Here is a 288,358-nt window from a genome sequence, read left to right as displayed (position 1 = left end):
CCAACCATCTCCTACATGTGGGTTCTCTGTCCTCACAGAGGTTGGCTGGGCTTCCCCAGAGAGCATGGATCATACTTAATTCTGGGGTGAAAGGCACAAAAGACATATCCTTTGTTAGCACCATGAGCCATGTACCATGCTAAACACTTCATGTATACTGCTTCATTTGATCCTCACAAATCCCTACAAAGTAACGGATCTTACCCCCATTTTAAAGATGAGAAAACTGAGGCTCAGAGAACATACTCTTTCTCCTCCCCCACACTGCCTTCCAGTGTGAGACAAGAGCTACGGAGATTATTAAAGATAATAAAAATTAGGATCCATATGTCAGAGCTGAAATAAATAACCTTTCCCAATCTCCTTACCACACAGTTCATGAACCTGAGGTCAAAGGGGGAAAACTGACTTACCCAAGGTTGCACAAGGCTTGGAAGAGAATGCTGTGTGTGCACTCCAGCCCCGAGCCCCATCACAATTTGGAGACATTGTAAACAAAGGCAGGATTAAGGATAAAAGAAGGGGCTGTTCATTATCAGGGGTCTGTGCATGACTGTCTGGGGAAAATGGTCCAGCTCGCTAATCCTGCATGCCCCAAACCCCTGGGCACAGGAATTTCCATGAACATCATAAAGCTGTTGCTACTTGCGGGAGATGAGTAAACATCCTCATATGGTGTCCACCCATCTGTCACATTCAGACCCTGGTTTCATCAGCATCCTGGCAACTGAAGGCCTGACCTTTGCTCTCCTCACTCTACAATCCAATGCCAAGCACGCAGAGAGAACACACTGGCCACAGTCAAGAAATGGAAGGACCTTGCGAAAGTTGGAATGTAAATTATAAATTAAAAACAGAGTGTCAACTTGGATAAACTCTTTTAACTTACCAGTGGACCTTGTCCACGATGTTATTTAGGAGGAAAATAAAAGATGGCCAGAAGAAACAGTGAGAAAAAAGGAACAGAGAAGCAGAGGGAGGAAAGATAGCATCTAAAAGACTTCAGAAACTGTCACGCAGTGATAACCTGGGTGCCTGAAGTTCAGCCAGTGGCTCTTTCCAGTGAAATCCCAAACCCACCCCAACCCAGTTGGACCAGTAAACCTGGAGGGAGGGCCTTGGTGAGAAGCGGGCCCAGCAACAATGTTTCAAGGCCAGCAACACCAGACCCACCAACCCCCATCTCCCCCACTTAGATCCTATAAGTCCACTGGCACCTGTCCTAAGATTCAGCCACTTCAGGTTGACCATGCCCAGGCCCTGAACTGATGAGAAACAGACTGGGCATGTATGAGGTCCCCCTACCCCACAGAAGGTGAGGCCATTCTGTCCTATGCCCAGTATCCAGTTGGTCGGGTCAAATATGCACCAGGATACAAATAAAGTATGTACGGGGCTAGCATAGTGCCTGGCACACAGTGGGGCTCACGGTGTGATAGTTATGCCTGTTTGTAGTCTATGCCAGGCACGGCAGAGATTGACATACTCAAACCTGTTCCTTTTCCCCTGGGCACACAGACTCTTCTCCCCAGCCTCCTCTGCAGTTAGGCGTGGCCACGTTTGAGTTCTGGCCTGTGGAACGTGGGCAGGCAGAAGTGCTCTGCTCCACTTCTAGGCCTGGCGCATTAAAACCTTCCATGTGTAATCCTCCCTCTTTCCCCCATCTGTCCACCAGATACGCAAAACCCAGCAGAGCCATCCACAGTCCTCGGGGAAGACAAAACCACAGGACAGGGGAAGTAATGTCTCTAAATGAACATATCTGATGCCACTTTGGAGAGATCCCAGGAACATCCTGTTGGACTTTTGTGTGATGAGAAATAAGCCTTCTACTATAGTAAGCCACTGAGATTTGGGGATGTGTTTGTTAACAAGCATTAATATTACATATGTTAACTAACATGCCTAGACCTTACTCCTGGTTTCCTGAGAAGACTTCACAAGGACTGGAGTCCTGTTCTGTCTGACTCCCAGTTTTGATGGAGCTTTGACTTTCTGTCTAGCGCCTGGAAACGTCTCTGTGAGGTCTGCAGAGACCACTGCCAGCAGTCCTTTGGCCATTGGGACAGACCCTCCTGACGTGACATCTTATCTCCTGCTAACCCAAGAGCCATCTGCCCAAGGACAAGCTGCTGTATCGCCACCCCACCCAGCTCCACACATGGCGGGCTTAGCTGACTCCTGGGTTACAGTGATGATCTGTGCCTTTGCTCATAAGAGGCAGCAGGAAGTAATGAAAAGAATGCTAGATCCCAGATCAGTCAAAAGCAAAAGGAAAAATGCCAAGGCCACATGTTATAATGTTAGATCGTGGAAGCACAGGTTGTGATCCTGAAGCAGAGCCGCGGACACGTTCATCACACACACAGGAATGCATCGACACCATGGAGTAAGTACACATCGCCAGGGGGTGTGGTTAATTGAGTCCCAGGTGTGTTTCACTGTAAGTTTATACACTTCCTTCCTTCCCTTCTCTCTCCAGCACAAGTGTTTTTAAAGCTCTTTTTTATTACTTCTAATTCGCCTTAGTTGTTCATATATGGTTAGTCTGAGGACCAGCATGAATTGGAGAATGCAGCAACTGGGAAACCTTAGGACACGTGAATTCTTCTTTAAAATCCTCGTCCGCTCTTGTACCTCACACTTTATACGTACCCAATGACTGGATCTCCTACTCCTGTGACTTTTCCCTGCCCCATGGATGCTGGCGGGTGTTTGAATGGCTACTGTGTATCCCACTGTGCAAAGGATATCTCAGCTGGAGTTTGTGTCCCTCTAAAGGACTCTGTTGATTCACCACACATCAAACTAGCATGGTCCTCAGCCCCTCCTGGGGCTTCGCTAACAGCATCCTGAGTCAACGTGGAACAAGCAGCTGCAGGCATAACACTCGCATTCGAAAATCAGTCTTAACTCAGTACAGCCACCGGCAATCCCTGTATGGTGGCAGGAAGTCTCGGTTCTGGTTCAAGTAGCGGCTCTGTCACTTACTAGCTGGGGATCATGGCCAATCAGCTAACCTATCTGAGCTTTCATTTTGTGATGTGTTGCATTATGCTTTCATTTATAAAATGGGGACACGAGTGTATCCCTTGTATGCTTAGTGGTGTTGTTTGGCGATCAGAGTAGATGAAGAGGACGTTCTCCGAAAACTCTGAAGCAGACGTGCTGGGACAGTGTAGGGGTCTCATTAGGCTGCTCCCAGTCTCGGTGTGCCCCCATCCACATCCTCACAGCTACTTCTGTCTCCCGTCTCTTCTTCAAGGCCCAGCACAGACTAATTTCTCCCTCTTCTGTGTAACTGTTGCCCTAATGGTCCATTTCTAGCTTATTGGCATTGCACAGCTGTATCTCTCAAACCCTGCTGGCTAACTGAGGTGTGCGTGTGTGTGTGTGTGTGTGTGTGTGGCTTGCCTTCCACACTAGCCGGCAAGAACTATGTTATACTCATCTTAGTGATTTCCCCTAGAAACTAGCATGTACAGCCTGTAACAGGGGTTCACAGAGAAAGGGCATCTACATACACCTTTGGAGTGGGGGAAACTAGGAGACTTCAGGAAGGATGTGTTGCTTGACTTGAGTCTCAAAAGATGTAGAGACATTAACCAAACAAGTGAGCAGCATGTGCAAAGGCCCGGAAGCTCGGAACACCTCGGAGGATGACACTTGGCGAGGGTGGGCAGGGCCAGGGTAGGCTGAGAGTAGGGAAGGGTGGATCCCGCAGGTGGACAGGTGCAGGGGGGCAAGGGCTCATAATGGAGAAACTCATAATGGAGAAAAGAGCCTGGAGACAAGATCCTCGGCATGGGCTGTGGCTTTTTCGCCACCTCTAAATCCTGAGATTCTGTGTCATTTTGTCCCCAAGACAGTGACTCAGAAAGCCCTTAAAAACCACCCTAAGTTTTTCACATCCTGGCTCAGACACAGAAGTGAGACGAGCATGGGCCCTGGCAGAGGTAGGCTGCCCAGGCCGTCCAGTGTGTGCTGTCTCCCTGCCAGCCAGGGGACGGCCCACATCATTTCAGCCCTGCCTCCTTTGTGTTCCATATTCATATTTTCTTGACACAAACCATACAAAGTTTCAACACTTGGAGACTGCAAAGTAAACCATTTGTACATACCAGGTCTGGTAACACTTTAAATAATAGGCCAGTTAGTTAATGCTGCACTACAATAAAAATTCCCCTCCAAGTACACATTACGTCCTCATTAATGCCAAGTGAGTTCAGCATGATTAATGTTATGACAATAAATAACTGGGAGATCGTGATGACCTCCAGGCTGCTGCACCACGGCGAGGCCTCGGGCGGCCTAGGCTCCTGCCATCCTCTGAGTACACTGGGCGCTGCCTGCCCCTCCATCGCACGCACCCCAGCCTGTCCAAAGCACAGCTCCCGTGGGGACGGGCCGTGCAAGGTAGCTCCAGCCCCACACGCAGGGCCAGCCTGGTGACAGCTGGGAAGGGGGGCAAGGAGTTCATCAGAACATGGCCTTTCCTCCCAAGCAAAGATTACCTTTTGTTAGCTGGAAACCAGGCCCTCACGTCCACGGGCAGAAAGAGGCCCTCCTTACACTCCTGGAAGAGATCCGGGCCAGAAGAGCTGGGCAGCTCTAATTGTTTCAAGCACCACCATGAGGGGCTCAGGGAAATGAGTGTCTCTCTCATGGGGACAGTGAAGGCTGTGCTTAGGGAAGGGGGACTTGGTCATCACCACTCAGTGCCTGAGAGGCACAGGAGAAAATGTGGGTCCCCCACCCTCAGGACGCCTCCATCAGAGCTGAAGAGGGAAAGCCACACCGAGGTTGATGAAAGAAAGGGGATGCTGTGCCCTTTCTCGGCAATTCTATGCCATGTGGGGCCTGGCCATGGGATGGGAGACCAGGGGAGGAGGGACCGTTTTGAAGGTGGAGATGCTAGGTTAGCAAATGAGATGTTGACAACAGGGGAATGAGAGCCACGTTAGCAGGCAAGAGACCTTGAAGCTGCCCTCTCAGCCCTTGGAGAATGGAGAAGACTTGGTAACCCAGAGGGCGACCCAAAGCTCCTCCCCTAGTGCTCTGGAGTTGAAGTGGCTCACCCCACAAGGCCCACCTCGCAGCCATTGCCCAAATGGTTGTGGATTCTGCTGTGGCCTGTGGAAGGCCCTAGGCTGCTGGCCCACACCAGACCTTACTCACCTGCTAGCTTCTGGCTTGCATCCTCCTTGGCTTTGCTGGGGTGGGTCTGGCCTGGCTTGCGATGAACTCCCCTAGGCTTTAGAGCCTCTGTGCTCAACAAAGTACTCGGCATATAATAGGTGCTCAGGACATGGTGGAACTGACGCTGCATGGGTGGCCAGAACTCCCCATCCTTTCTTCCACGGCAGCACCTACCACCTCCAACATCACTGGCCCTACAGTCACATCTACCCAGGGTTTTCTCAAAGCACAGGCCCTCAGGGGTGGGCATCCAGGCTGAGACTGGAGGCCCAGGTAGACATGGAGGTGAGGAAGGGTGAGCTGCCATTCCAAGTTAGGAACGACCAGCTCAGACTTTCCACTTAGGCATTAAAAGCCAGTGCCATTGATTAATGGGGATGCTGGATTGACCAAGAAGTAAGGACAGGAGTGGCTAGAAGTGGGTGTTGACTTTTCAAACAATCATAAATTCCATGAGGGTGACAAAAGGGCCTGTTCTGTAATTATGTTCATTATTTACACTAAAACCTAATTAAAGTCATTATGCTTTTTGTGCATTGAACAAATGACTGGCGTAGACACCAAGCCAACATAAGTGCTGCTGGAATCACTGTGGAAGTGGAGGGCTTCAGGTCCAGCCAGAGCCCAGCACCCAACCATTCGGAGTCACATTTCTCTGGAAAGGAAGTCTCTGGCAGGAGAAACAGAACAGGGCAGGGAAAGGGGACAAGGAGACCATTACAAAGCTCTCCTGCAGCCTCTGTCCTGCTTCCTCTTACGATGCAAGACCAAGATTCCTTCCTAGAGCTCCATGGCCCTGCAAGGAAACTGTGTCCAGGCCAATATGGGGGCAAAGCCAGGCACTGCCAGGTATACAGGGAAGACCAAGCCCCAAGGATAAGGATGAGTCCATTTAACTGGTCAACATTTCCAGATGTCTCCCAGAAACAGGGCTCGGTGGGAGGCTCTGGAAAAAAAAATGAGATCTATCTATAAAGTCACTGACATTCTACTGGAGATCATGAGAATGTCATCTATCTATAATGCAAACTGAAAATCCTTAGAAAAATACAAGGAGATATCACTAGAGGACCAGAGGAAGGCTGAAAGTTTCTCTGGTTGGGTTCAGAACAGCTTCATAAAGAAAGTGGTTAGTGACATAAGCAAAATGGCAGAGTAGCAGGCTCCCAACACCTGTCCCTTCACAGAAACATTGAAAAGTCAGCCAGAACCTGTTAGGACCAACTTTATCAGAACTCTGAGAAATAGTCAAAGCCTTATGACAATCAAGCAAACACTGAATCAAGAAAAAGGCAACTTGAAAATGGTAAGAAAAACCCTACCTTACTCCATACCAAAAACTCAACTCAAAATGGATTAAAGGCTTAAACTTAAGACTTGAAACTCTAAAGCTCCTAGAAGAAAACATAGGGGAAAATCTCCTTGACATTGGTCTCGGGAATGATTCTTTGGCTCTGACACCAAAAGCACAGGAAACAAAAGTGGGACTACATCAAACTAAAAAATTTTTGCAGAGCAAATAAAACAATCCAATATTTTCCAATGAAAGAAAATATTTGCAGACCATTTGTCAGGTAAGAGAATATTATCCAAAATATATAAGGAACTCTTACAACTAAATAGTAATAATAATAATAATCGCCCAATTGTTAAATGGGTAAAGGACCTGAATAGATATTTTTCCAAAGGAGACGTACATATGGCTAACAGGTATGTGAAAAAAAATGTTGACTAGCAAGGGTGAAAGTGGGTATCCTTCTCTTGCTGATCAAAGGCGGAAGCTTTCAGTCTTTTGCCACTGAGTAGGATGTTAGCAGTGGATTTTTCACAAATGCCCTTTATCATGTTGAGGAAGTTCCCTTCTAGTTTTAGTTCTCTGAGTGTTTTTCATCATCAAAGGGTGTTAGATTTTATCAAATGCTTTTTCTTCATCAATTGAGATGACTCTGTGTTTTTTTTTTTTTTCCTTTGTTCTGTTAATGTGGTGTATCACATTGATTTTCTTATGTTGAACCACTTTTGCTTTCCTGGGATAAATCCCACTTGGTCATGGTGTATAATCCTTTTAATATGCTGTTGCGTTCAGTTCACTAGCATTTTGTTGAGGTTTTTGCATCTATATTCATAAGGGATATTGGCCCGTAATTTTCTTTTCTTGTGATGTCTTTTTCTGGCATTGGTATCAGAGTAATGCTGGCCTCATAGAATGAGTTAGGAAGTATTCCGTCCTCTTCTATTTTTGGAAAAGTCTGAGAAGGATTGATGTTAATTTCACTTTAAATGTTTGGTAGAATTCACCGGTGAATCCATCTGGTCCTAGAATTTTCTTTGTTGGATGATATTTAATTACTGATTAAATCTCCCCTTGTTATAGGTCTGTTCAGATTTTCCATTTTTTCTTAAGTCTATTTCTGTAATTTGTGTGTTTCTAGAGACTTGTCCATTTCATCTAGGTTATCTAACTTGTCGACATGCAATGGTTCATTGTATTCTCTTATAAATCCTTTTCATTTTGTTAAGGTCGGTAGTAATGTCCTCACATCCATTTCTGACTTTATTTATTTGCATCTTCTCTCTTTTTTTTAATCAGTCTGTCAATTTGTTGGTATTTTCAAAGAAACAAATTTTGCTTTAATTGATTCTATTGTTTCTCTGTTTTATGTTTCACTTATATCTGCTCTAATCTTTGTTGTTTCTTTCCTTCCAATAGCTTTGCTTTTAGTTTGCTCTTCTTTTTCTATTTCCTTGAGGTTAGATTATTCATCCAGGACCTTTTTTCTTTTTTAATGTAGGTATCTGCTGCTATGAATTCCCTTCTAAGCAGTGCCTTCATAGTATCCCATAAGGCTTGTTATATTATGGTTTTGTACTTACTGGAAGTTCTATCTAGAGGAATTAGGCATGAAAAAGAAAGAAAAGGCATCCATACTGGGAAGAAGTAAAACTATCTTTAATCACGAATTGCAAGATCTTATATATAGAAAGTCCCAAAGATTTCACCAAAAAAGCTATTAGGGCTAATAAATAAATTCAGCAAAGTTGCAGAAAACAAGATCAGCATGCAAAAAAACAGTTGCATTCCAATACACCAGCAATGAACAATAAAAAAGAAAATTAAGAAAACAATTCCATGTACAATATCATCCAAAAGAATAAAATACCTAGGAATAAATTTAACAAAGGAAGTGAAAGACTTGAACACAGGAAGCTATAAAACATTGCTGAAGGAAACTAAAGGAGGCAAATAAATGTTAAGACATCTGCGTTCATGAATTGGAAAACTTAATATTGTTTCGATGTCAATGTTACCCAGTGCAATCTACCATCACATTCCTACAGGTAACTGGAATTTGTATAGTGAGCATCTGCTTTTCTAAATGGTTCCTGACATTCTGTCACTATAGGAAGCTTCTAACAAGAACCTTGATGTGTATCAATAGATTTGTTTGTTGTGGTGAAGTCTGAGGGCAACAGTGAAGTTGCACCTTAAGATTAATTTCTAAAGTCAGTGTGTACCATAAATGCATACAAAATGAGAGTTCTCTACATACAATTGGAGACCAAGTGAATTTGTTCCTATCTCATGTCTGTACATATCATACACAGTAGGACTTTGTAAATAAATTACAATACGTTCCCAGAGACCTTCAGCAACCCACAGAGACATGAACGCAGACATGTTTGAACAGGCTCCTGGCTCTCTCCTGTATTACATTTCTGAGAAGAGCTCATATTCTTGATGCCCTCTCTTCAAATCCTGGTGAACAGCCTTTTCGACTTTCACTGGAGTTTTAATGTCTCACTTGATGAGAGACAGATTTGCACACTAGTCGGAGAACTATTTGCAAGAGCCTCCCAAATTCCTTTTCCATTGGCCCAGATCAAGTGTGTGATGGACTCTTCCACATCACAGAGCTGAGCCAGTGCTAAGCTCAATAGTCTACTCTTCAAATTTTTTCAAAATTCCATTTTTTGGCTAAGTCAGAGCTGATATGCTCAGCTGGGCAGGTTTTGCGCTGCACAATTCTAGGGGGGCCATTCAGTTAGAATGCAACATGAGTGATCTTTGTCTCTTTGTCACTATCTCTGTCTGTCTGTCTCTCTCTCATACACACACACACACACACACACACACACACACACACACATTTTATACTCTTCCTCCAGAGTCACAGTGTTGTGACAGCAGAGTGCACACTGCATGGAGATGTGGATGTGAGCAGCCAGCTCAACTCTGTGTCCGACTGTATGCTTCCAATGGCTCATGGTCCGCTCCAGCCTTGCAGTGAGTCCCATTCAAACTCTTGTCTCCAAAAGATTATAAATGACCACATGCCTTGGACCTCTAGTCAACACTGTAACTGTTAAATCTACAAGAGCATGCTGTAATCCCAGCTGGTTCTGGCATCAATCACCCACTCCCCCTCCTTAGGGCACAAGTAAAAGCCAAGGCCAGTGAGGATGGAGGTGCCCCCCCTGTGTCTCCCCAGCCTGGTCCTTGGCTTTCATTCTGCTGCTCCTCCACCATCTTTGGCCTCCCCTATCCCCTCTGCTGCCACGCAGGCCCTGGTGCCTCTCTGCTCTGTCTCATGCTGGTCCGCATGTCTGGCTGCATTAACCCAGTCTGGTCCCTTCGCTGTATCACGACTGATATAATTATTGGACTGAATCCTCAGCCCATCTGTCATTGAACTGAGTTCGGTTTTGAAAGCGCAGAACCTTTTAGCCCCACCTACCCCGCCTGCTGTACTGCGCCTCGATGGGTCCAGGAGTCTGCAGCCAGGTACTGACCACTGCTGACCCAGTCCGCACCAAGCAAGGAATTCTGCAGGCGTGGCTCTCCTCCAGCGCAAACTCGCTCTACTCGTGCCCCTGCAAGAAAAGCTTCTGGGGATCCCATGGCCTAAAACACCCTCTCGCACGATCCAGAATCCCATTTCTCCAGGATTGTTTTCCTCCTCCCTCACCGAGACATCCCTTCTCCTATTAAGAGATGCCTCATCAGGGTTTTTCTATATAATCATGCCATTTACACAATTATACAATTCTCCCTTCCCTTATAGGGGAGGAAAGCTGAAAAAGAGGCAAACGCCATCTGTAAATGTCACAGAGCAACCCTCCCACTTTAGAAGCCTGATAACACGGTGTGCACTGCAGGCTGCCCTTGAGGGCCAGGTGGGTGGCCCCAGGCATATGCACTGGGTCAGCTCAGAAAACCCCCTTGAGAGTATCCACCAGAGCATGAGGCGGCGCTCACAGGCCCTCTGAGTGTCACCTGTACCAAACAGCCTCACCTGAAGGCCAACACTCCTGTCCCCAGCAGCCCTCACCTCCTAGCCCCAGAGGAGCCTACCTGGGCATTGGCAGCCCTGGTTTTGTGGCCAAGCTAAGCCGTGAGCAGGAAAGAAAGGGTCCTTCTGGAGATTGGTCCCTCTGGCAACCCTGGCTGCCTCGGTCCAAAGCAGAACGGACTGGCTCTGATGATGTCTTCAGTGAAGAATCTGAGGGCCCTGAGCATACCAAGAGCCATGATGGGGCCCAAGTGTCCTCTGCAGCCATGAAAAGAGCCAACTCAGTCCCTACTTCCTGGTATGGCCTCCAGGAAAACTTCTATGTACTGTTTTCCCATCACAGCCACCTGAGACGGAAGACATGCATCCCCTAAGCCCTCCAGAGAAGAACTGAAAGCAGATTGGAAGACTTCACCTGCAAAAATACCTGTTGTTTCAGCCTAGTTGGTGGAGCCTCAGACCATGGCCTGACCCCTGGGAAGAGCATTTGGGGGGTGAGGACAGTTTTAGCTCAGGATTTTGGATTGCTGGACCCAGCCCTGCCGTCTGCTAAGGATCTAGGCCAAGTCCCTGCCCTTCCAAGACCCCGTTTCTTCAGTTCTAAAAGGAGAGGATGGTCTAAATTGGTGGTTCTGAAACAGAGCAAGCACCAGAATCAACTCGGGAAATTTTTATATATATGTACACGCCTGACCCCCACCCCCCCAGACAATATCAATCATCAGATCTCAGGTGGCCTAGGCATGGTGAGCAAGAAAAGTTCTCCAGCTGATTCTGATGTACTCCAACAACCTAGAGTTCTATGAACAGAACCTAACACTCTATCCCAGGTGAAAACAAGGCCACAGCATGATGTTCTAGACAAGTCTGTTTCCTGACACCAGCCTGGTTGAGGTGCTTGGCTATGGCCAAGGCCAGCCTGCACATCAGAGGTAAAACCATTCCCCCAAGGCCAAGCATCATGATCACTGGCCGTCCAGCTGGGCCACGGCCACCTCTGCCCAGGCCACCTCTGCCCAGGCCAGCACAACTCGGCTAAAGACAAAGGTGTCTTTCACCTGTCCCCTTCCAGGGCTCCCAAGGTCCCCTGTTCTATCCCTGCCCCATCCCACTGGACCGTGTATTACTATGGCCCTTCTCCTGGTCACTCAGTGATGAAGGGGAATCCATTTGTCTTCCATTTTGATGGCACCGAGTTCCATCCCATCATCCAGATGGGAAAGCTCAGAGTCTTCTTTTTTCCTCTCCTCTTTGCCGTCTGAATCCTCAGGTCGCGTGATTTCTACTTCAGTCTCTTCTATCCCAACAACACTATCTTCCTGGCCCAGCTTCTCCCTTGCCTGGAATAAGACAAAAGCCCATAGGCAGGTATGTCTCCAGCCATCCCCTGAATCTATCCTCTTGGATAAACTTTTCAAACTGAAGTTCTGACTTAAGAGATCCCTGGACTAGCACATAAGACATGGTGGGGAGGAGGGTATTTGTACATTTGTACAAGTGGATCCACTACTTCCATCGGAATCTCAGACCATTTATGGTTCAACGAAAGTGGATAGACGCTGTCTACCATGCCGCCAGAATGATTTTTCTGCACCACCACTCTGCGCTCTGACCAAGACAACCCTGTGGGCAGGAACCGTGTCTGAACCACCTCTGTTTCTCCATCATTTTCTTTGGAGTCTGGCACAGAGGAGGAAGTTCCATGCATATTGAATTGAATTACTAGCTACAGCCCAGTATGATTTCAACAGCATGGGAGCGACGCTTTGAAGAACTCCCCCTCATGAGCTAGAAACCCAGAGAAAACTCTTGGCTCTCTCCTAGCAAGATAACAGCCTTTAACTCTGAAAGAAACATTCCACGTGCATCAGCTTTGCCATTGACAGTGAGCCAAGCAAAGGTGCCTCCAGCCTATGGAAGGGACTTGGGGACACAGTGCCAACTGCAGCAGGTGATTCATCCTCAGGCATGACCACACACCTAGTCACGGCCAAGCCACTGCCTAGTGAACCAACTACAGAAACGAGGGCTCCCCATTTGACTCAAGCAGCCAGATCCCCAAATTTCCACCAACCCCAAAGCTTTCTGCCAATCATGACTCCAGTCTTGGGCTCCCCTACAGATGTCGAGCTGCATGCGTCTTGTTCAGAGATGTTTATAACTCAAGTTCCAGAGACAACTTGGAGGGCTCTCAGGCTGTAATCTACTTAAGATGAAAATCCATGACATCTTCTTGGAATCCTGCCGCTTCCAGGGGGCATTGCCACCTGAACTTTGGATATTTGAATTTCCTGCATGTTGTGTGTCCAGGTGAGAAATCCCTGAGGTAAACCACAAGGCGACCGGACCTGCAAAAACGCAAAACATCTATTTGCAAAGGGAAGAAAGAAGGATTGTGGAATCCCACTCCTCAGATGGGTTCCAGCAGCACAAGCCAAGTGCAGAGAGATTTACAGAGGAACCAGCGTTTGCCTCATCCACCTGGAGTCTTTTCCCCAGACGGCAGGCAAGCAGGACCAGTTTCTTGGCCTATAGCATGGATATTGCTTTCAGTGCCACGGGATCCCTGAGTTCAGCTCCTCCCAGACCACAGTGGTAAATAGCAGGGGTCCCAGCTCAAGCCTACTGGGGATCCAGACACGCTTGGGGCAAACTTCCCAGAAATCTAAGATCATAAGAGACTGAACTGCTTTAAGGTAGAGAGTTTGTCCTAAAGCAAAACTCAACAATGTAGACCTGGATGTAAGGACTCCACACTTTAGCAAAGGAGGGGTCTGAATGGTTGTGTCCCTCCCCTGTCTAGTCCTATGGATTCACGTCTATAGTCTTTAAATTCTTTAGGACAAGCTGCTAGCCATAAAGGGCACAGACCAGGGCTCAGCTTCCACACCGTGAGGACCCTGCCCGCCAATGCCCTGCGTGGCTGGTGGGACCCCAGTTCCTGATGGTAGAGGCCGGGGCAGCAGGGGGGACCAGCAGGAGGCTGTGGTGACCCACAGATGACAGTGGCCAGAAGCCACACTCAGGCAGCATGCCAGGGCCCTGTGGTGAGAGGGACACACAGGGAGAGGGGCCTCAGTTCCTAGAAGAAGTAGCGGCACAAAGTAGCAGCCGGACAAGCTCATGAGCACGCACCGGACGTGCCGGAGGACCCAGAAATATGTGGTGGGAACTTTGCGAGGGAGTTGCGACCCTATAAACTGACGCGGCAAAGGAGTAACACCTTCAGATTATTGCTCTTAATGTGACTTTGTTGGTGTGCACGGGTTGCGAAGCTGACAGAATCTCAAGTTATAAGAGAAAGAAAAAGCCTAGGTGATGGGCGGCTCCTTTTGAAGTCCCAGATCAGCCTCCTGTGACCTCATTTTCCTGACCCAAAGACGGGAATTGCTGTTTGAAAACCCGTGAGCCCTGGTGGAGCCACTTCTCCTTAAGACACTAGGAGTGAACCTCTGAGTCACTCAGCGGATTTGGTGGATGAGGGTTTGGGGTGAAAGTCCCTGGCTACCGGCTCCATCCCAGGTCACCAGCGGGGTCTCCAGGGGCCTGTGTGGGTCAGAGCCCCAGCCCTACCTGCAGAGCAGGGGTCAGGCACTTGTGAGCACTGTTCCCGGAGCCCTCATCCTCATCCCTTGGTTCCTCCTTGCCCTGCCCACAAAATCCTGGGAGATGAGGGAAGGAGAGCGTGATCACAGACCAAGAGCAAAGCAGGGATCCTTTATTTTGTTCTTCTATCCCGCGCGGCATGTGGGATCTTAGTTCCCGACCAGGGATCGAACCCGTGCAGTGGAAGCGTGGAGTCTTAACCACTGGACCACCAGGGAAGCCCCAGGGATCCTTTATTCAGTCCTTCAACAGTCATCAAACACCTCCACATGTCAGGTACTTTGTCAGGCACTGAGCACAGGCAGCTGAGCAAGCCAGATGCAGCCCCTGCCCTCAGGGAGCTTACACGCTAGTGGGGCCGACAGGCATCAAACAAGGAAACCGTAGAAATTACAAGGCGCGATAAGGACTTCCAAGGGAAAGAGAGGCCTCTGTGGGAGAGGGCAGGGGCGGGGGCAGGGGGAGGCTGCCCTGCACTGGAGGGTCGTGGGTGCACCAGGCGGAAACGTACCTGACCTGACGTGGAAGGTAAGCAGGGCTGGTGTAGGAGAAAGGGTGGTCGGGCAAAGGCCTTGGGCAAGGCGGCGGGGCGCCAAGCCCCAGCAGGACGCGCGGTGAGCAGAGGCAGAGCAGCAGGGGTGAGAGGTCGAGGAGGACGCAGGCGGGACTGCACGAGGCCTTGGAGGCCCCCAAAGGACTGCACATCCCGTCCCAGTGCAAAGGGAAGCCAACGAGGGGCCGTGCACGGCGAGGCGCCATGCTCTGATTAATTTTGAGGAAGAGCAGTCTGGCTGCCTGGGGACAGCGGACTGGACGAGGCTCTGGCAACAAGGGGATCCGCGAGCTGCACAGAAGTTCAGGGGAGAGATGATGGCAGCTAGGCTAGGACAGAGGCCACAGTGAAGAAATGGGTACGTTTGAAAAAGATCTGAAGATAGAACCTACGGAACTGGTGATGAGTGAGGGGATGAGCAAGGGGGCGGGGAAGGAGGACGCCTTGTTTTCCAACTGGAGGAACTGGGGAGTCGGAGGGGCCATTTATTGAGGCCAGGTACTGAGGTGGAGCAGGCGTGAGAGAGAATATTCGAGTTCTCTGCTTGGCATGTGCTTTAAGTCGGAGTCTATGGGACTTCCAAGTGGAGATACTAAGGAGGCAATTGTGTGTGAGGCTCGAGTTCAGAAAACTGATAAGATTTTGCGAGTTGCCGGCACATGGTTGGACTGGGGCGGGGGGCAGGGGTCAAACTTTCCCGGCCCCTGCCCAGCTCACAGCACCTGTGCCTCACAGCGACCCCTGGAGGTAAGAAGGCACAGTGCCCTTGCTTTCAGCCGACATTCTTTTCTTTCCTCACATTATTCCTCTGCTTAAAGGCCTCCATGGGCTAAAATGGGGAGCCCAGGGCCTGGCAGCAGCAGCTCACCTTTCTGACTCGGTCTCCTGTCATGCCCCCTTAGTGCCAACCACGGCAGCCCTGTCCCCTGCCTTCTCTGCCCACCCACCACCTGCCTCTCTCCCTGCCCACAACCCTCCTGGAAATGCTCCCCCCACCTTCAGCTGAGACACAGCTCCGGCCACTGGCCTCCCCAGGAAGCCTTCCCTGACCACTGCCCTCCGAGCACACACAAGCACACATACACACGCTAGAGATGAACACCCCACACGCACTATACACACAACACACATACCACATGTATGCACACAACACACCATACATTATACATACCATACATAATACACACACACACACACACACACACACACACACTCACTTCCCGCCATCCAGGCACCACCGATTTCCCCTTTCCCTGAAATCGCTCGGCACTGACTCTGCTGCCATCTAAATAAAATGATACGTGCAAAACACCTGGGCGGGAACCTGGCACACAGGGTCCTTCCTTCTCCCCACCAAGGCCCTGAACACACCTGATCTGGAACCAGGATCGGCCAGAGGAACAACAAGTGCCTGCAGGGCTTTGGGCAGAGAATGAATAAACGACCACATTCCGGGGAGCTGAGAAAACTCCCAGGAACAAGCTGCCTGAACTTGGGGGTGCACCCGCCCCTGCATCCATGCTTCCCACACCAGAGCCAGCACGGCCCCAACTGCTCAACAGTATTTTATGGAAGCAACCGAGAGGCAGATTCCCTAACAGAACACACAACGAAGCAAGCTCCGGGACCGGGAGTACGAGACTGGCTCTAACCTGGCTCTGCCATTAACTCCCTGAATGACCCTGGACAGATCACTTGAGTGCTCCAGCCCTCAGCTGCCCCATCTGTAAAATGTGGATCATCTTTCCCCAGAGCCCCTCACAGGACGGGTGTGAATCAACAGCTAAGGGCTTGCAAATGAAAGTGCCAGACAAATAGCAGTCTAGGAGAGACGTTGCCCTTTCCTCAGCCCCTGAGAGTTGACATTGTGGATGCCACCAACTGGACCTACTTCCCCATCTAATTCCAGGGATATGGTTCCCCCAGTGCCGCAAAGAGAGGGAAGGAAAGGAAATGACTTTCCCCCTCAGGACTCTGAGCTAGGCATGCAGCCAAATATTTTTATGTAATGTCAGAGGAAAAAATTCAAAGACCTCCACACTCCTCACAACAGCGTCAAAACTAGAACAATCTTGGCACACAAATCACTTTTACTTCCACCGTCCCTGGACATAGCCCTGCATGGGGCATGAGGCACGTGCACGCCCAGGAACCAGAATCACAGAGCTCCTGCTTTGCCGGGGCCCTCGCAGAGATCCGGGGCCCCTAAGAGTCCTAAACACCGTCCCAGCTCCCAGAGGCCCAGCAGGGACTGACCACAGCCTCTGTACTCGGGGGCTGCATTGAGTGACATCTACGTCAGAGTGTCTGAGACCACAACGGCCCCTGGACGTGGGGCTGATTAAGGAGGGTTACATGAATTGCCGAATTAAGTCGTCCAAAATTGGATAAAGCGATTGTGAAATCTGTTTTGAGTCAACCTATACATGTCTCATTGCAGGAAAATGTCTCAGTAAGAGTTCATGGAGGGGAAAAAAAAAAAAACCTAGCAACTCATTGTTGGCTGACCTTCCTGGGCTCCTAATATTCAGTTCCCCAAAAGGCATCTTAGCCATGTAATTTCCAATATGGGAACAATTTGAGTTGCAATTAGGCAAATCTCAGAAGGTTCTGCCACTGATTTGTTCGTTCTCTCAATATTATTCTACAGGACACACTAAAATACTGTGCCAGGTTCACACAGAGGGCAGCTGGGAACAGCACATGTGGGTTACGGAGGCTGGGTAAACACATCCCTGCTCAGTAATGGTACCGCCAGGCCTCTGGAGCTGGGGTCCTGGCCCTCCACCCACAAGGGCATCTACTAATGGCCCTGCTGGGGGCAGGGCTATTAGCAACTCAGAGCTTTGCGCTGGGGTGATAGTCTGTCCAGGCTCTAGGCAGTGAGTGGGGAAGTGGTCAGGGTAGCTACCAGCTGCAGTGCAGCCCTGGGGCTGCAGGTGAAGGAAGAGCTAACAGACTCCAGCAGTAACAGGAGATTTTGCTACAGGCCACATCTTTCACTGAGCGCCTCTGCTGTGCCAGGCCCGAGCTAGGCCCTAGGGACACTGAGATGAGAAAGACACAGCCAGCCTTGACCTCAAGGAGACTGGTGGGAAGACATACCAGCAAGCAAACCCAATTGTTTTATAAGACAAAGAGTTACAGTGAAGGTATTATTTTCAGAAGTGCTGTGAAAGCACAGAAATGGAAGAGATTCAGTCTACCTGTGGTGTGAAAATAAGCTTCATAGAGAAGGGCATATTCGAGTGGGCCAAGACGCATGGGTAAGAGTTTGGCAGAGAGGGAAGAGGCAATTCCTCACTTGGTCGGGATGAGTTGGCACTTCCTGAGCTCTGAGTGCCTCCCATGGGCTGAGTCATGATTATCTTTCTCACCAAGCAAAATAAGCTGGTCTTCAGTGTTAAACTGATGTCTTCTTCCCTTGTCCCTGGTCTCCAAGGACAAGGAAAGGTCATTCCAGCCCTCTGGGGCACATCTGGCCTGCCCAGGATTCCTATTATGACCTGTCCTTTATCCTGAGTGGCTGGTTTGCTCCCAGTGATGAGGAATGCCTTGATCTTCCTTGAAGTTCTGCAGCGGCTGTCTCGCCCCCTTCCTGACCAGACCAGAGCTCACGCCTGAGACCAGATCCTGGGGGAACTCACGCTTAGGTGCAGGCAAAATCAGCCTTGACTGGGAGGCCCTGGAGGGCAAGGACTGTGTCAGCTTGATCCTTGATTCCCCTCTTTCCCCAAACCTTCTCAGGGTCCAGCTCTCAAGAATGGATGAATGAGTGTGTGTGTGTGTGTGTCCGTGCACGCACGTGTGTGTCCGTGTCTGTGTGAACGTGCACAGGCGTGTGTGTGTGTCTGTGTGCAGAAGTGAGTGAGTGAGAAAACACAACCGATAGGCAGGGCAGTGCTTGCATATCTGAGGTAGAGCTTAAGTCTGACCCTTGGAGCCAGATTAAGGGGCGGTTCTGTTAGCAGGACAGGTGGGGAAGGTAGGACAAGAGTCACAGAGCAGGAGGTGAGAGGTGAGTTATGACAGGGCCACGTGCAGAGTGAGATTTGGGGTCAACATGGGATCCGGAAGTCAGGAAGGGGAGTGGGTTACAACCGGGCTAACTCAGCTTCCCAGAGTGAGAAAACCCTTGTGAGCATCCGGGGAGACCGAGGGGCCAGAATTTGGCCTCCCACAGTCCTCTGTGTTAGTGCTGGCCCGCCCATTGGTGATGTCAGAGCCCAGGAAAGCAGGCCACACGGTCCCCAGGACTTGGCGGGTAGAGTGCCCCTTGCTCCAAACACAAAGGCAGATTTAGGCAAACCCAAGCAGAGCTCCCAGAAACTGGAGTTTCCCACCCTGAGCTTGAGTAAAAGGGCCTCAGGGAATCTGGGCTCCCTGTCTGGAGAGAGGCCACCCGGCAACTCACTGTGCTGAGTAAGGCCCCTCCCCCAGGCCTCAATTTCCTATTCTCTAAAATGGGAATAATATCCCAGCCTACCTGCCTCACAGATCTGAGGGAAAAAGCAGATGAGATGAAATATGAAAGTATGTGGGAATATTAAAATATGGAACAAACAAAGGAGATGATGATAACGATGAAGTTGATTGAGAGTAGGCTATGACCCACCCCAAAACTATTTACACAGCTCATGGGTGGATCCTCCGCTGAAGACCCCCCTTGTCTGTTCCAAACCTCTGAGGCATCTTTCCAGCTCCTGAAGGAGAAAGTCACCCACCAGTGGAGCCCCTCTTTCTCCCTGTGCCACCACCTGAGCCACTGCTCCATCTCCAGCAAAGAGCAGGCCGGGTTGCCCGTGCCTCAAAGAGTCCAGGCCTGGCCATGCAGTTTAAACGATCATTATTCAGCTTTGTGGGTAGTTGTTTTGTCTCTGCAATCAAATGTGAGCTCTGAGAAGGCAAGAGGTGTACATATACACACGCGCACACACACACGCACACACACACACACACACACACAATGCCAGAATCAAGGCCCCTGAAACTCAGCCTCTGTGACCATTTAATTTCTCCCCCCTCACACCTGCAACCCTAGCCTAGCCTAGCCAGGCCTGGAGTGGCAGACCCCGCTCATTGCCGACCCAATATCCACCCTCCCCTCTTCCTTACCTAAGAAACTCAGTGGTGCTCAGCGTAGGGAGCCTGCCTTCCTAGCCTCCCCTACCGCTCAGGGGCCATGGGACGTAGTTCCGGCCAGGAGATCTTAGTGGAGGCCATTTACCATCTGTGTACAAAGTTTCCTTTCCTGACACACGAGCTGCCTGCTTCTCCACAAGCTTCCTTAGGCATCTTCCTGCCTGTGATATGGATGGGAGGCCAGGCTGCAGCTGCCACTTTCTGACCGTGAAAGAACCCTGAGGATGGAAGTCACGCTCTATGAACGCGGGGCAGGTGTCTGGAACACGGGTGGTATCAACACCCCTGCAGCGGCCCTGGACTCTACCTCTGGGCTTCTTGTTTAACTGAGAAGAATAAGGCCCGTTTCCTTAAATCAATCGTCCCCTTCCTGTTACACCTGGCACACCGCGGATACTCAGTAAACGCTCCTTGATTCTCCCGAGGAATGAATGACGCCCACGTGGTGCCATTCAATCCTCAAAACGTCCCAGAGGGACCCCTTCTCCTCTCCCTCCTCTTCCTTCACACACTCATGTCTCCTCTGAGAGCAGAGGGGCTACAATGCCTGCTACAGAATCCACCCTCTAATCCCAAGGATACTTGTCAGGGTACCACTTAGGCCAGGATTACTTCTCCATGATGTCCTGGGAAGGACAGATCCAGGGTCTCTCAGTCACCTGTGATTCCCTGGGCAAGACCTTGTACACCTCCCAGCCTCAGTCTCCTCATCTGGTAAATGGGCTGAAACTGCTCTATCTGCCATAGATGGGAAAGAACACTCTGATGAGAAGCAAGGGTTTATCTCTGCTGTGGTTAGTGTTGTTTGTTTCTGGCTGAATGAAGGCCTGCTGCTTCTTAAGGATACTCCCAGCTTATGAAATCATTCTGCCAAGATAGTCATGGCTCTGTTTGGGGGCACAGCTCCCCTGAGGCAGACAGTCTGTTGTCTGCTGTCTCCTGAGCCATAGCCCAACCCCATCCAGTCGATGACTGGACCCGCCCCTTCTTAACCTGAGTGCGGACTCTCAGGGTTGGCTGAGGTCAGGACAGGAGCCTGGACCTTCTTACAGGTCTCACTGGCCAGTGCATGAGCTCTCCGGGGCCTCCATAGGACAGGCCTGATAAGGGAAACACATAACCCTGGACAGAGCACAAAACTCATCTTAAGCCACCCAGATGGTGTTGGCCATTTTCAAAGGCCCACATTTGACAAGGCTGTACCCCCAGAAAGCCTAAGGATTCCAAGAAGTACCATTACAGGATTGATAAGATCTGATTCCCTCATGGAACCACTGCCCCTGAGCTGAGTGTCCAGCCTGTGTCGATGCCTGGATTTGGGCTCAGTCCTGCCTGCAAGGAGTCCTGTGCAGAGGGGAAGCTAGTACATAAAGAACTGGGTGCAAGGAAGAGCCTGGAAATTAGGACCAACCGTGCAGGGGAGGGGCCTAGAGCAGGGAGGCAGCACTTCTTGCAGGGAAGCAAGGAGGGCAGCCTGAATATTTCTCCAGCAAAGGTGATTCTGCAAGAGGCACCAGCATGAGCAAGAGTAGGAGATCAGGAAGGCAAGCAAGGCAGGGTGAGCCTGGCTTGTGAGAGGAGGTGGGGAAAGGGGGCTGGAAGCCAAGGGGTCCAGAAGTTGGCTTTCATCTGGAGGATGCCAACAAAGAGTTATTGATCAAAATCAAAGCCAAAGATGGTCCTTGAGAAGACCAAGAGGATGGGTAGAAGGGAGGAAGCCAGAGGCAGGGAGAGCTTTGGGGTGGTCCTGGTGGGATCTGAGCTAGGATGGCAGCAGCAGAAACAGGTAGAAGAGAGAACTTGTGGTGGTAGAATTGATCAGCTAGAACTGCATTCTAGAAAAGGGGAGCAATGGAGAGAAGGCAGTCAAAGCCAATGCCCAGGATTTAGCTTGGCTGCCTAGGGGCATAGCGGTTCGGTGAACGAAAATCAAGAAGAGAAAATCTCAAATGGGGAGAAGATGGTGAGAGGAGCCACAGGAAGCAGCCCCCTCCCCTGCCTCCTGCAGCCCCGTGCTCTCCCTGACTGTGTAGAGCACCTCCTAAATGTAGGAGCTATCTGAACCCAGTCTCCTCCAGCTCTTACTCAGGGCAGCACCCCAGTTCTGGCCCAATCCTGGCACATCCTTTGACAGGCAGTCAACTCAGGGATGCTTGCTCCTTAATGGTTTGAGGTCCATGGAGTCACTGTACTTGACAGCAGCACAGATATTTGTCCCCCTCTGGCAACCAGAGCCCAACCCCCTCTCCAGATGGGATAATGAAACACTTCTCAATGGCAGGGGGCCACTGAGCTCCACGCAATCAACCATGCTTCAAGGTCACTACCAGCTGGAGCAGGAAACTATCTGAGAGTCTGTTTACTTACAGGCATTTGCCACAGGGATTGCTTTTGGGTCAAGAACCCAGAAACCCACGCCAGTATGATTTCCAGCTTCTTTCCCACTGACGAACAAGCCCCAGGGGAGGTCATGGATGAAGTGAATGCTACCGCAGGCCCGTTAATCACAGCTCCCCCTAAGCCAATTCAGTGGCAGGTAGGGTGACCAACCATCCCGGTTTGCCCGGGACTCTCTGGTTTTAATACTGAAAGTCTCATGTCCCAGGAAAACACTTATTCCCAAGCAAACAGGGATGGTTGGTCACCCTGGCCGCAGAAGGGTCCTCTGACATTCAGACACGGAGCAACCCTCACAGCTGCCGTGGAAACACATGCCAGAGCCAGCAGAGGCACCGCTCTCTGGGCCGCCCAGTCTCCCAACACACACCCAGGCCACCTCAGCCTCGTCATTGGTCACCACGACTTGTCCCCAGTCCATGAGGTCTGGCCCGGCTTCGGCTGCCTGCCAGGGGGCTGGGCACGCAGCATTTCTCCCTAAAGAAATGCCGATTGTCCTAGAAAGTCTCTCCCTCAGCTTCTGTGATCTTTGCTCTTCTCCTCTTCAGGCCAGGCCGAAGGGACTCAGGTGGGCATTTGATCCCGACAACCAAGAATTCCCAGGACAAATTCAGGTTTCTGTTTCTGATTCACTGACCCTCAGCCCACCCAAAACCAGTTTGGTCAAACATTTAATTATGAGGTTTGTGTAGGAGAGTTTTCTAAAAGAGACATTTTACATAGTTTTCCAAGATGTCCTCCTGCCGTTTCCGAGTTTATCTAAGAAAATTCTGTGTTGTCACACTCCAAGTCCCAAAGGTGGAGGGGACCTCAAAGCTCATCTAATCCAACTACCTCATTATACAAATGTGAAAACGGAAACCCGTTGAGACGGGACGCATCCAAGGTCACAGAGCGAGTGAGTGACAGTGGGACAGGAACCCAGGAGTTTGGACCTCTGCTCTAGTAATCTCTCCACTACGTCATGGTTGATTGTATCATGGAGAGAAGTGAGTGCTACCGCAGGCCCGTTAATCACAGCTCCCTCTAAGCCAAATCAGTGGCAGGTAGGGTGACCAACCATCCCGGTTTGCCCGGGACTCTCTGGTTTTATCATGGAGAGAACACCTATCTTTCTGTTACAAGTAGGTTAGAACATAAAGTTCCCACACAGGCACTTCTCCCATACAAATAGTACCATGAACTGTTTCTGATTTAGTCACCATGCATCTCAGAATTTAACCAAGCTAAACAAAACCCAGGTTGGAATAAGCACCACTTTGAACATCATACCCAGACCATCCATGGCTCCCCCTTCTCTGTGCACAGCCCAAGGCCAGACGTGGGCCTGGAATCCATAAGATAAAGCTTACACGTTGGGATTATGGCTCAGTGATATAACTGCTATTGATGTGGGAATGCAAATGACGTGTCTGCAGAGTTCTTATGGCCTGGAGTGAAGGGGTTGCAGCCCACTGACTTAGCCTCACAACAAGCAGCCCCCGAGGTGTTGGGACCAGGAGCAGGGTCAGCAGGGTCACTGGCAGAGAAGGTGGCATCCCTCCGGGGACATCGCATGGGCCCCAGGGGTCCTTCAGGCAGCTGAAGCCGAGAGGCTCTCCTGTGAGTCTCCAGATGGCCAGCACATCTGTCTGTCCGTCCTACAAGCCTTTCTGCTACTTCCTGCATTCACCCAACTATGACGGAAGAGCAAGACTGGAGAAGATGCAGAGAAAAGTAGATGAGGTCAGTGAACGACTCCAGCCAGTGGTGTGGCAGACTTACACTCCAAGGTGCGGCGAGTCTGGAAGGGAGCACGCAAGCAAAGGCAGGGGCTCAGCATCCAGACCCCCTAGGCTGGGAGGGTTTGTAACCACCTCTGTGGTACACACGGTACCTGCACAGCGTGGGAAACTACAAAGATGTTAATGTCATCGCTGAATGACTCTGAATGCGTTCCACCCACGGGACGGGCTTGGTTTGGCTAGCTCATCCTCTGGGGAGCTTGCCCGAAGTCACACATTGAAGAATGCCATTCAGATGTCATCATGGTAGGAGCTCCTCAATGCAGGAGAACTCAGCAGACCATGTGGGCCCAACCTCGGTCCCAGCAGGGACCCTTAATGCTGAGTCTGGCAGGACTGATGTGCACTCTGTCCTCCACATCCTGACAGAGAGCTAAGTCGCACGGCAACAGCTTCTAGAAATAGCCAACAAATTTTCCTTTCAAAGCATAGACTCCTACAAGATTCTAAAGGCTCTCCATTACCGTTACAGATATCACATACGTTCATTTGTAAATCTTTCTACAATCTCAGCTCAACTGACTTTTTCAGCCTATGTCCTGCCTGTTCCCCATCATTTACTCTGTGCTACAGTCACACCAGGCTTTCCTTCCTTGCTCTTCTGCCAGGAGTTTTCTTCCTCCGTCACAAGCATCTCCCTTAGCTGATGGCTGAGCTCTCACTCGTCCTCCAGACTCATCAGAAGCTTCCTCTAGGAAGTCTTCTGCATCTCCTGATGAGTGATTATTATCTTCTCAAAACCCCCAAAGAATGTCTTCTGAATCTATCTTATGGCTCTGGTGCTCAATAAACATCAAATTGTATTAACATCAGCAATTTCCCTAGTTAGGATCTAAGCTCCAGCTTCCAGCCACATAGACAGCAAAACAGAAAGATCTGAGTCCTTAAGACCATAAGGATAAAAGACTCTCACACTCTTTTATTCACACTGTTATAATTCAGCTCCATTTTTAGTCTTAATAAAAAGCATTTGCAATGTTGCTAATGTTCCTCTGGGCCTGTAAACATTTTTACTCCAAACACATCAGCTGCAAAATACTGGAGCCCCACTCGACGAAAGAGCAAGAAGGCCACATACGCTTTAAGCCAACAGCCAGGAGGTGGGAGCGGAGACCCCACTCTGAGCAAGCTAGCTACCCAGCTCCTGGGTGGGCATGTGAAATTCACAGGCAAAATCAAACTAGTAAAATGAGGGGGGAGGAGGGGATTGTTTTATTCTTTTAAGAAAAGTATCCCCTATGTTAAATATAAAGCCTCATGAAATATTTCACTGCTCAAATCAAGAAGTGGAAAGCATTGAGATGTTTGGACACTTCACGGCTACCACAGCCCAAAGCAGGTCACACCTCCAGCACGCAAAGCCGAAAGTGAAACTTGGATGCCTTTCCCCATCTTAGCTGCCTGGCGCGGGAACAACTAAATTAAAAATATAATGACTTTACATCGGGAGGATGTTTACCCATGCCACACATGAAAAGCAGAATCCTGATTTCACAGTCACACCTCTGGACTCCGTGGGGAAGGACCAAACACTAGCAGTTGTGAAAAGTACGGAAGAGCAACAAGCAGATTCATGAACTGGGGTTTCTGTGTCCCAGCAGTCTTTTCCCCATTTTAAGAATGCCTACCTTTTCTGAAGACATTAGTATGTAAGACTCATGAGGATTTGTGTGGATTTCAGACATACTTTACAGCAGGAACCCTCAACTACATAGGTCTCGCAAAAGTGAAAAATCATTCGCTTTGACAATAGACCTATAAACAGAAGACAGGGGAGTCGTGACTATGCTAATGGCTTTTCCCTGCTATGGCCTTGCAGTATTGAGGTTTCAGGCCCAACTTGTACTTCAGTTGGTGCCAAATCTAACCCGCTTGCAATCTTCAGCAGGAATCCCTGCTTTACATGAAATAAGCAGTATGAATCACAGATGTTATGGGAGGATTTCTGAATAAGAAAAGTGTCCCTGCAGAGTTTTGCTGATTTTGTAGTTGGGGAAATGTTTTCCCTAAAAACGGAGCAGTAACCTGATAGCTGAAAGATTATGAGTACAATAGAGCTTTAAATATTTTCTAAATTAACACGTTACATAAGGATAAATCAGCCAGCAGATATTTATGGACCCTAGGAGCTTCTCAACAGGTCCTAACTTTACTGGAATGTAAGCTCCAAGAGGGCAGGGATGTGGTTTTGTCCACTGCTCTATCTGCTATACCTAAAAAAAGGGATGGGCATGTGGTACATGTCAATAAATATCTATTGGATGATTCATTAATTAAACTTCATGATTGAAAAAGAGTATTACCTTAGGGGGACCCCAGCTGTTCTAGGAAATCTGAGCCCAACCAAATACTTAGAACTTGCTGTGCAGAAAGCCAGCAGAAATAAAACTTGTCTATCTGGTGCAGAAAACATCTACCATTGTACATATCTTATGTATTTCCAGTACAATAACTCTGCTGAAAGCAGCAATTGTGGAAGTCAAGGTACCCCATCATTCATTCACCCACTTATCAACTGAGCACATACTGTGTTCCCGGCCTTGGGTCAGGATGGGAACCATAGAAATGACCAGAACGCCACTGAGAGAAGTGGCGTCTTGAACCCATCCACATACAATGATCTATAGAGCGCTGAGTAGATTTCCAACCTGGCTGAAGGCTAGGGAGCTGGCAAAGAAGCACAGAGCCCAGCCGTCCTGCAGGAGCTGAACATCCAGCCAAAACACAATGCAGGGACATGTGTCCCTTTGATGCCTGTTCTTTCTCACGTCCATGTGTTTTGCCCCAGGGGTGTGCAGAAACCTGAAGAGAGGGTCACAATGCAGTCCAAGAACAGAGTGTGTATGTAGCAAAGCAAAGGAAGGTGTCTTAGAAAGCTGGCAAGGAACAGGTTTCAAAGGTCTTTGGACATAGGAAGAAAAAAAGAAGGAAGCATTTTAAAACTACAAAGGACTTTAAGCAGAGTGGTTAAGAAGATAGACTTGAATCAAATCAACCTGGGTAAGAATCCAAGTTTTGCCAATTAGCAGTCATGGGATGTTGAGCAAGTTAAGCTAGTTGAACCTCAGTTTCCTTGTCTGCAAAACAGAGGTAATGCTATGAATACCTCATAAGGTGGTCCTGAGCACCCACGGAGGTCCACACTCCTCAGTCCCAGGAAGCTCGAAATAAACTGCAGCTATTTTATAAATGGTAGCTTGAGATCAGGGAGCTGAAATTGCATCCATACCCTGTCTCACCCCACACACACATGATCCAATCCTACTTATGTTCATGCAGGACACTCTGCCTAAATCACAGGCCCTCGAGTGTCTACCGGAATCAAGCCGTCTTCTGATGCCTTCTGCCGTGCGAAGGCTTCCTTGGTTAGCAGGACAAGGTATGGTCGCCTCCCCTCTCTGAGAATCCATAATGCCACCTTCCTACCCCTAAAGCAATTCTGCCTCATGCCACAGAAATCAGTGTCCTCTTTAAATCTGCCCCATCAGACCAAAAACTCTTTGAGGGCAGAGACAGCCCTTTTTACCATCATGGCCCCGTCCAGGGGCCAGCCTGGATGCGTGCCCCGTAACTGAATCCAGATCAACATGAGTTTTATAGGTAAGGAAACTGGACTCAAGGTCTTTCGGTCCATTGGGGTAAAAGTGGATCTGGGATCTGTCACTGGCCACTTGCTGCCTACGCTGAAACTCTGTTCCCGGGACACCGCTGTCCTCTCTGGGGACCAGAGTGGCGCTCCACGCCGATCTCTTGGTGGACTGGAGCAGTCACTGCAGACCACGCTCTGTCCAGGCAGGAAAGGAGGCTGTGGGAAAGGCCGACAGCCCCGCTGAGGTCCGAGGACAACAATGCCAAGATCCCAGCTGGTAACAGCATGTTGGCCTTGGCTGTGCCTTGCCTTTGGAAATCAGGCCAAGGAAGTCTCTCCCTGATGGCCAGCACAGGCCGGTCTGGCTGAGCCTCTCACCAGCCGGTGAGCCGGCCAGCAGCCCCCAGATAGTGCTTGAGCAAGCAACCCAGCTGTATTCTCCTCACCGTGTTCCCACAAGAGCCCCTCCCTCCGCACTGCTCCAACCACCGGCTCCGTGTGGGTGATGCTTCTCAGACACAAGTCCAGCCACTTGTCTTTACTTCCCTGGCTCCATGCCCCTGCCCTGCCCCCCTGCATCGTTCCTGGAACTAAACTAAAACAGTGTGAGGATAGAAAACGGGGGTCCCCATCCGTGGCCCATGGGATGGCTCTGTCTCTCCACACCTGGGCCTGCTTGACCCCCAGCCTGTGTCACCTGGAAACCCCTCATGCATCTGTCCACCTGGACATCGATCCACCCAACCCAGACTCACTAGGAAGGGAACCTCAAGGGTGAAAGGGTGGGAGAAATGAAAAGGTGATAGACAGTATTTGAGCTGGGCAACAGGAACCTGGAGTCGAGCCCTGGCTCTGTGCTAATTTTCCATGAATTTTCTTATACTGGTTCCATCTCTTTCTGACTTGTGGTTTCAGGGATCTCTGCCTTCAAACAGTCACCTGGAGCCTCAACTCCCAGTACAAACCAGAGGTGTCCTCTTTGAAACAGGGGTTGGGGGCGGGCTGGTGACCACACCGCACAGCCCCCTCTCTTCCTCTGAAGGTTCTAAGGACAAGGACCAGCCAGCTTCTGCTCTGCCCGTGACAGCTGTGATCATACATGACCCAGGGGCTGGTCATCAGCCCAGCTCCAAGCAGGAGGTATTTTCACAGCGGAGCAGGGACTGTCGACTGGGCCTCTCTGACCCACCCAGCTAACCCCAACTGGCACGAATGAAGTCACTCCCACACCTACACCCTCCCAGAAAATGCATAACGTATGCACAATGACAGATGTTTTCTGCACCAAACAAGGTTGCCACCTGCACCCAGCCCGGGACATCTACCCGGAAAGCAGCCCTTCTCACCTGGGCGAACCCTCTACACGGCTCAGCCAGCTGTTTCAGCACGTCCTGCAGGCCGGGCCCGAGGTCAGGCGTTTCCCCACAGCGGGGGGAGGACAAGACGGGGAAGACCTGGCCCGGCCCCCTTGGAGCTCGCAGGCTGAGGAGGGGAGCAGACAAGAACCAAGGAGCCCAGCAGAGCGTGGCACATGCCGTGACGGAAGGGAACAGCGGTGCTAGGGACAAGGGAGCGGATAGGCAAACTGCCACAGAGGAACCAGGGCAGGAGCTACAAGGAGGAAGCGGAGCCCACAGCTGAAATCCACCCCTGGGGCCACGGCTCCCCCGAGAACCACAGCGCCCTCTGCCTGTGATGGGCTGCACAGGGGACATGCCTGCCAGAGAGGCCAAGGGCCCAGCTAACCCGCAAAGGACCCGCACCCTGAGCTTAAAATGATCAACTAATTAAAACACAATGGAAAGAGGAGACTGGTGTTTGGGTCCTGGTTATACTAGCTGTGTGACCTCAGGCAAGACATTTGACGTCTCTGATCCTTCCTTTCTATGTCTAATAATAAGAAGTAACATCCTCTATTTTTTACATGTGTAGATCACAATATACCTTTACATCAACTATCTTGATTTAATTCTCACAAATCCCTGTGAGACAGGAACCGTCTCTTCATTTCGCAGATGAGGAGAAATAGGATCAGAGGTAAATCTTTCTTCAAGTAAGGGCTGGAGTCTGGTCTGGAACCAGATCTCCTAAATGGGCCTTGCCGTCCTGGCTCCATCCACCTCCCTGGGACAAGCTTCCAGTCAAGGCTGCCCAAACCTCTTGCCACCCATGGAGGCTTTCTGCCTCTCGTGACTTAAATGTCTGGTTTCCTGCGTCCTGATTTGCTGCAGCCTGGATCCCTCTGGGGCAGCTGGAGGGGACAGTCCTCTAGCTCCAGAGAAACTCACTGTTCAAAGCCCCCCACATAGAACATTCTCTTCTACCTCAGCCAGACCAAGCACTCCATCAGCAGATTCCCCGGAGATTAACAGTGGGAGCAGGACAAGGAGGTTGAAGGGTTCATCTAGAAGCAGATAAACTTTATAGAAAAAAAGGGGACAGGGGCGCGACCACACCAGCAAATTCCCAAGTGGGCCGTAGCTGACAACACCAGCAGCAGAAGGCATTCTGCGAGGCACAGGGGCGGCTCCCAGGAGGACGAGGCCACACCTGGCTCTGCGGCCTGCTGGGCCCACTGCCCGCCTGGCCCCGCGGGCAGCACTGACTCATGGGGGGGCCTGAGGGGCCAGCCTGGCCCAGCTCTCAGCACATCTGACTCACCGTCTCCTGCCTGAGCCACTGTATGACATTCCTTCTCCCAGAAACAACATCCATCTTTTTTTTTTTTTAAACTGGCAAAGGAGCTTTTTCATGTTCTTGGGACTGTAAACTGAGCATCGAATTTTCCTCAACTTTTCCTAGGAAGTATGCCTTGTGGGAAAGTGAAAAACAAGTCCATCTTAGGGCCTGAACATTTTCATAACTTTTGAGCTGCCTTTGTTTCTTCCAACGTCGTTCATCCGGGGGACGTGCAAGGTGAAAATGTTTCCAAGGGGCCACGGACCAAAGTAAGCACAAGGTCAGGTGGCCAGATGCACTCTAATGAGTACTTAATATACAGTAAGCTCAAAAATTCAGAATTATTATTTTTTTTTTAAACTTTGGGTTTATTTATTTATTTATTTATTTTTAGCTGTGTTGGGTCTCCGTTTCTGTGCGAGGGCTTTCTCCAGTTGTGGCAAGCGGGGCCCACTCTTCATCGCGGTGCGCGGGCCTCTCACTGTCGCGGCCTCTCTTGTTGCGGAGCACAGGCTCCAGACGCGCAGGCTCAGTAGTTGTGGCTCACGGGCCTAGTTGCTCCGCGGCATGTGGGATCCTCCCAGACCAGGGCTCAAACCCGTGTCCCCTGCATTGGCAGGCAGACTCTCAACCACTGCGTCACCAGGGAAGCCCAAAAAGTCAGAATTATTACCCACATTTTACAGTCATGGAAACTGAGGCTCAGAGAGGTTAAGCAACTACCCTAAAGTTACGTGTTAGAGCCAGAATTCAGGCTCAGTTCCCAAAGCTTCCACGCCTTGACTACACCACACGACTTCTCTATATCCAGGTAGAGAGCAGCCCATTCTCCTGCAGTTCACACACCCCTATAGGTGTGCCAAGGTGTTCCATTAGGCAGAATCCCTGGTCTCCTCCATCTCTGTGGCCAGGCTGTCTGCTCCCACCACTCCTGCCCCTCCCAACTCCTGAGGTCAAAGCCCGCAGCGGCACCTACTGGGGAAAGGCAGAAGATGAAAGAGGCACTGCCATCTGGTCAGGTGTCACGTCCTCCTGGGAAATTACTGACCTCTACTGAACTGTACAAGACTCCACTCCTCAGATCCCTCCATGAACCCACCTGGGCACAAAGCAAAGCCTTCTGCATAAAGGCGCCTGCAGGGACACAGCTGGTCCTTGGGAGTATACCTGCGCATTGGCAGACAGGCATACCAACGTGCAGGTGGTCAGGTGGGTGCTGCCCAGGTGCAGCAAGCCCGTGCTGGGTATTAGGTTTGCCCCTCCAGACCCACCCTACACCCTGCTCTGTGCCCTGGAGGCTGGCCCGAGTCTGCAAAAATGGGCTCCCTTGCCCTCTGGCTTCCAGCTGGGTTTGGCCCGTGGAAGGTGCTAGCATCAGAGCAGAGGGCAGGTCTATACCTTCAGCTGCTCCCCCCCTCCCCCTCCTTGCTCCCCACTGTCGCTTGCCCAGGGCAGTTTGTCACCCCTTTCGTGGACCTTGTCCTTCTCACACTTTTTCAGTAGTCCCTTCATTAAACTCTCCCCTGTTACCTCCGTCTGTTTCCTGCCAGGACCCCAACTCATGCAAAGCCATGTAGGGCAGAGGCGCTGACCTGAGTAGAAGGAAGTGCGGGGAAAGCGAGGGCTACTTCTGTGGTTTTTCTTTGGCTTTTCTCACCATCAGAGCCTGGACATTTTACATGTTGCTCTTAGTGCATTTGCTGTTCATTTAAATAATTGGATACAATCTAGAAGTACCCACGTTCCTGCGAGCCACAGCCTCAATCCCCTGGCAGCAAATTCCTTGAGGACTAAAGAGAGAGAGACCTTGGCCTTGGAGGCTTCCCAAGAGCCACAGGTGAGCACCCTCGCACTCACACACATGCCAGGTAACATCATGACCCAGGGTGACATACTGCACACGGCATGGCTTTGGACTTAAATGTAACATTTTTACTGAAATCTGTTATCTTCTCTGTCTCCAATAGGATTGACTTGCTTTTAGTCGGTACAGGGTGATTCTTGGTGGGAGAGATAAAGATGCCCAAGTCCCACTTCCTACCCTCGAGGAGCTCGCAGATAAGAGAATATAACGTGTTAGGAGCTATAAGCACACAAAGGTGACCCTAACGCTGTCTGGAGGTAGCAGGGAAAGAGGCACATTGGAGGTGGGACCCAGATGATTTTTGAAAGGTGGTAAAGGAACTCCCCAGGTGAATCAGATGAATGAGGGCCCTCCAGGCAGCAGGAACAGCATGTGTAAAGGTATGGAAGCAAGGAAGAGGAGGTCGGGTTCTGTGTGCCGTAACCAGGGCATAATGACCAACACTTGGCATGCGTGTAGGGAACTGATAGTCATCAAACTGGAGAGTGAGGCCAAGGCCTTGCAATCACACTCATAATTCAGAAGGAAGTAAAAAAAAGCACCAGTAAACCAAACAAGAAATGACTGTGTCAGCAAAAACCCATGTGTGAGGCACTGCTAGAAGACAAAATGGCCTTCTTAAATACAAAGCACTCCATGGTCAACTCATTTCTGGGTTCAGATGTATGTTCCAGAAAAATGAGCCCTGAAAAGTAGGAAAATGCAGGTCACATTTTGGAAGCTGTTTAAATACTAGCCATTGTTGAGCACATGCAGTCCATGAACTAGAGTGTATCTGTACCAGCTGGTCTTAAAGATGGAGATGTGGACGGATGGATGGATGGATGGATGGATAGATGGATGGAAGGAAGGAAGGAAGGAAGGGGGGAGGAAGGGAGGAAGGGAGAGAGGAAGGGGGAAACATGGATGAGACAGAATTAAATCATACATAAATGATATAAATACATAAATGACAAAGAGACAGGTTAAAAATAAATAGATGTTCCCAAAGCATTCATCAGCTCTCCCTCCCCCACCATCAAGCCTCATCCTAACTCAGTGAATGAGCTCTGCCTGCTGCCACAAAAACAAAAATAATTTGGGAATGATGGGCTGAATTGGAAGCCAAGTTCAAAACTCCCAGAGCCTTGAGAACACACAGTGCTGACCCCTACACGATCCCACAGGAAACTGGGGAGAGGATCAGAGTGCCCAGCTTTGCCTCTTGTTGGCCCTGCTCCCCTGGACTATGTGGGGATCACATGTGGGGATCCTGCGAGAGAACAGTGCTCTGGGGAACATCCCAGACTGTAAATTCCAAGGAACATTTCAACCAATTGAAGGAAACTCTTGCAATTTTGTGAGCCACAAATGGCTCCAAGGAAAGTCTGGTTCAACTTTCAGATCTGGCAATACCTTCCTTCATGGCAGAAGGACAGTGGCCATGAAAAGACCAGTTTTTCCTTCCCCATTTTCCCAAAGGAAAGGGCCCTGAGCTGGGAAGGTTGTATTTTCCCCACCTGCGGTTTTATGTTCAAGCCAAGTCAATAAACTGAAATATAGCTTGGGTTCAGATGATTCTCAAAGAGGAAAACAGCAATTTTGCCTTCAAAGGGACAGAGCTTGGAGCCAGGAAATAAGAGTTATGTTTCCGGCTGAGCTAGGGGAAATCTGGGCTGCAGGCTTTGAGAGGCCAAGCTCCCCCCAAGTCCAGGGGTGGCTGGGGATGACCCAGGCTCTGGTGATGGTGGGCATCTGTCACATAAGGAAGACAAGAGTTCATTCGTGGGCAGAGCAGACACTGAGAAGAGAGCGGTTCCTGCTGGGAAAGTCAGCTGAACCAGGACACAGCTGTCCGCTGGTGCCTCTAAAAGAGCAGAGAAAACGGGGCAAAGCACCGAGGAAGGAATGGTCAGTCATACAGATAAGTGGTAGTGGAATGAAAGGGTGGCCATGTGAGAAGCATGGAAGGCTGCCCTCGAAATCATGAAGCCCCAATTCAAGTCTCTGCTTGACCGCTACGTTCCTATGTGGCTTTAAGCAAGTCATTCTCCATTTTCTCATCCATAAAATGGACATAAGCATATCTGCCCTGCTTATCTCAGCAGCTCCCATAAAAGAAAGAATGTGAGACAGCCTCAAGGTTTCAGCAAAAACCACTTGATAGCATGTCCCAGAACAGGAGAACTACCCGCAAGGGATCTTGTTATCATTGACATTCCTGAGTCTTCTTTGGCACATAGCAAGCCAGACCCCTGTCTTCCTGCTCCAATAAATGCAGCTGCACTCCTGGCCTTGCCTGATTCCCCCTTAACCAGCTCCGAATGTGGGCCTTCAGCTGTCCTGGCGTCCAACCCCGGAGGACTGTATACAGTGTCAACACACCCCAACACCCAGCCACAACTGAAACATGACAACGTGTAACATGGACCCTGTCCAATTCATCACGCCTGTATCTTCCTAGGCACAATGCTACATAGAGAGACATTTAACAGCTTTCAATACACATGGGAACCCACATTGCTCTCCACCCGGGAAAAATCTGCAAGATGCCAAGAGGTTTATTTTTCTAGGATTAACACAATGACAGGGAATCAGCCATATATATTGTTGAATATGACGAGCCAAATATTTTTCTGTAATTTCTACAATAATATGAGGAAAGCTGAAAAAGAAAAAAAAAAGCAGTCGCCGGTGTTAGGCTGGTCTTTGCAGGCGCCAGCCTCCAAAAATAACAGCCATTCCTACGAATTACCAACAAGGCTGTTTGTGACACTGTTGCTTGATACAAGAAATGGAACGTATTAATAGGAGCTTCCCGAGAAGAAGGGGCTTAGGGAGGACAGACTGACCCAAGACAGAGGACTCTGGGGAGGGCGGGAGCTCCCAGCCGCCAGTCCCTGGGATGTGCCTTCCCCCGGGGCTCGTGCACCGCCGGCAAGGTCACAGAAGATGCCGCCCTACCTGCACACTGATTTAAGTACAGGCCGGGAGGAGGGCCTGGGGCTGCAGCCACACGCGTCCTACAGCACTTTCAAACAACCTAGTAACTGAGTTTCACTCTGCAACTTTGAAACCTGATGGAGTGATGCTGGAGGGGCAAACAGGAAACCAAAATTAAAAGAGAGACGAGGATCAGAAAGGAAGCTCAGTGAGAAGAGAAGCCGAGGGTGAAAGCAGACGCGTCTGCCTTGTTCACGTAGACATGTGGTCGGGGAAGCGCCCTCACCCCAGGCTGGCAGCAAGGGGTTCTAGGGCCTCCAGAGGTGAGAAACCGGGGCAATGGAGTAAGTGAGGTCATCGTGGGAAGGGAAAGAAAGCTCCTCAGGCTGGGAATCCAGGGAGCAGAGGTCCAATCTCTCTTCCCCACTCTCTGCCTCTGTGGTCTTAGACCGGCCGTCCCTGCCCCGGGCCGAGGTGTCCTCAGTTCATAAGGCTGTCATACAAATGAGGTGGGAGGGAGAGAATAACGAACAGCAGTGGAAGGCTGGACGCCGGTGTCTGGGGCTAGGCCCCTGCGTCTTCAAACCCTACTCTCCGGAAGATCACCTGGGCAGCAAGAAGAGAGCCCTGCCTGGACCCAGTCAGGGGGGGCTCCCGCTCTGCAGACCGCTTCCAATCGCACTCAGAGGGATTATCTGCCACTGGCCCAGGAAGACAGTTCCAGAGCTTATATCAGAGGGATTATCTGCCACTGGCCCAGGAAGACAGTTCCAGAGCTTATATCAGAGGGATTATCTGCCATTGGCCCAGGAAGACAGTTCCAGAGCTTATACGTTCCCAGCTTATAAAACAAACAGATCCCAAGCTGATAAGAAGCCAAGAAGTGGAGGCTGTGTCAGCCCCAGACCCCCAAGAACAAAGTGATCATCCTGGCCGCCCCCTGTCCCCGGGAACTGGAGCCCCGGCTAAAGGTTGCTTGGGTAAACTGATGGATGGTACTTGTTCAGAGCCTCACAGGACAGAGGCAGAGTGACATGTGGGTGTTTCCTGCAGTCAGACATCTGCGAAGTAAAAGGAAGTAAAAGGCAGAACTTTCTACCTGTCAGAGTCACCAACATAGCAGGTGGCTGCCTTCCCCACCCCCTCACTGGTTCACCCAACTTTGTCCTCACCTCATAACCTCCTTTCTCCCTAGGGCCTTATTTAGCAAAAAGGGATCTGAAATAAAGGGAAAATCTTACAGAGGGAGCGGTTGGGGAGGGAGGAGTTGATGGCCGTGCGCTGGAGGAGCGCTCGGACTAGTGGGGGAGTTGAGGCAGATGCCCAAGACGGGCTCAGATTCTGAGAGCAGCACAGACCCGATATCCAGAGGACCTTGTGGCTGCTGTGGTTAAACCAGTGAGAGAAAAGAAAGGGCCAGCCACGCAGGCTCCCAGCAGGAGGCCAGCAGGAAGCCCAGCGCTGGCTTCAGCTGCCCTCTCCTCCCAAGTTTTGGGAACCCAATGAGATGTCGTGCAGAGAAGATGGCAAACACTCCAGGGACGGGAGACGGGGTCCTGGTATTCCCTGGGTCCCCTGCATCCTCTGTTTTCTCCACCCCCGGGCAACCCCCTCCCCCATCCTGCTCTCCTTTGCCCCACACCTGCCTGAGAAACTTGTCTGCTTTGTCCTTCCTCCGGGGTCCAGCCAGGAGGATGGGAAGAGCCCTGGGGCTCACTCGGCCGTGCCTTGACTTTCCTCTGTTAAAGTTCCATCTGGTCACTGAGCACCTCGTGGGTGCCGCGACCCGGAGATGAGTGGGACCCTGCCAGCCCTCGGGGAACTCCTAGCCTGGGGTGGTGGGAGAGTCGGGGAAGGGAGTGCAGACTACTGTCCACCCCACAGCTGGCCAGCAGAAAGCCGTCTCCACCGGGGAGCCAGGGATTTGAGGGAACCATGAGACGAACACCAAACGCTTTACCACTGGAATAAAATTGAAAATGTCCCCGGAACCCACTTTATCCAGAATTTCCAGAGGAGTTTGGTGCAAGTGAGTCACCAAGGACACAATGGCAGGTTCCGAGTGCCAGGACAGCTGAGCTTGGTGGATATTTAAACAGAGATTGGAGAAAAGACAGTCCAAAACACTCAGGCTGTGCCTGCCCCAAAGCCAAAAGGGTTGCCTCCATCCTTTCCAACCCAGCCAGCTGTGCGCAGCTCTGCAGCTCCGTGCTTCTCTCCGAGGCTGGCTGAGGACAGGAGGAAACCCAGAAAGCAGAAAGGGCAATAAATCCCTGCCTGCCGTGACAGTGCTCTGGCTCGCCCAGCGCTCTTTCCCTCTGTGAGGGAAAAAAAGAGGCATAATGAATAACAATCCCCACCATCGATCTGAAGATTATTAGGGAAGTTTGGTGCTACTTCCCACTCTCTTTCCCACAGATGAAACGCAGGCTTTCCGACAAGGCCTCCAGCCGCTGCCTTGGGAAGCCCCCTTCTCCTTCGTGAAATGAGCATAGGACACAGGCCGGGGGGGCAGAAATCGTCCTGTTCTGTTCCTCACGTGTCCATGCCGCTGGGAAAGAAAACCCAGACCCCACGTGGGAGAAGGTGGCTTGACTTCTAAGGACAATTTCCCCTTAACAGCCCAAGAAACTGTTCCAGAAAGTGAGAATGACGATAACTGTAAGTTACCACTAAACATCACTCATGTGCCACCACTTAAGTCTGACAACAACCCCTCCAGGAAGAATTCCCATTTAACAGATGAGAACACTGAGGCTCTGAGAGACTGAGTGCCCAGTCCCAGACAGCATCTGTAGTGAGATGGTGAGTGGCAGATTCACGCATCCAAATCCACCTCTATAAAGGCCACACTCCTGTCATTTCCCTGCCCCTCATTCTTCTTGACCTCAATAAATACCTGATACCTAACAGGAGTGAGCTCCCAAAGTGCAGAGACTGTGGAAATGGCTCTAACGTTCGGGAATCACCAGCATAACATCTGTACAGCCTGGATACACCTGGAAGTGGGGCTAATTCAGGCCCAGTGGCCACTGCAAAGGTAAGAATCATGATAATATAATAATAATAATATTATACTATTGTAACTATGAAGTCGTCCTTGGTGCAGCAAAAACGCTGAGCTTTTGGATATTCCCCTGTAGAGAGAATCCAAAACCTGATACTGAGGTCCCAGCTCACACTGAGGGGAAGGCAGGTTGCTTCATTCTAGTGCGGACTTCCCCGGTGAGATGCGCTGAACAGGTAGAGAGCTCTCAGCTCCCCACAGGCCCAGGACACAGATCCACACCAGGCCTGGCCTCCTGCCCTCACCCCCTGGCCCCGGCCAGAGCCCCCCTCCTCCGGGCTCCTCCAACTGTCCCCCTGGGAGCCGAGCAACCCCCCGGAGCCAGGCCCCACATAAGCTGCAGCCTCCCTGCGCAAGGGCAGGTGCCGGGCTCAGAGGTACCCGATGCTGAGCACACCCACGGCAGGCCTCCCTCTGAGGGGCGATGCGCAGGGTGGTCACAAGCTCAGACAGAGTCACAGATGGGCGTCTGAGTCCTTGCTGTGTAACCCTGCGCCTCAGTCTCTTCTCCTGTAAGCTGGGAACAATATTAGGCACCACCACAAGAACGGTTGTGAAGGTTCAAACGTATAAATGCCTCAAAACTCTCAACGTGGGGTCGGGTCCACAGTTGGTGTTCATTAAGTTCTACCTATTCATATGAGGATGATTAAATCCAAAGATTCAATGCACTAGAAGGTCAAGGCACATCTGCCCCAGACCATACCACTTTCTGCCCTTTTGTCCCCAACTGTCCTGAAACCCCCTCCAGGCCTCAGCCTGGCCCTCAGGTCCTCAACACGTGCAGCTCCACTCAGAACGAAGTCACTCGTTCAGCCCGCCTCTGACACGGACAGGGCCTGGGGCGAGGGAACAAGTGAAAGCCTGTGGCCCACCGTCCTCCCCCATCCCGGCTCTGGCTCCTTCCTACACCAAGGGACTTCGTGAGGCCCCAGGCCCAGGGCTGCCCATACTGGGGCTTGGGAGCAGATCCCAGGGCCGTTTGGTCAGAGGTTGCAGGGTCCCTGGCATCAGTAGCTGGGGAAGGGTCCCTGGCATGAGTGGCTGGGGGGAAGGGTCCCTGGCATCAGTGGCTGGGGGGAAGGGTCCCTGGCATGAGTGGCTGGGGGGGAAGGGTCCCTGGCATCAGTGGCTGGGGGGAAGGGTCCCTGGCATGAGTGGCTGGGGGGAAGGGTCCCTGGCATCGGTGGCTGGGGGGAAGGGTCCCTGGCATGAGTGGCTGTGGGGAAGGGTCCCTGGCATCAGTGGCTGTGGGGAAGGGTCCCTGGCATGAGTGGCTGGGGGGAAGGGTCCCTGGCACCAGGCTCCTGTTGGGAGCATCGCTTTGAACCCTTGTCTTCTGGGGAAGGGCATGGCCACAGGAAGACCAAAGCAGGGACACAGGGAACGTGGCCAGGACGCTTGCACTCACTTGTTTATCCAGTACCTTCACGGGGCACCCTGTGCACCCCGGGAATAGAGAGACAAATAAGACCCAGGGCCTGCCTGCAAGGCCCTCACAGTCTAAGAAGAGACTCCTCCTCGCACCTGCAGGAAGGTGAGCCCTGGGGGAGAGGTGTCGAAGCTGGCGGTGGGGCAGCTCCGGAGAGTGGCAAACCTGGGAGCAGAGGATGAAGGGGTGTCCCGGGGACCAAGGGAGGCCAGGGCACGCCAAGAGGCGGAAGCAGGCATGAGGCTGAGAGGAGGGGAAGCACGGGCTATGGGGACTGGCACAGTCTGGGGTGCAGATGAGGAAGAGGGGGAGATGCAGCACAGAAAGCAGAAAGGGGTGATGCTGAAAGGCTCAAAGAGCACATCCAGACTCTCCCAGCACCCACCCTACTGCCACCCGCAGTGTGACCTTCGCTCACCCCCGCCCCCCGGCTCCCAGCTCCCCGGCTCCCAGCTCCCCCATCTACAAGGTGGGGGGGAGTTGAGAATTCAGGACCCTGATGCTGGCATTGGGCTGGCTGTTATATTACCCCCAGTCCCCGCTTTCAAGCCTCTAAGAGAAGCCGATTAGAGCACATTTCCAGATGGATCTCCAGCCACCCCAGATCCACAAAGGAACAAATGTGTAAAGCAGTTCCAGCTCTTTTCTTCCTCTAACAGCCATAGAAAAATCACTCCGGCCTCCCCAGACCCCACGGCCCTTTACCTGGCCAAATCCTCCACCTCCTGCTCTGGTCCCAGCTCCTCCGAGAAGCTTTCTCAGCCTGCTTCACCCACCCCTCCTGGTGCTGGACCCCACCTCTGCTCAGAGCCCAACTCAGCTCAGTCCTAGGCCATGGGGACCGTGATTGGTCTGCCCCTCCTCAGTGCACAACCTTGTCCCCACTCGGCATGGCTGGCACAGAACTGGACACACAAGGGACATGAGCAAATGAACACGTGCTAAAGAGAGGCATACAGTGCCCCAGAGAAGTGCGACGTCCATGGAGCGCCCTGCCTAGTGTCCTCAGGCCCTGAGCCTGTGGGACCACCAGCTACTAGACATGGCACTTCCAGAGGCTGGGCACAGTGGTAACAGCCAATCCTTCTAACTCTTCTAACCTCTCCGTGTCTTATCGTCGTCCCTGAATCGGCCCTGGTACCGTGTGCGGACCATCCACTTCACGGAGGCCTACAGCCAAGCAACAGCAGAGCTGGAAAGGTGCTCAGAGAGTAGCTGGTCCCACCTGTCACTTTGCAGCTAGGAGAACAGAGGCCCCGGGTGGCGAGGGCCTCACCCAGTTTACTCCAGGCGCTAACAGAAAACGTCCCCTTGTATCTTCTGCCCCCGTGGCTCTACCCTGCCTCCCTGCTCAGTGCCAACGTGGCACCAAGAACATCCGTGGCAGCTTCAGCCACTGTGCATCTGCAGCTCCGGACAGCACCCAGCCCCTGCCAGCCTGTGGCTTAGGCTTGCTGAGCCGGAAGGGGCCGGGCCCAGGGCTGATCGTTGCAGCCCGGCTGGCCCCAGGGCCCTCCAGAGCCAATGCCCATCTCCTCCGGGGGCACAGTCCCATGCTACCAAGGAATTAGCTCAATCCATTAGCACCCCCTCAGAACCATTAGCACCTACTTCCCTTAGCTCAGGGAGTAACACTGTGAAACAGCAAAAGCAATTCCTCCAAAACTTGGGGAAATATCAGAACTACAGATTCAGAAATCCCTAGAATGTGGAAGGCAGAAGACACATGACCTTTTCAGGCCTAGCTTCCTATAGCTGATGATTCCCTCAACTGGGTGAAGGGAGGTCGAGACTAGGGTATAAGGAGGTGGGTAACATACTGACCACCCTCTTCCTCGAATCTGTCAGCCCCAGTCCTGCTTCATATTTTTCCAAAACACCACCCTCTTCTCAGCGTACACCTACCCCCAAAATCTCCCAACCCTGTAGCACACGGCTCCTCAGACACACACTGTGGCACTCAGAGGGGTCTCCTCGCTACTCAGTGCCCTGCTTATACCTTCATAAATTCAACACATTCACTGAGGCCCCCGGGGAGGCAGTACCCTAGGTCTCAAAAAGAATCTGGTAAAGGAAGGCAGCCCAAGAAGACAGACCAACATGGTCACAGGTGAGGAGATGCTCAGGGAACAGCAAGACTTGGCCCAGTGCAGCAGGGTACGGGGGGGAAGCAGAAATGAAATGAAAATTGTAGTTTGAGGTCAGGTCACCAAGAGTCCCCAATACCAGCCTGAGAATCACCCACCCCAACCCTTGCAAACCATAGGTTTGGGTTAGAATTTAAGATATGCTCAGAGACGGTAGGGGTTACCCAAGGGTATCCTCTGGACTCCTCGGTCATGATAGTGGCCCAAGGACCAAGGCTGTCTAGGCCTAGATGACAAACATACCCTCAGCTGCCAGACCCCAGCTTACGGGTCACCTGCTCTCTGAAGCTTTTGCCCACTAACTAGATCCTTCCTTGACCCAGTGGACCTATGTAGAGTCTGTTATAGCACCTGTGACACTTCACTGTGCTTGATGGTTGATATGTCTATCTCCTCCCACAGTTTAAGTCTTTCAAGTGAAAAGACCATGTCTTATTTATCTCTGTATCTCTAGAGCCCAGCAAAATGACTGGCATGACATACTTGCTCAAAGGATGGATGGATGGATGGATGGATGGATGGATGGATGGGTGGATGGATGATAGAGCCTGACTTGAAGAGTCAGAATTCATGGAAAAGACCTTTATTTCCCAGCAGACATAGACTCCATGAACATATCCTAAAATTACCACTCACCAAAACTCTACAATGGATAAAAGTATTTGACCCAGTTATCTTGGTTTTCCCAGGTCCTCTTCCCTCTGTCTGTCTGTCCCATTGGTGCCCAAAACCCTTGGCAGTCTCCTCACTAGAGCTGAGCTGGGGCGTCAGGCCCAGCCTCCCAAAGACATCATGGGAGAGGAAGAGCCACGACTGGATCCTGGCACCAGAACATCCCTTTAGTAATTACATGGTTCCAGACAGACATAAATAGACAGATTAGCCTTTCTGCATTTTTCTCATAAAAATAACAACAGTTTCTAAGCACACTGGCATGAGTGTGGACATTAAGCATTGCAACCTGCTGTTCTTGGCAGTCGAGGGCTGGCCCTCCTTGCTGTTCCCCCCACAACCTCCCCCTCCTCCTTGGGGCTCTTGGAGGACTCCTCACGCCTGGCTCTGTCCACCCCTATTGCCCCAGAGCAGGTTGGCAGCCAAGCCCTGAGACTGGCTAAGGACTTTTATGAGCATCATGTCCATGGTTTGCTGTTCTCTTGGCTGCATCTTTATCTGCTTTTAGTCATTATGTAACTAGAAATCCTGTACACACGGTGAAATGATTACATGCCCCATTCTGTACTAGAGGAACTAAAGAGAATATTCGCTCTATTTCTGCCCTGACCTAGAAGAAACACAGTCTCCAAGGTGAACCCCCTTGCTTTACACACACAAACAGTTGATCTCTCCCCCTTCCCCTCCCCCTCTTCTTCCTCCTCCTCCTCCCCCTTCTTCTTCCTCTTCTCCTTCTTCTTCCTCTTCTCCTTCTTCTTCCTCTTCTCCTTCTTCTTCTTCTCCTTCTTCTTCTCCTTCCCCTTCTCCTCCTTCTTCTTCCTCTTCTCCTTCTTCTTCTTCTCCTTCTTCTTCTCCTTCCCCTTCTCCTTCTCCTCCTTCTTCTTCCTCTTCTCCTTCTTCTTCCTCTTCTCCTTCTTCTTCTTCTTCTTCTCCTTCTTCTTCTCCTTCCACTTCCACTTCCCCTTCCCCTTCCCCTTCCCCTTCCCCTTCTCCTTCTCCTTCTCCTTCTCCTTCTTCTTCTTCTTCTTCTTCTCCTCTCTCTCCCTCTCTTCTTCCCTCCCTCCCTATCTTGAGCTCACACCCCCTCATTATTTTTTACTTCCCCTCAGGTGCCCATGCTGACCTTGGATCATGACTATGACCCAGGGACCAAAGCACCTATGCCTCTGGCTTCCCTCTGTCTTCCTCTCTCTTCTACACCTGACCTTGCCTCCCTCAGGCCCAGGGTTCCAGAATCAGAGACAGGACATTGGGGCCTGAAGTATTGATTCCTGGACCCTCCTCTCTAAGGTGCATGAATTCCCCAGGTGGAAAGTAGTCCCAGCCTCATTCTCCTGGCAGATACCAATCCAGCCAGGCTTCTGGCCACAGGTCAAGCATCTGGATCTGCTATCAGATGGCCATGGCTCCTTCTGGAAGACAAAATATGACCAAGACTGCTTGCAGGCCACAGAGGACTTCATTTCCTTTTCAATGTGATGCTATGACTCCTCATGGTTTCCTCCAGAAAGATCCAGAACAAGGTATCCAAGGTTGATCAGGCTATGTTCCGCACACACCCAATCAACGATGCAAGGCATCTCTCACGAGGGCTATGCCACTAAATGAGAAGAAAGGGGGATTTGAAGTCAGAGTCCTTAGGTTCAAGCCCCAGCTCCACCACTCACCAGCCGTGAGATTTGGGTAAGTCTCAAAAACACAATTTGCAATATAAGGTTTTGATCATTGCCAAATGCTGGTGAAAAATAATATCTTAGTATGATTTGCGTTACTCTTGTTTTTAGTGGATATGAGAATCTTTTCATATTTTTGCGGCCATGTGTATTTCCTTTTCTATCTGTTTGTAATCTTTGCCCATTGTTTTATTGAGTCACTGGGTTGAGTCACAGGAGCTTTAACCTGGAACTTTGTAGGGTCCATAAACCTCCAAAAACTGAGTATAAATGTTGTATAAGTAAGTGTGCATTCATCTTTCTTGAGAATGTGCTCATTGCTTTTATCAAATGCTCAAAGGGTCTGTGAAGTTTCAAAGTTAACAACCTGTGGATGAGATTGCCACCAAGAACCTTCCAGGTGTTAACAACAATTCTCATGGATCCATAAATGCATCAAAGTTTAGGCCCCGAACATCAGTAAACACTCATCTGTAGCCAGCACTGGCTCTATGGGGTCAGAGGATACTCTAAAGGATTAGCTTTGCAAATCTAAAATGAGTTAGCTACCCATGTTCAACTGGCAGTTGAGGTGTTATATTCCTAGGTGGGAGGGTGGTGCCCAAGTTATATCATTACCATTCACTTAAAAAACTATAGTTCCCATAGGTCTGGAAATTGACTGAGAGATGATGACTTTCCACTTGTGATGCCCCAATTTGGGACTTTGTGCACTAGATCTAAAATCCCTTCCAATTACACAGATCAAGTAAAGCTCTCGTTGGCTACGCACCTATTCACCCCTAAGGAGACCCTGATCATTAGACAACAATGGGATTCTGATTACCACTCCAGTTCTGCTGTGGGCTTCATTAACCACAATTGCCTTGTTTCTAGAGGTGAAATACTGACCATTGGCATTTGCCCCTCTGGAATCCCATTATCCCAGTGAAATGAAGAAAATATTTGCAATGGCAATCTCTGCCCCCATCAACCCCTGCCTGCGGAGAATAGTCATCACCGAGCTTTTCAAGGCTCCTGATACTTCCATCGCCAAGGTATTTCTCAATGACTTTGTGAAAAGAGTGGTGTATGGGTGACCTCTCCTATAAGGGGGGGGGGGGGGTGTGTGTGTGTGTAACTAGGTTGCGTATGATAAACCCATTCCAACATTCCAGTCTCTTTAAGCCTTTGGATCTCTTTGTAGAAAGGAAGTTCTGATATTTCAGTTTCATTTAGTGCGGGCCACCACTGAGTCCAGGTTTAAGTCAAAAACAAAGCAAATTGCTGGAATCACTCCGAGCCGCTCAAGCTAACACATTAAATCAAGAATCTCTAGTTAGTACATACATCTTGATAAATCTGGCCCAATCCAACATTACATAGCCTCCTCCCTTGCCTGTCACCTTGTAATTCTTCTGGTATGTATGCTTTCTCCTCCTGGGTCATACTTCATTCTCATCCCTCTTAGGCATGCTAGGATCTGCCTTAGTCGTGGATACGGAGGCAATGAGGGGCAATGAGGGGTGGTGGAAATATGTCTTAAGGAGATTAGCACCACGTGGTCTTCAATCAAGTAGAAAGAAGCCCCCTCAGCCAGTGATGGAGAAGCCTGCGTCTAATGGCAAAGTAGACACAGAGAGCCTGGGGGAGTGGGTCGAGGTCCTCTGAGCTGAATCTGCCCAAATGTCCCCATCCCGGTTCTCAGATCTCACTCTTTTTTGAATCATGTCCTCACTTTCCCATAAGAAACCTGCTGCAGCTGTGGATTATATTGTACTATCATCTACAACCTCATGATCACTTTACGGTACATTAAGCTACAAGGCAGTTAAAAAGCAATACTTTTAGGGCATTACAGAAGCACTCTGATTCTCTGGCCATAAACTGCACTGAGAAGGTAAAACCCTGAGATTATTCGTTTCTTTCTTTCCAGTGCAATCAGAAATAGCCAACCCACCCACATCCCAGCAGCCCTCACACTCTGTGTTTCCACCATAACATTCTGTAGCAGTGGCCATTTAATCCGCCAAAGCTTTGCCCTCCATAATACTTTAATTCCAGGCAACTTCAGATGATGAATTTAAAAACCATTTGTCAACATAAGCCTTGCATTATCTGTATTCCAGTTTCTATTGACAAGAAAGTCATCACCAGCTCCAAACCTAACCTGAACAGGTAACCAACCATTCTTCGCATCTTCAAAGGTCTGTTTTCTGTAAGCTCTTGTGATGTCAGTGCTGAATCAGGCAGGAGCCAATCACGAAAACAGAAATCGCTGTAGGTATATCAAGCAGGATACAATTTCATACAAAAATGTAGATGTTTATAAAAACTGTTAGAAAGACTGAAAGGAATAAGATCAGGGAAAACCACCATCAGCTCTTAGGCATACCACTAGTTTTCAGAGAGTCTGGAAGTTGTAGGAACCACAGGAAACCACAAAAGACGATCTGGGTAGGAAAATGTCCCCAAAATCTCCCTTCTACCTAGGTTCAGTGGAGTGAAAGATGAATAAACTTTCCATTCTCTGTTATGATTTTTCAACTGAAAAGTTAAAATACAATTAGGAATCTGGGCAAAGATACTTTGTGAAGGATGGGCAGACACAGACAAATGGATGGAAAGGGAGCCCAGTCTCGGCAGATCCTGCCTCGGCCCAGCTGTTTTCACATTACATACTTAAAAGGACGATATTATATACAATACTTTAGAAAAGCAAAGACAGAAATGAATTGACATGGTTATCTCAGGCTACTTTGGGTCTCAGGACTAGGAAGGGCTCAGCTTTCTAAAATCTTAAAGTGGTGTTCTCTTGTCACCTACTTTGACTTTGGTTTTTGACTTTGGTTTTTGTTTTAATTGTTTTCACTTGGACCCTCAACTGGCTTGTCCATGGTTCTGGGATTTCCAGCAGTTTCTCGGTCTTACTTCCACCAAGGCCATCACTTTCCTAGAGAAAAGCTTTTATCTTTGACAATCACTTCCACTAATTCCTGAAAAAAAGTCTTTGATCTCTCTTCATAAACCCCAAGTTGGGTCCATACACCAGAATGTTCTATTCTCTTGTGCATACATCGCTTTGCATAACAATTCACATAAACTAGCAATGACTTCTCCCAAAGTATGCTCAAGCATTGATACCTGCAGTCAGGTTTCTCCAGAAAAGCAGAACCAACAGGATATGTGTATATGTAGAGAGAGATTTATTTTAAGGAATTGGCTCACACAATTGTGGAGGCTTGGCAAGTCTAAAATCTACAGGGTAGGCCAGCAACTGGAGACCCAGGGAACAGTTACAGTTTGTGGCCAAAGACTGTCTGCTAAAAGAATTCCTTCTTGCTTCAGGGAGGTCAATCTTTTTCTATTAAGCCCTTCAAATGACTGGATGAGGCCCACCCACATCCTGGAAAGAATCTACTTTCCTCAAAATCTTCTGATTTAAATGTTAATCTCATCCAAAACTACCTTCACAGAAACATCTAAAATAATGTTTGACCAAACATCCGAGTACCATGGTCTAGCCAAGTTCACACATAAAATTAACCATCACAACACCTCCTCCAGGAAGCCTTTCTAGGTGCTGACCCACTGAAATGCCTCAGAATGTATCCTTCCTCCCTTGCAGCATCCCCAGGCCTCCTGGGTGTTAGGGTATTTTATAAACATGTCACATCTCACCCACTTTGAGCCTCTGAGCACCTCAAAGGCAGAATCACTTCTGTTTCATCTTTGCAGCCTATTGCCCAGCCCAAAATGAGCAGAGATCACTCAGTAAGTGTTTGTGAAATGGAAGAGGGGATGATCATTGCAAAAGCTGGGAGCTCACAGCCCAGTGACTGATCCTAGCTCCTCTTTCCGCAGGGTTTTACTCTCTCAAAACATCTTTTCAACAGACATTTGAATGTACGAAGCAGAATTTCAAGGTAGACCCAGTGTGATTTCTTCGTCAGAGGTGAGACATACATGAGACCAACTGAAGATTACAGAGCACCAACCTCACTTAATATCAAGCTGGTACCACAATTGGCACCTTGAAAAAACCTCTGTGGGTCTTTCCGCTGATTGTCACTCAGTGAGTCACTAGGAAGGGACAGGTGTGCTGGCTGAAACCTTCTGTAAGTCAGAGTCTAGACGCTGTGATTGGAGTCCTCTTGCTTTTCACGCTGGTCCAGGTTCTGAGGATAGAAGCTGACTTCTTCCTGCAAAGTAAACGCATCAGGCTCCCAAACCACACCCCTGCCGTCAGAAGGGGCTCGTGCAGGGAGGCATTCGCCTCGGAGCTCCCCCGGTTCCCAGCCCTGCCAAGTCACTGACTGGCTTCCCCAGACACTGCTCATTCTGCCAGCGGGTCCCGCTGCGAGCCGAGTCTCCTCATGTCCTGATCCTCAGACAGACTCAGGGAGGGGAGCGTGAGCATGACACATGCAGCCATGTGGCCATCAGCCAGGGACATCCAGGGCCCAGCCTGCTCTTTTAGGGGGTGAAGACAGACATGGCGTTCATGGCAGGGGGATGCTGGATTTCCCCAGCCAAGTCCAGACCTCTTTGCTGGGAGCCTTGAAAGCTCCAGGCTCCAGGGTTACTTGACAGGTGTTAGGGGTAGGACCAAGGAGCCACAAAGCCAGGAAGGAGAGAAGGAAAGGGAGCTGGTGAGGGAATGGCCTGAGCGGGAAGGGACATCCCCCCCCAGATCCTGGGCTCTGACGACGGAAGGAGCAAGCATTGCCCCTCACTGGTGTGGGAGAACCAGCGCATATCTGGAGTCAGACCTGCCTCTAATCAGCTGGGAGACTCTCCGCAAGGTCTCTGGGTATCCTGGTCTGTGTCATGATGGAGAGAAGGCAGTCTGGCAATTAAATGGTGCCTGCGTCTCTACTTCCAGGATCACGGCTCTAATTCTCATCAGAGAACTGGGTGCTCCCCACCCCAACAGTGCAAACCAAGCCCAGGGCCAGGCACCCGGATCTCCCCATCAATTGCTCTCGGATGGACCAACTAAGACAAGTCTTCCAAAGGGAAAACATGGTTTTTCGCTGGCTGGTGGGTTAATAACCTGAGGAAATGCCAGGACCCTGAACCCTAAACCACATCTGAAATGGGTCAGGCGCTTTCCTCAATTGTGTTCTGCTGGTAGGTTTTCTCTGGACCAGAGAACAGGGCCTATTCCGTCCTCTGCCCCACCCTCCTAGCCAAGAACAGGACCAGACACCAGCTGGGTGCTTTGTGAAGGATGGGCAGACACAGACGAACGGATGGAAAGGGAGCCCAGTCTCTGCAGATCCTGCCTCGGCCCAGACTGGATTTTTCTTTCCCAATCTCCATTGCTGAGCTTTGTTTTTCAGGGAAATATATTGGTGAGCTCAGAGCTCATACTTCCCCGGTGAGCTGCAGCTCACTCCTTCACCATTAATCTCTAGGAGGTTGGCTCCCCATGTGGCTCCGTTTCCAGTTTTATCTAAAGTAAAAATAGACTCTCGCAAACATTCCAGCCTCTGGGTCATCAGTTCACAGGCTTCGTCCAGCCCTGGCTGGGGTTCCTCTCTCTGAGCTCACTCGGAGCACCAGGCCTGCCCGGGCACGGCCAGCTAGTTTACACTGTAGCTTGACTCCACACAGCGTGTTCTTCCTCCAGACCTTTCCAACGGTCCTTGGATACGAAGCTATTTAGAGACACTGATGCCACCCAGCCAGACACCACGGCCAAGGTGCAGGCCCCCTGGGGCCAATTATGTCCCTCTTGGGGCATGACTCAGTCATCACTTAGGAGAGATGCCACTCTTTCTGGGGGCTATCAGGGCCTGCTATTTGTGGTCCTTCTGCATTTAACTCATTCTACTCTGTGGGTGTTTGTTTATTTATATATCTTGCCCTGTGCTTGGAGTGGAAGCTTCTGGTGGGTCAGAGCCAGATCTGATTCTGCTCTAGGACCTTGCCAGAAAATATAACCAATATCCCTCCTATACAATTTTCATTCAAAGAGACCTCAAGGGACTTCCCTGGTGGTCTAGTGGTTAAGACTTCGCCTATCCAATGCCGCGGGTGTGGGTTCGATCCCTGGTTGGGGAGCTAAGATCCCACATGCCTCGCAGCCAGTAAACCAAAATGTAAACGGAAGCAATATTATAACAAATTCAATAAAGACTTTTAAAAAAATGGTCCACATCAAAAAAAAAAAAAAAAAAAACCAAAGAGACTTCAAGACAAGAGAAATATTTCTTGAAGGATTAACCAAAGAATAGGCACTTGTTCTAGAGATTCTATAAAGCTTATGCTGGATTAGACCCAGTGATCAAGAGCTATTTACCCAGGGTGCTTTGCTTAACCATCAACTCCCATTAAATTTTCCTGAATTGAACAATTGCCATTATGTCCCCTGCTTGCATTGAGAACTAAGATAAGAAAGAGACGTGTGAAGCACTCTGATTTATTTATGGACGGAAAGTTGTCTAACACTGTATGTGACAAACTGTCCCATTTTTGCGTAAGGTTTTTCCCAAGCATCTTATAGGTACAGTTATACATGTAACATCACATAATACATATAGATATACAACACTGTAAAGTTTGTTGCTATATTGTATGTGCTGTTACTGGTCAAATTTCCCTATTTACCTTGGCCGTTAAGATCACAGACTAAACGCCCACCCACCACTAGGAAATACACAGAAGTTCATTTCGAGTAACTTTATCTCTGACTTTATTTTCATACTCCTATTTTCCCTTTACTCAATCCCTATCTTTTTATTTTATCCTGCTGTTTATAAACTGCCCTAAGTTCTTTAAGGACAAATAGAGATATAAATCAATTAAGCAATAGATTAACTTATTTCATAGCTTTATCAATTAAGGTAGGTTAAGTTTTGCTACAATAATAAATAATCCCCCAGATATCAGTGACTTAATACCATAAAGATCTATGTCGTATGTATGAGTGTATTTATTTCTCACACTCCCATCATTTATTTCTCACACAGCATCACTGGGAGCTGTGCTCCAGGCCATCATTGTTCAAAGTTGCAACCTGACCCAAGTTTCTCCTTGACATATGCTTCCGTGATGACTGCAGTGGGAGAAAGAGGAGAAATTGTGTATTGGGTCTTAACAGCGGCTCACATCAATTCTGCTCACATTTCATTGGCCAAAATAAGTCACATGGTCATAACTTGTAATTTTGACTAATTACAAAAAGAGCTGGGACAGACAAAATTACCACTGGTCTAAAAGATGAAAAACCAGAATATTTGTGCTGTCCAAACTGAGATAAATTTGAGAGTGAAAGAAGGAACTAAAAATAATAAAATTTACGTAATTTGTAAAATATTTATATATTAAATAACAAATTGATTTTATCTTATTGATGGGCCATAAAGTTATTTTACTCCAAAACTAATTTCAAAAATAAAATGCTTTCCCTCCCCACACATCCATCCCCAGAAAATAAAATAAAATAAAATGCTTTCTAAAACTGTAATATATATAGCTGCATACATCAAATTTAAAAAACCTTCTTTATGTTGATAATCTGAACATTAAAAAATAATGTAAGCAAAATAATTTATTCTTGGTCTATATTCACACAGTTTCTTAGACACACCACTCTTTAATATTGTATCTCTGAATTTCTCTGAAGAATGTAATTTTTTCAATACGATCTTATCATTTTCAATTTTTCCATAAAATTGCCTGCAGTTTTCTTCAGTGTTGCATGTTATGATTAATAAATTTGAAATTATTGACTCTTTCGATTGACCCTTCTTTATAGCCACAATTTTTTAATTGAGACAGCATTCTGCCTCCTAGTGCCGAGATATCTGGTAAGTTTGGAGAAAATTTGGCTAAATGGAGGATATTGTCAATTTCAATTATTTTTCAAATGGAAAAGAGTAAATATTTCACTTTGAATAATTTCACAGATGCTTTCCTTTTGCCTCAGAGTAGTTTTCCTTGACAAAACATGTCAAATAAGTTGTCTCTATTTATGACTCTTTTGAATGGTTCACCAGTTTTAAATGCTGCAAAATTATAGGCCTGCTCAATTTCACTCCATTGCAGAGGAGAGTAGAAATTCACTTTACTACTCTCTGAGCACCATCACAAGACTATTCCGTGAACCAAGATATCCCAGACACTCTTACAAAATTTGAATATTAAATGCTGTGCCTCATTTCAGGTCTCATTATTTAATTTTTTTCAACTCCTCCTTCTCTTTCATAGAGATAAATCTCCCTCACTTTGGTAGAGATAAAGCACGCAGGTTTTGTTTTCAATCATTGCAATTCACTAAAAGATTGAAAACCTGATGTCGTGGGGTGAACCCTTCATTTAATTTTGATTAAATATTTCCAGCTGGTTTTGAACAAAATGAACCAAAACTTAGAGGGTTTGTTTACACAAAACCTCAGCAAATTTTAGGACCCTCAAGTTGGTTCACAAAGGAGTTCTTTAAAAGTTCAGATTCCCAAAATCTGATTAATGATAGGCAGCAAAAGGAGAAAGTCTATACTGCCATGCTGAAGTAGTATTTTGTACTCAAAATCAGTTTTGTCACAAAATTTTTGTAGTTCCGTTTCTCTGAGCATGTATAAAATGATTTCATTTTTTACAACTACAGCTTGTAATTCAATGGATAGAACAACACGGTTATTAATTATGTGTCCAAGAACATTCCTAGTCTATAAACGTCTTAATTTAGTAAGAATATTATTTGCTCTACAATATTGTGTTCCATCAAAATTTGTATTTTTATTATCACTGAAAAAAAGAAAAAAACCTTCAATGTTCAACTTCTTGACAAATTCAATTGTATTCATTTCAGCTATTTCATCTTTGACAGAATTAACTTCCAAAAGCTTTACTTTGATTCCACAAATTGGGTGAAAAGTTGAACCAGTGTTAAAATTAACTTGGTGGAGATTCTATTTGAAGCATCTGATGACACTGATATAATGCTGGCTTCATACAACTCTTGGAAAAGTTATGCTTCTGCTAGTATAGCCAACACGTCCACTACTATCCTTCACTTTCCATCCATGCCCAGGAAAACCTGGAGTTGAAACTGAGTAAAATTAACTTAGTAAAACAGTCATTTGGTCTAAATGAGTCATGAAATGATATATAAACACACCTTTTGTAGTTATTAATCCTAATTATCTTTGGGCACAGACTTGACTACAAACTTTTCAGAGGCATCAGTCCCTTCAACAGACTCATTTGTGTCTTCTAGTTTCCATGCGGTCAGTGGTATAACTACACCGATGGTATCAACAAACTTTTTGCAAGTTACACATTAATCATTCACTTTCCAGAAAGAATAAAAAATTGTTCTTTATTTTGTATTAAGCATGTATTTTGGGTTGTTGAACTCATTGTTACAGAGATTATGTCCCCCCCCCCCAAATTTTTAAGTACCAAACGATAGAGTAAATAGTTAATCATTGACACCAAAAATAAATGACAAAACCATTCTAGAAAGAATATCCAAATTTCTTATTCACTCTACCACAGAACTTCTCAGCCTCGATTTTCTACACATTTCACATATAGCTAACGTATAATTTTCCCCATTTTCCAGTGACCCCACTTTGTGGCCTGGCAGTCTTTGTGTACTTGCCATATCATAACTGGCTGGTATACCAGGTGAATTTCCCCCATCACCACCCAAGACCAGGATTCCAATCATGCTTAGTTGTATCAGGAAGCAAGAGTATCCTGCACGCTGCCCTTAAAAGGTAGATGTTACTTATACTCTGTCTGGAAAGGGAGCTGGATAAATAGAAGTTTGCTATAGCAAGGGACCTACCTTTTATGTGAAATCATACATTATTAACTCTACCACTAAAGCAATAAAGCTAAAAATGCAACCACTAAAATAATATTGCGAAGTATACAGCTAAAAATTCAATAGGAAATAAAAATAGAATGCTAAAATATATTCAGTTAACCCAAAAGAAGGAAAGAAAGGAAGAAAAGTGGAACTTAAAACAGATGTGACAAATACAAAACAAATGGCAAAATGATATACCTAAATCCAACTATATCAATCATTACACAGAATACCAATGTATTAAACACTACAATTAAAAGGTCGAGAGAGTGGATTTTTAAAGTAAGTCTCAATTATATGCTATCTACAGGAGACACACTTGAAACAATTTATTTGTAAATAGTTGTAATTAAAAGAAAAGAAAAGAAAAACTACGCAAACATATATTACGAGGACCTCTAAAAGAGTTGCATTTCCAAAATCACAGGGCTAAAACACAGGAGACACACTTGGTACTTGCTCCCACCATGGATGAACTAGGTCAAGGGCCAGAGTTTCCTCACACCACTCACCTCCCTCTGAACTTCACCTTCTACAGGTATACCAAAGCCAGCAACCCCTCTCTCCCTGGATCTCTGAGAACATACTTTAGAAACACTACTCTTCCTAAAAATCCCACTAACTGGCTGCTCTCCTGGACCATGGCATCCCAGGATGGTTTTGGGAGCTAATGGATGGGCCCACACTGGAGCAAGATCCACCTAGAAGAGTAGTTACATAATCGAGGTGGTTTGGTTTTGTTTTATTTTTTTCACTCAAAAATATATCATGAATATCTTTTTTTCCGATTGATTTGAAGATACTTTATCTTTTTGTAATGACTGCATCATTTTCCTTTGTAGTATGAGCTATACTTCCGTTAACTGGTCCCTTCATAATGGCTGTTAAGAGGCTTTTCCAGTTTTACATTAATCAGAAATTAATGAATATTCCAGTTCATTCTAATACAACTTTACTCACTGGAACCATCTCCTTCTTATGGTAAATTTTCCAAGCAGGGTTGCTGGGTCAAAGGATATGGGCATTTTATGTTCTGATATTTGTCACACTGCCTTATAAACAGGTTCTACTAATTTATACTCTTCTGAACTAAGTATCTCTCAAAACTTCAACTAATACTGTTACTTTTTTTCATGCAATCTGTTCACCTTCACTTATAGGCAAAACATGGTATCTCAATCATTAATTAGCTTTTTTTCATCATTATGAGGGTTGAACATCTTTTTATATGTTCTAACCACCTTATTTCTTCTTTTTGTAAATTGCCTATTCAATCTATTTGTCCATTTGTCTATGTGGGTTTTATTTTTCTTTCTCCTTTTGTTTTTTAAGGGTCTTGTAGATACTGAGCCTATTAACCCTACTGGAAATGCTGCAAATATCTTTCCCAGTTTGTCATCTGGCTTTAAATCGTAATCTGATTTTCACAGGGCAGATGCTTTTGTTAAATGTTAGATGTTAAATAAAACTTACATATTAGGAGCCTATAGGGTTTTCTGATTAAATATTTAAATTAAATCAGATCCATGTCCTCCTAAATAGCCCACAGATAACGCAACCTTCCCTCCAGGAGCAATGATCTAAGCTCTGGGGCCAGTAAGACACTGATTAGATGTCTTCTGATGACACTGTGCTTCTTGCCTCTATACTTTTCCCTTCCCAGCCTCTTCCCCTTGACTTCCAAAGCTCTCACTGAAGTGTAATGGAAGCCATCTGCATGACCATCCCCTTCCAAGGTTCCTGCTTTTTAAAGGTGATGTACCTTCAGAAGTTTAGTCTTAGCATTGGAACCTAGCCCTCTGCCTTTGTGCATTCGTTCGAATAATCCTTAGGAATCACCAAGCACTCAGCATCTGTTTGGCCTGTGTTGGACGGCAAACCCCTTGAAGTGCCTCTCTGGTCGTTAGTGGACTTGTTGGGTTCTATCCCAAAAAGGAAGAAAAGACAGGAAGATCAGCAAGGGGAAAGCCCATGGCAGGACACTGCAGCTCAAGGTCTTACCCCAGCCTCCTTGTCATGGCTGTGGTTGAAATAGAGGTTGTCATCTGTGAACAGGCCCAGCCTTTTGTCGACAAAGCCCAGTCATTGCCAAACCTCAACCGCCTCCAAGTGCACCGTGGCAAGGGTTTGCTCAAAGAGATGACTTCACCAGCCCAGGGTAGAGCCAAGAACCGAAATACTTTGCCTTCTGCTGTTTATTTTTGAATCATGATTATGTGTTCCCTCTTCTTTCAAGGACATCAAACATGTAGGAACGTTGTGCAGGGACTTCTGGGGGGCCTGGCCACTGGCAAGAGCACAGAGGAGATGTCAGGCAGGTGCAGGGAACACTGTATCCACAGAGGATGTTCAAAGGGCTGACCACACTTGGCTAGACTTGCTATTCAATAAGTGTGTCTAGTCCCAAGGCTGTGGTCATCTGGGAACAGTCACGGTGCACAGGGTTCTCCTCTAAGAATAATACTTCCTCCGCTACATCCCCCAAAGGAAGCTGCTTATCTTCAAGATCAAGAGGTGAAGCTGACACCTTCCTTGGTCTCAGGCTCTTCCAAAGCGATATTTCTTCACTCTGTGCAAATCCCAGCTCTCTGGAGGCTCATACCTTCAAGTAATCTACCCGCTACCACTCCCTATCACTGTTCATTCATCAAAGACCCCAGTGTCAGGTGAACAACTATCTTCACCAACCAAAGTCCCTAGGTGACCTCAACATCTGCACCCAGCACCTGGGCTGCTTCTTTTTTTTTTTTTTTTTAAAGTTTGTCTGTTTTATTTCCAGTCCAGTACCACACACACTCACACACGTACTGCATCCACTTGAACTTGACCTGGGCTGCTTCTAACTCTCTTGACCTTCCAATCAACAGTGGCCTTTACCTCCACCCACCTTAACCATCATTCCTTTCGTGACACCCTAGATCTTGTCTTCACATGTACTCCTTCACCTCTGAAATCTTGAATCCAGTCACCCTGGTTCCCGACCACAGGCTTGAATTCTTTCAGCTCACTCATTTTTGTGCACTATTGCTATACAAATACGTTCCTCCTACTTTGTGCATTCTTCAGCCATATAGGGACCTTCTGCCCTCATTTCTTTGGCTTTCTCCCTCTCTCCCTTCCTTCCTTCTACTCTTCACTTCCTCCCCCACCCACCTGAAATTTCATGGTTTAACATCAAAATTCCTCTTCTGCCAATACCCTCAAATCAAACCCTTGTCCTTTTGACGTTTCACCACATCCACCCAACAGAACTGCAACCCTGGGTCATTTTGACCGATTCACTCCCTGTGCCTAAATGTAGGCAGCTAAACCCTACTGATGAAATTAGTTCAACCCTAGGTTTGGAGTCATTATAAATGTCTGGCCACCAACTAACCCAACACTGCTCTCATCTTCCAGAGAACCAGAGAGCTGGTTCAGATCTTCTACACTCTCAAACCTCTGCCTCTGCCTCCACGCTCTTTCACCTCTCACTCCAGGGAGATGACTCCCTCGCCTCCTTCACAGAAGAGATAGCTGCCAGTGAGCAGGAATTTTGCCAGATACTTACCATCAAACCTACCAATTGTCCCCTCTGCCTCCTACCCTCCTCCCTCTCACTAAAATGGGAGATTTCCTTCTTTTGCTCAAATCTAAGCCTTCCACTATTCTTCCTCTGATCTGTTTCCACCTTAGAAGTCTCCTTCTATTGACTGTCCACTCCCTCTCTCATCTCCAAATCCTCTGTCTTGCTATTAATTCCTTGCCATCAATACTTAAACATGCTCAAGTCTGCCTAACGTTAAACAAAGATAAAACAACCTTCCTCAACCCCAAGTACCACCTCAACCCTTCTCAGACTCTCTTCCCCGGTCATAGTCCGACATGTTTAACCTTCTTTATTATAAAATAAGATACAGAAACACAACGTAAATGCATAATGTAACGAATTATTACAAAGTAAATACATTTGCCAAGATGTTCAAGAAATGGTATTTTTCTAGCCATCCCAGAAGCCATCCAGGTGCTCCATGTCAGTCATAATTTCCCCTTTCCCGAAACGTAATCACCATTTTGACTTTCATAGTCAAACGCACTTTATTGCATGTTTTTATAGTTGTATCACCATAGTTGTGTCCCTAGACACTGTAGTTTAGTTTTGCCCGTGGTTTCTTTGATACATCTTTTGAATATCTGTTATCTACATGTTCCTCCTTGATCCCTTTCTTTTCCTTTTCTTCACAATGTTTCAGTTAAAGAACCTTGGTCATTTGACCTGCAGAGTTTCTCCCAGTCTGGATTTTGCTGATTGTATTCTCTTGGTGAAGTTCAACATGTTCCTCTGTCCTCTGTTTTCCTGTACATTGGCCCCTGGATCTGGAGGTTTGGTCAGGCTCAATTTTGATCCATTCGACAAGAATATAGGTGGTGGTGTTTCTTTCATCAGGAAGTGTTTAAAGTCTGGTTGTCTTTCTTTTTAAATGTTAGCAATCATTGATGCACAGTGTCTAGACCCTAATTCTATCATTTCCTTTTGTAGCTGAAATTCTTCTGTAAAAGATGCATCTCCTCTTTTACAACTTGGTTACATGGTGGTATCGCTGATATGGGACAGACAGGATAAATGCTTGATTCTTTCCTTATCTTTACCTAGTTGTTAAGATAATAAATTTGTTCCATAACATCCTCTCAAGGTGACAAGTAGTTTTGGGGGGGTTTTAAGTATTATTATGAACTCATGGATTCCTCTCTTTTGCCAGTGGAAGCCTCTTCAAAATGGCTCCTTTGTCCCTTTGACACAGCTTTAGCAGTCTTTGATAGGTCCCTTGCTATCTGGTATGACAAGATGTTCCAGGCTTATCTTTTATATTTTCTATCCCAGACCCAGAATTAGCCATTTATCCAAGAAGCCTTGATTTGTTTTAATGGGAGACGATTTTTCAAGATCACAATCTTGGTGATAAGGATGCTCATGGATACTTAGGCAGATTCCTTAAGAGCATTATCTTCATTCCTCCGGCCCCGTTTACTCCTTAGCCCATCCAACTTAATTTCTGCCACCACCATTTCCTCAAAAATATTCTTACTAATTGCTAAATGAAACTGGCACTTCTGAGTCTTTATTCATAATTGACAGAATTGACCACTCCTTTCTTCTTGAAATACTCAGTGTCATTGATATCCATGACACCACCTCTTTTTCCTCCTACCTTTTCAAGTTCTTCTTCTCATTCTCCATGGTGACCCTTGCCCAGCCCTTAAATTCTGTGGTCCTGAAAGGACTGAAAACATCTTAAAACTTTTCTCTTTTCACTGGACCTCTCTCTCTGACCTATACCACCCATCCTATGGCTGAAATTAATTTACATGTTGATAATTCTCAAATCTCCTATCATGATCTCTTTCCAGAATATAAGGCTACACTAGCCAATTCTTCACTTGGGTGTCCTACCCAGATACTCATCATGTCTCCATTCCTCAACATGGTCCTGCTGTGATGATTCTCATCTCAGTGATTAGGGGCTGCACCTACCTAGTTCCCTGAATCAGAATCCGAGCATCCACTTTTGACTCATCTCTAACCCAATCAAAACCTGAAACTGACTCAGTGCATGCTCCCACCTAACTGTCCAGCATCTATACACTTCTCTCCACCAACACTACCCTTACTTCAGCTCATGCTGTCATCACCCGGCAGCATCTAAGCAAAAGCCTCCCTACCTGATCTCCTGCCTCTGGTGTGGCCCCTCCAGTGCATGTCCAATCCTTCTAAAACACAAACTGGATCACGTCATTCTACCGTTTAAATGTCTTCACATCAGTCTTGAAATAAAGTCCAAAATTTTTCTTAAGATTTTTTTTGTACAAGGCCTCTGCTCTTTTCAGAGAAGCGAGCTGATAAGTTTTCTTTCTGCTTAAGGTAGTTTGGATTGGGATTTCTGTCCCTGGTAAACCAAAGTGCCAAATGGATATAATCCTATTGTAACTCAACCCATCTCAGGTCTCTCACCAGTCCATGGCAGATGTCTGGTCACATTAACAACAGTACGATGGCTCTTAGTTTCCACCTACTGTACAGGGACTCAGCACCACCCTCCCAAGACTCCCTCAGTTATTTCATGGCGGCAGTTTCCCCAATGGGTGCCTCACATGTGTTCAGGAACAGTTCTGGTCATGTTCTATTATAACACACTCTTGTCAAATGACTGAGGCCAGAAGAGTGAGATAAATCAACTGACTCCATTATAATCATGGGCAGAGGTGGGAGGAGAGTGAGTGTGGTTGGCAGCCTACACTAAAACCACTCGATTAACATGGGGGAGAGGCCAACCCATAGAGAAAGGAGAGCTGTCATCAAAGAAAAGGGGAAGGAGAGCTGAGCAGACAAGACAATGGGGACCACCAAGGGCAAGGAGGGCCATCATCAACAACTGATGACAAAATGAAGGCCTAGGGAAGGGAAGAGATGTGCCCATGGTCATGGTCACTGGGAGAGAAAGTTGCAGAGCTCAAACTTGAGCCCCGGGATCCAGGGTGCTTCCCCTGCTCACCCACTTCCTTTACAGGAGAGCTGGACACAACTTAGGAAGAGCCAGGAATGCTCACGAATTCTCAGGCCAGTTCTTTCCAATTCACTGTCAAGTCTGAGCACATCCCTGAACAGTGGGGCAAAGGCATGATGTGTTTAACAACCCAATAGCCCCCCAACATAAGCACCAGGCTCCCAGGCTCCCCATGATGGAAACTGCCACGAAACAGAGGCCCAGACCACCGCAGCCTCCCTCAACTCAGAAAATGGCCATTTTATGGAGTTGAAACTTGGCCCTTTTGCCCCAGCCTTGATCCAAATACTTCCTGACTCACACCCACTTCAGCCAACCCTGTGACTCTAAGATCCTGAAATTCTCTCACGTCTCATTAAACAAATGAACCTGGTCGTTTAGACTTTTCTCTCTCTCCATCCTTCCAGAATTCCTTTTCCCAATTCTATAACCTAAGAGCTCTCCTTTCACTTCTTTCTCTAAGATTTTTCTTCTTTAAACCAAGCCCCAACCCAATCTCCACATCCCAGATTCCTCAATAGAAAGGAGCCTGAATTGAGAGCAGGAGCCCAGAGGGTGGAGCATACTGGGACCGCTTCCCTGGATGAGGCCAAGCCAGTTCCTCCTCCTCTTGGACTTCAGCTTGCCCTTCCCGATGCCAAGCACACACATGCCAGACTTTCCCCCATCTTCTGACCCACTATAAGCATGAAAGATACCCTCTCTTCCCCCTCCCCCAACCACAATCCTCATGATACCAAATTCTCCAGCACTCACACTGGGGCTGCATTCTGCTCCCAGACTAGACCTGAATGGTGGGAAGAGATGGTCTTGGCCCTGGAGACACAGGGGTCCAGGGCTGTTTTTGTTTTAAAAATAAACCACATGACTCTTTCAGATTTGGGGATTGAAGAGCAAAGGGAAAGGGGATATAAGAGAAGCTTCAGGGCTGATTGCCAAAAATGTTTCCCAGCCCCCAATTTCTTTAACTGGGAGAATCTCACGGGGGAGCCAGCCACATGGTCTTGATTTATTACAACTTCACTCATCAGGCTGGTAGCCTTTCAGGCGTATTGAACGGCTACAGGCAAGAGCCTTTTCAAAGCCCCTTCCCCTCCGTCCCGGGGCTGGCCAGTGGCCAGGAGAGAGGCCCTGAAGCCGGAGCCTTGTGCAGCCTCCCAGGAAGCTGCTTCTGCTGGATAACGTCCCCCCACGGAGCCAGAAGAAAGCTCTGCAGAGGATCACATGTGACAGAGATCACACAGGGACAAACGGTTCAAGAAGTCAAAGTCAGAATGGAAGCCTTGGGACTGGGCATAGGTGTGATGGACACATGTGACCATGGGTATGAATGACAACGTGGATAGTACCACACACAACCAGCCTCCCGTGGGTGTCACCCCCTCCCTCCGCACTGGTTCACACTCACATACAAGGGCCACAGTCTCTGCCTGCTGGCGAGACACACCCAGCGAGCTCTGTCCCTGCCTGTGGCTGGGACACCACTGACTCCCAAGCTCCCTGTGAACTGGTTGTTGAACCCGTGCACATGCTCTTGCTACAGACATACACACACACACACAGACTCCCAAAGAGTCCATCTTCAGGAAAAGCCATTTTAGCTATGCCAGGAGTTCACTCCCCGATCTGGGTGAAGAGTAGGAATAAGTGCATCTGCTCTCCACAACTGCCTGCAGGACACAGTCTCTTCATTGAGGCCCTGCGCTGTGATGGAGCCTTGCAGCTGGCACCTGTGCCCCAGGTGTGTGTCTGTGGCAACAAACATGTGCAAACATGTACAAGGACCAAAGCCCTCAGACACACAGAGACGAAGAGCAAGTTCCTTCTGGAGTTGGCTGTTGGAGGTTAGGGGTGATCTCTGGGAAGTCAAAGAAGGGGGCACCACACAGCTCACCTGGTGGCTTTTTCTAAGCATTATCCTAAAGCCAGCAAAGGCATAAACCCAGCCACAGTCTAGCGCCAAGACGCATTTTCCCACCAAAGGATCCTTACTAGACTGTCCTTTCCTGAGAGCCAATCAGGGGCCATGTTTCCTGACTTCTGAGCAGAGCCTGGCTGAGCATGTCTCCTTTCCCAGCCAGGGGTGCCTGTACCCCAGATGCCCAGCCTTCACACGCTTTTATTCACAGGCTGCAAATAAGCTCATCAGATCTGTCCTGGGGCCCAGCCTGGCTGGTGGAGGACTTCCGAGCTCTCTGGGGCTCAGTCTACAACCAACCAGGAGACCCACTGTGTGCGCAAAGGATGAGCCAGCCTGGGTATTCCCAAAGGACAATGTCCCCTATCCCCAGCTTAGGGAGGGAACGTGTTTTACGATTGGGAAACACACTGATGGTGACAGAGGAAAGAGTCAAACTCAGCAACTGGGTGTTCTATTCCCCAGACCAGGAAGTTCTAGAACATGATGTTGTCCAGTCAGATGGCTTTGATGCTTCCCTAAACACCTCCCAGCTACACTCAGTTTTGGGATAACTCCAGGGTTGTTGGTCTTCACAGATGATCACAGATGATGGCTCTGGAAGGGGATATAAACCAATACCTCGTTTTCCAAATGGGAAACTGAGGCCAGAGGAGAAGACAGTCCTGTCCAAAGCAGTGCAGAGCTGGGCCATGAAACCAGGCTGGTCCAGCAACTAAGAACACAGGCTTTGGAGATAGGAGGTCCTGAGTTCAACCCAAACCCCACTGTGGCCAAGGGCCAACACCAGCTTCTCCAGAACGAGCATCCTTGCTGGTGAAATAAGAACACCACTAGCCCATGGAGTTAGGTGAGCACTAAACAGGACACTAAATGGAAGAATCCAGCATGTGGTAGATGCTTCATAAATGCGGAGCTCTGCCCCTTCTGCTTCCCCATTCTTCCACCACTCTGAGCACAGCCTTGGCTGCTTCCTGACCGTTTGATCAGATGATGCTTTGGAGACCTGGCCCAAACTGAGACGGCTGCCCCAGTGGATGGGAGCACATCAGCTCAGCCCCTCCCAGGGTCAAGGCCAGCTGGAGCTCAAGATTCCAGGAAGACCCCCTCTTTCCAGTTAGAGCCCAAAGCCTGCATCACCCTTCCCCTTGTGCTCCAATCCATCACAATAGCAGTACCAAGAGGGGAGACCCCTCCTCGTTTGGTGGCCTTGGTGGCCCTCCCTGAGAAGGAGAGAATCCTGATTCCTAGCGTCGCACAGCCCCACGTGTGGCTGTGGACCTGGGCAGGGCCCTTTCCATCTGTGGATCCTGCAGGGCTTCCCTGAGCTGGAGGAGCACACAAGCTTCATGGTCCCAGAAGGCAGAGCCAGGACCCAGGGCAGCTACAGGCTGTTGGGAGGTCAGAGGAGTATCGTACCTGCCACGCCTATACCACTTTTCAATATAAAAAGCATTACAAGATGCTTCCTATCTATCTTCTCAACTCAGAGTATAATGGGCCCTCTCAAAACATGATGACTCCAAGATGAATCCTAGCAGAGGAGGACCATCCACCAAAGATCATACTAGGAATTTCTCCAGTGGGTAAGAGAGGAAGGAGGCGGCTTTGAGGTCCTCCCCAGAGAGGTCTTCCAGGCATCAGAGGATTCGAGTCTAGCTCCATCAGAGTTTCAGGACACTGATGGACAACCCCAAACATCACATAGTGAGAAGCTGGTTGCTTTTATGGGGCTCAGGCCAGGTATGTCCAACAACTTAGCTGCAACTCCCCAGCCAGGAAAGGCCAAGCTAAAACGCTGGGCCTCCCTCCCCAACCCAGAAATTGGAAACTCACTTGCCACGTGAGCCTAGCAGAGCAGGATCTACTGCATTGACCCAGTGAGAGAACTAGGCCGCCCACTGGGGGGCTCCCTGTGATTGGCACCTGCAGTGAAGCATTCCAGGCTGAGCCTCCCAAGACACACACTCTGTCTACTCAGTCTCCACGCCATTAACAAGCGGAGATTTCCCTAGGCTGGTCCTCACCAGGCTAAATGGGGAGGAGAAAGGCAGATTTCCCAGGACAAAGAAAGTCACTTTGTGCAGGAACTTGTCATAGCCAAAGTGGGCCATCTCTCCTCTCTGGATTCTAAGACCTGCCACTAAGATGTGCCAGGGGTGGTGAGAGAGAAGGGACACTGGGGTCCAGAATAGTCCAAGCCCAGGGAGTGGAGGTGGTCCACAAAGAGTGCTTCAAACCGCAGAGGAGAAAGAGGAAGCTGGCATGAAGACACAGGACCCCTCAGCTCTGCCTTAATTCTTGGGGCTTATGGGCACTCGGTAGCCATTTGGTTTTATTCTGTTTTGTCAAGGTAGGGATGGGGTAAGAATCAGAATGTCATCTATCACCATGTCCTTACAGGTGACCCACCCTGGTGGTTTTCAAACTATGCTTGAAGGAGCCCCGGGGTGCACAGGTCCTTTAAGGGGTGCTGGGGATCAGATTGAAGGGGCAAGGTAGGGCCCTGCTGCTCTCCACCCCACCTTAAAAGAGTAATTCCGAGGTTATCTATTCTATGTGTGGGGCTTTTTGTTTGAAGAAGGGCTCTCACGGATCCTTAAAAAAAAATTTTTTTTGGATACTTCTTGCTTTTTACAAGAGAAAATAAAACCAAGGCCCAAAGAGAGAATGGAATTGGCAAAGGCCACCGAATGGGATGTGATGATCTCCTGAGTGTCCAGCCAAAGTTCTTTTCATGCAATTCACCCAAACTTTAGCGCTACTTTAAGGGAAAAGGCACTACATAGGAATATTGAAAGTGAGAGGTGAGAGGCAATTACTCTCTAATTGTGGATCGTAAGAAATGCAAATGGATGGGTTTTTTCCCTGCGCAGAAACCACACACAATCCGGGCTTGGACAGAGCACCTGGGACCTGGGCAGGTCCCCGTGCTAGATTGTTCCCAGGTCAGATTGACGGTCTGCACATCATCAGGCCCAGTCTCAGGGCCATCACAAAGCCCGGTAAATGCTTCACTTTCCTGAGCCTGTCCGTGAACTTGAGCATAGAGACCATCCTAGGGGATTTACCTGGCTCAGGTATGGAATCTTTCAAAGCCCCAGACGAGAAGGCCCCAGGCAGGGCCCCAGCGGGGCTGAGTCAGTGTCAGGAGGAGACATGGTGTCAGCGTCTAGCTAATGCGCAAATAGATCATGAATAATTTGCTGGAAGCAGCTGAAGGCCATACGCATTCTACAGCCATCAAATGTAGACTGTACATTGTTTTTAAACTTATTTCATTTTCTCTTTTGCCAAAAAAGGGGGGAAAAAAAGACACAAGTTTTGGGCCATGAGATCAACCCACTTCATCTGCTCTATGTCCCTGTGTTTCTCCAGGCCTGGACTTTTATTGGTGTTTTGTCTGCAATGGGCTTTGGCCATGTAAATGCAAACAAAATGAGGTAACTCACACTTAAATCTTCTGGCTATATTGTGGCTGAAGGCTAGTGCCTCTGAGTGTCAGCAGAGATAGACAGGCAGGCAAGCACCCCAATCGAGTGGTGGCCATCAGGCCGGGAGCCAGCATGTTCCACAGATTAGGGGTTCAGACCAGTGGTCTGGGATGGGGAGACTCGGGAAGGCAGGACAGGATGAACTTAGCTACAGCCTGTGGGGTCTGCTTCACGACACCGGGCACTGAGAGTCACTACGTCCTGAGCTACAGTGGGGTCCCCATTCTGAGTGTAGCACCAGGGGAATTCACTGCCCTGAATGGACCACACAACCCCTGGTGAGGAGAAATGGCCAAAAGGAGACCACAGCCCATCCTCGTTCATCCTTGCAGAAGTGAAGGAAGAGAGAAGAGCAGGAGGGGGTCGGGCATGGGGGTGGGTGCAGCGGGACACAAATAAGGAGAGAGATTGGACGTCCAGCGGCCAGGAGGCTGGGGACTGAGCCAAATTTGATTTAGAAAAATAAATGTGACATTTCTTACACCCAGATGACATGGATCAAATTCACACTGGTTATGCTTGTTTTAAGTGTATCAAACTTAAAGTTTGCCAGCCGTCCACACCCACGGATACTAAGCACCCATTTTTCCATCAGCTCTTCTGCTGTGACTCTGCTCAGCCCCAGCAGATCCTCTGCACACCTAAGCGCACTGACACTCCAGGTCCTGCAACAGGGGACGGGCAGATTTTTTTCTGCCACAAGGGAAATTTGGGGCCTGGCTGAGGCCTTTGCATTTAGAAAGCCATTGGTAAACACCTGAAATGCTCCCAGGTGAAGAGTAAACGGAACTCTCCCGAGATGAAGAGTGGGGGGCAGTGGGTTTTTCCCTCCTTCCATGTATTCACCTATTCAACCAAAGTTTCTGGGGCCACTTCACTAGACACATCTGGTGCTCACCAGTGTCTGTTTCTTTTCTTCTTCCTGGAAGTAGAAGACCCTCTCACAGTTAGAGGGGGCCCCACAATTAATTCTAGCCAACGGGCTGTAAGCAGAGGTGATGAGTGTCACTTCCGGGCTGGAGCATTCAGAGCGGTTGGGGGACCCTCCTTCATCCCCGTCTACCACACCATCAAGAGAGACCATGCTCAGACGATCCAGATACAAGTGACGGAGCTTCCGGCAGCTTAGGACTTTGAATGGCTGCGTGGAGCAGAGTCTCTGGCCCTGATCTGTGGTGGAGAGGAAGCATGAGCGAGAAGTAAAACACTGTATGAAACCACTGAGATGTCCAGGGTCATTTGCAAGCCAACCTGACCTAGCCTGACTACTACAGTGGCCAACCCCATAAAACCTGTCCCAGAAACAGGAGTTTTGGGGGGAGGGTCAGAAATCAGCAGAATGGAGAGAGAATGGAGAACATAGGGAGAAAAGCCACAGAAAGCAGGGCCTGGGGGCTGCCAAGGGGAACTTTGCCAAGTTCATGGTCTCTGGAGGTCAATCCCAGCCAGCAACTATCTCCCACCACTTGGAAATGCCCTCTGCTCTGCCCCCTCCCCAGCCCTCCCTGGTCATCTATCAGAGCTGCGCGAAGGGTGGGAGAGACTACCTGGGCGTGGAGACGTGAGCAGCTACATAATTCAGGGGGCCCAGTGGGAACTGAAATATGAGTCCTCTTGTTCAGAAGTTAGGAAGAGTTTCAAGATGGTGATGGTGTGAGGCCCTTCTAAGCACGGACACCCACGGAGTGGGGAGGCCACAAGACAGAGGTACAGGCGGGGGTGAGAGCCTCACACGGGGTCTCCAAGCCACTGCGGCTGAGTCACAGCACCCTGTTCCTAAAACACCCCCAGGAAAAGCAGCAGCTCCTGGAGAAGCCCAATGGGACACACAGCCAGGGAATAGCACACATGCACCCCCCGAGGCCAGGCCTCCCCCTGCATCCCGTGTCAGATGGGATGCTGGGGGAGCTGAAGCCGTGAGCTCGGCCCCGTGGAGGCCCCGGAGGGGCAGGCGTGAGGTTCAGACCCGCCACCTCCCAGGGGCTGCCGCCATCAACAGAGTGAAGGAGAATGAGTCACTGTCACATGGCCAGGCCAGGAAAGAGGCCGCCAGGGCTGAGCTCTCTGGCAACCCCTGGGCAGCACTGGGCAGCCTCAGGGGAGGCACTGGGACATCTCAGCAGCAGCGCGCTCAATGCCGGGGGCGGGGGGAGGAAGTCACAGGCTGGGACGGCACCCAAGGGCTCAGGAACCTTGCCTACACAGGAGGACCACATCCCCACAAGCTCAGGGCGTGTTGCCACCCCTCGCTCCCCCTCTCTTTGGTCCAAAGCCGCAACCTGAGGTGGGGAAAGAGGTCTGGTCTCAGCCCCAATGCCGACCTACTTCATGACCCTCGGCACGGCTCCCCTCTCTCTCCCAGCTTATTTCTTCCACGGTAAAATCCAAAACTGGGTTATATGATCTCAGAGGCACTGCCGTCTCCAAAATCATGATTGTTCCTGAGAGGACTCTTCCTCGAGTGGGACAAGTCACGCTAGCCTTGGGGACTGAGTTCCAAGTCCCCCTAAGAGCAGACGGGGAGACAGGGCTGCATGACTTTACCTCCTTCCCAGCTTTTCTGGAGCCGACCTCCCTGCGGGGTCCCGGGGCCCCTCTGCTCAGCCCCAGGCCGTGTGGTGCGATTTCACACCATGGGGGCCGTCCCAGGCCGAGGCTTTGCCGTGGAATCAGCCAGAAGCTGCCGTCCAGCTGGCAATGTGTGGGATCTCGGACAAAGGCCATGTGTAAATCACCCATAAAATCTCTCTCTTGCTCCCCACCGAGCTCTAATGGACCCCACGGAATAATTTATGTAGCCCAAGTGGGGAAGACTTCATCCCTCACCCAGGGCCATAAAGCACAGCGTCTCCTGGTCCTTCCCCAACAGTTCCACGGGCCCCAGGCTGGAACAGGGGACCTCCCCTCATGCACGTGTTTCCAGTCCCAACCCAGGGGGGCTATTTCAGTCCTGTGAAGGCCCGGGTGTCGCGGCCTCAGAATAAGGACGTGGGCAGAAGCACAGGCATCCCAGGGCTATTTATCACCGTCGCTGCCCCCAGGATCTACAGCACACTCATGTGGAATTTCATAAATTTTTTCCAGATATCTATTTCATTATTAAAATCAAGGCGATGACTGTATAGAGTTAAAAAGTCAAATAGCGCAGAAATTTACACGATGAAAAGAAAAACCCCCATCTGACATTGAAAGAATCATCTCATGAGTGGAATCTAGTCCCCTCTACAGATACAGAAACTGCAGGAAGAGAGATCAAGTGGCTTGTCCAAGGTCACTCCGCTGGTCCGTAATGGAGCCCAGGCCCTCTGACCACCTGAGGTGACCGGTCCCTCGGGATGGCATTTGCTACCCATTCTGGAGCTGGGAGGTTCAAGGTGCCTCCTGTCTACTTCCTGAGCCCCACACAGACCCGGATGCACGGCCTACCCTAAAGAAAGATGGGACTGAAGCTGGTTTCTGGTCCCTCTTGTGCCCGTGTGGAGTCTGGCGTCCACCACCTCATCCACCAACGGGCCCCTCTGCTCCCGGCTCGGCAGCCCCAGCTCCTCGTGGAGCTGGCTGCATCACGTCCCCGTGCACAGCTCACACTGAGAGGGTCTGAGCTAGGGCTGGAGGGGCGTGGGGAGCAAGAAGGAGGAACTGTCCAGCCTGGCACCTGGGGGATGGGGGCCCTAACCTTCAGAGCAGACTCCAGGGGAGGGTAAAACACAGACGGATGGCTTGAATGAAGAATAAATGAATAAGTATCTCATCTGGGGACAAATACACTTGCAGTACCATTGGGCCCCGAGGTAAAAGTCCTGCAGGCCATGAGGAAGGCAGCCAGAGACCACCAGGGCCAGACCACCTGCTGGACGTGCAGTGCCCACCCCAGCTGTGGCAGGATGACAGTGTCTGGGGGCCTCACATTCTGAGCAAGAAACCTGCGTCATCTGGGCCTGGCCCAGCCAGAGCTGTGTGATCTGGGACGAGTCCCAGAATCATCTGAACCCCCAAAAGCACCCAGAAGTCTAGGGTACTGAATGTTAGGAGAGCCCAGGATAGAACGTTGTATGTCCTTAAACAGAAACGCAGAGAGGAGGAGAAAGTCATCTGTGATGGTAAACTTCTCCCCACCCCAGGACAGGGTCCTCTCAGCAGCCATCCTCACTCACCTTAAATACTTCCACCAAGGGCATTCACACCCCTAGAAGTCTGCTCATTCCTTGGTTCAAATTTGTATTTTTTGAAAGTTTTTATTTTTATTTTTTTAGACTAGAATCTGCCTTTTTGTAATTTCTGCTAACCAGCTCACGTCTAATCTCTTAGAGCAGATTTTTGCCACATATTCTTCCTCCATGACATGTAATTGCTGGCTTCCAAATGTGCCTCATGGGCATTCACGCATGCGTTCATGCAACACATTTTATTGAGCATCTACTAGGTGCCAGGCACTGGAGCAGAAGAGAGCATGAAAAAGACAAAAACTCCTGCCTCACAGACCCTATATTTATTACAGTATTGCTTATAATAATAATAAATAAAATACACAGTACGTCAAATGGAGATAAGGAGAAAAATAAATAAAGCAGGGAAGGGGGGTTAGTACTCAGGGTAAGGTTTTAGATAGAGTGGTCAAGAAGGCCACATGGAGTAAGGACCTAAAAGGGGGGAGGGAGCAAGCAAGTCATGCAGGGGGAGTGGTAGATGCAAAGGCCCTGAGGCAGCAAAGGCTGGGGCACAGATGGGCTTCAGAACAGGCACGATTCTACGGAGTCTGGGGAAAACTCCACCCTTAGCTCTCCACTCAACAAGGAAATGGGAACTCAGGGGAATGAGAAGGACGTCTCAGAGATGAACCTTGAATCTGCTCTCATTTCTTTTATAACGTACATTAGTACTTTATTATTTGCAACAGATTATGCTGGCAACACACCTCACAATGAAGACGACTCCCCAAGGCAGTGCCACACTGTGCTGAGAACGCTCTCCTAGCGACCAACACAACCAACACAGCCCTCTCCTTGGAGAAGAGAAGGGAGCTCACATCCCTCACTGTCCTGTCCCACTCCTGGACCCCCTCCAGCCTGTCTAGGTCAATCAATCAGTCTCCATCCTTCTTTAAATCACGATGTGCAGCTCACAACATGAAAGATGGAGAAAAGGCACACTGCGTATCCGTTCACACGCAACTCAGGTTGCCTTAACCCAGACGCGTGACCTCCATGTTGGGGAGTCCTCACACGGGCCCCCCCTCCCCCCGCATCCACGTCACCTCCAATACCAGAAACATGAATCACTCGGATCCTTTCCCTTTTTTTAAGATGTTCCCAGGAAAATCTGTATTTAATTTATGGGCAATTTATAATGGAAATAGACCATATAAAATGTATACAAATGTGTAGGACTGTATATAGGGCTTGGAAGGAGACAGTTGAGCTTAGCAATAATTAACGTGAAGGGTCTCTTCCCCGCTGCCAGGTAGACGTTTGGATTGCCTTTACTTTCATTAAACTTAAACCAGAAAGGGCTCGGGGGCCGAGGTCCAAACATTCCTCAACTCTACAGAGGACGTCAGGACACAGAGCCCGACGACAATACATTTCACCAGGATTGCCAAAGCCCTGTTTAAGTTTAGAAGATGCCTGTATTGCATTACTAGGACAGAGAGAGCCAGACTGTGCACCACAATCAGTTTTCCGGAGAAACAAAACCATTTCCAACCAAACCAACCCCAAACCAATGTGAGGCCGCAAGGGTTTGCAAGGCAGTCAGCAGACACACAGCACACCTGTCTTCTGTCCCCACTCTGGGCTCCTCAGCCTCCAAAGGCAAGACAGCTGCTGCTCCCAGCCTAGGGCCGTCCTGCTCAAGTCAAAGAAGAGTTACAGAGAACTTCAGAGTTGCCAAAAGTTGTTTCCAGGGGACTTTGATCAACTGATGCTGTAATCTCTGAAAGGAAACATACTTCATTTAGAAGGTATTCTTTGGTGTCATTCCCAAGGAGAAGGCATACTTGTTTTTGGAAGAACAGAGCACTTTCTCTCTCTCTCTCTCTCTCTCTTCTTCTTCTTCTTCTTCTTCTTGTTCTCTCTCTCCCTCTCCCTCTCTCTCCCAGCCATGAGCACTCTAATTATGATGGTGCACAAATAACCTTGCTGAACACAGGGAAAGATCATAGAACATGCTGTCAGCCAGAAAAGCATGTTTTCAACAATGCCCCATTAGGAGCCAAAATCCTAGATGGCGGCAACACCATAGCCTAAGGGCCAAATCCCAGGCTCCAGCCTTTCCTACCCACCCCCTTGCTGGTCTCCTGAAGTCCCCACCCCCTGAGGATTCCTCCTCTCTGACCCCATTCAGGGTGAGACCCGAGTGTAATAGAGGCAGGCCCCCCTAGAGCACATATGGGTCCCTCGAACCCTCTGGATGCCATGGTGAAGGGTGGTACATTTAAATAAGTTTTTCCTGGCATATTCTGACGTGGCTTAGATCAACTACCTCATTTTTCAACAATGAAAAGATTAAACAGTTGTTAAAAGTTATAATATGATATAATATGCTATTAAGCAGAGATGTAAACTATCAACGTTTAAGTTTCCAGAGAGAGACTTAAATATCAATTATATTCGAATCCAATTTGTATCCAGCTCCCCCCATGCCCCCATCCAGAAGCCCACGTCAGGGGCAGCTCCCTGCCGCTGCCATGGGCACACACAGCCCCTCCGAAAACAGCTTTGGAAATCCAGTTCCCGTGCGCTGCTTTCATGAGAATTTGTCGCGGCCAGGGAAACCAGGCTCAGGCTGTTCACGACACTTGTTTCCTTTAAATCGAGAACGATATCAAGTTTTGGAGACATTCTGGGGATACGTCTCCGTGCTGAATGATGGGAAAGGACCGTTAAGTACCTGATTTGAAACCAGAGTAGGACTCTAACTTCTGAACTCTCACTGGTTCGGTGCTGGCAACTTTTCAAAGTGTTTTTGTTTGTTTGTTTGTTTGTTTTTTCCAAATTACCTTGTAAGGCAAAATGCAAAAAAAAAAAAAAAAAAATTATTTTCTTCATCTGTTTCCTCTCCTTGCATTCACGTTTAAAAATATGGGTTCTTCTGTCTCACTTGACTCCCCCAAACCATTCAGCCTGAAAACCCGCAGCCCCTGCTACTGACATCTTCCCGATTCGCAGAGCCCCGTTTACATAATGCATCAACAGCCGTGTACCTGCCTCAGTTCACCTCCAGGCCGCTGGACAGGTTCCGACACCGTGGGCCTCATCAGGAGAATGACTCCGTAACCCATTTCATCAATTGCAACTGCAAGATGGAAGGGAAGGCAGACCCCACTGCGGGAGGAGTTCTGGGTCAGCTTTCACAGAACACAGATGTGCCCTCACCTCCTGACTGTCTCTCTCCCTGTTTACTCCAACTAGAGCAGATCATAGCGGAACGGCACCAGCACAGCAGGCTCTTGACACTGCCCTGTGGTCCAACCAAGCCCCCTGTCCCGGCCAGACCCGCAGGCCCCCATCTCCCTCCATCGGAGCCCAGGCAGCTTTAAAGATGATAAGGAAATCTGTGGAAGGGGAGCAGGACCATCCTTCTCTTGACAAGCGTGTGGGGGAAGCGGCTGAAAGAACATGTGAGAAAATGCTTTGCAGGGTGACTATCTCCTGACCCCAAACTACTGCTACCCAATATCCAGGAAACCAGAAAGTCCTTATTAGGGCAAGATTGTGATTGCAATTATTTAAAAATGCACATTCCATGTTTTTCAAGGGGAAGCCAGACTCCCCAGATTAACAGCAGATCAAAACGGAAAGCCATGCCCGTGCATGAGGCAAAGCACTTAGCCGCTGATGCGTCTTAGAGGAGAGACTTTCCACGGCTGCTGTGTGCGCGTTTCTGCCGTCAATGCAGCGACTCTCCCCAGTCGCCAAGTGTGAGGCCCTCGGGGCTGGTGAGACGCAGCCCGGTGACCTGGAAATTCCCCGCCTCTCTGCCTGCTTCTCTCTCCAGCCTGATGCAGAAGGAGGGACTCGGGGTCCACTTCCTTTATGACTTGTTTGGCCTTCCAACTGTGCTCCTGGACAGCTTGTGATGAGCGGGGGAGGGGGGTTCTCTGACCTTTTTCCTCATGTACCCCAGCCGGCTGCACCTGCCGGGCCTCTGGCTCCAAAGGACGGGCCTGTATCTGGGTGAGAGGGAACCTCGGTGTATCAGTCACCGCGTCCCGAGCACTGTTGCCAGAGGCCAAGATGGGTTCTGGCCTGAGTAGGTCTCCCCATTCTGTTTCTGAAGCGTTGGGTCCCCTGTGCTGGGTCTGCAGCCGAAAGAGACTCTACCAAAGGCAGGGGCACAGGGTGGGGACAGCTGCAAGCATGGACAGAAGCCATCGTCTGGGTCAGGCTCTGTCCTCCCTGAAAGGGGCCCTGACACACATCTCCACTGAGGAAGGCAGACTCGCGTTCTGTTAAGTGAGAGCGAAAACTAAGTCAAAACGATCCGAATTCTGGTCTTTAGTCCCTCAGTCAGTTTCTGCCACTTGAAAACCTTGTTTGGGGTCTGAAAAGGGGACCCCAGCAGAGGCGGATGAACTGTGGGCTCTGCACCTGGAGAGGGGCCCTGGCCAGGCGTCCCCAGCTTCACCGCCACCTGCCCAGGGCCTCGGGAAGGAAGCTGGCGGGCACCCCAGGCCGCAGGCACCCGGGCTCCCGAGAAGCAATTCTCGGAGCTGTTTCTAGAAGCGACCGCTGGCTCCCCTCCTTACAAAGGGCATCCAATAAGGCTGAGCAATGAGTTGAGCAAATGCAGATTGTTCATTTAGAGGCATCGTGTAAAAAGATGGGATAAAACTGATGTTCTGCTTAAAAACGAGGCTATAAATATCGCGCTGGAGGGTCTTTTCCCCCAAAGTCTGTGTCACGCCAGGAGCAGAGGTGATAGCAAGGCTCGCCTTCCCAGCCTGGCCGTTTGCACACAGAGCTGCTTCCCGAAAATCGAGGCGGGTAAGAAAAGAGGTGGGCAAAGGCGCCCCCAGTGCCTGAGTAACCCCAGAATCCATGGGCCTTTGGAAAGAATCAAGGACCCTGCTCGGACCTAACACGCCGCAGCTCCCAGGAAGCTTCCAGAATCCCCTGCAGATAGGGGAGCGCTTCTCCTCTGCTCTTTATACCCAGATATCACGATGCCCTCGGTGACCTTTGAGGTCGGCGTTAGTGCCCCCCCGCCCCGTTATAGGTGAGGAGACCGAGGTGAGAGGTCACACGGCAGGAAGCGGTGGAGCAGAACCAGAGCCATCCCTCCCGCCTCAGCCACGTGCTCTTCCTCACGCTGGCCACGTGTGTGTGTGCACACCACACCTCACACACGCACACAGCCACACACCTCACAACACTCACACTCACACACCCACCGGCGTGCGCGTGCAGGGCTCTCTGAGTGACAGACCCTGGCACGGCTGGCGGCAGGTCACCCGCAGCCTCGGCTTCCAGAAGAACCAGGGCTCCCTCCGTGCTTCCCGGGCCGGGCGTGTGTGTGGGAGTGTAAGGGCTGGATTTGGGATCTGGATAATATAAATAACGGACCACCACACTCAGATCGTCTTGTTTCCATGCAACCACAATCCCATGACCCTCCATTACACTCCAAGCCACTCTTGTCATATAATATATGAACTATGCATAAACATTTCTGGGTTATGATGGGTTTCCTAAAACTAAGAGAATTTCAGCCATAACACTGACATTTTGTTTCTGGAAATTAAAGCCTGGGAACAGTGGAAATAAAGTCCATCGATTTATGAATCGTGTTTCCGCACATAGCTCAGTTCCCAGCGCCTGTGGGGAAACAGAAACGCGATCTCGTTTCTGACGGCGTGGCCACTGAGGCCAGCAGGCCTGACTCTGCTCGGTTTTCCACTTCATACCAGGAAGCCGGACTCTCCAAATAAGGGCCCTGCTGAAACCCAGGTGAACTAATACTTCAGGAAAGGACAAGGACACACCCAAGTAAGAGGGGCCCGTTCATTGCTCCTGGGACCCGGGAGTCCCCTGCCGCTGCCCGGCTGTGGCACGAAGCGGACAACACTTCAGAGCTGCTGGGAGAGGAGGCTGGGGCTTCATCTGGGCCGTTCCTCAGAAACCAGGTCTGCACCCCGCTGTGAACCAGGCCTGGTGACACGGTGCAGGGACTGGTTGGTGTGTTGGCCTGTCCCCTGACTGTGACCTTCTGCAGATGGCGGACACGGACCCCCAACACCCAGCAAGCTGGAGGCCCGACCAACGTTTGCAGCATGATCACTAAGGGAGGTTTGAAAATGACTTCAGGCAGGCAAAGAGGGAGTGGTGCCTGGTGTGGAGGGAGGGCTGAGAGAAACCAGGGAAGCTTAACACACAAGGTGGGATCTGGGTCTGGGCGCGAGAGTAGGATCTCAGCGATGCCGGCGGGAGAACAGACTAGGTGGAGGGAACCCAGGGCAAAGCTAAGGGGTGGGGCCGGGGGCGCAAAAGGAAGGGCGGGAACGTCGCTTCGATGAGCGCTTTGGAGATGAGAAGGGAATCAGGGATGCAGCGGTTAGGATAAAGAGATCCCTGGTGATATCTAATAGATGTTCTTTATAAGATTAAGGAAGTTCTGTTATATTCCTTGTATGCTCAGGGATTTTTTATAATCATCATAAATGGACATTTAATTTTATCATATTTTTATTAATTTATCAACATTGTACTGAAGGTACTAGCTAATGCATTTAAGAAGAATAAATAAAATATGTAAGCATTCAAAAAAAGAGAGAGAGAGAGATCCATGGTGACGCTTCCGTGCTAGAAGGTTCTGGAACGGCCTGGAGGGGCAGCCTGCCACCCGCACGTCCCACTCCCGCTCCTTCCTGGATGCTTCTGTCTGCAGGGTTTCCTCAACCGGAATGGCCTCCCCACCCCTTCCTCTAGGATAAACCTATCCATCCCTCAAGGCCCTGCGCAAACTCCGCCTCTTCCAGGAAGCTTTCCCTGAACTCCTCAAAAGGCAATAATGCTCTTTTTCCACCCCTGTTCCTATTTCTACTGAACACAGTCTGTTCTGCCCAAGCCAGCCATCAGTTCAGAGCCGTGACAAGGCGGAGGAAGCATTTCAGGGCTCACAGTGTTGCTGCAGAGGACAGTGCTCTTCTGGAAGGAGGGCCACTTCCTACACCATCAGTTGCCCCCATGGTGTGACTTAACCCAGGCCGAGCACACAGGACTGCAGAGAGGGACCTACCGATCCTGAGGGAGACTGGCTTGGGAGGGGGTGATCCAGCCAGCCTAGATGCCCCCTCCACTTCCCCACCCTGCAGGGACTCTGCCTGCCTTCCCAGCCCTTGACCCAGGAAGCAGGACTTCAAGGCTCCTGTGGAAAGAGACTCCTGCACCCAGTTCAGGGGGCGGCCCTGCCTTCTGCGCCTCCCCCCGGAACACCCAGCCACCCGACCTCACCAGCCCTGCACAGCTAGAGACCATAGTCAGCACTCGTTAAAGCCAGGCAGTGTGGCCTGCCCAGTGCCAGCACTTTCTGGGCACCATCATGTCCAGCCAGCCCAACTCCCAGGAGGCCAACTAGGCCTGCCGGCTGGCACCATCCACCCCCAGGGGCAACCTGTCTGGTCAGAGCAGCTGAAAACTGCCCTAGCTCTGTGAGCAATCCCACTTTTACAAGCTGGGGGGGAGGGGGAGGGGAGAAGAGGCAGGAGGGCCGCAAGAGCGCTGGTCTTGGTCCTTCCCACTGAGGAGGAAGGTGGGAGACTGTCCCTTGCCTCTCCTGGCGGGGTGAGGCGTGGGCCTACAACAAGGGCCCCCACCTGCGAAGAAGCCAGAGCCCACCCCAGGCCTCTGGGACCGCAGCACAGACACAGGCCCCAGGACTCTACCCTGCTCATAAGTAAGACACAGAACATGTTTCACGGATTATTTACGGGGCAAACACTCACATGACAAAATTTTTTTAATTCATTTTTATTGGGTATGGTTGTTTTACAACGTTGTGTTAGCCTCCACTGTACAACAAAACGAATCAGCCATTGATGAGGATGATTATAATTTTTGTGACTTTCTGTTTGAATGAATAAAAAAAAAAATACTTCAATTTTCTGCCTGACAAACCTTCCCAAGTACCTAAATAATTCTAAAAAGTCTAGTAAATTAGCGAAAGTGTCCTGATGAGATTACACACACATATGTAAATATGCATGTACATAAACATATACTATATATATAAAACACATAGAAACGTGAAAAAAAAAATGAATCATCCATACACATACAGATATCCCCTCTGTTTTGGACTTCTCTCCCATTTAGGTTGCCACAGTGCACTAGGTAGAGTTCCCTGTGCTATACAGTATGTCCCCATCAGTTGTCTATTTTATACGTAGTATCAATAATGTCTATGTGTCAATCCCAGTCTCCCAATTCCTCCCACCCCACCTCTTTCCCCCTTGGTATCCATACATTTGTTCTCTATGTCACACAACAAAATTATTCTTCATTCAACAAAGGGTCCTCTTAGGGAATTAACAAATTTTTCTCCAACACCTAAGTGCCCCTGGGAGAGCTAAGTAAGGCCTTACCCCAAATTCACACCACTGAGGTGTTAGTCACTCACCCCTTAGTATGAATCTTCTGCCTCTGGTAGAATTCAACTTCCTGAAAAATGGATTCAGTGAAGGACTGATACAGGCTGGTCATTTTGGAGCAAGGGCCACAGTATGAGGCTAGGGAGAGCAGAGGAGAGAAAGGGGACTTGTTCAGCCAGAGGGTCAAATAAGGAGATAAAAGAAGAGCTGGCATCAGTCACAGGCACAGCTGGAAGAAATGAGGGTCTGAAACAGCCTCTCAGACTTGCGCACTGCATTAGTGTGCTGGGGCGGCCATGACAAAGTACCACACACTAGGGGGCTTAAACAACAAAAGTTTATCATTTGCCAGTTCTGGAGGCCAGAGTCCAAGATCAAGGTGTCTGCAGTGTTGGTTCTTTCTGGGGACTGTCAGGGAGAATCTGTTAGCCACTGGTGGTTTGCTGGGCATTTTCAGCGTCACTGGCATGTAGAAGCATCACCCTGACCTCTGCCTTCGCCTTCACATGGCCTTCTTCCTGAGTGCTTGCCTGTGTCCAAATTTCCCCCTTTTATAAAGGACACCATCGTACTGGATCATGGCCCCCTCCAGTCCAGTACGGCCTCATCTTAAGTAATGACATCTGTAACAGCGTATTTCTAAATAAGGTCGCATTCTGAAGTTTCTGGGGGTTAGGAATTCAACACGTGAATTTGGCGGCACACGATTCAACCCATAAGAGGCACCTCTACCATATGACCCAGCAATCCCACTATTGGGCATATACCCAGAGAAAACTGTACTTCAAAAAGACACATGCATTCCAATATTCATTGCTACACTATTTACAATAGCCAGGTCATGGAAGCAACCTAAATGTCCATCAACAGACAAATGGATAAAGAAGATGTGGTACATATATACAATGGAATATTACTCAGCCATAAAAAGGAACGGAATTGGGTCATTTGTAGAGACGTGGATGGACCTAAAGACTGTCATACAGAGTGAAGTAAGTCAGAAAAAGAAAAACAAATATCGTATGTTAACGCATATATGTAGAATCTAGAAAAATGGTACAGATGAACTGATTTGCAAGGCAGAAATAGAGACACAGGTGTAGAGAACAAACGCATGGACACCACAAACGTATGGACACCAAGCGGGGAAATGGAGGTGGTGGATGAATTGGGAGATTGGGATTGACATATATACACTAATATGTATAAAATAGATAACTAATGAGAACTGCTGTATAGCACAGGCAACTCCACTTCGCTGTACAGTGGAAACTAACACAACATTGTAAAACAACTATACCCCAATTTAAAAAAAAAAAAAAAAAAAGAGGCACCTTTTCGAGGATGGAGCTGTGGTAGAAGGGAACTCAGCCGCGACCAGCTGAGAGACCTTGAACAAGGCACTCCCCTGCCTGACCCTCAGTCTATGGCATGTGGATGGTGGGTCCCTCCCACCTGCCTCCCAGCATGTTGAGAGGGTCCGTGAGGACGGGCCTGTGCTCTGCAGGCACCAGGGCAGTGTCAAGGTCTCAGCAGAGCCTCGCCTGCCTAGATCTTCGAGGCCCTTCCATCCCTCAAAGAAGGTCATGGGCCTAGCTTCCAACATTCCCAAGCCCCTGGGATGAGGGAGCTGGGACATTGCAGGTGCAAAAGCACAACCTGACACCAAGTGCCCTGGAGACTTCTTAAATGGGTAAGCCTCAAGGACCACAAGGCAGAGACTTCCACAGAAAAGCGTTCTATGAACAATCCCAGTAAATTCCTGATGTTGCCTGCAAACAGCTTGTGCGACCAGGAGGGAATAGCACTATCTCTGCCCCAGGCCCACCCGCTGCCTTCAGAACAGAGCCAGATAAGGGAACACACCTCCCCAGCCCCTATCATTGGCCAGCACCTGGTAAGCCCTTAAGGAGCCTTAGACTGCAGGAGGGAAGACCCACTTGCGGAGCGAGGGCGACACCCAGTGGTCATTTAGAAAATGGCACGCTCAGGCCCAGTGGCTGGACAGGAGAGAGGGACGCCGCCCCACCATGTTTACCCAAGCGGCTCTGCCAGATTTGCGTCCCACATCCTCCGGCCTCCAAGTTGAGACGCCAAGTCCTAGGAGGGACAGCAAGGTCTCCTTCACCTTCACAGGGCCATCTGACCTCCTACACAAATATTTAAAAGAACAAAACCAGGCACGAGAGTGGGGCAGCTGAGCCCTCCTATTCAGACCACTCGTGCCAGCTGTGGACAGTCGAGCTGGCCCTATAACAGGGTTCCGTTCCCCAAGGGACACCCGCAGCAGGGCTCCCGGACACCTCCCAGCAGGCGTGGAGTAAGGGAGCAGGAGAAACTCAGCGGCGACCGAGGCTCCAGGCCTGGCTCTGCACCAGGACCCGAGAAGCCCTCACCCCCGCCGGGACTCGCACATCCCATCCCTGAAGTGTGGGCGCAATGGGGATACAGCAAAGCACCTCTGAGGGCATTTGCAGCTCATATGCCCTCTGGGTCGTTGTGAGCCACTTACTTTCAAGACCCTGAGCCTTGGCATCAGGCAGAGCTGGGTTCAAATCCTGCCTCTACCCTTAACCAGCTCTGTGGTCTTGGGCAAGTCACTTAACTCCTAAAAGCCCATTTCCTCTGATCTAAAATAGGCTTTTAAAAGAACTTACCTCACAGGGTTACCAAGAAGATTCGATGATACAGTATAGGGAAAGCACCCCACACTGTACCTTTCCCATAACAGGTGCTTTATTATTTAAAATAAGGGTTCTTTTAAAAATATATATAACATAAAAATAAAATAAGGGTTCTTCTTTTAGCCTCAGCTCTACGGCACGTGTCGAAGACAGCTCAGTATGGAATTAAGTAACGGAAGGTCAGAGAAGGCATCTACTTCCTCTGCCCTTCCACAGAGCCTCTCAGCCACAGACCCCACCCAGCCCTGATCACGCACTCCCACCCAACACGAGGCCCAAGACCACTCACTGACTGCCTCAGGTTCAAGTCCACATTGATCCCGCCCTGCATCCCATCCGGGAACCCCCTTCTGATGAGGGGTGGGAGAGGGGGTATTCCTGTTGGGCTGGGGGTTCTGCCCCTGCCCAAGTCCAGCCTCCCCGTGTGACTGGAGACCATCCCACACACACACCAAATGTCAGCATCAGCCCTCCGACCTCAGAGCTGGCCGCAGTCTGGGGTGAGCACAGAGGGTCTCTCAACTCAGCGATTTTAGATAAAGGAAAACAGCTGCCCAGAGCCAGTAAGTGGCAGAAGCAGGTGTAATTAAGTTTAAGTGTACTTAACTTGACCTAATCTATCCAAATATGTTATCTTTTTGACCCACAGTCAACATGAAATATAATTCATGACATGTTTTACATTATTTTATTGGTACTAAGTTTTCAAAATCTGGTATATATTTAAAACAGCACATTTCAATTTGGACACTAAAATTTTCATCAAAAATAGTTGATCTGTGAATCTGTTGTTCCAAACATCCTTTAAATTTTTCCAATAACTGAACTGAGTATTATAAAAATTTAAGTTAATTCAAGGAAAATTAAATAAACGGTTCCTCAGCAGCAGCAGTGACATTCAGGTGTTCAGTAGCCACACGTGCTAGTCTACCAAGTTGGACAACACAGCTCTAGATCCTTTGAGTAATTCTTTTTTTTTTTTCTTTTTTTTTTTGGCCACGCAGCTTGAGGGATCTTAGTTCCCCGACCAGAGATGGAACCTGTGCCTCCTGCAGTGGAAGCATGGAGTCCTAACCCCTGGACCGCCAGGGAATTCCCAAGTAATTCTTAAATGAATCCACACCCAGAGACACAGCCCTTCGAAATCCATGTCTTTTCTTCTTGCTCTGCCCGGGAACTCAGTGTTTTTGACCTTCATACATTATTGGGCTGGCTGTGTGTCCCAAACCCCTCCTGATGATCCATGGGTATGTGTAACAGTCAAAGCATCAAGATCAGTATCCATAGAATAGAAAGGAACATGGCGCAATTTCTGAGAAAGTAGCCAGTGCCCCCAAAGAGTCCACGCTTGTAAAGAATCAGAGGGATAAGTCCAGTCTGCACATCTCACAGACTCAAGGGACCCGAGAGGAGGTGCCATCCAGCTGCCACTCTGCTACTCAGCAATGGAGGCCCACACAGAAGAGTGAGTGGTCCAGACCACTGAGGCAGTAAGTGGCAGAGCCAGCACTGGAGCCCAGGTCCTCGAATGCTCAGTTCTGAGCTAATAGGTGAGACAACTTCACCAACTCCATTTCCTGCAACCTTAGGTTTCCCTAGGAAGGCCGAGTCCTCCACCTCGGGGGCACCTGGGGGCAAACGTCCCACATGGTCTCTAGCCTGGGAGACAAGACCCCGACCCTCAGCAAGCCCTGTCCCCACTCACACCCATCATCTGTAAAAGGAGGGGTGTGTTAGTTTCCTGGGGCTGCTGGAACAAAGGACCACATACTTGGTGGCTTAAAACAACAGAAATGTATTCAGAAGTCAGAAATCAAGGTGTCAGTAGGGACCATACTTTCTCCAATGGCTCTAGGAGAGGTTCCTCCCTTACCTCTTCCAGCTTCTGGGGGTTCCAGAAGCTCCTCAGTTTGTAGCTTCATCACCCAAATCTCAGCCTCCATCCACATGGTCTTCTCCTCGTCTCTGTCTCAAATCTCTCTCTGCTTTTCTCTTAAAAGGACACTTATCATTGGATTTAGGGTCCACTCAAATAATCCAGGATGCTCTCTTCATTTCAAGATCCTTAACTTAATCATACCTGCCACGATTCTTTTCCAAATAAGGTCATATTCACAGGTGCCGAGAGTTAGGTCTTAGGCATATTTGCAGCAGGGGGGTTCTGGACCAAATGAACTCAGGTCTCACTCAGTTCTAAAACTCTGACACAAAAATGTCAAAGGGCAACTATTTCAATATCTCTAATGCATCCAGGTAGGTTAAAAAAAATATCAACATCCCAAGAGGTAAATGGACAATTTTTACGTACAATTTGGAAGATACTCCAATTAGTAAGCAGACATACATGGATGCTCCGCCTTCCTAATGTCAGAGAGATGCAAACCAAGACGAGTCTTAGATGTGTTTATTCTAAGAAAACGCAAACCCAATGCTGGCAGGGATGTGATGAAACTGGGACTTACACATGGACCCGCCATTTCTTCCCAGGGAAAGAAAGGGAGGCTCGAATTAAACTGAATTGAATTGCAGGTGGGTATGTAAATTAGCAAAACTCCTTGGGGGAAAGAGCGTGGCAACATATTCCAAGAACCTTGAAAATAAAGATGTCCATTGGCTGAAAATTCCACAGCTGAGAATTCACCCTAAGGAAATCATCCTTGTAAACAAATGTCTGTCTCACATTATTTACAAAATCTGAATATTGCAAACAACATACACTTTCAAGAGAATGGGAAGGGTTTTGCATGGACACTCTGTAGCCACAAACGCAACTTTAAAACCAGGAAAGCAGCTACGGCTAAGTGAATAAATCCGGATCACTGAGGAGGAGGGAAGGGAGTCTTCAGAGATGCAAGCCGTGTTTAGTTGTGGGTGATCAAGAGCGTGATGTGTCTGCTTTATAATTATGTCATAAACTGCATCTGTTTTAAGCATTTTTATACTTAAATAGCATTTTAGGATGGATGGATGGATAGACAGATATATAGTTGCTTGGGGTTTTTTCATTTTGTTTTGTTTTGTTTTTCCTTTTTAAGAGGTAGATCCAAGAACCGTTAGGACACCAACTGCCCCACAAGCGGAACTCCATCTGGGACAGAGCCTTGAAGGGCTCCCAGAACTGGGAGATGAATCGTCAGCGATTTCTTTGTATTTCCATGAAGTCCACGGCTGTTGACACACACGGTCCTGAGTGAGGATGAACGGAAGGAGGTCCCTAGGTTTTAGGTCCCAAGAGGTGAAAATGTCATGACCGCGACTCCCAGGCCACGCCCTTGCCTCCTCGGACGCGCCCCCCACCCTCCCGTGGGAAGCCAGGCGCGGGGAGCGGGGGTCGCTCTGCAGCAGAGGAGCCCCTCCCGCCCCATCACACCGGGGGCGGCCGCGCGGAGCTGCAAGGCGGGTGGCACGCGACACACACCTGCCCCTCGGGGCCACCCCTCCTCTCCCTGGCGATGGCCCCGCGCAGCCCACCCGGCTCACCTCAGCTGAGCGCGCAGCCGTGCTCCCCGGGTAGGTGGCCTCAGTTCCCCTGCCCCTTGCTCCTCGCCGCCCTCCCCACCTGCCCGCTTCTCTGCCACAGGCTGTCCTTGCTGTTCCGGACCGTCTCCCCACGGCCGGGCCTGGAGGCGCCCAAACCAACCTCTCGCTGCCCCCGGGTCAGTGAAGGATCGACTGGAAGTGCTCGCGGGGAGTTCCCGTAGGGCAGCCACCGGCCCGCCTTTTCCAGCAGACCCTGCACCGGGTCTTCCCAAGCTGCTTCCCTAGAATCTTCTGGATGAGGCTGGCCCGGGCTTTCTGAAAAACAAAACCTACCGCTTAGAACTGATTGGTGGGGACTTCCCTGGGGGCTTCCCTGGTGGCGCAGTGGTTAAGAATCCACCTGCCAATGCAGGGAACACGGGTTGGAGCCCTGGTCCGGGAAGATCCCACATGCCGTGGAGCAACTAAGCCCGTATGCCACAACTACTGAGCCTGCGCTCTAGAGCCCGCGAGCCACAACTGCTGAGCCCAGTGCGCCACAACTACTGAGCCCGCACGCCTAGAGCCCGTGCTCCGCAACAAGAGAAGCCACCGCAATGAGAAGCCCGCGCACCGCAACGAAGAGTAGCCTGCGCTCACCCCAACTAGAGAAAGCCTGCGGGGAGCAACGAAGACCCAATGCAGCCAAAAATAAATAAAATTAAATAAGTTAATTTTTTTAAAAGAGCACTTATTGGTGGGAGGGGAAGGGCTCTTGCGGCTTCTTATGGCCCCATGTCCCCAGAGCAACCTCCTGTCCCCCACCCCACCACCCTGACCAACAAGGTAAGACTGGCCTGGCCGGGGGCAGGGAAGGTAGTGAATTGAGGGGCCTCCCAGCAGAGCTGCCTTCCGGCATCGCCTGTCCTTCCATCTGTGGGCCCTGCCCACACCCCCGCCATGGAGATGAGCCACCAGGGCCTGGGAAGCATGAGGAACGCCAGTCAGAATGTGTGTCTCCAGGCCTGAAACTACTTCATTCATTCCTTCGCTCTGTGAATGTGAGCCAAACTCGGTATTTACATGGAACACAGTCCCTTCGTATTTAAGCCTTATCAGCCATGAACTAGATCCTTTCCTGGAAGCAAGCTCTGATGAGATCAGTCTTGGGTCCTCCCTCCAGGAGGGCGGCCAGTGCACGCACATCCACTGCTCAGGGGCCTGGGCTTCAGAGACCGTGGGCGAGTTTCTCTTCATGGACACCTGTCAACAAGTAGGCTTCTTTATGTGGCAGGTACACACAAGGGGGAGCAAGGCTCGGAGAGGGTCCCCGGCTCTGCATCTCATGGGCCCTCCTGGCCCACAGTCATGCATCACCTACACTGCGGTCCACACACATTCCCAGGACCCAGCCCAGCCAATACCCACACCCAGTTACATCTTCCAGAGTAGGGTCTCTGCCCAGGGCCACGGGTCCGTCATAGGAATGGCCTTTCTTCTTGGGACCTAGATTCTCTGGAGGCATCCTCAGGGCTAAGGGCCTGGTTGGGGCACCGGCTTTGACCCCACCTCTGTGCCCCAGGCAACAGCGGGGCACCACCTGGCAGCAGTGACTGCATACAGCCTACCAACCTGCAGGCCTGGGTTCCTGCCATCTAACCCCTAGACCTGGACAGAAGTGGCTTCCAGATCCCAGGCCCCCAGGCTAGCAGACAACTCTATAGGTCCAGGGCCCAACATGCATGAGTTGCCAAATCTGCCTCTTCCGGTGAGGAAGCGGAACCCAGCCGTGGGGTGGGTCCCAGAATCTTTCCCTCCAGAGAATGCAAGCCCGGTTTGAGGTGGTTCTGAAGAAGGCAGGCACATTAGAGGCTCCAGAAACCTCTCCCAGAGTGTGTTCACCCCTCTTCAGGCTTCATTCGTGAGTAGCCAGGCCTCTGGGCTCTCCAATCATGGGGCCCCCTGCTCGGTGCTTCAGGAGGGCTCCTTGGCCTCCAGCAGCCTTGTGTCCTGTCTGCCCCGTGATCCCCGCCTGCCTCATTCCACCTTCCAGCCCTGTCTTAGGCCTCCTGCTGGCTCGAATCTAAAGCCACAGCATCTGCCTCCGTCCTGAGTAAAGAAGACCTTGAGTGTCTGCCTTGGTGGAATCCCTTTCCAGACTCACTGATTTCTCACTTCCTCTGTGGAAGATGACTGAGACGGTCACAGCTCAAAATCACCTCCTATCACTTCCACACCTTGGTGAAAATTATCCCATCTCTTCCTATGTGAATTCCCAGGCTTCAGAGCGCATTTCAAATGCTGCCTCTTCCACAAAGCCTTTCTGGTTCTCCCTTCCCTCTCCCCCAACCCTCCTTCCTTTAAATTCTTATGATCAGAGTCATAACTATATTCTACCTTGTATGGTCATTTGTCCCTTATTGTTTGTCCTTATTTTCCTTTCTAAATGGATTGACTTGAAGGCAAGGCCCATGATCTTTGCCTCTGGTAGCATTCAGGCTTGGCATTCAACTCCTAAAATGTATGTGAAAATGAGTAAATTCTAATATTTGTCCACTCATCCTAGGTCAATGCTATTCTGCTGCCACTTGGGTAAAGAAACACTAACCCAAGTGGGCAGGCATGGGGACAGGCCAAGGAGAAAGCTGTTCCGCCACCAGGAGATGGCTCAGTGCTGTTGCAGACCCAGATTAGAGGTCAGTGGGGGACCGAGGGAGAACTTTCCTTAAGTATTTCTACCCGGTTGCTCTAGGCTTGGCATTCTCACTCAGTAGGGCCTATGAGGGGGCAGACAGACACTGGAGATGCAGACAAGGGTGGCTAAAGGTGAGGGTATTCCGGAGTGTATTCTGGGGGAAGGAGGGCAGAGGAGAAAATTCTCCCTGAGTTCACCAAATGCTTCCCCTCCTAAGATGAATCCTTCACTGAGTTCTACGTTAGGAAAATGACCACCGTGAGTCAGACGTCAGAGTCGGTGTTCTTTGAGATGGAACTGATGAGCTTGGTGGATATCACAGCAGAATTACTCCTGGGCAAGTGCTGGGTGTCAGTGTCACCAGAATTTGACACTGGAACACAGTGAAACATCATTGTAAATGGCAAGTGCCCTCAGCTAGAAGCTAAGAGGGCAGAACCAGAGCCCCAGTCTTACCAGAGGTAACAGTCCACGATTCTGTAAGGACACCTCATGTGACAGAGCAAGACCCCTAAAGTGGGGGACCTGATCTCCCAGTGGGTCTTAGTGTCACCTGAGCCTACCTGAAAATTTTTCCAGCCCTTCTGTGCAGTTACTCAGTCAGGATCTTCCCCTGACTTCCTAGCAGTTCCCTCCAGCCCCACACAGGCTTCCTCGTGTATAACAAGGGGCCAGAATGGGCTGTAGTCAGATGGTGATGGACACAAGTTTTCTCCAGAGTGCCTCACACTTTGTCTCCAAATTCTTCCTGGAAGCTGCAGAAAAGAGAGTAACCTGTCGGAGGTAGGCTTTTACCCTGTTTCCCAGAGTGAGGGAGTCCTGTACCCCTCACTGGTCAAGAGGCTGGTGGGGAAGCATGTGGCATCTGCACCCAAAGAGGTGACCTCTTGGAGGACCAGAAAGCGCCAAACATGAATCTAGACTCCCAGTTACAGGGACAGTTTGGGGACACTGAGCAAAGTCTCTGGGAGCCCCAGGCCCCAAGTACTTTCTAGGTTTTGGGGAAGAGATCTGGCTCACACATACTGCTTGGTGACTTGGCGTCAACGTCCAGGTCAAGTCCAACAAATGGTGACTAGTAACTCAGGTTAAGCGTGGTGGGAACTGCCTGGTGTAAGTTGGACCTCTAGCTGATCCTCTGCTCAGCCAGCTGTTAGCGGGTGACCTGGACCAGTCATTTCTCCTTTTTGAACCTCCCTACCTTCTCTAGCAAAATAAAGACTTGAACCTATGAGGTCACTGAAGACTTTCAAAGTGGTGGTAAAGCATCTAATTCATAGACATCCTGTTTGTGAGTCTCCACTGTTCCCCACTTCTGTTCTCATGAGTGTCTGCACTGCCTGACCCGAGTGTGTCTACATTCCGACCCTAATAGGCATTGTCCAGGCCAGTGTCCTGGGGAGGAGAGAAGAGGAGGTGAGAGCCAACCCCTACCAAGTTGTAGAGCAAGGACACTAACAAGTTCTGCCCGTGAACAACTGCATCTTTCCCCTCCGTTGCCCAAGATGAGCCTGACCTTCGACAGCTGCCTCAAGGCCTGACCAACCCACAAACTCGCCTTTCTGTCGAGCTCTCTGAACAGCACACTGCGAATCACGGCTCCGTCTCAGCCAGGCCCGTTTTGTTCACTCAGCCCAAGGAAGAGGCTTTGCCTACAGATCTGTGTGATTTCTAAAGACTCTGGCCCAAACCACCTGGCCCTCACCCATCAAGCTTGTCTAGTGTCTGGCTATGCTCATTTTCAGGCATTTTATGAGACGTTTAACAAGTCTGGTTATCCTTCTAGAAAAAGGAAGTCCTGGAAGAAAGTCCACATGAGCCAAGAAACCTTAGTTTTCCTTGCCTCAGTGACTTCCCCTCTCTGCGTGCACCTTGAACTTGGGCCAGGAAAGTGTGCTTAACCTTATGGCCTGGGTTCTCAGTCAGGATCTTCCCCTGACTTCCTAGCAGTTCCCTCCAGCCCCATGCAGGCTTCCTCGTGTGTAACAAGGGGCCAGAATGGGCTGTAGGCAGATGTTGATGGATGCAAGTTTCTATGGGGCCAGAAAGTCAAGACCTGAGAGGGAACCTCAGAACACATGTCACCTGAGACCCTGTCTTCTTCCTCCTCAGAGGGTGGCACCCAAAGTTCCTGGCCGTGGTTCTGCCTGGCTGTCTGCTTCCTCGTCACAGAGGTGGCCACTGCGCTGGCACTATCCAGGATGACCTGTAAGTCATTCCATGAATGTCAACAGATTTCAAATTCCAAACGCCCTTAACCAAGGACGTGTCAGCCCCGCTGCCCTGACAGTGGTGTTCCAGTTCAGGGATCTTGCACCCTTCCTTAAAACAGGGAGAATTCTCAGCACGCCACGGCAGGGGCCCTCCAAACTTGTTACCTTATAATTTGTTTTATGAGATGAATGACATCAGCCCTGTTGTCTGGTTTCCTGTCGGCAAAGAAAAAACTTTGGGGACAAGGATAGTCACCACATGCAGAGTCCTTTTGTGGAGGAGAAAGCTGCTCAGTAACTAATTTCTCCACAAGCATTTTCAACAGCTCCAGTCGGTCTGTCCCCACTTTCTCACATGTCCTAACCTGTTAGGAGCAGTTGTGGTCTCCATAGCATCACATGTGAGGCCCAGCTGCCCACCTCTCCAGGTAAGAGTGTTTTCCAGTGATGACCACGTGACCGTCTTCACCCCAGGGGACCAACATTAACCCCACTGTGGGAGTTCACAGAACGCAGTCTGACTTTGGAGGTCATCTTTGGCATGGCTCTTTCTTCCTCCACGTGTGATCTAATGGCCTCAGATGTAGGCCAACAGTTGTGGAGCCCTTCCTGGCCAGTCCTGCAGCAGTCTCTGAGGAGGGCGGCAAGAATGTTTCCTCTGGGCCCAATTATGGAGCTTGTCTCCTTTCCGGAACATGCCGTAATGGACTGAGCCCTCAACTCGGCCCATTCTCCCCTTCCTGGCCCCCATAACGGTCGCAGGTGGGCAATGTTTCTCACTGTAAAAATGGGAGGTCCGTCCTGTTAACCTAGCTGAATGTTATGGGTTGGCTAGCTATAATGGCCAGGGTGGTGTGAGTGGAGTGTAGTTCTTGGCTTTGGTGACAAAGAGCCCTGGCCGCAGAGTCCCTGCTGGTGGCCGGACCCCTGCTGGGCCACAGACGCTGATTCAAGATGATGGCTTCTCCGCACTGAGGACCTCAGGCCCCCAATTCATTATGAGGATTTTAGAAACACCAAGAGCATCAAAGAAAAGAAAGAACACAGTTTAAGTGTAAGTATTGGCTCACATAAAGGAGACCCTTAAAGGGCCCCTAAGAAGACAGGATTTGCATGGTAACCACTGACTAAAACTTGAACTGCTTTAAAAAGCAAAAGCCCCTAAGTAGTGTGTCTAAACTGACGGGCGTAAGTATTCAGAGAAAGGACAACAGCTCCGAGGAGAGTGAGAAAGTCTTCAGGAAGGAAGTGGCAACCCAGAGTCTTCTTGGAAGGGGAAGGGGCTCTGAACTTGAAGAGCAGAGGGTGTAATGTGCCCGTAGGGTGGATGGTGGCCGTGAGCCAAGGCTGTTGCAGCTGGACTATTGGGAGAGAGAGGAAAGGCTTAGTCCCCCACTCCTGATGCCTCCTTCCATGTGGGAAGAGCTCTAAGAGCAGTGACACTCAACATTTCTCCACCCCCTTACCCATCCCTCCCCAACCTGGGGTAAAGTGATTCCTCTTATTAGTGGGATAAAGAACCAAGCTGCATAGCTAGGACACGACCTCCCTTCCCTTCCTTCCTCTCCTGGGAGTAGCCTGGGTTTCAGAGTCTGTGCTTCTCTGGTTTCCTCCTGGCCATAAAGTCTTCCCTGGGCGGCAGCAGCAACCCACGTCTTCCCCAACGATGTGGCAGAGCAGCAGGGGGTGAATAAATTGTCCTAATTCTAAGTCACTGGTTGGAGGATACAGCTGACACTCTCTGTAAGCCCTATATGCTGGGCTTCCCAGAGAAGCCCAGCATCCCCCCCCCTAAATGTGCCTGTCTGCACTACCAGTTGGTTCAAAGCCCAGTGCTATTTCCTTGGCCCCTCAAGACTGGGGGGAGCTGGCAAGGAGTGGCCACTCCCATCCTCCCTCCTCCCCAAGAGCGCATGTGAAGCTCATTCTTGGATCCCATGAAACTTGTATCCTTAAAAGAAAGCCCCTTTTGACGTGAGTTGAATCTGAATAAGTTTTTGATCCGTGCACCTAAATTTGCCCCAAGGTGGAAATGGCAGGGATTGGCTTCCTCGGTGGCTGAACCACTAGTCTTCCTGTTTGTCATCCTCTCAGTCTGGGCTGAAGTAGAACCAGGCGGACAGCGCCTCCTGCTGACCAGTGCTCCACAGTGAAGTGCAGCCTGACGGGGGTTGGCGGAGAAGCAGCCAGCTTGGGGCCATGGACCCTTTCCCACCTCCACCCCAAAGCAGGGATCTTCTTGCCCAGCTGATGGGCGCCTGGCAAGACAGGCCAGGCTCAGGCCCTGTGGTGCCAGGATGGCTCCTGCCAAGATGCCTGTTGCCTGGGGACAAAAAGAGGGAGAGCTAAGTTTACCCAAGACTGGAGGTGTTCCCAGGATGCTGGACTTCCCATCTCGAAACCAAGAAAGTCTTGGGCAAACCACGGCAAGTTGGTCCTGCTACAGGGAGCTTAGGTTCAAGGAAAAGAAGAACCTGGACTCTCTAGGAACTTTGACTCCAGCCTAATTTACGTCAGGACTCATCCCTTTCGGTAAAACGGATATAATGTCAATCTTGAAGGGATATAATGAAGCTTAAATGAGAATGCAGGGAAGATGGCAGGCGTTTGCCTTACTGGAAGGTTCTCTGACTAGTGCCCGACCCTACTCCCAGCAGGTTGCCTTGATTTTGTGTGAGATGACTCTTCTCCTTCCCATACTTGCAAGTCAGATCATAACAGCATTGAGGTGGGTGGAAACCCCATTGGGTCTACATGCCCTTCTCTATCCTCCCAGAGCTCTTTGTACCAATTCCTTCCCTGCAGCGCCCCCCCCCCCCAGCTAGGGCCCCACAGCTTACCTGTGCCTTGGGGCATCCTCTCTACCTCAGGGGTGTGATTTGGGCACCTTTGTACATAGTGCTTCCCTGTGTTAGTTTTCCAGGCCTTCGCACAGGGCGTCCCAGGGCCGGGCCTTCGCACAGGGCCTCCCAGGGCTGGGCCTGTGGGGCTCCCGTTCTGGGCAAAGAAGTGGATCTTGAAGCAGGTCCGGGTTTGGATTCATGAAAATAAGTATAAACTGAGGTGCATCGCCAACGGGTAGTCACTGTTATTCTTAAACTGAGGGTTCAGAAGGGCTGATCCCGTCATAGTTCTGTTGTTCACCAACTGCCTAACCTTGATGCCAGAACCTTCTCCTGTTTGTCTACAATAAATGAAGAGGCAGAGCACAGAGGAATTTTTAGGGCAGTGAAAACACTCTGTATGATATTATAATGATGGCTATATGTCACCATACATTTGCCCAAACGCATAGGACGTACACTACCAAGAGTGAACCTTAGGATAAACTATGGGCTTTGGCTGATTATGATGTCAGTGTAGGTTCATCCACAGTGAAAGATGTACCACTCTGGGGAGTGGTGCTGATAATGGGGAAGGCTGTGCATGTGTGAGGGTAGAGAGTATATAGGCAACCTCTGTAACTTCCTCTCAGTTTTGCTGTAAACCTAAAACTTCTCTAAAACAGAAAGTCTTTTAAATAAATAATAAACAAATAAAAATACAGGAGGAGATGATTTCTTCCAGCTCAAGTGTCATATGACTCTGATTAAAATGATAGGCCCATTAGGCAATTCAAAAGGAATTATGTCTAGAAATTTGAAAGCCAGCAGCCAGCCTGAGGAGGAAGAGCACTTAAGGAAACATTCTGGGACGTTCTGCCCCCACCCGGGACTGCTGGCTGTGGTGGTAACTGACGGTGATGGGACACAGCAGTGTTTTATGAGAGCCCAGGAGTAGGGAGCCCGAGGAGGCTATACATTAGTCATGTCTGAAAATCCTTCTCGCTGATACTGTGTGCCAGAAGAGCTAGCCACCGCCACTTGCCCAGACGAGGGACTTAATTGATCCAGGGAAAGGAACCTTCAGCCAGCATTGTTTTACTTGCTCAATGGCAATGACTTTTTCCAGGGAGGAAAACCCACATAACACTGTTGGAAGTAGAATTCTGGATCAAGTCAGGCCCTGATGTGTTATTAACCCATTATGCAAAATTACATGGTATTCGTTTGGTCTCCAATTTGAGAGAAGCAGCTCAATGCCCTCCACCCCCCCACAAGCTAAAATCCTAGAGAAACTCAGGAGAACAAAGGGAAATCTCCCTGCATCTTCCCTTTCACCCTCTCGCCTCCTCTCCAGTCCCCACACGCTTGAATAGAGACACTGGTCGGTTACTCTGGACATCAGTCATCCCATGCTTAGACCTGGGCTAAGTGCCAGAGAGACCTACAAACGCTGCTCCTGTCCTCAGTGTCCCCAGCTTGAGGGGAAGGACAAACACACAGGAAGGGAAAGAGCAGAATTAGATGCTGGACTGAATGATACAGACAAGCGGTTTGCAAATTCGAGTGTGCCTCAGAGCCCCCTGGAGAAGGCTGCGCCCCGCTCCCAGGGAGTCAGGTTCAGTGGGTCTGGGCTGGGCCCAAATGTTACGTTCTGACAAGGTCCTAGGTTATGCTGGCACCGCTGGTCCAGAAACCACACTCTGAGAACCAGCCAAACAGACCAGTGTTCCCTACACCTTAGTGTCCAGCCGAAGCACGTGGGGAGCTCATGAAAATGTAAATTCTGAGTCAGTAGGTCTAGCATAAGGCCTAGAATCTGCACTACTAACAAGCTCCTAGGTGATGCCAATGCTGCTGGCCTGTGGACCACGTTCAGTGGCAAAGGTGCTCTGTCTAGACCATCATGGAAAATGGGAGAACAAGGAGATGAGTTTGGGTTGATCTTGGCAGGGAAGGGTTAATGGTATTTGCTGGGACTTGAAGGAGGGGCAGGATTTAAATAAATGAGGGCAAGAGGGCATTCTGGAAGAGAATGCCAGAGTAGAAGCAGGGAGGTGGGAGTGAGAATAACCAAGGTAGAGAAGTGGCCCCTGGCCACTGTCACGTGCTGGCATCAGTGACAGATGGAGGCTTGGGGCTCCGCAAGAAGGCGCCTCGCTCCATTCACCCTCCACCCCACCCTCCGCATCCAAGAGGCTGTTCCTATTCCAATAAGTCTACCAGCAGCTGGTCTTCATAATGGAAATGATTATTGTTCTGCAGGCCCCACTGACAGCTCCCAATCCTGCCAGCTTGGCCAACTTGGATGCCTGTCACCTGGCTTGCTGTAATGGCTTGTTGTTTGGCAGCCTGAAGGAACTCCCACTTTTCTTTTCCATTCTCAAGCCAGAGGAGCCTGTGTCCTCCAAGAACTGAGTGTCTGAAAGGCACAGGGGGTGGTTAGGAACTTCTCAGCAGGCAGCCGGAGCAAACCAGCCTGTTTTTGTCGGGAGCTTACTCCTGGGTCCCTCTCCTGATTCAGTCAAGGTCATGACCAAATAAGGAAATAAGAGCCCTCTCTTTCCTCCCCTCCCTTGTTCTAACAAAATGTTCACCCTTTTCCCACAGAGCTGCATTTTGTGGGTGCAGGAACACGAAGGCATACATGTAAAAAGTTTGGAAACGGAACTAGTATTTACTGGGTACTCTTTTAATTTTCCCAGGGCTGCCAAAACCAAGTACCACAAACTGAATGGCTTATAAGAAATTTTTTCTCTTACAGTTCTGGACACTAAAAGTCTGAAATCCAGATGTCGGCAGGGCCACGCTCCTTCCAAAGCCTCCTGGGGAGGATCCTTCCTTGTCTCTTCCGGTTCTGGTAGCTCCAGGAGATCCTTGACTTGTGGCAGCATCACTCCAGTCTCTGTCTCCGTCTTCACATGGCCTTCTCCTCTGTGTCTGTCTGCATCCAAATTTCCTTCTTATAAGGACACCAGTCGTACTGGATTAAGGGCCCACCCCTCCCCAATATGACCTCATCTTAACTAATTACATTGCAAAACCCCAAATAGGGTCATAGTCTGAGGTACCAGTGCTTAAGACTTCAACATACCTTTGGGGTGGTGGGGGGGGGGACACAATTCAGCCCATAACAAGAAGCCCCTGTTATAAAGCCATATTAAAACATAAAGTCCTTGCAGAATTTGACCTTGTCTTTTAGAGAGCTTTCGCCCTCTAAATTAAACTAGAACTATGAGCTGTTTTAAATACAATGAAAACAACTACAAATCAGGCCCTTTCTCAAGAACAATGTTGAAACAAGAGGTCAAACACCTGTCCACCCCATACCTAATAGCCAGGGATGAATCTGCAAGACCTAAACAGCAAGTCAATTGGCAGATTATGATCACTAATTCATCTATCCGTTCAACATATTGGAGGCCCTTCTGTGTGCCGGGCACTGTTCTAGGTGCTGATGATACAGCAGTCAACAAAACAGACAATAACCTCTGCCCTGGTATAGCTTACTTGCCCGGGGGCGAGAAGACAAGCAGACCAAATCAATAAAAATGTGGTATGGGTTGAGAGGGAAAAATAAAGTGCGATGAGGATTGGGATTTGCATTTTAAGCGGGGTGGTCAGAGGAGGTGACAGGCAAGCAAAGGCCTGAAGGACAGGAGGCTCTGGCCTTGGGGTGAGGGGTGCAGACAGGAAACAGCAAGTACAGAGTTCCTCAACAGAAGCTTTTGTGAGAACCCTGCTTCCTACTCTGTGATGAGCCACTGCATGCTTTCAAACACTCACATGACAAGTGTTTATTTAACTGAAGAACCAGAGACCCAACAGGATGAGAGCCTTTGAGGCACTGAGTAGTTTTAGTCAATGAGGAAGGTCCCAATTTTACCTGGGAATAAAGTTACTGGGTTAAAATCAAAACTGGTTAAGGTCCTCCAGGCCATAAAAACCATAAAATTTGGGGTTATCATTTCTACCAGGCTAAAATCATTTGCATCTCCTCTGGACAAAAATCTTCAAGTTATGTGTAATCTCACAGAGTCCAGGCCCTAATCAAGAGTAAATAGGAAATAAAAGAAAGACGCAACCCTGGAGAATTTAAACAGACCGTGGGTAGGTCTGTTAGGCTGTGCTCAGTATGATACTGAAAGGCTATGCAATCCTCCTTTTGCCTTCTTCATAAATGTTGGACCCTTTTTCTTAACATAAGACACGAATTTACATATTGGCAGCTGTGGCTTTCAATTTTCCAAATGGAGTGTGCTATTAATATTAATCTGCTTTTCACCATCTTCTGTGTCTGGTTTCAGTCAGGCAGGAAAATTACCAACAAGCCATTCTAGAATTACAATAATGTTCCATTATAAAAACTAAGTATATTTTAATACTGTTTTGATACTCACCTTTATGGATACTAAAACATTTTATGAGCAATTTAAATTTTGTAACAGGACAAAAAAAAAAATCCACATATCTGCTTTGAGTTGAAGCCAGCAACAAAAAAACTAATTGACACTAACTGCGGTCTTGAATTTAATATGGATTTTGGACATAACTTTGGGCAAGTTACTGAATTTCTTAGCCTCAGTTTCCTCCTCTGAAAAATAAAACCTTTGTCACTTCACTGTTGTACATGTGATTGTGCTGACAGACACAGAGCTGGGATTATGCTGCTGTGTTCGTCTTCACTCTGTTAAATGCATATTCACAGGTCATAATTTCTGCTTTTTGGGCTTTCTTGTAGGTTTCTTCTTTTTATCATGTCTTTTGCTACATGGATGTGTCCTTTCATCTTCTTGTGATTGTAAAAAGTAAAAATCAGGTTTTTTAATCTTACCAATTGCTTTTTTTTTCCCAAGGGAAAAAAAAATTTTACTCGTATTTCTCATCCTTCTTTCCTTTTGTAAAGAACGAAATGGTGTTTTCTGAAGTACCCTTAACATTAGATATGAAATTCAACAAATCTCAATCTCTCTCTCTCAATCTCCTCTCTGTCTCTCTCTAAATGCCGTTTTTAACTGGAATCCCTTTCCCGTAATTTAGTGTCACATTTTTGAGAAATACAGAAAACAACACAACGTGCATTTATCTAGAAGCTGTTAAAATTACACACTTAGCTCATGTACCAACTGTTCTGTTAGCTGTTCGCTAGGTTCTTGGAAAGTTACACCATATGTTCGTCAATAATTAGTTTTTTAAAATAACAACCTGTTCACCCAAACACATTAAATAAATATGCCATAAGAAGTGAAAGTTCCACATCACGGCTTCAGGCAGAGATGCACCTCCCGTTTACTCCACACAAGTTTCTTGTCAGAGAACATCACATTAGCCAAATTGGAATCATGCTACTTATTTGGATGGAAGCAGAAGAGGCAGCAGTTTTTAGGACTCTTCCATCTGTGTTGTGTGTGTGTGTGTTATTAGGTGTTTTGAAACACTCTCATGTTTAGCCTTTAATTTGCCCAAAAGTGTTTTTCTGTGTTATAACTTCATTAAGTGCATTTTGCATGCCAGAAGACCATGAGACCCAAAAAGCTTGAAAAAGTTAAGAATGGTACAGAAACTCTGAATATACTTAAAAACCACTGAATTGTACACTCTGTATCTCAATAAAACTGTTTTTTTTTAATGGTTATAGAAAAAGTAATGAGTAAAGGAAGCATTCATGCCATTACAGTTTATGTAACTGTTGTAAATGTAATTATGTAATTCCAAATTATTACTTATATAAACTTGTCTTTATCAGTCAATTGATAAATATATTTTTAAATTTTTATTGGAGTATAGTTGATTTACAATGTTGTGCTAGTTTCAAGTGTACAGCAAAGTGAATCATTTATACATATACTTATATCCACTATTTTTTAGATTTCTTTCACATATAGGCCATTACAGAGTATTGAGTAGAGTTCCCTGTGCTATACAGTAGGTCCTTATTAGTTATCTATTTTATATATAGTAGTGTGTATATGTCAATCCCAGTCTCCTAATTTATCCCTCCCTCCCCTTACACCCTGGTAATCATAAGTTTGTTTTTACATCTGTAACTCTATTTCTGTTTTGTAAATAAGTTCATTTGTACCCTTTTTTTAGATTCCACATATAAGCGATTTCATATATTCATCTTTCTCTGACTTACTTCACTTAGTGTGACAATCTCTAGGTCCATCCATGTTGCTGCAAACGGCATTATTTCGTGATATAGTTTTCTATCTGCAAAAAGTATTTGGGTATCTTGGGCTAAAATGGAATTTGTAATTTTTCCAATTAAAATGAATGTAAAATGTTTTCATTTTATGGCTTTTCACTTAGCAGAAGCATTTTCAAGGACAAATTAAAGTTGTTAAGCAAGATAGGGGTTTAATTATTTGAAGCTTAGAGTTAGATGTTTAAGGGGGATTAGACTTGGCAGAGATGGAGATATTGAGATGTGTCGGTGTATGCTGAATGGATCTGTGCTAAGTGGCAGGGTTGAAATATATTCTGCCCATTGAGAAAGACGAAGACCTGCAAAACAGCGGAAGGCTAATAAGACTATGTATAGTGTTGGGGGGGGAAGGGGTAGAGAGGCCAGTGAAAGGCAGAAAAACCAGGAAAAATCTAGAAAAGGGCAAACAGATAATGACTAAAAGCTGACTTGGAAATTTCATTTGCTCATCCAGCAGCTGGGCTGTGGTTTGTTATCATAAAGGAAGTTCACATGCTTCATTCAGTTCCAGATTTCAGACAAAAAAAAAAACAACTCCATGCTTAAGAGTTAAAACTGATTTTCTAAGCTCAAAAGTAATTTATATCCATTTATTCTCTCTTACCTTACTTTGTAAAGGACAAACCTTAAAACAAACCACAATTTTCTGCCTTGTTTGTAGAGAGAAAAAAACTGGCAAACAATATAGTTTGGGCACTTTTCTAATAGAAAAGGAGCTCAACAAATACTGAAATGTGGGAAATATAAACAACAGCAAACATTAAAATAACGTCTTTTTTAAAAGGTACATAGCGGGACTTCCCTGGTGGTCCAGTGGTTAAGACTTCGCCTTCCAATGCAGGGGGTGCGGGTTTGATCCCTGGTCGGGGAGCTCAGATCCCACATGCCTCGCCGCCAAAAAACCAAAACATAAAACAGAAGCAATATTGTAACAAATTCAATAAAGACTTTAAAAATGGTCCACATCAAAAAAATCTTTAAAAAAATTTTTTAAAAAGGCACATAGCAAAGGTATTAGTCAATCAGAAATTTAGAATCTGAATGTGTAATGTCGAAAGTTTTGAAGAAATACATGAGGAAAATATATTATTCTTTAGTTATTTCCAGTAACTTGAGAAAAGTTAAGTGTCTGGGTTCCAAATCAGCAAGTGCTGATTCTGAACTTCAGTGACTTTTTTCTGATAAAGGATGAAGAAATGTTGAATAATAAAACCCTACAAACCAAATTATATTTTTAATAAGCTTTTTTTCATATTACATCTGATCCCAGTCAAGAGTAAAGAAAAGAGAATATAAGCCAAGAGAAAATAAAGTTATTGAAGCATTTTTTAAGTATTTGATTTTCTGGATAGACTGGCTTTAAACCTTCCCAAGGTCTACGGACTTTGCTTTTTATTTATTTTTTTTAATAAGTTGTAAAAGAAGTTTTTAAAATAAGTTTTCTTAAGAGGAATTTTTCTACATTTTAATGCAACTTTATAAATTCTTTTAAAGGCATTTCCAGCAAATAGAAAGATAAGTCATATTGGAAAATGTGAATCATTCCAGAAATAGAGATTTTAGTTTCCTTTCAAACTTCATTTCCTTTTAATATTCATTCACCTGCAGCCCAAATTCTTCATGTATTTTGCCAGATATTATTTATGAACTACAAACGAGGCAATTACGTCCTCTGCTTTATGAGATCACTTAAACTCAAACAAGACAAAACAAAACACCCTTTTAAGGGTGATGATGGTGATTGCATCCGAGAAGGTCACAGTAGTTACGCTGAGCCCTCCTCTGGAGACACTGGGCAAACATACTCTTTTCTCCTGATTAGGGCAATTTCCACCCCAGAACAGCTTTTTCCACAGCAATAATAAACTAGTTTGGGAAATCCCCAGATACAGGCTCTGAATCTTTGAAAGCCAAACCTCAACAATAAAAACACACACACAAAAATGTAGGTGAGACATGGTGACTCTGGCTCGTTTTCCCTTCAAATCCTTCCCAGTTCTTGAAAGCTTCATCATAGCCTAACCATGCATTGCAGCACCCAAATAAAATAGATTTTTTTAAAGCCTTCTATTTACTAAGTGCTTTTAGTCAGTTTCTCACCTCTCTAACCAACCCCATTCCATTCGCAGTTTATTACATAGAGTATGAACAGTTCTTGGCTTATAGTGAGTATTCCGTAAATGTTGATGATGGCAATTATTAGTGTCATTATCCAGAGACAAAAAACGATGCTCGATATTTAAATCTTAACTACCTTATCGATGATTACTAGAGAAAATCAAGTGTAAGTTGAATTTTTTCAAATTGCTCTCATGCAAGACATGTGTTTATTTTTAAGCTCAAATGTTATGTCTCTCTAGCCTAGCTATATAAAATAGCTTTGCTCTCAAAGTGAATGCCATGGGGAGAAAATGGGCAGGGGACTATTGCAGATTAAAAGAACACAAAGAGACTTAACAACAAAATGCAATGTAACTTGATTGACTCCAGATCCAGAAATAAAAATCTACACAAGACATTTTGGAAACAATTGGGGAATTCGAATATGGGCTGGGTATGAATGATATTATAGAATTATTAGTTTTATTAGGTATTATAATGGTATTGTGGCTATAAAGAAGGCTGTCTCTATTCTTAGAAAATGCAGCCTGAAATATTTAGGAGTAAAGTATTGTGATATCTGCGCAACTTATTTTCAAGTGGCTCAGCAAAAAGTTATATATTTAAATACAGAGAAAACGCAAATGTGACACAATGTTAACAACTGGTGAATCTCAGTGGAAAGTTTATAAGTGTTTATTGTACTATACTTCCAATTTTCTGCAGAGGTAAGATTTTTTTCATAAAAAGTTGGGAATAAAAAATAGCAAAATAAATAGTTTTACTGAAGAAAATACCACACATTTCTTTAAATATTTTACTGTAATAATATACAATTATACATTCTTTTTACTTATTTACACTTCATAAAAGCATACCTACTCAACATAGTTACTCAATCTGAAATTAACTACCTTAAGTACATCATTTAACTTTCAGTGCTGATGCATGAATCTCTTTATCTTAAATATAAATCAGAATAGCTTAACACCAGCTTTAAATTAGAGACAATGAGATGCCAGGTGGATCATGAGTTAATATTTCAATTAAGTTAAAATTTTCAATAATTTCTTCTTTGCTTTTCTTTTTTGTCTAGAACAGTCTGTTTTAAGCTCAAAATAGCATCTTGAAATCCAGGATTTAAGTCTAATACTTTCTTGAAATCTTCCAAAGCATCATCAAAGTATCCTGTACCAGAACCCAAAAAAATGGAAAAGAAAAAACACTGAGTATTTCTATATATTATTCATAGCAAAGTTTGGATGCATATACTTTTGCTTTTATATTTACAAGCTTTCAACCACTCCTACTAAAGGAATATTTTCCTCTTGATAATGATGTAGGGATGTGTGTATCACAGTAACTTTGTGTACCCTTACAGACTAATACACTTAAAATTAGTTACGGGTTTACGTACTGGGATTTAACAGGTACATAGCCTAAATCATCCCAAAATTTCAACAAAACCATGTCACCTATTTTATATAATTACAGTAAAATTAAGAAACAGGAAATTAATATTCTTTTTAACACTTGAATGAGGAACGATCCTAACAGTCCCTTTAGTCCAAGAACCTAAGACCCCTTCACTTTATATTGTCTTGTATGCCTGCAGAGATTTTAACTCAGAAAAGTTTCACAGGGTATCAGCAGCATTACCCTCATTTCGCAGCTGGGGATGCAGAGGCACAAAGTAACGGGAGCACGCTCACCCCGGCGCCCAGGTCCAATTCCCACCCCGGTGCCCCGCTGTGGTCTGTAACACCTACTGAAAGCCTAAAATAAATTCAGGTAGGCTTCCTTTGCTCCAGGCTCTAAACCTAAATTTCACATCACTTTCACACTGGATGATTACTACATTAGTTTTACAACATTTGAGAGCTCTGAATTCACAGCATACAGTCAAGGACAAAAGGGGGGAAAAAATTCTTACCCAGCCTATATAATATCAACCCTCTGTTGTAATATGGAACTTCAAAATTGGGTTGGACTTCTATGGCAGATGTGTAGTCATCCATGGCTTCATAAAAATCCACCCTGAAGTACTTGATTTGCCCCCTGTTGTTATATGCAGTAGCCAAATCCTCAGGGCTGCATTTGCTTTAAACAAAAAGTTCACATTAAAAACACAGTGTTGCCAAATTCCTCTTGCTTCCCCTTTCATTCTCTTTTGGGTGTTGTCAAACTCATAGCCTATAACATGCAGTATCTACACTGAAAAACCAAGCGGAAGAAACAAAGTGCAAGGAAATAAAGCGGTGGAGTCAATTTTTGTTTAATCCTGTTTTCTACATTTGCAAGGTTATATAGCACTACAATGTCAATCTGAAAAGCGCATTCATTTTACTGTGTGTTCAAAGCCCCTGTTCATTGTCAACTTGTTTTTTGAATATAATATGAAAATGTTTATTTTCTAAAGCACATGCCAGTGCGGCAAAGTAGACAGCTCAGAATTGAATGAAGCAAGGAGGGAAAGCCAGCCCAAAGTTCAAGTGTGCTACAGACGTGTCATAAAGTGAATCAGTTTTATCCTCAAATTTTTAAATGATCTCAAAACGTTGAGATTTTAAATCATTTTCCACCAGTAAAGAAACAGAGGTTAACTCTAAGTGAAAAATCAACATGCTGATCCCTAGAGAGTGCTCTCTGGGGACAGAATCGCCCTCCCTCCAGCCTCAGCAGGCATCCTTCCCAAGGCCAGACTGGCTTCCTGCTAGTGGGACATCACAGCTCTGGTCCACACTGGGGGTCCTGTGTGCAGAAACAGCACTGCATCTGAGGGCTCCAGAGGTGGTCCAAGGAGCTTTTTTTTTTTTTTTTTAACATCTTTATTGGAGTATAATTGCTTTACAATGGTGTGTTAGTTTCTGCTTTATCACAAAGTGAATCAGTTATAGTTAGTTTCTGCTTTATAACAAAGTGAATCAGTTATACATATACATATGTCCCCATATCTCTTACATCTCCCTCCCACCCTCCCTGTCCCACCCCTCTAGGGGGTCACAGAGCACCGAGCTGATCTCCCTGTGCTATGCGGCTGCTTCGCACCAGCTAGCTATTTTACGTTTGGTAGTGTATACACGTCCATGCCACTCTCTCAGCTTTGAGTGAGCGGACTCCTATGAGTGGTTAGACATCCAGGCAGCTCTGACAAGCCACCAGCTCAACAGGACACACACACACACACACACACACACACACACACACACACCAGCCTCTGCTGGACAAATCATCTACACAGAGAATATCAGTGGGCTCTGCTCCATGTCAGAGATGATTCTGTTTTCCTTTCTTTTTTTCAAAGAGGATTCTCAAATTTGAACCAAACAGGGAAGATGCAGGCTAAACTCAGCTGTCATTCTTTGTTATACTCCACAGTTCAAAGTCTAGTTCTCAGAAAATATTTGTGACTGCAGTCAGTGTTATTAAAAGTTACTTCTCTTAACATCTTGATCCTTGAGATCTCAGACAGGGACTGTAATTACTGCTGTCAGGAGGGGTACTCACAGCCTAGGGGTCTCCTTCAAGTTTAAGTTTCCTAACAATGGAAAGGAATCACTGCAGCTTTAGAAAATGTCTGTTTCTGTGAGCTAGGACTGAGAGAGACTAGGTACATGGACACTTCTAGATGCCACTAGCACCATCGTTAAATCCTAGTGAACAAGAAGGGACACTCCGTTTATCTCTCTCTGTTATGATATAGCTGAACTACTGCCCAGTAAAGAGTATTAAGGAAAATGCAGCCTCAGGACTCGGTAAGGCTTTAGTCGTTAAATTTCTAAGCTTCAAAACTTTGTTACAAATGTCTTATTATCAGAGGATCATCAAATGTTTGATTTAGAATTAGATCTCATTACAACAAATTCTAAAAGCCTATTCTCCATATGGAAATCATTTCATATTTTAAAGACATGGGCTAATTAAAGCTGAATTTTTTTAATATTGAGAATTTTTTAATGATAGTGTTTACTTGGATGGAATATAACCAAGTCACCTAATCCAAAAGTAGATTTTTTTTTTCTTTGCACTTGCTAACTTTAGCAAAGAAAAAAAAATATTTGGAAATTAGGTTTATGGCTAAGGCTGCACTTTTGGATATTAAAAGAAAACGTTATAAACCATTCAGAGTGGCAGGCATACAAAGACTGTGAATACTGTTTCAAAATGATTCCCTGACCCATTGTTTTAAAAATAAACGAACCCTAAAAGATGTATGTAAGGAAGAAAGTTGAAATGACAGAATTCAGTTTAACCATGAGTTTCTAGAAGGATTTCAGAACTATAAGGAAATTAGAAGGTTCTTGCAGGCATGGTGGGCAACCTTCTGCTAAACCTCCACAGATTTTCTTTCCTATGCTGGTAAGGGGCAGAAATTACATCTGCCACACAACAAATTTGTGCTCTCAGGCTGAGATGAAAAAAGGAGGAGGAGTAACAAGACTAGAGGCATCAATATGCCTGTTGCTGATGAATCCTTTTTGAAACCTACTAGATAAGTCTAAAAAATATAACAAACTAGTGAATATAACAAACAAGAAGCAGACTCACAGATATAGAGAACAAACTAGTGGTTACCAGTGGGTAAGGGGGGAGGGGCAATACAGGGGTGGGAGATTAAGAGGTACAAAATATTAGGTATAAAATAAGCTACAAGGATATATTGTACAACACGGGGTATATAACCAATATTTTATAATAGCTATAAATGGAGTATAACCTTTGAAAATTGTGAATCACTATATTGTATACCTGTAACATATAATATTATACAGCAACTATACTTCAATGAAAAATTTAAAAATAAAAAAAAATTTAACCTACTAGATAAGTCTATGCTTAGAGCTTGAAACAAGAATAGAAAACTACATTTTCTATGTTTACTAACTTTGGGGGGGGGGGGTACCATCTTATTGCTTGTCCCAAAACTTCTATTAACTATTATTCTGGTGTATTACTGACATAAGAAAGCCACTAAATGTTTCTGATTTAATTCCATGTGAGTTTAACAAACAGGAGAAGAATCATAAGCCTCATACAAATAAGACAAGCTGGCATCCTGTCAAGAAAAATCAAATCCTTGAGGGGAGAGGAGGGTGATAGTGCAGACAACTCAAAACTGTCAAAAAACCCTGCTCATTCAGCTGTCCTTTCTTTTCTCATCCTGGACCACTCAACACAATCAACAAGAACAACAAAGGCAAAACCTGGAGTACAACAAATGCTACACACTCAAGCATAAATCCAAGATGCTTTGAGAGAGTAGGTATTAGCAGGTGAAGTTGAGACAGGCTGGGACCTGGGACCCTTTGCTGCAGTGCTTGCACCTGGACAAACATCTCCTTGAGCAACAAAATACAAAGAAACTATATGGGACTAAAAAGTTGGCGCAAATTATGGACAAGATACAACAAGACCAAAAACAAAAACAAAATCAAACCCCAACTGCCATTTCTGAAGAGCCGGGAGCAAAAACAGGGTGTCGGGAGCAAAAGCAGGGTACCGCACATGCCCCGTGCACTCCACACCACCAAAGGGGTGGGCAAAACACCTAAGCCGCCCCTCCGGCCAGCCGGACCCCTGGACACACCCCCTCCCCTCACCCCATATAAGGAACCAGCTCGCCCCTCCTCCAGGAGCAAGGGAATCTGTTACTTGTGTTTACTCCCTCCTGCTGCAGCAGGGGCCCCAAGAAAGCCTTGCCTGAATTTCTTGTCTAGTCTCATCAGTTTCTATTGATTGGGGAAGGCCAAGAACCCTAGTCGGTATCAAGGTTGCTAACATGACAAAAAGAAAGACATTACATGTTCTCTGACAAAAGGACACAACACCACCTACAATAGTGTTCTCACCATAATTCTGGATCTGAATTGGATCAAACCTCAAGATTTAACTACCAACTCACAAGAAATGTAGGAGACAGAGGACCATATTAAATGACATCGGGGGATGAATTCAGCAAATCCAAAATACGGGAAACTCTCAGGACACATGACCCGGTTTCCTCACCAAATAAACTACAAAGCAAAAAAATGAAGGGGAGCCTTAAAGGCTAAAAGACTTGATGTGCATCCCGACTTTAACCAACTGCTAAAAACCAACCAAACAAGCAAACAAAACAAAACAACCTTTATTGAGCAACCAGGAAAATTCCAAAACTTGACATTAGGAATTATGTGCTAATGATATTGTGGTTACGCCTTTTTAAATCCTTAATATCTAGAAATGCACTCTGAAACATCCATGGATGAATAATATGATGCCCTGGATGAACTGATAATGCTTAAGCCCTGTGATGGTTACCTGGAGGTTCATTACACCATTTCCATATATTTACATTTCTTTTCACAAGTGAAAAACAAAACACCTGCTGAGATGTCGTGGAGCTGCGGTACTGTGTGCTAGCGTGGCCCCCACGGCACCTCGCCCTCACCAGGTCTCGCTCTAAGACTCTGGATCAGAGTAACATGGAACGGGGACACTCGAGGTGAAAGGCAGCCGGCGCCCCGGTGTCCGGACACCCTCATGGGTGTCCCAGAGGAACGCGCAGAGGACTGCGTTCTAGGATGCTCCCTCACTGCCTTTCTGGAAAGACAAACGTCTGCCCGCTGCGCGGGTGAGCTCGGGTGGCCGAGAAACCAGACTAGACGGGCCCTGCCGCCCACCTTGCAGAGGTCCCGCTGTGCCCACTTCTCGCGATACTTACCTCCCGGGCGCCTCTCCCTCGGAGGCCGCACAGGCGTACTGGCGAACGTAAGCGGAGTACAGCGCTTCGGCCTCCGCGTACTCGCCCTTCTGGAAATGAGCTTGGGCAAGCGCTAGGGTCGCGAGGTTTTCTTGCCCTTGCTGCCCTTCCATAGCGGTCGGAGGCCTAGCTTTCCGTGTAGAATTGGGGTTGATCTCTGAGCGATTAGAGGCGGCACGACAAAGGTACTTCCGCACCCCGGAATTTAACTTGACGGCAAAAACCTGGGCTCTAGCAAAGGGGGAATTTTGTGCCTTCCGAGGACCCGTCGTCTCGCGGGATTAATGACGCTGCTGGTGGACAGCGCAGGTGCTTCAGGAAAGCCTAGGCAGACAGACCGCTGTGAACTGCAGTTCTCTTGTTACTGCTGGTCTCGCCTGCCTCGTCTCCAGAAAAGCAGTAGATCGATAGTCCCAAACTGGTTTCTAAGTCCGTGGTTACATGTTGCAAGGAGTTTGCCCTTTGTTAACTGTGAATGGCGGGGGCAGGGGGGCGGTGCCGGAAGCGGAAAAGATGTAGGTTTGTTTTATGAATGGCTAAATGACCCACGGATTTATTGTAGCACTTTTCCAATTCCTGCGTCCACCTGCTAGAGATTGTTCTAAGTAGGCTGTGGTTACACTGAGACATTTTATGTCGAAATCCCATGAGATTAGTTGTCCCATGGACGTGAGTCCAGTTTCAAACACTACCATTTATTAACTCCAAGGCTCTAGACTGCAAACTTCTCAACCTTTTTGAACCTCTAGAATAGTGTAAGGGTTAGTAGAATAGTATTTTGTGTTAATAGCCTGTGGTCGAGGACGTCCGTTTACATTCCCTGGCCCTTTATGCCAAAGGGAAGCCCATGTAGTAATGTATTAAGTACAATATGTTTAATCCAAGTAAAAATTACGTAAAATGAACAGTCCTGAGAGAACAATTCCATTTAACATAGCATTAAAAAGAATAAAATACTTAGAAATTAACCAAGGAGATGAAAGACTTGGTTAGATGAAAACTACAAAACATTGATGAAAGAAATTAAAGCCATAAATAGACAAACCATGTTCATACTAAAGCAGTCTACAGATTCAATGGAATCCCTATCAAAATCCCAATGATGTTTTTACAGAAATATAAAACTCCATCCTAAAAATCATAAGAAATTTCAAGGGATTCCAAATAGCCAAAACAATCTTGAAAAAGAACAAAGTTGGAGGACTTACACATCCTGATTTCAAAACTTAGTAAAGCACAGTAATCAAAACAGTGTGGTATTGGCATAAAGACAGTCTTTTCCATAAATAGTGGTGGGAAAACTGGATATCCACATGCAAAAGAACGAAGTGGGACCTAAATACCATATTAGAAAATTCACTCAAAATGGATTAAAGACCTAAACTAGAGCTAAACTAAGAGCTAAAGATTAAAAATTCTTAGAAGAAAACATAAAGCAAAAGCTTCATGACATTGGATTTGGCAATGATTTCTTGGCTATGACACCAAAGAGACAGGCGACAAAAAAAAAAAAAAATAAACTGGACTTTATGAAAAGTAAAAACTTTTGTGCATTAAAAGACTATCAACAAAGTAAATAACCCAGAGAGTAAGAGAAAATATCTGCAAATCATGTATCTGATGAGGGTGGGAAATGCAAAGATGGAGGTTCTGTGGAGCAGGTTTGGGCTGGTGTGTCCAACTACTCGCAGAACCAAGGGATCTGACATGGCGTCTCCATCACACTTGGGAAGCTCTGGTCTACAGGACACGGAGGGCCCTGCCCCGTGACTGAGGTGCTGGGCCCAGGCTCAGTTGCTGTCCGTCTCCGACTCTCTTGCCCGTCTTCCACGCAGTCCACCTGCACTCGGTGCTTTGCCTGCAGGGTGGCATCATCAAGACTTCCCTCAGCCAGCTCAGCCAGCAATACAACTATAAGATGATCTGCTGAAAGCGTCATGCTCGCCTTTAACCCCACACCGTCATCTGCCTCAAGAAGTGTGGCCACAACAACAGCCTGTGCCCTGAGGAGAAAGTCAAATAAGACTCCTCCACGAGTTCCTCCTTCCTCTGCAGGCCAGCCCTCTGTCTGAGCCCCATGGCTAGGGGGCTTCACTAAGGTTTCCCTGTCATTGACTGGGATAGTAAAAATAAATAATAAATAAATAAATTTTAAAAATACGTGTATATACACACATACGCTATACATATATATTTCCAGAATATATAGAGAACTTCTAAAACTCAACTTTTCCAGAGTGGGTGTACTACTCTGCATTTCCCCCAGCAATGTATGAGGGTTTCAATTACTCCGTATCTTCACCAACATTTGTCAGTTTCAGTTCTAGCTATTATAGTGGGTGAGTAGAGGTTTCTCATTTTTCTCTAAATTCCTCTATGTTTTACTAACTAGAAATTTAAACTGTGCCAAGTAAGAAATGAGTAAATAAAATAGAAACTCTAATGTCTACTTTTTCTTTTAATTTTTGAGAAATCTCTTAAAAACAAAGAGCTCTTATTATGAAGAAAACTTACAGAACAGCAATTTCTTCAGTTTCACCTCTTTTTTTTTTTTTTTCCTGGCCACACAGCAGGGCTTGTGGATTTTAGTTCCCCTACCAGGGATCAAACCTGCACCCTTGGCAGTGAAAGTGTGGAGTCCTAACCACTGGACCACCAGGGAATTCCCATTTCACCTCATTTTTTTCTTCTCCTAAATTCAACTAAAATATAAATTAATGCCTTTTATTTTAAAAAAGGTTATTAAGACTATTTTTACTTTCTCATCTATTATGTACTTTTGAAATTTTCTCACATGAACATATGTTAGTTTTATACTCAAAAACCAGTAAGTGGGACTTCCCTGGTGGCACAGTGGTTAAGAATCCGCCTGCCAATGCAGGGGACACGGGTTCCAGCCCTGGTCCAGGAAGATCCCACATGCTGCGGAGCAACTAAGCCCATGCGCCACAACTACTGAGCCTGTGCTCTAGAGCCTGTGAGCCACAACTACTGAGCCCACGTACCACAACTACTGAAGCCTGCACGCCTAGAGCCCGTGCTCCACAACAAGAGAAGCCAGTGCAATGAGAAGCCCGTGCACCACAACGAAGAGCAGCCCCCGCTCGCCGCAACTAGAGAAAGCCCGCGCGCAGCAACGAAGGCCCAATGCAGCCAATAAATAAATAAATAAATTTATTTATTAAAAAAAAAAGCGTTAATTTCTTTTAAAAAATGAACTGAGAAAATGATAATAGGCAGTAGGGGGCAACATAATATTGCTATTTTCATTTTAGAAACTCCGTAGCAATATTTTGGAGCTATAACATCATCAAATTAGGTACTCTTGATTTTCCATTAAAAATCTGGGAACAATGTTTCCCCCATTTCTAAATGTGAACTCTGTATGATCTTTAAGGAGTAATTCACTGCAACCTCCAGTCATCAGACATTTGCCTAGTATCTTTAATAAGTTGTTGTTGTTTTCCTATAGGTAGCAAAAGTGATATTGTACAACTACTGTACCTCCCGTCCCTATCTCCCCTTATCCACTCTGGAGCCCAATACCCTTCGACCCAACCCCCATCAAAATATTTAAATCAAAACAAGACAAATACCATGTTAGCATGAGTTATAGATAAAGAAAACAGGATAAATACAATTTTTACCTCAACATTTATTATTTTTATGTTTTTTCACTAATGCCACATAAAACCTAAGATCTCAGCTCTTAGAATACAAAAAGATAATTTCAAAGTGTATGTTAGCAAAAACATGTATGTAATATATATATATATAATACATATATAAAATAAAATTAGCATTTGTGCATGACAGCAGGTCAACGATGCTACGCTGCTTGTTAGCACACTGCTTATTTGTATAGCTTTATCAATCAGTTCAATCATCTCAATAGTTCGGCCTACCATGCTACTTTGAAACTTAACATAATTCAGGCCAAATTTTATGATAAAGAAAAGCATTACTTAAAGGGAGTCAGCTCATGTTTATTACAAGAAGAGAACAACATTGATTATAATGTCTTCAATATACTGCCTCATTCTGTCTATCCAAATTCTCTCCAAGTATTTGTTATATATAGACAATTTTGCTTCTCACTGCCCCTTTAATCAGGGGAGAATTTGTTGGTGTTGTTATCCTGAAATTTCCTTCATGTTGAATAAAACCAATTTTCAAGCAGGACAAAGGTCTGTCCCCAAGACATCACAGCAGATCCCTAAAACATTCACAGATATAAATCCCAAATAGTCATAAGCTTTTACAGTAGTTGGAAAGATATGTCTGTGTGTGTACATATATATATATATATATATATATGTATATGCATGTGGGTATATGTATGTGTATAAGTATATATACATACATACACACATATACATATGTGATAATCTAGGTCTACAAGGTATGAGAGGTTGTTTTTAGAGATTTTGGTTTCTTGATTAAACTGAACAAGAAGTAGTGACAACAACTCGGGATCTATCTGAAATAATTAGTTGGAGGAAATATTCTAGCGCTCAGGTAGCAAGGAATTAGTGGCAAATGAGAAGGCTCCAAAAGAGAGTTCCCATAAGATATGTTAGGAAAAGTCTGAGGAGTCAACAGCTGATTTTGGAATTGAAGCAAATGGGAGTGTAATCAACAAGTAACAGTAAGGGCTAGAGAATGACAATCTAACTTTTGAGTTCTCAGCCGATTTCTGGGATGAGAAAGGGAAAGAAGAGATATTCAGGCATTAGACCATGGACCAAGAATCACAACTCTGAACGTGCAGTCCTGCAGGAATTCCTAAACCTACATCCCTGAAAACTTCTCTCTCATTGATGAAGCAGAGAATAGTTTCATTCCTGAAAAGAGAAAGTCTTGTGGGAAGATGTAATTAAGTTCAACAGGAGATATATTCCCTAGGGCTGATATCTTAGTTAGGATGTTGTTTTCTGATTTGGGGGAATACTGCATTCTGTTATAGACAAAAACAAATGAGATAGATGAAATTCACTGTCTTAAACTTAGATAAGTTAGAAACTTATGAGACATGTTAGACAAAGTAAATAGAGCATATATGTGTGACTACACCTAATATTGACAAGGCACTAAAAATACAAAAGGCAACCAAGGCACTAAATATTCACGGCACACTAGGTATGCATAAGACTTATCAAGTGCTCAATATGTGGGAGGTCTTAATTCAATTACCCACTGATGACACTTATTCTGGTCTGTCCTCTGCCCAGGAAATACAACTGAATCCACAACTGCTCAGCAGGCTCATTGGCACCTACAGCTATGACCAGGTAAAACTGCCTTTTCTATTGAGCAAATGTGCCTCACTGGCCTTGGGCACACTCCATTCGATCGGGTCCCCTGGCTCAAATCTCAGCTCTGGTCCTCTTCCTAGCCACACTATCAAGGGGAAGGTGATGAGGCAGAGTAAGAGTCAGGACATAAGAACAGTATATAACTCAGGAATCAGGAACTGTACTCTCTCTACCTGACTGGCATCCTATACTAATAGTATTAATCTATCCCATCACTTTCTCCTTGTTCTTCACTGTATATTTCAAGTTGATTCAATAAACCATGTGATTTGAGCTTGTAACCCCTTTCTGTTCCATGACCTCTGGAATGGCTTGCTTGGTAGTGTATTTGGAGGCTACCATTGTATCAAGGTAACTTCCCACAAGGCACGTGAACACAGTCAGAGACTTCGAAGATTTCTGGTCTTCTCATTTTATTTAGGCACAGGAGCTTGCTATCTATAATGAACTCATTTAAGCTCTAAACCTCTTCTCATAGCTCACTATTCTCCATCTGCATCAGGCTTAACTTGGCTCTAAAGGACCAGAAACATATCACATTGAGAGAGTTAACTAACCTAAGTATTGAAGCTGCAATAACAACCTTGCATATTTCTCTTTGTTGCCTCTGCTAAATATCAGCCAAACTTCACCAAATAATCTTGACGGAATAGTGCTTAAGTCTGGCCTGAAACCATAAAATGAGAGGAAGTAAGATCGTGAGAAATGGAGAACATTATTAGCTACATAAAACAGGTAAGAAATTACCCATTACTGATTACAATTTTTCTTTTTTAAATTAATGACAGTAAGTCAAAACAGATGCATATTGAGAATCACTCCCCACAACCCAAGAGTTGTTTAAAGAAAGGATCCAGCTTGGTGACAATGTTTCAAGTAAAACTACAGCTACAAACTAGATGTTTTTGTATAAATGTATATCATTATATAGAGCTAAGTGTTCGGCACAATAATATGAAGAGTAAAGTGCCAAATGTCATCTCTTAGATGAAACTAAAAGGGTAGATTAAAAAGGAAAAGCTATATAAAAATTAAGCTATTAGAAACAATTCAAATTGTAAAAAACAATGTCTTAAAATGCCTTCACTTCTGAAAATAAAATAGAGAAGACTTTCAATGCTTATTTAATTAAACACAGCTAGAGACAGTACTCATTTTGGTATTTCAACTGTTTAACCTCTGTCTAATACAGGTTATGTCAGTTCCCTAAATTCAACTTTGCCCCATTCCCATGTTTCCCCCATCCCTCCCTGCTAGTAACCGTGACACTGTGAGAAAAATTTTCTTATTTGGAATATTTCCATAGTATCATATAACCAACCACAAGATAGATAAATAGACAGATAGATAGATAAATAAGACAGACAGGCAGACAATATGGTCCATTGCCATACATTTATATGACAATCAGCATCATTATTTCATGGTTGTATTTTTACACAAAATTTTATATATGTATATATTATGTATTTTATATATATATAGAAAATTTTTATAAAAATACAACTGAAATAATGATGCTTATTTACATAAAGTCAACATTGTTATATAAACATTCCTATTATAGGCAGCTTGTCATTTCTTCATCCCACTGCACTATGGCATAAGGGACAGAAGTTATAGTTACTTATTTCCTGAGCCTGGACACAGTGCTTGCACACGTTGCACGTCCAGAATTGATATTCAGTGACCGGGTTTCCTGTGGCAACACATGTCGGCAGCTTCCCTTCCCCTCTGTAAAATAAGAGGGGACAATTATACTTTGAAACTCCTAATTCCTTAAAACTTCATTACACTACAAAAAGTGAAGAATGAAAAGCATTTCAAGATAAGTTTCAAATAAAAAACTTTTCTTACAATGAGAAAATCAAGTATTAATATACTTACAAGACTAAATTAAATAGGGTATTATGTTAAGGTAGATTACTTCAAAATTTAGTGCTTTAATTATTATATTACACTATTTAGATATAAAGATCCAAGCTTCTAGTAAGGTGTTATAGAATGACATCTACTAGTTACATTTAGCCTACCCTTCAAGAAGGCTGTCCAATTCAGATTTTCTGTTATCTTTTGGAGTATGTTTGGTGAAGATTTCTAGAGCAAGATCTTCATATTGCTGTTTCTGTTCTGAACTGAGGGTCTCTAAAGATTCGAGTTTAATAAAAGCTTTTGAACAAGTGCCAAAAGCCCTACTGGCACACGCACAGAGTGCTAACAGAGAGTAGATCTCAACGGCAGGGATAATGTCTTCATAGTCTCTCAGGTGAAGAGCTAGGAAACAGAAGACAATTTGGATTTTTTAAAGCAATCATGATATCTTGAACATGCATGGGAAAAAATCTATGTTAAGCTGTTTCAGTTTAACCTACATGAACTTTAGCAAACTTAAAGAAAACAATGGTAGGTGGCCAGAGAACAAGTAGGAGGAAGGAGGCTCCATGACCTCCGCATTCTGTAAGTCCAGCTAACAGCTCAGGGCCTATAAAAATAACCATCATCAAATGATGCACGTGGCTGTGCCACTTAGAAATATATACACAAACCAAAAATAATTGGTGTCAAAACACCCATCTTTTGTTGCATATAAATACGTTAGAATTTCTGTGGATTCTCAAGATATGTTTCTTTTTGTTAAAAAAGCAAAGTATGAAATCGTATGTTTTCTCTTTGTGTTTCTTTGAACAGATTATTGCTTTTGTTTGTCTTACTGAAACAATAGAACTTTGAGAAAAAAAGTGAAAATGAGACTGTAAGTTGTCAGTTCAGACAATTTATTTTGACAGCTACCATATTATTATATGGTAATATATTATATATATTATATTATTATTACCATACCAGCTACTTATTTTCAATTTTTCTATGCTGGAGATATAATCTCTTTCTTAAAAATGCACTGCACAATTAATATCAGATTGGTAACCAAATTGTATCTTTTTATTCTCTAGACCTTGCAATCTTAAAAATATCTTGTTATAGTATGATATGGGAAATTTCACAAAACAATTTAAAACAACATAATTATGCATTTTACAACTAGATTCCTATAAACTAGTGTTGGGGTCAAGTGTTTACAACAAAGTTCAGTGGAAGAAATTTACAAAAAGGAAATTCATTGAGTTACAATAAAGAATACCCTCTAATTTCACAGGTTCACAGGCAATAATTTACAGAGTATACATTGTTTCAGATCATTTTATCACCAAAGACAACAATATTAAAGCATATGGATATCTTTACCCAGTAGATAATCTCAAGTTAAAAGTCCAACTGATCTTGTAATATAGTAAGTCTAGATACTGTGCATAAATTATATAAAATACAACTATTTTAAACAGTGCATAACTTATATCACATATTAATCAGTTAAAATTCAATGAAGGTAAGTTATAAACATACAAAAATAAAAATGATTCTTATGTATAGCTGATAATCAATTAGAAAAAAAGGTACATTCCTCAGTGCTAACAATGAAAAAACAGGAATAAACTACAAAAGAAATGTACAGAGCATACAAGAAAACTACAGAACTTTAGAGAGAAACACAGATATACAAAAGGTTTTTAAAAATTGATGTTTCTGGATGAGAAAACTCAATATTATAAACATAACAATGATCCCAATATTAATACATTAAATTAATGCAATTCTAATTCAAAATCCACTAGGACTTCACTGAAACTCTTCCCACCTTCAAAAAGATTCTAAAGTTAATCTGAACGAACAAATGCAAGCGCATACCCAAAATGTTTTTCATAAAAGAAGAGGAATGAAGGATAACAGAAATTCCAGATATTAAAATATAAAAGTAAGGTAAATAAGAGAAAGTACAGACACAGAGATCCATGTCTAGAAAATAACAGCCTAGGAAGAGATTAACAAAATGTGTGAATTTAGTTTCATAAAGGTAGAACTTCAAATCTGTGAGGGATGAATAAGTTTTTAATAAATGGTTTTGGAATAACTAAGAAGTTAAAATAAAATACAATATTTAATAACCTTGAAGTGAAGGACTTTCTGAGCATGACCCCTATCAAGACTGATTGATAGGACTATGTAAAAAGCCACTGTCAATATCATCATCATGGGTACCACTTCTCGAGGGCTCACAATATCCAGGCACTATACTAAGTAAATTTTCTTTCCATAAATTTCTCACTTAATCCTCAAAACAACCCTATGAAGAAGATCCTATTATCCCCACTTTTCACAAAAAGAAACTGAAGCTTAGAGAGGTTAAGTAATTGTACCTTATAAATGCCAGGGAAAATCAACAGATATGACAGAGGGTTACTATATATAATTTCTAAAGAGCTCTTACAAAAATAATGAATAAAGAAAACGAAAAGTCATTACTACAGAATTCCAGAAACATTCAAATAAAAGAATTTCTCTAAAAGGTTTCTTTTAAAGATGATGCCATTGTACTATAGATTGATGATGTAATGGGGTGTGACGTGTTCTGGTGATGGCTATTTCACAGTGGCCCAACCAATGTGACCCAGGGTGAGCGGTGACAGTGCCGGCAGTGCTGTCATGGCCCATCTGAAAGCGTTGTAACAACTGAGTCATTCATATGCTTTGGTTTATAACATAATTCTCATAACTATGCTCTTTTGGAGTTAACCTATCTAAACTTGAAGATATTGTTAATCCAGAAATGAAGATCCTGATACTACATGTAAATAATCTTCTATAAATTATAGTACATAAATACGATGGCACATTATATAGCTATTAAAAATGACAACATAGATCTACATTTATCAACGTGGAAAGATAACTGCAATATACTGTAGAGGGTAAAAATCAAACTCCGGAGCAACATACATTGTGTGATATTATTTTAAATAAAACTGTATACAATTTTATAGACTTGGAAAAAATGTCTAAAAGGAGGTTCACCCAAATGTTAGCAATGATTATCTCTGAATTATAAGATTATTTTACTTTTTTTGTATTTTTTTCTGTTTTGGTTGAAATTGTTATGTAAGTATCATTTTTATAAAAAACACTTAACATACAGTTAAATGCTACAGAAATCTATCTACTAATATGGAAATATTTTACAACGTATCATTATGTTTTTTTAAAAGTACACAAAAGTATGGTTTGTTATACTCCCAATATTGTAAAAAAACAAATTATTTCTAAATATATATACTTATTTTTATTTAAATATATATTTTATATAATTATTATACATAATGTAATACATATTACAGATATTAAATATGTAAATTTTTATATTTTATATTTTTTATATATATATATATATATACACACACATACACACACACACACACACACACACAAAAGGATATGAACTGGGCTATTCAGTGTTTAAGTGATAGTGAATGCTATAAATGTTCTTTTTGCTTATCTCAAACTTCTGGTTTTTCTGTGAACCGTATATATTGCTCTCCATGTATTAAAAAATAAAAAGAACTTCAAAAAGGGAATGTGAAAAACAGATCATAAACAGCAAATCTCAAATATATGAAAATAAATCCACAGGAAAAAAAAGTGTTATTAAAATATAAGGGCAACTTGAAGGAGCTAGCCCTTCATTTACAATTTATGATTTTTTAGACATGTTATATACATTAGGTAATATGCCCACCTGTCTTTAATGCACTGTCAACATAGCCCTCGTAGAGCTGCCTCTGCGCCAGGATGAAGAAGTGGTAAGCCTCAGCCCCTCTCCAAGCATTATCTGTGAAACGACTAGTTGTAGACAGAACTTCTTCTTCCAGCAAACCAGCCAAAGCAGAACTGGCCTACAAGTAAAGCAGACCCACATTTTCTGTCAGCACAACCCTAACCATGGTCCTTCCAATAGAGATGATTTCTGAAACTGGTATATCAATACATTAAATAGCTCAATTAGCAGATTTTATCATTATAAAACTGTCACTACAGACTTAATGTCTCCATTATAATTCACATTTTGTTAAATTGATATGATCAAATTTTTTCTTCAGTTTTATTGAGGTATAATTGACAAATCAAATTGTAAGATATTTAAAGTCTACATCGTGGTGATTTGTATACGGGTACATTGTGAAAGGACTCTCCTCCCCATAGTAACATCAAATTTTTAAATAGAATTGATTAAACTTTAAGTTAATATAAGGCTCATTTGCACATTAAAATAATATATATATTCTAGGAAAGTTTTTAAAACTCACTGATTAGAAAGGATTTACCAAGTAAGGAATTTAAGCAAAGATTACAGATTAGCAAAAAAAAAATAATTTTCAATATTTCCAAGTTGAAATGTCTAAATGTGAGCAGTAATTCCAAATCAGTCATTCCTTTTCCTCATATCATTTAAGAAAATAAATGCAAACAAGTAAATTAAATGGCCTGTCCATAAAGAGAAGTTTGATAGTTCTTTTTTCCTTAAACACTTCAGATGACTTAATGTTACTTAATGTTCTACCTTACCTCTGAGCTCTTTCCTTTAACTTTTCCTCGTTGGGCATTTTTCATTTGTTCATGGTACTGCTCTATAAGTAAAGCTGATAGTACATAGAGCTTCTTAACACGTAAAGGTTTAGTTCTTTTCTTTGCCTCTTCATCTGCAATCTTTAAACATTTAAAGAATTGGGGGAAAATATTTCTTAATCTATACTTGTACAAATATTATCATTTCTGAAATATGATTCTCTAAAAAAAGGAGGAAGGTCAGTAGGGTGGAATATAAATACCACCCATTTTCTTTTCCATAGTACTGATAAGTACTTAGTTCTTTCCTTAGTATTTAGCCATTAGAGTTAGAACTCAAAACAATTTTAGAAAATAACAGATGCTGATAAATAATTAAAGCAAAATGAAGAAAGCTTTCATAGAATGGCTAGTATTTTATATAACAAAGAGATTTTAAAAATAATGTTCCAAGTACCCAGAGATAAGATGGCTTTAACACGGTACATCCTTCAGAAATTTACATTTTTTTAAATGATCCGGAGGGAAATTTTTCCTTTGTCGTTAAATCGAATGGGAAAAGTATAGACTAGAAAGTAAAATTTGCATCCATTAATACTGTTACTAGTCATGTTCCCTCCAAATGCATACTATGAAAAGTGTAATGTCGAGATTGGGATTGACATATATACACTAATATGTATAAAATAGATAACTAATAAGAACCTGCCGTATTAAAAAAAAAGTGATATATAATAAAATCTTTCTTAAATAAAATAAAAAGTGTAATGTCTTTAAAACTTGCACATTTAAAAGGACTTAAAGTTTTGTTATCATCAGGATTTAGATTCCCTTAAGGGAATCTAAATCCTGATGATAACAGGAATTTGTACTTTATGTTACAAATGTTAAGGGAATTTGTACTTTATGGTCCCTGAAAATTCTATAATTCTCTGTTAACTTCGGTATTGAGTAAATATAAAACTGCTTCAGCATCAATAAGGTGCTAAAAGTAATAAACAGCCTTTTTAGTAAAATGTAATAATACTAAGATAACACATAGTTATAGTAGTAATAAATGAGAGGGATTTTGCTATAACAAATATTTGTTTCCAAAAAACGGAAAATGTATCCTTGAGTTATAAGAAAACATTGGTAACTAGAACAAGCCAAACGCTCACCAAGGTTATTACATTACCTTAAACATCAGCTTAGCAGCATCATAAAAGTAACTGGCTTTCCGATAGAGTTCTATGGCATCAAGAATTTTATTCTTTTCCAATAAATGAGATGCATACCTCGCTAACAGGGAACCAATTTCCTTCATATTATGACTTTTAGCCAATTCAACAGCTTTGTTCCACTGGGGAAAATATATATATAGCATACAATTACCCAAGAATTCATAGTCAGATATGTCTTAAAATACATACAATAAAGCTTTAAGTTTATAATAATAAATAACACTATATCAAAATAAAAAACTGGTACATGTTTTTAAAAATCACTTAAAATCAGAGCAATTATAAATTTTAGGAGTCAAACGTGTCAAAATAATCAAATGATCTAAGACTGATTTGCTTAAAAAGTACATCTGAAAAAGAAAGCATCAAAGTTTATAATCACATTAATCTTATAATTCTAATTTTGCACAAACTATGAGCAAGAAAAAGATACATTTGTTTATAGTAAAAAAAAATACGCAATTTCAGTTAAGAAAATGTCCTATCAGATTTAACATTTAAAAGTTATTTTTATAAAGCAAATGGAGCTTTATAAAATACTTCAAGAAAATACTTAAAAGAATACATTGATAGTCAACAATTTCAACAATTCTGCATTTTAATTTTAGTTAAATTCCAGCTCTTAAAAATATCAAATATGTGTTTTCTATAAGGGGAAAGGAAAATAGATTTGCCAAAATAAATACTGATAAAGTAACTCAATTCCTTCCTCTTGCAATGACCATTAACTGGTCCTTGTTTGGAAACAAAACCCAACCCTAATAAAATGCAGAAAATTATGAAATTACTTCCAGACAAAAACTTGCCAGACTAAAAGCACAGGGTTTGTTCAGGTTCCCATACTGAGTTAGTTATGAGCGGGTCACCCTTAATGGTAGCATTTCAAGAGGTAAATGCAAATTCCAGCATTTTCTCAGTCCTCAACTAAGTAAGAGACTATCTGGCTCCTTTCACAAAATCCATCTCAAGCTCTCCAACCCTTACTGGCAACAGTCTTTAAAGCATCTCTATGGTGACTTTAATTTTCAGTTCCTTACTCGGTTGAGATGTACACAGGTATCCACTGCTGCCTTTGGTTGATTACATTTCAAAAACGCAGTCACTGCTTGTTCACACATTCCAGCTCTCACAAACATTTGTGCTATTTCCTGTGGACAAAATAATACTATCGGATCTCAGAGAACAAGGAAATCACTTATATTTTAACTTATAAAACTCCATAGGGACAAAAGAATATTAAATTTTCTGGTGGCTATAGTAATTTTTCTTTTAAATGGACGTAGGCGCAGGGGCTACAAACCAGAAGAGACGCTAAAACATCACCTCCTATAAAATCTGTGCTTCACTGGCTCACAGCACGGATCTGATTTTCAACCGGGTTCTGAAGATACTGCACTCTTACCTTCTCTCAGTGCAGTAGCTAGTTTACAGAAATACCGAGCTCCGAAACAAACCCCACGCTAGTAAGTAAAAAAAACCCTTTAAGGCAATTGATGTTATACTCAATGTCAATCATTAATTAGAGGCTTAAGGAAAACCTGACACTCACAGGGCTCTCAAATACCTCTATAAAGCAATGCCCCAGACAAGTTGGCCATTCATCAGTTCAGGAGGCTGGACCAAAAACAGAGGAGAACCACAACAACCACCGATCACACCCCTTGGGCTGTACTTGCCGTCTTCAGAATATCACTTTTTTTTCTTTCTTAATATCTAATTGGTCAGAGTTTTCTCTCCCCATCCCTACTCCTAAAATATTTTGGGATATATCATAAAAGTACAATTCTGTACCCAACTATCTTTTTCAAAGTAATGCTTATATTTTCCTGATTATAAAGTAATACATTCTTATGGTAAAAAAAAATTAGAAAATATGAAAAAATAAAGGTACATATAATCTTATTCCCATAAGAAACCTCTCTCTATATTCTGGTGTAATTTCCTAATATCTGTGTCCTATGAATATATATGTATATGTGAGTTTGTGAATATATTGTAATCATATTATATATAGTTTTGTATCCTGTGTTCCTCACTTAAATATTTTGTACATTTTCCCATATTATTAAAAAATCCTCCAAAACTTGATTTAAAATTTGCAGTACTACTGAAAATTTTTAATTATTTTAATTATTTAATTATTATAGCTATAATTACTTAGTACTTAATCAGTAATATTACTGTTCTGGATACCGTACAGCAACATTTTTTTCTGCGTCATCAGACACACCTAACAGATGACAGTATAATGTCAGATAAACAGTCCCTAATCCCAGGGTTGTAAGTAATTTCAGTTTTCCTACTCAAGTAAACATATAAGATTGAGAATAAGGGTGTGTAAAAATGCCATTATTACAGGGATAATTGCTCTAATTCACAATAGAGAAAAGAACTGAATTAACAGAATTCTATACTCATCTATTTAGTAACCGACAAAATTTTGTAGCAGAACCCACAACTGATATATGTCCAGACCCTGCAGTTGAGAGCTACTAGCTCTCCAGGTCTTGTACAGCTCAGTGATTTACCTTTCAGATAAAACAAATAAAATACAAGCTCACTTACATTATTCAACAATTAATTTAAAGAGCCTTAAAAAGAAAATTTAGAACAAAGTTATAGAGAACTCTGCGTTTAGCTTCTCTTTTTTTCAACATTAAATCCTTTATTGTTAATATAACCTAATAAAAGTCAAGCTATCTTGACTTTTATTGCTAATATAACCTAATAAAATTTTATTGTGAACCTAATAAAAGTTTAAGCTATCTTAAACTTTTCTTATAGCAAATTTCAAACATACATACGCACACACTACTCCCCAGACCCACCTCAAATCATTTTGAAGCGAATCTCTGACAACATGTCATTTCATCTGTAAATGTTTCATGTGTTCAGCTAATTTTTTAAAGCAAGTTTACAAAACTGACAAGCCTACACAAGCCTGTGATCATGTTAAAATAGTAGGAATATGACTGATTTCTTCCTCTCCAGTTTCAAGCATTCTGTAATACTGGTAAATTGTTTTAATAACTAAAGCATCATTCCATGCCTAAGAAACTGTAAAGTTTTAGTTAATTTTTAATTTTCTATATTGCAGAGGACATTTCCAGACTATGACATAAAAACCTTATAAAGTAACCTAACCACTCCAAAAACTGAAATTTATAATACCTACTGGAAGCAACTTGTGGTTTTCTGGAAGTGAATTGGCAAGATTCTCCAATCCCTCATAATCCTCTAACATATAATAACACTCAGCTAAGCGTTCCTGGTTTCGGCCTTGTACATAATATTGTACAGCATTCAACCTATGGAAAGAAAAAAAAACCTTTTAAAACTAATGTGAATCTCCTCATAAATAAGCACTTTTACTAAAAATGTTCTTCCGTTAGAATGCCAGCACTAGTATTACTCTAATCATCTTTAGTTACAGAATGTCTTTGAAGCATATAAATTGAAAAATAAACAAAACTAAAGACTGCATAGCATATTTTAGTTACAACATTCTTTGAATGTTCTTAAGAAATATGTTTTAATCTGATATACAGTTGTATTTCCAAACACTGACATAAATAAATAAGCATACTGATCAAAATAACTTAAGAATAAAAGTCAACGATTTCTGAAAATAATCAATAGTAACAAAAGAAAATATAAACTGTGGCCTCAAACAGTAGAAAGCTACCTGGAACTACGGTATAAGTCTTCTGGGTTTTGAAACTCCAAAGTCTTACAGCGCTTACCTGACAGCTTGAAGGATCTCTTGCTCCTCAGTGTGAATCCAGAGCTATGTGAATTTTGGGATCTGGAAGGATGGTCTTCATTTCCCTAGCATTATTTCATAGGGAAGTACTCAGGCAGTTACAATTTTAAGTGCCAAATGAATTGATGAGGGGGTCCAGATAGGTTACCTACCACTTTTGCCGATCAGCAAAGTAGTCTCCGATGGCATTGTGGGCTTGTTCAAGGAGACTGTCATCCGCATCACCAGATCCAGTTTTCAGGAGCTGGAGTACTCGAAACCAATCTCCCAACTTCAGCCGGAGGCCAATAGCCAGATCTCTACAAAAAATGACATTCATTCATTCATTCAACAAGTATCTATCAAGCGCCTACTATGTGCTAGATTCAATTCTAGGGTACTGAGAATACACAACAATGAAGAGACAGATAAGGTAACTCCAAACATTTTAGAAATTTAGCCTGACCAGGTAAGAGGCAATGGAGAGAACCTGCAAAAGGAAAAAGGAAACAATTTCCTGCCTCTTATTTTCCTAGACTTTCAATTTACTTGGCAAAATAATGATTTAAATAATAATCACTTCTTTTCATCAATTTCTTAAGACATAATCAGACTTATTTCATGTTTGGTTTTATATTTCTTTTCAGGGCTTGAGTTGTATTAGCAACCTCCTGAAAGTACAAATAATAAAAATTAGATATAATGTTCACAGCTGAAATGAAGTTCATACAGTATTTTATATAAATAAAAATGAAATATAAAGAATAAAACTCAATCCCTAAATACCTTTGATTTTTATTTCATGCTCCTTGACAACTGAAAATTAAATAATGGCCTAAACCAAAAAAGAGAACCCAAATAATGAATGGTGTAATAAATGATAAAGCTTCCAGTCTCTGCAGTCATATGAATTTTTTTTCTACCAAGTGAAAAAAGTCTCCCATGGCCAGTCATTAATATTACATAAAAACAGAGAAGAAAGCTGCCCCCAAATTACAAGGCATAAATTAATGAAGGTCATGTAGACTATCTAGGTTGTAATCCAAACTGAAATTATTTTCTGAAAGAGATGGTATGATACATTTAGTCTATTTTACAATCCTCGTTTGTGAAAACAAACAAAAAAAAAAAATCGCAAATTCTGGAAGTAGTCCGGATGCCTGCACCTTTATCACTTACCTTCTGTCCATATGGAGATACATCCTTTCAGCCTCTTCGAACCTGCCAAAGTAGGCAGCCACTTCCGCCTGCTTCATGGACTCACTCTGCAGGTTACCCAGGCGCTTCACAAACTTAATGCCTTGGTAATCTTTGCAGCGCACAAACGCTTGCTCTGCAGTGTGCAAATCCAGTTTCTGAAGACCTGCTTCAGCCAGTAGACGCCTTTATTAAAAAGAGAAACAGAAAAGCCGATGGCGAATTACGGATAAACAAGTCTTGAATCAGAATTCAATTATTACACCTATTGTTTCTAGTGAAACATGGTGGAAAGTGATTATTTTAACACATTTATACGTTTCATATAATATTATGCTTATGTTGAATACTTCCGAATCTAAAATAAATTTCTATATTTTAAAAAGAAGAATAAGAACAGAAGCCTAGGGCTTCCCTGGTGGCGCAGTGGTTGAGAATCTGCCTGCCAATGCAAGGGACACGGGTTCGAACCCTGGTCTGGGAAGATCCCACATGCCGCGGAGCAACTGGGCCCGTGAGCCACAACTACTGAGCCTGCGCGTCTGGAGCCTGTGCTCCGCAACAAGAGAGGCCGCGATAGTGAGAGGCCCGCGCACCGCGATGAAGAGTGGCCCCCGCTTGCCGCAACTAGAGAAAGCCCTCGCACAGAAACGAAGACCCAACACAGCCATAAATAAATAAATAAAAATAAATTTAAAAAAAAAAAAAACAATAGAGAGAAGAACAGAAGCCTATTCCCATCAGGAGCCTAGTATGAGAGCAGGGGACGACAGAGCTGAGACTTTACACCTGAAAATTTGAGAGGTTTTATTTATTTATTTATTTATTTATTTTTAAATACCAAAGTCGGGGGTGTGGATTATCCTCTATGAACTGAGATGCATCCTCAATTCCAACCTTCTCAATCAGTGCTCGGCTATCTCTCAGGGACCGAATCTCAAAGTTAATGATATAATCCTTGTTTGGATATTCTGGATTCTAAAAGTAAAGATGAAAAGAAAGAAATTCAAATAGTTGCCTTTAGAGTATGTATTTCTTTTTTACAGTAAAAACAGCAAACAAATAAACAACTGCATCATATTATGAGCAAAACTGGGGAAAAAAAGAAATGGCCATGTGTGGGTCTTTTGAATTATCTGGAAAACACCCACAGTCCACAAGTGAAGTCCCTCCTGAGGCAATCAGGGGAAAAGGGGACAGTCGTCAAAGGGGTCCCTCACAATTATGCAGCCTTGTTCCCCTGGGCTCAAAATGTCTTTCCCCAGGAGCTACTCTCTTCCCGTCCCAAGTGCCGCCAGCCTCCACTGGAGCAGAAAACACCATGTGCAGGACCTCTACTCCTCACTCCTTAATCTACTCTTTTTTTCTATTATTGAAAAAAAAAATTATAAACAGCAGTTGCTCTGAGGGTGGGTATGGACAGATTTACTGGGAAGAGGCATGAGGGAACTTTCTAGCATGATAGTAATGTTCTGTATCTTGACAGGGGTTTGAATTGCACAACTGTATGCATCTGTCATAACTCACTGGCTGGTACACTTAAGATCTGTGCATTTCATCGCATGCAAATTTTATTCCAAGTGAAAGAAAACTATAAGCAAATACCGAACTTGAATTAGTGAACTTTAATGATATGCATGCTAAAGTATATATGTACTAACTCTGAAATATATTAAAAAACAGGACTGATTAATGGGCAGATGGAGAGATGGACAGAAATATGACACAGCAAGTACAGTAAAATGCTAAATAGAATTTAAGTGCTGCCCACATGCTGTTGGGCAGCAGACAAATTTTTTTTTTAAAAAAAAGAAAAAGGGCTGGTTTTCATCACTACTTTCCTTTTATAATTTAGCAGCCTGACAAAGAAAAAAAAAATTTAAAGGCCAGTCTTGCAGGAAAGAACTAGCTAACAGCCAGAGAAAGAAAACAAACAGTTATAACGAACTCACCGATATTCTACATATTTCTAAGTAATGAAAAAGTGAAGCATACAAGAAAATTAGAGCCCCCATGTGTAAAAGAGTAATGGCTCCCACGGACCAGAGTTCTCTGAAAAGGTTAACTGAGCCACACACACCCCTTCCCCACCCTGCAACTGAACCCCTGTATCTAGAAACTGAAAAGTTCTTAGGGAACTACCGTACAAAGTAGGATGGAAAGAGTATGAGGTTTGGACTCAAACAGTCCTTAGCTCAAATCCTAATTCCATCCCTTGCTGGTTATGTGGCAGCTCTTTCTAGAACCTGCCCTACCCCACTCCCTACCCACCCAGGAAGCCAGGGCCATCTTCCCCAAATATAAACCTAATCATATCATTCTCCTGCCTCACTCCGCCACCGACTCCAGGATCAAGTCCAAACTCCACAGCAAGGCATATGAGGTCACTTATGACCTGGGCCCACTACCCCATTACCTCTCCCCGGCCTCATTTCTGCCAGCACTACAGTTACACACACCAGCTTTGAAGCCAGACAGCTTGGAGTCAAATCATGCTTTTGCCTACTGCTAACCGGGTATCACTGGCAAATCAGCTTATTTCTCCAAGCCTCAGATTCTTCCTCTGAAAAAATGGAATAGTAATCAAACTTACTTCCTAGCATTGGGAGGATTAAGTGAGATAACACATATCAAACACTGAGCACAATGCCTAGCCGTGTTATTCACATTATTCACAGTCTCAGAACTGACCCAATGCTCTCTTGCTTCAGACCTTTGAAGAGATACACCTACCAACTGAACCACAGCACCCCTGCCCCTCTTCCAGTTGCTGAAGTTCTTGTCTATCTCCCCAACTCCTCTACTTGAAGCCAGGAACTGTCTTACTGGCTCTCAATAAATATTTGCTGAGTCAATGAACAGATGAACTTTGGGTAAATCATTTTCAGCCACTAAGAGCCTTCCTCACCTAAAAATGAGGTCTGTGTAATATCTACCAGGTACAGCTGTAATCACAAACAAACATCTCATACAAAGGAAATTTAGTGAACGTTAATTCCCATCCTTTTCCTTCTGCATTCCTTCTTCTCTAGTCCTCCAAGAAATTTCTCATGTTATTTCTTTTTCCTATTTTATTGAAATATAATTGGCATGTAACATTGTATTAGTTTTAGGTGTACAACACTCATGTTGTTTCTTAAAACTGTATGCTTGAAGGAATCCACAGTTCAGCTAAATATTTCCTGGGTCAACAAGACCTCGGAGGGAACTAAGGTATGACAATATTCTTTTCTCTATGGCTTTGCATGTAGTAAGTCAGACAGATAACAAAATTGTCACAGAGAACCTGGGTTTCCCTCACAGGTTAACAACGCCTGCCAGTAAACCGGGCAACAGTACTGTAGTTATTCTTTATCCTAGTATTAGACATGCATATAATGTGTATCAAGAATTTTAAAGTACATCTAACCAGTTTAAATATGTGTTTTAAAAAATTCTTCATAAAAGTCAATATAATCATCAGAGCAACACATCACAGGCATTTTTAAGCATTCCAGAATTTAAGGCAATCAGCAACTATGAGTCTTTCTTGAAAAAAATTATAATGATGAAATCCAGCCAACTAAAAGGTTAATCAAAATTAAGAACTCATGTACAGAGAAAATGTAGAAAAAGACTGGTAATAGCTTTCATTTAAATATAAGACTACATATGTGGAAAATTAGGGTTACAAAACAAAATGTAAATGTTCTATATCTTGACAACATAAAAATAACAATGTAAAAAAATAAATAAATAAATAACAATGTGCCTAACGAAAAGAGGAGAGAAAGAGGGAGAAAATGTAAAAACACCATCTTTTAGAGTGGACAATCAATACTATTAAAAATTAAGATGTAGTTTAAAAGCAATAACCTCTTGGTTTTTCAGTTTTTTCCTTAACCCAGAAAAACTGTATCATTTGTGGTGAAAAAAAATTAATGTTCTACAATTCCTTCAGATTCACTGTCACATTATTGAATTGAAATTAAACACTAAGCAAGTAGATTGTACAGTGATGCCATTTTTATAAAATTACTTCTGTTTATTTATCTAATCTATCAAATCTATCTTTGCACATACTGGTTACAGCTATAGGAATAATGTTCTGATGTTTATCTAACGTTAATCATTAAGAGACCTAGATTGTAACAGAACTTTAGACCTTCCTTTTTGACTTTGACTGCTGATAGTTTTTAAGCCTCACCCTTCCCCCTTCCCCTTCTGCCTCACATCTGGACAAGCTGATAAGAAAGCATAAGTGTTCCATCCTTTGGTGACACAGGAGTTTCAAACCACACATATCTCTACCTACCCATGGGAACCCTCACCCTAGGCCCACCCTCTAACTACCAAAAAAACCCAAGCCAGTCTCCTTTCCCTGCTCTCAAACCAATTTTGGAGCAGCTTGGGAAGCCTATCCTTTCTCCCCTAAAAACTCATTAAGTTTGTAAGACCTTTTTACACCCTTTTGGTGTATCTGTGGTGTCATCACTCTTTACATGCAAACCAAATTTTGGGTGGGGGCCATTCCTGCTGCGGCAGGGTGGTCATGACACAGAAAACAACTGGTGACAGTTACAGAAAGATAGAGAAGATGAAAAGGCAGAGGGCTATGTACCAGATGAAGGAACAAGAAAAAACCCCAGAAAAACAACTAAATGAAGTGGAGATAGGCAACCTTCCAGAAAAAGAATTCAGAATAATGATAGTGAAGATGATCCAGGGCCTTGGAATAAGAATGGAGGCAAAGATTGAGAAGATGCAAGAAATGATTAACAAAGACCTAGAAGAATTAAAGAACAAACCAACAGAGATGACCAATACAATAACTGAAATGAAAACTACACTAGAAGGAATCAATAGCAGAATAACTGAGGCAGAAGAACGGATAAGTGACCTGGAAGACAGAATGATGGAATTCACTGCTGTGGAACAGACTAAAGAAAAAAGAATGAAAAGAAATGAAGACAGCCTAAGAGACCTCTGGGACAACATTAAACGCAACAACATTCGCATTATAGGGGTCCCAGAAGGAGAAGAGAGAGAGAAAGGACCAGAGAAAATATTTGAAGAGATTATAGTCGAAAACTTCCCTAACATGGGAAAGGAAATAGCCACCCAAGTCCAGGAAGCGCAGAGAGTCCCATACAGGATAAACCCAAGGAGAAACACGCCGAGACACATAGTAATCAAAGTGGCAAAAATTAAAGACAAAGAAAAATTATTGAAAGCAGCAAGGGAAAAACGACAAATAACATACAAGGGAACCCCCATAAGGTTAACAGCTGATTTCTCAGCAGAAACTCTGCAAGCCAGAAGGGAGTGGCATGATATACTTAAAGTGATGAAAGGGAAGAACCTACAACCAAGATTACTCTACCCGGCAAGGATCTCATTTAGATTTGATGGAGAAATCAAAAGCTTTACAGACAAGCAAAAGCTAAGAGAATTCAGCACCACCAAACCAGCTCTACAACAAATGCTAAAGGAACTTCTCTAAGTGGGAAACACAAGAGAAGAAAAGGACCTACAAAAACAAACCCAAAACAATTAAGAAAATGGTCATAGGAACATACATATCGATTATTACCTTAAACGTGAATGGATTAAATGCCCCAACCAAAAGACATAGACTGGCTGAATGGATACAAAAACAAGACCCATATATATGCTGTCTACAAGAGACCCACTTTAGACCTAGGGACACATACAGACTGAAAGTGAGGGGATGGAAAAAGATATTCCATGCAAATGGAAATCAAAAGAAAGCTGGAGTAGCTATACTCATATCAGATAAAATAGACTTTAAAATAAAGAATGTTACAAGAGACAAGGAAGGACACTACATAATGATCCAGGGATCAATCCAAGAAGAAGATATAACAATTATAAATATATATGCACCCAACATAGGAGCACCTCAATACATAAGGCAACTGCTAACAGCTATAAAAGAGGAAATCGACAGTAACACAATAATAGTGGGGGACTTTAACACCTCACTTACACCAATGGACAGATCATCCAAAATGAAAATAAATAAGGAAACAGAAGCTTTAAATGACACAATAGACCAGATAGATTTAATTGATATATATCGGACATTCCATCCAAAAACAGCAGATTACACGTTCTTCTCAAGTGCGCACGGAACATTCTCCAGGATAGATCACATCTTGGGTCACAAATCAAGCCTCAGTAAATTTAAGAAAATTGAAATCATATCAAGCATCTTTTCTGACCACAACGCTATGAGATTAGAAATGAATTACAGGGAAAAAAACGTAAAAAGGACAAACACATGGAGGCTAAACAATACGTTACTAAATAACCAAGAGATCACTGAAGAAATCAAAGAGGAAATCAAAAAATACCTAGAGACAAATGACAATGAAAACACGACGACCCAAAACCTATGGGATGCAGCAAAAGCAGTTCTAAGAGGGAAGTTTATAGCTATACAAGCCTACCTAAAGAAACAAGAAAAAGCTCAAGTAAACAATCTAACCTTACACTTAAAGAAACTAGAGAAAGAAGAACAAACAAAACCCAAAGTTAGCAGAAGGAAAGAAATCATAAAGATCAGAGCAGAAATAAATGAAATAGAAACAAAGAAAACAATAGCAAAGATCAATAAAACTAAAAGTTGGTTCTTTGAGAAGATAAACAAAATTGATAAGCCATTAGCCAGACTCATCAAGAAAAAGAGGGAGAGGACTCAAATCAATAAAATCAGAAATGAAAAAGGAGAAGTTACAACAGACACTGCAGAAATACAAAGCATCCTAAGAGACTACTACAAGCAACTTTATGCCAATAAAATGGACAACCTGGAAGAAATGGACAAATTCTTAGAAAGGTATAACCTTCCAAGACTGAACCAGGAAGAAATAGAAAATATGAACAGACCAATCACAAGCACTGAAATTGAAACTGTGATTAAAAATCTTCCAACAAACAAAAGTCCAGGACCAGATGGCTTCCCAGGTGAATTCTATCAAACATTTAGAGAAGAGCTAACACCCATCCTTCTCAAACTCTTCCAAAAAATTGCAGAGGAAGGAACACTCCCAAACTCATTCTATGAGGCCACCATCACCCTGATACCAAAACCAGACAAAGACACTACAAAAAAAGAAAATTACAGACCAATATCACTGATGAATATAGATGCAAAAATCCTCAACAAAATACTAGCAAACAGAATCCAACAACACATTAAAAGGATCATACACCACGATCAAGTGGGATTTATCCCAGGGATGCAAGGATTCTTCAATATACGCAAATCAATCAATGTGATACACCATATTAACAAATTGAAGAATAAAAACCATATGATCATCTCAATAGATGCAGAAAAAGCTTTTGACAAAATTCAACACCCATTTCTGATAAAAACTCTCCAGAAAGTGGGCATAGAGGGAACCTACCTCAACATAATAAAGGCCATATATGACAAACCCACAGCAAACATCATTCTCAATGGTGAAAAACTGAAAGCATTTCCTCTAAGATCAGGAACGAGACAAGGATGTCCACTCTCACCACTATTATTCAACATAGTTTTGGAAGTCCTAGCCACGGCAATCAGAGAAGAAAAAGAAATAAAAGGAATACAAATTGGAAAAGAAGAAGTAAAACTGTCACTGTTTGCGGATGACATGATACTATACATAGAGAATCCTAAAACTGCCACCAGAAAACTGCTAGAGCTAATTAATGAATATGGTAAAGTTGCAGGATACAAAATTAATGCACAGAAATCTCTTGCATTCCTATACACTAATGATGAAAAATCTGAAAGAGAAATTATGGAAACACTCCCATTTACCATTGCAACAAAAAGAATAAAATACCTAGGAATAAACCTACCTAGGGAGACAAAAGACCTGTATGCAGAAAACTATAAGACACTGATGAAAGAAATTAAAGATGATACCAACAGATGGAGAGATATACCATGTTCTTGGATTGGAAGAATCAACATTGTGAAAATGAGTATACTACCCAAAGCAATCTACAGATTCAATGCAATCCCTATCAAATTACCAATGGCATTTTTTACGGAGCTAGAACAAATCATCTTAAAATTTGTATGGAGACACAAAAGACCCCGAATAGCCAAAGCAGTCTTGAGGCAAAAAAATGGAGCTGGAGGAATCAGACTCCCTGACTTCAGACTATACTACAAAGCTACAGTAATCAAGACAATATGGTACTGGCACAAAAACAGAAACATAGATCAATGGAACAAGATAGAAAGCCCAGACATTAACCCACGCACCTATGGTCAACTAATCTATGACAAAGGAGGCAAAGATATACAATGGAGAAAAGACAGTCTCTTCAATAAGTGGTGCTGGGAAAACTGGACAGCTACATGTAAAAGAATGAAATTAGAATACTCCCTAACACCATACACAAAAATAAACTCAAAATGGATTAGAGACCTAAATATAAGACTGGACACTATAAAACTCTTAGAGGAAAACATAGGAAGAACACTCTTTGACATAAATCACAGCAAGATCTTTTTTGATCCACCTCCTAGAGTAATGGAAATAAAAACAAAAATAAACAAGTGGGACCTAATGAAACTTCAAAGCTTTTGCACAGCAAAGGAAACCATAAACAAGACGAAAAGACAACCCTCAGAATGGGAGAAAATATTTGCAAATGAATCAACGGACAAAGGATTAATCTCCAAAATATATAAACAGCTCATTCAGCTCAATATCAAAGAAACAAACACCCCAATCCAAAAATGGGCAGAAGACCTAAATAGACATTTCTCCAAAGAAGACATACAGATGGCCACGAAGCACATGAAAAGATGCTCAACATCACTAATTATTAGAGAAATGCAAATCAAAACTACAATGAGGTATCACCTCACTCCTGTTAGAATGGGCATCATCAGAAAATCTACAAACAACAAATGCTGGAGAGGGTGTGGTGAAAAGGGAACCCTCTTGCACTGTTGGTGGGAATGTAAATTGATACAGCCACTATGGAGAACAATATGGAGGTTCCTTAAAAAACTAAAAATAGAATTACCATATGACCCAGCAATCCCACTACTGGGCATATACCCAGAGAAAACCGTAATTCAAAAAGATACATGCACCCGAATGTTCATTGCAGCACTATTTACAATAGCCAGGTCATGGAAGCAACCTAAATGCCCATCAACAGACGAATGGATTAAGAAGATGTGGTACATATATACAATGGAATATTACTCAGCCATAAAAAGGAACGAAATTGAGTCATTTGTTGAGACGTGGATGGATCTAGAGACTGTCATACAGAGTGAAGTAAGTCAGAAAGAGAAAAACAAATATCGTATATTAATGCATGTATGCGGAACCTAGAAAAATGGTACAGATGAGCCAGTTTGCAGGGCAGAAGTTGAGACACAGATGTAGAGAATGGACATATGGACACCAAGGGGGGAAAACTGCGGTGGGGTGGGGATGGTGGTGTGCTGAATTGGGCGATTGGGATTGACATGTATACACTGATGTGTATAACACTGATGCCTAATAAGAACCTGCAGTATAAAAAAACAAACAAAACAACTAATACTAAACTTTCATTGGGTTATTTGTATGGAAACATGTTAATATAAATGTTTCAGACATTACATGAAATTTCTAAAAATCTTATATTTGTATTTGTATGGAAATATGTATGGAAATATGTTAATATAAATGTTTCAGACATTACATGAAATTTCTAAAAATCTTATATTTGTACTTGTATGGAAATATGTATGGAAATATGTTAATATAAATGTTTCAGACATTACATGAAATTTCTAAAAATCTTATATGTTCTGGTATAATGTTATAAGTAATAATCCTAGTTATTACTTTAAAATGTATATCTCAGAAATAACTAATTTTCTTGTCAACTGCAAAAAAAAAAAAAAAAAAAAAAAGAAAACAACTGGTTCCCAATAAAAGAGCTGCAATTTACATGTCAAACCAAAATATGAAAACATGTTACAAAATGCAACTAACTTCTGGAAATTTAAAATCCACTATTCCAATTCCAAAAAACATATGTAGTACATGGAAAAATAAATATTTTGGATAAAAGGAAGGTAAACTTTCAATACATTCTTAGAGTAAAAACTTTTCAAAGAACATTCAATGAAGGCCAAAGTAGGGATTCAAAAATTATCTGGAATTAGAAATAGATTATTTTATAAAACCTTAAAAATAAAATAGGAGAACAGAGGACCCCCAAATAAAAAAGTTACTCAAATATCCTAGAACAAGAAAAAGACTAAAGAAAATTATCAAATATTTCTTCAGTATCTCTGTTATTAATATAAAAATATTGAAAACAACTAACTACCATTTATGAGCTCTTGGTCGTAGCACTGTGCTGTTTTCCACTCATTATCTTATAAAATAACAATCCTGTAAGATAGGTACTATTACTATCCACATTTTATAGAGGTAAAAACAGGCTCATAAACAGGAAAGGAAAAATGAAACTTTAAAAGATGAAGGAACCTGTCTAAAGGTTGTATAAGTGACAAAGCAGGGCTGGAACTCCTCAATGCATACTCCTAACCAGGACACTACACTGCCTGGTACAAAAATGAATCCCAGTCAAGCCAGCAACAGAAATATAATTGTTTTTTAATAAGAATTACCTTTAATATCTCATCCAAAAGAACAGATTTAATTTCTAAATCCTCAAAATTACAAATATATCCAGAAGTCTGAATGGGTTCCTTTAAAGACAAAAACAAATGTTATGTTTAACTGTACAAAATTTTCCTTCTTTACCATATCATGATTTTAACTTTTATTATCAAAATTTTCAGAACAACAAAAGAGAGAGAATGTCATTAACACCCATATACACATCATCTAAATAATTATTAACATTTTAGAAATATGCTTCACTCAATTTTTTAGCTAAGGTATTTTAAAGTAAAGTAAATTTAGACATGACATTTCACCCCTAACTATTTCATATCTCTAAAACATAAGGATGTTCTCTTACATGGCCACATTACTATTATCACACCTTAACATAATCAGTATTAATTCCCTAATAGGATCCAGTATCAGTTCAAATTTTCTGAATTAATCCAAAAATGGTTTATACAGTTTGATCATTCTTATTCATTCCATGCAACATTAAATTTAATTCTTAATGAAATTGACAAACACTATATTTGTATCTAAGCACATATATCAAAGTCCCATACCATACTGAAAAGTATGTCCTCTGTAACATTAGCCGGAGGGCATCCTCGATAGATTCATTTCCTACGTAAGAAGATTTAATTTGCCAACATGGAAATACATGAGCCTGCTATATGTCTGTTTCTTGTCCTAGTGTTATACAGGCTTGTAGAAATAAAGTATGGTAAATGCATATTATAATGTAAAGTAGCTGTTCTAAATCCCTAGTAAAAGAAATACACTCCCAATATACTTAATACCTCCAAGAACACTGTAAAAAGAATAGGATAACGTTGTCTGATAATGAACATAACTCCAGAATGCAATTTTTAAAAATATGTGTGTGATGTCATAGTGAAATAGAAAGTAACCTAAATCCAAATGAAATAACATATCAAATTTATAACTCTGAAAGTTAGTGCTTCATATATAATAGAAACTACAAAAATTATTATCATGGGAAGACACTAAAAAGATGAAAATAAGAAGTAAATATTGAATCATATTTAGTTTGCACTTAATATGTCTAAGTTTAATAATGAGGCTCTTGTAGGTACATTATATGTGTTTATTGGGTTTTTAAATGTATATTTTCTTTAAAAAGTAGAAATTGACTAAACTTATGAGAAAATTTTATAAAATCCCTAAATTTCCTCAAAAAAATTATATTACCTATAGGCAAACAGTATGCTTTTATGAACAGAAAAAATCAGAATAAAATTTAATTCACAAAAAATCACATGTAATGAAATATTTCTTATAAATTATAGAGGCCTTTCATATACTTTATTTTGGTACTACATGTAAACTAAGTGTCCCCTTATAAAAAGGTTAATCACTAGAAAATTTTTTATTTTTAGCTAGATAATTTAACAAAGCAAGAGGGTCAAAAGATAAAGTCATAAAAGATGATCTGTGGATAAAAAATAATACCAAAAACAAAGAGAAAAGGAGAAATATAAGGATAAGGAGAGAGATCGGGCAGCACCAAGATGGCACAGGGAGACCCTGAGCTCAATTCCCCCCACAAACACACCAAAACTACACCTACATATAGAACAGCTCTCTGTGAGGATGACTTGAAGACTAGCAGAATGGCTCTTCTACAACCAAGGCTGTAGAAAGAAAAAACACACCGAGTCTGGTGGGAGGGGAGGGGAAGTGATCTAGCCGAGACCCACACCCCTAGTAGGCAACCCAGAGATGGAAGGGCTTATCACAAGCATGCAGATCTTCCCTAAGGAGCAAGGGGTTCACACCCCACACTAAGCACCCCAGCCCTGGGGTCCAGAACTGGAAAGACAAGCTCCCTTGGCTGATTTTTAAAACCAGTGGGGCTTACCAGAGGGCTGTAAGAAACTGAGACTCTGCTCTTAAAGGGTGCAAGCGCAGTCTTGCTTGCAGAGGCAGCAGACTGAAAAGTGCCTGGAACCCTGACCCACCTGCCAAGACTGCACCAGCACGGTCTCCCAGCTGGCACTGGGCTGCAGCTCTAGCACCCCCCACAGAGGTGGCAACCACCACTGCACCACGGGAGAAGACGCAACATGCACTGGGCCCTGGCTGTAGCCCTTCCGGCTCCAGCCCCACCTTCTGCCAAGGCAGCAGTCCCAGAAAGCCCTGGGAGAAGCCCCCACCTGTGCTGGGTTCCAGTTCTAGCCCCCTACTCCCCTCCCCAGCTCCAGCCCATCCCTCCAAGGCAACGGCCCCAGCACACCCTAGAAAAAGTCCCGGCCTACACTCACTTCAGAAGGAGCTCTCCCACCAAAGCCACTGGGCACACACAGACTGCATACAGATGTTCTCACATAAGGACACACCTTAAAGAATGGGATAGGTAATTGTTTCACCTAATTTCACAGAGACAAAAAGAGAAAGTAAAACAAAATGAGAAGATAGAGGAATATGTTCCAAATGAAAGAACAACATAAAATCCCAGGGAAGAACCCTCATGAAACAGAAACAAGTAATTTACCTGATAAAAGAGTTCAAAACAATGGCCTTAAGAGTGCTCACTGAACGTGGGAAAAGAACAGAGGAAGACGTGAGAACTTCAACAAAGAATTAGAAAATATGAAAAAGAACCAATCAGAACTGAAGAACGCAATAACTGAAATGAAAACTACAGGAGAAGGAATCAACAACAGATTAGATGATATAGAAGTATGTATGAGCGACCTGGAAGACAGAATAGTGAAAATCACCAAGAAATAAGAAAATATATGAAGGGAAAAAAAATCTCACTGGTAAAGGCAAATATATAGTATAGGCAGTGGATCAATCACTTTAAAAAGCTAGTATGAAGGTTAAAAAATAAAACATTGTAAAATCAACTATACCTACAATAAACAGTTAAGGGATATACATAAATATGTAAAATATCCAAAACATAAAACGCAGGGGGTGAAAAAATGTAGAGCTTTCAAAGTGCAATTGAACTTAAATGACTATCAGTTTAAAACAAATAGATATATGGACATATAAATATAGATATAGAAATGTCATATATATGAACTTCATGGCAGCCACAAACCAAAAACCTACAATAGATACACAAAAACAAAGAGACAGGAACCCAAATATAACACTAAAGAAGATCATCAGACCAAAAGGAAAGAGACTAAAAGAAGAAGTAAAGAACAGAGAAGAACTACAAAAACAACCAGAAAACAAGTAACAAAATGGCAATAAGTACCGTACATAGCTATCAATAATCACTTTAACTGTAAATGGACTAAATGCTCCAATCGAAAGACATAGTGTGGCTGAATGGATAAAAAAAACAAGACCCATCTATATGCTGAGACTCACTTCAGAGCTAAAGACACACACAGACTGAAAGTGAAGGGATGGAAAAAGATATTACATGCATAAAAATGAAAAGAAAGCTGGGGTAGCAATACTCATATCAGACAAAATAGACTTTAAAACAAAGTCTATAACAAAAGACAAGGAAGGGCATTATATAATGATAAAAGGGTCAATCCAAGAAGAGGATATAACATTCATAAACATATACGCACCTAACATAGGATCACCTAAATATATAAAGCAAATATTAACAGATATAAAGGGAGAAATTGACAGTAATACAATAATATTAGGGAACTTTATTCCCTACTTACATCAATGGAAAGATCACCCAGACAGAAAATCAATTAGAAAACAGTGGCCTTAAATGACATATTAGATCAAATGGACTTAATAGATATCTACAGGACACAAACACAGCAGAATATACATTCTTTTCAAGTGCTCATGGAACATTCTCCAGGATAGATCACATGCCAGGCCATAAAACAAATCTCAATAAATTTTAAAAGACTGAAAAGATATCAAGCATCTTTTCTGACCACAACAGTATAAAACTAGAAATCAATTATAGTAAGAAAACTGGAAAAAAAAAACAAACACATGGAAACTAAACAACATCTAAACTAAACTAAAAAATCAATGGGTCAACAAAGAAATCGAAGAATCAGTACCTTCAGAGGGTCACTGGGGATGAAAATGATCAAGCAGGGAATATCAACATTAAATATTCATTTCCTAATTCTCAAGGAAAATATGTTTTATCAATGAATTAGAATTTTGCACACAAATGGCACCCTTTTCTCACACATAACTGAAGAAAGGTCTACGATTTAAGGAAAGGTATGAAACTAGAATTCATAATAACACTCAAACGTATAAAAATGGATTCAGTATTAACCATCAAACAACAGTTTATCTCCTGAATAATAACACAGAATACTACGTCCTGAAGGAGTTCTAGTAAGTTCAGTTTTGAAGAGTATGACCTCACATGCTAGAGGAGTGACTAGCAGAGTAACTAACCAAACAGGGACCACAGGCAGGGTCCTTATAAATGAAAAGAACAGCACACCATGGTTTATAAAGAAATCCAGTCAATGGTAATGTTATGAGAAATTCACCTACCTCTAAATCTAATAGAAATCGAAGGACTTGCCAAGCCAGACAACAGACTCCAAAAATAAATAAATAAAAGGTTGTTCTTTTAAAACTACTTAAGAAACACTTTCCACCAGGCAAAGACTTCCCCTGGTGCTAGACTGACCATGTGTGCTACACACACATTATGAACAGCCAGGCATAATCCTCTCACTTCTCCAGGCATGTGATTTTGGAATTAATACAAGTAGGGCCAAGGATGGAAAAAGGACCCTAACACTCAAAAAGTATTTTACTTCCATCCTCAAGTTTATCCCACGGTTACCTGTCAAATTTCCACACTTGTTTTGTACCAAGGGTCAAATTTTCTTTGAACCCTTGAAAGAAGTCCATGCTTATATAGGTCAGATGCAGCAGCCCTGAATGCCCTTCCTTTGAGCCATTACTCAGGGCCTGAAAATTACAAAGATCCTTAAGACTCCTAAAAGCTTTAACAAAGCCTTTGAGAACAATTTACATCAGGTCATTGACCAACCCAAAGATCCTGAGTAGGGCTCAAACGGGGAAATGTGAAAATAATCTAGGATATGAAAGATGTTTAGTTTACCACTAAATAAATTATTACAGAAGATCTTCAGTAGCTCAGGGGCCCCAGCATGTAATTTCTTCCCAAGAAGGAAACTACAGGTCCAAACAAACATCAGTTAATGACATAAAGCATTTATCAAGTCATCGCTTATTATTTCCACTAGTGGAGTATAACAGGAGCATTGAAAATTCCAAATTGAAAATCCACTGATAATTCAAAAATTGTTTAAAAGATTTATCTTCTTAATGATGTTTTGATTAGGCTACCACTCAAATTATTTTGAATTCCCAAACACAACAGCTAACAGTTGATACACAGCAGACTGACAGGAAAATTCTGAGCCTAAAAATTAGCTGATGTGAGCCACAAGTAGAAAATAAACATATAACTTTAAAATCAGTGAGAAAGCAGCTTTCTGACACCCCAGAGAGAGCAGATTATTAATCACAGCCCATATCTGCCTGTTCATAAGATTATCAGGATGAGAGAGAACATGGATTACTAGGTGACAAAGTTCATGTAAATATACAGAAGACAAAGGTAAGCACAGAATAAGCACAGAACAGGCAGAAGAGAATGAAAGGGCAAGGCAATTCCAAAACCACATTTTTTTGGCTGGTTGTTTTAAGCAATTTTGGTAAATAAGACAACTTTATTTGTTTTAAACTTTGTCAAGGAAAGAAATAAAGACTATATAGTTAGTGAGCATGGTTCCATCTTTTAAAAAGAATAGATAAATGCTTAGGAAGTGCCTTTCAGTGAAAGTGGAGAATATTTAAAGGATAAATATTAATCCCACTTAAGACCAAATATTTTTAAATTCCACAGAAATGTTTCTATTTATTTTCAGAATTCATGCAGCCAACACCAACAAACTTCTTGAAGAAACAAAGGGGAAATGTCCAGGTTTTGGTATTTGGCTCATTACTTATGTACTGTTAATGCTCATTTCTTGTTTTTACCTCAGGATCCAAGTTTCTGAAAACATACATTCTTGTCTTCTCCATCATTGCAAACAAATCAGGATTATCTTTGGCCCACTTCATATCCCAGACATCTTTTCGCTCCAATTTTAACAACTCGCCAATAACTTGCTGTCCTGTGCTGTCTGTTACCCGAGCATCCAAGTCAAAGAAGGTCAGAACTCCTGAGATGTCTATGATAGCAAGACGACTACAAATAATGAAAGTGGAGAAGGGGAAAAAAATTGTAAAAGTACTATCTGCGTTCATGAATATAATTACTTAGCACCATTCTTCAAAATAAGTTCATCAGAACCCGGGAATAAGGTAGAAATGGCTTTAAATAAATAACTGGCTTTAAACTAACATTTATAAATGTGATAGAAGACATGGGCTGCTTTCCATTTTGCTTCCTTGTGAAAAGAGTATCCAAAGGGATTAAAGCAACTGGTATGCAAATAATTTTTTAAAAATTACACTAGAATTTCTATATTTTGCCCAATGAGAGAAAGACATCTAGACACAGTATAATAAATATAATATTTAAATACAAATATACTATAGTAAAACCACACTGAACTGTAAGACAAGTTTAAAACAAACACAAGTCTTTGCATTTATTACATAAATACAACAATCCCAATGGATGACTTCTAAGTCTAACATGTACGTGAGGAAAGTTTTCAGACTTACCTGGAGTTGCAATTCAAGGACAACTGGTAGGCTCGACAATTAAGGGAGTATTTTTGAATCAAACCAACATTAGGAAGACTGTATCTCTGAATGGTGCCAGATTCACGACTCTACAGAAAATATTTTTGATTACTAAAGCATATTTACCATAATAATATTAAATTACAACTACGGGTCTCTCTATATGTTCATGCATTTGTTTCAAAACCAAAGTGATGGTGTCATAGTGAATTCTCAGTTCTGATACTGATCACGTTCTGAGTACATATTTACCTCATAATTTAATTAAAACCTTTTTAAAGTGGCTGAAGGTGATCTAATTTTTTTTCATGTAATATTCAAGAGAGAAGTCAGAAACCTAGTTCTTTAATAATACACAAAGTCTTACATCACAAGGAAGATGTATCTAGGGTTATTTACACTTGTCTAGGTTAACATTCGGGGTACATTAAGGGCTAAAATGTAAAGCACTTATTGAACTAAATTTCATATATGTGAAAAATCAATATAAGATCACCATAGGAAACAGCTGTTACTGAAAGTCTCTGTTTTTATCCTATAGCCATCTATGGGATACCAGTTTGTGGCAAAGGGAGATGATCAGAAAGCAGTGATACAATGAGTATCAGTTTAAATGTGCTTAAAAATAAAACAGAATATAAGTTTCTGTGCAAGCCTTAAGGCTGACAGATCAACAGTTAGAGCAACAGACAGGAGAGAGCTGTGATTTTCAAACCCTGCTGTGCCTCCGGCCATAGCCACGGGGAAAAGGCAGAAGGCTGCACTCAGCCCATCATTCCCTAACCCCCTTCTAATGGGAGCAGCTCTGCCCTCCCAGCATGCTTCTCCAGAGAGGCCTATCAGAAAGGCTGGGGAGGGCAAGAGAGGGGTGAGGAGGGCGGATATTTTTTAATGTACAAAAAGGAGGTATAGGCTTTAAAAGATTATATTGAAGTACACAATAAGATTTTGTTTTTGAAAAAGTGGGTCCTGTGGCTTTAAAAGTTTGAAAAAGGCATGGCTCTAAAAGCTGTTTATATTTCAACAGTGGAAAGTTTTAAACGCAGAAGATACCATTTCCATTAAAATTTTTGGCTGGTATTAAAACTATTTGAGTGTTTCTTACAGATAGACTCTCATTTAGGAATTAAGTCAATTTTTGTGACTGATCCGACTTGCATGTTTTTTTATTTTTCCTGCAAATGTCAGAAACACAACTAACACAACCAAAAACCTGCTGTGTAGCAAAGAATCTAAAAAGAAAACAAGAGACTCCACAGACCTGACTGTAAGACAAACTGCCTTAAAACATATACCAAATTTATTTGTTGAGGAAAAATGAATACTATGTTCTTAAGATTTTTTCCCCCATAAACTTAGCTAATGTCTAAAGAATGTAACTAGAACTGGAAATATACACACGCAAGGATCTATTTACATAATTCGAATTTCATGACTCTACCAGCATTACTATATTAAACATTTATTTCTAAAATTAATATTTTCAAATTTCAGAGCTCAAGAAAAGGCACAACAACATTGATACATTGATTTTATTTGAAAAATTCAGCAAAAATTTGCCACAGGCTTCTTTATTTTACTGGCTACCAAGCACACTACCTCTTCATTCCAATTCTTATGGAAGCAGCTGAGCCAAAGCACTTTCTCCAATATGAAAAAGCAGGCCACACAGAGGAGGAAACTTTCCAAGACCTACTACCACCATCCATCTGCTCCACATCTGCCAACCTTTATAGGGCTCATTCAACCCAGCCTCAAACTCTCCCCAGCTGGCCACGATTCTACCGCTTTCACAAAGTTATTTTTTGCAAATGATTAACAATTTGTGACGCAATCTTTAAAACTTTCTTATTTCTTTTGTTCGACCTAGTAAAACTTGAGGTGCCCGCAAGATGATATTCAAATCCAAAACATGTTGCTTTATTCTATTTTTAACAAGTTAAACGATTATTACTCATAGAATAAGTTTTTCTTTCAACAACTTACCACAATCAATGTCTTATCAGATGCAGTTATGGCACAAATTGGATCCCTTGTGCCCTAAAATAAATCAGCATTACTCTTTAACAAATATTTATTGACTGGTTAATCTGGTACAAGGTAGTATACAATTCACTAAGAAGAATACTGTAACTATATATTTATTAACTTAACCAACATTTACTTACTGAGCACCTACTATATATGCCAGACATTGAACTAAGCACTGGAGATACTCGGATAAAATATTTGCCCTTGGGGATTACTCAGAAATCTACTGGGAAAGACAGTGGACCCAACACCTAATGACAGTACAGTATGATCAGAGTAGAGGTAAACACAGGAGGTATAAGTGCACAGAGGGAGGAGCATAAACTTATACCAAAATGGGAAGAGAGACAAAAACTTGAACTTAGCTGTAAAAGATGAACATTCAGCAAAAGGACCAGCGTGTGCCAAAATAAAGAAGGGGGCAAATAGCATGGCACTGCTACAACCTGGATGGATTATTTTTTTAAGCCAGTCTCAAAAGATGACATGCTATTACATGCTATATGATTCCATTCGTAAGACATTCTCAGAGTGACAAAACTATAGAGATGGAAACAGATTAGTGATTGCCAGAGGACAAGGATGGGGGTGGAGAGTGGGTGTGAAAATGAAGAAGTAGCATGAGGCAATTCCTTTATGGTGATGAAGTTACATAAAACTACATGTAAAAACTAGTGAAAACTGAATAGGAATTGGGTCGTAGTCTAGTTCACAGCATCATTACCAATGTCAATTCCCTGATTTTGATATTACACTATAGTTACGTAAGATGTCACCACTGAGGGAAGCTGGGTAAAGAGGTTCTATGTGCTATTTTTGCAACTTTTTGTGGGCCTATGATCATGTCAAAATAAACTTTTTTTCAAAATCAAAAGAAGAAGAAACAGATCTAGAAAAATTTGAATTAGAATAGAAATTTTTAAAAGAATTACTAGAATAAAATGCTATTCATTGGAAACAAATTTTTTTCAGGTCTCAAAATAAAATTACAGTATTTCCAAATCTATGGATATTAACATTTGCTGGCAATAATAAAATCACCTACTTGAATGGCTTTACTATAATCAAGCACACCATCCACCGATCCAGAAGGAGTATCATCAACATGATAAATTCTGAAAAAAAAAATTTTAATTTCAATGATAGTATAAGTAAGGTTTATACTATTTCATGATCTCTAGAACAATTAAAGGATTGGATGACACCGATGAATACTGTTATTTAATATTACTGTCCTAATTATTTTAAAGAGTTCTTGACACAGCTCAATCTTACAAAGGCAGAAACTACCTACCATGTGTTTACTAGTTATGCAAGTGCCGTGTTCCTGAGAGCTATGCCAAAAATATATTTGGACACTGAATCATATATTTCCGATGAATTTCGGTAAGCCCCAAGAGATATCTTCCCTTACTCTCCCAATGAACATCGGTCAGGAACAACTTCTAAAGCACCAAGTTTCTCTGCTGTTTCTCCATAATTTCCCTTCTAATGATATGCTTAATAAAGGTAAAACTTAAGTGTATTTGGGAAGCTCTAATTAATGGAATTCTTGCTCTGGAGTAAAAAACCCTCCCCTATGCCTACTGTGTTATGAAGATGCACCACTTCTGGTGTACCATCTCTCGGATACCTTTACTGTAACACTTATGCACACCACAGTATTGCTGCTAGTTTCCTTGTCTCTCCCACTAGACGGTGATTTTCCTAAAAGCAAAGACTACATCTCCAGTGCCTGCCACACATTGTCAGGTGCTCTATAATGTATGCTGAAGAAAACATTAAAATGAATGGAGGTGAACAGAGAAGACACATCATTGAGTAGCTATGAGGCCCTGGGCAAGTTATTTAACTTCTCTAAGCCTCAATTTCTTCATCTGTAAAAGAAGGCGAACAATTCCCCCTTTGCAGGATTTTTGAGAGGCATAAATAAAATGATGTTTGTAAAGCACACATGCACAGAGCCTGATACATAAAAGGAGTTCAAGACATTGCAGCTGTAATATAATCACAGGAAAATTAAGCCATTTTCCATCTTTAAAATATCATGAAATTTTATCATTGTTAAATTGAAGTCATATTTGTACTTTCACCAATATAATGAGATCAAATATCAAATAAATTTTAAAGAAATGTATTAAATACAGAAAGATACACTAATTTAGAGGTACCATGTTTCTGCTTTCTAATACATTTTTATTAAGTACATACAGTCAATATTTCTACTTAGTTATCATAAAATAAAAGTCAAAGGTTAGCATAGGAGGTCTCTCAAGAGATCATTTGACCCAAATCCCTTTCTTAAAACAAGTAGGGTACTACAAGAAAGGCCAGTCTGAGTAAAGTGGCTCAGAGCCAGATAAACCTGGCATTGTGTCCCATCTCCTCTTATCAGCTGGGACCCTCTGGCAAATAATTTACGCTGTGTGTCTCAGTTTCCTCTCTGTGAAACAGGAATAATACGAGTACTGACTAGACTTCCCAGTGTCTGGCACACAAGAAGTACTCTATCAATGTTGGTTCCTATCAACATCATCAACAGTATTTTACAGATGACGAAACTGAAGTCCAGAGAGAACTGGCCCAAAGTCATTAAAACTAGTAAGTATACCCCAGACAGAAATATAAGGAAATGATGCCTTCTTTATTTAAACAGAAGCCAGAATCTCTTTAGCTGGTTCACGGAGCACAGTCACTCCATGGAGAGGCTAGACTTTTCTGCCCCAACCTTGTCCTAAGATCCACCTTCTCCCCACAGACTGCAGGTCTCTTGTTACTAGTGCTACCACTGCCACATGCTGTCCTCAAAGAGGCCAAAGGTTCTTCCCACTGGGTCTTTCAGAACCACAGAGAATACAAGATATAGTATTTTTCCACTTCTTTTTTTCCCTGCTTCCACATGAATTCACGTATCCAAAATACTTTTACTGGGGTTATATCACCTACCTTAGTACACGAGTGAGTCTTAAAGGGAAGGGAAGATTGCCTTAAGATCTCAAGTATGTGTGAAGGAAAATGATTTGAAAAAAGCAACCTGAGATTTCTGACATAACTCCCCGCTGCCCACCACCACCAACACAAGCCTGTGCCCTCATTAACAATCATTAGGTTAAAGTTACTCAACCAAATGCTTTGCTTAAAGGCTTAGGATAACAACAAAAAGGCAGTGAACATGGAATATCACTAACAGAGACAATATAACTTACAAAACACAGTAAATGCACTGCTATACTTATTATAAAGAACCCCTCCATCCTGGATCCTAATTTCTCCACGTGGTAGAGTCATCTTTACCCCCGGTTATCAGAAATAGTTCCAACCCCAAAACCCCTGGAATCCAGGGCAAGAGAAAGAAGGCAAGCGACCAATTCTCCCCACCTAGAGACCTCCTCCATATCTGTGTCTAAGGACCTGCCTCTCCTGTGATGATCATGATACTAGAATCACCCCACCGTCCTGGAAAGATCTCTACCTCTAACCCACAGGAATGAAGTTTTGGTCAGACAATCACATGTCAGTGTAGCAGTATAACTCTAATACGGCGAGAGTAGATAAGCGAGAATAGCCATCCCTTAGAAAAACATAGGTTTCCAGTCTTTTAACTCTAAAGGCCTTTCTTTTGTTACATCATGCTACCTCTCTTGTATTTTGATAAATTTAAACACATAAATCTGAAAGATATTCAAATTAATGGAAAATTATTTCTAGTAATCAAAACAATTTCCAGTTCTCAAGCATGACATTTGTAAATAGCTATGTCCGATTTAAATGTGATATGGTTGAGCTACTAAAAAATGTTCATCAAAAGATATACCTTTCTCTCCCTTCTTTTCGAGACCGGGTGATCTGATTAATTTCCAATGCTGTGAGCTTCTTTGCCACACGATACTGCCAGGTATAAAATGCTTCTTTTGAAGCTGCTATCACATGGGTTTTGGTCATTGTAACAAACAATGGTACTATTAAAAAGAACATTAAGGCAATTAGGTTACAATTAGACAGAATCACAAAATGTGCTGCAAAAGACTTTAGCGATCACTGAGTCCAACCTCGCATTTTATAGACAATATACCCTAAAAACAGTCTGAGAACTCAGAAGAGTCAAAAGTTTGGAGGACCATACAGAAATATCAACTCAAAATGAATCAAACATAAGTATAGAACTCTTAGAAGAAAACTTACGTGTAAATCTATGTGACATTGGGTTACGCAGTGATTTCTTAAATGTGACACCAAAACCGCAAGCAAGAAAAGAAAAAGTAGATAAACTGGACTTCATCAAAATTAAAAACATTTGTGCTTCAAAGGACACCATCAAAAAAGTGAAAATACAATCCACAAATGGAAGAAAATATTTGAAAATCATATACATGATAGGGAATTACATCTAGAATGTATAAAGAACTCTTGTAACTCAATAATAAAAAGACAAATAGCCCAATTTAAAATTGGGCAAAGCATCTGAACAGACATTTTTCCAATGAAGATATACAAATGGCTACTAAGCAAATGAAAAGATGCTCAACATCATTAGCCACCAGGCAAATGCAAATCAAAATCACAATGAGATAACACTTCACACCTACCAGCATGGCTAGAATCAAGAAGTCAGACAATAATGAGTATTTGCAAAAATGTGGAGAAATGGTAGGAATGTAAAGTGGTGCATCCACTTTGAAAAACAGCTCGGTAGTTCTTCACAATGTTAACTATATCAATAGAATTACCACATGCCCTAGCAATTCCACTTCTAGGTATATACCCAAGAGAAATGAAAACATATGTCTACACAAAAACTCATACACAAATATTCATAACAGCATTCATAAGAGTCAAAAAAATAGAAACAGCCCAAATGTCCAAATGTCCAAATGGATAAATAAAATAAAATTATTTCTATAATTATAACAGCTGGTTGGAAGGCAGTCTATTCTCTTATTCACTACCATTACTGCTTGGTTCAGGCCTTTATCCTTCCCTCTGATCTCATATGTCTTATATTTCCTCATTAATTTAGAAAATGAAATTCTCCAAAGTTCCTTTTAATTTAGGAATATAGTCTCTTAAACATTTTTTTCATCTGTTCCATTTCTTAGAGAATATTTAATTAAATTCCTACTGTGTACCCTTTGATGAAGTAGTCTCATCAAATCCATCTTACAGATAAAGAAACAGAGGATTAAAGATGTAAAATAACTTGCCCAAGGTCACAAACAAAATAAACAATATAAAATTAAACACACACATTCACAAAAATATAGAAAAACAAAAAACTCTTTCATAAAAGATCATTTTAGTAGCTAATTTCTAAATTCACAATTAAAATGGTACAAAACATATTGTTCTATTCAAAACTACTGTACAAAGTAATCATTAATACAGTCAGAATAAAGGAACAGTGTTAATAACAGCTACCATTTATGGAGTTCTTGCCACAGTCCAAACAAAGGACATTTAGGGCAGTAAGGGACTTAGGAAATAAACAAAGAATTAGAAACTGGACTGATGGTATAGTGTTAACTGAACAGATTAACAAGTCGAGATTCAAACGCAATAATTTTTATATGCTAAATAAATAACTCAGTAGAGTTGGATCATATTAAAAAGTTTTCTTTAATTACAGTTGTCAAGATTTCTCTATTCAAAATGTGTACCACTACCAAACTCTAGAGGGAGTGAGAAGCCTTCCTGTAGGGAACAGCTGGTAGGAAGGCAGTCCTGAGAATGGTGGCAGAGCCCGATTCAGGGGGAGCCCTGAGTGGGATGAATGAGCAGGCCAGGCCTAGGCTTTGCTGAGCTTTTGCTGATCCCATCTGCACTAAATCATAAGACATTTGCTAAATATTCAGTAAATTCTACCATAGGTACTCTGATGCTGGTAACTATTATGCCTTTAGTGTGATGTGAAGTAAGTTCACAAACCTTAACTGCTTTCTAATAAAATAGTTTTTCCTAAGCATATGAAAGCATTTTTCTAACCAATGTTTAGCTACAATTATAAATTATACTCTTGTTTCCTTTTTTTTTTTTTTGATACATCCTAAATAATCACAAGTTTATTAACAGCCTAATTAATTAATTCAAAATTAAAAAGTTAGTGGTTCATAGCAAGTCAGACTTCTTGGATTTATATCACAGGCACTTGCTAACTCTGTGGACTTAGATAAATTACTTATTCTCTCTGAAGCTCTGTTTGCTTACTGTAAATTGAAGATAATAATAATATTACCAACCTTAGAGCTACTTTAAGGATTAAGAGAGATAACAAATATAAACCATAGTACAGTGCCTGGCATAGAATAAATGCTTAATAATAATAATTTTAAATGCCAATATTTATTGAATTTTTTAAATTATATGTCAGGCATTTTTATATAATTATATAGTTATGATATATAATTATATTAATATATAATTAATGTACTACATACATAACTCACACCTACCCTATAAGGCAGGAACTATTATTACCCCCATTTAGCAGATGAAGAAACTGAAGGATGGAATGGTTAAATAACTCACTGAAGTTGCACAGCTAGAAAGCGGTAGAAGCTGGGACACAAACAGTCAATCTGGTTCCAGAATCTGTGCTCTTAACCACTATGGCAGACTGCTTCTCATTAAGGGTTAATAGGGCTTCCCTGGTGGTGCAGTGGTTAAGAACCGCCCATGCGCGGGGCATGGGTTCAAGCCCTGGCCTGGGAAGATCCCACATGCCGCGGAGCAACTAAGCCCGTGCGCCACAACTACTGAGCCTGCGCTCTAGAGCCCGCGAGCCACGACTACTGAAGCCCACGCACCTAGAGCCCGTGCTCCGCAACAAGAGAAGCCACTGCAATGAGAAGCCCGCGCACCACAACGAAGACCCAACGCAGCCAAAATTTAAAAACTTAAAAAAATTTAAAAAAAAAGGGTTAATAACTGTTAGGTGTGGTTGCTATTATTTTTTGCTTTTTATAATAAAATGATATATAAATTCACTAGTCAATACAAAAAACAAATACAATATATATGAAACATGTTCTGAATCAGCATGGCAGTAATTTTGGCAAATTCATATGGGTAGATAATCCTATCTACATAAATTATGCTAGATCATTATTTATTATCTAACCCATCCAGGTGGTTTAGTTCTTAGTTTGCTAGAACTAAGCCTCTAGGAAAAAGGTTAATTTCTTATCACTCCCAGTACCCAGTACATTACCTGAAACAGTATATACTCATCGATGGTTTGCTAAAAGACCAAATTTTAACAGACTGAATATTTTAGGAAAAAAACACAACCAGGAAAAAAGCAGTCCATGTCCTTCTCAACTATTCAGTATCCAGAAAGAAAAAATTTGAAATATCTAGAAAGATCATTGGGAAAAAATTGTAAAGAAAGTAATTATGCTTCCATTAATTGAAACTTGTAACACTAATAGGTAATAGTTACTAGCTAAGCAAGGATGTAAAATAATTTAAGACAATCTAGGAATTCACATATAAGTAAAACCTGCTTGTAATATTTTAATGCTGAGGCCTGAAATAAATGTCTACATCTGTAATGTTCCCCCACTTTTCTACCTATTTCTCAGCCCTTTAAAGAGCTGGTAAACTGAAATTGCACTGAACTGTTTTCATCAAATCACCTCTCTCTGGCCTATATAGAAGACTTAGTGCAAATGCTACCGGCCACCATTAGAAAGCTCCTACGTGCTCCCCACAAAATGGCTGCAGCACAGGCCCCTGGTACTTTTCAGGCACTTTTCATGTCTTCATTCTTCTGCAAATGCTGTTTCCTCTCCTTAAAACGTTGCCTGAAGAAATACTTATCCTTCAGAACTCAGCTCAAATGAAACCTTCTCTAAGTAGAAAAAATGTCCCTGACATCCTTATGCACCCATATCTACTTATCTAGCACCTAGCACAAAACCTAGCACACAGCAGGGGAGCAATTGTCAGTGTTCAATAGACTGACTATATTTTAATTATCTGTCTAGACATTCTACAGGAAATGTCAGAGTTAATTTCTTATCACTCCCAGTACCCAGTACATTACCTGAAACAGTATATACTCATCGATGGTTTGCTAAATAAATAGATTTTATTTTAAATATTTTCATACATTCAATAAACATTTGTTATGGGGCAAGCACAGCGTTAGGCAGTGGGGATACAGACATGAATAACCATAGTTAGATCTTTAAGAAGCTCAAAATCTTGGAGGGAAGGTAGATAAGAAAATCAATAATCACAGTGCAGAGTAAGTACTTTGGATAGAAGCACACCAAAGGTATACTGAGGGCTCAAAGGAAGAGGCCCCAAAAACGGTACCTAACTCTTACGTGTACAGTACAACAGAGCCTCACAAACTAAACTTCTGTAATAATACATAATGTTCTTTTCAAAAGTTTCTCTAGAGATTTTCAGGAAGAGCAGATGACAAATCACGTTCCCTAGAACAATATCAGTTATACACTTTTTTTGCTTTAGCCTCCAGTCCTCGTGAAAATTTGGCATAGAAACTTAAAAAAGGAATTTTACAGGATATGTATGAAGCAAAAATGTTGAATCTTTGGCTGAGTTTACTGCAGACCAGTGAAAGAACTGTTTGTTAAAATTTCAGCCAGTGAGACCGCAAAAAAAAAAAGTTTCAAGACTCAATAATACAAATAATCATGCCCTCAAGCATTTGCCATTTTATGAGGGTAAAGGATTCACATCTGGCTTTATTAAAACATAGACTGGGCTTCCCTGGTGGCGCAGTGGTTGAGAATCTGCCTGCCAATACAGGGGACATGGGTTCGAGCCCTGGTCTGGGAAGATCCCACATGCCGCGGAGCAACTGGGCCCGTGAGCCACAACTGCTGAGCCTGCGCGTCTGGAGCCTGTGCTCTGCAACAAGAGAGCCGCGATAGTGAGAGGCCCGCGCACCGCGATGAAGAGTGGCCCCCGCTTGCCCCAACTAGAAAAAGCCCTCGCACAGAAACGAAGACCCAACACAGCCAAAACTAAATAAATAAATAAATTTATTTAAAAAAAAAAAAATAAATAAAACATAGACTGCCTGTGATTAAAATTACTTTGAGGCTAACCCTATCATCATTATGATATTATGCTAAAACTTTTGATATTAAAAGAAAAAGCATATAATCTGAAGACTGACAGAATTCATCCCTTAGATTTAAGACTATTATATTTCTAATAAATGGAAGATAGTCATGTGATAAGTATAATAACTTTAAGCTAAGGAATATTAACATTAACAAAGAACACGAACATTTATGTACATATATAAATATAGAGAGAGAAACATATAAACATACCTAACAGTGAACATAAGACAAGAAGTTGAAAAGTTTCAGTGTTTAAAAGTGAGTTACCAAGACCCTAAACATAGAGTGTAAAATCTTTGAGGCCAGTAAGTATTCTTCACATTTGCTTGTATCACCCAAAGTCCTTAGCAAAATACTGAGAAGGCACACTTTAACATTTAATTGTTAAGGCTGAATGTGAAATCTAAAAACAAAAAAGACTAGTCCTCAGATTCAGAAAATAATTCAATGGGTTTTAAATTTTTGAAACCTACTATTTTTTCTAACACCATATCCCATAAACTAACATACACTTTAAAAGAAAATCATTATTTTGGAAGTTACAGTGAAATGGCAACAAAATATTTGGTAACAATTTTTGACAAAATACTAAGAATAAGATTTGGAATTTTTTATGGTTACTTTCATAGCTATTGGATAGAGGGAAGGGTAAATCTAAAGAAACAAATGTCTTCTGAAAACAAAAAAGTCAGGAATTTTTTTAAGTTGTCCCTATTAATAGACTAATTTCATCACAAAAATCTAGACAGGGCAAACTCACTTTAACAAGCAGCTAAAGTGTTTTTTATGGAAGAGAGGTACTTACAAGCAGTTTATTAATAATAAAAGTGGTTTCATGGCAAAATTCTTTCTATAATCCTCAGTATGTTACATACTAATCATTACATTGGATACCAATTCTCATACAATTATATTTCCCATTTAAAGCAAATGATAGCAGTATACCAGTCGTGAGATTATTGTGAATTTTAGATACAGTAAACTTAAAAGTTATTGTATTAAGCAGGATCCTTCTGAGAGTGAAATGGGGCATTACTAATAATTTTACCATGACAACAGGCATAGACTGGTACTGAACCTGAACCTGGCAAACCAGGAAGTATGTTCATCCCTGTTTTAGAGCATACCGTTCTAATTAATAATACCACTGTTACATTTTAAAATTAGTTTACAAATAAGATTTGATTAAAGAGGGAGTAAATATTAACATTTCCTTACCAAGATCAATGTATTTGGGATCCAGAGGTGTGCCAATAGAATTACAAAGAACTAGCACGAACTGTGAACAAATAAAACAGAAAGTATCAAAACTCCTGCTTATGTACAGTAAAAGAAATAATGCTTAACATACCATGCTTATCTCTTTTTCAAGTATCACTAACATGGAAAGAATTGATAAAATTAAATACAAAGAACAGCAAAGATAATCTACAGCACAAAAGTAAAGAAATATGAACTAAAATTAAACTAAGGCTGATTTCTCAATATAGTGGAACACTGGTTTTTAAGAGACCATTTAAGAAACACAAGTACACTGGCTACTTTTCATTTTTATACTTCTAAAATTCCTGGTCAGCTATAACCTCAAAACTCATTTTTATCCTGTAACCAGCTATGTAAGGGCTAACAATTTGTTACCGTTGCACCAAATGTTTCCATCTCGTTCTCCTCCTTTGAAGCAATATATAAATGACATGAGAAAGTCAGAAAAATTCAGTTAATTCAGAAAAAAACATAACCCAACCCAATGAAAATAACTTAAGATGCCCAGGGGTTAACACATACACAATTATCAATGATTAATATTAGGAAAAATAATCGAACATAATGTACACTTTACATCAGATTATTCTAATGATAATTTCATTTTTTTTGCTGTTAGTCACCTCTATATCTAGTACTAAGAATAATATTTTACATAGATGTTTTCCTGATTAGAATAATAATTTCAAATAAACCAATTCTCAATGTACTATTTACACAGACTTCTTTTCTCAGTATCTCAAGTAAAACTTGTTTAATTTCATAAACGTAAACTAAATGATAAAAATTGCAGTAAAATATCATAATTTACTCTTCCACTACTTAAAACAAGCTTATTTACTGCCACAAAATACAAATGTTTTCGATACTTATTATTCACATGCTCATAGCTTAAAGAATCAAATGAGACATCTTACTAAAAACAGAAGTCCCCCAACTTCCCATTTCTTGTTCCCTAGAGTAATTACTTTCAGCTCCTGTAATTCATTCTTTTGCTATTCACCTCCACAAATGTAAGTAACATGTTTACAATGCTACTTCTCATTCTGTTTTGTTTCCATTCGGGACATCATGTAACCATTACTTTCACCCCTCCTTCCCAGCCTCCCATGACACAGGGGCACGCTCCCATCACTCCATCTTTCCACTGCAGTCTTGTTAAGTCAGAATTTAAGTTTTAAAATGTTATTATAGTTCAATTTTTAAACAATTTTAATTTTCAAAAAATCTAGTGAATACATCATTTTGACTCTAAATGCTATTCACAGCTTAGGCAAGTATATGACATGATTTATTTTCCTTTCAAGCATGTTTTAAAGCTTTCCCTGGCATGGATAACTGCCTTTATTTTTTTCTCTTTGCTTAGTTGTCTCTGTGTTTATTACTAACTCAAGTCCCCAGTTGTCTCCCAGTTATCTATGTCTCCCCTCAGGAAGTCAACCGCATTAACTATTCTACTAATTTCATCTTGGATTTCTTTTGGAGCCACCTGGGCGGCTCTCATTTGATGACTCACTCCCTAGGCATGTGCACAACTGCCGGCGGGTACCACTCCACACCACTGTTGTCAGGTTACCTTGTTTCTTCCTCTTTCTTAGTTTATTCTTCGTTTTGGTAAACCATATCCCGAAGTAACTTCCTAAGTTAAGAAAGCTCAGAAGGTAAATTTTTGGTGATCTCATACATCTAAAAATGTCTTTATTCTACCCTCCTATTTAATGAATAGTTTGCTTAAGGTATGGAATTCAAGGTGGGAAATCATTTTCCCTCAGAATTTTGAAAGCAATTCTCCAAAGTATTGAGGTTGACAAGTCAAATGCCCTTATGATACCTGATCCCATGAAATCTGTTCTGGAGCCAAGTGGGAAATGAAGACTGCAGTAACATTAATTTAACTGCCCTGTTTTCAGCAAGAGTTCCTCCACCCTTCCCTGTGCTTGGTGCCCTTCAGTGCAGGGACTCTATATCCTCTCTGGAGGGTAAACCAGTCTCTCTCGTGGTTAGAAGGGCAGCTGCCCACAGTCTCAGTAGGGGGAGGGGATCTAGAAATCTGCTCCTTTATATGCCCCTTTTTCTTTTTCCCAAAGTATTCTCCTGCCTGCATAATCTCTGGTACTTCCGAATCGCTTTTCTGTTCACTTCTTTCTCCTACCAGGTACCACCACCAAGGCCTGTGTTTCTGGGATTCTGTGATGTAAACTCGTTGCTTCTTTCCTTTCTCCACTGATGGCTGAGCGTTCCATTTTCTTGGGTCTGCTAAGGTAATTACCACTAATCTCCTTACTCTCTAAACTCCAAAATTATGTTGCTCTTTCCTCTCCCTTTCTGGTCCCTATGGGCTTATAGCTTTTTAAAAAATACCTTTCCTGTTGTTTCAGTGAGTTTCAGGAGAGAACAGAGCCAAATGTAGCTGTTCAAATGGCCACCTTAAACTAAAAATTCTATACTTTTTAATGGGATAAAATAATTTATAACACAGCCAAAGACATTGGTAGTCATTTTTTGAAAAACTTGCATACTTCTGCAAATATTTAAATTGTTAGCAGACTTTTTTAAAGGGCATTATTTATATTATTTATTGTACGTTATGAGACATTGACTTTTAAAGCAATATAACTCCACATAAAAGTACATTTCTGAATGTCAAAGCTACCCAAATTGTTATAAATGGCCATTGTTACATCATTTCTTGAGCATTTGTACTAGACATCTGGTTATTCATTTCTACTTATGGAATTTTAAATTGGAAAAGAATTGTGGTATTTTAAATATATTTCAGAGACAAAAAGCTTCAGTACCGGTCAATATAAACTGCCAATGGATTAACTAACTGGAGAAAAAAATCAGGGGACACAGAACCAATGGAGTCATATAACTTTCCAAACAGAGGTCTAGACAGACATGCCCAATAGACCCAATACTTTGCTGTACCTGCCAGTACAGAGGCCATGCTTGAGAAGACACAGAACTATAGCCCAATTCTGCCAAGTAGTTAACCCATCTAAGTTTTAAGATATCAAGGAACACCTACCTGAGGATGATTTTCATCAGCTTTTGTAGCCAAAATGCAGAAATCTCCACAAGTAGTAATAGAAATTAGACTCTTCACATACTTAACATATTTCTCATTGTTTTTTGTATCCCAAAAGATAACACAGTACTCTGGACGATCAGGTCTGGTATAAGCATAAACTACAGTGTTTGAGCAATATCCCCACTAGGAAGAAAGGAAGAAGGAAAGGGAGGGAGGGAAGAGAGAGAGAGAGAGGAAGGAAGGAAGGAAGCAAGGAAGGAAGGGAGGGAGGGAGGAAGTAAGTTAGGAAGGAAGGAAGGGAGAAAGAAAGAAAGAAAGAGAGAAAGAAAGAAAGAGAAAGAAAAAGCAAGCAATTAACATTGGGAAAGTCATATTATTATATTTTTATATTTTTCCTCTAGAAATACTGCAGATACGTGGTTTATTGGTGCTGACAAAATAAATTCTTTAGAAATGGAAGAGAGAAGGACTGAATATTCAACTTAATCTCTTTTCTCACTAAAATAACAAATCTAAAAGTAATAAAGACAGTTTAAAAAAAAATGTACTGCAAAAATAAGTTTGGTTTAACTTTCCTTATTTTAATTTGTAAGATTTAAGCTTCAGCGTGGGGGACAACAGCAAGAGAGATCCCTGCCAAAGTTCAATTCTGAGTCCTGAAGCCAAAATTCAGAAATAGCGGCTTTGCCTTTTTTCTCCCATACATGTATTTTTATATTTGTTTTTATCAGAGTAACATATGCACATAGTTTATAGTCAAATAATTCTACAGGGCTTATTTAACACAAAAACAAAATGCAGGACCCCCCTGCCTAATTTCCTCCTAGGGGTAGCCATTTACAACTATTTTAGCTGTAACTGTTTTGGCATTGATTTCCATATCACATGTGGATTGATTACAGAACTTAGAGCTTTCCCTCTCCCAACAAATTTATACGTAATTTTGAATAAATCAATATTCAGTGTCTACATTATTAACACTGTGTTTACTCTTCTTTTTTGCGGGGGGAGGGGCCGTGCTGTGGGGCATGTGAGATCCCAGTTCCCCGACCAGGGATCGAACCCACGCCCTGCCACAGTGGAAGCACAGAGTCCCAACCACTGGACCCCCAGGGAAGTCTCCAGTGTTTACTATTCAAAGTAATACTGTGATTACTTTCTAAAATAAACTTTTTAACTCTAAAATAATTTTAGATTTATACAAAAGTTGCAAAACTAATGCAGTGTTCCCTATACCCTTTACTCATTCTCCCCTGTTGTTAACATCTTACATTATTACCACAGTACATTTGTCACAACTAAGAAACCAACATTGATACGTTACTATTAACAGAACTCCAAACTCAATTCGGACTTCATTTGTTTTTCCCTAATATCCTTTTTCTAATCCAGAATCCCCTTTGGAACACATTATTATATTTAGTCATCCTGTCTCCTTAGGCGCCTCTGGGCTATGATGGTTTCTCAGTCTTTCCAGGTTTTTGATGACCTTGACAGTGTTGAGGAGTCCTGGTCAGGTAGTATGTAGAATGTGCCTCAATTCATGTTAGTCTGATGTTTTTCTCAGGCTTAGACTGGGGTTACCAGTTTTTAGGACGATCACCCCACAAGTGAAGACCTCTTCTCATCACATCACATCGGGGCGTAGTGACAGCCATGTGACGTCACTGATGATACTAACCTCGATCACCTGGACAAGGTGTTCTCCAGGTTTCTCCACTGTAAAGTCACTTTCATTTTTTCCCCTTTTTTTCCATACTCCGCTCTTTGGAAATAAGTCACTAAATGCAGCCCACACTCAAGTTGGGGGAACGAGGTAGGAGACTTTGCTCCACCTCCTGGCAGGGTGGTGTCTAGTAAATTAGAATACTTCTGTAAGGAAGATTTGTTTCTTCTCCCCCATTTGTTTATTTAAATAATTTATTGATATCAGTTTGTACTCATGGACATTTATTGTATAATTTGGGTTACAATCCAACATTACGTCATTTATTTTGTTGCTCCAATTGTTCCAGCCTTGGCCACTGAGAGCTCTTTCAGGCTGGCTCCCTTGTCCCTTCGGCGTACCCCATCCTTTTGTTTTTTGAGCACTTCCTTACTTTCTGGCACTATAAGATGCTCCAGGCTTATCTTGCATTTTCCCTGCCCTAGCCCTAGAATCAGTCATCTCCCCAAGGTGCTTGACCTTTAAAAATTAGATATATAAATCTTCTCACAACAACTATCCTTAGTAGTTTACCAGCTCAGTCTCATACTTCACAGCTTGTTATGGGTCAAATGTTAAATTTAAGGTAAAATATTGATTAGTCATTATGCTGCTTAGTCCCATTTTCCCCTTCTGATCCATTCTCCGCCCTTCTCTGCCCTGCTCCGTGCCCTGGAGGCTGACTTCTATGAAATCCATTACCAGGACTACCTTGCCTTCTGCTTTCCAGTTGAGCTTGGTCAATAGAAGGCACCAGCAGGTGGTGAGATGGGCTGAATTATTTACTCCCCAAGGCTGTCTCTGCCCGGCCAGCTAGCAGTGGCTGTGTCCCTATGGGGTAGCCCCTCTTGCGTAGCCACAGCGCTGGTGGGTTCCAGGAACAATACTTCCTTCTCTTGCCCACTGTTGCTAGTCTCTGGGTGCTTGCTTTGTCATCCCTTTCTGGCCCCCTTAACTCTGCTCATCCCTCTGTAATAAACCCTTCATCAATCTCTCTTCAATTACTCCTTTGTGCCATCTGTTTCCTGCTGAGACCCTGACACTGTTGGAGTAATTTTACTAATTAAATATAGTATTCCAGGAACATTTACCAGTTCTAAGGTCTTCACACTGAAAAAGCCTCCTTTCAACTGGTTTCTAAAACAATGTGGCTATGAATATATGCAGGAAACACACATTATACTTTCAGCTATAACAAAATTATATCATAAAAAACATCTTTTTTTTTACAACTGCTCTTAATACTCACCTTATAATCGGGTCGAATATTTGCAAAATATATAAAAGAATCAACAGCTAGTGCAATTTTCAGTCCACCTCCTTCCCAAGATAGTGCAGACATCTGCTTTCCAGGAATCTTCAAAGTACCCAGATGCTGAAAAAAGTAATTATATTTAACCTAAAGTAACACAGTTAAATAAAATACCACCAATCACTTCACAGAGATCAAAAGTGGTACAAAAATTATTTTATGAAAGGTTGCTACAAACTTCAAATCATTTCCCTTCAATTTGTATAATGTAAAGCAAACATATGAGAGGAGAAATTTACAAACTATAGCCAAAGAATTCAGTATCAAATTTCATCAAATCTAAGATGCCAGAGATTTAAATACGCATCTTTATTTTTATGTACAACTTAGGAAAGAAAAACACACTGCTAGCTAAAAATAGGACAACTTTGATTTTAAGATGCATCCCAATTTAGGGTTGTAAAGAATTGTGCTTCTTAGAATCAATGAAATATTGGAGTAATAAACTCAATCCTTAAGTCTTGCCTCTCGTTCATGCCCCATCCCACCACCAACAGCCAACCAGATGCCAAGCGTTTTGCTTTCACTCCTTTCTATCCTCCACTACAACTGCCTTCTTTCTTGACTGAACTATGGTAACAGCCTCCTAACTGCAATTTTTACCTTTTGTCTCTTTTCTCATTCCTGCCCTTCCAATTCAATCTCCACTCTACTGCCATGAGTATCATTCTAGAACACATATCTAATCATGTCCTACTCTGCTTTTAAAAAATGTTTAATAATTTTTAAAAATCAATAGCTCCCCACCAGTGCATTCTCTAGAATAGTATACACTGCCTTTCCCCACTTGCCCAAAACTCTGTGGCTCAATACCTTAACGAGTTAGCTGTAATTACTGTGTTCTCCTCATGAAGGAACTACTGTGCCTCCATTCCTTTGGCTCATATAATATCTCTTCTGCCTGAAATCCTCCTTTTCCTTTTCCCCAAGACTCCCTCATCCTACTATTCCTTGTCCTCCAGGAGTACTCCTATTCATCCGTCAAGAAACAACTTAAATATTACTTCCTGCCTTCTTCCCTTCCTCTACGGTTCCAGAGAATTTAGACAATGAGCTACTTGAGAGCGCTAACTTTATCATATTCACATTTATTTCCCTATCCCTTAATAGATTCCTTGGTAAACAAGTACTCAAAAAAATATCAAGTAAATAAATGTATCATGCATTCAAATGAATTTCTTCATATACTAACAGTAAATTTAATGGCTAAATTAGCAAATGAATAAATGAATACAAACACTTTTTTAATGTGGACAAAGAAAGAAAACATTTTTAATCTATGTTTATTTGACAAAACAGTATAATCCCAAGAATTTTAATAAATTATACTGGTATCCCTCGTTCTTAAGCAGATATGCTCTATAATCAAATTTAATATATTAAACTCCATTTTGCCAGGGAAACCAATGGGGAAAAAAAAAAGTTGCAACCTAGGAGGGTCCACTCTCTCTGTCCTGCTGCCTGTACGAAAACAGAAGGAAAAAGCAGGGTCTCACAACATCACTCTTGGTACTGACAACCCATACTAGGAGGAGAATAAGGCCATCTTCTAACTCTGCGAAACACACCAGGCGGTGGCAGCAGGAGGGAAAGAACGCTGTAGGCATGTCCCCAGAGTTACCTCCTTTTATTTTTACAACAGTGCCATGAGGTGTTACCTTTATTTCAGGAAATAAGTTAACCGAGTCTCAGAGGTTAAATAACTTCTCTAAGTGAAACCACACTGTAGAAACGGAATTCAAAGCCAAAGCCAGGTCAACCAGCCGACAAACCCCATGCTCTGTCATCTCCTCCCATGGCTAAGACCACACCGAGAAAACTAGAAGACCCCAGCCCTCAGAACCAAAAGTAAATTCTTCCCTGAGGTTTTCCTTAAGTTTAAATCTTTAATTTCCTCCCAAGTTCTTTCTAATAACATAGATCCAAAAATAAATACCCCATATATTCACTCATTCAAAAAGTACTATGACTAAATACCCCGAGGACCTATGCTAGATACCTTTAATTACAACTATACCAAAAACCACTTACAGTTTTCAATTTAACACATAACAGTTGATTTGCAAGATAAAGCAAATAGGCCTTTGAATGCATGTTTTTATACTTGGAGAAGACTGAACTAACAAAAATAAGCTGATAAGATAATATAATGATAAATAAACCAATGGCAACAAACAAAAATAACAAATAAAGAACATGAATTTAAAAGAAAGCTATAAACACTGAGATAACCAGAATTCAGATTTTTAATTATTTAGGAACCTTGAGAACTATACTTTTGTTTTTTCTTAGCTTTTACATCTACCAGAAATATTATTAGTTGACAAAGTACAGAGACTACATGCTCTGCAGAGCACATTCTGCTGGGTAACTTTCAGCATCAGCTGACACCATTACTTACCCTTACAGAATTTATTAAAATATACTAAAAAATATTAACATAGTGAAACAACTGGTATAGGATTTTGTGTAGCCAAAAATAAATATTATTGAAGTCTAAGGTGAATTTATAAAAACCAACAGGATATCCAAGAGACTGAATATAGTCTAAAGTTAGAAAATAAAATAGGTAAAAATTTATTAAGCTTAGTTACTAATAAGTTCTCATTTTCTAAATTCTTTAAAATGCACAACATATTAATTCTCCTATTTTATATTTTCTACTGCTGCTTCAAGAAAATTCTCTTCAAAAATTAAATTTATTAATAATACTATTGAGAAGGATACCATATGTATTTATGAAAAAATGTTTATATTTTAATGTAGCATCACCTAAGATTAATTACAAAGAGATTTTCTTTAAATAATCTATTATTCCACAACAAATTGAAACAACTAGAAGTTTGGGAAAAGGATAGACAGCACATTTAATTTATCATATTAAAACCCCCCAAAATTAATCTGAAACAGCTAAATTACACTAAAAACAACTCAAAAAACAGCTGTAGAGAGATGCATATTCAGATCACAGAGAAAATACTCTCAATAACTACTCCCTAATGATTTCTTATATGAAACATCTGGTCTTCTAAATGTAAAGATTATAAAATAAATTCCACAATAAAATGAAGGCTTATAATATAAGGATATTATTCAAAGACATACACCTGATAGTTCATCATTTTTACTTAAAATGCCCGTTTTAAAAAATGTGACAAGTTTATACCCCTTCCTCCATTCTTCTTTCCCCTACTTTATTCACTGCATATTTAAATGGAAAGAAAGAAAGACAAAACCTTTAATACGTTTACCTCACCAAATGGAGTGTAAAACTGCACAGTGTTTACATCTTTGTCCTGAGTGATGGCCTTCTGGGAGCCTGCCACAGCTAACACGCTGCCAGTGTGGTTCCACTGGATACTTACTACATACATGCCACTATCAATTAAAACAGGATCTAGTCAACAAAAAAAAAAGGAATTGTGGTAAAATATTTAGCCTAGAGAACTTTATAATCTTAAGAATAATTTTAAAATATTTTTTTAATTCTCCACATTAAAAAAAGAAAAATTACATACTTTGGTCATTCTCATGCCTCATTATTTGGCATCTGCCATTGTCAAAACAAATCGCAAGGCAGGGGCAATGTGGCTCCACATAGCCTTCTGTGCCGTGGTACCAGTGAATTCCAGCAATACTGATTGCTCCAGTGACATTCACCAAACAACTCAGTTTCATTTTCATCTAAATAAAATCAGTTAGTTAGTATTTTATATTTTAAAACAGGGATTAGTATGAATACAGTATTATGGAAAGACACTGAAAATAGGATTTAAAAATCTGGTTTTGAATACGAGCTCCATCACGTACTGCTTTACCAACCATGGACAAATCACTTCACCTGAGTTTCAGTTTTCCCCATTTGTAAAATGAGGATTTCAAAAAAGCTCATAGAGTTTTTATGAGACTCAAATGATCAAAGGTATACAAAATTACTCTGAAAATAGCAAAGTGTCATGTAAAAGTTGGTTACTATCACTTCCACCAACGAGTGGGTTCATGTGACGTCTTAACCCTTACTAAAAATAAAACCTCCCCATAAGTAAGATCAGAGATCTATCATAGCTAGATCTCACAAAGCTAGAGTTTTTCTTGAGATTCTGCTACCTAAGCCTATTCTATTTTGCCTTCTTTCCAGGACCTGATTTTTGTCCCTTACTGTTTAAATCTTCCATCCTTTTTATAATCTAGTACCTTGCTACAAAAATATCTTTGGTATCTCATGTCCCCTTTGGCTTCAGGTATTAGAAGACACAAAGATCAAACTGCACATCATCCTACCCATCATCCCTCAGCTTCAATACACTGAAGCCTTGTATTGAAAAGCCTGTCTTTCCCAGCTACCAGGAAATCAGAACTAAGAGCATTAATTTACCTTGAAGCAACCCAGAAGGTTTTTTTTAATAAAATGAATTTTTAGACAAGTGGAAAAAAAAACCTGAATTGAAGACTTTCTTGATTACACAAGCTATCATAATAAATGAATGTGTATACATATATGAATGATATATAAAATAATCATACAAAGTTGTGTAAATAAAAGTAAGGAATATATGTACTTACTATAAAATTCCCTTGATTATCATAAATATGTATTTCTCCATTTGCCATTCCAAAAAGTAAGATTTTACTATCTGCGGACCATGCTACATGACATAACTGTATACCCTTCAGGTCTTTTCCCCAAATGCGATTCCCTAAAACAAACATAAAACATAATTATTTCCTTAGAAGTTCAAGGTCATGATTCTCTAACAACTGTTCTAGAAATCTTTGTTTCCCTAAAGAGCTCTCACATTCTTCACAGTATTCATGCATTTGTTCAATTTATTCAGTCATTAAATATTTACTGAGCACTTACTATGTGCCAAACACACACTAAGCATTTGAAATAGCAGCTGTTTCCAACTTTCTCCCTTCTCTTCTAAATTCTCACTCAGGACCTCACTCCCAAATAGCAGATGAATTCATCTTTTACTCTGGAAAGAAAATAAAAGCTTTCAAAAAAGAAGTCCCCCATTCCCACTTTCAAACATTCAGAACATAACTGAATCCACACTTATCCTTTCTGCTTTGCCCCCTAATACAAAGGAAGAGGTATGTCCCCAACCAGACACCAATCTAAAGCTAATCCCTCTACCTATTCTCTGATCTAATCCCTTCTGAGCTTTGCAAAGATCTCCCTCTACTGATTATTCACATTTTCTCTCTCTCTCTGTATTTTTTTGGTTTTGGTTTTGGTTTTTTTTGGCCTCACAGAGCGGCTTATGGGATATTACTTCCCCGACCAGGGATCGAATCCGGGCCTGGCAGTGAAAGTGCCCGGTCCTAACCACTGGACCGCCAGGGAATTCCCCTTCTCTTTCTCTTTAAACTCTTCTCTCCAGGCCCTTTCTTATAAGCATTTAAACATACTCAGATCTATTCCTCTTCAAAACTACCACCTCAGATAAAAACAAACAAACAAAAAACACCTCCTTCAACCTTAAGTTCCCTTCTAACTACCACCCTATTTCTACCATTCCTTTCCCAGCCAAACTTCTTGAAAGAGTTATCCACACTGTAGTCTTTACTTCCTTACCTCCCACTCAACCCTCAACCCAGTCTGGCTTCTGCCCCATAACTCCACTGTGGGGAAGGTGAAACTGCCTTCGTGGAGGTCACTAATGGCCTCTTGATAAATCCAATGGATGCTTTTTTCTTTTTCTTTCCTTTTTTTTTAAGTACTTAAATTCTTTTATTTCATGTTTTTACTTTTTTTATTGGAGTCTAATTGCTTTACAATGTTGTGTTAGTTTCTGCTGTAGAACAAAGTAAATCAGCTATATGTGTACATATATCCCCTCTCTCTTGAGCCTCCCTCCCACACCCCTCCCTGTCTTTTTTTTTTTTTTGACCACCTCTTCCTTCCGTCTTGGTTTCTATGACATCTCCAAGACTTCTACTTTTCAGTATCCTTTATGGAATTCTCTTCTCCTATCCATCCATTAAATGTGCTGGTTCTCACTCTACAGATGGTCCCTGGGTTTTTCATCTATTCCAATGGTTTAAATTACCATCCCTATGCTGGTGATTCCCAAAACTATGTCTTCAACCCAGATATTTCTAAGATGCAGGTGTATATATCTAACTGTGGTCTAGACATATTTATTTGGATGTCCTATGGGATGACAAAATCAACATGTTGAAAACTGAAATCGCCCCTCAAAACCAGTCTTTTCCCACATCGCTTATTTCAATGAAAGGTACCACCATCCATCCAGTGGCAACGCTAAGAACCTGGATATCACTCTAGACACTTCCATCCTCTCATCCCCAACCCAATCAATAACAAGGTCCTATCTGTTCTACTATCTAAGTATCTCTAGAATATGTCTACTTACTTCCATCCTCTTTGTCATCACCCTGGTTCAGGCTACCATCCACCATCGTCTATCACCTGAATTACCACAGTAATTTCCTAACTGGTACACCTGCCCCCATCTTTCTTCCCTTTCTCCTTTCTTCATATTGCAAATATAGAGATGTTCCTAAAGAACAAATCTGACCACATTGCTCCCATTCTTAAAACCTTTCATTGGACAAAAAACAAAACAAAACAAAAAAAAACCTTTCATTGGCTTCCCAATGCTCTTAGAGCTAAGTCCAAACTCCTTGTATAACTTATAATCTGCATGATCTGGCCTCTGCTAATCTTTCTAATTTCATCACATACAGCTCTTCTTCCTTTAGTATTATACTATACTGATTCTCAAAATTGTTTCAATATCCCAAAACATGGCTAAGTTCAACTCCTCTGGACCTCCTCAAATGCTATCTCTTAGGCCTAGGACATTCTACACACCAACCTTCTTTGTGGCTAATGCCTCAGCACAGATATCATTTCCTTTAGGATGCCTTCCCTGGTCCCTCTAAGTCTGGGTTACATAATTCTTCTACATGTTGCTGTCTTTTCCCTGTCTTAGTACCCATCACAACGCATTGTAATTGCTCGGTTACTTATCCATCTCTCCTGATCTAGATCTGGAATATTTTTTTGTTGTATCTAGTGCCTAGAACTACAGCTGTCACTTTGCAGACTCTCAGAAACAGAATTTTTTTATACCAAAAAAAATTTTTTAATAAATTCTTTAATAGAGAGAACTTCACACTAAAACAAAGGTACAGACTCTCAGAAGGCCCAGTGTTATCTACGAACTAGAATTTTAAAGATATCATTAAAAACACAACAAACAATGATATGATCAGTTCTATTAAAAAAAGACTAGATCATTTCACAATATATAAAAATACTGAATCATTATGTTGTACACCTGAAACTAATGTTATACGTCAATTTTATCTCAATTTTTAAAAAGTGATAGATCTCTATATACTTTTTGAAACTAAAATCTACATATTTACAATACAGTCTAACAAGTGTAAAGATAAACCATATAATTAGGTAGACATATTTAAAGTAACTCTGAGAAATTAATTCATTTTTTTCCAGTCCTACTGTAGAAAAAAAATTTTAAATAGATTTTTTTCCTTGAATAAACTTAAAAATAAGTAATTCTTGAATGTCATCAAATTGTACAGTAACTATTTTCTCTTTTAATGTTTATTTTTCTGTCAGAATGCTAACATATGATAATTAATTTAAACCTCTAAAGATTAAAAACGTCAGCTAAATCTTGATTTTAGCTCTGGGTGCAAAAATGCATTACCATCCACTGAACCAACTATCACAGCCCCATCCTCGTATACAATGCAGATCTTCTGTCCGTCAGCATTCCAACTCATGCTTCGAACCACTGATTTATTTCTATTGTTGATCATCTCCTCATACCAAGAGCCTGTTTTCACAAAGAAAAACAAATGACAAGTCAAAACTTTCACATCTAATAAATGGTACTTCAGAGTTGAAACATTCCATAAAACACACTGTGGGATAAATAACTGCAAAACTTTCTACAACCTGAGACATTAAACTATGAAATCTTCAAATCCAACAGAACAAGATGAAAAAATAACTTAGGCCTTGACTAATAATTGCTTCAAAGATTATCACAGAAAACACAATAAATGCCCATCTTTTTTTTTTCCTCTCTCTCTTTCTTGCTTTCTTTCTTTCTTCCTTTTTTTCTGTCAATTAAAAAACAAAACTTCATTTGCTTCTGAAGGCCGAAACAACTGATTTTTCTCAAAGTCTGACTCTTCCCACTTGAGTACACCTCAGATAATAACCAAGGAAAGAACAAAATAACCACAATTACTTCATAAGTATGCACAAACTCTCCAATGATTAATTATAGGCATATTAAATATAAGCATATTATGTAAAAGCTCTAAGACTGCTTGAAAAAATTTTTAAACAGTTCATATCACATTAGTGCTATCACATCACTAATGCTGAGTGACAAAAACGTTCTTGTACATGGGGTTGGAGTGAGATGTGACTTGTCTCAAGGTGTAACCAAATGTGAGGCAAATCACAGGGCTATTCTGTTTTCTTTTTGTTTTTTAAAAGGATTTACTACATTCTGGTACAGGGAATTCTGGCCTGAAGCCAAGCAAGTAATCATGTAACATGGAATAACTAGTCAAAGCAGGGTATTATCCATCAAGACTGAGGCTCAGAGAGGACCTACTTTGGAAAACGACAAAGTTTAATCTCCTATATTTTCACATTCTACTCGCTACACACATATACACAGACATAAACTTTAAAAATAAATAAATGAGTTTGTGTACTACACCATGTTTTAATTATGATTTTTTAAAAGGTATACACCGTGAATGTTTTTAAAACAACACACATAAACTAAGGTACCCTTTTCATTTAAAGATGATGGCTACAGGCCCCAAGAGAACGTGTTTTATGAGTTATTTTTCTGGTAATAGTGATGCACCTAAATTAATCCCTCTCCTGTTCTCTCTTGTGGGCAAAAGACACAAATTGTGAGCCAGTAGTCAGAACTGAGATAAAATCTATATCCAAGAAGGAAAAGGAAGCTAACTGACTCATTAAAGGAAATTAATTATTGCTTTTGACATCTTCATAAAGTGTTTTTATCTGCTGAACTAACTCCAGCCACTGACCGCAGAGAAACTAATCTTACGGGAAACCTGAAAAAAAGAGCTATCTCAAGCAGAAACGATTCTGCCAAGAGCCTAAGTTCAGTTTGAAGATAACCAACAGTCACATAATTCACTTTCTTAATGCAAGGTCACAGTTCAAAAGAAATACGGTTAAAGGGAAAAGTAGGAAGCCATAAACCCAGAAATATCACCCCTGTGAACGCCTACTGCCAGTTAAAAAGGGTCTATTTCAAAGATGCTGTTTCCCCATTCAAATACTGTAATCCAGACTCCAATTTGGGAAAGATTAAATAAACTCTCCTAAGATACCTTTATATAACATCCAAACAATGATAAGACCATTTTGATCACTGGTAGTCAACTTCTGATATTGTTCATTCCATGTTACAACTTGAACAGAACCTAAAAAATTATAAGACAATTTAGACACTAAAAAAAAGCTACAATTAATTTCAAATTTATATTTTTAGAATAAACACCAAGAGCATGTTAAAATCAATACTGTTCCTGGGCAACAAACAGCAATTAACAGTCTTTAATATTATTCATAAATGTTCATAGGATGCAGTTACTATTATCACTCATTTCTATAATAATGTATAGTACTAATTTTCATGTTTATTCCTATTTCATGCCAGCTAAGGTGCCAATTATGACCAGCTGCAAGAGCTGCCATATATCTGATGACCGAAACAAATGTAAGATTTACCCAATTTGCCTGACTCCCCAAGATTATTATGCCCAAAGGACATCATACTGAGTACTTGTTTTTTGGGGGAGGTGGTATTTGTTTGTCATTAATATGTCCCCTAATCTCTCCCCCTGCACCACACCTTGTTTTCCATTCTAGTAGTAACACACTCTTGAGCAGCTCTTAAACCTCTGGGTTATAGGGACAAATGTTTTTTTTTTAGTTTTTTTAATCCTTAAGTACTTTATTGTATATTTCCTAAGAACAAGGACATTCTCTTTCAAAACTATTTTACAAATTAGAAATTTTAACACTGATACAATATTATCTCCAACCCACAGTCCACATTTAAGTTTTATCAATTGTCCAAATAATGTCCTTTACAGATACTTGTTTTTCTCATTTCAAGATCCAGTCTAGGATCATCTAGTACATTCAGTTGTCAGGTCTCTTTAGTCTACTTTTATCTGGGACCATAAAACAGACTCTAAAAAAGGATTATATCCTATCCATAGACAGATAACAGTATCTTTAATATTTAAAATTACAGCTACTTTTTTTCATATCTATTGAAGATGTTATTTAATCATGTGAAAGTTGTTGAATGATTCTAGGCTGTGTTAATTATAGCTAAATAGAAATGATTACTTTAAATATTACCATCATTTAAAATGATGACATTTTTGCATTAAGTAGATGGTTTCTAAATACCTAAAGATAATACTATTCAAATATGATTTTAAAATTTACATGACTCACCACTATGACCTTCAAGAGTCTGATTCATAGAAAGGTTACTAGGGGCTGCAAGACCCCTCAATTTTGCATCATCTAGAACAAAAACAAAAACAAAAAATACCATGGAAAATATATAAAAGTGACAGATTATAAGATTTTGACATTTCTTGCTTTTTTTGAAAGGAGTTCCTATTCCTGGATAATATTAGAAAGATTTTTTTTAAGCATGCCTTATCCTGATCTGTTTTTCTCAACATGGACAATAACACCTACCCCCTTGCAAAGATGTTATTCTGGCAAAATAAAGCAAAATGTATAAAAGAACATTGTTTATTCAGTATACTGAATATATTAGTAATTATTATTGCTACTTATTCCTTCCCAAAAGATAACAAATAGAAGTATTTATGACATATAGATTGAGAATTCTAAAGCATAAGAGGGATCAAAAAGCAAAGACTTTGGAAACCAGTTTTTACTAGATTTTGCAGAATCTTATATTCATTCATTCATTCATTCATTCAACAAATATTTATTGAATGTCTACACTCTTCTATGCACTGTGGAAGACTCTGACAATAAATGATGAGCAAAAGCCCTCTGCCCTCAGAGAGCTTGTAGTCTACTGAGGGGACAGATATTAAATACACACACCCCCACAAAAATATACATGCATGTATATAAAATTATAAACTGGGGAAGTAAAGGCATAATAGGAGACAGTAACAGAAGGGGATTAATTTAGATTGAAGAGAGAGCCAGGGAAGGATTTCTGAAGAAATAATATCTAAACTGAGACTGAAGGAGAAACTGGGAAAAGCCAAGCCAGGTAGGGGGGAAAGTATTCCAGGCTAGGAAACAGCAAGTGCAAAAGCCCCTGGGTAGAAGTATAGACCCTTCGGCAGACTGAAAGAAGGCCTATGTGGTTGAATTAGTGGAGAATGGCATAAGATAAGGCAGAAGTGATAGGCACAGAAAAAATTATAAAGTCTTTGCAGGAGGTGATAAAAATTTTAGATTTTATCCAAAGTGCAATGTAAGCCTTTAAAGACTGTTTTTTATTTAAAGTGACTTATTCTCCTTGATTACTAATCATACTATAGAGAAGAATACAATAATACAATAATATAAAATGTCAGTAATTAATCTTCAGTAAATTAATCTTCACTTAGAAAATCTAATTGTTACACGTAAATCTTCAGTAAATTAATCTTCACTTAGAAAATCTGATTGTTACATGTAAAATATAACATTTAAAACATTCATTTAAAAATACAAATTTATGAAAATCTTAAGAATTTGTGAGAGTGGGAATTATAAAAGTTGATGCTGAAGAAAATTCTCCTTTCAGATAACATGTATCTTAAAAAATTATGAAAAATATTCTTTATTCTGAAAACAATCTCAGGGGAAAAAAAAATACCTGAGTTCCTCTAAAACCATTAGTTCTAATTATCCAGTTACTGTCTTGGTAACATTAACAATAATACACATATATAACATCACAATCATCTGTCAAACAATTAGGATAGAATAAATGTTGTTGACATACATGTTAGGTTGAACATTATTTTTTTAACAGAGGGTTCTTTCACTCATTGACTCTTTTAAAGATTGTACTACACACTTAAGCCTTATTCTACTCTTCTAAAAAAAAATTAGATACATTCTTCTTAACTTATAGCACTGAAAATCCATTCTAAGGCCTATAGTCAGAGTCACTGTAACCAAGTAAAATTAGTGATATGTGATTCCAAGGGTTTGCAGGACCTAACATATTTGAAAGTGTGATGAAGTAGTTCCATCTTTCCATTTGTTTACATGGTCTGAATTCACAATTCTGCATAGCGGGTATGTTTTCTCTTTGTTAAACCACAAAGTACAGGACTCTTGACAAAATATATTCTGACAGATGACAATAAGTTTTTGAAATTCTACTTGACATGGTGAACAAACAGCATCCACATCTGAACACTATCTTTTGCTGGCAGCAACTCCAGAACTTGATCATGCAGAAAATATCTGCAAAACCTACCTGAAAGTTCTGATGTCCAAAAAAAAAAAAGTCAAAAGTTTTCAATGAGGTGGAGTAAAGCCACCAAGACCCCAAGACTCCACTGAGTTACATTAAACTCCCCATGGCCAAGAAACAAACCAAACTGGCACGGTATGTGCTTCTAAAAGCACTACCAATAACCCTTGGATTTAAAAGGCATGATGAAAGGAGGCACCAATAAAAGAAGGCATTTGAAACCCCTGAAGAGGGATTTCGGAATGAAATCAGTAATTCCAACCATCCAAAGTATCTCCCAGAAGCTCAAAAAGTCGAAAGGATTTAAAAAGATTAAACTGTCATAAAGTGACTGAGAATGAGAGATACCACAAAGGGGAACAGAAGACCCTGCTCAGAACACCAGTAACTAAGCACACTAAATCTCTGAGCACCTTTATCTTAGGAAAACCTGGCTGACGTTCATAAATATCAGTTTTTACATTTTGCATCCATAAAACTGGTTAGCTTTTATTTGCATACATAAAAGTTGTTAGCAGGGCTTCCCTGGTGGCGCAGTGTTTGAGAATCTGCCTGCCAATGCAGGGGACACGGGTTCGAGCCCTGGTCTGGGAGGATCCCACATGCCGCGGAGCAACTAAGCCCGTGAGCCACAACTACTGAGCCTGCGCATCTGGAGCCTGTGCTCCGCAACAAGAGAGGCCGCGATAGTGAGAGGCCCGCGCACCGCGATGAAGAGTGGCCCCCGCTCGCCGCAACTAGAGAAAGCCCTCGCACAGAAACGAAGACCCAACACAGCCATAAATAAATAAATAAATAAATAAATAAATAAATAAATAAATAAATAAAAATTTAATGGAAAACAAATTGTGTTTGTTGGCATTGTGGAGAATCCAAATGAATTCTTCATTATTTATTGGGGAAAAAAAAAAAAAAAAGGACCAGAATATTAAAAACAAAAAAAAAAAAGTTGTTAGCAGCCCAATTCCAAGAGAAATTCCTGTTATGTGCTGCATAGTAAGTTTGACAAGCAGGATCAAAATATATGGAAGACATTTCGGTAACACTTGAAGAGAGGGTGGGATTCTGAGAAGGAGCTGCTACGGGTCCTCCAGACGCCCTGGCAGGATCACCTGACTGCCTTGCTTCTCTGCGTGACTGGCTACCAGTGGCCGTGTGCACATCCATGGGTACAGCTATGGACACCTGACCCGATATTTCTGGAGCTTGGGTTTTCAGCACATTCTTTAGGTACGGAGTTGGTGTGGATTCTGAACACCTCTAGAACAAAGGCAAGAAGCTTCGCGCGTCCAAAGTCTCGCTACGTGGGCCCGTCGGAAGGCTGAGGCACTCCCACTGCCTGCGGTTCCTGAAGGACTATGCAGGTGGCTACAGTTGGCTTGTGTGGTCTTGGAACACTTTTTCTCTGACCCGAATGTTTGCTTTAGGGTGATACCTCCTCTAATGAAGATGAGGAGACTGCACCCTCTGTAGCAGTGGCAGGAAGAGCAAGAGATGCCATCTCTAGTCAGGGCCATCACCCTCAAACCCCACCACAAGCAACTCTGGCCCAGGCTGGCAGCCCTTTAGAGACTTTTAGCAGGGAAATAACATGATCTGGTTCCTTTTTTTTTTTTAAGATCACAATAGCTGGAGTGTGAAGAATAGACTAGAAAGAGGCAAGAAACAATGAAGGGAGGGAAGCTGATTCTCACAACAGTCTAGGTGAGAGCTGATAGTGGCTGGGACTAGAGAGGTAGCACGGGACAAAGGAAAAGGATGGATTCAGATACTCTTTGGAGACAGAAGCATAGGGTTGTTGATGAAGGTGATGTTAAGGGGGAAGAAGGGGGCTTCTAGCTTCAGCAAATGGGTGAAATTTAAGATATTTATTGAAATGGAGAGAAATGAAAGAAGATATATGGGAGAAGGTCAAGAGTTCAGTTTTAGACAAAGTAAGTATGAGATGCCTGTGAAAGATTCTTGCGGAGATGTCCAAGTCTGAAAAATCAGAACTGGGCTACAGATATATATTTAGGAATCATCACCCCATAGATGGCATTTAAAGCCAAGGGAATGAAAGAACAAGTCTAAAGAGAATGTAAAACGAAGAGAGCCCAGAACTTCTCAGGAATTCGAACAGTTAGAGGAGAATCTAGTAAAGAGACTGAGAACTTACCAGAAAGGAAAGGAGGGGAAAGCAATATGTATAAATATAACAATAATTTAAAACATTTCTATTCTCCTTCTGTCTTGAAAAATAATGGTTCAAGACAGAAGGAAAGGTCAAATGCTGATAAGAACCCAAAAAAGCCATCCATGAGATTTGGAAAATGAAAGTCACTGGTGAGGGAGAAAAAAGAGGGAGAAAGCAGACTGATACTCCAAGGATAGAGAGAGGATAAAAAAGTGATGAGGTCCCTGAGAAGGTGAGAGGAGGTGGACTCCAGCAAAACCTGTGGAAGTTGGCCTGTGAGAGAAGAAGGATACTGCCTCCCCATCTTAACCTGATGTAAGAAGCTGGGGCAAACGCTGATTCTAGTTCCTTTCCTTCTAAGGCAAGGGAGTGAAAACTGGGAATGCCACCACAGGGGATGCAACGTAGTGCTTCAAATGTACTCGGCATGCAATATCTGGTGATTGTTACTGGAGGGATCTGTTGCATCACAACTATTATTATTAAATACAATAGACTGACCTTTTAAGAATCATCCAACAATATTTCTCATATTTATCTCTTTCAACATGATTTACACTCATTAAGTTCCAAAACAATAATTTACTCCATATTCCAAGCCTCTCAAGAAACTATTTTCCATCTTGCTCATTAATTTCAAAGAATACTCTAACCACACTTCATCAAAAATGCAGAACAGGGACTTCCCTGGTGGCGCGGTGGATAAGACTATGTGTTCCCAGCGAAGGGGGCCAGGGTTCGATCCCTGGTCAGGGAACTAGACCCCACATGCATGCCGCAACAAAGAGTTCGCATGCCACAACTAAGGAGCCCGCGTGCTGCAACTAAGGACCCGGTGAGCCACAACTAAGGAGCCTGCGAGCCACAACTAAGAAGCCCACCTGCTGCAACTAAGACCTGGTGCAACCAAATAAATAAATAAATAAAATACCAATTAAAAAAACATACATATATATATTTTTTAAATGCAGAACAGGAAATGAAGTAATTTTTTTCTTGAAAAGCCTTCAATAGTAAACATAATAAATGCATTTCTTAATGTAACTAAAACTTCCTACATATTTTAAGGAAAATAAAAATATGTATATGTACATATACTTATATATATTCGAGAAATATAACAGAGACAAAAATTTTCTTTTAACACAGTTAAGAAAACTAAAGTGTTGAGAGATTAAATTACTAAACATCAGAAGCCAAACTCTGATTGGTACATAAGTATCTACCTTCCAAGTTTGCCTTTTATTTCATATAGTTAATCTAGCACATCAAAACAATTATTCTTTCTTTGCTTAGGCTGCCATGAGCCCTCCACATAGTGGGTAAAAACGAGGCTTTGGGGGCTTCCCTGGTGGCGCAGTGGTTGAGAATCTGCCTGCTAATGCAGGGGACACGGGTTCGCGCCCTGGTCTGGGAAGATCCCACATGCCACGGAGCAACTAGGCCCGTGAGCCACAGCTACTGAGCCTGCGCGTCTGGAGCCTGTGCTCCGCAACAAAAAGAGGCCACAATAGTGAGAGGCCCGCGCACCGCGATGAAGAGTAGCCCCCGCTCGCCGCAACTACAGGAAGCCCTAGCACAGAAACGAAGACCCAACATAGTAATCAGTCAATCAATAAATAAATCTTTAAAAAAAAAAAAACAAAACGAGGCTTTGAAAGTGAAACAAACTAAGTTTTGATGGAAGAAATTTTCACATATTGAGGTATGGGGAAGTCATTCTGGCTTACATATTATTTAGCTTAAACTTTATGCTAATTAGAACAGTCTGTTTTGTAGCCTATCACACATATCTTGTATATGTGCTTTAACCATTAAAGAAAAGTGTGCATTGTCCAGAAGTAAAGAATGTCCATTCTGGAGATCAATGCCTCCCTTCCTGGGACCTCAATGCTAGCACTCCTTCGATGATAAGGCTCCCTTCCCAGGTGCCAAAGCCATACTGACTTGCTGTGTAGGAAGCAAATATATTCCTTGAAGGAATGCACCCCTGTCGTGTTTGATGTTCTTTGCTCTGACTAGAGATAAAACCATGCTGAAAACCATCTTCTTCGGAATAGTTCCTCAGAGCTGTCTGAGAGGCTGCCTCCCCAGCTAAAGTCCTCAGTTTGGCTCAAATAAAATTCTTTTCTAGTCCTATTACTTCAAATCTTAGCTGTGTCTCTTATTTCCTGTGTGACCTTGGACAAGTTATTAACTGATCAGCACCTAGTTTTCTCATCTGGAATACCTACCTCTCAAGATTATTGTGAAGTCAAATTAGATAGTGAAGGTTAAACACCCCAGACATAGAAAGTGCTCAATAAATATTTATAACTACCACTTCAAAGCTGTAAAGCAGTGTTACTCCAAGTGCGGTCTGAGAATCAGCAACACCAGCATCATTAGAAATGCAAATTCTCAGACCGAATTCCAGATCTACTCTGGAGCTTGGGTCCAGAAATCTGTTTTAACAAACTCTTCAGATGATTCTTATGCCTGATAAAGCTTGAGAAGCAATGCTGTAAGGAATCCAAGATGTAATTTAGTTCAACCCTTCATTTTACAAAAGACTGAACTAAAACCCAAATATACTCAGCAACTTGCTGAAAGACATTCAGAAGTCTTATGGCAGAGCTGAGGTTCCAACTCCAATCTCTTTATCTAGCTCTCCAACCTAGAGCAACACTAGATAATAAAGAAATGTGAAACTGTTTGCTATGATTCCAGAGAACTAGGAAAAGAGAAATCAAGCTGTAAAACACAAGAGACTTATTACTAAAAATAATTTTTTAAATCCCATTTTCTGTTCTTGGGAACTAGGTGCATAATTATTAACACATCTGAAAAGTGGAAAGGACAACAAAGGCCTGTAAATAATCTGCCAAAACGTGAGATTTTTGTGACCTTACTGAAATGCTGATTCACATCATTTTTATTTTACTTTATTTATTTTAGACTCCTACTAATATAGCACAACCAATACACATAAAACAACATAATGACTTAGTTTTCATTCTTCATTCATTTTCATTTGCCATCATAATTTCAGCAAAAGCCATCTGATGTTTACATTCAATATTTTCTGAACTTTGTTACAAAAATACTCTAGAAGAACACCCCAAAATGTTTGGGTTTTTGTTCTTTTTCCTTTTCAAAGAATTAGAATTGCATACTGACAAATACCATGAGCAAATCTCTCTGACCAAATGATTTTCCATCAAGTTCAAACATTTGGGCTTGCATTCATTTACCTGTCTGTGTCTCTAATTTCAAAACCTTCAGTAATCCATCTTCACCACCACATGCTATGAATCCTTGGTCCTTGTTCCAAGATATACATTTCAGCTTCACATTATTGGGAATGGCAATCTGAAAAGCAACCACACCCACTCTCACAGCTTTTCACCAAGGGGTTGGGAATGAGTCTACAGGAAACGAAGGCTGAAGAAGAAAAACGGCCAGCCTTGCAGAAATGTGAGCCGTTATGAAAATGAGCATAGTCCCCTGAACTGCCCTGGGCCCATTTGGGAAAGAGAGAAAGGACTGCCCACAAGGAGAAGGGCAGTGACTGCAAACGAACCCAATGGGGAGTGACCTGATGGATTTTTAAAAGGGGGAAGGGGGACTTCCCTGGTGATCCAGTGGTCAAGACTCCCCGCTCCCAATTCAGGGGGCCTGAGTTCAATCCCTGGTCAAGGAACTAGATCCCACATGCCACAACTAAAGATCCCGCATGCCGCAACCAAAAGATCCCGCAGGCATCAATGAAGATCCCGCGTGCTGCAACTGAGACTCTGCGCAGCCAAATAAATAAATAAATAAATATTTTTTTAAAAAAATAAATAAAAGGGGGTAGGGATAACGGAAGTATAAATCTATATCATCAATTCATATTCCCTTTCTGCATACACTTTGTCTACCTTTTTATTACTTTTCTCCTGCCAGAGGCCTGTGATGATCCAAAGAGTTTAAATCACCTGGATAAGCAACAGGTGAAGGAGGAAAGATAGGGAAGCACGAAGTGATCAGCCCTGCAGGCCCCCCAAAAGGACCTAACCAGGGGCAGGAATGGGAAAGAATCATGCGAGAGGGCTGCTGTCTCCGCCAAGGACTATTTGGGTCTGGAAGACCATCAGGCGGAGGTTCGAGGCTGGACCATGCAGGAAGGTGGGCGGAGGGATGTCGAAGCCGGGATCACCACTCATGGCCTTTCCGGCAGGATGCGGGAATCGCCCGCAGGTCGAGAGACCAGAGGAGGAGCGAGGGCGAACCCCGGGAAACTCACTTTCTTGCTCAAGTAAAAGAACATTCTGGGAACCCCGAGAGGACGACGCCAGTAGATAAAGCCCGGCACAGGAAACTTCTTCTAAGCCGCCAATCGCTAGTACCCGCGGCTCTTGGAAGCTCCGGTCGCCCTGGCAACCGCCGCCGCCGAGTCGCATCCGGGGCGCCGAGGGACACTTCCGGCGTCGTCCTCGTCTCGCCGGGCGTCGTACGCCTGCGCGGACGTCGCGGGGCTCGTAGCCCCGCTGTCGCGGTTAGGACTTGGTCGTTTTGCTTCTGGGCTTTTCTGCCCAGTGCCCTGGCTCGTAGCCTCAGCTGCCCTCCGACTGGGCGGGCTTCGAGGACCGGCCACACCTCGGACGGTCGCGGCGGAACTCGACTGAGGTGTCAGTACCGAGTCAGTAAGGGCGCCCATTCAAATGAGGTCTTAAAGATAAGGTGTTCCGTAAGCCCCGAAGTCCCAATATTGTGAAAGGGAAAAGTTATTTACTGTATTTGGTAGACTGGCGCCGTTGGCCAAAGGAAGGCACAAACGTGCATTTTCAGAGCGTGCAAACCTTCCTTTGTGCCTTTGGGGATGGGAGAGCCCCCTGGAGCAATTTGGGGGTGGGAGATTTTGTTAATTCTGTTTGTTTTAGTACTTTTTAACAACTTGTTTAAGCTGTTACTGCAGCCCAAGGGTCCTTATAAAAAGAATAAGTGTGTACACTTGAAACTAACACAACATTGTAAATTACCTACACTTCAATTTTTTTTTAATTTTTAAAAAGAGAAAAAAAATATGTGTGAGCTGTGGGCTGTTACAGCATATAATTGCCATTGGGGCATAGCCTCCCATTTTTAAGTACTTGAGGTGTTTGGTATTTTCTTGCCTGTGGTCCACTGTATTCTTTTTCTACCTTATTTCTTTCTTCAATTCTCCTTGTCCTTTCTGAATGCTTGGAGAGTTACAGACCACCACAATTTTAGACATAGCGCAGAAACTCCTATGAAATTATTCAGTCTCATCTGTTTTTTTAATTTGTCTCTGGTTTTACCTTTTACCATATTTGCGGCTACGACTGTTGATTTGTATAATCTAGTGTGTACTTTATGCAGCGGTAGCTAATTTCCCCACCTAGAGTCTTTCCCCATCTCAGGCAAATAACATTCAAATCCTTTGACCCGAGGCTCTTGCCTCACCCAGCATACTCGAAAATTGACGATGGTCCTAGTGCCTTTCCTATTAAATCTAAACCCAAGCTAAAATCAGATCTTTCTTCGTTCTTAAAATGTTTTTACTTTGGTGCCTCCACTTTAAGCAAGCCAATATGCTTTTTTCAGTCCCACTATTCCTGTGTGCTTCCAATGCCATTTTATATATCCTATGATGTTCCTGCTTCCTTGGCCAATTGCACCTAGCCAAACGCACACATCAGATCTCCCTGAGAAATCCTTCCCAAACTTAAGCCCGATCCCATTCAGATAATATGTTTGTTTTCAAATGAATGTGTATCTTTTTCAGCACCAACTACATCCCTAAGATATGTTTGTCGGCACCGGATCACAGGCTCCCTATACTGGACTCAAGAAAGAAATCAATTGTCTAAGCCAGGGGATTCCAGTCAACTGGTTAAGCTTAAGACATGATTAGTTCAAGCTACTGATGGTCACACTCTTGAAAATTTGTCTCTCTTTAAATACCTTTCCCTAGTTCTTGCACATGAGCTCTCATTTATTCCTCCTATAACACCATTTCTTTGTGATATATTAATATAACTGATTGTGTGCTCAAATAAGTTTGGAAAATAATACTTGCTCTGTGTCAGGTGCATTCAAAAATGTTGAGCAATAACAATATATGTTTCATATAATATTTACTGCCTTTGATGTGTTCATCTTTCATTTCTTCTCTTTACAGTTTATATTTTAGATTTTTTACTGTTTCTGGGTTTGCATCTGTAGGTTATATTTTCTTTTCAAGTGCATATATTAATGTACCCTCATCATTATTTTATCTGAATTTATGTAATTTTGTTTTATTCCCTCTCCCACAACATTCTTGATTAAAGCCTTTCTGTTTAACCTGAACTTAAATTTTTAATTTTAAGAGCATGGGATTAAATTATAGGAAGAGTCACAATATTGTGTCCTTTGACAAGAAACTGTTTCATTCAAAATAATTGTAATTCAGCTTAATTTAAGAAAATATGTTAATGGACAAAGTTGATATAAGAGTTACCAAAAAAAAGCATGACAATAGTATATAAAGATATTGACATTTTTATTATACTAAACACAACATAAACCAAGAAAAGAATGAGTAGTATACAATTTAAAGAACTATTTTTTTCTAAAAGTTATAAACATAAAAGCTGAAAAAAAAATTTATCAAATATGTAAGTTAAAAAAAAGAGGTTTATCATTAACATTTTAAAAGACATTAGGTTTTGTTACTTATTATACCAGTATTTATTAATATATAATTTTATTGACTGGATCCTTGAGTAAAACAATAAAGTAAATTTAGGGTTTTTGTCCTGGGTAAAAAGTTTAACACTTAATTCACAACTAGTTGTGTGTTTCTTTCTAACATCAGAATGAATTAAAAATGACATATAACAGTTCACTTAATCTGTATTAACTATATTTAGGTATGTGTATTACAATCTCCTGATCACAGCTTCAACAATACTCTGGCAAAAATGAGAAAAAAACAAAAAGTGATAAAGATATAGTTCTAAATTGTATTCATCTCAATTTAATTATATGAACTTCTTATGTGTAAAGACCCTGTACAATTTACACTCTAAAGTAACAAGACTGGTTTACACTATAAATACTATCAAGAAAACAGATCAAAAGTTCGCATTTTAAGCCTGGTTATCTTACTAATATGAACATTTAAAAATTAAATGGCTCAATTAGTAAAGAAAGAAAGAAATTATGAAACTTTTCATTCTGTTTTCTACCAACTATTTCACAGTCATAGCTTAGAGACACTAAAATTTGCTCTTACTAAGGGACATTTATTTCCTTAGAAAAATGATACAGATTCTCCAGAAGATCTTCATACTACTTATCCAGTAACATGAAAGCATTGGTAATGGCACATTACTAGCAGGAACACTGGAGTATGCCAAAGTATTAAGTACACCAAATGCTTCATATTTCCAGGTAAAAAATTTGAGGAATTTAACGATGTATTTGTCCATATTCACTTGCTTGCAACTTCTCCAAAATGTCATCAAGTGGCTAGTTGTTAAGGCTAACACCATATATTTTTAGACATTAGAAAATGCAAACACACTTTCAAACACTTCAATACAGGATAATATATATATATATATATATATATATATATATATATATATATATATATATTTAAGTTCTATTTTGAACAAAAAGAGTGAAATTATTTTCTCACCAAAAATCTAATCTATCTAAAACTCAGATATTCTGTTCTTTAGCGAGCATGATATAAAGCAGTGGTCTTCAAACATTTTTCGTTCATATGTCCCCTAAAATAATTTTGACAAATAAGTGCTATCTTGTGCATATTTAGATTACATGAAAATTTTCATCATAAGTTTTAGTTGCAAATATGCAATTTCTGCTATATTATAAATATTGATGCTTTAAAACAAAATTTAAATCCGTCTTTTAAATGTACCCCATGTAATATTAATACCATACTGAATTGTTACTACTGTTGTTCTTCTAAAATAAAATATTTCCTTGAATTTGTATTTCCTTTCTACTTCCTCCACAATTTTATTCTACTTTGAATCTTGGAAATCTGTTCTTTATCACTCTATTATACTTCTCTGATGTAAACTTTATACAAACAATAAGCACATACACATTTATATTGAAATTACCTTTGAATTAATTTTCTTTGACCATGAGGTGCTAAATTTTTTTAATCGTCTCAGTTGAGTTACCATTACAACTATTACGGGGACACAATTGATCCAAACAACGAATAAGTCACAAGTTTTGACATAAAATCATTAAAAATAAAAGGTAAATTTTAATTAGAAAGGTATCTCCTAATGGGATGAATTGGGGGAGGTGTGTTTATGAAGGCTTAATTTAAAAAACTGTTGAACTGGCCCTTTATTTGGCTCTCTGGAGATTTTACCTTTCCAAGAAATTCACCTTATTAAATTCAGGGTAAGTAAGAGGTATGCCTTTCTTGTATAAATTTAGGAGAATGGTGACACTGAAGTGAGAGATGGGAAAAGAGAATGTCAACTGACCCCAAGTTGCATTGTAGGCAGATCGATTTAAGGAAGTGAAGGATTTGGAAATTGATTCCTTTAAAATTTTCTGTGTCCCCACATACCCCTGGAAAGTCTCTGCATACCCCTAGGGTATCCCTATCACAGTCTGAATACCATGCCTCTAAGATCCCTAGGAAAGGTGATGTTAACTTGAACTATGCTAAGAAAAAGTACTTTTCCTGAATTACTCCTTTGGCTAAAAGACTGATTTTGAAAGTTTCTGAGGTAGTACCATGTTACATTTTGAAATCTGCTTTTTGACCACTTGGCTAGACAAAGCACACAGCTGTGTGTCATCTGAACTATCACACTCCATTAATCAGCTGACTCATTTTGTACATGTACAGATTCTGAATAAGAAAGTCATATTAAGGAATCAGGATAATAGCACTGTCAAATAGAGCTCAATTAGGAGCTTATACTGTTATGGAAAAGCACTAGAAAAATAAATAATTACACAGCTCTGACATGTAAATAAGAATGGGTATAACGGTCTTAAAACATTTTAAAAGAACTCTAAATTTAAAAAATTAAAGCTGTGTATTACTATGGCTCATCTTAAAACTTAATGAATAAGGCACTTATCCTGTGGAATGTCCTAAAATGTCAGCTCAATTGTAGTACCTAGGCTGGCTTCAAGCAGAAGCAGAAAACCTTCCAGAAAGGATATGCTTGGTGTTCAGTCTCTGCAGATATGAGCTGACCTTATCCTGGAATGCCAGTGTGGCTTCACACGCACAAGCATCTTCTGTGGAGATGAGTCTTCGTGCTTCTGCAATGGCTGAAGACAATGACAATACACGAAATGTTATAGCTAATTAGAAATCATAGCAAATCAGGAAATCTGTGATTCAATACTTCCATTTTTAATTCTTACCTAAATGCATTTTCTAGGAGATAATATAAGAGCACATGGAAAGAGGAGAAAGTACTGTGGACTTTGTCACCAAAGAAACTGAGTTAGAGATGTTGAGGAAAAGTTTGCAATTGTCAAAGCTGGGTGATGGTTATATGAGAGTTCATTCTATTGTTCTCTATACTTTTGTAATTGTCTGAAATTTTCCATGATATAAAGTAAATATTTAAGTTGATGCAGGGAGAAGCCAAGAATGCAGAGATAAGACAATCCCTTGTGATACTGTGTACTCATTACGAAATGAAAATGTTCACTATGGAGAACAGTGTGAGGTTCCTTTAAAAACCAAAACTAGACCTACCATATGATCCTGCAATCCCACTCCTGGGCAAATATCTGGAGAAAACCCTAATTTGAAAAGATACATGCACCCCAATCTTCATAGCAGCACTATTCACAATAGCCAAAACAGAAACAACCTAAATGTCCATCGACAGATGAATGGATAAAGAAGATGTGGTACATATATACAATGGAATACTATTTAGCCATAAAAAGAATGAAATAATGCCATTTGCAGCAACATGGATGGACCTAGAGATTGTCATACTAAGTAAAGTAAGTCAGACAGAGAAAGACAAATATCATATCACATGTAGAATCTAAAAAAGTGATACAAATGAACTTATTTACAAAACAGAAATAGACTCACAGACATAGAAAACAGACTTATGGTTACCAAAGGGGATTGGGGGAAGGCGGAAGATAAATTAGGAGTTTGGGATTAAGACATATCCCTACTATATATAAAATAGTTAAACAACAAGGACCTACTGTATAGTACAGGGAACTATACTCAGTATCTTGTAATAACCTATAATGTAAGAGAATCTGAAAAGTTATATATATATATATATATATATAAAATTGAATCACTTTGCTGTATACTTGACACTAACACAACATTGTAAATTAACTATACTTCAATTTTAAAAAATGAAAATGAGGAAAACAGTCCTCTATTTGTGTGGCCAAAACATTTCAAGGTTTAAAACTAGATAATTCCTGATTTCCTATATAGATCATTATTCTACTGAATGGTTTGAACTGAGAATTCTAGTTCTTACCCATAAATACTTTGGAACTAAAAATTCAGGTTTGTATTGACATTTAAGCAAAGAACGTGGGAGAATGTTAATTCTAACTCCAATTTCTTTCTGTAATTCAGTAAGGCAGCTATTCCTACTCAATATAATAGCCCCTAAAGTTGCCTAACAGAAATAAGAGTAACTTCTAGGTCTGAAGACTGATGAATAGTCTTCCAACTGAGTAGTAGTACTGCTTGGGGACAAAGAGTAGTCCTTTGCTCTTGCATTTTCTCCCACATTCTATCCGTAAAATGTTACAGAAAAACCCAAACGAACTTTTTGGTCAACCCAATACAAAGATAAGATACAAGGCTGGAGGACCATAAATTCACTTGATTATCTAGCTGTCTAAATCCTATTGAAACTTTTAGGGACAGCCAGCTCAAATCCCCATCTCAATGAGTAAATTAATTAGTAAGCCAAAAAGTATCTACTGAATATCAAGTACATACCCATCATCCCTGTACAGAGTATAAAATTTGTACCTATGATACTTTTCCAGTATATCTTGCCTGATAGCCTATAAGCTCTGTGAGGGTAGGGGCTCAGTGTAATATTCTCATTAAAACACCCCGTAGAAAACTGGAAAACTGGTATGTTGCACAATTGAAAGTTGAGAGATGGATCCATTCACACTGGCAGGAAAAAGAATAAAATATTTAGGAATAAATTTAACAAAAGTAGTGCAAGACTTGTACAGTGCAAACCACAAAACATTCATCTGTCTCCAGTTCTTTCCTCGGGACCTAACAGAGTCCTAGATATAGAACAGAAGTTTCATGAATACTTGCTGAACAAATAAATAAGTGAATGGCTAAACAAATGAGGTCAGAGCCTAAGCTATTATAAACCATTCTGGAATCCTCACCTTCCAGGAGAAGAAAAAATGTCCAAGACTGATTTTTCTGAAGATTAAACACTTAAGATAGGAAGACAGTACCCAGAAATACTCAAATTCTAAAAGCATGCTGCTCCTTATTTTTCTCACCCTCCCCAAGAAACTGATCCACACTTTACTTCAAATGAAGTACCTGCTGAGTAACTGTCAGGTGTTATGGTAGATGCTAAGAGTACAGACAAAATCTACTACCCGTGGTGGTTGGGGTCTACAGGAGCATAAAAACACAAGTCCAGGGGCTTCCCTGGTGGCGCAGTGGTTAGGAATCCGCCTGCCAATGCAGGGGACACAGGTTCGTGCCCCGGTCCGGGAAGATCCCACATGTCGCGGAGCGGCTAAGCCTGTGAGCCACAACTGCTGAGCCTGCGCGTCTGGAGACTGTGCTCCGCAACAAGAGAGGCCGCGATAGTGAGAGGCCCGCGCACTGCGATGAAGAGTGGCCTCCCGCTTGCTGCAACTGGAGAGGGCCCTCGCACAGAAACGAAGCCCCAACACAGCCAAAAATAAATAATAAAATAAAAATAAATAAATTTATTTAAAAAAAAAAAAACACAAGTCCAAAACTTGCATTTTCTTCCCCAAATCTGCTTCACTCTCAGTCCCCTCAGTAAAGATACCCCATCATTCCAGGTGCTCAAGTGGAATAGGAAAGCCATCCTACTCCTCCCCCATCCTATCCCCACATCCAGTCTATCACCAAGCCCTGTTCATCCTACCTTCAAAACATGTCTGCAATCAGTTTACTTCTATCACATTGTCACCATCCTAGCCCAACTGCAATAGCCCCCGAACTGGTCTTCTTTTGCTCTTCATCCTCTTCAATCCGCTGTTCACACAGCAGCTAGAGTGACTTTTAAAAATATAAACAGCATCGTGCCGCTCCACTGCTAAAAACCCTCCATGACTTCCCATTTCTCATAGAATTTCCCATGCCCCAGAGGAGCAGCATGATTTGACCCCGCCTAACTCTCCAAACTGCCTTACCCCACACTTATCCCTGGCTGGTCATGCTTCCGTCACACGGGTGGCCTTTCACTTCCTCTCCCCACTAAAGCCACCACTCAGGACCTGGCATTGCTCTCCCTCCTTCCGCCAGCACTCCAGTCTCAACCTACCTGCCGCTGATCCTCAGCATTCAAACGTCACTTCCTCAGAGAGACCCTCCCAACCTGAAATATGTTCCCCAACCCGCATTCTGTTCTCTTCCATCACTGCTCTTATTTAATTTATAAATGTGTTATGTACTTGTCTTTTCCCCCTAGACTGTTACTAAAGACCATACCTGTTTTGTTCATGATTGTATACCTAGTGCCTAGAACATAGCAGATGCTATATTTATTGACTGGATGAAGGAATGATTGAAGGAACACACAAGTAACCACAACACAAGGCATCCAGTGCTGAGAAAGAGGACACAGTTCAATGGAAGAATAAGGGGAATTCTGGTAAAGGGGGTAAAAACTGAACTAGCCCTGGAAATTAAACAAACAAACATTATTTTGTAACATTTGATTCACAAAAAGTAATTTATAGGACACTGATGTGAGTTATGATGCATAATAAAGACAAATGCCTCATAATGCATAAAAACGAATGCATGATAAACCCACTGCACAACTTAAGAATTAAAACATAACGAATGCTGTTGCAGAGACGTCATTTAAGAAGTGGAAATATAAATACAATCTAGGAGAAGATATTTGCAACACATAAAATCAACAACGAATTTATATCCAGACATGTGAAGAGTTGTTATGATAAGTAAGAAAAATATAAATAACCCAATAGAAAAATAAAGACATAAATAGCTTTTCCAGATAAGAGACTGAAGTGACAAATAAATATTAGAAGAGAAGCTTAGCCTCTTTAGTAACCAGGAAATGGGGAAAAAAAAGACTACAGGGAGATACTTCTTTACATCTACCAGACTGACAAAAGTTTAATCCAACAAAACCAAACGTTGGCAAGGATGTGGTTCTTGGATTTTGACAAGCAGAAGAGGCAAGGGAAGCAGATCACAGTAAAGGATGGAGACAGGTGAGTACAGGGCATGCTTCAGGAATATCAAACAGTCCATGTGGCTGAATCACAGGTCTTGGAGAGAAGGAGTGAATCTGGGGCCAAATGTAGTGACAAGATGAAAAAGAGTGGTTACCAGGGGTAGGGAGAGTGGAATGGGGAGTTTTTGTTTAATTGGTACAGAGCTTTAGTTTGGGATGATAAAAAAAGTTCTGGAGGTGGACAGTGGGATAGTTGCACAACAATGTGAATGTACTTAACACCACTGGACTACACTTAAAATGGTTAACATGCTAAATTTTATGTCATGTATATTTTACTGTAATTTAAAAAAAAAACCTGGACTTAGGGAGAGACTTTAATTAGGAAAAAAAAATGGAATCAGACCATGGAGGGAAGGATGCCTGGTGAAAAGGTAGAATTATTTCATTCTGAAGACATTTGGGAACCACTGGAGAATTCTGACCAAGGAGCAAGACTCAGAAGCGTGCTTCGGACTTGAAGACAGGAAAGCTCACTCCTAAGACTGTCCTAGCACATGAATTAGGCTTAAAGGGACAGTCTTCACCTGAACATGTCTTCTTGTCTTCGTTCAAGGTGTAGCCAGTATAACAATCGCAGTGGTAAGACGCGGCCCCATCATTCACACAGATGTGTTGGCACCCATGAGAGCCCAGTGCACATTGGTTACGAACTGACCAGGAGTGGGGCAGGAAAGAGAATATTCACAAATTACAACTGGAAACTAAACACAGACTTCCAGGAGAAAGAAGCTTTGGTTCGGTGCCAACAAGTGCAGCAAATGAATCCTACAGTCGTCAGCAACGCGTCTCGCATGTTTCAGAAGGAGAGAGCCTCTTTTCCCGTTCCCTATCCCACACCCTTTTCCTTATCTCTTGCAGCTATCTCGGTGCCTTCTCTTTTTTGCTATCTGCAGTCCTGGGGCTGCACTGAGTCTTGATTCTATTCCAGAACTTATCTCCAGCCTTTCCTGATGACCATGAATGCCTCCAACCTCTCCAGCTATACACAGATCATCTTCACCATCACCAAAAATAAATTATTAGGGACCTACCTGCACATGGAGTTACATTTGATGCTGCACAAAAACTGTGTTGACCAAAGGCCTGCCCTTGATGCTTAAAGTGGGACAGAAAACACTGGCCTGCACGCACACACACACACACACACACACACACACACACACAGATAGAGGAAAAATAATAAAAATGATGATGATGATGGTGATGGTGTGTATGACTGGATAGGGAAGTATTTGTGTCTGTCACAAGTAAATACATTACAAGGAACAAGGGCTTCCTGGGATACATAGCTTCTTCCTCGGCCATTGCAGAAGCCAAACTACTTTATTTGTTCTCCTCTAACTCTTCTCTTAAGTGTCATTTTATGCTCACAAACCTTCCATGGCTCACTATTGCCTATAAAACAGCTGTTCGTGAAGCATAAGGCCCCAGGTAATCTATCCATAGTGTCTTTCCAACTTTCACACTGATATTCCCTTTCACTACTACAATTCAGATGTTTCCAGCAAAATGCCTACTAGCAGAACATTTTGTTTTCCCCTCAGCCCAGCTTAGCAGCGACTCTAGCGATAACAAGTAGATGTGCCTCCAGCCCCTGGCCCGTGATCTGGGGCTCCACATTTAATTTACAGGCCTTCCCACTGCCCAGCAAGGGGAAGGCAGGCCATTAGAGGGGATCTGACCCATGTCATGTACCCCGGTTTTAGAATGGCATCCATTATTGCTGTAAAATATATAAATACCAACTTCCCACCGTCTCGTCTTTTTCTTCTATCTCCTTTTGCTGTCCTCTGCTTTGCACCATGAGGCAGTGTAGCTTAGTGTTTGAGAGCATATGTAACCACCAGAGCAAGTGCCTGGGTTCAAATCCTGGCTCTGCTACTCATTAGGCAAGTGACCATAGGCAAGTTACTTTGTCTGTGCCTCAGTTTCCTTCTAAAGTTGCTGTGAGTAAAGTTGCTGTGAGCAGTAATGTGTGATTGTGCCTAAAATGCCTAGAACCGTGCATGGTACCCAGTAGGCACTGAAGAATGTTGGCAAACCGTTATCTGGAAGTGTTGCCTGGAGGAGTCTGCCTTAACTGAAAATCTCCTTTGATTTCTTTTTTTAATAAAACGGTCCATTTTATGCCATAATATCTGTTAGTTTACATGTAAATGTGTTTTTGTTTCCCTTTCCCAGGTCTTCAGATTAAAGGTCCTGCTTAAAGTACCAAGAGGGATACTTGTAACGGTTTGAGAAATGCAGCCTTGAGTCCTTTCCATCCAACTGACTTAGTCCCACCCCCGAACAAACCAATGCAAGCCACTCCCCTTGCCCTTGCCCTCTCCACTCCTCCATCTAAGCCTTATCTGCCCTCCGAGGCCCACCTCCAGTCCCAGCCCTCTGTGTCCAGCCCAGACCTCCTGCTTCCCAGCCCCTCCCACCCTTAGTTACTGCCGGTGCCTCTCCCTGGCTAAGAGTCCCTGCTTTCTTCAGGTGCTGGTTCTCTTTGCACCCAGCCTGTACGTAGCTCAGAGGCAGAAGCTGACGCTTCCTTACATCCCCACAGCTTAGCAGAGTCCTGGGAACAAAATAGGTGCTCAGTACTCTTTTACTGATCTCATTTTTTTAAAAAAAGGGGAATTAGAGATATGCCACTTCCTTTAATCTCTCTTGAAAAGGTCACACATTACATCTCAAGGAAGAGGAAAGCATACACAAAATCTAAAAAAATATTGAATATGCCAAAACTAAACACCACCTTGAGAGCTAGGAATTTCTCTTAGGAGTGTTTTTACATTACAAATGCCACTCTGTTCTGCCAGTGAGTTTAAATCAAATTAATGAGGATTAGCAGTTCTGGCACGGGCTTCCTCGCCAAGTTGTAAGTCTCAGATTCACCCAAGACTGATCATCTAGAAACTGTCAGGGAAGGACTTGCTTCAAACTTACTGGAAGATCTGTGTGGGTCTAATTCAGTCATTTACAAAGCCTCCTTTACTAAAACGATCTGGCTTTAAGATTAACGCTACAGAAAAGTTCCAGGACAAGTTTTAATTGGAAAAAGATCAGTTCAGCCTATCACACCAAATAGTTACTGCCCAGCTGACTTCCTCTAAAGTTTCCTATTTGCTTTACAGAGCTATAAAATTTTCCTGGATTAGGACCGTACATTCAATTAGCTTTTCTTATATCCCCCACTCCCTACCCATTACCCAGTAATTTTCTGAAGTGAGCTATGTTTGCAAAACCTAGTGAGCTCACTGCCTCCTGAGCAATGTTTACCTTGGTCTGAAAAGCATGGTAGAATGTCTGAAGCCCAATTCCTTACATTACCTTTAAGAATCTCTCTCTTGGTGAGATGCAAGTTGGTTTCACTGAAGTAGAAAGAGCCCCGGACGAAAGAATTTACTGAGTGGACCTTACCTGAACACGTTTTTTTATCTTCATTCAGAGTGTAGCCCTCGTAGCATTCACAGTGATGAGACCCAGCTCTGTCATTCACACAAATGTGCTGACAGCCGTGTGTGCCCAAAGCACACTGATCTTGAGCTGCCCAACAAAAGTCCAGAAGAAAAGATATTAAACGTGGAAAAGTCTTTTAACAGCCATATATAGAAATCTTCTTATTTGCAGCTAGCAATGCAGAAGAGGAAAACTTATTAGAAACCACTCAAAGCCATCAGTAATATTTGTTCTCACTAGGAATTGGCTGAGTAAAACAAACTCCTACACACACAATACTTATGCTTCTATTTTTCCCCACCCCTTTTCAGAATCATCTATACTGAGCTTTTTTTATAATCGAAGTATCTCATGAATACTTTCTAAAGTGTTCCTTTTAGATTTGTTGTATTTATGCTGAATCAGAGGGATTCTAACAGCTGTGGAACGAATTATACTAGATTCAGAAAGACATAGAATTAGAGTTTGAAGAAACTGTAGCTCGACCCTCTCCTGTAATAAATGAGGAAACTGAGTCCAAAGGAGACCAAATGACTCAGAGCAGCATCAGAACTCAAGACCCAAATTGCTACTCAATGTATTTTTCTCTGTACTGACATGATATTTTTTAACTATTTTTTTTTTATCTTAGAGCTTTTTGTTTTGAAATCACTTCAGGCTTATGAAAAAGTTTCAAAACTAGTGCAAAAAATCCAGTACTTCACCCCATTTCCCCAAATGTTAACATCCTATATAAGCATAGTGTAATTACCAAAACCAGGAAACTAATACTGATACAATGCCATTAACTAACCTACAGACCTTATTCAAATTTTGCCAATGGTTCCACCACTAATGTCCTTTTTCTGGTCCAGGATCCAATCCAGGATCACACATTGCATTAAGTTGTCACATCTCCTTAGTTTCCGCCAATCTGGGACATTTCTTTAGTCTGTCTTTGCCTTTCATGACTGTGACACTTTTGAAAATTACTGAAAAATTAGTTTGTAGAATGTCTCTCAATTTGGTTTTGTCTGAGGTTTCCTCATGATTCTGAATTTTTAGCAAGAATACCACAGAAGTGCTATTGTGCCCTCAGAACATCATGTCAGGAGATGCATGACGTCACTGTGTGTTATTGCTGGTGATGTTAATTCTGATGTCTTGGTTGAAGGGGTGTCTGCCAGGTTTCTCCATTATGGAATGACTGCTTTTCTTTCTGTAAATAGTAAGTACCTTGTGGGCTGTTATTTGATTTTCACATACTAAATTGTCTTTAGATTCTGGAAAGGACTCTTAGGGCTGGGTACAGAGAAGGAAATAAACAACACACTCACACATGTGGGTCATGAGACACACATGCTGCCATTTATAACTTTTCTAATAAGAAAGGGGAAAAGCCCGAGATGGCAAGAGAGAAAAAGAGACCGAGCTCCCCGTCGATGTGACCCCTGCCAAACACTGACTAGGGAGGTAGGTAAACAGGGAGGCGACAGTAAAGCCTCTGCCCCCACTTACCCGAACATGTTTTCCTGTCTTCATTTAAGGTATAACCTTCATAGCACTCACAATGATAAGAGCCAGTTCTGTCGTTCACACAGATGTGTTCACAGCCGTGAGTGTTAAGAGCACACTTATCAATAACTATCAAAAGATGATCAGAACAAATGTCAACACATGGAAAGCATGGTAAATACATAACTACGGGCCACACACACACCCACACACACACACACACACACACACAGTGCTAACTACGGGCCACACACACCACCACACACACACAGTGCTAACTATGGGCCACACACACACCCACACACACACACACACACACACACACACAGTGCTAACTACGGGCCACACCCACACACACACACACACACACACACACACAGTGCTAACTACGGGCCACACACACACACACACACACACACACAGTGCTAACTACGGGCCACACACACACACAGTGCTAACTACGGGCCACACACACACACACACACACACACACAGTGCTAACTACGGGCCACACACACACCCACACACACAGTGCTAACTACGGGCCACACACACACACACACACACACAGTGCTAACTACGGGCCACACACACACACACACACACAGTGCTAACTACGGGCCACACACACACACACACACAGTGCTAACTACGGGCCACACACACACCCACACACACAGTGCTAACTACGGGCCACACACACACACACACACACAGTGCTAACTACGGGCCACACACACACACACACACACACAGTGCTAACTACGGGCCACACACACACCCACACACACAGTGCTAACTACGGGCCACACACACACACACACACACAGTGCTAACTACGGGCCACACACACACACACACACAGTGCTAACTACGGGCCACACACACACACACAGTGCTAACTACGGGCCACACACACACACACACACACAGTGCTAACTACGGGCCACACACACACACACACAGTGCTAACTACGGGCCACACACACACACACACACACACAGTGCTAACTACGGGCCACACACACACCCACACACACAGTGCTAACTACGGGCCACACACACACACACACACAGTGCTAACTACGGGCCACACACACACACACACACAGTGCTAACTACGGGCCACACCACACACACACACACACAGTGCTAACTACGGGCCACACACACACACACACACACACACACAGTGCTAATGAAATGGGACAGCTTGGCACGAGAGGAAGCCTGCTGGACTGTGTGGGAACCCACTTCCTGGTCTTGGCTCTTTCACTAACAGATCCCATGACATGGGTAGGTAAGTCTTCTCCCTTCTTGCGGAGGTCTCAGTTTCATTTTCTATAAAATGAGCAGGTTGAATGAAATGATCTCTAAGTTTTCTTCCTCTCAAAAACTTTTTTCTAGGATTTAACAGATTGGACCTAATTCCCACTCTTCATTGATTGTACATGAGTATTCATAGAGCAGATGAGTGAGAACCTCCCTAGATTTTCTTCCACTTCTAGATTCCATGAATCTTCTACGGTCACAGAGAGGTAAGAGGAGTTTGTATTTAATTAAATAAAACCCCGGAAAAAAAAATCCAAAACCTCAAAAGGACGAAGAGTTTTGGCCCCCTTCCTCACTAGCCCTTTTCCCTACTAACCCTTCTCTCTAAACCTAGTAATAAGTACTGTAATAGGCTGTTTTAGGTATTACCTCACTTTTCCCCTCATGTTCCTTTTCAAGGCAAGTCGTTGATAACAGTAAATCCACCACAGGGCAGTTAGGAGAAAAGCATAAGGCCAGTCCAAAGCCTGGGGTGAGTCCCCAGATATGTTTCCATCAGCCACCACCCCTTAAGCAGCCTCACCTGAACACGTCTTCTTATCGGCATTCAAGGAATATCCTTGGCTGCACTCACAGTGGTGCTTGCCTTCCCCATCACTGACACACACATGCTGGCACTGGTGTGTGCCCAGCGCGCATGGGTCCAGAGCTGTGCAAATGAAATTTACAACAGTCAGCGTGGACACGTAAGAAGCATTTCAGATACTTCCTCCTGTGTCAAAACAACATCACTCTCCAGGTTCCTCTCTGATTCTATCTTTAGTTCACTCTAAAAATTGGCTACTTGTTTCCTGCCCCTGGCTTATTATAAATACCACTCTTAGTAATGTTTAAATTAGTAACTAATTTAAAATCATAGATCTTGTGGTGGACTTTCTCAAAAAAGAAAGGGAATTTTGAATTTGGAGCTGAAGCCAAACTCTTTACATGAAAGAGCCAAACTCTTCATATGAAATTCGATATTTTATTCAATGTATCCACCTAGCCAGAAAAAAAGACTTCTGCTTCCCAACAGAAAGAAAACAGTAATGTACTTCCTGAAGTTCTATGAGCTAGTGGTCCCACTGCCACCAGAACCCAGTTTCCAAGGGTTCTATAGTTTGTGTCTAAACAGAATTCACACCCAGGCTTTCCTCTAGGCCTGGAACCCACTCACTCTTGGGCAGCAATACATGTTTGAAATTGCAAATGGTGGAGGGCAACGTAGGTAACTGCCTTCCGAATATGCGGCATGGGTTCCTGAGCCCAAATGTATATGCATGTGACTCTCATATCTGCCAGGAGAATAAACTTACATGCTATATACAAATCAGTAAAAAAGAAAAGAAAGAATACAACAAATTAGATTACATTAGCTAAACTGCATCCTCATCTTTTTGCTCCTGGAGCCATTTTTAATCTCAGATTTTTTTTTCCCCAGTGACAGGTTTTGATAAAAGAATCAATGAATTTAGTCATTTCTGAGAAAACAAGGAGGCCTGTTGCAGGAGGCTGGCACCCCTGTGGCAGGTCACCCAGCCTCCACTGTTTTGGCAACAGGACAGGTTAATAGGATAGGCCCTTTCCCAAGAAGGGCCTTCTCATGGAATAATCTTTCCAGCTCGTTGACTACAACAGCTGCGCCTCAGTCTTTTTTCCACAGGATATTTTCCCCCCAGAACAAGCAGATCTTTCGTACCAGAATGAAAAGATGGCCACTCACCACTTGTTACTTTATGTCCTTCAAGCCCAACCCCAGGTGCTATCTTTGAGACTCAGCCTTGCCATAGACCAGCATGTTTATGGAAAAGTTCTCACCCACAAACACAGAGGGGTTTCCTGGGAGAAAGAAAGCTATTTTCTTTTGGGAAACCAATGAATGCTGAGTCAATGCCACCAAAGCCAAGGACAGCTTGTGAAGACCCAGTGTCCTAGGGCAGGAAAGATAAGGGGTCCCTGGCCAGGTCTGGTTGAGATGAGGCCAGACTTTGCTCCAGACCGAGACTTCATCTCTCATTTCCTGACAAATTGTTGATTGCTGAGTTTCACATTCATTTATATATAAAGTCTCCTTGAAATTTACAATTGTAATTATTGGTTCACTTGTTTGTCTCATCCCCAGCCGCAGACTGTTGCTTGATGGTAGGGAGGGACTACTTTATCTTTGTATCATCAGTGATCAATAAACACATGTTGAAAAAACAAATGTGAAATAGATTATACAGCAAAAGGTATCTACATTTTAAAATTCACCTGAACTAGAAATTTGTCCACACCTGCTTAGATAATTCCACAGAGGGCTTTGAAAGATTATCTCCAAATGATAAAAAAATAAAGCATGACTATAGAAAGAAAGAAAGAAGGAAACAAAGGAAGATAGAAGTTTTTAAAAGAAAAACAAAAATAAATTTAAAAGTAAAAATTAAAAAGTTTGAGTCCCACAAATTCATAATTCTGGTCAGTGACTACAGATAAACCCAAGCCTTGAATGGATTCATATTCATGGGTTTGGCTGATTCATGCTAAAAATTCTAATTAAATCAGCATGTTCGGATTTAAACTCCATCCTAAAGGAAGAAAGGAGAAGAACAGTAACAGAATAATTAAAAAATTAAAAATTAAAATAAAAAAACAAAAAATACCCTGCTTCTTGCTATCTCACAAGTGAGCTGAAATCCTAACCTTCCTGGTCCCTAATCCTCTCCCTCCACAAGGAATAATCAGACACCGAGCTGAATCTGAAAACTGGAGTATTCACTAAGTGTACACACTGACTGACAGTTACACTGGAATATAAGCCAGTTGATCTTTCCACAGACAGACACAGTCCCCGTCTTCTGCCCGAAAACAAGCAGAGTTCTGTTAAATCTGGAGATGGAAAAACTAAAGAAAATATCTGGAAAAAAATGTGGTGGGTAGAGGGGAAAAGAGAGTTGTCTAGAGATTTTTTATTCGTATTTTTTTCTGACCCCATCAGGGAATAGCAGGATCATGTACCCTGGATATTTCCAGAACTTCACATTTCTAATGCAAACACGAAAATTTTTATGAGCAAACCAAGTTATATATAAGGCAGCTCTATATTTCTAAACCAACAAAGTATGTTTAAGTTGGTTAAAAAAAAAAAAAAGAAATACACACATACGAAAAAGCATTGCTTATATTTAAGTTTTCCATAAATTGCCACCAAAAAAAAAAAAAAAAAAAAGAATAAATCTCTTTTTCTTTGGATACACAATGTCTGACTGTATAACATCTTTTCTAGTTGGAAGCAAAGACTTACCACAAAAGGTTTCCTGGAATCTAGAGGAAAGTTTCTCAATGACCCCATAGGTCTCCACATAGAAAACGTGCTCGTCCAGGGGCTCACTGGCCATCATCTTGAGGGACTCCATGTCTGCCCGGTCCACGCCCACGGCGTACAGCTCAATACCGGATGCCTGGGCCCGAGCTGCCACCTCGTTCACCTGATCCTGGGGCCGCCCATCTGTCACGATGATGGCCACCTTAGGGATGTTGGAAGCAGGTCCCCGAGCTCCTGCCTCCACTGTGAAGACTTCGTCCATCGCTGTCTGGATGGCCAGGCCCGACATGGTGCCTGTGGACAAGGGTGTGATCCGTGCCACGGCCTGTTTCAAGGACTGCTTATCCGAGTGGGTCTGGAGATGGAACTCGATCTTCACGGTGCTGGCGTAGTTCACCACTGCCACCCGCGTGTCCGCCGGCCCGATGTCCAGAGTGTCAATTACCCGCGAGACAAAGGTTTTTACTTTGGTGAACTCCAGAGGCCGTACACTACGAGAACTATCAATGATAAACACCAAGTCCAAGGGCATGCTCTTGCAAACACCTGCAAAGAAGGGTGTGGGAAACAGACATGACAAAGCGATGAGCAGACCACAGTCAGAAATGGGGCAGTTCTGGGACTTCCTTGACAGGCCAGTGGTTAGGACTCCACGCTTCCACTGCAGGGGGCAAGGGTTGATCCCTGGTCCGGGAACTAAGATCCCGCATGCCCGCGCTGCCGGGCCAAAACAAAACAAAAAAAAACAAGAAAGAAATGGGGGCAGTTCTCCCACCCAGAGAGCTCTGGCCAGCATCCCTTGATCCCAAATACCCCACTGTCTGCTGTCTTCCCCAAGACCACCCTCCCCTTTGGATGTTGAAAGCACTGAGGCCTTCAGGATTCCCTAGTGAGAATTCACATAGAGGTGTGACATTTCCCCAAAGATCTCCCCTACAGGCTGGCTGAGTCCCGAAATTTCACTTGGAACCGTATCTTTCTGCTTAAAGTTTTGTTCAAAGGTTCCTCTAGACTCCCAGGAATGAATGGATTCCAGACCTCTCTTGGGCATCTTGGCCATCTGAGGCAATGGGACAGTGACCCTGAATAGTGCGAAAGGTGAACTCAGGGCACCCTCACTGCACCCTCCCCTGCCTGCCCAGGCCTCAGAGCCCCTCGGGCAATGGCAGAGTGTGAGGTAAGGCACACTGGTGCTCTCGTGCTGGCCTCCTTCTTTTACTCCACTTCCAAGGCGGTGAAAACTGCTCCAGAGTAGCCCTAAATTCTCCCTCCATCTGGTCATTCACTCATGTTTAGTGAACTTTGAGGTCCAACTACCCGAGTTACAGTTTGAAAGTGGAAAGAAGGATAACAACTTAATCTGGTCCATGTTGATTTCCATCTTTGTCAGCATGTCTTGTTTCAAGAAGCAGAGATTTTGACTTAGTATCTGTCCTACTGCCCCCACCAAAGTGTCTTAGTCACCTCTCTTTCATTTTTTCATTCACCAAATATATTTTTTTTGAGAGCCTACCATGTATTAAGCCATGGGGCTACAAAAGCAAATAAACCAGATTCCCTGCCCTCAAGAAACTTGTATCGTTCCCACACAAAAGGACCTGGCACACTGCAGCAACACAATACATTTTTGTTTTCAGCACATCCTTCTTATCCTTTTTTCCTCTAATCTCGTTCTGTACTCCTCCCTCTCCTAGCCACCCAAATCAAATCCAAAAGTCAGGACTAGCTAAGAAAGAAGCCATTCCTCTTCTTTCAACACACACACACACACACACACACACACACACACACACACACACCCCAAGCCCTGAATGGAAATGAGATTCTTGGGCATGAAGTGTCTTTCAGGGTTCTTTTCTTTCCTAATAGGGGGCTGGAAATTGATGCAACTCTAAGAAGGCAATTTACTCAGTGTGTAGCGGGGAAAGGTGTAGGTATTTATTCATTCAAAATAAATTCCTAGGCTAAGCAGTTGATGACAGAAAAAGCCCAGTCTGGAACAGGAATTATGCCTCTGTATAGTTTTCTTCTAAAAACTGAAAAGTATCCTCTTGGTTTTAGCCTGATTCCTAGAGGTGTTAACTAAAACAATAAATAATATCCTACTTTCAATAACACTTTAGAGATCACAGGATTCCAACACAACAACCCTGTGAAGTTAGAGATGCAGAGGTTGTTTTTATACCAATTGTACAGGCGAGAAAACTGAGTCTCAGGAAGCTGTAGGAGCTAGAAAGTGGTAGAAAATAGCGGTAGATTGGACTCCAGGTTTCCTGACTCCCAGCCCAAAGGGACTTTTCATTTCATGGTTGCCTCTCTCTGAAGGAACATTTTCTACTACCAAAATTAACATTACCTCATGTACCTAGTAAACATCCTGCTTGGTGACTTTGAGCCACCAGCCTGAAATATGCTGTGCATCATGTATTTAGCTAGGTCAAAAGGAATTAATTCTTTAAAAAAAAAAAAGAAAAAACCCTCCAGAATTTCATTTCATCCCTGATTACCATGCATCGAGAGCAAAGAAGAAGAAAATCCTTCCAGGAGTTGGATCTGGATGTTTTTGCATAATTTGAGTAAAGGGAAAACTACATGTGATACGAACCCATATCTGACAATGCTGTCGCTAACACCCAAGTGGTGTCCTTACTAACATCGAGGCTATGTTCTTGTAAGTAAACATGCAGGATTCCTTCCTTCTTCACTTGATTTTTCACATGGAATCATCTATGGGAGGTCACAGGGGTGTGGTGGGCAGGCTAATGCCCCCCAAAGATGTCCATGTCCTAATCCCCAGGACCTGTAATTATGTTAATTTACGTGGTAAAGGAGACTTTGCACGTGTGATTAAGTTAAAGATTTGAGATTGAGGATGTTGTCCTGGATTATTCTGGTGGGTCCAATGTAATTACAACAGCCCCCAGAGTGGAAGAGAGAGGCAGAAGAGGAGATCTGAGAGATGACGTGTGAGGACTCATCCTGCCTTTGGCGGCTTTGAAAATGGAGGGAAAAGGCCATGAGCCAAGGAATGAGGGCAGCCTCTACAAGCTGAAAAAGGCAAAGAAATGGATTCTCCTCTAAGATCTTTCCAAAAGGAACATGTCCCTGCTGACACCTCAATTTTAGTCCAGTGAGACTAGTGTCAGACTTCTGAGCCACAGAACTCTTAGATAATAAATGTGTGTTGTTTTAAGCCACTAAGTTCATGGTAATTTATTACAGCAGGAATAGAAAATACAGGGGGCTTGACTCAGATGGCAGGACATTCTGTGAGCATCTGCTTACTTCCTGATTCAGACCCCCTCATCATTAATTGTTTTTGAATCTCACTCCCCTTTACTAGATAACAGCACTTTGATTCTCAGAAACCAAGAAAATGAGAATCTGAATTTCCTAAAATGTTTCCTTACTCACAATAATTGTCAATTTCTGATAGCTCTGCTAGAAATAAAAGCCCATAGCAAAGCTTAGCAGTTTCTGGGTGCAAAAAGAAGTGAATTTGAAAAAGGGTGGAATGCTGTGTTTATTAAAGAATTATCATTCAATATTGGTTTGGGTTCCAGGTAATAAAGGACCAGTACTGCTTAGGAGGAACATGGACCTCCCTGCGCAGAATCCCTCCTCTCCCTCCCAGATGCTTCCCCAAGGGACGTGGATCAGGACCAGAGGTAAAATTAACTTCTGGGAGAAAGGCTTCTCCCCTATCCCCGTTCCTGGGCTGGAGCAACCAACTGTCTACTAACTGAATTTAACCGTTGTGAACCCTGGCACTCCCTGTCTCAATGACAATGCTCTCGCCATATCAAATCCAGCCCACTGGAGCTGATGCAGGAAAGAATCCTTTGTGCTCTTCCTCAACATTATCCAGAAAGGTGCAGGAGGGGGAGATAACACAAATCAACCCGGGCCATGAAGCATCACTGGCCAGATGAGACTGGACATCCAGAAAATGGTTTGATGCAGCCTCTCTTTAAAGCAGGACTTTAACAAGTCTGATGCTGGACTTTTTGGTAATGAAGATAAAATCTTATGCAAACCATATTGAGAGCTTGGTAGCTTGGAGCAGTGGAAAGATCCATGCTTGGGATATCTGAGCCCTGAGTTTTATTCTGGGCTCTGACACTGATTTGCTGGGTCCCCTCTCCTTGACAAGCCTCGGTTTCCCTATATGTGCTGTCAGGGGCTGTGTCAGATGATCTTCCAGCTCTGCTGCTCTAGGAGTTTGCTCAACCAGAGAACTAAAAGCAGAATCTCAGAAAAGGTTTACTGAACTGAACCAGAGGTGGGTCTAGGACAGAGAGCTGAGAGGCGCCTGGTGTTCCCACAGCTGCCCCATCCTCCCTGCTCAAATCTCAGGGGGCAGTTGCTGGAGTTTGACCTTCAGGAGACCCAAAGTCTAGCCCTGACTATGAGTGACCTTGGGCATCTCCCTTCCCTTCTCTGGACCTCAGTATCCCCACAAGATTCATCGGGGAGGGGATCTTTCTCCTGCACCACAGTCCGGCTCGGGCTGGGATGGAGGGAATACCTGGTGGACGACGGAGGCTCTTCCTCCTCATTCAACTCCTGATGCCCCTGCCCACCCATCCATCCCGCCCGACTCCGGCCCGGGATCTCCCTTCTTCCTGGAGGGTGTCCCTCCCTGGGGCCCTCTCAGGTCCCTCTCGGCCTGGGGTCCCTCTCCCGTCCCCGCCCAGGCCGTGTACCTGCGCCGCGGGCCCCGCCGTGCTGGCCGGCCCCAGAATAGGGCGTGCCGGTGGGGGCGGCCGGAGCGGGACGGCGTCCGGGGTTGCCCCCTGGGCCGCGGGTCCCCAACCTCAGGAAGCCGGGGCGGTCCAGGGGGCCGGGGACGGCAGGGGGTGGCAGCAGCAGCAGCTGCCAGAGCAGCAGGAGCAGTCCCGGCAGATAGCGCAGCATTGTGGGCTTGGCGCTGCTGCCCGTGTCCGTCGGTGGGTCGTCGCTCCCTCGCTGGCTGGGTCAGTCGTGGGCCCGTGCGCCGTTCCCGGGCGGCCAATTTAAAGGTCCCGCGGCCGTGGGCCCCGCCCCGCAGCCTTGGGTCCCGCCCCTCGGCCGTAGGCCCCGCCCAGCGAACCCGTCCGGGGCCGCGCGCCGCCTGGTCAGTGCATTCCCGCGGCTGACGTGGAATGTCTGGGGTCCCTCGGCCAGCGGCGCGGTGCCCGACTGCGGCCCGCTGCCGCCGCCCCGCCCGCCCCTGCCCTGCGCCGGCCCGGGCTTGTCTGGGTGGGCTCGGCCCGGTGCCTCCCGGCCGGGCTCTACCTCTCTCGAAACTTCTGCCTCGCTGTACACCCGGGGCCTGGTCGACCCCCACTCGTCTGGCCAGGGCCCCAGGCTCCGGGTTCAGGAGGCCCGAGCTCTGCCGTCCAGCTCCGTTCAGGTTTGCCTGCCTCAAGGTTTCACCTCCATCCTCACACTACATTCCTTTCCCCAGCCAAGTAACCCAGGTTTTTCTGTGGGCTCTCTGTTAAAAAAAAAAAAAAGGCTCACAGATTCTACCAGCATGAATAGACATGCTTTCATCCCAGCTTCAGAAACCCATAAACATTTGAACTTATATTACCGGGACTAGAAAGCCAAACATACATTCCCCAGAGAGCCCCCTGTGAGCTGGAAGGACAGCCTGTACCCCAGGCTTCGAAGGCTCTCCCTCTATCCCACTTCCTCCCCAGAAGAGTGATGGTGGCAGAACAGGACTGGAGGCTGCCCAGGGGACCCTCCAGGAACTCACAGTCTACTGGCAGAGAAAGAAGCATAAATGATGTACCTGTCTAAGGGAACACACTGAATTCAAGGAGAGACTGGCTCTGCCTGAGGAAACCAGTAAGGCTTCTAAAAGCAGGTCGCCTCTGAGCTGGATCGTCAAACATGACAATGAACATGAGTTCCAACAGATCCTGTCTGGTCTTCCTGCTTTCAGACTACTGCCTTTTAAAAGCTACACTCCACACAGTAACCTTAAAATCACTTCTCTTCTTAAACCTTGCAACTTCATTTCCAGTAAAATCCAAATGCCTTTTCATGGACACCTCGTCTACTGAATTGACCACATCTGGAAGTGTATTCTGCCCTACATGCGTCAACCACACTAGCCTTCCCCCTGTCCTGGAGGACACCAAGCTTGTTCCCACCTTGTGGCCTTGGCACCTGGTTGTCCCACTTCCCATCTGCCATCTTCTCCCCCCACCCTAACACACCCATCTCCCTCTCACCACCTCAGAGCAGTGGTTCTCAAACAATTTCTCATCTCATCAAACCTCACAGAATCTACACACTCCATCAGTATCCATGGGAGCAGCTTATTAGGACACTGAGAGTCACAAGGAGGGAAAACGTCTCTCAACTCCCAGTGAGAATTCACCAATTTCAAAGAATCTTAGAAGAAGTTAGAGTGTTATCATAGTGGGAAAGGGACACTAAGAAGATTGAAAGAAGTTATGCCAAGGTGAGAAGGGCTCGCCAAACACAATGTCTGCCAGCGCTATGGACATATGTCATTTGTCGGTCGTCATAGTCTTTGGATGATTCTCAAAGCCTTTGAACACTCTTATAAACTCGAGGATTCCAACTTCATGAGTCAGCACTTCCCCAGGTAGAATCCAGCAACTTGCTTCCCAGCATCTCTTGCAGCTATACATGCAAGGAACCCAGACTTCATTGAGCTCGGCCGTTCTGTTTCAGCAGCTAGTGGTGAAAAGAAGCAAGCACTTTGTAGACTTCATTCTGACAAGGGTGGGGAGACAGCTAGCTTTCAAAGCAGCCATGGAGAGGGTAGAGCTGGATACAGTGCCTGGGGAAAGCAGGGTGAGCTCTGTTGTCTGTGCCCAGCAGCAGTAGCTGTAGATGTCCCCTAGGACTGACCTGCAATATCATCTGGGAGTGTTTCATGACTGTGTGGTCATGATTCTATTAAGTCTTTGAGAATAAGCAGAAAATGTGGGAATTAAGTTTAAACTTCATGTTCTAATGTCTGTGCAGTTTTTAATGCCAGCTTTCTTGCTACGTGAGAGTTGGTTGAAGGCCATGTTGGCAGCTCTGGAAAAGAAGAGGACTACTTTTGAAACTTAGGTAGCACATTTGTATCATTGCCAATAAGTTCTGAAGAGGTCTTTTAATGACCTACTGCTATTAATTAACATTTAGAACTCAAGATGTACTTCTATTCAAAACAATTGAATTAATATTTGAAAAGAGCAACTCACAGCAATTTCGCTTCCTTTAATAAAAGATTGGCATTGATTTTTATTGTTTCATTTTATAGGTATAAGCATGAGTGTTAAGTTTCATTACTTAATTTAAAAAAATATCAATCAATTCATTAGTCATCAATGTAATGTCTTCCTCTTCAGAGCAGTCTTTCCTAAGGCCATATCTTTTTTTTTTTAAATTTTATTTATTTATTTATTTATTTTTGTCTGTGTTGGGTCTTCGTTTCTGTGCAAGGGCTTTCTCTAGTTGCGGCAAGCGGGGGCCACTCTTCATTGCGATGCGTGGGCCCCTCACTATCGTGGCCTCTCTTGTTGCGGAGCACAGGCTCCAGACGCGCAGGCTCAGTAATTGTGGCTCACGGGCCCAGTTGCTCCGTGGCATGTGGGATCTTCCCAGACCAGGGCTCGAACCCGTGTCCCCTGCATTAGCAGGCAGATTCTCAACCACTGCGCCACCAGGGAAGCCCCTGAGGCCATATCTTAATTAGTTTTTTCAAGCTTATATTTACCACTATCTACTGTAACAACTGCATTTTATATCATGAATCAGGAGCTACATAAATATACGATAGGGATATATACAACAGAAATAGTAATTTCCTGAAACAAGTTACTCTTACCAAATGTGACACACTCTAATGTCTTCTGTTTTATTCATGTCCATTCGGTTCTATTTCATTTTTTTAAAAAAATATGGTCATCAACATCCAAACAGAGTTCATGATTCACTAATGTTTCCCAGTCAGCAGTTTGAAAACTGTTTTAAATAGATTCTTTCCTAGTGTCTCTTCCTTTCCAATCTATTACAGTATCCTGTGTGTTTCTTTTATATATTTTTTTAAAATATTAAATGTATTTATTTCTATACCCCACGAGACTGCAGGCTCTGGGAGCGCAGAGCTGAGGCCTGTGTTGTCCGCTGCTGAATTCCTGTAAATTCTCCCTCACTGCGTGTAGGTTCACAGTCTATGGTGGGACCAGGACTTCAGGAAATGAAAGCTCATAGAACAGGGCTGATATTTAGCTGTGCCTTGGCAGGACAGTAAACAGGCATGACAGATTGTTTGTAGAAGAAATTAATTGGCATTACTTTTCCAAGAGTCAAATGATGCTGAGGAAATGGCTTTTCTCAGATTCACTCCACTGCCTGACAAGAGCCGGCTCTGTGCTGGGCATGGGCCCCGCAGACAGGCCCTTCCTCTGGCCTCCTCTAGCCGGGGAGTTGGTGCTCCTCCACCACAGGCTCCTTCTCTGAAGAAATGCAGGGGGAGAAGCAACATGAAGCATAATGGTCTGTTTCAGCACATTCGCATGTAGGCATATGTAGAAATTAAAACCATTTCGGTTTTGATAAAGAGGTCTAAACTGGTTCGGCTAGTGAATAAATTATGGGTAACTTCCTTTAAAAATTCGTCAATACTGCTATTTTGTACAATTCTAAAAGACTGTTTCTTTATCATTCAGCTCTAGCTAGGTTATGCTCTGATAACTAATGACTCCAAAATCTCGGGGTCTTATAGCAACAAAGATTTACTTCTTGCTCTGTTATGTGTCTTTCATATGGCTACATCTTCATTCTGGCACACAGACTTAAGGGGCAGCCTCAATCTGGAATATGCTGGTCTTGTGACAAAGGGAAGGAATGAGAGATGGCAGAACCAGACGACGGATCTTAACGTTTTTGCAAGGAAGTGGCTTCTGTTAATTCCACTCACATGTTACCCCAAGTTAATGAACCCCAAACCAAAATCCCATCACATGGGCAAGCCTGATGTCAGTGGGTGGGGAATATAAGCCTTTTACAAGAGGTATGCCAAGTTGCTAAAAGCCATAATGCTATCTAGCACAATGTATTTATACATCTTTTATAATGCGATGGATGGGTACCCCCTGGGGTTTCCTCTCATGGTTCAGTAAGAACTTTGGGGTTCTGAATCCAGATCAGTCTCTCATCAAGAGGCCCCTGGCTTGGGCTGATCTAACCACTTTCTAACAGCTCTTTGGCTCCAGAGCGAGAGAGCCTCCATGGATTGGTCTCCATGTTCTTGCCGCTTGGTGACTGGTCAGTAAGGGAGCCGCACCAGCTCTCCCGCCCAGGCCGGTTGGGAAAGTAACTGAAAGCCTTGTCGTCACTCCCAGGAGCCAAGCCCTTTCCTTCTGGTCTTGTGCTGCTGCCCAGCTTCAAAGGCTCCCAGGACGCATGCAAGGCTGTGGTGTCAGTTGGACTCTGAGAGATATTTTCTCCGTATTCTGGACTTACTGATTTATGACAAAAATGCCCAGTTGTGCTATTTAGAGAAATTCTCAGGTTCAGTCCTGACTCTGCTGAAAACCTAGAGAAGTAGGCCTGTTGAACACACGACCTAACCCATGCATAAGAATCACTCGGGAGACTTTTAAAGGCAGAGTCCTGGGTCCTCACCCCAGATATTCTGATTCAGATGGTTTGGGAATCAGCCAGGAATCTGCATTTAACAACCTCTGGAGGCAACTGCCACACTGAGGGAGTCTGCAATATGGTGGTTCTAAAGATCTCAGCAACAAGCCTGGATGGAGACCCACTGTAGGGGCAGGGGCAAGAAAATAGCCACCCAGCATGGAGGGTGCGTGGTAGGTCCACGTTCCTGCACCAAATGGGCCTTGCCGAGGGACCAGCTCTGTGGTCATGAGACATCTTGGACCAGGGAGTGACTGCCCTCCCTCCTGCTTCTCTCCGCACTTCTCAAGAGCAGTCACTGATGACTTGGATCACCAAATGCAAAGGCCTCTTGGGAGAGTTCAGACAGCTCCACTTTGGCCGATGCTCCAGTTTCAGCCCCTTCCTGCCGGGCTGGGGTATGACCTCGATTCAGTACCAAGTGTCTATTTCCTTCGCCACTTCCTTTTCTGCCATCCACACTCTGTACAGTCTGGAAATCCACAGGCTTTTTTCTAGGTACTTAAAAAAAATTATAATAGGTGTTTTTCCTTGTTGTAAAAGTAATATAACACTGTATAGAATCTAGGAAATGTAGGTAAGCAAAAATAAGAAAAAAAAAATATCCATGACACTACCACCCCAAAGATACACTATAGGGTATTCTTTTTCTCTGCTTATATATTCATCTATTTTATTTAAAATGAGATCATACTGTATATTGTGGTCTTGTAATTTGCTTTCTGTACTTAATGTATTGTGAACAATTTTCCATTATAATTATTCTTCTAAGACATCATTTTTAAGGCTATACTGTATTCCATTGTATATTCCATTTATTTAACCAATTCTCCGTTGTGGGACATTTAGTTTCTACTTGTTTTTAAATTATAAACGGTGCTTCAATGTATCTCCTTTTATGAATTGTTGTGAATTATTGTTCTTTCCCTAGAATAAGTTGCTGGAAGTGGAAAGTCTGAATGACCAGGGCTTCTTTGGTCCTTTGTGTACCATCTATGTCAGGAATTTCATCTGATGTGGTTTCAGCTACCACTCCTCTGCTGGTAATTACAAAATCTGGGTCTCTTGTCCCAATCCTGCTCCTGGACAGTAGACCTCCATTAATAACCCTGCCTGTTGTACTCTCTATTCACAGGTCACAAAAGCACTCCAAGCTCAAGCATTTACAAGAGTGAACTCAACCTCTTCCTCTTTAATGAACTCCCTCTCCTTTATTCTCATTTCTGCCAGTGGTACCGGTATTCTCCCAGCCACACAGGCATGAAGTCGGTGTCCTCTTTCCTCTCTTGAGCCCTTTATATTAAATAACTTACCAATGGGAATTCCCTGGAGGTCCAGTGGTTAGGACTCCATGCTTTCACTGCCGAAGGCCTGGGTTCAATCCCTGGTCAGGGAGCTAAGATCCCACAAGCTGTTTAGCGCAGCCAAAACATTTTAATAAATAAATAAAGTTACCAAGTCTTCTACCCACATCTTCACCTGTTCAGATCTGTCCAATTCTCAAGGCTTATGTCTAATCACCTAATTGTAGGAAGTATATTCTTATCTTTCCAGCCAGACATGAGCCCCAAAGGAGAGGAAGGGGAAGACAAGAAGAAATATTTGAAGAAATAATGGCTGAAAAACTTTCCAAACCTGATGAAACATACAAATCCACAGATCCAAGGTCAATGAACTCCAGCCACAAGAAACACACAAACACAGAACATAAAAAATGTACATAATGTAAAAACTGTACAAATCAAAATGTACAATCAAGGAACATCATAAAAAAAAACTGCTCGAAACCAGTGATAGAGAAAAACTTTTAATCACCTGGAAGAAAAAAACAAAAAGAATTTCCATACAGAAGAACAAAATTAAGGAAGACAGCAAATTTCTCAATGGAAACAATGTGTGCAGAAAAACACTGCAGCAACATCTTTAAAGTACTGAATGAAAAAAAAACCTGACAACCTAGAATTCCATATCCTGGGAAAATATCTTTTGAAAACAAAGGTAAATTAAAGACATTTTCAGACATGCAAAAGCCAAAAGAATCCAGTAGCAGCAGAACCACACTGCAAAAAAATGTTTAAACACATCCTCTGCCTTAAAAAACTAAAAATAGAATTACGCTATGACCCAGCAATCCCACTACTGGGCATGTACCCAGAGAAAACCATAATTCAAAAAGACACATGCACCACAATGTTCATTGCAGCACTATTTACAATAGCCAGGTCATGGAAGCAACCTAAATGCCCATCGACAGACGAATGGATAAAGAAGATGTGGCACATATATACAATGGAATATTACTCAGCCACAAAAAGGAACTAAATTGGGTCATTTGTAGAGACGTGGATGGCTCTAGAGACTGTCATACAGAGTGAAGTAAGTCAGAAAGAAAAACACATATCATATATTAACGCATATATGTGGAACCTAGAAAAATGGTACAGATGAACAGGTGTGCAGGGCAGAAATAGAGATACAGATGTAGAGAACAAACATATGGACACCAAGGGGGGAAAGTGGCAGTGGTGGTGGTGATATGATGAATTGGGAGATTGGGATTGACATGTATACACTGATATGTATAAAATGGATGGCTAATAAGAACCTGCTGTATAAAAAATAAATAAAATAAAATTCAAAAATTCAAAAAAAACACAAAACCGTCCTCTGGCTGAAGAATGTTAACAGATGGAAATGTGAATCTACAAAAGGAATGAAAGCACCAGAAATGGTAGCTAAATGGGTATATATGTAGGTTTTTATAAATTTATTTATTTATTTATTATTGGCTGCATTGGGTCTTCGCTGATGCATGTGGCTCTCTCCAGTTGCGGTGAGTGGGAGCCACTCCTCGTTGCGGTGCGTGGGCCTCTCATTGCGGTGGCCTCTCCCGTTGCGGAGCTCAGGCTCTAGGTGCGTGGGCTTCAGTAGTTGTGGCACACGGGCTCAGTAGTTGTGGCTCGTGGGCTCTAGAGTGCAGGCTCAGTAGTTGTGGCTCACGGGCTTAGTTGCTCCACGGCATGTGGGATCTTCCCAGACCAGGGCTCGGGCCCGTGTCCCCTGCATTGGCAGGTGGATTCTTAACCACTGCACCACCAGGGAAGCCCTAGGTTTTTAAATTATTTTTCTCTTTAAAAGATAATTAACTGTTTAACCAAAAATAAGAGTCACAGAAGGTCAGAGGAAGAAGGAATCTTGGCAGCCACTTGTTTGCAGAGTTATTTACTAATGTCATTCAACTGATGGGAGGGCCAGAAATATAAATCAGGTTTCCTGATGCCTTGTCCAGATTTTCAGCTACCTAACTGAATGATGACAGATACAAAGCTCCTTTCCAACAGACCAGAGAACAGTCACTCTTTTTCTGGTTTCCAGGTCAAATACTTTTCTTCTTCCTTTTCAGACCTTCCTCTAGCCATTCTTGCTCACACACCCCCTCATGATAATATTTGCACAGGGCTTTATAGCTGCCAATCCTCCCACGTCTGTTCCCTCACTTGATCCTAAGAACAACTCCAAGAAGTCTGTAGGCCAGGAATTTGAATCTTCTTGATTTTACAGATGAAGAAACTGAAGCTCAGACCCCAGTGAAATTTCCCAAGATGAGGGAATAATATCCTGGTGAAATTAGGAACTGAATTTCAATCTTCTGTCTCCAGATCTTGTGCTCATTCCACCAGTGCCATTCTGCCTCTCTCATGTACCCGAATTTCATGTTATTTGGCAACATTCACCTTGCTCTTATTTTCTCATACTTGAAGTCATGACTTTTCTAGAAAAACAAAGCAACCTCAGAAAAGCAAAGGCACAACTTTTTCTTTCAGTCAACTCTTGGGCTTATTTATAACATATGCCTTCTCTGAAAGCAAAAGAAGACCTGAAAATGGCACAAATAGCATTTGCCTACAAGGAACACTGGAACAAACGGACTTAGAACAAACTAAGTTCCACAATGACTGAACAAATTAGCCTGGAAAACAGAGCGATTAGTACACCATCAAACAGAAGGAACAAAATGTACAGTTTAACAATGGAAAGTCTCTTGGTTTCATATTGTAAGACCCTTTAAATGTAGGTGTGCTGCACCCCACATTTAGATGATACCCAACTTATACTGAAAATAATCTATTAGCAGCGAAAATTTTGTGGTGACTAATTGTTTCATTCAGTAAACATTTACTACCCCCGACCCCACGCCTCCGGTTTGCATAGGTCATTGAACTAAATGCTGCGGATGGAAAAAAAAAAGAGGCCCTTATTTCCAAGTTGTCCACTAACAGGGACACAGATACAACATAACATGAGCTATAATGGAGGTAGGTGCTGGAGGAGAGGAAAGGAAGCAGCCCAATTCACCAAATCATTCTCCAAAGCCAATTCATTGAAAGTCCATTTGTCAAATGATCAGAGGAATGACCAATTTACAGAATTTACCATTTAGTAAAATCTTCTTTTAAGTAGTATTTTTAAAATATTTCAGTATATAAAAATGTATTCTTCTGAGTACTTACTACAAGTCTGCCCTTGTGCTAAACACCGTACACACTGGCTTCATCTTAGGAAGTTATTGTACAAATTAAAGCTCACAGAAGTTAAGTAACTTGGCCACACTTACGTGGTAAATCAGTGGCAAAACTGGGGTTTAAAACCAAGTGTGTCTGAATCCATCGTCTGATTTCTCAGCAACTCCCTATACAGTCTGTCTTACAGCAGCTACTGATTTTCGGTTATGTACTAGGCACTGTACTAGGGTAGGTGCATGAATTACAGCATTTATTTACAACTCTGTGAGCTATGAGTCCTTTTCCAGATGAGAGAAAGACTCCGAGAAGCTGTGTAATTCATTTCAGGACTCTCATCTGTTTGAAACCCGTAGCTTCCTGTCCACTAAAAGACAGTCATCAGGGACTTCCCTGGTGGCGCAGTGGTTAAAAATCCACCTGCCAATGCAGGGGACACGGGTTCCATCCCTGGTCCGGGAAGATCCCACATGCCGCGGAGCAACTAAACCCGTGCATCACAGCTCCTGAGCCTGCACTCTAGAGCCCGCGAGCCACAACTACTGAGCTTGCACACAACTACTGAAGCCCACGCACCTAGAGCCCATGCTCTGCAACAAGAGAAGCCACCGCAATGAGAAGCCCGGGCACCGCAACGAAGGGTAGCCCCCGCTCGCGGCAACTAGAGAAAGCCCGCGCACAGCAACAAAGACCCAACACAGCCAAAAATAAATAAAAAGACAGTCATCACAATGACCCACAATGGCCAATTCAAAACCTCTCTGAACTGTCTCCCATCATTCCCCACTCTCCTCCCTCTCCACTCACCAAGCTATTTTTTGAACATACCTGGCGTTGCTCCTGCAGGTCCCTTGGCCGGGAATATTCTTCCTTCCTCATTCTCCAGGTCTTACTCACATGTCATCTTCAAAGTGTGGCCTCTCCTGACACCGTTTAAAACTGCACCCTCTGCCCCCCTTTCCTTGTTTCTTTTTTGTCTCCATAGCTCTATCACTAACTTACTATACAGGTTATTTTAAATCATCTGCCTCTCCCCACTAAAATAAGACCAGGGAATTTTTTTTTTTTTACATTTTGCCCATCCCTACATTTCTTGCACCTGGAACAAAGTACATGCTCAAAACTTACTGAATTGCATTAAACTTTTGCTCAAGATTAAATAGAAGTGAGAATTGGGTATTGAACCTAATAGAGGACGCCAGAGAGAATGTATATTCTGGTGAGCTCAATTTTGGGAACAAGGGCCTCATGGGCTCCTTGAGTTGACAGATCTCAGAAACACTTGGAACTTTACAGAGCTTTTGCAGCTACACAGTGTAAGTAAAAGTTGAGAAAGTGAAGCAAGATGGCCAAAACCACAATACAGAGTGGCATGGACAAGTGTAGATGTGGGTGAGAAAGCTAGAGAAGGAAACTGAATAATTAAAAAGATAGGCAAACCTCAATACAATATTTTGAAGGCCAAGAGAAGAGTGACTTTGAAGGTTAGGTAGTTGGTAACACTGGATGATTAAAAAAAAAATGAAGTTAGAAAGGATAACAGAACTGTGTGATTTAGGAGGGCATCAGCATCTCATGAGACATTTCTGTGGGAACGCAAAGAGAGTATCAAACTTAGGAGTCAGAATGGTGAAATGTATGAGCTACTCACAGTGAAGTTGCTTCTTATTTTAAAAAACAGGGCTAAACATTTATCTTTCAGTGTTACCTCTATCTGAATTTCAGAATCAAATATACTAAGTAAACTAGTTTTTCTCTAGCACTAGCAGAACGAAAAGAATTAACTTTTAAAGGCAAACAGTTTGGGTATATTTACTAGGATATTTAACTGTTATGTGACAACAGATTTCCCTCTGATGGAAAATGAAACCTTAACAATATTTTCCCCTTCCTTGGTGGAAATAATTGGGATTAATATATTATGACTGTTCTCCAGTTAAAAGTCTAAGGCCTGTGTCCTCTCCCAGAAGACAAACCTGCTTCGAATGAAGTAGTGATCAGAAGCTGTGATGGTCCACATATCCACCCCAGGAACAGGAACAGTGCCCAGCTGGGTCCACCGAGCTTGGCTATGGCTATTCCCAAAGTATTAAAAAACCCTGGCAGTCTGAGTTTATTGCAATAGAAAATGTTGGGTTTCACCTACCAAAAAAGGATAACAGATTTAAAAAAAAAACCAATAATTATTTAAGAGATTTATTAAAGCATCTTATCACAAAGATGGAAACACATACAAAATTAGAAACATGCAACCATCATCTTCCACAGTCAAGTTAAAATGTTATATATTTTTTCTGTTTTCAGAGCTGAAAACTTCAGATCTTATACCGAACTCGCTCACCCTGAATATTTAATTCATTCTTCCTGGAAGTATCCAGGGCAGCAAATAACCAAAATGCAAACTATTATATAAAGAAAGTGCAGTTAAAAAAGAATATGTGTAGAGAATGCCCACTTCCCACCCACCCCCCAATCAAAGGCAAACAATGGCACTTTGCTCTTGCTTAACCTAGATTGTCTTCAAAAACTACTAAAATGTAATACACTTAACAACAAAATCTGACTTTTAATAGCTATCCAAAAAGCTTGTTAGTGTTTAAACAAAGGAAAATGTACTTTATATCCAACAAGTTTGAAGAGCCCTGTGTTGCAGCATTTTGTAAAATAAACAAGACAAAAAGCTGGTATAGGGTTTATTGACAAAGGCAGAATTTCTTCAGGCAGGTATGTAAGGAGGTGGTGGTTCCTTCTCGGGCATCTTCACTGCCATTTCATAGGTTGGCAAAACATACTGAAGAGAGACAAAAAATTATATTAGACTTAATTCTCCTTTAAAATTCTATCTGAATAATTCAGCTTTCAGAATTAATACCTTTAATAGGGGTATATAAACCTACGGACGAGCTGAAGAAACCATTAGCTAAGTACACTTCACCCTTGAGTACACCTGACCCTTGAGCAATGTGGGCATTAGGGGCGCCGACACTCTGCACAGCTGAAAATCCACATATAACTTATAGTTGGCCCTCCGTATCTGCAGTTCCACATCTGCAGATTCAACGCAGACTGTAAAGTACTGTAGTATTTACTACTGAAAAACATCTACATATTAGTGGACCCTCGCAGTTCAAACCCATGTTGTCCGAAGGTCAACTATAGCTCCTGAGAGTAGAGATGACTAATAACCTGGAGCTTTTACACACAGGTGAGATGTCTGATCCAAGATCACTAGAGATGGATGATGGAAGGAGGGAGGGCAGACAAAATTTTGCCTCTGAACTGACCCTGAGGCCACCAGGCCACCTTGACAAGCGGTATGTGCCGCCACCTTCCCCTCGCTCCACTGTGACTGATAAAGCAGCAGTGCCAAGTACACCTCAGGAACTTAGGATCTCGGTGAAGGGTACCGCTGAACCATGCTAAAGGAATGCTCCATTATGAGGCTGTATTTCATCAGAATCTGTAGGCAAAGGATCAAGCACTTGTGTCCTCTGCTCTAAGGTAAAGGGCACATCTATGTAGAAGAGTGGCATTTTTAATTTAAGTGACTCCAATGTGACAGGCTGGCCCTACATGGGTCACATATACTCTACATGCTGGAAACCTGGGAAAACAGTACAGCAGCAACTAGAGGGCCTGAGGGGTAGGCCTCCCAACAGACTCATGGAATCCACTGCATTCATCTCCCCACAGGAAAAGCAGCTTCCCCTTTGGATCATATGGATGTTTTTGGAAAGCAACACAAGCTTCAGCTGATGGTACCCTATCCTTAGAAGTTCCAGAAGCCAAGAGCCTGGCATCGCTCACACTGCTGGTCCCTGTCTGACCTCCCCCTCAAAATGTAACACTTGGAGACCGATTACGAATCAAACCTATCGGCCAAACAGAATGAGATGAGCAGTGCAGGGTGCCTCTAGCCCATGTACCCAGGATTCCAAGTGGGAAAGGCTGAAACTTGTAGATACAAGCTATCCACAAGTTTAGGATTATCCCTAAACCACAGTTATGACACTGAAGAGAAAGTCAAGATCCAGGTTCTTCTCTTTGGAATAACTGATAAAGGCTAGTGAAGATTTAATACTGTAAAGGATCATTCACCTGTGGAGGTGCTTCAAAGGCAGGGTACACAGCAATCTCTGGCATGTTTCTGTTGTTGATGTATTTATAACAGTTCCAAACACAGTTGATTAGATAAGCCTAAAAGAATACAAACAAAATTTACATATGCTCGAAACTCAACAGACCACCTGCTCTAAAATTAAAGTGACTTACAATGCTCTCCCCACATTTTCTCCACAGAGAAGGAAACTGGCATCCACTTGGACCTAGCACAGGCCAGGTGCTTTCCCTACCTGCCCTCACTTAAATGTCACAGGTTTTATTACCACTGCTTTACAGAGAAACCAGAGTTTGGGGTTCCAATTCAAGTGTGACAACCATTGTGCTGCAGAAGAAATTCTATTTTTGAACCTTGGGAATTTTAACAGGTTTTCAATCCAAATCATGAACCACATCCAAAAACACAATGATGTTCCTTAGGAAGAATCCTGGCATTTCCAACCACTGCCTGGAAACAAGAGGGAGGACATACCCTGGAAGCTGTCTCTACTACTACATCAGAATAAGGAGAACTGTAAGGAGACACAGCAACAAGAAGGTTTTAGACGGATCGTGTCACAGTCCAAATGGCCCCCCAAATATTCAGTGAGCAACTCACCTTAAAAATGATGAACAAGGCAAAGAATACAAGAACAATGAACAGGAGGCAGCTGGAGTCCAAAGCCAGGAGGTCATCTTTATAGGGAAAATCAGGCTATAAAAAAAAAAGGGGGGTGGGGGATGAATAGGCAGAGCAGAAAGGATTTTTAGAGAAGGGAAACTATTCTGTTATGGTATCACAATGATGAGTACATGTCATTATACACTTGTCCAAATCCCCACAATGCACAACACCAAAAGTGACCTCTAATGTAAACCACAGGCTTTGAGTGATAATGATGTATCAGTGCAGGTTCATCAATTGGAACAAATATCCACTGTGGTTCAGAATATGGATTGTGAGGGAGGTTGGGTGGGCAGGAGGGGGTATATGGGAACTCTGTACTTTCTGTTCAATTTTGCTATGAACCTAAAACTGCTCTAAAAAATAAAGTTTATTAATTAAACATATACACACACACTTATAATTCAGCCATGGCACCTGTACTTTGTGATCAACTAGAAAGCATCTTAAGAATACAAACAAAAGGCACCCAAGTCAGAACTGATATTCTAATAAAAACTTATAAACAGAATTTAACTCAAAGTGCTTTCTAAGCCTCATCATCATTAATGCATGCTACTGATCACTTAAAATATATGTTTGAATACCCAGAATACTCCTAAGAGTCTAAACTGAGCTCATTTTCTCTTTACTCTTCACTATTTTACATCTTCCTGGCCTTTGGGAACGCACAGTCTCCTGTACATGACCCCAGATTTGTCCCTGCGTCACTAAGTCAGGAGGTGCTGAGATTTACCTAAGTTTCATGGGCTATTCAGTCCTACATGGGGAAAATGATTTTTTAAAAGCCAAGTGTCAGGAATTCCCTGGTGGTCCAGTGGTTAGAACTCCGTACTTCCACTGCGGTGGCCGGGGTTCCACCCCTGGTCGGGGAACTAAGATCCCACAAGCCTCAAGGCGTGGCCAAAAAAAAAAAAGCCAATTGTCAGTCTCAACGCTCATCAGAAAGGGGCCAAAAGAAGGCACGTCCCTGGTTTATGAAGCCAGGCAAGCTTATACTATTTACTGGACACATAAAATGTTCTGCTGAGAAAGATCAGCTGTATTTACTCAAATATTTCTTTAGCATTTACTGTGTGCAAGGCAATGAGCTAGGTTCAGGGAGAAGGGCATTACAAACTAATTTAGGATTTACAAGCTGGCCAACAGAGAAAGCATCTTCCAGTCTGGGACACCAAGTGAATAACAGAACAGAGAAACCACTGGGGTTCTGCCAAAGGAATAGTAAATTCCTTTTGATGTTCTTCTATAAAGTTCATTTAATCTTTTAAAACTTGTAACTGTTTTTAATGGAAACATCAACACAAAGGCCCAAATAATTTTACATTTTCATAAAAAAAGCACACAAAAATCCCAAGGACCAGAAGAAAATCGTATCCACACACCAACCCCAAACCCTAGCTACGAAGTGTCTCCTTGGAACAAAACTGTTCTTTAAGCCTTCATCTATAAATAAAGAAAAGGACAAAAACCAAATGGGACCAGCTCCCGGGGGAACACTATAAATTTTATTCAGAAGGCCTGCAAATTTTCAGCCAAGGACTACACGGTCAGAGAGAACTACGCTCAGGAAGCTGCTGAGCACGGCTGACCAGGCCAGCAGGCCCCGCCCCGGGCCACCTCTCTCCAGCCCCGTCACACGCTGCTCCCGCCACGCCCGCCGGGCCACGGCGGTCACCGCTGAGTTCCCTGACGACGCCACGTTCCTTCCTGCATCAAGGTGTCTCTTTTACCTGGAACTTTCTTCTGTACTTTTCCTATCTGAAGTCCTACTCAGACTCTTGAGTGCAATTCAAAGCTCACTCCCCAGCCCAGGTGTGGTATCCGTGTGATACCCACTCACAAAGCAACCGACACTTTTCCTTCACCGTCTTTATCACAATTTTAATTCAATAATCGTCAACTTCCCAATTCTTTCACTAGAAAGTAAGTTTTAACTGATGTAGCCCTAGGACTGAGCAGAGTGCCTTGCACAGAGGAAGCCATCAACAAACGTTTTTTGAATGAATGAATAATAATACATTTGTGGTATGCAAAATGGACTATCTGAAGTGGGTTTCGAGAAAATTCCCAAAAGACAGCATTTTTGAAATAAACTTCCATTTATCTGGATCCTACACCTCCATCCAGACCTTACTTCAGCCCACAGTGTTCCCTGCCCCTCCGTCCCATGGCATTAACTTATGCTCATTTACTGCTGTCATGGGACAGCCCTAGCTTATTATCACAAATGAGATCTTCATGTCTTGACTCCCCAAATACATGGTTTGCTCCTTGAAGAGAAGGAGGTTTGCTCCTTGAAGAGAAGGAAGTTATGTTTCTATTTATACCATTCACTAACAGTTTGCCTAGAACAGAGTGAAGGCTATAGAAGGCACTCAAATATTTGCTACAGATGCTTGCAAAGACAGAAAGCTACAACTCCAATGAGTGCCAAATACAGTCGAATTATTGTATTTTTCATATACCCCAAACAAAAGCTGAACTACTCCTGAAGTTCTATGATATCCATCTTTAGGGACTTTTAATATTGGATTATCCACGTGGTACGGCAAGAAGATATTCTATTTTCATCTTTTCGGTTTCAACATGGTCATTAAGAGTAGTAATGATAATTGCTTTAAAACATTTTAAAAAATAAACGGGGGAGGTTAAAATAAAAATAGTGCCCAAAAGCTGACTCTGAATTTCAATGAATGAAAAAGAAGTTTAATTAGCATACACACTTACTAACTGATCCAGATACTCTTTGATTCTTGGCAAGTAAGTGAGAGAACTGATAGCAACCAGGCAGCTGAGAACGAAGTCAAAAAGCCGGTAGCAGAAGAACGGAATCAGCCAACCCACTTGATACTGAAGGAAAGAAACAGCAACCACAACATCACGTCACGTATATGCAATGACTGGGTACCATTCAGTAAAACTCAGAACTCCAGAAGTTAAAATCATAGAATACTTACAGAAATTGCTCCATATACCAGCATTGAACTGATGATAAACATAAGAACAGAGACGGCAAAAAGAACACAGGCATTATCTAAGTAAACAAAAGCAAGAATCTAATTAATCTACCTACATAACAGAAAGAATAAAACTCTTTATGACAAAATAATGTTATTAAGTAATGAAGTTTGAGAAATCCATGCCTTTTTCTTGTTTGTTAAACGGCCACAACTCACTGCCACTTATTTAGGATGGCACATGAAGCAGGTACTCTGCCAGCGATAGATCTCTGCCCAGAGTCTAACTTCTGAAGATATGAAATAGATAATTATAATTCAGTGTGGCAAGTGCTACAACAGAAGCAGAAATGATTAGTTTTGCCTGTAGAATCAGGGAAAAAATATGGAAGAAATGGTACAATTTGGGTCTTGTGAGATAAGCAGGGTTCGACTGGAGCAAAAGGCTGGTATTTGCTTAAGAGACAGATGTATTAAACATAGAGTTATACAGATGCCCCCAACTGCCTTAGATAAAATACACAGCCTGAAATTCAAGGTTCTCCCTTAATCCCCCACCCCCATTTCAACACCTAAAATTCCCGCTCCGCATCCCTTCAACCATGGCTTCTCTGCTACATCCTGGTCTATTTTCCTCTTTGTTCCTCAACCCTTCCTCAGATTGCTGCCTTTCTCTACATTAATCCATGTTCACTAAATTTTCTCACAAAGCACTCGTGTAATCTCAAACAAAACAAAAATAAACCAAAAAAGCACCCACACTGGACTTGATGAGTTTCTCAGCACAAATCTAAAGCTGATTCTCTGACTCTGGCTACTTGAGAACCTGAAAGGCACTAACAATGATGAATGATTAGACTAACTGCTGAATGTTCACACTACTGGATAAATGTTATGTATCATCTTGTCACTTGGCAATGCAAACAGCATCAATATCTGGCACTAAACTAAGTAAGAATAGCCCTCTTTAAATTTTCCTAGAGGATGTAGGATAGCTAAATGTTAAGGACTGCAGAACGCAAAATTGCACTCAAAGGGAAGAATTCAAATATAAACAAACTTGAAAGCAAAATTTATCATTCAAACAATCAGCTTTCAAAAATCTGTTACTGGGAGACTAGGAGTTGATTTTGACTTCTTAAAGTATTGGAATAATTAAAGTGAAGTTCAAGGTCTTCCGCTGGAGCAACAAATAGCAAAACAGAGGAGAGATGGGGTGGTGGGTGGGAAACACATTTCATGCCTGGAACAAGGGACACTCCAGTATGTGTGAATCAATAAGTCAAACAAAATATGAGAGGCTAGATGCCAGAGAAGAACCTCAGGTTCCCACCCACCACTACATTCAGCACCTCCTTGGGAGGCCACAAGTGTTCACCCATCTCCAAAGTGAGTATAAATAAGGATAAATTCATATTTGAAAAACAGCTTGCATATGCTGCAGAAGTATTTCCTATAAACTGAGTGTCACATCCTATTTGGCTGATTAAAAATAACTAATCACAAACCTCATTTAAAAAAATCAGTTATGAGGCCAATGATTAGAAGTTAACTTACCTTTGCAATACTGGGTCTGTGGGAAAGTAAAATTTTACCTTCCACAGAAACACCAACTACTGTATGACCAAGAACTATGTATTTTTTTTTAATATTCGCTCAATAACAGGGCTTCAGTAGAATATAATCAACAAAAATATGACAATAAATAGACCTGATTTTCTCTATAGCAGCGACAACACTCACGCAACATGCAATGAATCTGTGACTTCTTCCCTGCAGCTCTAACAAAAGAGTCAGTTGTACAGACCTACGAGAATCTCAATAACCGTAAGTCTTTTTCTACACCTCAATTTTAAGAGAAACACACATGACAAGGGAAAACGCTGACATTAGCAGGTTCAGTAAAATTTTACAGCCTAAAGTAAAATTTTATAAATGCCAAAAAATCGTCACTGGAAGCTAAAGTTTTATTTATTGTTCTATTCTGGGCTTCTAAATAAAAACAGATTACTCAGAAGAAAAAAAATCAAATGCCAGAAAGTATGTTTCTGTATGTTCTTGGTATTTCTGCTATCAATTTGACAACAAAATTAAAGGATTATACTGTATTTGGAAATACAACCAGGAAACTCATTTTTTTAAAAAAACCACTTTAAAAACACAGTATGAACAATTGTTAGTGTTATCACACTACAATGTATAACAGATGGCCAGAAAACTCTACTTGGCTCCTAAAATAGGTTAGCCCTGAGGACAATGAATCATTTGAATTAATGACCAAATTTTTTTTAAAAAAACTTCATTAATGGATCAGAGAAGATCACAATGTACAGAAGTACAGAACTTTATGATAAAAGCTAATCTAAAAAGATCCTACAATATAAATACAACACACATGTGAACTGGGAACATTTTTCTGAAGTGAAATTTTTCTGAAGAAGAAATTGTTCACACTAAGAAGTCTGAAGCATAATTTTCTGTTCAAATATTAAATGTTTAACATAATTTTAATATAAAATTAAACCTGTATTTTAGAGAAAGATAAATAATGAAAAATACTGCTATCAGGGAATAAATAGGTTTAAAAAGGTAATTTCCATGAACATTCATTCCATGAATGTTCTAGGAGTACTCTATTTTTAACGCCAATGTCAAATCTCCGCCTAAACAATAAAAATATATTAAGAATTGAGACCCTGGGCAAAAGATACCACCAAATATTCAAATAATTCACATTTTATATTTTACTGTAAGATTTTTGCTCCATGAGCAAATCCATCCTCTACTACAACTTGTCAGCTGACCCTCAAAGGTTCAGTCTTTCTTGTAATTCCTTCTCCCCTCCTCTCTCTACAGTACCCCAATGTATACAATACACATTTCTCAAAAATCTTCCAGCAGTCTATTACATTTTCTGGCTACAAATGCTCAATTATAATTCTCAATTATAATGCTCAATTATAATTTTTGAAAAACCTACAAAAACATTTTGTGCCTCGGCAAGTATAACAAACATAATTTAATCAATCCTCCTCTAAGTAACTCTGTATGTGTGTAATTAGCAGGAGATATTTTCAACTAAAAACATACCAGCCATTCTCTCGGATGAATAGTAATTGCCAATGACTTCATACTGAATGTTGACAGCTGGCATTGAGTTTGGATGTGTTACTTCCACAGTCAGCAAAATTGCCATCAACAGGTTGACCACCTGTGAAAGATAACAGTTTATCAATTATACTACTAACCAGGGAGTGAGCAGTCCTCAGCACAATCTTCAGATGTCTTCCCCTATTTAACATTGTTTTCCCTGAAGTAACAGAGACACAAAAAGGGGACTACCTGTGAGACAAAATACACAATACCGTTTTAAGAATACTTTAAAGTAAATATTTCATAAAGTGAAAGTACAAACTTAATCATTTCAGAGAAAAGATGTTTGACTGATCCTGTGTCAATATAACAGAATAAGAAGGCACAATAATGAAAAATGAGAGATCATCACAAATTGTTCATTTGAATCACATATTTATTCATATCCCAGTCTCAGAATTTCCAGACTTGAAGAAGCTAATCGATCAGATAAATATAATTTCCATGGGCTAAGTATGTAATGATCCATCAGATAAGCCTAAAGCCCCTCCACAGTTATCTCCTGTCCAGCGATAGGGAACTATAAACTCTTGAGCTACACTCAAATGCTTAAAAAGATTTTGACTGTGCCACTTTATTTTCACCTATTGGTCTTAATTCTACAGTTTGAGATAATTTGCTACCCCTTCTGAATAAGTGCTCCTCTGACACCTAAGGGCAGCCAACATATGCCTCCAACTATTGTCTTTTCTAGAATAAACACTCAAGTACTTAAACCAGTTTTCTAACCAGCATATTTTCCAGCTAGCTCACTAGTTCCTCTTTGCTCCCCTCCATACACACGTTCCAGTTTGTTCAACATACTATTAAAATGAGAGAAGATCAGCCTGATCACAACACATCGGGATCTCAGTTCCCATATCCTAGGCTAACAAATTTCAGTTAACGCAGCCTGAAAGGGCACTGGCTGCATGAATCTTTTGAATGTCACATGAGTGACTCCCTAAAACTCCCAGTTCTTTTTCACATTTGATCCTGCTAAGCTACCACCTATATCTACCTGTAGAGTTGGATTCAGAGGCCCAAGCGTAAGCCCTTATATATATTTGCAATCAAATTTCATCTTATTAACATTCTTGCCTATCAAGATTTTCTCCATCTAGATTCTGACACCCTGCGGATAGACTTACTCTCTCTCAGCCTCCTGCATTTGAAAATATGATCATCATGTAATGAGAATCTCCATCTAAGTCATAAGCAAAAGAACAGGGCTGATGACAAAGCCGCCAGACAGAGGCTGTTCTCTTCCCATTAGCCAGCAACCTTTGAATAAAAGTCTTTAGTCCAGAGAAACATCTTGAGACTTTGTCAAACATCTTGCTGAAATCCCATCACTGGTATCTGGTGAATTTTCTTAGTCTACCAGGGTGTAACTCCAATTCAAAAAGGAAATTCTCTAGGCCTCTAGTTGTTAGTGAACTGCACAGTTATCCCAGGAGGCACCACTTCCTTTAAGTGATCAAAACAACCCTAATGATTTGAGGATTGGAGTAGGCTTCCCTATCTAAAGTTCACAGAATCTGTCTTCCTTCGCTTTGTGAACATTTGATACTTTCAAGGGATATCGGAGCTTTACCAACAGTGTTTTAAACAATCTCTATTATGTAGCTCTCTCCTGTCCACCCTGAATGATAACACAGCTTATCAGCTGAAGGCACTTCACATTCTATAAGACATGCAGCCCAAGTTTTATCTTTAAATAAGATAAACAATGTCACAATACCTAATTCAGAATCAACTGATGCTTCTTACTATATACTATAAGTAAATTCACATATATTACTTCACTTATTCCTCACAAAAATCTCGTGAAATATTACTTACGCCCATTTGCAGATGGGTAAACTAAGGTTCAGCAAAGTGAAATAACTTGTGTTAAGTTCACTGAGCTGAAGAGCTAGGATACAAATCTGGTTCTTTTTAAGGCATCCTCTGCTTACCACTATAGGATTACTTATAACCATTCCTAAGCAACCCTTGTTTTGAGATCCTTCCAAAATAAACCATTATTTAAGGCTATAAAATGTTTATACTTTACCCTCTAAATAAATAGGTTCAGTAACATGCCTTTTTCCTTGCACTGCTCAAAAGCAAGGTATTTTATCCTTCAATGCTTAAAAGGTCTTACAAGGGACAGTCATATTTGCAAGGTGACTCCCCAGTTGAAGGCTGATTTTTTTTTTATTGCCCATTTTTATTGCAATGGGTTTTGGACAGTATATGTGGTGTATGAGTATGAGTTAATACAATCACGTGAATTAATTATTGAACAATCAGATATATCTACTAAAACACTGTATATTCTGTGTATGGAAATGAGTTCGAAATCAATTCACCAAACTCTTCTTTGCTAAGCACAATACGGTCATAGTTTAAAAGCTCTGCACTGTACAGAAAAACACTTTCATGTCAAGAAAAACGTGCAAACTCAATTACTAAGTGAAGGAAATGACACAACAAAAATATTTAGGAGTTTAATTTTCCCTTCTTAAATATTTGTATCACATGTAGGATTTATAAAAATCTCTTTTCTTCTCTTCCATGGGTAAGTCACAGACTCACCCATTATTATCTTCTAGTATTAGTGACACTTCAAATTTCTTTTCACTGTGAGTCATACCCCTGAATATTAAACAAAATAAATATAAGTCTAATCAAAAGGACCAAGAAATGGTAAAATAAATTCAGCACTATTTCATTAAACGCTCAATTTTTCAAATCTTCATTGAATTAATTATATTTCAATAGCACCCCAACTTAACATTTTAAAGTACTAATCTGGAAAACCCATCCTTGTGATCTTAAAAGATACATCACTGAGCACCTATCCTGTGCTCATATATAGGCCCTATCCTACTTACTTTTGATTACAGTTGATATTTCTACTAAGTTCCATGTAGCGTTTTTTAAAACACACATAAAACTTTATAGTTTTGTAATATAAAATTTCTATGAAGAGAGCAACTATATACAAACAATTCCAGAATATTTATTCCTGATTCATTTTTCCCTTTTACTGCATTCACGAAAGAAAATTAGTAAAAATGTAATTAAAATAATGATCAACTTCTAAACCTAGTAATATGGAGAGGTATAGAATGCAGCAAATATGTCAACAGCATGGGCAATGGACACACCAATGTAGGAGCGGTATTATATTTAGTGAGATAAACAATGTGGTTTGTGTTATAAACCTAGTGCACACTTTATATAAGTAAACAAACAGCAACGAAGACCAGATGTGTTAGATTTCACTTATTTCAAAGGAATAGTATCAGATCCTTGGACACACTCAGCCTGGGGAGAGTAATTCCTCTTTGCTTCTCATTTCAAGGCCACACCCATCCCAGAAGACCCTTGAGGACCGGTTTTGTTTCTGTTTTATTTTTTAATCATTATTATTTAGTTTTCCCACAGCCTATTTTGCCACAACCCAATATCTGCTAAGACTATAATTAGAACAGTGTTTTAGGGCAACCTGATAAGGGTCTCAAGCAAGTCAGAGAGCCGTCATCAGATAGAGACCAAAATGGACTATCTTTAAAAATGTTGTTAAATGTATATATAGTTAAATGTATGTATACGGTTGTTGTTTACCATTATGTGCAGTTACAAATGAGTTATTCCTACTATTTTTGGAGGAGATAATTCATTTAATAAATGTCTAATAAGTACTTCAAATGCTCTAATAAGTTACTATTAAACACACAGTTTATAGAGAAAGGCATATCATCTTCCTCCCTCAAGGAGGACATCTTGTTGTAGGGGGTAAAAATTTTTAAAAAGATAATCATACTAAAGTGTAATTAGTACTACTTAATAAGTACATACAAGAGGTATGCAGTAACTTTTCCAGGTACACAGTGAGGAAACCAGATCCCTCTGGCTGGGAGTCGAGGAAGCTTCATCAACAAAACAACTGAGGGCTTCCCTGGTGGCGCAGTGGTTGAGAATCTCACTGCCAATGCAGGGGACACGGGTTTGAGCCCTGGTCTGGGAAGATCCCACATGCCACGGAGCAACTAGGCCCATGAGCCACAACTACTGAGCCTGAGCGTCTGGAGCCTCTGCTCCGCAACAAGAGAGGCCGCGATAGTGAGAGGCCCGCGCACCGCGATGAAGAGTGGCCCCCGCTCGCCGCAACTAGAGAAAGCCCTCGCACAGAAACGAAGACCCAACACAGCCATAAAAAAAAAAAAAAAAAAAAGAACCAGCCATTTATTAAAAAAAAAAAACAACTGAACTATTAAAAATCTAACTGCATAGAGGAAAACGTAGGAAGAACACTCTTTGACATAAATCACAGCAAGATCTTTTCTGACCCACCTCCTAAAGTAATGGAAATAAAAACAAACAAATGGGACCTAATGAAACTTAAAAGGTTTTGCAGAGCAAAGGAAACTAAAAACAAGACGAAAAGACAACCCTCAGAATGGGAGAAAATATTTGCAAACGAATCAACAAAGGATTAATCTCCAAAATATATAAACAGCTCATGCAGCTAAATATCAAAAGAAACAAACAACCCAATCCAAAAATGAGCAGAAGACCTAAACAGACATTTCTCCAAAGAAGACATACAGATGGCCAAGAGACACATGAAAAAATGCTCAACATCACTAATTATTAGAGAAATGCAATCAAAACTACAATGAGGTATTCACCTCACACTGGTTAGAATGGGCATCATCAGAAAATCTACAAACAACAAAAGCTGGAGAGGGTGTAGAGAAAAGGGAACCCTCTTGCACTGTTGGTGGGAATGTAAATTGATACAGCCACTATGGAGAACAGTATGGAGGTTCCTCAAAAAACTAAAAATATAATTACCAGATGACCCAGCAATCCCACTACTGGGCATATACCCTGAGAAAACCATAATTCAAAAAGACACATGCACCCCAATGTTCACTGCAGCACTATTTACAATAGCCAGGTCACGGAAGCAACCTAAATGCCCATCGACAGACAAATGGATAAAGAAGATGTGGTTCATATACACAATAGAATATTACTCAGCCATAAAAAGGACTGAAATTGGGTCATTTGTGGAGATAGGGATGGACCTAGAGACTGTCATACAGAGTGAAGTAAGTCAGAAAGAGAAAAACAAATATCATATGTTAACGCATATATGTGGAATCTAGAAAAATGGCACAGATGAACCGGTCTACAAGGCAGAAATGGAGACACAGGTGTAGAAAACAAATATATGGACACCAAGGGGAGAAAGTGGGGGGCTGGGGGTGGGATGAATCGGGAGATTGGGATTGACATGTATACACTAATAATGTATAAAATAGATAACTAATAAGAACCTGCTGTATAGCACAGGGAACTCCACTGTACAGTAGAAACTAACACAACATTGTAAAACAACTATACCCCAATTAAAAAAAATAATAAATAACTGGATACGGCAAAATGGTTGTTAATGGTTGAAGCTGTATGATAAGTAAATGAAAGGTTTTTATACTATTTCATTATTTTTGTGTATTTGAGATTTTTCTCAATAAAGTTTTTAAAAAGTGACTTGGGGGAGAGCATTTTGGAGAGCAGGAATAGCATATTCAAAGGCACTGAGGCAAAAAAAAAAAAGGTATTTGAGGAAAGATACTAACTTTGAAATATACACAAGCTATACTTATTTAAAGGTGTCTGGGGTGAGGACTGGAAAGGAACACAGCTTGAGGGAGCCTGTCTTCACTTCTACCCCAGCTACCTAACTTTTAGACTGTTTATGGTGAAGACACTCATGAAAAATTAGCCATATATTAAATCTTTCCAAGACCTAAAATTATAACAAATGCTCAAAATGTCTTCTTGTAGTACACCATTAACCATGAAAGAGGACACCCCTGCAGCAGACTTTTAAGCTCGTTTTCAATCGTTCAATAAGCATCTGAACTTATACCACATAAGAAACTGTTTAAAATCACGTGGCTTCAAATTTTTCAATAAATGATAGAAAAAACAACTTATCAACGTCAGAGTTTAAACTGGAGCTCATTCTGAAATTTCATATTACTTAAACCAGGTATTAAGCCAGGCATGCTTCTTTCAACTGGCTCTGGCTTCTCTGTGTCCTACTGCACTATTTAATACCATACAATTAATCCTTTACTCTACAGTGTGCAATCGCCTAACATGAGACCAGTAGAGGCAGTTCTAGAAGGCAATGACACTGTATCAGATACAAAGTCGTTGCTACAGTGTCTGCACCCAGCAGGAGGGAGGACTGCACCCCTAGGTTCCAAACAGCACAGGGCAATCTAAAGAGAATCATATTCTCCCACCTGGAACAGCGGAGGAAGAGTATCCTGACAAGGTACTTGCAGAGGGAAGTGACATTCCAGTTCACCCACTCCCATATTATTTCTCTTAGTAAAGAAGCTTCTGGCAAAAAAATGCACTGTTCAGACAACTCCTCTTTGCTTGTGTCTTGGTGATCTTGTTTTCTGAATGTTACATGTCTCCCCAACTAGACAGATATTGTGTCTTTATAGTGCCAGGATCCTGAAGCCACACTTTTTTTTTTTTTTAATACATTTATTTATTTATTTATGGCTGTGTTGGGTCTTCGTTTCTGTGCAAGGGCTTTCTCCAGTTGCGGCGAGCGGGGGCCACTCTTCATCGCGGTGCGCGGGCCTCTCACTGTCGCGGCCTATCCCGTTGCGGAGCACAGGCTCCAGACGCGCAGGCTCAGCAGTTGTGGCTCACGGGCCCAGCCGCCCCGCGACATGTGGGATCCTTCCGGAAAGGGGCACGAACCCGTGTCCTCTGCACTGGCAGGCGGACTCCTAACCACTGCGCCACCAGGGAAGCCCCCACACTTTTTAAAGTCACCAATACAATTACAATACTGTAATCCACAAAACCAATGGCCTTTTCCAGTTCTTAACGTAATTTGAATCTGATATTACTGATCACCTTCTCCTTCTCCCTTGACACTGTACCATTAAGTTTCACTTTTGTATCTTTGCTCCAAAGTTCTTTGCAATACCATCAGTATCTTAATGGCAGATGCCATGGCCAAGACAAGAAACACTTGAGAGCCTCTGTGTGGCAGCTAATAGGAACACAAAAGACGAATAACACGTCTCTGTGATTTATTCTTTCTGTATGTGCACCACAGCCATTTACATTGTAGATAATCAATATATCTCTTAAAACAGATTAACTGATGTAAGCAGCTTATAATATTCTACTAACCAGAGTAATCCATGCAAAGAAAGAACAGCTACGGCATCTTTTTATAAAACTAAAGCACGCAAAAAGGATGCCATGCAAAATGTTTTCACATCAAGTCCTTCCAGTGGGAACAGATTTACAACTCCCTGTTCCCTATTTTGGGAGAATAAATGCCCTTACTAAAGTTCTTCTCTCTGCATTTTGAGTTCCATGGTTTATAACTCCTACTTTTCCTTGCTATTCCCTTAATTTTTATGAGCTGAGCCCATAGCATCAAAAAAAAATCTGCCTTGGAAAGAAATACAGCCAATTACATTCAGATGGTTGAAACAGAGATGGTGTTTATTTTCTTCTTGAGGAGTTAGAAATCCTTTGTTCTGTGAATGGAGGGAAGGATATGAGAAGAAACAGGAAGAGTAAGTTTGCAGGTTGAGTCCCAGGCTGCTGAGCTCTTTCTCAATTAAGTAGGAGGGAAGGTCATCTTCTAGGGATGAGGGAAGCAGGTTTGACTAAGAGGCCTGAGGACCCTGAAGATTTGAATTATTCAGTTAGGGAAGGCAGAGCTAAGGACAAACAAAGAAATTGAAGACCCAGACCCTTAGCAAAATGAAGAAATAAAAAGTTAGAAATACAATGCTGCTGTTGTCCTGAACTGATCAACGTCCAGTTTTACAAATCAGTTAAAATACAAAGGGGGGGTGGTCTTCGTGGGGAAATGTGATATAATTATAGCAATAAGATGATGTTTCTGAATATAAAAACAATGGAAATATTAAAATAAGCTTAGAAACAACCCAATAAGCCTACACATTCAAGTTTTGTTGTTTTTAATGTACATTAATGAAGCAAGACTGTAAGTAACAACATGGCAATTAGGAATAAAGTGGAGTTCCAGTAGTCCTCTGGGGGTGGGGCATGAAACTGTATCTGCCTAACTGAAGATGATTCTCATCTGGTGTTTGCCAAATGGTGATGATTTCGATCAAACCTCTGGGGTGGGAAGAAATGAGAACAGAGAAAGGCAAAAAGATACATCTGTGATAAAGCTTTTCCTTTTTCGCAGTTCACAGATGTTATCAGAAACTGCAGTATCACTAATGCCACAACCTCCCAAACCAAAAACAAAAATTTAAAAAATCACAAAGTCATTAGCGAACATGACCAAGTCGACAATATGAGAACTTTGTCAAAACTTCTGTAAAGTCATCATAACCTAAAACTACTTAAACAGAAGCACATATTTACAAGTCACAAGTTAGATTCAATGTATATGGATACTGGAGATGGTGGTAAGAAATCACAAAGGTATTACTAGTGAACCACCAATCAATAATACTGTAAACTTGGTCATGACATAGAATTACATAGATCTTGGCCCCCAGGGAATGCTAGCATATATGACCAAAATGGAGTAAGTCCTCAACAAAGGTCTCAAAAAGCGGAATAGGTCTGTTATGAAAAGCGTCTCATGAGCACGGGATGGGGGAGTGAGGGGATCTACTGCATTAGGAAAAGGCAAATCGAGTGTATGTAAATCCTGGCAAATGGTATTACCTCCAAGCGTACTTCCAGACTCACATCAGAGGCCTTTCTGCCTACATCACAAACACACTGTAACAAATAAGGTCCAGGAACCACAGACAACTGCGTTAAAAATGGATATGGCGCCTTCCCTTCAAGCAAGAAGTAATGTTAAAACTAGGCTGCATCTATCAAGGTGCATTCCTACTTGTTTCGCTGGGGAAAAAAAAAAAAAATCCACAAAGCACTGGGGGAAGGGAGAGTTCTTTCAGATCACGGAAGCACTCAAAAAGATGCCGAAACCTGGTCATTTCCATAACTCCCCAAACCAAAACCTAGCACCCTCATCCCGCCGCCCACCCCCCACGCCCCCCTGCAGCGCCTCTGCTTTTCCCAGTCTCGTTTTCCTCCTCTTACTCTCGCCCAAAAACCATCTCCCTATTCCCACCCACCACCATTCCGATTCCGGGACACAAGTCAGCCCCCTCAAAGTTAGAGGCCCCTAAAAAGAAGGTCCCCCACGCCTTCCCGCCCCACCCCTTCCCAGTGGATCCTCCCTTTCGGACCACCCCCCCCTTCCCGCTACTGGCGCATTCCCCCCAGCGCCCCTACTCTCCCGCCTCGCCAGCCCTTACCATGTACCAGGTCCCCAGGATGATTGTCCCGGTGCGGACATGGCAACAGCCGCAGCACCGGGTGCTGTAGAACCGGTCGCTGCGGCTCCGCTTGAAAGTCATGGACACCATTGGGAATCTGGCGGGCCTCGTTCTTGGCCGGGGCCCTGACAAACTCCTTCCGCCCAGCGGTTGAACCCAGATAACTCCGTCACTGTCCAAAATCAAACGACGCGTTTTCTAGCCCGCCCCCGGCCCGGGCCCCAGCCAGACCCTTCGCACCTGCGCACTGAAGGCCCAGCGCTGCTCTCGCGCGAGCTCGGTTTACCCTTTTCCTCCACCTTCCCCGCACACAGGCCAATGGAAGAGCGGAAAGCTAGGTGGACCCGGCCCTTGATTGGAAAAACTTGGAGATTGACAAGATCTCACGCCCAATCAGAACCGCAACTCGCCTTAGCGCTAATGGATCCCTGCCTCTTACTTGAGGGCGAGGGGTGGCTCGAAGGCCTAGGGTAGTTCGGGTTGAGGGGAGCCGGGTGGTCAGCATTCCCGAGATGAGAGCGGCAAAAAGAGAGGCATTTAATGGGGAAAAAAAAGAGGGTCGAGATGGAGTAGATGGCAGAAACCGGGAACGAAGGACTTTCCTGAGTGACATCTGCCACGTACTGCTTCGGAGGCGACACGGGACCAGGACTGCTCACGTGAGTTTTGCGCATAGCTCAATTATGGGGCCGGCCAGGGGCGGTGCCTGAGGGAAAGGGGGCGGGGCTAACCCCTGCTCTGGGGCCTTCCAGGCTAAGGGAATCGGGGATTTACTGGAGGGGGAAAGGGTTAGCTTCCCACTTTCACTCACTCTGACGCCTCTTTGGTGGGAGCAAAGAAGTACCATCCAGCCCTGCCAAAGGCAAGTGTGAAGCAAAAGGGTTGACGAAAATGGAAGCAAAAGGGTTGACGAAAATGAAAGCAAAGTAAAGCGGAAGAACTGCTTAGCTGTTGAGTGTTTACAGGTAGAGTGATTTTTATAGGGAAAAATTGTGAAACACGATGCAATGTACTAAAAGATTCCCGGGTGTTTTCAGTGAAAAACCAGCCATAGTTTGGCTCACCTTTCAGGGTATTCTGAATCTATAGGAGCTCTCCATCTTTCTTTGTGGAGCTAGGTGTGGACAAAGAATGTAACCTGCTATTTCAATAAACAAAGGCTGTGTGGCGGTGGAGCCAATCAGCCTCTGCAACCACCACAAGTGATGCATCCTGAGGGGATTCAGGATGGAGAGAAATAGGTTACTGGCCCTAGATGGTTATGGTGCATATCAAAGGAATAATTTTAATAAGCCCAGACTCTTGGCGTCTTCCCATACATGGAAAAACGCTAAATTCATTGACCTGAGATATCTGGTTTTCTTTAATTAACAGTAATCATTTGATGTTCTGACTGCCTGGAATTTTTTTTTGCAAAAACTCCTGTATCTCCTGGCTCCTCTGTTACCTGTTTGGAACAGGCCTTCAGAGCTATCTGAGAGGATGTCTCCTGGGTTTAAATCCTCAGTAAGTACGACAAATAAAACATAATTCTCAACTTACAGCTTGTGTGTATTTTTTTCAGTCAACATCTGTTCAACTCTTAATGTAGGTAACAGATAGCAAGAGGAAGTACTCGTGTCCATTGAACTTCATATTGAATCCCCCTCCTTGGAAAAAGCCATTCTGCAGCTATTTGTAAATTCATTTCCCAATCCTGATTTGAACAATTTAAGTGGGTACTTTACAATGTGCTTTAAACCGGTTCTAAGATTTTACTGGTCCCGTCGTTAATTAATGAGTAAACAAAATCTTTGACACATGTTCATTTTGTATTTGTATGAGACATGACTTTTACCTTTTTAAGAAAATATATCGTTTCACTCTTTGGAAAGTACTCTTCCTTTTAGGGAACAGAAATGCCTTGCCCTCTGCCATTCTTAGCTGAAAACCACAGTGAATTCAGTGTAAAGTTTATTGCATTGGCATGGCTTCAATGAACACTGCCTGAAATTATATATTGATTTGTTGATTATCTCCCCCACTAAAATATAAATTCTAGAAGAGCAGAGACTTTGTTTACTTCTGCAACACTGAAGGAATTGTCTGTGGACAATTATCCTGGTGTGGATAATACTCTCAAACTATCTAGGAGGCCATAGTTAAGCCAAGCTACACTGAAGAATGGAATGGGGTGGTAGAAGTTTAACTCAGAATGAATTATGATGTTTCTCCACTTGGTAGGGAGAAGACTAATAATACCCACACACACACCAAAAAAAAAAAAAAAAAAAAAAGTTTCCATAGCCTTTACTGTGTTCTATGCTTGGACCCCATCACTTTATTTTGAATCATTTCATCCTTAAAACAACTCTATAAGGCAGCCACTTTTACATAATTTAACTCCACAGAGAAGTTAAATTGCATGTCCAAAGTTAGAAGGCCAGCATGTGTCAGAACTTAGATTAAAACCTACCACACCAGTGGTTTCCAAACTTTGTGGCACACTAGAATCACCTAAGGATCTTTAGAAACCACTGCGACCTAGCTACTACCCCCAGACATTATGATTTAATTGTTATGGGGTCAGACCTGGGCATTAAAACTCTCCAGGTAATTTTTTTTTTTCTACTGAAGAATTTACTGGGGCTGTTTGACCTGTGAATATGAGAAGTCTGAGCTTACAGGGCAATGTGGGGTTTCCTAGCTCACTGAGCGTGAGCTTTTCTACACAGTCATCAGGATGTACAGGACTGGGGGTGATGACCAACACTGGACAGATGTGGACCCCCTGCCCAGGTGCACTTGCCTCTCCCTGCTCTCTCTGCCCAACCAGCTATCGCTGGGGCAGAAGACAACTCTGTGTGCCTCCAGCCATTCTGGAGGCTAACTCTGGGTCTGTCCAGGTATGTCTGTGTGTCCTCTGGGACCTGCCAATTGGTAATAACATCTTCCCTGTCCGTGCCTTGTTTGCAGTCACCAGCCCTACTTTGGGGCAGCACAAGAATGGACTTGCCTTTCAGAGTGAAGATGACAGAACCAGCTAAAAGTTCTTTTTTAAAATTTTTTTTTAAATTGGGGTATAGTTGTTTTACAATGTTGTGTTAGTTTCTACTGTACAGTGAAGTGAATCAGCTATATGTATACATCTATCCCCTCTTTTTTGGATTTCCTTCCCATTTAGGTCACCACAAAAGCTCTCCAGGTGATTCTAATGACCAGCATTATGTTATTCTGTTTTGATATAAAATGTGGCAGACAAAAATAAATACAATACAATCAAACAAAAATAATAAGATAGAATAGAAAGATAAGATGGGGGAAAGTTACCTGGTTTATCTAGATGAGACAAAATCAATCCATATTCCAAATTAAATATATTTAACATGGCATCACATCAGCTCTTAAGATCTGCTTTCCCTGTGCTAGGACTCTGGACCATGAGATGGTGGCTAAGTGTCAATCACCAGAGAACATACATACTGTTGATTAAGGGGGAAAAATATGATTATGGAAGTTTTGTCTGAAGAATTTTTATCTAATATGCATGCCATTTTGGAGGAGAAAATAATTTTAAGGTATTATTAACAGCTTATCTTTTTTTTGTGGTTATTTCTGGGAGAAAATCATGTAGAAACATCCACAATAAAAGAAATTAGGGCAAATTTGGAGCTCTTCAAATAGCAAAGTTTAACCTACTTTTTAAAATAATGGCTTCAGTTTATTCACATGCCTTTAGCACATTTTTTTTTTGAGTTTTGCAATTTATTTATTGAAACCTCATACATACATTGTTTGGCTGTAGAATTCTAAAATCATATTTTTTTCCAAAAACGTTTTTATCCCATATCACGGAGTAATGATTTATAGCAAAGGAATACATAAGTCACTCAATTTGCTTCTCAGTGTGTTATACAGAATTATTTGCTGATTTGGCAAACATTACCTCATCCACTTCTTCACCTTCTTCATCATAATCATCATCATCATCTTCAATAGCTTCTCCAGTAAAGTATAACACTGATTTTAGGATTATACACTCACGTAAAAAGTGACCAATTTCAAAGTCCGCAGCAAGGATAGCTTCAGCAGCATCCATCCAGATCTCCACTCTCAGGAACTTCAGGAGGAGCAAAAAAAAGAGTCATTAGAAACTGTGTTGGTCACAGTACGAACTGCTGCACGTCCCTTGTGTTTCTGCTTCTTCTTAATGGTTTTCAAAATGACATTCTTCCCTTTTTTCCTATCTATCTGGCACCCTGTACAACCCATAATTTCTGGTCCGTCAAAAGAAAAAGGATCAGAATCATCTGATTCTGACCTCATCCTATATGTCTTTATCAACACTTCATTTGTGAAATATTCATTGGGTTCAAAGTAAAATTCTAAGACAAAACTCATAGGCTGACCAGCATCTGAGAACTTCACTTTAATATCTTTCAAGTATTTCAGAATAGGTTAATCATGTTCCTGAACCATATCACTGAGCAAGTCACCATTCTTAAAAACGGTCAACCAAAATTCAGGAATTCCCTTGGGGTCTTCTTTTTCTTTATCCTTTTTCTCATCTTCAATCTTGGCCTTTTCTTTAAGCTTCTCTGAAATTTCATCTTCCTCATCTGGTTTCCATTCACCTTCTTCTTCTGTAGGTTCATAAATGGCATTAATGATCTCAAATCTCTTATCAAATAGAGGCTGATAGAGAACAGCATACTTTTTTTTAACATCTTTATTGGAGTATAATTGCTTTACAATGGTGTGTTAGTTTCTGCTTTATAACAAAGTGAATCAGCTATGCATATACGTATATCCCCGTATCTCCTCCCTCTTGTGTCTCCCTCCCACCCCTATCCCACCCCTCTAGGTGGACACAAAGCACGGAGCTGATCTCCCTGTGCTATGTGGCTGCTTCCCACTAGCTATCTAGTTTACATTTGACAGTGTATATATGTCCATGAGAACAGCATACTTTCTTTAAAGATCATGAACTTCCTCATAGAACTTGGCTTCTATCTGTGCGCATTTAACTTGAAGGTTTTTGAGAGCATTCACGCGTCTTTTGACTACCCTAGGCAAACTTTCAATGTATCCTGTTGGTGTTTCTACCAGACCATCAGGTCTTTCTGGAAGGGCTGCAAGAATCTGAGGATTTTGCATCATCTGAACAGTCAGCTGAGGCGCTTTGATTTTTGTTTCTTCACCAGTTTCTTCTTCTACTTCTTCAAAATCATCCAAATCTTGACCAAGTTCAGACTGTTCTTTGTTGTCAATGTCTGCCATATTGTATGAACGCCAAAAATCTCGTCCCCCTTGCGTGGTACCGGGAAGGGTGAGAGCGGGGGTTGGGGGGAGGTCAGCCATCTGGTCCCAGCTCACAGCATCCTGACGGCGAGCGCTCATTAGTCCCCGACCCTGTCACGGCCTGATTCCTGCAGCTCTCCGGTCCCCAGTAACCATTTTCTCTCCCCGCCCATTTTTCCCCCTCAGAACAACAGTTCTTTCCTCTGATGTGACTTTAGCACATCTTTATTGATATACCATGTGATGGGGATACGAGAATGAACAAGACAAACAATGTGCCTTTCCCCGTAGTTTTTTACAGTCTGGAGGGGAAAAGATAGTCGGCCATCATGGTCACTATGGTAGACACGCTATCTGCTATCACAGGGTAATAAAGGGTGTTATGGGAGCACGGAACAAGAATACCTAACCTATCAGGATAGGTTTCCCAGGGGAAGTGATACCTAAGCTGATAGTAGAAGGAAACAAGGCTGGGGACAGAGAAAGCCTGAACCAAGTCAGAGGCAATACTATGGAAAAAGTGTAGTGGAGAGAGAGGGAGGACAGAGTAGGGGATGTTTGTGTAGCAGAAATGGTGTCTGCCCTGCCAGGGGCTACATTACCTAGCATCCGTTTTCCAGCGTCCCTTCTATCAAGGTGGCTGTCTGAATAGTTATCACCAATGGAATATGAGCAGAAATGACATGAGTCAAACAGGACCAGGGCTTTTAAGAAGGGTGGGATAGTTCCCCCCATAATACCTTTACTCTCCTTTTCCCTCTTTCTCCGCTGGCTGAATTCAGAGAACTCTGAGGCCCTGGGGCACGGCAGAGTCACCAGATAGAGCCTGCGCACTTGAATCGCCAAATAAGGGGAAGCCACAAGATGACACTGGATGGTAACACAAATAAGAAATAAATGTTAATGGGATAAATCAATACTGTTTGGGGGTTTGTTTTTTATAGCAGCTAGCATATCCCAATCTGAAATAAATTTAGTACAATTAGAGAAATGTGGGGTTGGGAGAGGAATGGGAAGAGAAGGGTAAGAGCTGAGGTCAGACAGGAAAGTTTGAACCAGATCAAGAAGACCTGAAAAGTGTAGGGGAAAGTTGGGAAAGGTTTTGGCATGGACCCAAAAGCCAACTGGGTACACTGTCTAACTCACCTTTCTGGATTATCTGATTCTAAAGTCTCTGTGCTTTTCTTTGTCTTTGGAGCTATTTAAAACTCATAAATTATAGATAACTGTTAGTTATTTTTATTCAGTAGATATGATTGACAGAGTTGGTGACAGAAGGGATGAGACTGGGAAACAGAGAGAGGAGTCAAAAGTGGCTTCTAGAGTTCTGGCTTGAGCAACTGATTAGATGCATACTAGCTGGGGTCTGGGAGTGGAAGACAAGGTGTAACTAGGGAATGCGCATGTTGAATTCGTTATGGTTAAAGGCTCTCCGAGAGACTTGTCAACTTAGCAACAGGATAAGTGGGCTTAAAGCTCAAGAGTGAGATCTGAGCTGGTGATATTTATGGGAGAGTCATTTTGTAAATGTCACAATTGGGAGAAGGTAAAATGAGAAAAGAAAAGGGTCTGACACAGAACCCTGAAAAACACCAACATTTATGGGATGGACAGTGGCAGAGAGAACTTCAGAGGAGAATGAGGCGGAGCTGCTAGAGAATACACAGAAAACAAGAGGAGGTGGTTAATTGGAAGCCAGGAAAGAATTTCTAGCACTAAGAACAATTAACGTATAAAATGCTGTAAGAGGTGAGATGGAGACTGAAAATGCTCGTTGAAGTGAACAAGATCTTGGATATCTAGTCAAGAGCAATTTTAGTGGAGAGGTAAGGACTGAAGCCAAGCTGCAGTTGACTGAAGAGTAAGAAGTTAGAGAGAAAATGGAGACAATGAGGAGAGACCACATTCTCAGGACGTTTTGTCAAGGAAGGGGGTAAAGGATGAGAGCTGGAGGGAATTCGAGTCCAGAAAGTTTGTTTTATTTTTCTTTTCCTTTAACATGATGGAAACTTGATTACAGTATATGCTGACGGGAAGGTGCCAGTAGAGAGGGAGAGATTACAGACAGAAAAGAGAGAGAATACTGTTGAAAGAGTTTAAAGGAGACCTACATCAATGGGAAGACATCCTTGTTTGTGGATTAGAAAACGATATTGTTGAAATGGAAATACTCCCCAAATTGATGTACAGATTCAGTGCCATTCCAATCTAAATCCCACCTGTGTTTTTCTGGAGAAATTGGCAGGCTAATTCTAAAATGCATATAGAATTGCAAGGGGGGAGGGATAAATTGGGAGATTGGGATTGACATATACATACTACTCTATATAAAATAGATTACCAATAAGGACATACTCTGTAGCACAGGGAACTCTACTCAGTATTCTGTAATGGCCTATATGGGAAAGGAATCTAAAAAAGAGTGGATATAGGTATATGTATAACTGATTCACTTTGCTGTACACCTGAAACTAACACAATATTGTAAATCAACTATACTCCAATAAAAATTATTTAAAAAAAAAAAGAAAGAAAAAAAAAATGCAAGGGACTCCGAATAGCCAAAACACTCTTGCAAAAGAGCAGGGTTAGTGGAGTTCCACTTCTCACATCTTACTACAAAGCTATATAGTCAGGAGGGTGTGGCACTAGTATAAGGCTAGACATGTGGGTCAATAGAATAGAATTGCGAGTTCAGACATAAACCTTTATATTTATATTTATGGTCAATTGATCTTTGATAAAGAAGCCAAGATTTTTTATTTATTTATTTTTTTGGCCGCGCCGTGCAGCTTGTGGGGACCCCGACCAGGGATTGAACCTACGCCCTCGGCAGTGAAAGCGAAGCGCAGAGTCCTAACCACTGGGCCGCCAGGGAACTCCCAAGAAGCCAAGATATTACAATGGGTTAAAATAGTTTTTTGAACAAGTTGTACAGGAACAACTGGACATCTACATGCAAAACTATGAATTTGGACTTCTGCCTCATACCATACACAGAAATTAAATCAAAATTGATAAACTCTTGAGTCTTTTAAAGAGAAAATTGGCAAATTAGAAGACTGCAATGATAAATTGAACCAGTGCCCAGCACAAAAGAGGGAAAAAATAAGCAGTGATGACATGGAAGGCAGATTAACAAGATATAGGAGCAGATTCCAATTCCTATAAAATGGACTATAAAACGGAGATGATAATAATACTTTTCTGGTGGGTACTGTGAAGATTTCATGAGTTTATTCACATTAAGGATTTCAACAGGGCCTAGTGTCAACATTCAATAAATATTAGCTATAATTGATTTGAAATTTATTTGTGTAAGTAGTATGAGGTAGAAAGCTAATGATATTTTTAATATAGACTGTTTAAATTATATTAGCACCCGGAAAAAGATTTCTTACATCTGCTCTAAGCTTCCCTGCAGATTTTTATCTTTTTTTCTTGTTTTAATATTTCCCTGCAGATTTTTATAATCCCATTTCTACCTCATCCCTACTCCCATCCCAACTGATATTATTTCATTACATGTTATTTTTTTAACATCTTTATTGGAGTATAATTGCTTTACAATGTTGCATTAGTTTCTGCTGTATAACAAAGTGAATCAGCTATATGCATACATATATCCCCACATCCCTTCCCTCTTGCATCTCCCTCCCACCCTCCATATCCCACCCCTCTAGGTGGTCACAAAGCACGGAGTTGATCTCCCTGTGCTATGCAGCTGCTTCCCACTAGTTATCTATTTTACATTTGGCAGTGTATATATGTCAATGTTACTCTCTCACTTCGTCCAAGCTTACCCTTCCACCTCCCCATGTCCTCAAGTCCATTCTCTACGTCTGTGTCTTTATTCCTGTCCTGCCCCTAGGTTCATCAGAACCATTTTTCTTTTTTAAGATTCCATATACATGTGTTAGCATATGGTGTTTGTTTTTCTCTTTCTGACTTACTTCACTCTGTATGACAGACTCTAGGTCCATCCACCTCACTACAAATAACTCAATTTCATTTCTTTTTAGGGCTGAGTAATATTCCATTGTACATATATGCCATATCTTCTTTATCCGTTCATCTGTCGATGGACACTTATGTTGCTTCCATGTCCTGAGTATTGTAAATAGTGCTGCAATGAACATTGTGGTACATGTCTGTTTTTGAATTATGGCTTGCTCAGGATATATGCCCAGTAGTGGGATTGCTAAGTCATATGGTAGTTCTATTTTTAGTATTTTAAGGGACCTTCATACTGTTCTCCATAGTGGCTGTATCAATTTACATTCCCATCAACAGTGCAAGAGGGTTCCCCTTTCTACACACCCTCTCCAGAATTTTTTGTTTATAGATATTTTGATGATGGCCATTCTGACCGGTGTGAGGTGATACCTCATTGTAGTTTTGATTTGCATTTCTCTAATGATTAGTGATGTTGAGCATCCTTTCATGTGTTTGTTGGCCATCTGTATATCTTCTTTGGAGAAATGTCTTTTTAGGTCTTCTGCCCATTTTTGGATTGGGTTGTTTGTTGTTTTGATGTTGTTTGTTGGAAGATTTTTAATCACAGTTTCAATTTCAGTGCTTGTGATTGGTCTGTTTATATTTTCTATTTCTTCCTGGTTCAGTCTTGAAGGTTGTGCTTTTCTAAGAATTTGTCCATGTCTTCCAGGTTGTCCATTTTATTGGCATATAGTTGTTTGTAGTAGTCTTTTAGAATCCTTTGTATTTCTGCAGTGTCAGTCATTACTTCTCCTTTTTCATTTCTAGTTCTGTTGACTTGAGTCTTCTCCCTTTTTTTCTTGATAAGTCTGGCTAATGGTTTATCAATTTTGTTTATCTTCTCAAAGAGTCAGCTTTTAGTTTTATTGATCTTTGCTATTGTTTCCTTCATTTCTTTTTCATTGATTTCTGATCTGATCTTTATGATTTATTTCCTTCTGCTAACTTTGGGGTATTTTTGTTCTTCTTTCTCTAATTGCTTTAGGTGTAAGGTTAGATTGTTTATTTGAGATTTTTCTTGTTTCTTAAGGTAGGATTGTATTGCTATAAACTTCCCTCTTAGAACGGCTTTTGCTGCATCCCATAGGTTTTGGGTCATCATGTTTTCATTGTCATTTGTTTCTAGGTATTTTTTGATTTCCTCTTTGTTTTCTTCAGTGATCTCTTGGTTATTTAGTAGTGTATTGTTTAGCCTCCATGTGTGTGTATTTTTTACAGATTTTTTCCTGTAATTGATATCTAGCCTCATAGTGCTGTGGTTGGAAAAGATACTTGAAATGATTTCAATTTTCTTAAATTTACCAAGGCTTGATTTGTGACCCAAGATATGTTCTATCCTGGAGAATGTTCCATGAGCACTTGAGAAGAAAGTGTATTCTGTTGTTTTTGGAGGGAATGTCCTATAAATATCAATTAAGTGCCTCTTGTTTAATGTATCATTTAAAGCTTGTGTTTCCTTATTTATTTTCATTTTGGATGATCTGTCCATTGGTGAAAGTGGGGTGTTAAAGTCCCCTACTATGATTGTGTTACTGTCGATTTCCCTTTTTATGGCTGTTAACATTTGCCTTATGTATTGAGGTGCTCCTATGTTGGGTGCATAAATATGTACAATTGTTATATCTTCTTCTTGGATTGATCCCTTGATCATTATGTAGAGTCCGTCTTTGTCTCTTGTAATAGTCTTTATTTTAAAGTCTATTTTGTCTGGTATGAGAATTGCTACTTCAGCTTTCTTTTGATTTCCATTTGCATGGAATATCTTTTTCCATCTCCTCACTTTTAGTCTGTATGTGTCCCTAGGTCTGACGTGGGTCTCTTGTAGACAGCATATATATGGGTCTTGTTTTTGTATCCATTCAGCCAGTCTATGTCTTTTGGTTGGAGCATTTAATCCATTTACATTTAAGGTAATTATCGATATGTATGTTCCTATTACCATTTTCTTAATTGTTTTGGGTTTGTTTTTGTAGGTCTTTTCCTACTCTTGTGTTTCCTGACTAGAGAGTTCCTTTAGCATTTGTTGTAAAGCTGGTTTGGTGGTGCTGAATTCTCTTAACTTTTGCTTGTCTGTAAAGGTTTTAATTTCTTCCTCGAATCTGAATGAGATCCTTGCTGGGTAGAGTAATCTTGGTTGTAGGTTTTTCCCTTTCATCCCTTTAAATATGTCCTGCCACTCCCTTTTAGCTTGCAGAGTTCCTGCTGAAAGATCAGCTGTTAACCTTATGGGGATTCCCTTGTATGTTTTTTGTTGCTTTTCCCTTGCTGCTTTTAATATTTTTTGTTTGTATTTAATTTTTGACAGTTTGATTAATATGTGTCTTGGCATGTATCTCCTTGGATTTATCCTGTATGGGACTCTCTGCGCTTCCTGGACTTGACTATTTCCTTTCCCATGTTAGGGAAGTTTTCAACTATAATCTCTTCAAATATTTTCTCAGACCCTTTCTTTTTCTCTTCTTCTTCTGGGACCCCTATAATTCGAATGTTGGTACGTTTAATGTTGTCCCAGAGGTCTCTGAGACTGTCCTCAATTTTTTTCATTCTTTTTTCTTTATTCTGCTCTGCGGCATTTATTTCCACTATTTTATCTTTCAGGTCACTTATCCGTTCTTCTGCCTCAGTTATTCTGCTATTGATTCCTTCTAGAGAATTTTTAATTTCATTTATTGTGTTGTTCATCATTGTTTGTTTGCTCTTTAGTTCTTCTAGGTTCTTGTTAAACATTTCTTTTATTTTCTCCATTCTATTTCCAAGATTTTGGATCATCTTTACTATCATTACTCTGAATTCTTTTTCAGGTAGACTGCCTATTTCCTCTTCATTTGTTTGGTCTGGTGGATTTTTACCTTGCTCCTTCATCTGTTGCATATTTCTCTGTCTTCTCATTTTGTTTAACTTACTGTGTTTGGGGTCTCCTTTTCGCCCGCTGCAGGTTCATAGTTCCCATTGTTTTTGGTGTCTGCCCCCAGTGGGTGATGTTGGTTCAGTGGCTTGTGTAGGCTTCCTGGTGGAGGGGACTGGTGCCTGTGTTCTGGCAGGTGGGGCTGGATCTTGTCTTTCTGGTGGGCAGGACCGCATCTGGTGGTGTGTTTTGGGGTGTCTGTGAACTTAGTATGATTTTAGGCAGCCTCTCTGCTAATGCGTGGGGTTGTGTTCCTGTCTTGCTAGTTTTTTGGCATGGGGTGTCCAGCACTGGAGCTTGCTGGCCGTTGGGTGAAGCTGGGTCTCAGTGTTGAGATGGAGATCTCTGGGAGAGCTCTTGCCAATTGATATTACATGGGGCTGGGAGGGCTGTGGTGGTCCGATGTCCTGAACTCGGCTCTCCCACCTCTGAGGCTCATGCCTGACACCAGGCCGGAGCACCAAGACCCTGTCAGCCACACGGCTCAGAAGAAAAAGGAGGAAAAAAGAAAGAAAAAAAAGTTTTTAATAAAAAATAAAAAATAAAATAAATTATTAAAATAAAATTAAATAAAATTAAAAAAAGAAGGGAGCAACCAAACCAATAAACAAATCCACCAGTGATAACAAGTGCTAAAAACTGAACTAAGATAAACATAAAAATCATTACATGTTATTTTAATTTGACCTTTCACACCATAATTTATGGTTAAAATGTGTTCTTCTATATTATACTTCTTTATCAACTTTAACCATAGCCTTCTTGAAGGGAATAATTTTTAAAGACTTCTACCAAGGAAAATCTGACTGTCAATAAAAGCATTTAGAGCAGATGAATGAACCTGTAATATGATGTATTCATTACTTCCCAGAAATAAAAGGATTAGTGAAACATCAATTCAAATCCCTACTAGACTCCTCATTAGACTATCTTATCAGTTCTGAGACATCTGGAAAATATAGCTGGAATATTCAAGATAGTCTGTCCGCACATCATCTTCATAAAGCAAACATTGTTTTGGCTGGAAATACTCCTTAATAAAATAGAACCCAGCTGCTTTCCTTTAATATTCTATTGAAATATTTCAAAAAGAACTTCATTACATTTGCTCAAATCATTCCCATAACCATCGCCTCAAATGTTTTTTTTCTTATAAATTCTTGATGGCATGTGAATCTTTAAAAAGTCCCACTTGGCACATTTTGTGGTTTTGTTGAAATGTTTGTCTCTTAATCACGCAGGATGGAGGCTTCAAAACAACACAACTACTTTATAGAAATAATTAGTGGTCTGCCCAAAGCCTGCAGTTCAATAGAATTGCTATTCCCTTCTATGTTAATATGTATAGTACTTAAGGAATTTATTATATACCTGAAAGAAGTTTAACAGAGATAAAGAAATTTGGAAATTTGTTTTTGTTTTTGTTTTGTGGCCATGCTGTGCAGCTTGTGGGATCTTAGTTCCCCAACCAGGGATTGAACCCAGGCCCCGGCAGTGAAAGCACCAAGTCCTAACCACTGGACCGCCAGGGAATTCCCAGAAATCTGGAAATTTGAATTCTGCTTCATAGAGTAGTTTATTAGTAAAAGTCAGTAGAACATTTAAGCTATGTTATAAATTAATTTCTTTTCCCCTCCTCCCCAAAATTGTGCTTTGGGATAAGGAAAAATACTAAAGAAAATGAACTAAGGGCAAACAACAGTGGGAAATAATCTATAACAAACTGAATGATATCTTTGCTATCATCAAAATATATCACAGAGGGCTTCCCTGGTGGCACAGTGGTTGAGAATCTGCCTGCTAATGCAGGGGACAGGGGTTCGCGCCCTGGTCTGGGAAGATCCCACATGCCGCGGAGCAACTAGGCCCGGGAGCCACAACTACTGAGCCTGCGCGTCTGGAGCCTGTGCTCCGCAACAAGAGAGGCCGCGATAGTGAGAGGCCCGCGCACCGCGATGAAGAGTGGCCCCCGCTTGCCACAACTAGAGAAAGCCCTCACACAGAAACGAGGACCCAACATAGCAATCAATCAATCAATCGATAAAAAAAATGAATAAATCTTAAAAATATATATATATATCACAGAAATTCAGGGACTTCCCTGACGGTCCAGTGGTTAAGACTGCGCTTCCACTGCAGGGGACACTGGTTCGATCTCTGGTTGGGGAACTAAGACCCTGCATACCCTGCATGCCTCCCCCCCCCCAAAAAGGAAAAATCACAGAAATTCATAAGTAAATATAAAACAATGCCAATCTTCTTGATAATTTTTTATTTTGAAAAATATAGTTATTTTTCATAAAATTATGTTGTCTATGTTAACATCTAATGGATTTATCATTGTTATTTTAAAATCAATTTATAAATATTTTATTTTTTAATTTTTAAAATAAATTTATTTATTTTATTTATTTATTTTTTGCTGCATTGGGTCTTCGTTGCTGCGCGCGGGCTTTCTCTAGTTGTGGCAAGCCGGGGCTACTCTTCATTGCGGTGCACGGGCTTCTCATTGAGTTGGCTTCTCACTGCAGTGGCTTCTCTTGTTGCGGAGCACAGGTTCTAGGTGCGCAGGCTCAGTAGTTGTGGTGCCCGGGTTTTGTTACTCCGCGGCATGTGGGATCTTTCCGTACCAGGGCTTGAACCCTTGTCCTCTGCATTGGCAGGCGGATTCTCAACCACTGGGCCACCAGGGAAGTCCCCCTAATGAAGCTTCAATCTTTTTACTCTCATGAAAACAGAAGGCAATCAGGCCTTGAAATATTTCTACCACAATTTAATTATTCACCTCCAGTCCCTCAAGGTATTCCTTGTCTCTTAATATTGGTAATTATCTCCTTTAGCCAAATAAAAATGTGTGATTTTTATTTGTAATTGCTCCAGGTATTAGAAGGAGTAATTGTTAAGTGTTGCCCAAGTACCGTGAAGATGAAAAATGCTGTGTAATTATCACCGTGGGAAAATGACTTTCCATGCACTTAGCTGAAATCACTACTTGGGCTTGTGGAGTTAAATCTGAACTTTCAGGACTTCTGGGGTGAACGCGGTGACATAGGTTTCGCATCTGTCTGGTTTTTCTCAAGTCATACAAAAGCATCAAGAACGATGGCCAAATAATGAACTTTTTGTTCAGCAAAGTTGGGAGCAGATCCACAGCCTTCAAAATATGAATCGGAGCTGCTAACAGCAGCTGAAATCAGACAGAAACCAGAAAGAAGGAGGTGGTGATGCGGTGGGAGGCCCAATCAGCAGCAGCAGAGTCCAGGAAGCATCAGCAAACATAAGCCTCCTAAGATGAGGGAGTCACCGTGAAGAGAAGGTGTGTGTCTCCTCTTATCCATGGACTTGGGTAGCAGGACTGGAGGTAGGAGTCCTCCTGGAACCTGATTTATTTCAGAGTAGCAGAGGAAGGGGTCTACACAAATAATTAAACAGAGAAGCCATAGGCATTAGTCTGCTAGGGCTGCTGTAACAAAGTACCACAAACCGAGTGGCTTAAACAACAAATTTATTGTCTCATGGGTCTGGTGGCCAGAAGTCTGAAATCGAGGTGTCTGCCGGGCTGGTTCCTTCTGAGGGCTACGAGGGAGAATCCGTTCCGTGCCTCTTGCCTAGTTGCTGGACATAGGGCAGTGGGCTTCTCAGGAGGTACACTTTCCAGCAGAGCACAGAGCAGGCAGACCCAAGGAGGGGACCACCGGCCACCACCCAGTTTCTATTGATGCAGCAAAGCTGAACAAACAATTCACACCAAGGTAATAGCAACTTAAGTACGCCCACCTCCTTGTTGGCATTTCAAAAAAAGGGAGCCAGGGTGGGTGCTACTTAACTCCATTGGAATTAAGCTACCATGGTAAAATTTTAGTACAATTTTTAGATAAATCTTCCCCTCTGGAAAGGCATCAGGGGAGGTACTTGGAAAAGCTATCACTACTTTGGTCCCTTACATCACATAATTGGTTAGAGGAATGGGAAGTGGCAAGTGGCCCCGGTAAGCATTGTGGAGAGCTGGCTCCAGTAAGCCTGCTGGACGGCACTTGCCAAGGGGCCAGCTGGCCATGACGGAGTGGTGCAGCGGAAGATGCCAAGGAAATCTGCATGAATGCTGAACGTGGCTTTCCTGTCATGCTGGTGCCCTCCTTCTTCAGATGCTTCACCAGGCCCGTCACCAGCCTTCCTACCCTCTGTCACTGGCAAAAGGCCCAGCCAGTGACTGCCAGCAGTAGAGAGGAAGAGGAGGGACTTGGGCATTGAACAGCCATCCTCCCCGGCCGGCCCAGCCCACTGGGATCTACTCCTCCTCTGAGCTCCCTTGCCTTGACCACCGTGGCCAGGGCTGCCATGATGCACAACTCCAGAGGGCGCCACTCACTTGCAGACCCAGGCTGGTTTTGTTCAGTATCTGTGTACGAGTTTGTCTTACCACCTCGGCTAGACAGCTCCTGGTGGGCCAGGACAGATTTGTAAATCTTTTTATACACCAAACCACCTAGCGCTAAGCCCAGCCTGATAAATATTTGCTGATGGATGGGCAATCCAGAAAAGGGGTCATTGACCCTGAATCACAGATAAATGCACGGTTTAGTCTTGTAAGAGCATCTATTTTAGAGCTCTGCAAACCCGATTCTGCCCAGCTTTGGCATCTGGTACAGATATTAGTCGTTCAGCAATGTGACCTTTCCTGACACAGGGTGTCTCCGAGCAGGAGCGTGACTTGACGCACAGCGGCTTTCTGCCCATGCTAAGGTCAGTTTCCTCTTCCCTAAAAGGGTTCAGTTTTTAGCAGGGATTTCACGAGCCACAGGGAGAGCTGACGCACTCTGCAAAGCTCTGAGTGGGGTTTGGATTAGTCATGGTCATAACCACTGTTTATGCAACCTCGGAGCAGGCCCAGGCTCACATTTCTCCCAGAGGCCCATGGTATTCCTCTCTGTGATTTTTTTCTTTATTTTATTGAAGCATGGGACCTCAAAACCATACTTGAATGCTTGTCCTCTAATGTAAGAGTTTGAGCAGCTAAATGGTACCTTATTGGGCCCTTTCAAGCCCGCCCACCTTCCATCGGGCAACTAACATGCAGTAAAAACACTTTCAGACACTTTCACAGCACTGCCTGTGTGCTGGGCTGCCCTGCTGGAATCAATTGTAAGTGGGTGAAAAACAATGGGAAAAAAACAAACAAAAGCAAAGATGCTGAACTGAGAATGAGAGGGCCGGTATTTTAGTCAGTAGCTTGTTGCCTGGCCTTGAGCCGATGATTCCTCTGTGCTCCGTGTTGCCATGTGCACGGTGGAGCAAGAGGAGCGTGCCCCAACCCTGCCATCCACAGGACACCTGTTCTGAGCCATGTGTCCCTCTGGGAGAAGTAGGAGGGTGGGATGGGGCAGGCCAGCACCAAGCCCCCTAGCCCTTCCCTGGTGCCCTTGGCATGCATGACCAGGGGTGGGGATGTCACCTGTGGCCACAGGACAGAGGTGGCTATGTTTTTTCAGGTCAGAGACTGAGTTTGGAATTGTTCTCATGACACAGTCCCCAAGCTCTCTGGTTCCTAAACTAATTATTAAGACCAATAAATTGATTCTTCTTTTCTAAGAATGCCAGTCTCCAAATGCCCCAGGGTGAGAGGGCAGCCTTTAGTGGCTCCAGCTGCCTGGGAGGGCAGCAGGGGACCCAGCACCACCCCAGGAGACATGGGCTTGGCTTGAGCTCCAGTTATACCCTGAACTCACAGAGTGACCTTGAGGAAGTTCCTTCCCCTCCTAGGGCCTCAGTTTTCCCATCAGTGAAATGAGGGGGTGGACTGTGGGAACCCCAGGGTTTCTTTCGACTCAGAGGTTTGAGGATCTGTTTGCCTTTCCTTCTCCATCAGGCCTTTTTTCTTCCTTGCTTCTCCATCCTCTCAGTCTTCTAATTCCTTTCCCCATTCTTGCTGGAGATTTTGGTTCTTTTTCTGGCTGGTCTTGGCTGTTTCAGTGATATGGGCCCCAGTTTTCTCAGTGGACAATGAGAGTTTGACTAAGAGTGTCTAAAGGCTCACCCAGCTCTGATGCTCTGGTCATCCTGGGATCCCATGGTGTAAAGTCCCATCTGGTGCATAGCCGGGGTGGTGCTGGATAATCTGTGCTGGGCCCCTCCATTCACCCATCGCAGTAGGACCCATCCCTCAGATGCCCCAGCTGCTACCTCACCTACTGGTCCAGACTTCTCAGGAGGACTCCATGGACATGTCTTAGACTGAGGCCAACAGGCAGACTCTGTTGTGACTACTTTTTTACCTGTCAGCTTGATTTATAGTCTCCACTTACTCAATCAAACACTAACCTAGGTGTTGCAGTGAAGACATTTTATAGATGTGATTAAAGTCCATAATCAGTGGACTTTAAGTACGATAGATTATCCTAGATAATCTGGGTGGGCCTGAGTCAATTGCTCGAAAAGCCTCAAATGCAGAGCTTAGGCTTCCTGGGGAAGAAGAAATTCTACCTGTAGACAGTAGCTTCCATCCATGCCCCTGAATTCCACCTGCCCTTCTCTAATGACCTTCCGTATAGATTTCAGTTTTGCCCAGCGGTGGCTTCTCTTGTTGCGGAGCACAGGCTCTAGGTGCGCGAGCTTCAGTAGTTGCAGCATGTGAGCTCAGTAGTTGCAGCACGCAGGCCCCAGAGTGTGCGGGCTTCAGTAGTTGTGGCACACAGGCTCAGTAGTTGTGTCTCGTGGGCTCTAGAGTCCAGGCTCAGTAGTTGTGGCGCATGGGCTTAGCTGCTCCGCGGTATGTGGGAGCTTCCCAGAGCAGGGATCGAATCCGTGTTCCTTGCATTGGCAGGCGGATTCTTAACCACTGTGCCACAAGGGAAGTCCCTGCTGTTACTTTTAATGATAGAACCTTCTAAATATATCTTGCTGAGAATGGAATATTCTACCACCCTCACTGCTCAATTTAACAGCTATTCTTGAATATCTAAAATGAAGACAAACAGCCAAGCATAACCAAGCATGTGAGGCTCCAGGGAATACAAGGATCCTGGGTCTGTGAGCTAAAACAATCCTGCAAATTAGGAGAATCTATGGAATCAGGGGCTGGAAAGGGATCTTGGGCAATTGAAACTAAAGAACCCAGAGTTCTTTGCCTTTTTGTTTTCAAGATCTGAGCTTTTAAGCATCTCTCTCTTTATCCTACAAATACAAACTTACCAAATATCTGAACTATAATTTTTAAAAGTAATAAACAATGCAGATTCCATTAATGTTTGTCCCTGTTGGGTGAGCAGGACAGGTCGACCTTTTTTTGTACAGTTTATAAAATGGAGAATATTGTCCTCTGAAGTCCAAGAGAAACACAATGCACCTAGTAGATCCTTCTGTCAGGGGCTGAGGGGCTAGGAGTGGGCTGGGATGGGGAGTGACGGGGTCCCTACGACAACAATGAATGTCAGTGAAAATTACATAGAAGACAAGCCAAGTTTCCCAGAATCTTCTTCTGCTCTCAGACAATCCCAGGCCATGGGGTTCAGGGCTTGCTGAGCTACAGTGAGCAGAAGACTTTGAAAAGGCTCCTGACCCTCTCTGGTGTGCAGCCTTGAAGCAGGGCGGGACAGCTAGTGTCGAACCTTTTCAGCCCTAACCTGGAGCATGCCGCTCTTCCTCCTTCGCTCGGTGCATGCATTTTCTTCTTGCTTCTGGCCAGTGCGGACACGCAGGAGGGACTGGCTGCTTCCTAACCGGAGCTTCCGACTGCTCAGCCGGCAGCCCGCCCTATATCTGGGGCAGCTGTTGAGGGCTTGTCTGGGCCAGGCAGGAGGGCATCAGCACAGGCTGCCAAGCATGAGGCGTGCCCCAGCAGCTCAGCTGGCCTCTTGCAGGCTGCGATGGGGCACTGACTCATCTTCCTCCTCCTACAGCTTGCAGCCAGGCAAGGAGAGCTCACTCAGAGCAAGGAGGGGCATCGGCCCCTTGGGCCTCCTTTCTGCCTTCAAGGCTGGCAGTGAGCTCCTGCTCTGAACACTTCGCAGCTGGTCTCAGCTTTGCCTGCTCGACAAGTCACAGTGACCTCAGCTGGTGTATCTGGGGAGCCGAAGGTTCAGTGTGGTGCAGCTTACCTGGCCTTTTGGGTGTGATGGGAGATGAGCAGGGTGTGGCGTAGGGGGCATACTCACAATTTGAACGTGTAACTCACTGGGGGTGATATTTTGGAAAAATGTTAATGTGCTTTTCCCTTTTGCCTTTCTGAGTATGTATATTTTCTAATTTTCCTGAAGCATTCATTTACATGGATGAGATGAAGATTGTTCTAGAAGGAATGCAGAAAGGAAGAAAGCATTCATATTTACTTTTTGACACTCAAGGTTTTCATAGCCTTGTTAAAATATTGAAATACAATAACTGTACATATTCAAAGTGTACAATTTGATGAGTTTTGACCTACATATACATCTGTGAAATGGTCATCACAATCAAGGTAGCAAACCGATTCATCACCCCCAAAAGTTTCCTTGCTCTCCCACTAGTTCCCCAGGCAACCACCAATTTTCTTTCTGTCACTATAGATTAATTTGCATTTTCTAGAAATTTATATACATGGAGTCATAGTACTTACACATGTTTTGTCTGTTTTCTTTCACTCTGCGTAATTCTTTTGGCACTCATCCCTGTCATTGTATGAATCAGTAGGTCATTCTTTTTTATTGCTGAGTAATATTCCATTGTATGACTATCCCACAATATGTTTATTTACCCATTGATGAACATTTGATTGTTTCCAGTGTGTGGCTATTATAAATAAAGCTCCCGTGAACATTTGTGTATAAGTCCTTGTGGGATATATGCTTGCATTTCTCTTGGGAAAGTTCCTACGAATGGAATGGCTGGGTCATATCATCAGTGTATTTTTATCTTTTTAAGAAACTGCCAAACTGTTTTACCAAGTAGTTGTAATTTTTTCTACTCCTACCAACAAGGTATAAGAGGTCCAGTGCTTCACATTCTCACCAACTCTTACTCTGGTCAGTCTTTATCATTTTAGCCATTCTAGTCCATTCTAATGGGTGCAAAGGAGTATTTAATTATGCTTGCAATTTGCACTACCCTAATGACTAATGACATTCAAAATAAGATTTGTAGCGAGACATTACTCCAGCTAGCCTGGCTATTGCTTGGGAGGATTTTCTACATTCCTTTATACTGAAGCAAAATACCACTGGTGGCTAAAACATGGGTGTGGCATGTGCATAATGACATTCATACAAGGATATTCATTGCAGCATTCTTTGTAATAGCAGAACAGTGAAAAAGCTAAGTGTCCATTAATAGAGGCCTGGTTAAATAGATTATAGTATTATAGTATTAGGTTCTCCAGAGAATTAGAACCATAGGATGTGGGTATATATAGAAAGAGATTTATTTTAAGGAATTGGCTCACATGATTGTGGAGGTTTGGTGAGTCCAAAATCTGATGAAGGAGGCTGGCAAGCTGGAAACTCAGGAAAGTTGCAGTTCAAGTCCAAAGGCAGTCAGGCTGGAAACACAGGAAGGAGTCAATGTTGCAGTTCAAGTTCAAAAGCAGTCTGCTTGTAGATTCTCTCTTGCTCAGGAGAGGTCAGCTTTTTGTTCTTTTCAGGCCTTCAACCAACTGTATGAGGCCCACCCACATTATGGAAGGCAATCTGCTTACTCAAAGTATACCATTTTAAATGTAAATCCCATCCAAAACCATGCTCAGAGAAACATCCAGAATAATGTTTGACCAAATATCAGGTCGCCCCAATGGCCCACCCAAGCTGACACATAAAATTAACCATCACAGGTATGAATGGAATACTATGTAGCCATTAAAAAGGAAAGGTAGCTCTATAGGTACTAAAATGAGTATATCTCCAAGATAAATTACTAAGTGAAAAAAGAAAACAGCTGCAGACAGTATGTAGAATATGCTACTATTATTAAAAAGTTTTTAAATAATGTGTGTGGTTATGATTGTAGATGCACAGTACATATTTTAAAGGACATACAAGACATTATTATGGGGGAGAAGGCAGTTGCCTCCAAAGAGAGGAACTGAGTGGCTAGGGAATAGGAAACAAATAGACTAACTTTTTAAATTTCATCTACATCTTTTGTAGTTTTGAAATTTTATGGCGTGTACAGAAGCCTTTGCTTTAAAGCCCAGCTCTGTAGATCAGAGCTGTGTCTCAGCCTTTCCTCCCAGGGGGCTGCAGGCACAGCGGCAGCCACTTTAGAGCAAAAGTGATGACAAGAGGGGATGGGCGGGGGTGGAGACCAGAGTACGCTCCGGAGCGGCGTGGACAGGATTCAAGAGTACAGCTCACCCGTTTGCTCTGGGGTGGACAGCCCAGGCCAGGGGCTGGGGAAGGCGGGCCTGGAGCTTGGAGCAGGGGGGGACAGGACGCTGCAAGAGCCGGGATGAGGTTGAGTTGGCCAAGGAGCACCATGGCTCCACCAAGCATTACTTTTCGCTTTGCAGTGAAGTCTGGCCTGTTCCCTTCTTGGTCCAAGGATGGGAAAGATGACATAGGTCCCACAGGCCTTTAAACCCACCCAGAGGAAATCTCTTTCTAAACTAGACTCTCCCCGACATTTTGGGTTTGTAAATCTATGTAGAGACCCTCCCTCCTGACAGGGGGCCTGCAGAGGAAATCCCTGCACAGTGTGGACGGGTGAACTCTCTGCTTTGTAAGCTCTTTAAGGTTTGGACTCCACAATAATAGGGCTTTGCTAAAAAAAAAAAAAAAAAAAAAAAAAAAAAAAAGCCAGCATGTGTTGCAACTTGATGGTCAGCATATGGTAGTGGTTAATGGCGTGCTGTCAATGTGCTGTGCGATTCCAAATTCCTCCAGCCCTCTTCCCGCTTTCCCATGCTCCTCCCTCCCTATTTCCTTCTCCCATGTCCCCTAATTTCCCCCAAACCCTGGACTGACTTGATTCCCTACTTCCCCATCTTATCTTGACCACCCCACGCCCTCCTTTGTCAGATGTTTTCAAAGCAGTAAACAGAACCCCAGTCCCACTGCCACTCACTCAACCAACACCCACCCCACACACACATTTTAAAGCAGACCTTTAGTTTTTCTGCTGTTTTGTTGGAGTTTCTTTGGGGAGGAGGGGGAAGGGAGTTCCTTTTTTTTTTTTTTTTGACTGCGTTGGGTCTTCGCTGCCGTGCACAGGCTTCTCATTGCATTGGCTTCTCTTGTTGCGGAGCACGGATTCTAGGTGCGTGGGCTTCAGTAGTTGTGGCTCGCGGGCTCTAGAGCGCAGGCTCAGTAGTTGTGGCGCACGGGCTTAGTTGCTCCGCGGCATGTGGGATCTTCCCAGGCCAGGGCTTGAACCCATGCCCCGCGCATGGGCGGATTCTTAACCACTGCACCACCAGGGAAGTCCCGGGAATTCTTTAATAGATTTTTTTTTTTTTCTTCTTTTCCTTGCCCTTCTTTCCAGAAGACCAGCATTTCATGGCTCAGGACTCAGTAAAGAACCAACTGCTAAGTCCAACTAAAATCAGAAGGAAAAAGTTGAAAATGGAGTTTTCCCACTGGTCTAGCTGTCTTTAAAAATGTTTCTTTTTTCTTTGTAACGTGTAATTAAAATTTTGTTTATTTCCTGAACTCTTTTAAGAGGTTTGAGTGCATTTGGTGCATTTTTGAGAAAAGTACAGCTTGTATCTTCACTATCTTGCATCATGTGTCCGGCACCACATCCCACAAGACAAATACAACCAAGGCCTCTTAGAGCTTCCAAGATATGAAACTGCCGGTGGCAGCTCATTCACATTGCTGTAACCGCCGCCCTCATGTGACAGAGCTGTCTCTCGGATGGACAGCCCAGTTCCACACCCCCTGCCAGAGCTTTCCCACTTGAGGCAGAAATACAGGGCCTGCTATACATTCTTGTCTGGTGTGTGGTCACATGCCCCGAGTCGCCAAATCATAAGTTATTTATACCAAATGCTCAAACCAAAAGGATTACTTAAGCTGTGATCCTTGAGTCCTTCTGTTCTCTCATCTCCCACCTCCAGTAGTATGTACCATTGGTCCTATCACCAAAATATGTTTTACGAGTGTCCCTTTCTCTCCATCCCCACTGCCATCACTCTAATCCAAGCTACCATCTTCTGTCTCCTAGAATATGCAATAGCTTCCTAACTTGTCTCTCTGCTTTCACTCATGGTAGAAAAAGTTTACTGAAAAGTCCTCTATTTTTCCCTTCTTTGCTTCACTCCCCTGCCCTGCATTTCATTTTTCAAGTCCTGGAATTATAGGAAAGCTGTAAAGTAGCCTAACAAAGTCTGTACTTGTGGGAGCTGAATCACAGATGCTTCTTTGCTAGAGGTTCTGAAGGATAGAGAGTGTGTCTGGATCCAGCAGCAGAGCCAGAGATGAGATTTTCTCAGACTGGGAAGGGAGACAGTCCCATGGCACCTGAGAGCAGTGAGGAGCCCAGCCAAGGCTCCAGGGAAGGCGGTCACCAGGTCAGATAACTTGGCAGCCTGGGGTGCCAAGGGGGACTTGTGGGGCAGAGGCATTGAAGGGACTACCGTTGTCTTGAACAGTCAGGGTACCTGCTGTAACCATGACAACTAGATGCCCTCGCCCAGTTTTCTGAGCACCTAATAAGGATTCCCTTATGGTCCTGAAAGGGGAAGAAGTCTCAATAATGACCTGTCCGGAAGGAAGGGCCTTAGGCAGAATAAGGCAAGATCTGAATGTGAACCAAGATTCACACCTACTATATACTTACCATGACCAGTCTTCCCAGTTTTCTCTGTCCTGACGGATTTCCTAGGACATGGGACTTTTAATCCTAAAAGGTAGTCTAGGATGAGTTGTTTACCTTGTTCAAAGTTCCTTCTACAAAATGGTAAATTTTTTAAAGATAAGATCATGTTATGTCTCTTATTCAAATCCAGGTTCCTTATCATGGCCTCCAAGCCCTTTGTGAGCTGGATCCCACCTCCTTCCCAAGTTATCTCCAAGTGCACCTGGACTACTCCTGGCCTCACTCCTTTCCATCAGCCACCCTACCTCTGTTCTGTCTTCAACAGCACAAGTTAATTTTTTTGTTCCTTCTTTTTTTTTGGCTGTGCCATGTGCATACAGGATCATAGTTTCCTGGAATCTTAGCTCCCTGACCAGGGATCGAACCCATGCCCCCTGCAGTGGAAGTGCAGAGTCTTAACCTCTGGACCACCAGGGAAGTCCCAGGCCGAGTTTATTTTATTTTATTTTTTTTATTTATTTATTTATTTATTTTCTTCCTTATGATAAGAATTCTTTTTTTTTTTTTTTAATTTGTTTATTTATTTTATTTTTGCCTGTGTTGGGTCTTTGTTTCTGTGTGAGGGCTTTCTCTAGTTGGGGCGAGCAGGGGCCACTCTTCATCGCAGTGCACGGGCCTCTCACTGTCATGGCCTCTCTTGTTGCGGAGCACAAGCTCCAGACGCGCAGGCTCAGTAGTTGTGGCTCACGGGCCTAGTTGCTCCGCGGCATGTGGGATCTTCCCAGACCAGGGCTCGAACCCATGTCCCCTGCATTGGCAGGCAGATTCTCAACCACTGCGCCACCAGGGAAGCCCAGGCCGAGTTTATTTTTATCTCAATCTGTGACCTACTGTTCCTACTGCCTGGACCACCTTCACCTCTTCCTCCTGACCCTTTCCAAGGCTGTCGCCTCCCCTCCTGCACATCTCAGCCCAGAGAAACTCTCTCTTGCCATCCCCTTTAAAGTAGTTTCCCGCCCCACCCCGGTCCCAGTCCCTCTCGCTAAAGCACTCTCTTTAATGTGCTGCTGATCACATGTGGAAATAGCGGGTCTGTGTCTTTGTCTGTTGTCTGTCTCCCCCTTAGCTTGGAAGCTCCCAAACTCTGGCTCAGAGCTTTACACAAAGCTGGTGCTTAATGAATAGTTGTCGCCTGGCTGACTGCAATTTTTTGCAAGTTTAATTTTTTCTCTTCTCTTTTCTTTTTCTTACTTTACTAAACAAGAACAGTGAATAAGCAGATTCAGTTTTTTGAGACTAACATGTATTTTGGTGGATCAAATGAAAACCAGTCACTCAGCCTGCTTAGTGTTGGGGTTTGTTAGAATAAGCATTGTTTTCTCTGGCGAACATTGTAGGCTATTTCCCTTTCTTCAATCCTCCTTGGGGATTTTCTTTCTAATCTCTCTGATGTATATAAAGAAGCCATCAAAGGTAATACAGGAAGGGGGAAAAAAACAACAATGGGGCACAAAGTAAGATGGTTAAAAACAAATGCAAATGCATCAAAAAGCACAATAAATTTATTTGTTCTTAATTTTCCATTTAAAAGATTGTGATTATCAACTTGGATTTAAAAAATCAGCTATATGCTTTTTACATGGGACACACCTGGGAATAAGGGTACAAAAAAGTTGAAAATCAAAGAATGGGAAAATAGGTCAGGCAAATAGTAACCAAAAGAAAGTTGACAGCGGCCAAAAAAGATTTTCAAACCAAAAACATTAGCAGGGAAAAAGAAGATCACAACATAGTGGCCAAATGTTCAATTTACCAGAAAGATACAGCAGTTCTAAACCCACATACCACCTATTTAAATAGCCTTAAAATATATATTTTTAAAAACTCAGCCATGAAAAGGAACGAAATTGAGTCATTTGTTGAGACGTGGATGGATCTAGAGACTGTCACACAGAGTGAAGTAAGTCAGAAAGAGAAAAACAAATATCGTATATTAATGCATGTATGTGGAACCTAGAAAAATGGTACAGATGAGCCAGTTTGCAGGGCAGAAGTTGAGACACAGATGTAGAGAATGGACATATGGACACCAAGGGGGGAAAACTGCGGTGAGGTGGGGATGGTGGTGTGCTGAATTGGGCGATTGGGATTGACATGTATACACTGATGTGTATAAAATTGATGCCTAATAAGAACCTGCAGTATAAAAAAACAAACAAAACAACTAAAAAAAAAATGATAGAATTACAGGGAGAAATGAACAAACTCACCATAATGATGAGCGATTTTGACACACCGCCATCAAGTATTGATATGTCAAGCACAAAAAATGTTAGAGATTTGAAAAAGTAATTAACAAGTGTGATTTAATATACTTACTAGTATTTGGGAAACGATTCTCCATTGTTCTCTCATGCTTCTCCAAGTCCTGTGAGTGCAGATTTTGTTCTGCACATCTGTTCAAGGCTGGCTGTGTAGTGGACAGCCTTGGAGTACAGAGACAGTGTCTCCCTCCAGAGCAGTTCACTGTCTAGTATAATAAAGGTTAATGTCTCCCTCCAGGACAAGATTTGAGCTGGTTTGCTTGCAGCCCATAATAAAACATTGGAGCTTCCTAAACTTGTGGTTCCTCAGCTGTGAAACAAACCCACTGCACGTCCAGCATCCACAGGATTGCCTCATATCGCCCTCGAGGGGTAAGAAGAATCGGCATAAGCGTGAAACTCAGGCTGCCTGCTCTGCCCTGACTAATAATGTCTTTGTCTCTGATCCAGGAGTCTCGTGTCTCCTGTCAGCATCCGTGACACTGTAGCAGGCTAAGTTACTGGACTGCAAGTAAGATAAATATGAGACCCTTCACAGTTCTTGATATGTGGACCCTTGCACCCAACCGTGGACAATACACCATCTTCCTCGAGCAATACACATGGAACGTGGACAATTTACCTAGCACAGTGCCTGCCGCCTGAAAGACAGTCAATGAATGTTAGCTCTCACTTGCCTCTAGCACTACTGTTCCTCTCACTTCCTTGAGCAGTCAGCAGCCAAAGGGAAGAAATGAATCATGTGAACAGAAATCATAGAGTGTTAAAACCGTCTGAGAGATGGAGATAAGTGGGCGGCACACAGGGAGCTATGGTGTAGAACAACCCCTTCTGCGTTGGCCCTACATTGTGACTTCATTATTTGATTTGAGGCAAGAACATTCCCAGGAACACAAATATTGGATTTCTTTTTTTTCGGCCGCACCGCGCAGCTGATGGGATCTTTAGTTCCCCAACCAGGGATTGAACCCAGGCCATGGCAGTGAAAGCGCTGAGTCCTAACCACTGGACTGCCAGGGAATTCCCAAATATTGGGTATTTATATTCAATTGTCAAGACACTTTCCCAAGGTCCTATGGAAATTAAATCTATATTAACCATTTTCTTATCACTCAGATCAGCAATAACCTAGCTTATTAAACCGTTATGAACTCATGCTTTTAAGGGCCTTCTGAGAATGTGAATTTCTTTCTTTCTTTCCTTTTTTTTTTTTTTCTGGCCGTGCCGTGGCTTGCAGGACCTTAGTTCCCCAACCAGGGATCGAACCCAGGTCCTCAGCATTGAGAGCTCAGAGTCCTAACCATTGGACAGCCAGGGAGTTCCCAGAATGGGAATTTCTTCATCCTCCCTCCTCCTAGAGCTACAAAAGCTTAACTCATCTTGGATGAGCTTTTTGTGTGTGTGTGTGAAACTGGCTTCTTTTCTTTCTGTAGCAATTTTTGCCACCTACACTCAGATACGGAGGAATTGCACGTGTTAAGTCTCAATCCTATACCTAGAAGCTCACTCTTAACTGACTGGGCAGAATCTCCCGTGTATAAGAGTCTAGGTGTCTGCAAGAAAACTCGAGGTCCGACCCCTACTCTGTAGCCATGATCCAGGGAGAAGGGATGTCGAACGGTCCAGGCTTTGAATCCATGGCGGGAGGGCTGTTGTGCTTCTCTGTTACATGCCTGCTATACTCCTTTCCCAATCATCCCAGCCCCATGTAGTCCAACGTGACTAGGGCTTTGGGGACAGTCGTGATCTTCATCACATTTCCCTTGTGGCCAGTCTCAGCTCATCACTGTAGCCCCTTAAATAGCATATCCACTGCCAAGACACTGGTGCCCAGGGTAAGTCTTATTGAGGATCTCCTGGCAAAGAGGAGATGTTATTCTGCGTGCACTCCGAAACACCTGCTATAAATCTATTCTTCCCCCAAGTTCTTCTCCCCAGAGAAGCTCCTCCTTCCTTCTCTCTCTCTACCTCCCAAATCTCCTCCTTTTTCCTCACCAACCAATCTGCTCCAGCGAGCGCTCTGTACAATTCCTCCTTCTCTGAACCTGGGGCTGTCTGTGTACTCCGCTCAGCAAATCCAAAGCCCAACGAAATAGTCCATCTACTGTTTTGCCAGACACCTTCCTGGGGGGCCACCACTCCCTTCTATCTGTGTGCAGGATTTGCAACACTAGGACTCACGTAGCTGGACACCCGCCCTTATCACGTTTCCTTATGGGGCCAGGTTCTCCGCATCCATTCTTTTTTAATTATTTAATTATTTATTTATTTATTTATTTATGGCTGTGTTGGGTCTTCGTTTCTGTGCGAGGGCTTCCTCTAGTTGCAGCACACGGGGGCCACTCTTCATCGCGGTGCGCGGGCCTCTCACTATCGCGGCCTCTCTTGTTGCGGAGCACAGGCTCCAGATGCGCAGGCTCAGTAGTTGTGGCACACGGGCTTAGTTGCTCCGCAGCATGTGGGATCCTCCCAGACCAGGGCTCAAACCCGTGTCCCCTCCATTGGCAGGCAGATTCTCAACCACTGCGGCACCAGGGAAGCCCTCCGCATCCATTCTTGTATTCAGTTCTTCTTGCAGATGAAGAGACTGAGAGGCCAGAGCTGAAGTCAGTTGCTGAGGGTTACCCAGGGACTCCAGAGGTCCGCGGGGAGGGCAATCTGAGAAATGCAGTAGATAACATCAACATTGCCCAACAACTGAGACCCAGTCTTTAGCCTGGGGCTTTTCCTAAATGATTGTAGAGACCCTGGGGTGTCCAGTGTGTTAGAAGAGCAGTGAGGGCCTCTCTGAGGCTGCCTTCCTGGCAGGAACTTGCAAAGGTTTAACTGCAAAGAATTAGAGGACTGGTCAGAGGTGTGGGTAGAGTTAAGAGAGCCAAAGGGATGTCAAAGCCCTTAGAGCCATACACACTACTATACATAAAATAGATAATCAACCAGGACCTACTGTAGAGCACAGGGAGCTCTACTCAATATTCTGTAATAACCGAAAAGGGAAAAGAACCTGAAAAAGAACAGATATATGTATATGTATAACTGAATCACTTTGTTGTTCACCTGAAACTAACACAACATTGTAAATCGACTATACTCCAAAAAAAAAAAAAAAAAAAAAAAAGCCCCTAGAACCAGCATCAGCGGAAGTGTGAATGGTTCTAGGCTGAAGGGACCAGGGGAAGGAACTGTGTCACCTGCAAAGAGGGCGTGTGTGTGTGTGTGTGTGTGTAAGGTGGGGATGAATACCTAGTTCTTTCTCCCCTCCTGCCCTGCTATCTTATGTTAGTGCCTCCCAAACATGAGCAGAAGCGAGGGAGCAGGGGCACATGGGTGATGCAGTCCTATCTGTCAGCCTCCCAGGGAACATCAGGGCAAAGAAGGGGTGGCAAGTGGAATATGTAAAAAATTAATAAACAGAAATCTCAACCAATAGAGTCGGGAGACCAGAAGGGGGAGCTCTCACATCCTGCGACTGTAGCAGAGCTCAACAGGAAGAAGAAAGATTCCTCCTCTTTCCTGGCAAGGACTCAGCCAATGAAAAGCCATGGATTCTTTGCTTACTAGAGCCCTCCCACCTTCCTTTCCCCTCTACAAAAGTGTTCTCCTTCCCTTGCTGTGCAGGGACTTGCACATGGCTGGTCTGGTTGCAGATCCCGAGTTGCAATTCTCTGCTGACACGAATAAACCCATTTTTGCTGACAGTCTATTCTTTCAGGTCATCAAATATAACCAGCACCACCGATGCAAGAGAATGGGGAGGGTAGGAGAAGCAGCCACTGTCGAGTGAGAGAGCTCCTAAACTGGCAGGGGAGAGACAGACTGCATGATCTCCAAGGGCTGTGCGAGGGTCCTTGCCATCCTTCGAAAAAGGATGAAACATGTCACTCGAAGATCCCACCAGACACCCGAATGGATCCAGGATGATGCATTTCAGGGAGAGGGTTGGGTGTGGGCGGTTATTTCAACCGTGGTCAGCAGAACCCCCTCCAGCCCTCCAGCAGGTTTATAACCACACACAGCTGCCCTCAGAGCTGTGGCCACCTGAAGTCACACCCTGAGCTCAGGTCCTCTGGCCCCTGACATGTGGCCACAGAGAGACAGCTTTTTGCTAAAACGACCAAACAAAGAGAACTCAAAAGATCTCTGTGTCATGGCTCAAGTCCACTTTACAATAGATGTAAAAGTATGCTGCCCTGGACACCAGCCTCGGAAGTGTCCTCAAAACACCCTTGGTTCCCTCGGTGCCTATATGAGTCTGTAATTCTTGACTTTATCAAAACACTTTCTCCATTTGCCACAGGGTCCCAAATTGATCCACACCACAACTCAGACTTGCAAAGAAAACAGCTTTTTATATTTCGTAGGGGGTAGATTCAATCTTCCCAATAAGCTACCACCCACGGAATAGAAAGAAAAGCAAAACGTCTTTAGTCCATTCCAGAGATTTCATCTGATGCATAAGTTTAAATTGCTCCTCCAGATGATGGCACTTGGGCAGCTTATTCTCGGCTTTCCATCCCCTCCTCCTGCCTCTCTGCAGAAGGGCATCTGGGATACGGATGGGGGTGGGTCTCTGGCTTGTGGCCCCATAGCAGAGGGATGGGCCCTCCAATCTTCAAGGTGGTTCCGATCCTCCCTGGTCTCCACTGGTTTGCCTCTGTCCTGGCCTGACGTGGCTCCAAGCATGGAATTTAGTGAGATGTGGGCCTGGGGAGCCCCGGAGGTCTGAGGCCAGGAGGGGTCTGGCCTTGTGTGGCCAGGTGTTGCCGACTGTGTTTACTTTGCAAAGACCAGATGAAGCCTGTGCTGGGTGGCCCGTGATGGAGCCCACACCCAGCCTGACGTCAAACCAGGAGTCAGCTGGCCCAGCGGTAGAACTAGGGTCCTCAGAGGCCCCATTGTCACCTAAAAGTAGGGGCGTCTGTGCTGTACCTCTGGGCTCTGTAAATGGACCTCTTTCACCTTATATAATCTACCTCCTGGGCTCCTGGCCCAGGGCATCCGAGAACTGGTGAGCAGGCTGTGAGCCAGGGGAAACCAGCCACCATCAGGCTGGTCCTGCCAAGCTGCGGCCCTGGAGGGGCAGCCCTGGCTCTCGCGAGGAGCGGAAGGTGCCAGAGGGCTATGCGAGGGCCTGACTGCTGTCTGGCAGGAGGTCTCCTGCCCCAGAAATGCCCTGCCCCAGTCCCAACTCCCACTACCGGATCATGTAATACGTAGCTAAAGCTTACACTTAATGCAGCCGCAAAGCTGGATCACATGCACAAAAAAGCTGGGGGAGGGGGTACTGACAGCTGGAAAAAAATCATGCAAATGATCGCGCTAACTCTGTTCTTCACGCTTAGGGTTCAGGGCCTCGAAAAGTCTGGATCTGGCCCTGATAATGAGCTCTCCCTCCCAGAAGCTTAACTCAGAGAAAGAGCATTCTCTTGCTCATTCTGCGACCTTTGTCAGAGGGTGAACGCGGCCCAACTCCTGCTCCTTTGACATTTCCAAGACCTGCCCTCGGCTGGGCCCTGGGCAGACGCTGAGAAGACATGGTTCCCGGCCTTGAGTGTTCACAGTCTCACAGGGGAGACAGACCTATAGGATGAACGATATTTACAAATAATTTCTAGTTCTGAAATGCCCTCCACATGCCAAGATTTTTACATACCTATTCTTCCCGACGACCCTAGGGGTGAGTATATCTCCAAGTTACCGATGGAGAAGCACACTCAGAGCGGCGGTCAGGGCCACCCAGCCCGAGATTCGCATCTATGGGTTCAAGGCTGCTCCGCTGCCCTGTGCCACCTTCAGCCATGATGCTTCGGGCATCCTGAGGGTCTCCTCCCAGACATCCAGGACTGCAGGGCAGGTTAAGTCTGTTCAGCTGTCCTCCTCAGGCACAGGCAGATCGGGCTCGGCCCCATGAAGGGAGCCCCGCCTCTTGGCCTCTTGATTGACATGAGGGTCCCTCAGGGCCTTCGCACAAACTGCATTGTGGGAGGAGCGCAGGAGGAGGGAGCGTGTGCTCGCTGACCTGGGCTCGAGGCTGGGGCTGGCAGAGCCCCGCCGTCCGTGAGGGCAGGACCTGCTGCTGTTGCAGCAGCACCCAGAGCCTCAGTGGAAAGCGGACGGCTGGGCGTGAGTCAGAAATGGCCGGAAACGGAAGACCCCAACAAAGGTTTAATGAAGGGTCTAGTACAGCCTGTGGGCGGGATCGGGGGATTCTAATGCCAGATTTAGCACATAAAAAATACAGGATGCCCGGTTGAATTTGAATTTCATCTAAACAACAAATGATTTTTTCTTTTAGGATGAATACTTGTAGCTCTAATATTGGGGACATACACTAAAAAATTATTTGCTATGTAAGCAGATAGGGTAGGGGGTCCCCCCAAAAAGAGAACTAAGAGTCACTTTCTTGACATAAGAGAAGCCATTTTAGCCTAAGCCACTTTGTGAGCTAAGCCTGGCCACAATTCTTGTCCTGGAACAGGTCTCAGTAATAATGATCTTAAGAGAACAAAAGGACCAACTTATCAGGTGAGAGAAGTAACCACAGCAAAGATAACAAATCAGTTGTAAAGACTCCCAGTTCTATTTCAATGGTAAAGACTAGCCTAAAGCACTGTCTTGAGCTGTTTTGCAGAATTTAAATCCCCCCTGGGCGCTCAACCACCAGATCAATAGGACCTAAGGGATAATAATGTTGACCTTTTCTGACCCTCAGGACTTCAATCAACTAAAGCTTGAACTCTGCCCATGCTGCCCAACTCCTTCATGAATATACATGTACTCTTAGTTTAAAACTGCCCCAATTTTGCTGTTCGGGGAAACACTGCTTTGGGAAAGATCTCCGTTTTCTCCTTGCTTGCTGCAAGTAATAATAAATCCTTCCTTCTCCTGATCTTTGGCTCAGTTGTGTTTTTTGGCTCAACACCCACCAAGAGGCAAACCACAGTTTTCGGGTAATAGTTATTTCTCTGAAATTCAAATCTAATGGGGAATCCTGTTTTTTTTTTTTTTTTTTTGGCAATACAAAGTTAAGGACATCCAAGGATAGCTACAGCGGGCAGCTGGGCGGGGAGGGTGATGGGAGAGATGGTGGGAGGGAAATGCCCCCCAGGAACCTGGTGGAGCTGGAGGTCCTCAGGGCCAGAGCTCAGCAAGGCAGGAGGGAATGGGCAGAGGGGGTGGCAAGAGGAGGAGTAATTAAATGTATGACTACCTCCCTCCTCTAGGACCTACAGTTACTACTCTCACTGCCTACAGCACCAAGTTCCATGCTTTAGCATTAGGGAGTCTTTCCCCTCTAAGCTCCTGAGACACACCCACTGCTCTGAGCAGGCAGTACTCCTGGGTGAACCATCAATTCACTGGGGCTCAATCCAGCCTCAGGGCCTTTGCTTATGCTGTCCCCTTGGGCAGTCTTGGAATTTAGAGTTGGAACGGTCCTCAGAGGAATCTGTTCTCACCCCCTTATGGGCCAGAGAGGAAACATCAGGCTTGGCAGGTTGAAAAGACACACTTAAAGCCACTTCTCTTCCAGCCAACCAACCCTCCTTGGCCTTTAAGGTCCTACCCACGTCTCTGCCAGGAAGCCATCAAGGTTCTGCTGGGCCTGCCCTTAGACAAGTAACTATGGCTCTCTCCATTTCATCACAGGCTGTTCTGTCCTACTTGCTGCCTGTCTCTGTGTCCCTTTTCCCTGACCAGAGTATAAAGTTCTTTTTCTAAGCCTTCCCTCAGCACAGTGCTGGGAATGTAAATGCAATGATTTTCTTTTTAAATTATACCCTTTGATTATAGTTCAACAATGTAATCATAGTTATTAAATAATTAAAGATCCGCCTAATTTGGTACTTGTGGTAAATGGGGGAAAAAAAAGAATCAGGGTTTGGAATCAGATAACCTGGGTTTGTTTACATTTTTTTTTTTCGAGAAATCTTTGCTGAATCTACTCCAGTGAAAGAAATTCTTATTGCAGCTGCCATTGTCACACAGGATGGGGGAATCGCATGTCCTGTCCTGGTAGAATGAGGACCTTTCTGATGGATGTTTAAACTCCTGCTTTCTTCACCACTTCTAGGATGTGACAGCATTTGAACAAGATTAACGTTTCAACATAAAGTTTAATTTTTTAATTAAAACCAAGAGTACCAAACATTGTTTTCATTTATTTTCTTACAAGGATTGTTGATGCAAATGATTTATGATGATTTTTCCATGGAGAAAGAATTTACTCTGGCTTTTTCTTTTCTTTTCTTTCTTTTCTTAGATGTGCTGATTTTTTAAAAATTATTTTATCAAAGTTAGTTGATTCACAATGTTGTGTTAATTTTTGCTGTATAGCAAAGTGATTCAGTTATACATATATACACATTCTTTTTCATATTCTTTTCCATTATGGTTTATCACAGGATATTGAATATAGTTCCCTATGCTATACAGTAGGACCTTGTTGTTCTATCAATATATATAGTAGTTTGCATCTGCTAATCCCAAACTCCCAATCCATCCCTTCCCCACTGCCCTCCCCTTGGCACCCACAAGTCTGTTCTCTATGTCTGTTTCTGTTTCATAGATAAGTTCATTTGTGTGTCATATTTTAGATTCCACATGTAAGTGATATCATATGATATTTGTCTTTGTCTGACTTACTTCACTTAGTATGATAATCTCTCGGTCCATCCATATTGCCGCAAATGGCATTATTTCATTCTTTTTTATGGCTGAGTAGTATTCCATTGTGTATATGTAATACATCTTCTTTACCCATTCATCTGTTGATGGACATTTAGGTTGTTTCCATGTCTTGGCTGTTGTGAATAGTGCTGCTGTGAACATTGGGGTGCATGTATCTTTTTTAATTAGAGTTTTGCCAGATATATGCCCAGGAGTGGGATTGCAGGATCACATGGTAACTCTACTTTTAGTTTTTTTGTTTTTTGGTTTTTTTGGCCACACTGTGCAGCATGCAAGATCTTAGTTCCCTGACCAGGGGTGGAACCTGTGCTCCCTGCAGTAGAAGTGCAGAGTCCTAACCACTGGACCACCAGGGAATTTCCTATTTTTCGCTTTTTGAGGAACTTTCATCCTGTTTTCCATAGTGGCTGCACCAACGTACATTCCCACCAACAGTGCAGGAGGGTTCCCTTTTCTCCACACCCTCTCCAGCATTTGTTATTTGTAGACTTTTTAATGATGGCCATTCTGACCGGTTTGAGGTGGTACCTCGTTGTAGTTTTGATTTGCATTTTTCTAATAATTAGCAATGTTGAGCATCTTTTCATGTGCCTACTGGCCATCTGTATGTCTTCTTTGGAGAAATGTCTATTAAGATCTTCTACCCATTTTTCTTTTTTTTTGGCTGCACTATGAGGCTTGCAGAATCTCAGTTCCCCAAACAGGGATTGAACCCAGGCCACGGCAGTGAAAGCCCAGAATCCTAACCACTAGGCCACTGGGGAACTCCTGTCTTCTGCACATTTTTCGATTGGGTTGTTTTTTGTTGTTGTTGTTGAGTTGTATGAGCTGTTTGTATGTTTTCTTTTGTTTTTTGACCACAACACACAGCTTGTGGGATCTTAGTTCCCCGACCAGGGATCGAACCCTTGCCCCTGCCATGGAAGTGGGGATTCTTAATCACTGGACCGCCAGGGAAGTCCCAGAGCTGTTTGTATATTTTGAAAATTAAGCCCTTGTAGGTCACATGATTTGCAAATATTTTCTCCCAATCCGTAGGTTGTCCTTTTGTTTTGTTTATGGTTTCCTTTGCTGTACAAAAGCTTGTAAGTTTGATTAGGTCTCATTTGTTTATTTTTGCTTTTATTTCTATTGCCTTGGGAGACTGACCTAAGAAAACATTGGTATGACTTAACGTCAGAGCATGTTTTGCCTATGTTCTCTTCTAGGAATTTTATGGTGTCATGCCCTATATTTAAGTCTTTAAGCCATTTTGAGTTTATTTTTGTGTTAGCTTTTGCTTTTCTTAACTTGCGGGTTCCCTGGATGAGTTTCAAGGAGACTATGAACTCTTTTAAATAGTGCAGAGAACGTTGTTCTTTGGTGTTCCCAGCAGCCCCCTCGGCCTCTTCCCTCTGCTCATCCTGTACACCCCCCCCCCCCCGAGCCCTCTCCACGTAGGGTGGCCAGCTGTCACCACACACGTGCAGAGCACCGGCCTGGGGAGGAGTTAAATGCACAGCGTTTATTGACAATATATCCTTACACATATCAACTATTAATTCATGCTTGCTGATAGAGCAACTTGTATAACATTTTTATTTTTCAGAAACAGTTCTTTTAATTCAAAACAATGTTATGCAATTATCTGTCAGCAAGGATGTGGCTTTTGGTTTTTTGGGGTTTTTTAATTAATTAATTTATTTATTTTTTGGCTGCGTTGGATCTTCGTTGCCGTGCGCGGGTTTTTCTCTAGTTGCGGTGAGCGGGGGTTACTCTTCGTTGCAGTGCGGGGGCTTCTCATTGCAGTGGCTTCTCTTCATTGCAGAGCACGGGCTCTAGGCACACGGGCTTCAGTAGTTGTGGCTCATGGGCTCTAGAGCGCAGGTTCAGTAGTTGTGGTACACGGGCTTAGTTGCTCCGCGGCATGTGGGATCTTCCCAGACCAGGGCTTGAACCCGTGTCCCCTGCATTGGCGGGCAGATTCTTAACCACTGTGCCACCAGGGAAGCCCAAGGATGTGGTTTTTATGTATTGTGAATTTTCACATTCCTGAAGAAAAAGCTTTTTAAAAAATCACGGAGGTCCGGTGCAATATTTCCTATTGCAGCAATCACCCTTTTCCTCGGGAACAAGCGACAATTAAGGTACAGTGTTGTCATCTATGCTACAAGCTTCCAGAGCTTTTCTCTCCCCTTCCTTCTGTGACCGCCCCTGACCCCCACACACATTGCCAGAGCTTTGGTGACACAGTGCAGCACATCCATAGACAGTCCTTTATGAGTTAATAGCTTTGCAGTTTTCCCCAAGAACAATAGGCATATTTGTGGGACTCAAGGGCTATTTCTGGTGATGAAGGAAAGAAGGAAGGGAGGCAGGAAGGAGGGAAAGGAAAGAAAGAAAGGGAGAGAGAAAGAAAGAAAGAAAGAGAAGGAAGGAAGGAAGGAAGAAAAAGAAAGAAAGGAAGAACGGAGGGAGGGAGGGAAAGAAGGAAGGAAGGAAGGGAGGAAGGAAGGGGGCTGACAGTGTTGAAAGGCTGCACGAGGCGCCCTTGGCCAGTCCCCAGGGTCCATCTGCTCTGCTCTCGCTGAAATATCCTCCCTCTGCCATTTCCACCTCTTGAGAACCTCACAGTCCTTCAAATACACCTCCTCCTTGTGTGACACTTTCCTTCCTTCTACTGTGATCACTTTCTGTCATCGGCTGGGACCTTTAAGATGACGGCAGGGCCTAGTCCTGAGCCAGAAGAAAGGATATTGCAAAAGGTAGGCCGAAGGGAAGGGGTATCATGGGACCTGTATCGGGAATGACTGCCAGGGAGAAACAACATAAAACAGATCTCTGGCAAGCCGCAGAAGCATCTCATGACAGCACTGCCAGAGGCAGGCAGGGCTCCGAGCAGAGGGCCAGCGGGGGAATTAGAACGGCCGCCCGTGCAGGGAGAGGGGCAGAGAGGCAACTCTTCGTTTCTACACACTGTGATTTTTTTTTTTTCCCCTGAGGGTAAGAATGGAGTAGAGAAGATGTTCAAGAAATATTCTTGAGTGAGAATGAATCAGTGAATGGTTTTCCAGAGGCTGGGGGATTTCAGGGGCTCTGAGTCACAAGGAAAAATGGAATGCCTGCATCCAAGCTGCAGAGGAAGCAGTAAGCTCGTTACTCATGGTCGGGGCCTTGCTGGTGAGGGAGCAGCTGGGTCCCGCATCCAGCAAAGGCCCTGGTTTGGCCAGTGAGACTCGACATCACTGTCCAAAGGAAGGGCATTAAAGGACCCTCTGGATCTGATTTCTCTCTGTATCAAATTTTCTAAGGCTTGAACATCAAATACTGAGAATATGAGTATCTCAATTTTCTTCTTTATACTTTCCTAGATTTTAAAAATGTTTTGCTCGATCAGAGTGCTTCGCCGTGACATCCCCATTCCCTTCCCCCATTCCTGCACATTTGGCTCTCCAACGGTGTTTCACTCACGTCCGGGGTCATTGTCCAACAGAGCCTGGTCTCGGAGCGAGGCTGAAATTCAGCCTGGGCCCCATCGGTCAAGCCCTGCTTCAGAACAGAGGAGGGGCACCTTTTCATGGTTCATCTGCCCAGATGGGGCACCTGTTTCTAATTCTCTCAAAGGTACCGTATGTGTTGGCCGAGGCCGGGCTGACATTCCCTGGGGATCGAGTCTAGATGAAGGTACCTCTCTGCCACCATCACCCACCTGGGATGTGCTGCTGGATCCCAGTGGACTCGGCCACGTTTGCCAGGCCCCCCTGACATCGCTAGAGGCACAGCCTTCAGCCCAGGATGCCACCGTGCCTGTGAGCAGGGCCCTCGTGAGGTGCATAGTGGCTCTGCTTTCTCTGAGGTCCTCAAAACCACATTATGCCAGGAAAAGTGCTACACGTTGTCAGGTGGCTTCAAAGCCCCAGTCACGCAGAGCTGTAGTGAAGCCGTGCATCCTATGTTAACTTCACTCTGGGATTAACTTAACTGCGGAGGACGAGGGGGTGCTGGGAGAGGGAATACATCTGAGTGACAGGTGATCTTCTCTGCTGACCTTCAATTATCCCTCCCCTGGGAGGGCTGAGGGGTCCTTACTGAGTCTAGCTTGTCGTGTCTGGCTGTCTTCTGGAGGATACACTCTGCCTCACATTTTAATGCTTTCCGGAGACTCCTCTGTCCCCCAGGCAGACAGATATCTGGTGGCTGGTCCCACCAGTGACCCAGACAGGCCCACACCTGGCTGCTCCCCGCTTAGGGGCAGACATGTTCTTCCGGCCTCCTCTTGTTACTTCTAGAATCAGAAAGAACAGGTTCATCCGTCTTCTTTCCTTCCTTTCAGCGTAAATGGCAGCTACCACACAGTTCAGAAACGCTCAGGGTGGAACCCAGGGGAACGGGTGTGAGCAGACACTGGTGGCTTCCTACCCTACAGCGCCCCCTTTCTGTCTTGGTCAGTAGCAGGCGGCCGTAAATTCAAGGACCCCTTTCCAGCCTCGAGAGATGAATCTTAATTGGTTGAAAGCAGTGGTCTTGGGGGAATTCCCTGGCTGTCCAGTGGTTAGGCCTCATGCTTCCACTGCCAGGGACCGGGGTTCAATCCCTGGTCAGGAAACTAAGATCCACAAGCCGTGCAGTGCAGCTGAAAAAAGAAAGAAAGAAAGAAAGAAAGAAAAGAAAGCAGTGGTTTCGGCACCCAGGCACCCAGCCTCTGCTCTGGGCTGGCCATCCTGTTCGGCGTGGCCACCCCAGGAGAGAGTCTTCCCCCACCCCTCACCCAGAGCCTGGCCCCTGCTCAGATCCAGGCACATCCTGGGATCCACGTAATGCGTGAGGCTCCGCTGTCTCACAGCTTTACCCCCAGCCCCCTTACACCCCTGCCAGGGCTGTGTGGAAACTTCAGAGACCTTCCCTCTCTCATCCATCACTGGCCTGCACTGTTTACCCCGGGGACACCCGCTCACTTAGGCAGTGACCCTTTAGCTCAGGTGGTGCTGTGCTTTCTTTACAATGTTCCCAGTTCAGGAGTATCTGGCAAGGCAGGAAGGCCCTGGGCTCCAGGAGGACCCGGTGCACCTCGGGGCCGGCCTAGTGTTCACAGGCCTCTCTGTGATCTCCCTCAGGCTGGGGGGGAAGAAATCTCTCTTCGGTACTACTCTCAAAGGCACCCCCTGCAGGACACCAGCAAAGCTCTTCCTTGACCTTGGGCATTTGTTAAAGGCACATCAGGCCTGCTTTGTAAAATTCCCTGAGGCTCGTAACAGGGAGGAGAAAGCACCGGGAGAACACATGTTAGTGTCTCAGGGAATTGTCCCTCTGCCTCTTCCAAGGAAATCTGCCTCTTCCTGTACCAGCCTGCCTTAGGTTTGTGCCGAGTGGGAAGGGCTATCTCTGGTCATAGGGGCACAGGGCTGGGCTGTGAGCGGGAGTGCTGGGATTGGCCAGTGGGTGGGGGCGGAGCTTGCTGACCAGTCCAGCAGGGGAAGGAGGGGCAGGAGGAGGTCACAGTCAGCTACCCTCCAAGGCCAGGGTTTGGGTTTCCAGACCTCCTGGGACCACCACGTATATATGCGTCTGGCTCTGATGGGGAGAGCTGAGATCCAACAAGTCCAGTGGGGGCCAGATGCAGTGTGCTGGGCCCTGTAGGAGAGCTTGACAAGGCTCTGGCTCGTTCAGGATCCCGCGGTCTGGTGGGGAGGCAGCCTCAGGCACTGACATGCAGACTGTGGAGAGAGAGGCCAGACCTCGGTGCACCTGAAAAGTTGATTCCTGTTTGGGGGGCAGGGGTGGGGTCTATGGAATCTTAAAAGGCTTCTCGGATGGATGAGGTAGGGCTTAAGGCGACCTTTGTTAGGGAGTTGACAGGAGTCCGACGGGGCCTGGGGTGGGGGGAATGGGGGAATGCATTTTAGACAGAGGTGACAGCTTCTGGATGGCAGATATAGTCAGGCTGAAACATCATCGGTATGTGGGGAGGGGGAGGGCCGTGGAAATAAGCTTGTGGCCAAATCACAAAGAGGACTGAATGGGGACAGGGGCAGGGGATGTATTTAACTTCAGTTTGAATTGTTATCACCCTCACGGTTTAAAGGCCCTTGTCCCCAGGCCCAGCTCTCACCTTTTCCTCCCCTCCAAGTTTTTAGCCAGTTCTTTCAGTATTTACCACCATAGGTCTAAATATTACACATGTATTACTCCTGTTTGATTTTCCGATTTTAAATGCCATTCATTGAATCTTCACTATAAAAGATGATTTCACTCCTTCCCACTATACAGAAACATATTTCCTATCCCTTCAAATATAGTTACACTATAATTCTAGTTAGAAACATATTTTGTGTTTACATTATTACTGTATCAGTGATATTCAAGCTGAATTATACAGTGTACCATGGTAACTTTTCCTTTCTCGCTTATTTTTGTGCTTTTCCTGAAATTCATCATTGTCTTTGTTTTGTGTTGTTTAAATTTCTAAGTACTCATCACTAATTAAACTCCAAACTTCGTGTCAAGTATATAAATCTCTGTTCAAGATGTTCAGAAGCCTGTGGTGACCTACCAATTCAGTCTTCCTAGGAAGTCCCTGCTCCCGTCTGAAAAACTCCCCCGGAAGCCCATGCACAGCCGTCACTGGGAGATTCCTGTCACCTCTCTCCTGGGTTAATGTCCCCTGGTCTTCTTCTTTCTTGTTTTATCCCATATTTTGGTGGGGCACATCCCCCAGTAGCTTCCTGAGACCAGGTGCATTAGAGGTAAATTTTTTGACACTTGAGATCTGGAAAACTCTTCATTCTATCCTTGCACTTGATTGTTTGGCTGTATAAGGAATTCTTGATTGAAAAATGTTTTCCTTTAGAATTTTGAAAATATTGCTCCACTGCCTTTAAAAAAGTTGCTGTTGAAAAACTGGGAAATATTTTGATCTCTATTTCCTTTGTCTGCAACAGAATTTTTCTTTTAAATCTTTTCTTTTTGTCCCCATTGTTTTGAAATTTCACAATGACCTGCCTTGATGTGGGTATCTTTTCTTCTACTTTGTTGGAATGGTCCCTTGCAATGTGGAAACTTTCCCCTCAGGTCTGGGAAAGTTTCTTGAAATATTTCATTGATGATTTCCTCTGACAATAGGGTTTTGTTTTGTTTTGTTTTCCTTTTTCCAGTTTTATTGACATACAGCACTATATAAGTTTCAGGTGACTTACATACATCATGAAATGATTACCATAGTAAGTTTAGTGAGCATCCGTCATCTTGTATGGATACAAAATAAAAGAAATAGAAAAAAAAAAATTTTCCATACAGCAGTGTTAAAAAAATATTTATCATATCATATGTTACATCCCTAGTACTAATTTATAACTGGAAATAAGTACCTTTTGACTGCTTCCGTCCAATTCCCCCACCCCACGCCTCACCTCTGGTAACCACAAATCTGATCTCTTTTTCTGTGAGTTTGTTTGTTTGTTTGTTTTTGAAGTATAACTGACCTACAACACTATGTTAGTTCCTGGTGCACAATATTATGATTCAATATTTCTGTACATTTCAAGATGATCACTCCCACACTAATACCATCTTTTTTTCTTGAATTTTTGGATTTTATTTTATTTAGTTTTTATACAGCAGGTTCTTAGTAGTTATCCATTTTATACATATCAGTGTATATATGTCAATCCCAATCTCCCAATTCATCACACCACCATCCCCACCACCCCGCCACTTTCCCCCTTTGGTGTCCATACGTTTGTTCTCTACATCTGTGTCTCGATTTCTCCCCTGCAAACCAGTTCATCTGTACCATTTTTCTAGGTTCCACATATATGCGTTAATATACGATATTTGTTTTTCTCTTTCTGACTTACTTCTCTCTGTATGACAGTCTCTAGATCCATCTACGTCTCTACAAATGAGGGTTTTTTTGTTTTTTGTTTTTACACCCTCTGACTATAAGTGGAAATACCATTTCTCCCAGAATGTAACCAGATCTTGTGGTCCTAGAATATAATCAGGGAAGTAAGTACTGGGAGAAAAATAAACAAAGACATCCCGTTAAGTCTGTCTGGAGTAGGAATCAAGGCGTCCACTGACTTTGGAAAGGGAGTTCTGTGGTCCCCTTTCAGTCCTTCCTGAGGTCCTTCATGTCAGCCCGATGTCTGGAAGCTTGGGAGTCCCACCTTGCAAGACTTTCTCTGGGCAGCCCATCGAGGATAACACCTTGTCTTAGTCTCTTCAGGTTGCTATAACAAAATACATAAACTGGGTGGCTTATACACAACATTTATTTCTCACAGTTCTGGAGGATGAAAGTCCAAGATCATGATGCCGGTGGGTTCTGGTGGGAGCCTTCTGGTGGGGTTCTGGGTTGCATACTGCTGCCTTCTCCCTATGTCCTCACATGGTAGAAGGAGCCAGAGTGCTCTCTGAGGTCCCTTTTATGGGCATTAATCCCATTCATGAGGCCTCCACTCTCACTCCAGCGCCTCCCAAAGACCCCATCTTCTAATACCATCACATTGGGGGTTAGGATTTCAACATATGCATCTGGGAGGAAACACAAATATTCAGACCATAGCACATGCCATCCATGAATCCTTGGCATCTTACTTTGCTTGATTCTATCAACCGCATGGTAGGTGCTCAATGTCTGTTGAATTAGGTTAAATTGGATTATCTGGGCTACAATTTCTCCATCTTTTTTTTTTCTTTCTTTATTTTTTGGGCTGCGTCGGGTCTTAGTGGCAGCACGCAAGCTCTCTAGTTGAGGCGCATGAGCTCAGTAGTTGTGACGAGCAGGCTTAGTTGCCCCTTGGCATGTGGGATCTTAGTTCCTCGACCAGGGATCGAATCCGCGTCCTCTGCATTGGAAGGCTGAGTCTGTACTACTGGTACCACCAGGGAAGTCCCAATTTCTCTATCTTTAAAATGAGGGAGTTAGACTAGAATTCTTAGGGTTCTACCTACTCTAATGTCCCTGGGTTGTCCCTGTGGGAACAAGATAGTATCTGTAAATGTGTTTGTCTGCTTACATTTAATGAATTATTTAGCCCGATGTTTATGGGAGCATGTGTCCATCACATAAAGCCACAAAGCCTGCACCACCTTCAGCAGCGGGGCAAACCCAGAGAGGCTGGAGCCAGTGAGAAAAATGACCTCCATCTCCAAGAACATGTTACTCCTTCCCCTCCAGACACCGTGGGAGTTGTTCCAGGTTATTCCTGTTTGGAACTCCTTCCCCGCTACCATCTAATCAGCTACCAGGCCTCCTCCATTCTGCTTCTGAAGTTTCTCACCCTCCTGCCCCCTGCCCTCCATCCCTGGTATCTGCTTAGGATGGCTTTCATCATCTCTCACCCGGCCACTAATAACTGCTTCCTAACTCATGTCCCTCTACCTGTGCTGTCTTCCAAGAGAACCTCCCACCAGCTGCCAGAGAAATCTAAGCCACAAGACAGGCTATGCCTTTTCCCTACTAAGAACTCGTCATGCCCACCACCTCCCACCACAAAGTGGGAGAGATAAGAGAATTCCATAAATACCCACTCTTTATACATTAGTATCTTTTTTTTTTTTTTTGCCCACGCTGTGCAGCTTGTGGGATCTCAGTTCCCTGACCAGGGATTGAACCCAGGCCACGGCAATGAAAGCCTGGAATCCTAACCACTAGGCCACCAGGGAACTCTCATATATATTAGTAGCTTAAGGTTGACGACGCCCATTGCACTGTTGTGCCATCTGATTCCCATACGGCCCTCTGCCCCCAGCAGGAGGAACCCTTTGAAAAGTGAAAACCTGTGACCCAGGGCACTCCAGAGGGCATGTCTGGACGCTAGATTCCTGACCCCAGCAGTCCTCTTTCTGGTGCTGCTTCCCTCCAAAGACTAGGTCTAATTAGCTGCTATGAACCAGTCTCACATGTGGATAACCACAAGGATAGGACAGAGGCAAACCCCATGGAAAACAGCCTGCGACATCACAAAGCAAAGTGTTGGATGTCACCCTGACCGGGGTGGCCCACCACAGCACTGTAGCTTCTAAGGGACTTCCTGTAGTAGAAGTGTCCTTCCATCCTCACCAGGACTCCAGGGGAGACTGGAGTTTCAGCAGCCACTTCAGGAGGTACAGAGTCAGATGCATGATGTCGTGCCTCCCTGACTAGTAATCCCAGCAACGTGTAAACCCAGTGCAACATGAAATCTGCTGGCTGGTAAGGGCGCCCTCATGTGTTACTATGGGGTAATGTCAACTTGGTCTTCGCAGCAGCAACACAATTCCCCTTGGCATCTCTCTCCTTCCTGCATATCTCTCCTCCCTGTGTTTCTCTCCTCCTTGTGTTTCTCTCCTCCCTGCGTTTGTCTCTTTCTCGCTTGCCTGTCAGACCACTTCATGTGCTCGGAGAAGAAACACAGACCGGGCTTCTGAGTGTGACCCCTCTAGCCAGACTGAACGTTTTGTCCCTTTATACTCTACACATATTTACGTGCTTAAAAATGATTGAGGATCCCAGTGTGTGTACGTGAGTTGTACTTAATGATTTATACTGTATGAGAAACTAAAACTGAGAACTTAAAATTATTTATTAATTCATTTAAAATAGCAACAACATACTCATATTAACATGATATTTTAGTGAAAAATAACTAGGCTTTGAAAAACAAACAAAAAAGAGTGAAAAGCATGGCACTGTTTTATACTTTTGCAAATCTCTCGAATGTCTGGCTTAGTAAAAAATAGCCAGATTCCTATATTTGCTTCTGCATTCAGTCTCTAACCATGTCACATGTCATGTAGCCTCTGGAAAACTCCACTGTACACTCGTGAGAGAATGAGTGAAAAGGGCAACTAACATGTTAGTATTTTTATGAAAACAGTTTTGACCTCAGCACCCCCTGAGAGGGTCTTGGAAACCCCTAAGGGGCCCCAGACCACTTTGAGAACTGATGAATTAAGAATATGATCACATGAGCCACAGGCCTGGGTATGGAACTGGAATCTAAAAAAAAATTTACGGCTATTTTTGACGTTCAGGTTCCCTTTGCTTTGCTATCCGAATAACCTAGGTTGCACCGAGAGGGGCGAGGCTCGTCAGGCTCCTGCGACGTTCTGGGTTCTCTGCTTTCTGCTTCCCTAGTCAAGGCCTTGAACCCTAAACTTCACCAGGATTTAATCACTCTTTTCACATAATGGCCTGCAATGCCCTACCCCTCAGAGAATCTCTAGTGATGGGGATTTCAGACACGTGGAGGAGCCACCAAAGAGGATTCTTTAGGGCAGGAGATTTGGGGTGTGTTCACAGCAGTCTTTGCCCCCTGGGGCTGGCCCCGTGACAGTGTCAACTGAGATTTCTGGGAAGGAGATGGTCGGTAGTGACACGCAGGGCCTTGGCACGGGGGCTCTGGAGTCTGGCTGGTATGGTTCTGAGACAAACACTTACTAGCTGGGTGACCTTGGGAAGGTCTCTTTGTCCTTCTCCACTTTGGTTTCTTCATCTATGAAACAGGACTCATTGTACCCCCCCTCCCTGGTTGTGGTAAGACCTACAGATAACATATGCAAAGCACTGCGGTGTTGGCCAGGAAATCAGTAGCCGTGGAGCCCCAGCCGTATCATTTCCTAACTGCTTTCAGGAAGACTCGACCTTCAAAACCTTTCTAGTCTCTGAGCTCTTATCACCCTTGCCCCAGCCATCATCATCTTTTGTCTGAATTAATGCAGGAGCCTCCTAACCCATCTCTCTGCTTACACCCCAGCCCTCCAACCGTGATCTACTGTCCATGTAGTGACCAGAATTAATTTCTCAGTCAGATTATGTGATGGCTCTGCTTAAAACCCTCTAATGGCTTCCCCTCTCACTCAGAATGAAACTCAAGTCTTACAGGGCCTTCTAGGCTCTACAGGGTCTGCCCTGTCCCCTCTCTGACCTCACCTCCTACCTCTCACCACTGTATGTCTCAGCCACACTGGTCGCTTCCTGTTTCTTCAACATGCCAGACATCCTCTGACCTCAGGACATTTGCACTCACTTCCCTCTGCCTGGGATCTCTCCCCCAAATATCACATGATTTTTTTCTCATTTCCTTCAGACCTTAGCTCAAAAGTCCCCTTTCAGAGAAGCTTCCTCTGGACACCCTATTTAAAATAACACCCCATCCATCAGTCCCTGGCATCTTACTCTGCTTGATTTTACTCACCACATGGTAGGTGCTCAATGTTTGTTGAATTGGGTTGAATTGGATTATCTGGGCTATAACTTCTCCATCTTTATTTTTATTTTATTTTTTATTTCTTAGCCACGCCACATGGCATGTGGGATCCTAGTTCCCCCACCAGGGATTGAACCCGTGCCCCCTGCACTGGAAGCGGGAAATCCTAAACACTGGACTGCCAGAGAATTCCCCACTTCTCCATCTTTAAAATGAGAGGGTTGGACTAGAATTCTCAGGGTCCTACTAGCTCTAACATCCCATACTTTTGTTTATATCCCTGTGTTGGAAAATGACTTGTGAGTGAGAACCAAATTGTATCTATAAATACATTTTTCTGGTTACATTTAATGAATTATTTAACACGGTGAGTAACAGGCCTGTTACAGTCTCCTGATTCAGCAGACATCACAGGAACAGAACCCCTGCCCATCTCAGTGCAGGGTAAGTTCTTTGGGTGAACAGAGAAAAGGGAACCTGAACTCCAGGATAACCATCACAATTTTTTTCTTTTTTTTTTTTTTTAGGTTCTAGATCTGTTCCCAGGCCTGTGGCTCACATGACCATATTCTTAATTCAGCAGTTCTCATAGTGGTCTGAGCCCTCTTGGGGTTTCCAAGACCTTTTCAGGGAGCCCCAAGGTCAAAACAGAGGACCTGCCAACAGCCCAGCTCCTTTCCTGGACTCCTGGCTCTTCTCTTCCACTGGAGCAGCCAGAGTGACCTGTATCCAATGCCACCTGACCTCCTCCCTTCCAGGTACTTCCCAGGGCTTTTCCAGTATTTCTACAGACATACTCTCAGGGCAGGTGGACAGAATGGTGTCCTCATACCTGGGGTCACACACTGAAGCAGCCCACCACAGCTCAAATGCAATGGAAGTCTCCTGTTTCTGCTTTAAATGCACGGGGATTTTGCATTATAGGTTCCATAAGATAACCATTTTTAAACAGATAAATTTATGTATTTAATTATGTTACTCTCAAGCAAACTCAAGAAAGGCAAGTCCCATTTATCTTGTGACTTCAGGATTTCCTTGCATATTATCAAATGCCTCCTGAAGCAGGGGTGCCTCCCCTCTTTGGTTTGAGAAAGGTTAATATCCAGGAAAAGTCCTCAGTGGGGCGCTGGAGGGCCTCCCTGCCCCCGCCCTGCTGGTGACCCTGCCCTGGAGCCTGGGGCCTCGCCCCTCCGACCTTTGCCACATTCTGGCTCGTTTCTCCCCCTGGAAGTCCCCTGTCCCCTGGGATAGGTCCTCCTGGGTCTCTGGTGTCACCCCCTCCCGAATACTCCTCTCCTGCCCCTGCCTCTATTTGGCATCGGTCGCTCCACTGTCCATTCTGTCACTTCGCTCGGGGTTTGCGCCCTTGACGGAGGGCGCACCGCGTAAAGTAAGCGGATTCTTTCCGCCCGTGAAGATCAGGCCTGTGGAGTCAGGAGGTCCGCGGTCGGGGGCGCCGCCGGGCCGGGCGGGGCGGGTGAGGGACAAGTGTCCGGTCGCCCGGTGCCCGCAGTTCCCGCCCGGGCCGCACGGTGGAGCGCGCTGGGCGGGAACGCGCGGCCCGTGCCACCTCTGCACCCCGGCCGCCGCCGGGTGCTCCGCGCTTTCCCGCCTCGCTCTGGGCGCCTCCCTCCGGGAAGGGCCGGCTTGGGCGAGCAGGATACTGGGAGGAGGCAGAGCCTATGGGGTGGGACCCAGCTGGGGACGTGCAGGTTGACCGGGGCCCTCACACCTTGTCGATGCCTTCTGGAATGCAAACAGTGACAATTGCCATCGCTGTCCCCCGACGGCCTCCGCATGTCATCTTGGGCCTGAAAGCTGCAGTGAGTGTGCTTTGCCACTTAGCAGCTGTGTGACCCCGAAGGAGTGACTGCACGGGTCTAGGCCTGGGTGGCCTCGTGTGAACAAAGTAGAGATGCGACTGTCTACCAAGAGGACTTAATAGAAGGCCAAGGGTGTTCTGGGTGCCATGTGGGCACACCGTTCCTCCTGCTCCACTCCTGGGGTCTCGGAAACAACAGCCAGAACTCCATGTGGACGCTACCCTCGCCAGAACCCCCGTGGGGACCAAGCCCCTGCAAGTGCTCTGTGTTTCCTCTTAGGCCCTCAGAGCACTGTGGGCCGGGAGCCAGGCACGCGGGGCGAGGCCAGGCCTCCTGGGCATGGATGGTGCACTGATCATCTGAGTTCCAACAACGTCAGGGGAAGCACAAGGAACGTCCTGCAAACTTTCCAGAGCCTTCCTTGGGACCTCTGAGCACCTGGGTCGTCTCTGACCTGTAACCAGTGTGCTTTGTTGGGGGAGGGCGGGTCACGGAGCGGGGAGGAGGACCTGCCTCCCAGGTCTCCCTGTGCACGTGCAAGTGTGCTCCCAACCGCCTGTAAATTTGCCAAAGGGAACTCTCATTTGTTGAGCAGCGTGGGAGGTGTGGGAGGGAGGGAGTGTTAATACTGTTTGAAACCAATTTGGATGTGATTGAATGAGAGGCTTCCTGTTTACATTTCTCTTTGATAATTGCCTATTACAACAGGCTGGAGTGACACGGCACCCCAGCCAGAACCTTGGCTGTTGGCAGGTTCCCCTAGCTTTGAACTAGCTCTGTCTGAGCTCAGCCTGGGATGCTGGGGGAGCTCCCGCACCCCTCCTGCGGCGGGCAGGTGACATCTCAGCCCCCTCCTGACCTCCCGTGCTGCCTTCACGCATGGCTTCCCCAGCCTGGACTTTGACTTCCTGTCTCCCGCCCTTCCCCGCCCTGCCTCTGCTCAGATGCCTTGTGCTCGTGTTTGTTTCCTGGTTTTCTCCCCATCCCATCCCCAACCCCAGATCTCCCAGAGGGAGGCCCACAAGCTCTACATCAGCCAGTCCTGAGGGACTCCAACCATGCTTCCTGACCTATCCACCCCTCACTTCTCTCAGGGAACCCTGACCACACCGCAGACCTGCCGGCATTCTTTGGACCCTGAGCACTGCTCGGGATTAGCTGTGCCTCCAGCACATGGCATTGCAGGCCTCCCCACAGCCTTCCTTGAAACTCCCAGCAGCCTTCCTCCTGACTGCCCATGGTACTAACCCGCCCACCGCATGGGGCCACAGCCAGCCAGTCTCTACTTCTGGCCTTCCTGTGTGTTCCCTAACTGGTCCCGTGTGTGGACTTTGCCTCCTCAGCCAGACGGAGAGCTCCTGGAAGGCAGGCCATGGCTCAGGCTGCTCCAACACTCCCACTGAGTGCCTGGCTGGGTGCTGGGCATAGAGGGGCACTTAGAAGACCTTGCCAAGTGTAACCTAAGGAGGCTGGTCAAGGTTGGGGAGGGAGGCGTGGACTGAGGCTGCGGGACTGAAGGAGTAGTGGTGGCCCTGAAGTTTTTGTAAATGACAACAAACACCAATTGCAGGAAGGAAAAGAAAGAGTTCTATATATTTAAAAAAATAATAATAAAAATAACAATAGAGGACTAAATCAAAGAGGATCACTGACAGGTCACTAGCTACAGTAACACCTCGCTGACCTGGAGCATCTGGAGCCGTTGAAATTCACAAAGGGAGCATCAAGTGTCTCTGAATAGTCAAGATTGATGCCATAAACTCCCGTGCACTAATGCTCACACACTTTACCCTGACTCAAACCCCTCGGTACCCTACAGTTAGGAATCCCTGCTTTTATGAACATTTGTAATAGATGTGGGCATCTGGTTTGTAAATCACAACAGATTAGGAGCACAAGTCAAAGTGTCGTTAACCGGCTTTGGGCCGCCGTTCTGACAGCACGGAGAGGTGACAGCTGATGGCCATGGTAAGGGATGAGGCTGATGACCTATCCAGGGCTATCAGCAGGACTCCAAAAGCCCAGCAGCCCAGGGCCATCCGGCAGGGGCACAGAGCCACACCCAGACAAGACGCGCCCTCTAAGCCCGGCATCACTGTGCAGCTCAATATGGAAATGGGTGTTCATAATGATTAACCTTGAGTCACGAAGAAAAGTTAAATGATGTTCAAATGACTCTGTTTAAGAAGTTAAGGAAGCACCTTATTCATTTTAAGTTAGTTGCCCTTCAAAACAGATAAAACTTATTTTAGGAAGCTTAAAAGAAGACACCTTTTGCTAACTAGAATACCAAGTGGTAGCTTCCATTTCTGGTTTCCTGAGCATTTTGTACACATGCTCTGGTTTGGGAGCTGCAAAATTTATCAGCACTTTAGAGATGAGGGCAGGTGACTCACTGAGGGTCCCACGGCCTAAGTAAAAGGGCCAGTCTCAATGTCAAGTGTCCTTGACACGTCCACCAGCCTCACTTCCTCAGTCTCTCCAGGATGACTCAGCCCCCTCCTCCCCACCTTCACGGCACCCCGACCGCCCGGCGAGGGCTCCAGATGGATGTTTCTGTCCTGACACTGAAAATGTCCTTTTCCTCAGCTGTTCCCTTCTCTCCTGGTCTGTCACCCCACCACCCCCAGCAGCCCAGGGCCACTGGGCGTGACTTTCACCCACACTGGGTTTTCCCTATTAGCACACCTCAGCGCTGGGCATCTCACCATTGATATCACTTTGGTTCAAGCACTGGATCTCTTCAGACTGGTTCTTCAGGAAGACAATGGGCTGGACACTTATGCCATCAGCACCTCTAACCCAGAGTTAACCATTTACCGAGAGACAATGTGGTCTAGTGAGCTCTAGGGTCAAACTTCCTGGGTTCAAATTCCAGCTCTGCTACCTACTGTGTGGGAAAGTTACGTAATCTCTCTGTGCCTTGGTTTCCCCCATCCGTAAAATGCAGATAATAGTGATACTTAACTCACAACGTTATTGTGACTATCAAAAAAGTTAACATGAGCAAAGTGCTTAAAATTTTGCCTGACAGTAAGCATTTGACAAACATCAGTTGTTATTGCTAACACAAGGCAATTTACATAGATCATCCCCATAATCTGCCTCAAATCCTTTTTTGAGGATAAGACTGGTTATAAAGAATCTCGAATTGTGATGCCAATCCACTAAGGTAGGTATGAGCTTTCCCATTTAGTAGCTGAGGCTCCTGAAACACAGAAAAGTAAAGTGACTGACTCTAGGACAAGAGTTCCAGGAGGTGGCAGAATTGAAATTTGTACCTGGGTGCTATGGTCTGAATGTTTATGTCCCCCCAGGGTAGGGTATTAGGAAATGGAGTCTCGGGGAAATCATTAGGTCATGAGGGCAGAGCCTCGTGGAAGGGTTAGTGCCCTGATGAAACTTGTCCCTTCTACCATGTGAGATTACAAATAGGAGGCACTGGCTATGAAAGAGAGGCGGGCCCTCACCAAACAACACATCTGCCAGTGCCATGATCTTGGACTTCCCAGCCTCCAGAACTGTGAGAAATAAATGTTTGTTGTTAATAAGCCACTCAGTCTCTGGTATTTTTATATGTGATCCTGAACAGACTAAGACACTGGGTCTACCTGACATTTGACTCATGATCTTTCCACGACGTCATAACTACCTCTCTCAGTAGAAATGTTCAAGAGAAGAACTTCCTTGGGAACATAAGAGAGCAGTCTTCCCACTTCTGAAAACTGGAGTTCCCGCTTTCAAATCCTGCTTCGAGAGATTCAATCACCCAGATATTACATTTTCAGAACCTGAGAAGGGAAGTTTGGGAGGAGGGAGTACTTCCATTTTTCAATAGCGGAGAAGCCCAAGAGGCAAAGTTTGCCGTCATCATTGTCCGTGGGTGTTCTGGTGATCCATCACTATGTAACCATGGCCTCAAATCTTAGTGGCTTGAAACAATGCTAATCATTTTATTATTCTCTCTCGCACTTCTCAGGGTTGGCCAGGCTCAGCCAGGTGGTTCTCATCAGGGTCCTTCATGTAGCTGCAGTCAGATGTTGGCTGGGCCTAGAGTCATCTGGAAAGTCTCCTCACTCACATGCATGGTGGTTGATGCTGGTGGTTGGCTGGGACCTAGTGGGAACTGAGGCTGGTGGTTAGTATAAGACCAGAACACCTACACGTGGCCTTTCCATGTGGCCTGGGCTTCCCCACAGCATGGCGGCTGGATCCCAACAGCAGGAGTCCCTAGAAAATAAAGTGGAGGCACATGGCGTTTTTCTGACCTAGCTTCGGAAGTCACATAAGTGTCACATCTGCAGTGACTTCTGCTCTTCAAGGCAGTCACAAAGTCCCACCCAGGTTCAAGGAGAGGGCACAGAGACCACTACTCATGGGAGGAGTGTCAAGAGGAGTATGTAACATAGGATATACCGTGAAGACCGTCTTTGAAAATTAGTGTGCCACGAGGCAGGCTTTCCTGGAAGAACTTTCCGTTTGAAGGAAAAATGTGATGAATGGCAAATTGAAGCGCTAACAAGGACCCCTCTCTGTCGTCACGTCTGATGATAGCTCCTTCAGGGAACCAGCCACAAGAGACATGGTTGGCAGCAAGATTTACTGCTCTGCCAAAGCTGTCGTTGAAATAAATAGGATTAGGGCTGCAGTGACTTCATCATCTGGACTGTTCTAATAACATGTAATTTGCAGCCCTGCTGTAACCAGCAAAGCTGAGGGGGCATGTGAGTGAGATTGCCTGGTCACCTTCCGTACGAGTCCGTTTGCTGGAAACCTGGCAGGTCCTAGACCTTGTCCCAGAAGACAGGTCTTAAATCCGCCCCATACTAGCTTTTTTTTTATGAAGACAAATGCTGGAGGTGATTTAGATTTTGAAGTTCCTGAGTCAGCCAGAGCCCCAGGAAATGTCCTCCATCTTCCCCCAGCCCCTTTCTGAGGTCTCAGTCCCAGGCCTGGGAGCTCTGGAAACCCAGTCAAACCAGTTGCGAGCTTTCCCGCTGGAGAGCACGGGTGCTGGGGCCTGGCTCCCAGGGGACGTTCGTTCAGCCTCCAGACGTGCTCAGCATCCATCCTCGACCCACCGTGGCAGGCCCTGCTGACGGGTGGCTCCTAAAACGTGGAGCACAGGATGGTGGAGAGACCGCTACCGTGGCCGGTCCCACCCCCTTCCCCGTGGCTGCTTGACCCAGCCCGCTGCTGGCT

General features: G+C 43.3%; 4 protein-coding genes, 2 long non-coding RNA genes, 1 other non-coding gene and 2 pseudogenes across 10 annotated transcripts; 2 read left to right on the top strand and 7 right to left on the bottom strand.

Moving 5' to 3' along the window:
- Positions 1-101,346: 101,346 nt before the first annotated feature.
- On the bottom strand, positions 101,347-107,746 carry TTC32 (tetratricopeptide repeat domain 32). Its single transcript, XM_059942157.1, has 3 exons — positions 107,247-107,746; positions 102,477-102,643; positions 101,347-101,731 (listed from the first exon to the last, which is right to left on the bottom strand). Exons 1-3 carry the CDS (start codon positions 107,396-107,398, stop codon positions 101,604-101,606), a joined length of 447 nt encoding a protein of 148 aa, XP_059798140.1. The 5' UTR covers positions 107,399-107,746; the 3' UTR covers positions 101,347-101,603.
- On the top strand, positions 107,278-142,156 carry LOC132376542 (uncharacterized). The gene is made up of 4 exons (XR_009506347.1): positions 107,278-107,470; positions 112,517-112,576; positions 113,222-113,335; positions 141,879-142,156. It is a non-coding gene; the product is annotated as an uncharacterized LOC132376542 (long non-coding RNA).
- WDR35 (WD repeat domain 35) lies at positions 110,589-180,146 on the bottom strand. 4 transcript variants are annotated; one of them, XM_059942153.1, is made up of 27 exons: positions 180,019-180,146; positions 178,985-179,102; positions 171,565-171,636; positions 170,424-170,516; positions 168,740-168,868; positions 165,594-165,727; positions 164,549-164,714; positions 164,282-164,427; positions 160,968-161,093; positions 158,011-158,196; positions 154,935-154,995; positions 148,433-148,577; positions 145,664-145,733; positions 144,574-144,627; positions 142,567-142,676; positions 141,874-142,084; positions 135,870-135,950; positions 126,057-126,193; positions 125,198-125,401; positions 124,192-124,338; positions 123,452-123,584; positions 121,314-121,424; positions 120,231-120,395; positions 119,054-119,194; positions 118,227-118,383; positions 114,634-114,874; positions 110,589-114,334 (listed from the first exon to the last, which is right to left on the bottom strand). In XM_059942153.1, the coding sequence occupies exons 1-27, from the start codon at positions 180,040-180,042 to the stop codon at positions 114,184-114,186; spliced, it is 3,513 nt and encodes a 1,170-aa protein (XP_059798136.1). In that variant the 5' UTR covers positions 180,043-180,146; the 3' UTR covers positions 110,589-114,183. The 4 variants fall into 4 exon arrangements, with proteins under 4 accessions (XP_059798136.1, XP_059798137.1, XP_059798139.1 ...); XM_059942154.1 differs by lacking the exon at positions 135,870-135,950; XM_059942155.1 differs by lacking the exons at positions 110,589-114,334; positions 114,634-114,874 and adding an exon at positions 116,993-117,148.
- LOC132377290 (E3 ubiquitin-protein ligase RNFT1-like) lies at positions 173,314-175,092 on the bottom strand (annotated as a pseudogene).
- A 2,968-nt stretch (positions 180,147-183,114) lies between the features above and the next one.
- On the bottom strand, positions 183,115-203,781 carry MATN3 (matrilin 3). The gene is made up of 8 exons (XM_059943060.1): positions 203,510-203,781; positions 198,783-199,349; positions 196,044-196,169; positions 194,192-194,317; positions 192,656-192,781; positions 189,772-189,897; positions 184,953-185,063; positions 183,115-183,247 (listed from the first exon to the last, which is right to left on the bottom strand). Exons 1-8 carry the CDS (start codon positions 203,718-203,720, stop codon positions 183,192-183,194), a joined length of 1,449 nt encoding a protein of 482 aa, XP_059799043.1. The 5' UTR covers positions 203,721-203,781; the 3' UTR covers positions 183,115-183,191.
- Positions 203,782-215,163: 11,382 nt separating this feature from the next.
- Positions 215,164-233,510, bottom strand: LAPTM4A (lysosomal protein transmembrane 4 alpha). The gene is made up of 7 exons (XM_059942152.1): positions 233,227-233,510; positions 223,817-223,937; positions 220,727-220,803; positions 220,497-220,619; positions 217,701-217,796; positions 217,082-217,180; positions 215,164-215,774 (listed from the first exon to the last, which is right to left on the bottom strand). Exons 1-7 carry the CDS (start codon positions 233,335-233,337, stop codon positions 215,700-215,702), a joined length of 702 nt encoding a protein of 233 aa, XP_059798135.1. The 5' UTR covers positions 233,338-233,510; the 3' UTR covers positions 215,164-215,699.
- A 146-nt stretch (positions 233,511-233,656) lies between these two features.
- On the top strand, positions 233,657-261,598 carry LOC132376538 (uncharacterized). Its single transcript, XR_009506346.1, has 3 exons — positions 233,657-233,906; positions 260,714-260,847; positions 260,926-261,598. It is a non-coding gene; the product is annotated as an uncharacterized LOC132376538 (long non-coding RNA).
- On the bottom strand, positions 237,137-238,509 carry LOC132377289 (nucleosome assembly protein 1-like 1; annotated as a pseudogene).
- Positions 261,599-269,446: 7,848 nt separating the features above from the next.
- Positions 269,447-269,519, bottom strand: TRNAR-UCU (transfer RNA arginine (anticodon UCU)). Its single transcript has one exon. It is a non-coding gene; the product is annotated as a tRNA-Arg (tRNA).
- Positions 269,520-288,358: the final 18,839 nt, after the last annotated feature.

The sequence above is a fragment of the Balaenoptera ricei genome, chromosome 13, assembly GCF_028023285.1.
Source record: "Balaenoptera ricei isolate mBalRic1 chromosome 13, mBalRic1.hap2, whole genome shotgun sequence".
NCBI lineage: Eukaryota > Metazoa > Chordata > Mammalia > Artiodactyla > Balaenopteridae > Balaenoptera > Balaenoptera ricei.
This window is presented reverse-complemented; position numbering and strand designations above follow the sequence as displayed.

Bases quoted from the DNA above. Each gene is read 5' to 3' on its own strand.
- TTC32 (XM_059942157.1), bottom strand. From the start codon at position 107,398: ATGGAAGGGCAGCAAGGGCAAGAAAACCTCGCGACCCTAGCGCTTGCC. The intron at 102,644-107,246 runs GTAAGTATCGCG...TTTTGTTTAAAG, and splicing joins GAGGGAGAGGCGCCCGGGAG to CAAATGCAGCCCTGAGGATT. The intron at 101,732-102,476 runs GTAAGAATTTTT...GTTCTGGTACAG, and splicing joins GTTGATATTATATAGGCTGG to GATACTTTGATGATGCTTTG.
- WDR35 (XM_059942153.1), bottom strand. From the start codon at position 180,042: ATGTTCTTTTACTTGAGCAAGAAA. The intron at 170,517-171,564 runs GTGAGTCATGTA...ATAATTTTTTAG, and splicing joins GACTCTTGAAGGTCATAGTG to GTTCTGTTCAAGTTGTAACA. The intron at 145,734-148,432 runs GTATATCTTTTG...TTTTTTTTTCAG, and splicing joins CGAAAAGAAGGGAGAGAAAG to AATTTATCATGTTGATGATA.
- MATN3 (XM_059943060.1), bottom strand. From the start codon at position 203,720: ATGCTGCGCTATCTGCCGGGACTGCTCCTGCTGCTCTGGCAGCTGCTG. The intron at 194,318-196,043 runs GTGAGGCTGCTT...ATCTTTTGATAG, and splicing joins CGATAAGAAGACGTGTTCAG to TTATTGATAAGTGTGCTCTT. The intron at 189,898-192,655 runs GTAAGGTCCACT...ACTCCTGGTCAG, and splicing joins AGATAAAAAAACGTGTTCAG to TTCGTAACCAATGTGCACTG.
- LAPTM4A (XM_059942152.1), bottom strand. From the start codon at position 233,337: ATGGTGTCCATGACTTTCAAGCGGAGCCGCAGCGACCGGTTCTACAGC. The intron at 220,804-223,816 runs GTATGTTTTTAG...TTGTTTACTTAG, and splicing joins TTCATCCGAGAGAATGGCTG to ATAATGCCTGTGTTCTTTTT. The intron at 215,775-217,081 runs GTGAATGATCCT...GTCTCTCTTCAG, and splicing joins CCTTTGAAGCACCTCCACAG to TATGTTTTGCCAACCTATGA.